General features: G+C 54.6%; 9 protein-coding genes, 1 long non-coding RNA gene and 1 pseudogene across 44 annotated transcripts; 4 read left to right on the top strand and 7 right to left on the bottom strand.

Moving 5' to 3' along the window:
- Positions 1–8,285: 8,285 nt before the first annotated feature.
- LOC123604551 (SAP30 binding protein) lies at positions 8,286–44,912 on the bottom strand. 3 transcript variants are annotated; one of them, XM_045490853.1, is made up of 12 exons: positions 44,756–44,912; positions 42,767–42,876; positions 40,480–40,527; positions 22,841–22,963; positions 22,192–22,234; positions 15,774–15,862; positions 13,437–13,528; positions 12,581–12,641; positions 12,055–12,106; positions 11,161–11,219; positions 10,202–10,286; positions 8,286–9,950 (listed from the first exon to the last, which is right to left on the bottom strand). In XM_045490853.1, the coding sequence occupies exons 1-12, from the start codon at positions 44,859–44,861 to the stop codon at positions 9,769–9,771; spliced, it is 1,050 nt and encodes a 349-aa protein (XP_045346809.1). In that variant the 5' UTR covers positions 44,862–44,912; the 3' UTR covers positions 8,286–9,768. The 3 variants fall into 3 exon arrangements, with proteins under 3 accessions (XP_045346809.1, XP_045346811.1, XP_045346812.1); XM_045490855.1 differs by lacking the exon at positions 22,841–22,963 and having other exon boundaries at positions 44,756–44,911; XM_045490856.1 differs by lacking the exons at positions 22,841–22,963; positions 40,480–40,527 and having other exon boundaries at positions 44,756–44,911.
- Positions 44,913–45,019: 107 nt separating this feature from the next.
- On the top strand, positions 45,020–80,641 carry RECQL5 (RecQ like helicase 5). Its single transcript, XM_045490786.1, has 20 exons — positions 45,020–45,203; positions 45,686–45,820; positions 46,866–46,987; positions 47,945–48,463; positions 49,167–49,272; positions 49,736–49,847; positions 51,044–51,206; positions 59,234–59,313; positions 76,032–76,250; positions 76,504–76,603; positions 76,740–76,776; positions 76,899–76,957; positions 77,038–77,111; positions 77,481–77,574; positions 77,860–77,994; positions 78,313–78,848; positions 79,000–79,090; positions 79,316–79,540; positions 79,764–79,833; positions 79,926–80,641. Exons 2-20 carry the CDS (start codon positions 45,700–45,702, stop codon positions 80,024–80,026), a joined length of 2,964 nt encoding a protein of 987 aa, XP_045346742.1. The 5' UTR covers positions 45,020–45,203; positions 45,686–45,699; the 3' UTR covers positions 80,027–80,641.
- On the top strand, positions 56,609–57,507 carry LOC123604574 (annotated as a pseudogene).
- Positions 61,327–67,634, bottom strand: SMIM6 (small integral membrane protein 6). 3 transcript variants are annotated; one of them, XM_045490919.1, is made up of 2 exons: positions 67,536–67,634; positions 61,327–61,822 (listed from the first exon to the last, which is right to left on the bottom strand). In XM_045490919.1, the coding sequence occupies exon 2, from the start codon at positions 61,814–61,816 to the stop codon at positions 61,634–61,636; it is 183 nt and encodes a 60-aa protein (XP_045346875.1). In that variant the 5' UTR covers positions 61,817–61,822; positions 67,536–67,634; the 3' UTR covers positions 61,327–61,633. The 3 variants fall into 3 exon arrangements, with proteins under 3 accessions (XP_045346875.1, XP_045346874.1, XP_045346873.1); XM_045490918.1 differs by lacking the exon at positions 67,536–67,634 and adding an exon at positions 62,419–64,629; XM_045490917.1 differs by lacking the exon at positions 67,536–67,634 and adding an exon at positions 62,184–62,375.
- On the bottom strand, positions 66,510–74,156 carry SMIM5 (small integral membrane protein 5). Its single transcript, XM_045490915.1, has 3 exons — positions 73,566–74,156; positions 67,536–67,729; positions 66,510–67,076 (listed from the first exon to the last, which is right to left on the bottom strand). Exons 2-3 carry the CDS (start codon positions 67,660–67,662, stop codon positions 66,967–66,969), a joined length of 237 nt encoding a protein of 78 aa, XP_045346871.1. The 5' UTR covers positions 67,663–67,729; positions 73,566–74,156; the 3' UTR covers positions 66,510–66,966.
- A 3-nt stretch (positions 80,642–80,644) lies between the features above and the next one.
- On the bottom strand, positions 80,645–112,868 carry MYO15B (myosin XVB). The gene is made up of 64 exons (XM_045487248.1): positions 110,812–112,868; positions 110,344–110,407; positions 109,994–110,103; positions 109,751–109,825; positions 109,317–109,413; positions 108,951–109,054; positions 108,716–108,779; positions 108,410–108,523; positions 108,116–108,277; positions 107,183–107,296; positions 107,002–107,060; positions 106,794–106,926; positions 105,728–105,823; positions 105,344–105,475; positions 104,798–104,923; positions 101,290–101,367; positions 100,877–100,992; positions 100,742–100,787; positions 100,501–100,625; positions 99,992–100,109; positions 99,616–99,785; positions 95,653–95,746; positions 95,042–95,098; positions 94,678–94,735; positions 94,331–94,461; positions 93,509–93,604; positions 93,160–93,395; positions 92,898–93,076; positions 92,673–92,745; positions 92,160–92,321; positions 91,811–91,911; positions 91,633–91,709; positions 91,431–91,515; positions 91,168–91,266; positions 90,934–91,043; positions 90,655–90,834; positions 90,350–90,428; positions 90,084–90,188; positions 89,743–90,001; positions 89,574–89,664; positions 89,256–89,457; positions 88,691–88,803; positions 88,424–88,483; positions 87,774–87,849; positions 87,537–87,655; positions 87,236–87,354; positions 87,014–87,155; positions 86,701–86,812; positions 86,422–86,588; positions 85,872–86,023; positions 85,643–85,703; positions 85,484–85,556; positions 84,995–85,071; positions 83,697–83,770; positions 83,489–83,604; positions 83,302–83,396; positions 83,110–83,187; positions 82,899–82,995; positions 82,576–82,718; positions 82,263–82,378; positions 81,796–81,929; positions 81,486–81,619; positions 81,231–81,371; positions 80,645–81,111 (listed from the first exon to the last, which is right to left on the bottom strand). The coding sequence occupies exons 1-64, from the start codon at positions 112,866–112,868 to the stop codon at positions 81,052–81,054; spliced, it is 9,093 nt and encodes a 3,030-aa protein (XP_045343204.1). The 3' UTR covers positions 80,645–81,051.
- A 3,373-nt stretch (positions 112,869–116,241) lies between these two features.
- Positions 116,242–150,731, bottom strand: LLGL2 (LLGL scribble cell polarity complex component 2). 9 transcript variants are annotated; one of them, XM_045490777.1, is made up of 26 exons: positions 150,528–150,717; positions 139,239–139,333; positions 129,854–129,951; positions 128,538–128,619; positions 128,144–128,259; positions 127,547–127,705; positions 125,644–125,806; positions 125,369–125,501; positions 125,001–125,055; positions 124,249–124,403; positions 121,945–122,162; positions 121,805–121,872; positions 121,499–121,652; positions 121,305–121,409; positions 120,593–120,885; positions 120,341–120,491; positions 119,876–120,026; positions 119,129–119,245; positions 118,839–119,005; positions 118,178–118,442; positions 117,761–117,914; positions 117,476–117,504; positions 117,183–117,230; positions 116,947–116,989; positions 116,759–116,820; positions 116,242–116,586 (listed from the first exon to the last, which is right to left on the bottom strand). In XM_045490777.1, the coding sequence occupies exons 2-26, from the start codon at positions 139,311–139,313 to the stop codon at positions 116,582–116,584; spliced, it is 3,066 nt and encodes a 1,021-aa protein (XP_045346733.1). In that variant the 5' UTR covers positions 139,314–139,333; positions 150,528–150,717; the 3' UTR covers positions 116,242–116,581. The 9 variants fall into 9 exon arrangements, with proteins under 9 accessions (XP_045346733.1, XP_045346729.1, XP_045346730.1 ...); XM_045490773.1 differs by having other exon boundaries at positions 116,242–116,589; positions 150,528–150,715; XM_045490774.1 differs by lacking the exon at positions 150,528–150,717 and adding an exon at positions 139,536–139,639 and having other exon boundaries at positions 116,242–116,589.
- A 1,054-nt stretch (positions 150,732–151,785) lies between these two features.
- Positions 151,786–159,071, bottom strand: TSEN54 (tRNA splicing endonuclease subunit 54). Its single transcript, XM_045490843.1, has 11 exons — positions 158,941–159,071; positions 158,651–158,815; positions 158,486–158,549; positions 158,319–158,402; positions 157,898–157,996; positions 156,834–156,886; positions 155,248–155,349; positions 154,387–155,030; positions 153,267–153,327; positions 152,798–152,914; positions 151,786–152,282 (listed from the first exon to the last, which is right to left on the bottom strand). The coding sequence occupies exons 1-11, from the start codon at positions 158,988–158,990 to the stop codon at positions 152,132–152,134; spliced, it is 1,590 nt and encodes a 529-aa protein (XP_045346799.1). The 5' UTR covers positions 158,991–159,071; the 3' UTR covers positions 151,786–152,131.
- A 968-nt stretch (positions 159,072–160,039) lies between these two features.
- Positions 160,040–173,696, top strand: CASKIN2 (CASK interacting protein 2). 5 transcript variants are annotated; one of them, XM_045490767.1, is made up of 20 exons: positions 160,040–160,228; positions 161,377–161,919; positions 166,053–166,104; positions 166,636–166,733; positions 167,136–167,281; positions 167,381–167,476; positions 167,563–167,693; positions 167,881–167,989; positions 168,283–168,391; positions 168,635–168,729; positions 168,917–169,178; positions 169,298–169,419; positions 169,511–169,571; positions 169,649–169,740; positions 169,942–170,052; positions 170,131–170,232; positions 170,345–170,483; positions 170,648–172,123; positions 172,213–172,435; positions 172,861–173,696. In XM_045490767.1, the coding sequence occupies exons 2-20, from the start codon at positions 161,826–161,828 to the stop codon at positions 172,949–172,951; spliced, it is 3,609 nt and encodes a 1,202-aa protein (XP_045346723.1). In that variant the 5' UTR covers positions 160,040–160,228; positions 161,377–161,825; the 3' UTR covers positions 172,952–173,696. The 5 variants fall into 5 exon arrangements, with proteins under 5 accessions (XP_045346723.1, XP_045346724.1, XP_045346727.1 ...); XM_045490768.1 differs by having other exon boundaries at positions 160,094–160,228; positions 161,806–161,919; XM_045490769.1 differs by lacking the exons at positions 160,040–160,228; positions 161,377–161,919 and adding an exon at positions 165,822–165,948.
- Positions 173,506–207,041, bottom strand: TMEM94 (transmembrane protein 94). Of its 19 annotated transcripts, none has more exons than XM_045490749.1 (33): positions 206,901–207,041; positions 196,977–197,106; positions 196,533–196,642; positions 187,590–187,709; positions 187,131–187,258; positions 186,795–186,931; positions 184,916–185,118; positions 184,391–184,542; positions 183,911–184,013; positions 183,602–183,688; positions 183,211–183,327; positions 182,866–182,922; positions 182,506–182,610; positions 182,199–182,363; positions 181,768–181,911; positions 180,999–181,314; positions 180,334–180,507; positions 179,837–179,939; positions 179,495–179,712; positions 178,612–178,793; positions 178,384–178,522; positions 178,009–178,124; positions 177,781–177,880; positions 177,420–177,528; positions 177,035–177,224; positions 176,732–176,809; positions 176,359–176,444; positions 176,016–176,097; positions 175,624–175,772; positions 175,440–175,534; positions 175,237–175,330; positions 174,884–175,054; positions 173,506–174,716 (listed from the first exon to the last, which is right to left on the bottom strand). In XM_045490749.1, the coding sequence occupies exons 2-33, from the start codon at positions 197,068–197,070 to the stop codon at positions 174,644–174,646; spliced, it is 4,197 nt and encodes a 1,398-aa protein (XP_045346705.1). In that variant the 5' UTR covers positions 197,071–197,106; positions 206,901–207,041; the 3' UTR covers positions 173,506–174,643. The 19 variants fall into 19 exon arrangements, with proteins under 19 accessions (XP_045346705.1, XP_045346706.1, XP_045346702.1 ...); XM_045490750.1 differs by having other exon boundaries at positions 182,211–182,363; XM_045490746.1 differs by having other exon boundaries at positions 180,999–181,308; positions 181,768–181,977; positions 206,901–207,040.
- Positions 190,550–192,592, top strand: LOC123604593. Its single transcript, XR_006715377.1, has 2 exons — positions 190,550–191,257; positions 191,519–192,592. It is a non-coding gene; the product is annotated as an uncharacterized LOC123604593 (long non-coding RNA).
- Positions 207,042–214,074: the final 7,033 nt, after the last annotated feature.

The following is a 214,074-nucleotide window of genomic DNA, read 5'->3' as shown; positions in this document are numbered from 1 at the left end:
CAGTGCCTGGCACGGAGCAGGTGCTCAGCGAAAGTGTGGCTGAAGCTGATGGGACTGCCACAAAGCCTCCCAACCGTCGGTGCTCTCGTGTGTAAACAGGCTTGCGCACTGGCAACTCAGAGTGATCGTGGGAGTAGCTGGCACTGGATACGGAGGTGCCATGGACACACGAGTGCTCACTGCAACTGTGTGAGCCACACTCACTGCCGCCAGCTTGCCCAGTCGTCTTTGAGAGCTGCTCTGGACCTGCCAGGAACTCAGAGAGGCTGGCTCCTGGATTTGGGAGCACTGTGGCAGGAGCCCCGGTTTGGTTGAGGCACTCAGGTCTGGGTGTTCCAGGCCAGCCCAAGCACCCTGAGGACCTGAGCTACTCCAGCATGTTTTTTTAGTTTTAAGTAAGTTCCCTGAGATCAAGACCTGAGCTGAGATCAAGAGTCGGACGCTTAACTAACTGAGCCACCCAGGCGCCCCCACCCCCAACTTTTTATGTTGAATATTTGCAAACATACAAAAAAAGTTAAAAAAAAAAAAAGAGTATAAAGATCACCTAGACCCAAGAGTTAACGTTTGCCATATTTGCTTTATTTATGTATTTATATATCTTTTTATCTGAATTTTTTTTTTTACATTTATTTATTTTTGAGAGACAGAGAGAGACAGAGCATGAGCAGGGGAGGGGCAGAGAGAGAGGGAGACACAGAATCCGAAACAGGCTCCAGGCCCTGAGCTGTCAGCACAGAGCCCGACGCAGGGCTCGAACCCATGAACCACGAGATCATGACCTGAGCCGAAGGTGGACGCTCAACCGACTGAGCCGCTCGGGAACACCTATATATCTTTTTATTTGAATTTAAGTTGAAGAGACCATGACATTTCATCTAGGCAGGCATCTCCCAAGATCAGTCCCCCACATAACCACAATAGCTTTTTCACACCAGAGAAAATGAACAGGGATGTCCTATTATCTATGATTCAGTCCATATTAAAATTTCTTCGTTGTGCCAAAGATGTCTGTTATAACTGTTTCCTTTTTTTTTTTTAACTTTTAAAAAATTGTTTCCTTTTGAATTTGAGTCCAATCCACGTCACCCATTACATTTGACTGTTTTATCTCTTTCCTGCTTTAAAACAGTTTCACCCCCACCCACCACACCACTGACCTTTCAAAGAAACAGGCCAATTGGGGCACCCGGGTGGCTGAGTCGATTAAGCGTCCGACTTCAGCTCAGGTCATGATCTCACGGTTCTGGGGTTTGAGCCCTGTGTCAGGCTCTGTGCTGACAGCTCGGAGCCTGGAGCCTGCTTCGGACTCTGTGTGTGTGTCTCTCTCTGCCCCTCCCCTGCTTGTGCTCTCTTTCTCTCAGAAATAAATAAACATTAAAAAAAAAAAAAACAAACAAACCCACAAAGAGGTCAATAGATCTGTAGAATGTCCTACTGTACAGATTTGTCTGATTGCTTCCTCATGGTGTCATTGGACTTTTTTTTTTTTTTTTTTTTTTTTAGTCTACTGTAAACTGGAAGTTATGTATAAAGGCCTGATTAGATTTATGGGAAACATTTTTGGCAAGGCTGATCATAGATGGTGCTGGGTGTGTTTTATTGGGTGGCACATGATGTCAGCTGTCTCGCTGTTAGTAATTATTAAGGAAACGACTGCCATCTTTCCCCATTGTAAAAATACGTTATTTACTTTGTGATTAAGAAGTAATCTAGACGGGGTGATGATGTTTTGTCACCCTGCCCACTTCCCTGCAAACTTTCACTGAAGGGTTTTAGTGAAGATGATTGTGGATCCATTTTTGGATCAAAGATCCATTGTTGATCTTTGCCTGAATTTTGGGATTGAAGAATGGTGATTTCCTGTTTCTACATTAATAGAATGTATCCTCTGATTAAAAAAAAAAAATCAGTTCTGTTCATCAACAGGGAATGAACTATGTGCCTCCAAAAATATAGGATATGGCTGACTCCGTTGGTAGAGCATGTGACTCTTGATCTCAGGGTTATGAGTTCAAGCCCCACATTGGGTGTGGAGCCTACTTAAAAAAAATTAATTAAAAAAAACCCCTGAGGGGCGCCTGGGTGGTTCAGTCCGTTGAGCGTCCGACTTCGGCTCAGGTCATGATCTCACAGTCCGTGAGTTCGAGCCCCGCGTCGGGCTCTGTGCTGACAGCTGAGAGCCTGGAGCCTGCTTCGGGTTCCGTGTCTCCCTCTCTCTCTTCCCCTACCCAGCTTGTGCTCTGTCTCTTTCTCTCTCTCAAAAATAAACAAACATTAAAAAAACAAAATCTTGGGGCGCCTGGGTGGCGCAGTCGGTTAAGCGTCCGACTTCAGTCAGGTCACGATCTCGCAGTCCGTGAGTTTGAGCCCCGCGTCAGGCTCTGGACTGATGGCTCAGAGCCTGGAGCCTGTTTCAGATTCTGTGTCTCCCTCTCTCTCTGCCCCTCCCCCGTTCGTGCTCTGTCTCTCTCTGTCCCCAAAATAAATAAACGTTGAAAAAAAAAAATTAAAAAAAAAAAAACAAAATCTTTAGGGGCGCCTGGGTGGCGCAGTCGGTTAAGCGTCCAACTTCAGCCAGGTCACGATCTCGCGGTCCGTGAGTTCGAGCCCCGCATCGGGCTCTGGGCTGAAGGCTCAGAGCCTGGAGCCTGTTTCCGATTCTGTGTCTCCCTCTCTCTCTGCCCCTCCCCCGTTCATGCTCTGTCTCTCTCTGTCCCAAAAATAAATAAACGTTGAAAAAAAAAAATGAAAAAAAAAATCTTTAAAAACATAAATAAGACCTTAGGGGCGTCTGGGTGGCTCAGCCGGTCACGATCTCACTCATACTTTGTGAGTTAGTGCCCTACATCAGCCTCTCTGCTTTCAGCAAGGAGCTCGCTTCAGATCCTCTGTCCTCCTCCTGCCCCCCTTTGCCCCTCCCCTGCTTCCTCCTCATTCTCTCTCTGTCTTTCAAAATAAATAAATAAGCTTAAAAAAAAAAAGACTTCAAGAATTTCGCATAGTAAAAGGGGGTAAAGTCCTATTCACCCATGTAGTGAGTAGTAAACTAGGAAAATTCGTAAAACTTTGGGAATTAGGGGTAAAAACCTGTTCAGGACTTAAGGGAGGTCCTTGGTTTCTTATTACAAAAATCTGTTGACTAAAGTCTATCCGAGTAAGACTGTCAGTTTATGAAAAACTCCAAATTGCACAAAACCCCACTGGGCAGGAGAAACAGCCAGGATAGAAGGACGTGGGGAAAGCCAGTCTGCGGCAGCGCTGGAGGGTGGGAACCCCGTGGGAGGCTGCAGCTCACGTCCACAACCAGTGGGTTAGAGTAGGCTAAGAAGTCTAGAGGCAGAGGTTAGTGCATTCACCAAAAGCTTTTGCTTTCCAGCCAAAGTTTCTAGGATGCTGATGTTTTCCTCAAACAAGTCAGAATTGGGGCGACTGGGTGGCTCAGTCGGTTAAGCATCTGACTTCAGCTGAGGTCATGATCTCACGGTTTGTGAGTTCGAGCCCTGCATTGGGCTCTGTGCTGACAGCTTGGAACCTGGAGCCTGCTTCAGATTCTGTCTCTGTTTCTTTGCCCCTCTCCTACTTGCTCTCTCTCTAATATTAAAAAAAAATCAAACAAGACAGAGCCTTTTAAATATCCCTATATATATATCCCTATATATATATCCTTATGTGTATATATATATATATATATATATATATATATCCCTCTCTCTATATATATCCCTATATGTATATCCATATATATATATATACATCCATATATAGCATATATTTAATTTTTAGCATTTATTTATTTTTGAGAGACAGGGAGAGAGCATGAGCAGGGGAAAAGCAGAGAGAGAGGGAGACATAGAATCCCACAGACTCCGACGCAGGGCTTGAACCCACGCACTGTGAGATCATGACCTGAGCCGAAGTGGGATGCTTAAGCGACTGAGCCACCCAGGCGCCCCCAAATCACTATTAAGATTACCAAACAACCCGACAGATTTCACTTGGGGTAAAAACATGGCATAAAAATAGTGTCAAGTATATTCACACTGTTGGGCAAGAAGTCTCCAGAACTTTTCATGTTGCCAATTGAAACTCTGTACCCCTTAAACAGCTCCCCATTTCCTCCTCCTCTAGTCCCTGGTTAACTACCATTCTATTTTTGTCTCAATGAATCTGACTAGTTTAGATACCTTATATAAGTGGAATCATACAGCATTTATCTTTTGTGATTGACTTGTTTCACTTGTCATCATATCCATCTGGGTTGCATGAGGCAAGGTTTTCTGCCTTTTTAAGATTGAATAATATTCCTTAGTATCTAAATACCACATTTTGTTTATCCATTCCTCCGTCAACGGGCATTGGGTTGTTTCCACTTCTTGGAGATTGTGAATAATGCTGCTGTATGAACAGGGGTGTGCAAATAAATCTTCTCCACCCTATTTTCAATTCTTTTGGATATATCCCCAAAAGTGGGATTGATGGATCATGTGGTAATCAATCCCATGTTTACTTTTTTGAGGACCGCCATACTATTTTCCAGAATGATTGCCCCGTTTTAGAATTCCATCAGGAATGCCCAAAGGGTGAATTCTTTTAACTATCAATTTCAGAGTAAAGAGTTAAGGTATTCAATTCCAGTGGTCCACGACTACATTTTTTTTTTCAAATACTATGCATGAATAATTTTTTTGCATGAATAATTTTGTATTTACTCAATAGTGTACAATGGTGATATTGTGATATAGTAAGACATCTATAAATGGTCATTGTCCATGGTTCCCAGAGCAGCTCTGGAGCCATAGAGGTGAAAGGAGTGTCTTTTGTTATTCATGACAAGTCCCTTTCAATCACACCAGTTTATGTTAATGAGGTGACTTTTGGAAAGCCACTAAGGATGGGGGTGCTGGTTGTCAGGGGAACCAACCGCATGATTAGAGTTGGAACTTTCAGCCTCAACCCTTCCCCACCCCCACCCCACCCCCACCGACCTCTGGGGGAGTGGGGCGAATGGACTGGAGATTGAGTTCCATCCCCAATGGCCAGTGATTTAATCCACCATGCCTAGTACTGAAGCTGCCATCAAAATCCTAACCAAAGGGGGTTCAGAGAGTTTCCAGCTTGTTGAACACCTGGTGTGCTGGGAGGGTGGTGTGCCCAAAGAAGGCGTGGGAGCTCCACACTCCTTAATCCCTACTGAGCCCCCTATGTATCTCTTTTATCTGGCTGTTTCTGAGTTGTATCCCTTTTATAAGCTAGTCTAGTAAGTCGACTGTTATTCCTGAGTTCCTTGAGCCATTCTAGCCAATTATTGAGTCTGAAGAGGGGGTCATGGGAACTCCCAATTTATAACCAGTTGGTCAGAAGTGCCAGGGGCCTGGCCCTACAATCGGCATTTGAGCAGGGGGCAGTCTTGTGGTACTGAGCTCTTAACCTGGGGTCTGCGCAAACTACAAGCAGTTGGGTGTCAGACTTACACGATGTGGGGGCTGCTTGGATGGCTCAATCAGTTAAGTGCCCGACTCTTGATTTCAGCTGAGGTCATGGTCTCACCCACCATTCATGAGTTGAAGCCCCACATCGGACTCTGTGCTGACAACCCAGAGCCTGCTTGGGATTCTCTCTCCCTTCTCTCTCTGCCTCTACCCTGCTCACATGCTCGCTCTCTCCACTAAATAAACTTAAGAAATTACAGGATGTGAAAAGCCTACACATGGGGTGTCAGAAGTGTTCTGGGGGTGTTGTGAGTGGTAGTGTACAGGGAACAAGAGAGTTTTTCCTTTTTGACAATAATTGCATTCTGTTTATTTATTTATTTATTTATTTATTTTTTAAATGTTTATTTATTTTTGAGACAGAGCATGAACGGGGGTCAGACCGTTGGGCTGACAGCCCAGAGCCCGACGCGGGGCTCGAACCCACAGACCGCGAGATCATGACCTGAGCCGAAGTCGGACGCTTAACCGACCGAGCCACCCAGGCGCCCCAATAATTGCATTCTTTCTGAAGGTTCAAATTCAATCCCATTTGGCCAGTGGGAGATCCCTTCAAAACCGGTTCAATTGACCTTTGGAACACTCCTGTCAGTCTTCCTGGCTTTCTGTAATAAACTGCCCCAGTCCCACTTAGATTTGGGGATCAGCCCTTTCTCTAAGGAGCCCTGTTCCTTTCTGTGGGGAGTCGCATCATGAGGTCAAGATCTGGGTGCTGCTTGTAGTGACTGCTCCTACGGGCCACTGCTTCCGGGTCCTTCCAGTGGACATAGCTGGGAAATTTTTTGTTTTTGGAATCATGAATTCATATTGATGTTTCCCAAACATTAGAGAATTTGCTTAATTTCTTGGGAGTTTATTCTTTTCTCTCTTTGCTCTCATTTTTGTTTTGTATTTCCTCTTTTCTTCACAACAGGCAGTGTATGACACGCGGTGTTCTCCACCCTGCCCCTGTCATTTTCTCCTTCCTTGAGATCACTCCAGATCTGACCATGGAGATCTTCCTCATTCTTTTTATTTATTTATTTATTTTTAATTTTTTTTTTTTAACGTTTTATTTATTTTTGAGACAGAGAGAGAGAGCATGAATGGGGGAGGGGCAGAGAGAGAGCGAGACACAGAATCGGAAGCAGGCTCCAGGCTCTGAACCATCAGCCCAGAGCCCGACACGGGGCTCGAACTCACGGACCGCGAGATCATGACCTGAGCTGAAGTCAGACGCTTAACCCACTGAGCCACCCAGGCGCCCCTTCCTCATTCTTTTTTTCTGGCTCAACGCCCTTTCAGTTTTGTTTTTTTTTTTTTTCTTTAACAGATTTTAAACATACACAGAATTCGGAGGGGATAGTGAATGAACCTTTCTGTGCCTATCACTGGGCCTCAACAATTGCCAATGTGCCGGTAATCCAGAACAGAAGGCCGTGCGGGTGGGACGAGGGTTGGGAGCTCTCAGACCAGTGACCGAGCGGGCAGGAACCACCTCTCCTTCCATCCCTGTCCCTCCAGTCACCTGGGCACTTGGGGCACAAGGTGGCTGACCACTCTGTCTCCACTCACAAGGAGAACAGGGAGACACGAGTGGTCTTGGCCCCCAACGTGTGCTCAGCTGTTACAAGGCACGGAGAAAGGAGCGATGAACGCCCAGGGGAGACCGGGAAGGAAGGCCTGAGCTGCATCTGTTAGTACCTCATGTGCAGAGGTGGGGATGGTCAAAGGGCAGTGGAGAAAAGGAGCTGGAGGCCTCGGGAGGCTGGGAGTGGTGACGAGGCCACTGGTGTCCTTCCCTTGCCACACTGAAGGGGGACTCTCAGGGGGAAAGCAGGGGCCACGCGACCTGGCGAGAGTCCTGTGATGAGGGGGTGTAGGAGGAGGTGGCCAGGTGGAACCTGGATGGGAGCGGGAGAGACCGAGAAAACATACAGACGAGGTCAGAGCAATCTGCCACAAGAGGGACGAGGGCCGGAACTAAGCGGGAGTGATGGCGACAGAGAAGGGGTTTCCAAAGTGGCCCACCACATGTGGGGACAGCACAGGATCTCAGGTGTGGAGCTCTTGGCCCAGGACGGATCATAAGGTCGTGCTCCTAGAAGCACAGGAAGAAGTCAGGGATGCCTGGGTGGGTGGGAGAGCTTGGTTGACCAGGCTGAGTTCTCTGCGAGCAAACCAGGCAGAAACGACTTGGTGCCTAGTGCCTGTGACACCGTTTCCACAGAAAGAAACTGGTCATTTGACCCCGTGCCACCCTCAGTGGGACTAAGGTGGGCAGGCACTAATCTTGTTTTACAAAAAGAGTAAAGTTCAGAGGGATTAGAGACCTTGGCCCAACTCACAAGGCTTCCGGGGGGCTACCCTGGGGCTGCCCAACTCATTGGGTGAGTGGTCATTACTGCTCAATGGGAGGGCAGAGGGTGCCCAGAGGACAGCAAAGGGCCATGACCTTAGAGTTTTTTTTTTTATCAGCTGTGGAGTTTCTGTCCTTGGTCTAAAGCAAGAAGGCGCAGGGGCGCCTGGGTGGCGCAGTCGGTTAAGTGTCCGACTTCAGCCAGGTCACGATCTCGCGGTCCGTGAGTTCGAGTCCCGCGTCGGGCTCTGGGCTGATGGCTCAGAGCCTGGAGCCTGTTTCCGATTCTGTGTCTCCCTCTCTCTCTCTGCCCCTCCCCCGTTCATGCTCTGTCTCTCTCTGTCCCAAAAATAAATAAACGTTGAGAAGGCGCTGGATAGGCCAGCAACACGCACTTGCAGGGTCCCTTACAGTTTATAAAGCTCTTGCGCGAATCAGCTCACGGACTCCTCACAACCACCTTACAAAGCTTTATTACGGTGATTTGACAGAGGGGACTCACAGAGACAATGGCCCAAGACACACCAACCAACACACAACTTCAAGTTTAACCCAGGATCCAGGGCAGAGGGGCCGAGTCTGCGTCCAGTGCCACTCCCATTGTGCCACACAGCCTCCCGCGCGAGCCCCAGAGCCCCCGCACTACGGAGGTGCCCCTGCTGGAGGCTGCAGGGCAGCCAGCCTTCAGAGACCCTCTTGGGACTCAGGGCACAGCAGCCCCTCTCCGGGGCCGTGAAGTCCCAGCAAAGGAGGGGAGGGGGACAACGGACCTCCCTTGGTGCCCAAGTGTGTGTGGCTGGGGGGACGGGGGAAGGGACCAATGTGAGTCCACTTTTCTTTCGGGGACGGCAGGGCAGGATCACCACACTCCTTTGGTCATGCAACAGTTACCAGGTGCACTTTGAGGACCATCGTTCTAAAGCTCTGCCCGTGCCACAGAAGCAACCCGGCTCTTCACGGCCCGGCTTCCCTCTCTGACACGTAGCCCTTCCGCTGGACCGGAGAGCTGCCAAACAGCAAGAAAGGCAAGCGAAATTTCCTCCAGGCTTTCGGGCCGACGGCGGCTGGGAAATCTGTTTTGGCCCCAAGAGGAGCCCGGCAGCCGCTGGCGCTGCCCAGATGCTGCTGTGGGGCAGAGATAACAGGCACAGGAAAGGTGGGGTGGCAGGGTCCTCCCAGGAGCCTGGCTCGCACGTAAACAATGAGCTGCCGCCGGCCAGCGCAGGAGGTGAGTCATGTCCCGCGCCGCGAGGAGCCTGCTGGCCGCGCTCGGCGGGCACTGAAGGACCGGGGCAACCTTGGCCAGGCGCTGAGGCCCCTCCGGCTGTGTGGGCTGGGGATCAAACCCAGGCCTTCTGGTAACCGGCTGACTTGACTTCAAAAGCCTGGGTGTGTCCAAAAAGTGGTCCGAGAGGGCTCAGTTGCCCCCAAGGGAGCAGAGGCCTCGGCTCTCGTCTGATAACCGGCCGGGTTTCAGGATCAGGGCAGCAGACAGCCGGGACACGGGGCCTCCCCTAGCGCCACAGGCTTCGGCCACTCCGTTACCTACCCTGAGGTAATAACCCCAACAGGGAAGAGGAGAGGACACTTGGAACTTCCACATGTGCCTGAAAACGGACCACCGCAGAGGCCACTGCATCCAAGATGCTGAGATGTAAGAACACAGCACTTTTAATAGGGCACCAGACCCCAAGCGGTGTGTGGACGCTCTCCGGAGCACCCGACTCCTCTGCGGCAATGTCCTTTTCCTGGCCGGAGTGACACACGGAGGCTCCTCTTGGGGTGGCGTCGCGGGAGCAGATCCCAGTCCTGAAACATACAAAGCGGCACCTCTGTGCCGCGTCGGTCCCCGGGTTGCGCACTCTCATCAAGTCCTGGGGCGGCCCCTCCCCTCGATGGAAGGGAGAGTGTCCGAGCCACCCGGGCTGCTCCCTCGGGTCACTGCTTGGCCTTTTTCACGATGGTGCCCACGGCAGAGATCACCGTGGTCTTGGAGCCGCTGGCACTGGTGGTCACCGTGACGACAGCTGGCAGGGTGGCCGTGGTGGTGAGGATGGTTGGCTGGGCTATCGTTGTCACCGGAATGGCCGAATCCCACTTGCTCTTTCTCTTCTGGGCATCTGGAGGAAGGCAAGGGATGAGTCAGGATCAAGACAGACCAAAGAGCGACGCTGCCTTCTCTAGCAGGCAGCGGTCAGAGCTTCGGGGCCGCCTGCCACAGAAGTGCGAGGGGCAGCCGGTGAACCGGGGACCCCACCCCAGGCTCCCAAGGTGCCTCACAAACTCTGGGGTCAGGAAAGCAGCACAGCAAGGAGGAACCTGGGCCCGGATCCCCATGGCCTCTGCTCCCCGAAACGAGGCAGCCTGCTACCTGCAACCGCTGTGCTGGCCGTGGTGGTGGTGGTGGCCGTGGCGTTGGTCGTGGTACCTTTCTTGGTGCCTGTCACAAACTCGATCTGGAGGGGGAGGAGGAAAGAGAGAAAACCTGTGCCAAGCTGTTTACCCGCATCCTCTGCCAGCATCTGCTCCTGGGCGGCAGAGTCTGGCACCATACACGGGAGGCACTGGGAGGCAGCCCTGTCGTGCTGTCTGAGGGAGGCAGAGGCGTTGGAGGGACTTCTACCATTTTGAGGAGAGCCCTCCAAACTGACACGGAATGCTCCCGGTGTCTCCGAGTTTCTGCACGTGCAGGGCACCCCGGCCCGCCACTGCGCCCGGCACCCGGGACGGAGGCGCACCCACCCGCACAGGAGAAGCGCAGCTTTGGTCCCCAGGCGCCGCAGACACGTCCCGCACTAAGCCTGGGGTTTGGAACGGGGAGGGAAAGAGAGAGAGGGGCAGTTCACCAAGCGCTAAGAACGACAAGACCCGATCGCCCCTGCACCGGCTCCCAGAGGGCTGGCAGCCTTTCTGCTCAGGGGTCAGGGGCACATCCTGGAGGCCACAGCCGCTGCAGAAGGTCAGACCAAACCAAGGGTGGGCAGAGCTGGTGCCCCGAGGCCCAGTGTTCTGTCTCGGAGACTGCTCACAAAGGGCACAAGTCTCATTTAGTCTCAGAGCCAAATTTCCGTTCCCCAAAGGATCCAGAAGTGGTGCTTCTCGGAAGGAATACACCTCTCAGGGAGGACACCGGTGACACTAAAGAGAAAGCCACCGGGGCTCTGCAGCTGGAAGGGGGAGGCCAAGGAGGACATCGCGCAGCAAACCACAAGACCCCAAGAAACCAAATGGAAGTAACCGAGAGGCACCTTCAAGCTGAAGGTGGGGGGTGGTGGGAAATGACACCCTAGACACCTGCCTTTTCCTTCAGGACCCTTGTCCACCACTTACTTTGGTTCGCTCCTTTTTGGCCTTTTCCAGTTTGTCCATCTCGATCTTCTGGGCTTTAGCTACAGAGACCAGAGAAGTTGTAACAAAAGCAGCCCTGGGACAGCTCCCACGTGAAGAGACACTCTAGGCGGAGGGACCCCACAACAGCCCTTGTCACGCCCCCACCACAGTCTCACCATCCTTTTGTGACCAGCAAAGGGAAGCGGCCTTAGATCTACGGAGCAGAGGCCTCAGATGTAAAGGACCTTGTCTGGGGGTGAGCTGCCCCTGAGCCCTAGCTGACTGTCACTGTGTGGGGACGGGGACGCAGGCCCAGGGCGGAATACCTTCCCACTGACCAAGAGCAGCTGCGTTACGGATTTTAGGTAAAACGTTGGCAACTGATCCAAGTTAAAACAAGATAAGACGTGTGGGCCAAACACAACACATTTTCAGGCCAGACCTGGCCCATGGGCTGCCGATTCAGATCTGCCATCTGAGGGCCTGGACTCTGTAATTCCTCCCAGTTCTCCCTACTGGGACCCTTGAGAAAATGCTTTCTCACCGGCCTCAGAAGACTCCGTCCCCCTGCCTGGGACACTGTCTGCATCTGCCAGACTGGCCTCTGTACGTCTTCAAACCTTGTCTTGAACACGGCCCCCACAGCAAGGCCGTCCCACCCCTTCGGCTGGCTAGATGGCCCTGCCTGGGCGCTCTCCCCCAACACGGCTCACTGCTAGGACCGCTCTGCCTTCTGTGCTGCATCATAAGCCTCCTGAGTCAGAGCGGGTCTGTCTTGTTCAACACTGTGTACCTACCTCCTCCGACACGGCCTGACACAGTGGGGACCCTGAAATACATGTTGGCGGACTGACTGGATGAACAGACAGGATAGATGGATGGACGGCCACCTACCTAATGCCTCGTAGTAGGAGTCCTCGGACCAGCCATGGGGGTCAAACATATCCTGAAAAAGAAAGAGTTAATGCTGCAGCCAGCAAGGGTCACTGGATGACCAATGGTTTAGAAACCCAAGCCCCTTCTCCCCGAATCTTTCCATGGATTTTCCTGGCCTGGATTCCCCCTGCTCTAAGGGCATAGGGACTCAGATGTTATCCTGGGTTTCTAGCCAAAGGGGTGGCCGATTTGCTCTTGGGAATATGAAGCAGGGACGAGCCTGTTGATGGGCTGTGCCATCAGAGCACAGCCAAGTCCACCCTCACTGACCGGTTGGGGCTTGGGGCCGGGTCTGTCACCGCAATCTCTCCCCGGACTATTCCAGAGCAGCGGGGACTCCCAACAAGGGAGCAGGGAACTGTGCTCTTCAGCCAGCACTGCCGCTACACGGGCCTTTCAGCAGCTCCAGGCTGAATCCAGCGAGGTGAGCACAGGGCCCTGGGTATCCTCCCCTCAACCCTCAGCCTCTGCACACGGGACGTACCTTTGGGTAGTTGGTGCCGAGCTCGTCAATTGCACAGAACTGGATCAGCTTCTCGTAGATGCTGAAAGAAAAATGCCAGAAGGCACTGAGCAGGCCCTAGTCCCGCGGCCCTGTGTGGCACCTGATTTTGAGAGGCCAGAACGGTCTAGTTCCTGGGCTCAGACGAACCCTTTAAACCCAGCTGAATTGTTGTAAACAGGCTTCCCGACAGAACGGGAAACGTCCACTGGCCTGACACGAAGTCACTCGTCGTCCTCCCCACTCCCAGAGAGATGGACCGTTAGCCAGGACGGGTATGGTGTCCAGGTAAGGGTCGTGGGCTTTTTTTTGTTTTTGTTTTTGGTCTTATCTAGACATCTGACCCTCAGTTTGTGTGGCCGGGTTGGGCCCACATAAGGGCCGGGGCACGTCCTTGAGGTCACCACCATACCAGACTTTCCCAGGTGCGCCACCTGCTCAGACCCTGGACAGAGTAAGACCCAGACACAGCTCTGTTCGCAAAACCTGTCACCTGTACGCAGAATCAGTGACATTCTGGAAGTGAAAGAGGAACCCACGGGAATTGCCTAGTCCAATTCCCTCATTACAGAGATTGGGAAACGGAGACGTTGTGAGGCTGTGTGCCTTAGGAGTAGGGCGAGCAAGAGAACCCGGCCAGGCCTCCTCCAGCCCAGCTCAGGTCTCTCAGCATCCACTCCACACCCTGGCTTCCGTGTTACTGCAGTCTGGGCGATGGCCCCCTTGGACAGAGGGGGCATCTTAGCCGAGCCTCACCCCGCCACCTCCATGGGGGCATCCCAGTCCCCAGTCCAACATCAGCGACTCAACTGACCCTGCAGGCCCACGGGAAACTCACCTGGGGTTCCGAAATTCTTTCTTCCTTTGGATAATGTAATTCATATCCATTCCCTCCTTTATCTTCCGCTCATAAAGCTTCTGGATCTTGTCCTAGGTGGAGAAACAGAAGGGCACTTATGACGCCACCCCACCACTGACAATCCCAGTCTGTGGTCACACGTGCTGTGTGGGGACACTTGGTCACAGGAGACCCCCAGAGCCATGCGCAGCCCTACTCCAGCCACACTGTCTTTCTCCACCCAGCCTGTGACCGGCGCGGAGCACAAATAAGACAGACTGAGATCAGTCTGTTTTTGTTTTGCTTTCTCCCTCTGGATGGCTGGCAGAGGGGGTGGTAAAAGGTCGAGGAAGAGAAACCGTGGACAAGACAACGAACGTATCCCCACCTGTGAATCAGCTCCTGAATCATCCAAAGAGGATTCAGGCAAAGAGTGGATGGGCAGGGGCTCCATGCTGGTTTTGAATTTAAACACCGGGTCAAGTCCTCAGTGGGAGACCTGGGAAGGCTAAGTTCTTGCGGAGGAAGGCAGGAGTAGAGTTTTTTGGATTTGGTCTCATAAGCTTCCTACGGTGTCCCTTGTAGGGAGGCTCACAGATGGCCAGTCCCCACCACTTATGAAGAGGCACTGTCAGGGGTCAAGAGCTCATCTCATTAGAACTCCCCCGCCCCCAAAACCCCTGCTCTCTGGCTTTCAACCGGCAATAGGAGGGTCATCTGGCAGGAATGCAGACCAGTCCCACAGGTATCTCAAGACCCACAGATGATCCCTGCAGCAGATGGCCTCCACACTTTCCAGCGCGTGAAGAGGCCCCAGACACCCGAGTCTCAGGACAGAGCCACCTGTGAGGTGGACCAGTCTTACCCAGCAAGGCTGGTGCTGGCCCAGGGCAAGGTCTCTCTGCAGCCTCCCCCACTAGTGGCGGCTAAAGGCACAGACTCTCCAGAAGGAAAACATTTGGGGCACTCTTCACCTGCGACAGGAGGTGGGCAGGGCCGGAGGTCCTGTGTGACGCCCTTTGGGAACATCAGGAGAGGTGATCCACTCCCTTTGTCAGGAGGCTGAATCTTTCTGCCGAGACTGGCCAGAGGAAGCACTGAAGTGCAGAGAGAGGTTTGTAATACATTTACCACGGAAGAGACAACCAAGAGCCACAAACTTCAACGTTATCTCTTCGAGGGCAAAGGGAGGCTTTCCGCAGAAGACCTGGCAAATGGAGGGTGACCTGTATCTTACAGATTACTTTTCTGGGTTTTCTGGGCCATCAGATGGGTTCTCCCATTTCAAGTCAACTAAAGCGTTCACTTGATGTCGTGGTTTCCACGATTAGGAGAATCTAAAAGTGAGAAATACACTGAACTTGAAGGCTGAGCCAGCCGGTTGTCTCTGTCTGGCAGATGGCCAGACTGTCCTTACAGGCTGCAGCTTGTTGCCTGGCAGGGAGGGGAGATGCTATCCGGGGGGGGGGGGGGGGGACAACTCAGCAAAGGGAGGAGACTTCTGGGAAAGGAAGAGAATCTGTACTGTGCCCCCAACCCCGACTCTGGCCCTGCCCAGCCAGCTGCATTCCAGAGCCCCGGGTCCCCTTAGTCATCTATCCGTCAGGATGGTGCCATGGGCCTGTGGTGTGGCCAGAGGCACCAGCAGGATCTGTGGGATGAGAGGTAGAGCAGGTGGGCCCGATGCCACTAGTGGGCAGCCCTGGGTGTCTGCCCCATGGTCTGTCGCAAGGTTCCACACACAGGGGAACCCCCAGAGGACAAGGGGAAACAATCATAGGGGCTGAAAAGGAGGTGCAAACCCCAGGGCCCGCCCCCCGCCCCGAGGTCCTGCTCTCAACGGAGTAACTGCACGAAATAGTCTACCTCCTTGGGATTTCAGAACTTCAGGCCACGTCTGTCTGCGATTCTGTCAGACAAGCTAGTGAACTGCCACGTCAGGAATAGGAGCACAGGAATCTCAGGCACAGAAATGCTTGTGTTTTGGTGTTTCTACATTGTTTATTTTACATTTTAATGGTCCCTCAGTTTCTTGGCAAAGGTCCCCACTGGCTCAGCTGGGTTGCGTGGAAGGTACCTTATTTTCTCTGCCTCGGCTTCAGACCTGAGGGCGAGCTAGGGGGTCCCAGCTAGAACAGCATCAGGTCATGAGGCAGAGGGTGGCGGTGGGGACAGAGCAAACTCCTGATGGCAGGCTAAGAGAGGTAACCAGGACTGCACGCTCCTGCCCACCTGGCTGTTTCTTTTACGGAAGGGCTCTTAAAGTCGGACCAAACGAGACACTTGACCCAGGCTTTCTCATCTACACAGGCCTCGTCAGCCGAGCTCTGTACTTACTTGTAAGTGATTTGAACATCGGCCAGGGGGTTCAGGTGGGATCTTGATTTCATCAGGCGACATGTTCCGGACTCTTTCAGAAAAGGAGGCTGTGGGAGGACAGAGAGAGAAAAGTTCTGTGAGTGTGGATGTCAGGGGATGGCTGCGGGCGGGGGAAGGATCAGGGCCAGACATGAAGTTTAAAAAAAAAAAAAAAAAAAAAAAAGGGCACATACGTTTTCCAGGAGAGATAAAGGCTATGAAACGGTACAATGGTGTTCCCAGTGGCCTCTCTGCGGGTGTCATCTGAGTTGAGATCAAATGACCAGAAGGAACCAGCATGTGCCAACCCGGGGGAAGAGGGGACAAGTGTCAAGAATGCATGCTACTACGTCCAGCAGTTAACTTTGAAGGAAAGGGTACGTGCAGGGTGTGCTGGTAAATGTTCAACAGCCAGCTGGGGGGTGGGAGGTGAGGAGGGGAAGAGCTGTGATCTACAGCGTCTGCCAGATTCCGGGGTATTCGTTCTCTCGTCGCTGGACCGAGGCCCAGGTGGGGGGAGCATCACTGGCTCACGGAGTGAGCCAGCTCCAGCCCGCCCGGTTGTGTTCCTACAACACCATCCCAGGATTCTGGAAACTCACAGAGTTGCTTGGTATGTCATCCTTCTCACCTTAGGCCACCCGACCCAAGATACAGGAGAAACAGAGTTCGGGGTTCCCTAGGCTGTGGGATTCAAAGCATTCAAAACCGCCCTGTGCATAAATATTTCAAACATTACCTGCTGCTTATTAGCTTAGTCTTTTAAAAACAAACCAATCAACTCTCTTTTGGTCCGCCTAGTTCTTGGGAACAAAGGGCCTGATTCTGATGTGAAGAACCACAACTCCCGAGGGCTAGTTCCCTCAGCAATTGGCCACTGCCCACCCAAGTTTCCCACCCTCCGCTCCCTTCCCTGTAGCCTCTGGCCACCCTGGGCCCGCAGAGTGTGCTCTGGGTCACTCAGACAATGCACTGTTTGTTGTAAGATTCTGTCTGTGCTCTTGAAAACATTCTCTCATGAAAAGGAGCATACAATGAGAGAACAGCAGGCGGAGTGGGGTGGGGCAGGATGAAGGGAAAGAATGAACAAACCAGCACCAAGAACACCCAGCAAGTACTTACTGGGTACCCACTGTGTGCCAGGCCCGGGGCCATACTATCTCTTAGCCCCGAGTGGCTGCCGGGACAGCGTGATGAGAGCCTAGCACAGCCTTCGCCTTCTTTTCTACCGGGGCTGGGTTAATGTTTTCTTAGCAGATAAGGTGCTCTGATCTCCACTGAGTTGTGCTGTTACTACGAAGAACTCAGTGCCGAGAAGGGCTGAGGGTATGGCTCCACGGGCTTTGCCAGTCTCAACTGCTACGAAACACCCTGCACTGAGGCTGGGGCGGAGTCTCATAACGCGCTACGCGTGCAGACTCCCACGGCCGGCAGTGGGTTCTCACTGGATGTGCCCTGAGAACAGAGCGCTAGGCGTGCCATTTTGGGTGAAGGCCCGAGGACCGACACGGGGTGACACGTCCTGCTGTGGACCCGGGACACCAGTGCGGCCTAGGAGCGGTTTCCGCCAGGGGACTACGTGCTCCTCTTTGCCCAGCACCTTCTGTCTCCTGACGCCTGCAGCGATGGTGGCACCCATTATCTGGCTAGAGTTCAAGTCTCGTCCTGGCTTCTCCCTCCGTCTCAGCCTGAGGCTCATGCAGGCTGCAGAGGCCAGCTGAGAGTGGAATGAGCTGGGGTGAGCTGGCCCTCGTTATTTCCGGACGGCAAAAGCAAGGAGGGTCTGGGCAGGCTTTGGGCACAAGAAGGGGTGGAGAATGTATGTGTGCATGTGATGGAGAGACAAAGAATGCCCTTTGGCATTTGCCAGGAAAGCCTTTTGGAAAAACAGGGTGTGACACTGTTGCCACAGCAACCCAACCACACTAGGACTCAAACAGTATATAGTGTGACAGGGCCCCTCCTGAGCTCCCCGGTTAGAACAAAAGAACTCCTCCACAGTAACTGGCAAGTGAAGGGATATAGTCAGAAAATTAGATAAAAGTTTTCCCACAGCTTCCTTCAGTGATTTCAGGAGCCATCCTTCAGCGATTCTTTCCTAAGTCCCAGGATGATCTAAAGTAGACGACATCAACCCCACATACATATGGTGATGTGGGCGGCCACAAGGCCTCAAACCATCCTCCCAGGAAATCCATGGAGAAAGGTGCCCAGGCCCTTGGGGGCAGCTCCCAGTACTGTGGCTGCCCTTGGGGTCTACTGGGGGCATTCTAGAAGGGCAGCCGTACTCAGGATCTGAGAAGTCTACCTCGGTGACTCACCCCGTGCACATCCAAGCCAAAAACGGTCATGGTATCCGTGACGGCCAGGTACGAATCTGAGCAGGACCAGCTAGTCGGCTGGGCTTACGTAACGGTGGGGAGAGAAGTGCCTGGGGGGTACTGTGGGGAGGGGAGGAGGCAGTGGAGTGCGCTCTAGTTCACCAGAGACACGGAGAAGCCGACTGGATTACCGCCTCAGGCCACAGTTCCAGGCATGACGAGGGGGCATCCGTTGGCTGCCTGGAGGGGACAGACTGGCCACGCGCGCTCAGTGCTGTCAAGCGGCCACAGTGTCGGAGGAACCCGAGTCAGCTGCTCTGCTTTCATTTGCTCCATTAAACGGGGGCCACCTAGGGGCCCCTTGGTGGTTCAGTCAGTTAAGTGTCCGACTCTTGGTTTCGGCTCAGGTCATGATCTCACGGTTCGTGAGTTTGAGCCCTGCATCGGGCTCTGGGCTGATGGCACACAGCTTGCTTGGGATTCTCTCTCCCTCTCTCTGTCCCTCCCCTGCTCACTCTCTCTCTCAAAATAGATAAATACACTTAAAAAATAATAATAATAAAAAAAAATAAAGGGGTGCCTGGGTGCCTCAGTCAGTTAAGCGTCTGACTTCGGCTCAGGTCATGATCTCACTGCTCTGGAGTTCGAGCCCTGCGTCGAACTCTGTGCTCACCAGCTTGGAGCCTGGAGCCTGGAGCCTGCTTCGGATTCTGTCTCTGTCTCTCTGCCCCTTCCCTGCTCGTGCTCTGTCTCTCTCAAATAGAAAATAAAACACATAAAAACTTGTTTTTAATTGCAAAAAAGAAAACAAAACCTGGAGCCACCTACATATAGGAAAATGCTTCCCATACCAGGGGAGCAACCCGAGAGTCCTATCTCCAGAGGTATTAACAAAATACAAATAAAATAACAAAAGGAGCTGAGTTCAGGCAGACCTCAACTACCTCCTGAGTGAGAAACAGTAGGCGCAAACAAGACTACGAGGCTCCAATACCTACTGTGGTGCACAGATTAAATTGTGGCGGTAATCCTACAATAAAATAATGTATTTAGCAATAAAACGAAATTACGGATACGCTCAATCACACGGAAGGATCTCAAAACCATATGGGAAGCGAAGGAAGCCAGACAAAAAATAAGATGGCACTTTCATTTCTGTCACTGGTTCTCAACTGGGGGCAATTACGTTCCCCCCAATCCCCAAGGGGACATTAGGCAATGTCTAGAAACGTTTTTCCTTGTCACATGTGGCAGAGGGAGGGGAGTGCCACTGGCATCCAGAAGGCCGAGGATGCTAAAACACCGTGTAAAACACAGGCCAGGCCCCCACAACAAGGAATTATCCGGTCCAAAAGGTCAATAGTGCTAAGGCTGAGAAATCCTGATCTTTATGAAATTCTAAAAAAGGCAAAACTGTAGGGAAGAAGGTACAACACTGCTTGCCAGAGGCCCAGGGAGGAAATCGTCTGTGAGGAGAGGTATAAGGAACATTTTGGAGCGAAGGAAATTAATTGTTTTAAACAGTAATTAATCAATGAATTTTTAAGTAAGCTCTAGGCCCAGTGTGGGACTTGAAGTCACGACTCGGAGATCAAGGGTCATACGCTCCACTGACCTATCCAGCCAGGCGTCCCTGGAGCGACAGAAGTATTTCATGGGGCTTCTGGGTGGCTCAGTCGGTTAAGAGTCCGACTTCAGTTTAGGTCATGATCTTATAGTTCATGGGTTCGAGCCCCACATTGGGCTCTCTGCTATCAGTGCAGAGCTGCTTCAGATCCTCTGTCCTTCTCTCTCTCTGCCCCTCCCTTGCTCTCATGCACTCTTCTCTCTCAAAAACAAATATTAAAAAAAAAATTTTACAAAGAGGTGGATCTTAAAAAATTCTTTTAATGTTTATTTATTTATTAAAAAAAATTTTTTTTTTAATGTTTATTTATTTTTGAGACAGAGAGAGACAGAGCATGAGCAGGGGAGGGGCAGAGAGAGAGGGAGGCACAGAAGCTGAAGGAGGCTTCAGGCTCTGAGCTGTCAGCACAGAGCCCGACACGGGGCTCGAACTCACGAGCTGTGAGATCATGACCTGAGCTGAAGTCGGACGCTTAACCGACTGAGCCACCCAGGCGCCCCTTAATGTTTATTTATTTTTTTTTTTTTATTTATTTTTTTTTTTTTTTTAATTTTTTTTTTCAACGTTTATTTTTATTTTTGGGACAGAGAGAGACAGAGTATGAACGGGGGAGGGGCAGAGAGAGAGGGAGACACAGAATCGGAAATAGGCTCCAGGCTCTGAGCCATCAGCCCAGAGCCTGACACGGGGCTCGAACTCACGGACCGCGAGATCGTGACCTGGCTGAAGTCGGACGCTTAACCGACTGCGCCACCCAGGCGCCCCATTAATGTTTATTTTTGAGAGAGAGAGAGAGCGCGTGAGCGAGCACACACACGGGGGAGGGGCAGAGAAGAGAGGGAGACACAGAATCTGAAGCAGGCTCCAGGCTTTGAGCTGTCAGCACAGAGCCCAATGTGGGGCTTGAACTCACAAACAGCAAGATCATGGCCTGAGTCAAAGTTGGATGCTCAACAGACTGAGCTGCCCAGGCACCCCTGTGCAGAAGTGTTTTGCAGTTTATAGGTGTTAGAGTTGATAGTTTATAGGTGACTACACGCATCTGTCAAAGTTGACCAAACCTCACCCTATGTAAGCTACACCTCAACGAAACTATTTTCACAAAACGGCAAGGAGAGAAAAGGTGGAAGTTGGGGTGGAGGTGGCTGATGTGCCCCCCAGTTCCACTGATTGCCGAGCACTGTGGGCAGAGCTCACTGCTGCATCGGGCTCCCGGCTGCTCTGACCCCACAGACCCCTAGCCCCCATTTCTTGGTAGTTTACAGCAGGGACTGGTAAGGCCAGGAAGGAACAGGAGACTGAGGCTCCGACCCATACGTGCCCCTGTGCATTACCCACTGGGAGGACACTGTGCTCTGCTTCCTCTGTTTGCAAAGCCAGCTGGCACGTCCCCTACACGGCCACTTTCTAAGCAGTGAGCTCTGAGGTCCAGGAAAATTCTGGGTTTTATAGGATTTGAAAGACTCCTACTGTGTTCATCACACACAACACTCAGCGCTAAAGGCAGAATCCTGCTGAGGGTCGAGGCTGCTTATTGAGGGTTCCTTCCTACCCAATCCTTGCTCAGAGAACAAATGTAATGGGGTCATTTTCATCCTTTTAGTTAGGAACACAGGACAGGTTTCCACCTCCCATATCCCGTGAGAGGATCCTGTCCAAAAAAAGGATGGGCTCGAGGGCCTGCAGGCCACAAAGCCTCCATCTGGAAGCACAGGGGAAGGTTCCGTAGGCTGCCTTTGAAGCAGAACCCCTGCTTTGTGAAGATTAACAGAGCAGGCAGGGAGAGATGGTCACAGTTAACCACACGGAGGGAGGGTCGCCCTCTCCATGACGTTTGCACAGGCTTTGGCGGAGCTGTTACAAAGTCCATGACCAAACTGACAGAGTCGAGGTACTTTCTAAAAAAGGATTAAGAGACCAGAGTTAGCATAGGGACTGGGATGCCACTTTTCGGAAACAGAACTGCCCTGCCCCACAAGCCAAAAGGGTCTTGGACTCTGGGGCTACGAGGCATGTTCCCTCCTGGGGACAGAGCAAAGTGCCAGCAGAGGCCACATATTTGCTTCTTGAGTACATGAATATGCCAGCAAAGCGGGAGGGGGCGTACAAGGACAGAGGACAAGCCTAGGGCACAACTGGAACGAGCTCCCAGCTGAAAGGGGCCCTAAATCCATCTTGAAAACATTGGCAACTGACCACAGCCCAGTGAAATGCACCATGAATATGCTTTTCAAAGAATAATTGTTCCCTGGGCGTCTTACTCAGACATCTTAGGAAATGTCAAAGGCCCTGAGAGAGCACAAGAAGAGACCAGGCTCTCGGCAGAACGGCTGCCTTGGCTGAAGCAGAGAGAAACCCCATGCAGGGGTAGGCCCTGCATGGCTGGAAGCCAGTTTGCTCCGGGCAAGGCTCAGAAATCCGCCTCCGAGGCTCCCCCTGGGGTACTCACCAACTAATTCCTGAGGATCTCGCTTTTCTACTTCTGGGTTATCCTGCAGAAGAGAAATAAATACAAGGAGGTAAGCCCGGGGCTCCTGACCCACACAGTTACTTTCTTCACTGAAACCACTCAGGATTTTAAGGGAGGAGAAAAGGTAAAAGCAACACAAAGAACCTAAGAGTGAGCCGATGCTTTGGCGGCCTTCTGGGACCCCTGAACCTCCTAATCCCCCTTTATCAGAGCAGCCAAGATGCTCTGGATGCCTGCTTCAGGCTCTCCTCCGCGGCCCCCAGTGGGGACCAATATCCCCCAATGCCAAGCAGAGCCAATGCCAGCCTTCGTCACCTGTACACCTGGACCCTGCCCGCTGTCTCCCCTGGGGCCTGGTCAGCCATCCCAGAACACAGCCACCCCTACCCAGTACTGAGGAAGCAAGAGGTGGCAACTTTGTAACATGAGAACCGCAAGACTAAAGCACAAACGACTACCTGCTCCCAAGAGATTTTTCTTACTTTCAGTCTAAGGCAAAAAGAGAGACTTTATCATAACGGGCTAGCTCGTGGAACCCTGGAGCAGGCATGTACTGTGCCTTTAACAAGCGACTGAACCAGGCCCCCAGAAAGGCCCTAGCACGGAGGCAGCTTCTCTCTTGGCTCACCTCTTGGCTCTTTACAATGGCTTTGTATCTCTCCAAAGAAAAGCATTCCCTGATCCTTAGTGCAAACTTCCGCCCTGCAACGCCCACTTCTACAGGTCCTTCAGTGCTGGCCGAGTGCAGAAACTTAAGAGCAAAGGTTTCTTATCAGACGTTTTGCTGGACTTGCTCTGTATTTCACTGCTCAGAGTAAGTGCTTCATTTAAACCTGATCAACCTGGAGAAGGCGAAGGTCCCAGCCTCTGAAACAAGCCTGGGCAGGGTGGGGAGGAAGGCCGACCCTTGATTCCACTGCCCCAAATGTCCAACGGCAACAACATACCTGTCTTCCCCGTCTCTGGGGAAACCTGGCCCCTCACACACGCTCAGATCAGGGGCCTCAAGTGCACGATATGCTAATGATCACAGTGGCAGAAACTGCGCTCGGGGGAAGCTATTGGACCTCATTTCTTTTCTCTTTGGTTGGTGGGGGAGGAGGTGTCTAAGACAGTAACGACTCTGGAACAAAATGGGCACGTGGAGTCAGCAGCAGGGCTCTGGGTACTTTACTTCCGGGAAGAAATGTTACAGCAAGTTAACATTTCAGAAAGGAAGATGCCAGAAGCCCTCCCATGCAATGGATCTGTGCTAAGAATGGTAGTTCTTAGCCCCCTTCCCCAAAAAGTCTCTCCTGATTCTGGGAAAGGCCCAAACCCCCTCGCTCTTCTGAACACTGCAGCTATTCATTCGACCGAAACAGGCATAGCGTCCAGGCCAGGCTGCTTAGCAACCTGTCTCCTCCAGCTACTCGCCCCCTGCCAGTCAGGTGGGCAAAGAGGAGGCAGGCCTGAGCTAGGGAACAGAAGGGTTGGGAGGCCGCCTGGAAGACTGCCATGCCGAATTCAGGTTGGTCATCAATCAGCTGCTCTACAGAGAGTGCCCGTCTCCAGGGGCCCCACAACAATCCCTTTGTAGCAGTGACTCGGGAGGAACCAATGTTAAAAGAGTGTGGCAGCAACAAAACGTGGGGCTGTAAAAGGTCCTTAAATTTTCCCTCTAGGGGACAGCTTTCTGGGTACTAATTGTGGGAAAACATCAATTGGGTACATCCTACCTCCCCTCCGTGGCCAGTTGGCTGGTCATCCAAGGACTGACCGTTAACTATTCAAAGGCTCCCTGGGGGCTCCTTCCCAAAGCACCGCAGGGCGCCAGCCCCTCAGCCAGCCCGGCCCGAGGAAGGAGGCACGATATCCACGTGGGAATGCTACCGGGGCTACTCCAGAGGCACAGGAAGTTAGTCACCAAACATGAAGTGTCTCTTGTAAGAGGAAAATGCTTGTTTACCCGAAGGCTCCTTGGGCAGGGTGAAAGGCTGTCAGCCGCTGCGGCCTCCTAAAGCTTGTGCCCCCAGCAATGGGAGGGACGGGGATTCCCACGTTTCCCAAGGTTCTTGCCTGGCTGAGCTGAGGCTGCTGAGTCAGGTCTCAGGGAGAAAACCAAAGATAGAGCAAAGTCACCAGCGGGGAGGTATCCCTTCATCTCTCAGACTTTCCTTTTTTGGCTTAGTTCCTCATTCCTCAAATCGATCGTTTTACACAAATACAAGAAGGATGAAGTTGATAGTGGGTTTCCACTTGCTAACTAGTCTGGTCTTTTGCTTTTTTAATGTTACAACACGCATGTGCGCATGCACACACATACACGGATGGGGTGTGTCCAGAGTGTACCTGGAGCCCCATGGAGCTATGGGCTCTTACTCAATCCCAAACTCAACATCCCCAGGGACAACCCCCTCCCCGCAGTGGAATTCAGCCCTATGATCCCTCCAAACAAAGTGCCAACCTATGAACCATCGATCTAACTCAAGTGCAAGATTCTCTGGCCTTAAGAGAATCAAGTTTATAAAGTGACAACATGAATGAGCCACCATAGACTGGAAGCCATGTAGTTCTGCACAAAGTTCTCCTGGAAAGACTTTGGAAACTGTGGTTGTTCAGATCCCTCCTCCATGTCACAGACACTGGTGGGACTCCTGAGGCCCCGGACGATGAGACCACGGGAATCTGTGCCTCCTGGTGGCCACATCTTGTTAGGCTTTAGAATATAATTCTTCTTTCCTCAGACACAAATAAGCTGGGTTGTGAGCCTGCTGAGCTCCCGGACACGTGTCACTGTGCAAAGGTGCCCCCAAAGAAGAAAGCCAACAAACTAGGTTCTTCTGGATCCTAAAGCAGTTTAACCCCACATCCTGCCCTGAGTATAAGGAGGCTTGATTAAGTTCCACAATAAAGGGCCTGGAGCCACAGTCTCACGGGTTCTTCAAAGGGGGATGATTCCAGGACTTCAAACAATGCTGAAGGAAGGTCAGCAAGGAAGGAGAGTTGGGGTGTCTGGTGAGACCACGGAGGATGGCTGTCAAATACCCCAAAGACGCATAAATTTCAGGACCATTTATGCTCAACTGTCCATTGAGGCAAGTTTCATCCAATCAAAGCAGCCTCAGGGGAAGACAGGACTGAGGGCAGAGGGTGGTCCACACTTCAGATGAAGACCCAGAGAGGCACCCTCCTACCAGACATGCCTCAGATACCAGGAATTCAGTACAAAACGAACCAAACATCCATGCTAGTTACCCTGGCAGCCAGCCAAGAAAACCATTTGATGAAGCATTTAAGACAGAGCTAAGGAGAGAGATGGAAGGTCCACATTATTAAACTGCCAGCCGTTCAAGACAGCAGTTTTAAAAAATTGGCTATAGGTTCTCACTACGCCCTTAAGGAGGCAGGAAGGGAACAGTTAGGATATAAGTAAAAAGCAACAAGAAACCACTGTTCCTTTTCTTGCCCCAAAGCGGTGTTTTGGAACGCACAGGGGGTGCCTGTCTTGACTTGTATGAATCCAACCCTCTGGCCTCCAGGTGGATATTCCCAGTTGGTTTAAGTCATGAACTCAGCCAGATCTATGCACCAGACTGTAGTATGAGTCAGCTGGGAGGCATGGAACCCACAGCCCAGAGACCTGGACAGGCCTGTATACAGGAGAGCTTGGCCCCCAGGCTCAGCAGGCCGAGAGGTTTCCCCCCAGTTCACTAGGCAGGCAAAAACAAAGCATCTCACCTAGCAGCTCCTGGGAAAAAAGGCCAGGTAAACACTTCAGCGCTCCAGTTCAAGTCCAATTAAGACAAAAAGAAAAATGAAACAAAACGCACAGCTTCTGAAGAAGCCAAGTGAGACCACGGGAAAGGCACGAAAGGAGGGCTGAGCTGGTCAAAGAAACAAATGCTGAGGCAAGGCCTCACTTCCCGACTGTCCACACCCATCCAGCCTCCCCAGGCTTCACCTGAGCCTAAAGCCTCACTAGGGCGCAGGACATGAAGTGGCCTTGACCGGCCAGGGATGGCCCCGAAGAACAATGATCTGAACCTGCCAATTTTGGTTCCTTAATCAATTATGTCTGAGACCTGTAAGAACGCAGCAGCCACAACAGGGGCCTCGTTCTCAGGGACTGTAGAGTCTGGAATGTGGTTCCCCTGCAGAGAATACAAAAAAGTCCAGCCATCCAGAAACTATGACTGGAGCAGAGGAAGGAAGTAGAAACAATATGGCTCCATGACACGGGATAAGCTGCCATTTGAGCTGGGAGGATTTGCTCAGCAGAGAAGTACCAGATCCTGGTAGAGAGAATGGAGGTTTATTTACAGCCAACAACACTTCGTCAATCCTTCCCGAGCCAGCCCCACAAAGCACGCTCAAAGGTCCAGCGTCCAACTGGAGACAAAGCAATGCGGCCTCCAGCAGCTGGATTCTGCCAAATCTAAATGTTGCTTTTTTTGCCCCAGCTTTGGAAGCATCAGGCACAGAGGAAGTACTCTGAACAGAGGGCAGAGGGCAGTCTCTCCGTGCTGCTGGGGGAAGAATGCTACGGACTACATTTTCTGATAGATGATGTAATCCTACATCTTAAAAGCAGGTGGCAGCTGGGGAGACAGATTAATAAAACAACGCCTTCTAAATCTTCTCTTCTCTCAGACCTGGCACTTCCCAAGTAGTTATTAAGTCTTAGTGAGATCTCACTTAAAAATGACTCCTCACTGGGGTGCCTGGGTGGTTCAGTCAGTTAAGTCTGACTCTTGATTTCGGGTTAGGTCATGATCTCATGGTTCACGAGTTCGAGCCCCGTGTCAGGCTCTGCACTGAGAGTGCAGAGCCTGCTTGGGAACCTCTCTCCCTCCTTCTCTTTCTCTGCCGCTCTCTGTCTCAGAATAAATAAAACTTAAAAAAAAAAAAAGTTTCCTTACTGTGGCCTGAGGCTCTGGGAGACTCCCAACAGGCCCTTTCAGCCTCCTTCTCCTCCTAGCACAGAGCCGGAGCAGGGCCCAGGTAAAGGCCCTCCCTGGAACACCTCCTCCCCACTGTTGCTGAAAGTAAGCCCTATTCAGACCTCAGTCCTCGGCTCAAGGAAGCCTTTATCTGCCCCACCCGCACCGGGCCAATGAGGACCTTGCTCTATTCTGGGCTCTTACTCACTGTCTTAGTTATCACTGTGTCCCTAGCACCTGCAGGTTAGTGCCCTGCCTACAACAGGTGCTCAAACACTGATGAAACGTGCGTGTGCGCGCGTGCGCGCGCACACACACACACACACACACACACACACACACGTACAAAGACATACTCTCCTTTCTAAGTGGCCAGTGGTCCATTTTTCAGCCCAGGTTAGGTGTTTCACAGTCACCTTCAGCTGCAGTGCTGTCCCCCTAGACTCCAGTTAGGCCCCAGTCAGCTCCAACGTGCAACTCAATGTCGGAAAGGGAGGCAGCAGGACAGGAACTAAGAAGGGGCCAGACGTGTGATACAAGGCTGATGACAGGCAGAAGGAAGAAGGTGGTGGGGGCATCAATACTGAATTAAAAAACCCTTAAATCTAGCTTGTCGCTCCCAATCCTGAAACAAAAGACAGAATTACTGTAGAGTTAGTCCGTTTATTTGTTCCACAAATAATCGATTGAGCCTTTATTATGTACCAGGCAACGGGCCAAACACTGGGGATATCATGTGAACACAACTCGATCTTGGGGAGAAATCCTGGGTGTTCCGCTAAGTACCTCAACGAAACATCACTTCACTGTCACCACAGCCCCATGAAGTGTGAGCGGACAACGCCGTGGCTTCAGATATGACTAGCGGGCCCAGGAAGCCCCCCTGACGGCATCAAACCGACACACGCGTGGGAGTCAGCTCAGGTGCCGAGAAAGCAGCAACGCTGGAACTTTTGTCAAAACACCTCCAAGCTGCAGGAAAAAAGTTACTGTGGTTTGACAGACAAGGGTGGGGCATGCTGAGGGCTGTCAGTAATCCCCAGGCTCAGCAGAAGTCACCGAGCCCCATGCTGCAAGGAGATAGCCCTCCATGGCACGGATGCCCAGCGTCCGTGCCCTGTTTTACCCCCCACCCCACACAGGGGAGCCTTCGAGAAAGAAGGTCGCCAGCACGTTTCCTTTAGGTGTATCCTGTTGGCCAGGACTGGGTCACTGCCACGGCACACTGCCTACCTGGGGATGGAGACACTCAATTTATCAGAAAAATGGGCGCAAGTTGGTGGGGTCACTTTGGGTCCAACAGACTCACCTTCACCCCCAGCTCACCGATGGGAAAGACTCAGTTCCCCAAGCAGAGGTTTCTACAGGAAAGGGTGAAAGAGGCACCCGCTCAGACAAACGAAGCCAGCCCTAGAACTGGCCTCGTAGACTGAAGAAAAGAGGGAACGGTTTCTTCTGAAACATCGAGCTCAACAAAGCCGACACTGCTGTGTGGTGCGATGCTCTGCCACGTGGAACCAACCAGACTTCGATGTCAACGCAAGGCTCTGGCCAGCAGCCATCTCCAAAGGGGAGCCTTTGTTATCTGACTATCCCAAGTGTAATCTCACATTTGAGTCAAGACGTGAAGATTCTGGGTTTGTTGAAAGTTGCAGAAGATGTTCAGAGAGGGCCATTCCATTCCTCTCTTAACACCTAGGGTGTCTGGGTAGGCTTGCGCTTAGGTACAGAGGTCACCTCACATCAAGACTTTGAATTAAGCCTTCAGTGGTGGGCCAGGGTGCACTTTTTTCTGAAAGGTTTTCCACAAAAACAGTGTCTCTGTGCTTCAGGTTGTTATCTGGGGGCAGGGGTGGGAGGACTTGGAGCCAGCCAAGACAAAGGGAAACAGCTTTGTGAGGCTGGGGACAGAAAAGTGAAGTCCTTGTGACACATAACACGGCCACCAAATCACAACGGCACTATCCTGCTTGAGAGGTCAGCCACCAAACTGAGGTGTGAGATTAAGATATAAGGCAAAAGTTACTGAGATAACAGAAAGCCAGGAGATTAGAAATGCAAACTGGTCTCCATCCACACACTGGCAGGAACAGGAATGAGCCATCTACGGGGCTAAAAGGAAAGCCAGTATCTTTCAGGCACTGCTTAGAAAAAATGTACCTAACTCCAAAGCTAGGAATGCAAATGAGCACAATTCTACTGAACACTGAACCCAGAAATTGCACAGCAGTATTTCAGGAGACAAGGATCAGAACACAGAAGGAAGGTGGGAAGTGCTGGATCCCGAAGGGCGGGCAGCTTGCTTTCTGCATCAGAGAATTTTTCAAAAAGATAAATCTTGACTAGGGAAGGAGGCACCCAGCCACACCTTGGTTAGTAATCCATGGCATGTGGGCCCGAAGGGGAGAACGATGTTGGGGCTTGCATGGCCGAAGGCGGGCCGACCGGGCACGCGCAGGCCCCGGCTGCAGAACCACAAGGAGCGGGGTGAGGCTGCTGGGAGTCTGATCCTCAGGTGACTAGGAGCGAGTGCAGTCAAGAGGGCCCTGCTGGCAGTTCGGTGGAGCCGAGAGGGGAGGGCAGAGGGAGACTAATGGCCGTTCCCCTCTGCCGGAGATCACTTGCAGCGATTCCCTTTCTACCAGCAGTGTTCAGCTTAAGATGCAGCCAGGCCTTCTTTGGAAGGCAGCTCGACACAGGACCTAGCCTGGAATTCTTTCAGTCTGGACAACAAAAGAGCTACTTCCATAGGTGTGCACCCTCCTCCTCTCCCAACCTCAGTCGTGTCTGCTTCTTCTTTCAGGTCACCACTTAGAACCACAGACCCCGGCTGGGAGCGTGTCCTGGGGGGTGTTCTCCTCAGCATGGAAATTCTGTTGTCTCCCACCTGTGCAAGGGCGACCCTAGCCTGATTAAAGAAGGCTTGAGCATTCTCAGCAGTTCAAAGGTCACATTACAACTTCCAGCAAGAAGAATGGATGGCTCCCAATCCAGCAATGGTCAAGGGCCATTTCCTTCTCTGGTCCTGGGTGAGTCATGCTGTAACTTTTTTTTCTAATCAGCACTCAAAAGCATTATGGGGTACATATGGGAGGCAGAACACGGGAGAAGGTAGGATAACAAAACCAAGATGGAGGGACCAAGTACACGTTCTCGCTCACACACCTTAAACAACAGAACTCACTAAAAACTAACATACGTTATCCAAATCTCTCAGTAACCTCACGAGGCAGATGTTATTATTCCCATCTTACAGATGACTAAACGGAGGCAAAGCACAACAAAGCAGCTTCTTGCCCAGGAAGTGGCAATGCTGGGACCCAAACCCAAGTCTGTCTGACCCTAAAGCCTAGTCATAACTGCTTCCCAACTTCTGATCTCCTTCTCGACTAAGAGGCGGCAGATAATGACAGTTTCTAGGAAGCCTCTGGTTCAACCACCGGGGAAGCCAACATCAAAGACCAAGAAGGAAAAATACCTCTTCAGGGATGACTCTGTAGCAGGTCACAGGGCAAACGAAGTGTTAAGCTCTCAACTTAAGGGGAAGACAGCCAGAAGTTATTACCTTTTAACTATAACGATCAGGGCCGACAGCTCCAGAGGCCCTACTGCTCCAGTGAGTAATGTCTGAGTTGATCTGAATGGAACAACTGGTCCTGAAAACTTAATCATACAACCAAGTGGGTGCCACCACCCTTGTCCTTAGCCTAGGGACTTCCTGGGTGCTGACAAAAGGAATGTTACCAAATCCTGACTACCACTAAGCCCTCATCCCGTACTGGGTGAACAATCGTGATGACTGTAATGGGAACTCATTATTCCTTCTGACCCACGTAAAGAGCACGGCATGTATTCCGTCCACCAGAGTCTAACTGGAAAGAAACCACTTTACGTGGTATTTTATTCGATAGTAGCTACAAATACTTTTATTGCTACTATAATGTACTAACTCTGGTTTTATTCTATCTAGCTCCACGGGAATTGATGTGAAAAAAGTGTGCTGATGGGGTGCCTGGGTGGCTCAGTCAGTTGAATGTCCAACTTTTGATATTGGATCAGGTTGTGATCTCAGTCGTGAAATCAAGCCCTACGTCAGGCTCCGCGTGGGGCCTGCTTGGGATCCTCTCTGCTCCTCCCCTGCTCGTGCTCTCTCAAAATAAATAAGTAAACATAAAAAAAAAAAAAAAAGTGTAGGGGTGCCTGGGTGGCTCAGTCGGTTGAGCTACCGACTTTGGCTCAGATCATGATCTCGTGGTTCTTGAGTTCGAGCCCTGCGTCGGGCTCTGTGCTAACAGCTCAGAGAATGGAGCCTGCTTCGGATTCTCTCTCTGCCCCTCACCCACTCACACTCTCTCTCTTGCTCTCTCTCTCAGAAGTAAATAAGCTTAAAAAAAAAAAAAAAGAGTGTTTTAATGACTGGTCTCACTTCTAGAAAAAGAGTTGGTGGATCGCAACCTTTCCTTACTATTCCAGTTTAAAGGTATTTAGAAAATCACAAAAAAACAAAAACCTTTTTCTTGCAGCAGTTTCACTGAGATATAACTCACATCCCACACAATTTTTAAGTGGTTAGCTTTTTTATAAAAGGTTTTTTAAAAAATATTTATTTTTGAGAGAGAAAGCATGCGCACATGAGCAGGGGAGGGGCAGAGAGAGGGAGGACAGAAGATCTGAAGCTAGCTCCACGCTGTGAGCGCCTAGCCCCATGGGGGCTCAAACTTACAAACTGACTGTGAGATCACGACCTGAGCTAAAATCAAGAGTCGGCAGCTTAACTGACTGAGCCATCTAGGTGACCCTTTAAGTGTTTAGTTTTTTGTTTTTTTTTGATTTTCAAAGTATTTATGTATGTACGTATGTATTTATTTGGGAGAGACAGAGACAGCACAAGTAGGGGAGAGGCAGAGACAGAGAGGAAGAAAGAGAGAATCTCAAGCAAGCTCCAAGCTGTCAGCACAGAGCCTGACATAGGGCTCGAACCCACGGAACCATGAGATCATGACCTGAGCCGAACTGTGAGTTGGACGCTCAACCACCTGAGCCACGCAGGCACCCCTAAGTGTTTAGCTTTTAATTTTTCAGTTATGTCCTGCTATTATAATTGCTCAGACTGTAACAACACAGAAAACATTTAATATTCAGATAGAAACATATGTACGCTATCATACGGACAAACAAAAAGATGGAAGAAGGAAAATGGGACACCTGTTAGAGGACTGTGGAATTAGATGATTTTTTTTTCAAAATATTCAATTCTTGCTATTATACAAATTTGACAATAAAATAAAAACAAACCCCTGAGAAGGTAACCACCAGAAAAACAGTACCATGCAATTCTTCAAAGAACTCTAAGAAAAAGCCCAAGTTTATGCTCTTACAGATAACCTTCGGTGTACCATCCTGAAAACTAATTCTCAGTAGGCCATTCCCCAAGTGTGGGTTCTCCCAGAGCTCACCCAGCAAAGGCACACGATGACCCAGGCGTGAAGGCTACAAAGGGACTCGTGGATCCTTTACCACACCATACAACCCGCCCCTCTGGGTGTCCTTCATGATGAACAGAACCCTATGTTGCTTGCTTATGAAAAGCCTGAGCATCTCCCTCTCTGATTTCAAAGTCCCGGAGGTAGAGTGAACACGCTCAAAGCCCAAATGGGAAAACGTGTGCTGCGGCAGTCCTGAAGAAGCTGGCACATGTTCCAGAGCCTCTTTCCTTACATGGTTGATACAGAGAATCGAGGGTTTCGACGGGAAGCGCTGCCCACGTGCAACTGCCGGCAGGCTCCTGAAAGTTCTCCGAAAAAAATCAGTGGTCTGTAACGAATTCGTCGGAAACAAGCTCCCTGGGCAGTTTTCAGTCGGCAGGTGTAGCATTCTGAAACTTGCAAAGATCAGTAACAATGTTGGGTAGGGGGAGAGGCTGGAGAAGAGAAGCAGCGGGAGATTACGGAGTCAGTTCTACCCCAAAGCAGATCCTTCCTCTAGACTGCAAGCCAATTAATAACACTTGGTGACTGAGACACTTGACCTTCTTAAAGGAATTCAAGTGTGTCATGTACAGTCACCAAAGGTGAGACCCACTTACTTGGCCGAGCCAAGGTCTCTGGGGAGGGTAAGTGAGGACTCATCAAGTCCCTCTGCTCTGGAACTCAGAGAAGATCTACCAACACAGTCCCTAAACTGCCATCAAGGCACCCCCAGGGAGCTACAGCAAATTCACAAGGGTGCACACAACATGAAATTTCAAGGAAAACACAGCATTACTCAACATCTATCAGATACCACACAAATGCATGTGTATTTTTTCAAGTGGCTATCAAATTCTGAGGATTGTCGTGTTGATTCTTTAGAGCTAATTGTTAGGTATTTCTTTTGGCCTATGAGTTCGCTCGTTCTTTTTTTTTTTTTTAAAGATTTATTTATAAGTAATCTCTACACCCAACATGGGGCTTGAACTCATAAACCGGAGATCAAGAATCACACGCTCCACTGATTGAGCCAGCGGGGCACCCCTGGCCTAGGAGTTCTGTGAAAAATTCCTGAGACGCCAAGGGTGCTACGAACTGAGAAAATGTGGCAACTTCTGACATACAGGATGAGGACATCTGACCCGACTCAGTTTTGCCAAAAGGGCCAAGGAGTGCCAACAACTGCATTTTAGATTGTGAAAAACACGGCCTTATGCATCCTTTCTTGTAGCTATCACATCACCTGGTAAAGCGGGCATCAGAGATGAGCCGAGGGCAGCCGAAGCTATGTGCCTGTGGTCTCACAGCTGGAGGGAAGCCAAGCCTGTGCTCGACCCAGGTCTTCTGGGTCCAAGTCCACTAGCCTGGCTCGAAGGTGTGAACTCACATTTCTGCACTAATTTCGGGGTCCAAGAATCTTAAAAATGTTTTGTCTTAACTAGGATTATGCATGCACATCTTTTAAAAAATGCCGGAACCATTTCTCCCCCACCCGATGCCACCTTCTTGACCCAGAGAGGCTATTTTGTTTTGACAGATGTTTGCTCTTTAGGCCAAGAGGATTCCTTCCCTGGGTCAAAGCTGGGACTGCAACACCTCAGGGAGGCCGGCATTCCCACCCCACATAGCAAAGCCAGCCCTCCCAGTTAGCTGGCAACGGGCCTCTCCAGCTTTCCCGTGCCAGGTCATCAATGCCCGTGTTTGTTTTCAAAGGAAGGGTGTGTCAGAGACAGTAAGCCAGTGGAAATACCTTCATCCACAGGAACTGTGGGAGTGGGGAAAAAAATAAACAAGGGAAAACGTTCCAGGGCAACCGAGGTAGAACACAGACAAAGGAGAGTGGGAAAAGGAAGCCCATATGCCAAGGGCAAACAGATGGAGGAAACACTTAAGCCATCTGGCACCCCTGTCCCTGCATTAAAGAGCTGAACAGAGGTCTGCCACTTCCGCTCTGACTTTTTCTAGGACAGCAGTGCCACCTTCTGTTGAGTAGTCAGATCTGAGTCGGGCTGAGTCGGGTTGCTTACTGAGGAGGTAAGACCAGAAAATTGAAGTTAGAGGAAAAGACATGACGGAACAGAAGTGTCGAAGCATTCTGCCTCCCGTGGAATGCTCAGCCACCTTCTTTTCTCTAGTTAAGGGCAAACTCAGCCACCGAGAGCTCAATCCCTCCTCCTCAGGTGGATGGATCAGGACCAAAGGCTCTCTCTAGAGGTGGGTCTGGAGTTATCATTTCTTTTCTTCTTTAAGTAGGCTTTACACCCAGCACAGAGCCCAACACGGGGCTTGAACTCATGATCCTGAGATCAAGACCTGAGCTGAGATCAAGAGCTGGATGCTTACCTGAGACTGAGCCACCCAGGCACCCCGGGAGTTATCACTTCTTACTCAACCCCCCAAAAATTTGTCTTGAAAAAGGTCCAGAAACAGGGAGCTCACTACCTTAAAAAGCAGCTCAGCCCACGTTTGGTCAGAGATGACAAAAAGTTCTTTGTTATGTGAAGACAAACGCGGTCCCTGTAATTCTTCTGTATGTTGCTTCAAGTTCAGCACGTGGCTTCCACCTCCCCTCCCCCTCTAGCAGACCTCCAAACAACAGATGCACTGCAGGCTCCTCCCTGGTTGCCTCTCCCAGCTCCTAAACCTTTCATGTGATGTGGTTTCCAGTCCCCTCACCTTCATGATTGCTCTCCTCTGAGTGCATTCCAGTTTCCAAATGTGGAATTCGATATTCCCACACAAGCCCAATGACAGGGTGACCAGCCTGGGAAGCATAGGTCACTGCAACGAATGCTCCTGAACGTGGACATGCCGACACTATTAAGCTAATTACCAACTCAGGTTTACTCAGTTAACTCACGTAAAATGAATGAGGCAGATTTTCTTAAGATGCCTGTTTTTGGGGCGCCTGCGTGGCTCAGTTGGTTAAGCGACTGACTCTCGATTTCGGCTCAGGCCACGCTCTCACAGTTTGTGAGTTCAAGCCCCGTGTTGGGCTCTGCGCAGACAGTGCAGAGCCTGCTTCGGATTCTCTGTCTCCTCTCTCTGCCCCTCCCTCACACTCTCTCTCAAAAATAAATGTTTAAAAAAAAAAAAAAAAAAAAAAAAGCCCATTTCCCAGCTGGCAAACTCTGAGGTTAGCTGGAATTCAGATTCAGGTCTATGACTCCAGAACCTTAACTTCCACCCCACAGGGGCTGTCTTGTCTTACTCTGGATATGCTACCCCCCTCACGGCAGCTCAAGGTCCCGCAGGGCTGACAGCTCACTGGACACTTACAGAGCAGTGGAAATAGTCACCAAACAACTACTTAGTATGACTGACCCAAGATTCTGGCTTCTGAAGAAGAGTGGTTCTCAAAGTTGATCTGTGGACTCCTGGAGGTCTGTAAGGTCAAAACTACTTTCCTAGTACTAAGACATCACTTGCCTTTTTCACTGTTCTACACTGGCAGGAGCAATGGGGGGCAATTGCTGGCCTTTTAGAACAAATCAAGGCAGCTGCACTGAGTTTTGGCTGTAGGGACACTCTCAGTTACCAAAAAAGCCAATTTCACTTAAAAATATTGTTGGTGCTGGGGTGCCTGGGTGGCTTAGTCGGTTAAGCCTCTGACTTCGGCTCAGGTCATGACCTCACGGTTCCTGAGTTCAAGCCCCACATCGGGCTCCGTGCTGTCAGGGCAGAGCCCGCCTCGGATTCTCTGTCCCCTCTCTCTCTGCCCCTTCCCTGCTGGTTCTCTCCCTCTCTCTCAAAATAAATACAGTTTAAAAAAATGTATATACATATAGCCTTGGGGAAGCAGTAAAAATGATTCACCTTATTAAGTCTTGACCTTTGAGTACAAATTTAATTATTATTATTTTTTTGCATTTTGTGTGATGACATGAGAGGTCACATAAACACCTCTGCTGCTCGCTGAGGTCCAATGGTTACCTCAAGGAAAAGCACTTAAGTGAGGGAGTTACAAGCTGATCTAGTTGCTTTCTTCACGGAATGCCATTTTTACTTGAAAGAATGACGGTGCTTAGTCAGATTTGAGTAACTGGCAGACGGTTCCTAAAAAATGAAGCAATTCAAGATCTAAAGTAAAAACTAGCATCTTAGAAAATGTATACATCCCCACTGGGAGCAGACAGCTTTCCAATACTTAATGGCTTGTCTGATGAGATAGGTAATGTCATCAACAAATATAATTTTTTGGATATGATAAGACAAAATGCATCACTGGAGATCTCAGTGAACCAACATTTTCCATGTCACCAGTGCCGGAGGATGCAATACCAGTGTGGCTAAAAGAGCCACTGAGAGTGCCAGGCAGACCCGTGGTTAATGAAGCAGACTACAGAAAGTTCACTGAGAAGGGTTCACATCCTACAGTGCAGCTAATTTTTAGGAAACCACTGCCTGTTGAGTTCTGATCTAGTATCAAAGAAAAAGATTCACAATCACCTAAAGGGCTATTAAGATACTTGTCCTCTTTCTAATGCCCTGTGTGTGAAGCCAGATTTTCTTCAACTACTTCAACCAAAACAACGCACTGCAATAGACTGAATGCAGAAGCACTTAAGAGAACCTAGCTGGCTGTCCGTTAAACTGGATGTTAGACCTTTAGGAGACCCAATGCCTGTCTTTGTGTTTTCAGTTTCAGTTTCTTTGGTTTCAGCAGTATTTTTTGTTAAAATGTGACTTATATTAACATATAATGGATTTAATTATTTTAAAATAATAAATATCTGGGGCACGTGGGTGGCTCAGTTAAGTGTCCGACTTGGTTTTGGCTCAAGTCATGATCTCACAATTTGTGAGTTCGAGCCCCACATCCAGCTCTGTGCTGACAGTGTGGAACCTGCTTGGGATTCTCTCTCTTCCTCTCTGTCCCTTCCCTGCTCACTCTATGTCTCTCAAAATAAATAAATAAACCTTAAAAAAATATTTAAGGGGTGCCTGGATGGCTCAGTCGGTTAAGTGTCCCACTTCGGCTCAGGTCATGATCTCGCGGTCTGTGAGTTCGAGCCCCACATCGGGCTCTGTGCTGACAGCTCAGAGCCTGGATACTGCTTTGGATTCTGTGTCTGCCTTTCTCTCTGCCCCTGCCTCACTCACGCTCTGTCTCTGTCTCTCTCAAAAATAAACATTAAAAAAAATTTAAAAATTTTCTCAATTAAAAAAAATTTAATGTTATTTAATCTCTCAAAAATAAACATTAAAAATACTTAAAAATTTTCTCAAGTTAAAAAAAAAATGTTATTTTTGAGAGAGAGAGAGAGACAGAGCACGAGTGAGGCAGGGGCAGACACAGAATCCAAAGCACCATCCAGGCTCCAAGCTGTTGTCACAGAGCCTGATGTGGGGCTTGAACCCATGGACCGGGAGATCATGACCTGAGCCGAAGTTGGACGCTTAACCGAATGAGCCACCCAGGCATCCCAAATGTTTCTCAATTTTAAATGAAGTGATACTCTTTGGGATCCTCAGCTTTTAATTGTGTAAAGGCACCAAAATGTTTTGAGAACTGCTGTAGTAAAAAATCAAAAGCAGATTTTAAAAAGCCAAGGCAGTTGGGGTGCCTGGTGGCTCAGTCGGTTAAGCGTCTGAATCTTGATTTCAGCTCAGGTTATGACCTCACAGTTCATAGTTAAGGCCTTGTTGGGCTCCGCACTGAGAGTGCAGAATCTGCTTGGGATTCTCTCTCCCCTTCTCCCTTTGCCCCCGCCCCCCTCGCTTGCACCCTCTCTCTCAAAATAAAGAAAAAAGAAAAAAGAAAAAAGAAAAAAGAAAAAAAAAAAAGCCAAGGCAGGAAGGAGTGCCATCTGGTGGAAAAGACAGTTATGACATCAATCCCATTCACAACCAAAATAAATGACACCCCTAATCCATCCTGGTGACATATTCTTATTGTTAGAAATTTCACATACCGAAGGCAGAAATATTCAAAATTCAAGATGTGGAAGATAAAAATATTGTTAAAAGCCAATTAAATGCGCCAGAAAAGATCCGGAGTAGAGGGAGGGTTGGGAGGCATTTGAGGTCTAGGCCACTACCTCAAGATAGTCTGATGCCAGTTCAGGGCAAGAGAGGAAGCCAACGCCAGGACTAAGGCATGGGAGCTGAAGATTCATGCTTGGAGACGCCACTAACACTCATGATTTTTGGACTTGAGGATCTCTGAGCAGGAGAGCTCTGTCTGACCCCTTCCACACTCAGCTTCCAAAAGAACTATGTCAAGTTACTGTGAGAGTAGGTTCTGTCCTGTTCTCCGAGGGCTCCCTAAGAACAAAAACTGTCTCAGAAAGCTTTTCATTCTACAACCAGACTAATAGTTCAAATGACTGAATGAAATACAGTAAAGCACATCAGTCAAGGGGTTAAGTATAAACGTGTCTTTCCAACCTTCATGTGGTTCCAAGAAAGACTGAGCAGAAGACACATCAACAAACTTCCCAATTCTGTCCCCCTCACCCCCAGCCCTGGCTGTTCTTCCTCATTCCCAGGGGATTTGCTGTTTTTTCCAGAAGGGCTGACAGTAAAGTACCTGCACCTTTCTCTCCAGCCAACTTCCCCAGGAGGCCTTTGAGCCTTTTGCCTCCGTTCCCTCCACACTGAAGCCCCAGCACTTGGCAGCTCCTTGGGTTCACTTCGCGCGTCGGCTCTAAGGCCCACACACTCCCGACTACTAAGACAGAAGATTCCTGCTACTACTGGCCATTTTCCTTCTGCGAGCCCAAGCAGAGGTATGGCCACCTGTGATCCAGGCCACACGTCCACCCTCCTGCTCGTAGTGTTTGCGTGAGTTAAGCCTGGGTTCCTTACTTGGCACAGAAAGGAGTGACATTTGCTGTGCCTAGGGCTCAATATTCTCTTCTTTCTGCATGCTGATGCCCAAACTTCCTTTCCTGGTGAAATGTGTTATCTGCATCATCCACAACTTTTCACGGGTTTTATTCCAATGGTCGCCACAGTTCTATCCAAACAAAGAACCAGTTCACATTTGAACTGTATTTTTGGACATACTACCATTTTGATTACAATTTGGGACCATTTTCTAGAGTTTCATTACGTTGCCTTGAAGGCTTCAGTTGGTTTCAAAGCAGTTTTTAATCACAAAAGTCGGCCCATATTTCCCAGGCCTAGAGTGATAGAATTAAGACTTCCTCTTTGAAAGAGAAATGTTTCCTAAAGACCGCGTTCTTAACAAGCACAGTTATACTGATGCCCAGTGCATAGCACAGTAAGCCTACTTGCAGGGGATGGGGCGGGGGGGGGGGGGGGGGGGGGGGGGCGGGAATCAGATCTTAACCATTATCACAATAGGTCAGGGAGCATGACAGGGAAATGTCTTTAATTACTCTCAGCTGCTACTGGGAAGGAACTATCAGAAGGATACACCTGAAAGACCATTCTGTTTACCCAAGAGTGGATGGGTACCAGCCGGAGGAAGTAAGAGTTAGGTGCAGCTTCTCCAACAGCTGGGGAGACCTCACTTTGACCTAGATGACTAAAGAGTACAAATGGCAGCCCTTAGGGCTTCCTGATTCTAGAAACATTCCCACGTCTAACCCACCTGCAGGGACAGTGACCCCACCAAGCTCACCTGGCTGTAGAGCACAGGCAGGTGGCTACACTCAGCCAGGCCTCTCCCCATTCTAGTCTGGAGATAAGGCACTATCTGTGCTTCTGGAAATCCAAACTGCCTCAGGACTTCCTCATTCCATGGTGACCTCCAGGCTTCTTTAGAAAGCTAGTTTCATCCCAGAAAATTTACACGTGGTTGCAGGGTGTGTTAGTGGGACCAATCTTGACCAGACACAGGAACTGAGACATAATGTTACAATGCCTTGTTCGCATCCAGCCACCCCACCACAGCCAACACCAAATACCTTTGGGTCATCAGCCTCAGGTTTTTCAGTCTCTGAATCGTCATCTTCCTACAAGACAAAGAATTTAGAGGATTAAGCTTAAAGGAGTGGGCCTGAGGGTTCTCACATGCATAACTAGGGGCTGGAGTAACTTACCCAGCCTGGGCCATCCCACCAAGAACCCCTCCCCTGCCCTATGACCCAGAACTAGAGAAAGAGAAGGGGCGAAGGAGATGTTCCGGGGGTGGGGAGGGAGGACATTAGCAGCTCAAAGTTGTTACTCCAGCAGTGTCACAGTCTACAGCGATGAAAATGCCCGAGATTAAAAATCACATATATAAAAATGGAAAAAGGCGGTCATGTTTCAGAAAAGAAGACCAGGCCCCACAGGATAAAAAGGGCATAGTGTTTTCAATGAAGTATCAATTATTTAAAACCAGGAACGTGAACCTTTCTTCCTTCTTTGACTTTCACGCACACAAATACATTGGACTCAGATCTACCGTGACATTGTTCACGGTCGGAGTGCCATGACCCACGTATAACTACACCCCGGCACTCCAGCCCAGGAACATTCACAGCTACATGAACAGCAGGAAGACAGGCATCAAATGACCAGGGCAAGTGACCCAGGGAAGGACTAAAGAGCAACAGCCAGCCTTTCCCGGGTCTCAGCTGAGCAGACCCTGCCTCCATCCAGGCTCTCACAGAACTGCCACTGACCCGTTCTCCCCAGTCTTGTTCCTGATCCAAACAGCTTGCCTGACACAAAGCACCATGTGAACAAGGCATTCTCCAAAGCGTGCACTGGCCTCACACAAGCTAGCCCACCATTCCACTGAATGCCAGTGAAGGTCAACGATCAGCTACCCTATTAGGTAGCTATATCCACATCTGCTCCCAGAACACCCCAATGCACAAAAGCCTTTTAAGTTAACACCCAGGAAAAAAAACTAAGTTTCATTTGAAATTGCTTTTTTCAATCGAGCTACACCTTAACCCAAGCATAAATAGCGCCCCAGATGTTAACATAAACATCACCCGCGAGACTCGAACAGATTATACTGATGAGTTTGAGACTGAATTGTCCTGTCAGGTGCCAGTGAGTCCAAGGGTTTAAATGCAATCTCCATGATTTCCTTAAAATGAAATCAGTCACACCAAATAATCAGAGAAGTAGCTCAGCCAAAGACAATCACATTTTAGAACGTCTATATTGGAATTTGATGAGAGGACTTTACTAGGATATGAAATAAAGTGTAAATATGATGAAAATTCTAAGCAAAGCCAATGTGGAACAACACTTCAGAAACACATCATGCAAAATTATTGAAGAAAACAGTTATGGTGTTAAGCCAGTATGTGTGCATGTAAGAAAGTCAGGAAAACAATTTGCAAAGCTTTTCTAAACAATTTTAGTCAATTCTGAATTATCAGCATTAATGGTGGGGCTAAGGGCACGAAAATATCTTCCAAAAGAGCATCAAATATAAATCGCATTTTTGTTTCATTAGAAAGCATTTTAACGCTAACAATTACATATCAATACATAAGAAAGCTTTCAAACAAATAATAAAGTACACTGTTTCAATTAACGGTGTTGCTAAAGAGCCAGACTCTATATCCAGATTTCACTTAGTATATCTTTGTGCTAAGCCCCCGCTTGAATCTTGTTTTCTCTCTACTTTTAAATTCTGGCTCATGAGGTTCAGGTGATAGTATATCAACAGGCTTTCCGGTTAATTAAGCCAGCTTTCTTTGTTGCCAGCACATATTAAATGTCAGGCAAGATTTGTGCTCAAGAACCAAAGGCACTCTGATAAAAAGTGCCAAGGAAGATGTCAAGAAAGAAGTTCAGAAGGATCAAACCAAAAATAAAAAGCTAAACAGTTTTCCTTCCTAATCTTTTTAATAAGCTGAAAGATTTAAACCAAGATTAAAAGTAACACAGAGGTTTTTGCAGATATAAATAATAAACCAGTTAGGAGGAATGTGTGTCACAAATGGAATAAATTATCTTAGCAAAGAAAATGAACATGAAACATTCTTTGATATCTGGGTTAAACAGAATAGTCCACTGTCTTTTCCCCCCAATTTCAATTCAAAAGTTAATACAAAATGGTCCAGATGAAAACAAATTTCGTTTTCCATTTTCAACTGATACCAAACAAAAAAAGGGGGGGGAGGAGGGGAAGAGGGGGAAATGACGTTGGCCATGGAATGGAACACTGTCGGTACAGTTCAGAAAGTTTCTGACAAATGAAATGGTGCTTTGAACAACTCTGGATTTGGGAAGAGACTGACTTACCGACTGTTTGCTATTCTCATCCTCCTCTTCTTCATAACCATCTTCATCACCTCCAAGGCGAGAAAAGTCATCCTCTCCATAGGCCTCAGATACTAATCCACCTTTTTCCTCTGAAAGAGGGAAAAAGAAAAATGAATAAATGCATACAAAAATGAAAGACAACCTTTCAGTGGTTTGAATGGCCAGAACTATCTCTGAAGATCAAAGGGGAGCCTAAATCTCCCGCGAATAGGCCCAGAAACTGCCTTCGGAAAGAGCACAATAGATAAAGTCATTAAAAGAACATGAAAGAAAACCAACTACTAAATCCTTTCTCTCATGCTTTTCTTTTTTTAAGTTTATTTATTTTGAGAGTCAGGGTGGAGGAGGGGCAGAGGGAGAGAACCCCAGGCAGGCTTTGTGCTGTCAGCGGCAGAGCCTGATGCAGGGCTCAAGCTCATGAACCGTGAGATCGTGACCTGAGCTGAAACCAAGAGTTGGATCCTTAACCGACTGAGCCACCCAGGCACCCCCTTTCTCTCATGCTTCTAATCCACCTCGTATGCCAACTGAAGGCTTCTCTTCTCTGAACTAATACTGCACATTGTTTAAAAACCTCTTTATCTTAATTTTTTTAAATTTATTTTTTCTTTAGGGTGAGAGACAGCAAGGGAGGGGCAGAAGGAGAGAGAATCTTAAGCTTACACAGGGCTCGAGCTTATGACCCTGATATCATGACCTGAGCTGAAATCAAGAGTAGATGCTTAACCGACTGAGCCACTCAGGGGCCTGGAAAACCTTTTTTTTTTTTTTTTAATTAAAAAAAAATTTTTTTAATGTTTTTATTTATTTTTGAGACAGAGCATGAGCAGGGGAGGGGCAGAGAGAGGGAGACACAGAATCCGAAGCAGGCTCCAGGCTCTGAGCTGTCAGCACAGAGCCCAACGCGGGGCTCGAACCCATGTACCATGAGATCATGACCTGAGTCGAAGTCGGGCGCTTAACCGACTGAGCCACCCAGGCGCCCCTGGAAAACCTCTTTTGATATGTGTATCTCTACCTTGTATCCGAGGCACCAGAACTTGTCTTCTTATACAAGATAAAGACTCTGTTGCCGTCATTTTTGTGTTCTCCTTTAGGAACAGGAATTTTAACTGGGGGCACTGAGAGGAGTTCCCAATCATACCTACTTGAGAAGCAAAGTCTCCTATGTTTAAACCAAAACAAACAACAACAAGAAAAATACAAAATGCTACAATTACTGGGAAACCACCAGAGAACCTCTGGACTGGAAGAGGGCATGCAAAACTGAGAGTAGCTAACCTCCAGATGAGGAAAGGAAGTCCCAGATATGTTAGGTAGCTTGCTGCCCTTTCTATGATGCCAAAGAAATCTGTTCCCATTTCCTAACATTGTGATTCTCAACCTGAGTAGGGCAACAAAATCACTGATGGGCTTCAACAGCCTACAAAGTACTGGAATCACTGAAGAGTATTAAAAAGCTACAAAATGCCCAGATTCTACCCCAAATCTACAAATTACTCTCGCCAGCGAGACCAGATTTTTAAAAGCTCCAATATGAGTCTAGGGCACATTCCTAATGCAAAGTTATAAACTTAACAAGACACAACCTTTACCACCCTCCACGTACGTTCTACGCATCGCTCCCCCCATTACACAACGAGTCCAGAAGGAACAGGTGGTGGATCCGTAGCTTTGGATCCTCTCCATCTTTCGCCCATCCCTATGCCCAACACGATGCCCGGCATGGAGAAGACTTTCATTAAGTTACGGCAGAATAACCGAATCAACGGATGGAGATTGTCCATTCTTACTCCAGGGCGTCCACTCTGTCCCAACCAGGGTCTCGATCGCGCTTCGGGGCTCCGGGGCTCCGGGGCCCGATACCTGGGGCACAATGACCATCTCTTCCCCTCCCGCCCTGCTAGGTGAGCAGCTTTCCGAGCAGACACCTGATTCTCCCCTTCCAGCTCCCTACTCAGGCCTCACCAGCCGCGCTGCCCGCTGTTTCGACGCCAGCCTCGCCGTCGGACTCGGGCTCTGAATCTTCCGCGTAAACTGCCAGAGACGACAGAACATTCTTCTTCCCCGCCATCTTACTCCCGGCGCGCCTCAGTCTTATGACTCAAAGAAGCCGACTTCCGTGCGGAAAGGCGACTTTTTCCTATCCCAGGAGAACCCGCGCCGGTTCCTGACCAGAAACCAATCAAAACGGCCGTTTCTGGGCCTGGCCCCGCCCCTCCCGCCAGGCTGCCGTGACATCATCACTGCGCGACGGATGTAAGGTTGTGTGGGTTTTAGCTGACACTGAATCCCCAGCCTTTTGGCTTCTCAGAGTTTGGGGTGGTATATGGGGGTCTTCGAGTAGTTCCCGACCAGCGGGCAGCAGCGGCCCGGCAAGAGTCCTTCGCTCCGGGGTGGCCCACCGCCAGCTCTGATATCTTGGGGTGAAGAGAGGGAGGGTTCGGCTGGGGAAGGGAGAAAAGAGCTAACGGGGGTTTAACAGAGGAAGAAAAGCGATGAGCTCTCCTCCAGGAAGTGGGAAGAAGGGGTCGGGGTAGAATGGCTGTGATAGCAGCACTTATAAAAGGAGCAGAAGGTGGATCTTAGAAAAACAATTCCATCTTCTCCGAAGGATTCCAAAGACATTTGTGTTTCTTCTCGTGATCTGATTTCTAGCTCCGTGCCATACCGCGGCATAGCATAGTTCAATGTTTTTTATTTTCCTCAGCATAGAAGTGGACATGTAAATTGCCCAGGAATATGTTGCTTGAGGGTGTTCACCTGGAGCTATGTTACTTGGAAATAATATACTGCTTGGGAGTAATAAAGCAAATTTTACTTAGAGAAAAATAAGCAGTATTTTAAAAGCAGAACAGGGGGTTTTCATCGCAACCATATGCCTTAACTTTTGGCCACTGTCTGTCGCTAAGATGAGCACCCACCCTTCTTTTGACCCTGAACGTCGAGTCCGGAGCACGTTGAAGAAGGTCTTTGGGTTTGACTCTTTTAAGACACCATTACAGGAGAGTGCGACCATGGCTGTAGTGAAAGGTAACATTGCTAAAACTACCTGTGTTTACATTTGTGCTGGCTATACTGTAGCATTGCCATGGAGGGTGCCAACACTCTTTCTGACCCTTCCTACCTCCCCACTCTTGGTCCATAATTATTGCTGGAAATCTTGTAGATTTGTCACATAAAACTTGCGGTTTTATTGAAAGAATCACCCAGCTGTTCTGGTTCTTACATTTCATAGCTAGAGCTGCAGATTGTCTTTGAAAGCAGTTCATAGATTTCAGTTCATGTTCGTTTGTGTGTAGGCAGTAGTGGGAGTGGCAGGAATGGCCTAATCCAGTCTTTGACCTTCTAAACCCTTTGTTGAAGATTGAGTGGTCTCCCTCCCAAATAGGGAAGGAAGGAAGGAGTAATAATATTATAAATCTGATACATATTGACAATGGAGGTTATCAAAAGGGTAGTAACAATGTAACATTAATTACATTGTAACGTTTATAAGCAAGTCTTTTTTTATTTTTAAAAACGTTTTATTTATTTTTGAGAGAGAGAGAGAGAGAGAGCAAGTGGGGGAGGGGCAGAGAAAGAGGGAGACACAGCATCTGAGGGAGGTTCCAGGCTCTGAGCTGTCAGTACAGAGCCTGATGCGGGGCTCGAACCCACAAACTGTGACCTGAGCCAAAGTTGGACGCTTAACTGACTGAGCCACCCAGAAGTCCCTATGCAAAAGTCTTCTAAGTGATGTGGCTTCCATGTCTCCACAGGTATACCCACTCCATCTAGAAGTATTCAACTTTCATGGCTGTTTAATTCAATCATCCATATCCCAACAGACTCAGACTTTTCACCCTTATGGTTGTCATTGCCGTTACTAGAAATGGTTTGTGCCCATTTCCAAATCTCTCTGGATCTCTGCCCTTAGCATAAGAAGGATGGGAAGGAAATTAGCATTATTACCTTTACATGTGCCACTCTGCTAGGCGCTTTCCCTACAGTCTCATTTAGTTTTCAGCAGCCTTTTGACAAGGAAAAAGATAAAAGGCAGGAAGCATTTAGATATCATTATCTTGCATTTTTTCAGGTGACAAGGATGTGTTTGTGTGCATGCCCACAGGGGCAGGAAAATCCCTCTGCTATCAGCTTCCTGCTGTGTTGGCCAAAGGCATCACCATTGTAATCTCTCCACTCATTGCTTTGATTCAGGTGAGCCTTAGGGGGATGAAGATAGTAACCCAAAAAGTTTAGGGGAAGGTGGGCCTTTTTGTTTGTTTGGTTTTGGTTTTTGTTTTGTTTTGTTTTGTTTTCCAGCTGGGAATGTCATGTCTCATTTGTTTGGTCTTTTGCCTTTTATTTCCTTTGATTTGCCTATTTCCCTTTCTATATCGGGTTTCTGAATTGTCCAAATGTGTCATCATCGCCACTAGTGCGTATCACTCTGGCAGGTTATGAATGAGTTTTCTGTATTTTGATGGCCCAGAGTCTCTCCTTTGTTACCTTTCACCCAGAGGAGTGTGGAAATGTATCTGTATACACATAGACACTGTGTCATGTACACACATGGGCACTCTTGACAGGAGAGAAGATGCAGCCGGGTAGAGAGCTAAAATGATATAAACTGATTGGGATGTTGTCAGCATCCGCTCTGCCCCTCTGGCTATATTTAAGGCTTGCAGATGGGCTGATAGAATCAGAAATGAGGAAGTGTGGCTATGTGGTTAAGAGTCATCCACCATGAAGAGAAACGGAATAACAGTGCTTCGTGAGTTTCACGAGGTCTCAGGCTTTGTGCTAAGTGCCTTAGGTGCATTCACTTCACCTTTGCAGTGTAAAATTTCACTTAATGCTAACAACTATCCTATTAGATAGTTACCAGTTTGACAAGAGGGAGGGATGGGGAGAGAGAGAGAGAGAGAACTGAGTCTCAGAGGCTAAGAGCCAGTCAAAGAGCATGTGGCGATTAAGTGAGCCAGGAATGAGCCAGGTCTGTCTGTCTCCAGAGCCTGTGCTGTCACCCACTTCACCCTCTGAACTTTTTGTATGCAGAGAGAAGACCTTGGAGGTTGGGGGGAGGGCATTTATGGCTGGGAAATGCCCAGTGAGTCAAGATGACATTTACCACTGTGTCCTCCGCTCTGTGGCCTGTTTCCCTTCTACCCTCAGGACCAGGTGGACCACTTGCTGGCCCTGAAGGTACGAGTGAGTTCTCTGAACTCAAAGCTCTCAGCACAGGAAAAGAAGGAGCTGCTCTCGGACCTGGAGCAAGAAAAGCCACAGACCAAACTTCTGTACATCACACCGGAGATGGCGGCTTCAGCCTCCTTCCAGCCTACCCTGAACTCACTGCTGTCCCGCCACCTGCTCTCCTACCTGGTGGTGGATGAAGCTCATTGCGTTTCCCAGTGGGGGCATGACTTCCGTCCTGACTACTTGCGTCTGGGTACCCTCCGTTCCCGCCTGGCACATGCCCCGTGTGTGGCTCTGACTGCCACAGCCACCCCGCAGGTCCAAGAGGATGTGTTTGCTGCCCTGCACCTGAAGCAACCAGTTGCCACTTTCAAGACTCCCTGCTTTCGGGCCAACCTCTTCTATGATGTGCAGTTCAAAGAACTGCTTTCTGATCCCTATGGAAACCTGAAGGACTTCTGTCTTAAGGCTCTTGGACAGAAGACTGCTAAAGGGGTGAGGGCCCTGAGGGCGGGGGGTGGGGGGAGGGGGGGCCAAGATGCCTCGAGAGCAGCGAGCTGGTATCTTGCAGTGTAGAGGTGGATGTTGGTTTTCTAGGACCTTTGCTTTTTCTCGCTGCTTTAGCCAGAACTAGCTGCCGCCTCTTAAAACTTGCACTCTGAGAGTTGTTCCTTTGGTTTCCTGGCATTATTCCTCTTAATGGAGTCCCCTCGTCCTGACATTCTCCTGTGGGAGGTGAGCAGCCAACCCTGAGTGAGGCCTTTGCAGACCTATCCAAGGCTTCAGGACAAGAAGCAGAGGAGTTAGATGGGTTATGGTTTTGAGCTGCTTGATTACAAAGTGGCAGAGCCCTGCTGGTGGCCTGCCTCAGAGGAGCCTGTGAGACTGACATGAGAAAGAGGGAAACCTTCTTCTTCTTTTTTTAAAGTTTATTTACTTTTGAGAGAGAGAGAGAAGGGGAAGGACAGAGAGAGAGGGGGAGAAAGAGAATCCCAAGCAGTCTCTGTGAAGCAGGCTCTGAGGGGCTCGAACTCACGAACTGTGAGATCATGACCTGAGCTGAAATCGAGAGTCAGATGCTTAACCAACTGAGTCACCCAGGCACTCCAGAGCAAAAGCTTCTTTTAAAGCAGTCCACAATATAATGGGCAGATTGTTCTTTCTTCTCAATGCCGTCTTCCCATGTCTCCTCATTCAGTCACTCTCTGGCTGCGGCATTGTCTACTGCAGGACCAGAGAGGCTTGCGAGCAGCTGGCAACAGAGCTCAGTTACAGGGGTGTGAATGCCAAGGCATACCATGCAGGTAAGGGGCGCCTGGGCCATGTGCTCCTCTTCCCTCTCAGAGGCCTCTCACTGGGTCTCTCGTTCTTTGAAGATCCTGGATAATCAGATGGTCCGTCATCTTTTTCCAGATACCCAGACAGAGCTAAAGCAATTCACTTACGTCCACAAAAAGGAGTCTAGACACAAATAAGATCTAAAATGAGGACTGTGACTCCTGAAGTCCTTTTCTCACCCTGAGCCCTCCCAGCAGCAAGTGATGAGTTTTTCTAAGTCTAGGTATTGGTGTCGTAGAGAGAGCACAGGTTTTAAAGGCCAGTGGACTGAGGTTTGAATCTTGGCTTAACACTTACTGAGCGCTGTGTGCCACACAGCTGGTAAGTGATTGACTGAAGGTGTGTGTGCAGCACCCAGGGCAGGGTCAAGCCCAAGGTAGATCCCAAGGAAGATGTGGGTTCCCTCTGACACCTTGCCCTCATTTACAGGGCTGAAGCCTTCTGAGAGAACATTGGTGCAGAACGACTGGATGGAGGAGAAGGTTCCTGTCATTGTTGCAACCATTAGTTTTGGAATGGGAGTGGATAAAGCCAATGTCAGGTGAGTGATGCTTCTTGCCTTTCTTTCCCAGTCAAGGCCCTGGCTCAGGTGGGTTGCCTGGTGCTGTGCCTCAAGGAGCAAGTCCATGGGCTCCTTCTAGGGCCCCAGGAGAGAGTCCCTGGTGCACAGCCCACATGGTGACAGGTGCTGTGCAGCCTACTCCCAGGTGACTGCATTGCAGGGTCTGTCATCCCCCAGGAGAGGGCAGCACACAGGCCATCAGGCCCATCCGTAACACAGCATGTGCATCTAGCACATGGTCCCTGTGAGGGGGTGGAATGAACTGTCTTAAGCTGCTCCCTGTGGAATATCAAAGTCAGTGTCTTATTCCCAGCCTTCCTTGTTACTGCTTTTGGACAGTCTAGAAGAGATGGGTGGGGCTCACCCCACCCAGCCTTCTAGTACCACCCTGGCAACTCTTGGGGAGTCTTTATCTCTAGCCCCCCCAACCTTCCAGAGACATTTTGCGCTATAGCCTAAAGCCGTCTGCTCTCATTAACACCAACAATAATGCTTTGTGTGATGTACAGAGCACTTGGGCATACATGATCTCATTAAGACTCACAGGGACTCTGAGTTGGTCAGTGGAGGAATGAGTCTGTGCGCTTACATTTGAGAGAACACAGGCTTTGGAATCTGAGTTTGAACCTTGGGGCTGCGGTGGCTTTTTGGGGGCCAACTTTGAAGTCAGACACCCCTAGGCCCAAATCTTAACACCTGCTGTCCCCTTGCTATTTCACCTTGTATACATTTTCCTGAATCTCAAGTTCATTGTCTATAAAACAGGGTAACCTCACCTTATATTAACTGTAAAATTAAATGAGACAAATAGATAAAGTGGCTCATAGTAGGTGTTTAATAATGTCATCCCTTTCTCTCTTCAAAGAGGTTAAAGGATTACTCGAGGTTGGGCAGCTCATTAGTGGCCTACTCTTGTTGCTTTAAGCCCAGTGCTTTTGCCTCTGGGCCTCTGTGAGTGTTTTTGGTTTCTCATGTGCTGGAATTGCCCCCCTTAACTCTGCTGTGGCCTCTAACCTGAGCCGTTCCACGGCCAGGAGGCCTGCTGATGGGGTGCAGGGGTCTTGGCCACATTTACTTGGAAGCTGCTAGCCTCCCTGCTCCTGGTCACTGTGGAGACCTCTTCCCCTCGTCTCTTCTGCCACAGCTCATGCTGCTCATCCTTTTGGATCCTACAGGTTTGTTGCCCACTGGAATATTGCCAAGTCTATGGCTGGGTACTACCAAGAGTCCGGCCGGGCTGGCAGGGACGGGAAGCCTTCCTGGTGCCGTCTCTATTACTCCAGGAATGACAGGGACCAAGTCAGTTTTCTGATCAGAAAGGAAGTCGCAAAACTCCAGGTAGGTCCTGGGCAGCCTGGACCCTTTTCATCCAAACCCCCCACTCTCCAGTTTCATGTAGCTTATTTTTGAACCCAGGTAGAGCTTGTGTAAGCTACAGGGGTGCTCCTGGGGTTAGAAGGTATAGCGGGGGGGGGGGGGGGGGTTGGGGGGGGTGGGGGCGGGGAATGGTATACTGGTGAATAGACAGCTTGCAACAGCTAGGTTAGACCTTTCCATTTATATGCGCAGTCTTTTGTGTGCCTGTTATTTTACATAGTCAAGATCAATCCTGCTTTAATTAGCATTGTTACACAAGCATTTTCCCATATTGTTGAAAGTTCTTTGTTTTTGTTCTCAGTTGTTTTGTTTTGCTTTACGGGTTGTACATGTTTTGCCCAGAGCCTAGAAATAGATCCAAGTACATAAGTGAGCTTAATGTATGAGTGGTGGCATTATAAATCAACAGGAGAAGGATGAACTGTTGAATGATTGGTGCTGGAAAAAGATAAGATGAGATACTTATTTCCTCTACCATACACATATAAGTTATGGGTGGATTAAAGAATTCAGAAAAAAGCTGTAAAATTGGGGGAAAATATCTTTGTTTCTTTGACAAAGGGAAGAGCATGTCAAGATTTTAAAAGTGGAGACTATGAAGGAAGATGTGATCTGTTTGACTCAATTCAAACTAAAAATTTCCATATAACGAGAGATACCACTAACAAAGTGAAAAAAAATGATCCATTGTCGGGGAAGAGATTTGCAATATACATGATTGACTGAATACACAGAGAAGTCCTACAGGTAAATCTGTAAAAGGCAGACAACTGCAGAGCAAAAAGTGTGAATTTCACAAAAAGAGGAAACCAGGGTATCTAACAAAGGTATAAAGACTCGCTCAACCTCCCTTAGGAATCAGAGAAATGCAAAGGAGATGAGCTGTCGCTTTACGCCTGTCACACTGGCAAAAACGTACAACATCTGTAGAATCACTGCCGGCGAGGATGTGGGGAAAGGGGAACGCATGATGTCAGGAAGATGAACTGGTATGGCTGCTTTGAAGAGAGACGAGGTGATACATATAGCGAGAGGGTACTGGTGCTCTGTGAGTCAGTAATTCCACTTCTAGGTAGACAAGTTGTCATGTGTACAAGGATGTACGTGTACAAGGCCATACAGGGATGTTTGCTGCAACTCCCGCATAATGAACTCTTTCTTCCTCCTTAGGGTATGGGATAAATAGGCTTAGTCACACAGTGGAATAGCCTAGAGCAGTTGAAAATGACACAGTAAATCTGCATTAATCAACATGGATAAAGTCACCCAAAGCATAATTTGTGAGGCTACAAATGGCTACATGTAGACTTTCCTCATAAGAACTGTGGGACCCAAGTACTTCTGTCTGATGTCTACCAAATGACAGTAAGAGGACAAAAATATATATAAACCACAGGGACAAGGGGAACAAAAGACAAGATACCAGCAGGTAGAAATATCAACAGATGTCTGTCTAGAAAACCCCAGACTCTACTGGAAATCTATTAGAATTCATAAGGAAACCTGGCAAAGTGGCTGAATGAAAGGGAAATACTTTAAAAAGCCTAGCTTTTCTCCACATTACCATGAATATCTAGGAGTGGAAATGAAAAAATATTTAGTTTGCAAAAATGAAACTTATAAAATACCTAGAAGTAAATGTTACAGGCCGTTAACAAGAGACATTTTTTTTTAAAGCTTCTCATGTGCTTTTGATGTATAGCCAGGGAGGAGGACTACTGATTTGAAGAAAACTGGTATCTCATTGAAAGAAAACAAGCTCTGAGCAGGTACCAAAAGTGAGTGAGAAGTATAAAACTGTCAGTTCTCCTCACAGTTAATATAAATGAAGTTCCAATTGAAATCCCAAAAGACTTCTGTTGGGAAGTAGAATCTTAGAATTTGTATGAAAGAATAAGAGCCCAAGAACAGCCAGGAAAAGTCTTAAGAGCAAGAATGGTGAAGGCAACGAGGTTAACCCAGTGTCAGAACATGCTGGGATGCGGCTGTAACCAAATCCATGTAGTAGACTAAAGTGGTAGCACAGACAAGAGAATTAGACACAAGTTCCAGAATGGGGCTCCTGGGTGGCTCAGTCGGTTAAGCGTCTGAGTCTTGATTGCAGCTCAGGTCGTGATCTCACAGTTTGTGGGTTTGAACCCCATGTGCTGACAGTTCAGAGCTTGCTTGGGATTCTCTCTCCCTCTCTCTTTACCCCTCCCCCACTCACATGCTCTGTCTCTCAAATAAAGAAACTTAAAAAAAAATTACTTTTATGTTTGATACAGTTTTCCTTCCTTCCTTCCTTCCTTTCTGTAGAGAGAGCAAGCCAGCAGGGGAACGGAGCAGAGGGAGAGATAGTCTTAAGCAAGCTCCATGCTCAGCGCGGAGCCTGATGCAGGGCTCAGTCCCACGATCATACCTGAGCTGAAATCAGCCGCCACATGCTCAGCCAACTAAGCCACCCAGGTACCCTGCATCCGACTCGACTTCAGTTCAGGTCATGATCTAAGGGTTGTGGGATCAAGCCCTGCATCAGGCTCCGTGCTGAATGCGAAGCCTGCTTAAGATTCTCTCTCTCACTCCCTCTGCCCCTCTTCCCCACTTGTGCACGCTCTCTCTCTCAAAAAAAAAAAAAAAAAAAAAAATTAATGTTAAAGATGAAAGAAATGAGTCCCAAAACATGTGAGAGTTTAATATTTGATGAAGCCGATAGTTCAGTTTAATGGAAAACAAAGGGATTGTCTAGTGGGTGGTGCTGACATCCCTCTGGAGTAAAATAAAAGTGCTCCATTTGGCGCCTTATATAGAAGGCAGATTAAGGACCTACATGTAAAAAATAAACAATATTTTACAAGAGACTTTATTCCAGTGTGTAACCTTAGGCTTGAAATAGTTTTGTACTGAAAATTAGAAACTCAGAAATCTATCTTAAAAAAAAAGTATTTTAATTGAAGTTCTTGAACTTCTGTAAATCCTCAACCCATGAAAAAGAATGTATGTGGCAAAAGATACCATAAACAAAGCCCCTAGATAAACAGATCTGGAAAACTAGTTACTGTAAAACCCATACCAGAGGTTGAAGTTGAGGATAAATGGAGAGCTTTCACCAACTAACAGGAAGAAGCAAAGTGTATGAAAGCAAGTTCCCAGAAAAGCTCAGCCAAACGGCACATCCAGAGATGTTCAAATTCAATAATAATCAGGTAAATGCAAATTAAAGTGACACACTTGTGAAAGGGCTCTAACACTTGTTGCTTGGGGCATGTGCAGGAGAGGGCTTGCACTTTGCCAGGAGAAAAAGGAAGTGTTTGCAGTCTTGGGGGAAGCACTCTAGGAGTATTATTACTCTTTAACATACAGGTACCCTTGACCCCAGATACCCTGTTTCTGGGATCAGATCACCTGAAATAAAAGTGGCAATGCACAGGCTCATGGGCTCAAGGGCCTGTGTGGTAGCATTGGTCATGAGGACTGCAGCTGGGGAACAAATTAAATACCCAGCCACAAGCAGTGATGAAATTATAGTACATGCTCACTATGGGGCCATAGACATAGCTGAGGGCCCAGGAGAGCTCGTATCTTGCTTTAAAAAAAACAACAACGTTTCCCATGCACCCCAGTGTTTACAGCAGCAATGTTTACAGTCAACAATAGCCAAAGTGTGGCCCAAATGTCCACTGACTGATGAATGGATAAAGAAGATGTATTTTTTATTTTTTATTAAAAAAAATATTTTTTTAACGTTTATTCATTTTTTGATAGAGAAAGACACAGAGCTTGAGTGGGGGAGGGACAGAGAGAGAGATGGAGACACAGAATCCGAAGCAAGCCTCAGGCTCTGAACTGACAGGACAGAGCCCGACGCAGGGCTCGAACTCATGGACCGTGAGATCATGACCTGAGCTGAAGTCGGACGCTTAACCGACTGAGCCACCCAGGCGCCCCAGAAGATGTGGTATTTATATACAGTGGAATATTACTCGGAAATCAAAAATAATAAATCTTGCCATTTACAACAACGTGGATGGAACTAGAGTGTATTATGCTAAGCAAAATAAGTCAGAGAAAGATAAATGCCATATGATTTCAGTCACATGTGGAATTTAAGAAATACAACAGATGAACATAGGGGAAGGGAAGGAAAAATAAGATAAAAAGAGAGAGGGAGGCCATGAGAATCTTTTTTTTTTTTTTTTAATTTTTTTTTTTCAACGTTTATTTATTTTTGGGACAGAGAGAGACAGAGCATGAACGGGGGAGGGGCAGAGAGAGAGGGAGACACAGAATCGGAAACAGGCTCCAGGCTCTGAGCCATCAGCCCAGAGCCCGACGCGGGGCTCGAACTCACGGACCGCGAGATCGTGACCCGGCTGAAGTCGGACGCTTAACCGACTGCGCCACCCAGGCGCCCCAAGGCCATGAGAATCTTAAATACGGAAAACAAACAGGGTTGCTGGAGAGGTGCTGGGTGGGGGGATGGGCTAAATAGAAGATGGGCATTAAGGAGGGCACTTGGGATGAGCGCTGGGTGTTACATGTTAGTGATGAATCACTAAATTCTACTCCTGAAACCATTATTACACTCTGTGTCAAGTAAGTTAGATTTAAATAAATTTTTTTTAAAATTTGTGAAAACAAACCCCATTATAAATAATAGTAAAATGTTGAAACTATTAAAAAGCAAAAAAAAAAAAAAAAAAAGTCACTTAAGGTAAATCATGTTTATGATTTGGCATTGTAGATTTGCTTATTCTGTATCTGCTCTGTTGAAATGTAAATTCCGTGAGCGCAGGGACCTTTAGTTTCCTGTGTATCTGTAATGCCCAGGTCAGTGCTGGGAACATGGTAAATGCATGATAAATGTTTTTTGAATAGATAAATAAATGAATAAATGGGGAGGGAAGGTGAATGCAAGTAGGGATTGGGAAGGAAGGGGCTTTGCAAGGACCAAGAATGATACTTTGCCATGAACAAAGGGGGTGTGATTAACTTGTCCCTTTTATCTGAAATTCAAATTAGACAAGGAAAAGATTTAGTAAGGTGATTAGGTATAAGGTATTTATTTAAAACTTATACAGTGAGTTATAAGAACTCACACTAGACTCATTATTAAGACATTTGAGTCAAAGAGAAGATCAGAAAGCTCCCAGAGAGGTGATATGTGGAGGACTGGGGGCCAGAACAGCACCAGTTTTCTCCATCATAATACCAGAAATGAGAAACTATGAGGCAGTGTCTTCCAACCTAGAAAATAAGCTGTTTCCAATCTAGAATTTCCTACTCAGCCAGACAGTTTAGTGTGAAGGCAGGTTAAAGACATTTTCAACTTCCGGTTTGCTAAGCAGAGGCTGGAAGTGTTTGTTTTTAGAAGCTCTGGGAATAGAAGGGTGTTGATAATGGTGGGGGGGGGGGGTGTTACGGAAGTGCTCAGATTCTCAAGGCTGTGCAGGGATTTAACTGCCACCATATCAAGCAGAAAGGCAAACACCAAGACCACCAAGAAGCATCCGTAGTGTGCAAAATCCAACATATTCGCCATGTCTGATCAGTCACAGACTCAGAAATTCAAAGAGGCCTTCAACGTGATTGATCAGAACGGAGATGGTTTCATTGTCAAGGAAGATTTGCATGATATGCTTGCCTCCCTGGGGAAGAATCCAACTGATGAGTATCTGGATGCCATGATGAATGAGGTTCCAGGGCCCATAAATTTCACCACGTTCCTCACTCTATTCAGTGGAAAGTTAAATGGCACAGATCCAGAAGAAATGCTCTTGATGAAGAAGTGACTGGCACCTGCTGGAATTACCTGAGGGCTGCAGACAATGCTGGGAGGCTGGGTTATAGGTGTGGAAGTGGAGTAGCTACACGGAGGAGCAGCTGTGGACAAGAAGGGACATCCCAATTCCACTGAGTTCATGCCCATCGTTAAACACGGAGCCAAAGACAAGGATGACTGAAAAGAACTTCAGGTTCCAGCCAAACGTTCCTTGTTGCCACTTTGGGTATTTCTGAGACTTTCTCTTGGAGCCCGTTACATGCTCTTAGCTTTGCAGCTTTTATCTTTCTTGTTGTATTTATTCTCAGCCATTTTGGACACATGTATCTCTATAATCAGATGGGAATTGGGACTTTATATGGTTTTCAGAATAGAAAATAGGGTGGTTTAACTTACCAGCTCCCTTCTCCCAAATAACTGCAGTCTACACACAGTCAGTATATGTTTTCAGAAAAAGTTATTTGCTCAATTTTTTTCTGAACCATAATTAGACTTTATGATTAAGGGGAAAAAAAAAAAACATTTTCCAACACAAGATTTCAAGAAGCTCCCTCCTGTGGAGAAGCTACTGAAGGGTGTCCCCCACCACAGAGGCAGTAATTGGAGAGGGAAAGATAGAGATCTGACCCCCAGCAAGTCAAGAGGAATGTCCTGGAACGACACTGAAGGGCAGTCTCCGTTGTGCTCCAGACCTAGAGGACAGCAGTTCGGGTTGAATCAGGGGGGACAAAAGGGCTCCAGGGGAGGAGTTTCTAAAAGTAAAAGTGGAACCTACCATCTTTGACCCTGTCGACATGCAGTTTTCATTATAGCACAACATTTGGGGGTGAAGTAGTAATATACTAAAATCTAAGTAAAAAATGAAACAGCTATTAATTTTAGGGAACAAAGTTGTACAAGAAAGGATATGTGATCATGGAAAATGTAAAAATGTAAATGGTTTAGCTGTGATCAAAGTTGCCATAGTTTCCTCACTGTAGGGAAACTTAAGAAGAAATTGTGATATAAACATATTGGCAGAATGAAAGAAGTACACGTATTCGTGTGCATTTGGGAGGTGGGGATGATCCACCTTCCAGAAGCAGAGAGTCAATAGATCTCAGATATCAGTGTCTGTTTTATTTTCTTTACTTTTTGGGGTTTTTTTTTTCTTTAGTTCAAAAAATTTCACATTTTTTTTGAAAGGAATCTTTGACAAATAGACATGTACAAAAAAGCAAATGATGCACAATCCCAACACAAGAGATCACTTCTTTTTAATTTTTTTAATGTTTATTTTTGAGAGACAGAAGAGTGCATGCGCACGCACATGAATGGGGGAGGGGCAGAGAGAGTGGGAGACACAGAATCCGAAGCCGTCTCCAGGCTCTGTGCTGTCAGCATGGAGCCCGACGTGGGGCTTGAACTCGCGAACCGTGAGATCATGACCGGAGCCGAAGTCGGATGTTTAACATACTGAGCCACCAGGTGCCCAGAGATCACTTCTAACACTGTAGTATTCATCCTTCCATACACACATAAATGTGTGTTCCTTCAAATCTACGCACACTTGTATGTGTATTTACTACTAAATTTACTATTATATTTGATTGTATTGGGGCGCCTGGCTGACTTAGGTCCGTAGAGCATGTGACTGTTGATCTTGGGGATGTGAGTTTGAGCCCCTGTGGGTGTAGAGATTACTTAAAAATAAAATGTTTAAAAAAATTCAGATCATGTTACACAGTGGTTTCCAAATGCCAGTCTCTGGGCCCTTTGCATGAGAACCACCTGAGCGGTTTTTGAAAATAAACTCCCAAAAGCTCCAGTTTCAGAAAGTTCAATTTAGGTCTGGGTGTGGGCCCTACATGAGGGGCACCTGGGTGGCTCAGTCGGTTAAGCATCCAGCTTCGCTCGGCTCAGGTCATGATCTAACGGTTCATGGGTTTGAGCCCCACGTCAGGCTCTGTGCCGACAGCTCAGAGCCTGGAGCCTGCTTTGGATTCTATGTCTCCCTCTCTCTCTGCCCCTCCCCCATTCATGCTCTGTCTTTGTCTCTCTCAAAAATAAATAAACGTTTAAAAAAAAAATTACCTGGGTGATTCTGATGCATGGTCAGGTTTGGGGACACCATGTTATAAGTGACCTTTTTACTGTCATTTGATATTTTTCTCCCTCATCATCTTTTAGGCTGCAAGGTACGTCAATTATGTAAGACTTTTGCTAAGTGGTCGTTTCTTGTCTCCAGGAAAAGAGAGGGAGCAAAGCATCTGATAAAGCTGCTGTCTTGGCCTTTGATGCCCTGGTGGCCTTCTGTGAAGAATTGGGGTGAGTGACTTATTTCATATATGGAGCCATGTGTTAGTGAGCTCATTCCTCCCCCAGCACCTACTAGTTAACCAGCTAATGTAGGGCAGCTCTTGGGCGACTAAGGCACCTCTACCTGCTGAAGGCGACTGTGTGGGGTGTTGCCCATCAGGCAGCCTGGAAGTCAGTACCCTTCCCAGGAAGGCCCCAGAAACTGGCAGTGTGACGACATTATGTTCCACTTCTGGAGTGGCTGGTCCCGTGGGTGGCTCAGTCATGAATCATGTGACTGGTCCTGTGCCATTAGCATGTGATCACCATTTGCCACTGGACCACTGAGTAGGGGTCACTCTTATCCTGGACCCAAACAGAGCCGCATGGCCCAGCTTCTGTCTTGGGGGTGGATAATAAGCTTGAATAGAAGTCAGCTTTTCTGTCGTAATGCCAGCCCACCCACTTGGAATCCACTTCTGTATCTTATCTGTTTGTGCTGGTGGTGGAGGAATGAAAGAGCCTGATGGCTGCTCAGTGACAGGCAGGTTGTGGCAGGACAGGTTTTGGACACAAGGGCCACCTAGGAAGATTCTGGACAAGCTGGGAGCACTTTGCATGTGTGCAGCCCTTTGGTCAGACCTTGTTGGAAAATCCTGTGAGGTAGATGAGGCAGAAGGGACTGCTTCAGACTTTGAAATGAACAGACCGATACCCAGTGAGGTCACAGTCATAGAGCTCACAGTAGACAGATACCACTAATCCTGGTATTTGATTTTTAGTGACATGCACATTTCATATACAAATCCCAGCTTGGTTTCTGCAAGACTAGATTCTTGAAGCATGGAGCTGATTACGTACGTAGAACTGGTATCTAACAGATGTTTGGGGCTCTCCTCTGGAAATCAGAGAGGCACTTGGCTGGGCCACATGTTTTGATTCCCGTCCCCTCCGACTCACCGAAGAGTTGGTAGCTCCCGGACTGAGTCTCTCGTTGGGCCTCTGTGGCACAGCTGTGCCCAGCAGAGGTGGTTGGCCCCTTTGCCCACAGCGATTACTACCAGAGTCCTTCTCAGGCACTAGTACAGGGAGTTGTTAAACTAGGCTCTCTCGGGCTCCTTGAAGAAAGCACTCGTAATGAAAGGGCCGAGTATCCTTGCTAATTGTCAGAGTCCCTTCTGCTGGAAATAACCCTGCTGGGTTCTTTTCGGGGATGAGTTGGAGGCTCTGTAGGGCTGCCTGGAGGGTCAGCTCTGCCGTATCCCTCTGGGCTGCAGCAGCCCACCAGACAGCAGGACAGGTCCTCCTGGGGGCTCTGCCTTTATATCTCCTCCTGTGTCACACTCGCGAGTTGGGGCCCCTTAGTGCCTCAGCGGGTCTGGGCATCAGTGCGCCTCCTGCTGCGTCACGTGCGGCCTCATCTCTCCTACCTTGTTTGCTATGTGCGAGGGTTCCGGATTCCAGGACTTCCCAGGATGGCATAAACAATGCTGGTGTAGCTGAATGTGGAATTGCTCTTTGAGTAAAAAGGAACGTTTCATTACTACATAAATGGTGTATCGCCCCTTCTCCACCACATATTCGCTCCTTTTCTAAGAATAGTCCTGGTGTGTGGTTAAAGTTGAAGCAGCTGTTTGCTAAGGGAGGGCACCTGGCAGCAAGGGGCAGGCCACTATGGTGGCTCTGGCGGAGGCAGGTACATTTCTACAAAAGTGCCGTTGTAGGGTGTGGGGTGCACGGGCAGCTCTGGGACCAACAGAAAAGACCCTCATCATGAATGGGGTCAAGGTGGGGCATCCAGCGGTTTTCCTCTCTTTGCGTGCAGCTAGTTTGTCTGCACTGTGGTCGTGAAGTATATCTGTTCCTTCGTGACCGCGCCCTGTACCTTTTAGTATTGAAATGAACAGTAATTAGGTTTGAAGCAACTTCCAGCTAAGAGGCCTTTCTGTACCTTGTCTGAGACAGAATAGCTTTGTGTTTAGGCCTCAGTTGAATTGGGCTCTGTCCATCTGGGGGCTGTGGGGCCCAGCACCCTTCTGTTCATCCATTTGTTTGCTCATTTATTCATTCATTCATTTATTCAACCAGCAAATATTGTTTGAAATGGACTGTATGTGAGGCACATCGGATATGGGCATACAATGGTGAGCAGAAACCCATCACCTGCTTTTGTGGTGTTCGGTCCAGTGGGGAAGGCAGGCACTTATCAGATAATATTAGTTAACAAATTAATTAATTACATTAATAAAAGTGTATAATTGCAGACTCTGAAAAGGCTTTGAAGAAAACGTACATGGTGTTTCGAAAGTATCTAACAGGTGGTCCCCTTCTTGGTCTCCAGAAAGTCAGGTCACAACTCTTCACACTGGTTGATGTTCTCAAGCGGAGGGAGAAAACCAAATATAATGGCAAACACAATGAGAAACAGGATCGTGGTGATGAATAAAATGATCACTACCAGGCCTCCCTGGTCCCAGGGGTTCTGCCAGAACTCATCATTCCAGATGTCCTGCTTTGCCATCAGTTTGTCCATGTGAACCTGGAAAAGAGGGGACAGAGTCCTTGAGTGCAGGGGCTTCTCCCAGAGACTGCCTCTGTATTTTGAACAGCCCTGGTGTGAGCCAGAACTTGACCATCCCTGAGATCTACTCAGCTAGGATCTAAAATGCACCGCTGCAGATCCTTGCTGTTTTCCCTGCCTCAGTTGCCAAACATTTGGGGAGAATTTTGAGAGATCGGCATAGGAGTTGAGGGGTGGACTGACTCCAGCTGAGGCCTCGGTAAACTCCCTTGGAGTCAGGTGGAAACAGAACCAGCTAATCTTGAAACAGCTAAAGTCGGCAGGCTGCAGGCCTATAGCCAGTTGGAGGGAGTAATGGCGAGAAGGCAGGCGTCACTACCTGATTCTGCTGTTAACACTCCTGTGTCCTAAGAGTGGGCCGATCAGGGTAATCCTTCAGGCCCTGCACTTTGGGGGCCGAGCCACACCCTGACTCAAAGAAGCAACTCTTGGGAGGAAAAGGTGTTGGCATTGTCGAGTGTCCCTGATCAGACCTCATCGCAGTCACCAGAGCGAACAAAGGTGGGCCAGGGCCTGTTGCCTAGCAACTGTGTTCCTCTGCCTTCCATACTTACCTCTTCAGCTGCGTTCTGTTCTTTTGTGATGTCGGTTTGGGGGTTGCTCAGGGTACCTATGTTCTGGCGTCCTCAGAGAAGTCAGGCTTGGGGTAGGGTGGGGAAGGACACTGGATCCAGGACCTTTGCCTCAAGCCACCGTCCGCCTCACCCGTGGCTGGGTCCTGCCTCTCTCTCCTCTGTCCAGCTGCTGACCTGTAGACCGGGAGGCCCCCACCAGAGCGCAGGAAGCCCAGGACTCTGGGAAGCCCTGGGCTGGAGCCGCACACAGGCTTTTCCCTGCGGTGCTAGGGTGCTGGTGAATGATTAACAAGCCTCCGGCTGGTGCCTCCTGGAGCGAGTTTTTTTGTGGAGGTGTTTACCACCTTTAAGGCCCCAGGGTCCTGGAGGCTTAATTTCTCCCTAGTGCCTTTGCTGGCCTCCCAGGCATGACCTCAGCTGCTGCATGGGCAGCTAGAAGGTGGGAATGGGAACCTGGTAGCCACCATTTATTCCATAAAAGATAGACTTGAAGTGCCTGGTGTGGCCAGGAACTGCGGCAGGTACCGCGTGTCAGTTGTGAACCAAGGGAGGCAGGTCCTGCCTGCCCAGATTTCCGTTCTAGCACACTGGTCCTCAGCCTTGCTCATTAGAATCATCTGGGAGCTTTTCTAAATACCTGTGCCCAGGCCCTCCCTGGTACCACTTCTTTCCGTCTGGGCACGTCAGAGCCCCGGTCTCTGTAAAGCTTGCCAGGCGATTCTAACGTACATCCAGGGTTGGAGGAGACAGATGACAAGGAAGTTCAGTAAAGTCCTTTTTACCTATCATGGTCCTACCTGATGCTTCGAGTTTCCCTCCTTAAAACTTACTGACTCATGCCTTTGACTGCTGAGTGCTCCCAGCCAGCAGGCTGGTCGCTAGCACACCCACGTACTTCCTCCTTCAGTTAAGTTGGATGTTTGTCAGGAGTCAGTAGTTTGTTCCCAAACCTGTTTGTGGCATTTGTACTTGTTATTGATATTACATAATTGCATTTAACATTACATAAAACAAGAAAATGGAGCAACAGTAATAGTTGAAACCCCAGTTTTACAGCTGGGGAACAGGCACAGAGATTAAGCAACATGCCCAAGGTCATACGGCTAAGAAGTAACTGTGTTGGGATTTAAACCCAGCTGTTCAGCTCCGCTGCAGTCTGTACTCTGAAGCTCTGTGCTGCACCTCAAAGGGAGTGGAGGGAGAGCGTTATTTCTAGAAGCACCTATTTGACCACTTGGAATGACTTTGGAATCACTCAGTATTTCTGTCAAAACAGATGTGGCAAGACAAATGGAAACGTTTTGTAAAAATCCAGGATTTCACACTCCGATTTCTTTGTGGATGTCTTTAAGTTCTTGTTCTGCTTTACAGTAACCACAGTTAGCAAATAGACAATTTAGGAACTCTGGCCGGCAAACCCACACTCAGAGAAAAGACCTTGGCCCTACATCAAAAAGATTGGCCAAGGAATGTGCATGTATATGTTTCTATTTAAAACGAGATGTGTGGGGAATGTATGTGTCACGTACACAGAAGTTGCTTTAGCCAACTCAGTCGATTGCTGGCCCTGATCGGAAGATTCTACGGAAATGAGTATCACAAAGGGAACGATATGGAAAGAGGTGGAGGGCGCTGGAGTATATGTGGCATAGCCTGACCTGGGGGCTGAAGGAAACCCTATAGGAGTGAGGTTTAGATCAAGATGTGAAGACTACGTGAGAGGTAGGATTAGGACGCAGTGTTTCATGGCAGGCAGCGGGTCCCGAGGAGGGTGAGGAACCTTTAAGAACAAAATTAATTTGTCTTCCGTTTTGTGTGGTCTGGATTTGTGTTACCGGCATGCAAATATGTCCTGAAGACTTTTTATTGTAGGTTGCTCTCAAATGTTAATGCTTGAGAAAACAGATTTAGGGGAAGAGTGTTTCATGTGCTCTCTGCCAGTTTTTGCTAATGAGATTCTTGCCCTGGCGGTTCTGTGGTTTCTGATAAGGCAGAATATACAGACGGTAAAATGCACAGATCTCCAGTGCAGACCTTTGGAGGAACTGAGAGACTACTGTGGAGGGGAGGCCTGAAGAGGCTGGGAAACCAGTGTGGCAGTGAGCGCAGGCAGACGTCGAGCGGAGATCGTTGCAGGGCGGCTGGTGGCAGGAATGGAGACCTGTGATAGCCAGATGCTCTCTGAGGCTCAGACAGCCTACTGGCCTCCCGTTCCGTGGCCACCATGGCTATACCTCTCTGTCCTTTCCCACAATGGGAAGATTGCTGCTTCCTCTCCATGCCTCTCTTTCCGAGAAGACCTCTGCTGGGAGGGTGCCAGGCTGCTGTCACTCTGGAACAGATGTGGTTTGTTGAGCCGAATGGGATGGAAACCTGCCCAGGACTGCTGTGGGGAGCCATTAGTGGCAGGGCTCAGCGTGAACCACAGTTTGATGCCTACTGGGATCCATCATATTTGGACTCAGCTGTTAAGCTATTGGTGCCTGGACTGAAAAGGGCAGTGGTTTCCCATCTAGTCCCTCCTGCCTTCCCTGTTTTTCTTCTGGGAGGGAGACCTAGTTGGGCCCCACCCTAGCTCTTACCTCTTGGGCTCCACCCACTCACCGGGAGATGATTTTAGCACACTTTAGGGTGTGGGATCTAGGATTGGTTGATGGAGGATAATGGGATCAGCGCCTTATCTGCACTGTAGCCGGCCCTCGGTGTGGTGAGCAGGGGCTCTGCAGCTGGATGGGCTGTGCTGGGCTGGGCCCAGAGGCTGGCTCTGCCATATTTAGCTGGTTGAACTTAGGCAAGTTGCATATTGTTGCTAGGGCTCAATTTCCTCATCTCCAAAATGGGGATAATGATGGTATCTATGGCATTGAGGCTGTGGTGATTATACGGAATCACCTGCATGAAAACACTTTAGGTGGTGGCCCTCAGTAAATTTCCACTCACTTGATCCTCACCACCACCTTCATCATCATCATTATCAACGGTATCATTGTAATTCTGAATCCCCTTCTTGTAGGGTGGTGTGGGGTGGAGGGTACAGCCGGTTCTTGAATTTCTTTTCTTTTGTATGGAAGAACTTCCTCTCTGCTTCTTCAACCTAAACCAAACCCGTCAGACAAGTCAGTGGACACCAGGAAGTGAAACCAGCCAGCCAGTTTCTCTCACCTGCCTGCCAGCTGGAGATAGGGGGAGGGGCAGGGGCAGGGGTAGAGCCTGGCATCCCCCTCTCCGCTCCCTGGTTTTTGGGTAGACGGGGCCGTGCCCCTAGGCAGCCAGAGCACGGGCTGGCAGGGCAAGATGACCGAGGCATGTAAAAACTGCAGACCTCTCTGCGGAAGGAGGGGGAGGTACTACGGGAGCTTTCTGCCTCCCCTACCCTAATTCCTGGGGTCCATGCCCCTCTTGTTTAGAGGAGCAGATAAGGACTAGGATATGCTCCGTGCCTGCCAAGCACTCCCTATAGGTCACTTTAGTTTATCCTCATGAGCTCACCCGAGGAGGCAGCTACCGGGATTGGCTGTGACCCACAGGGGAGGAAACGTGGCTCTGGGAGGTCGAGTCACTAACCTATGTTCATGCAGCTGGTGAATGGCAGGGTGAGGATTTGGGGCCAGACAGCCTGGGACACAATGGGGGAAAGGACAGAGGGGTTGGGATGCAGGTTATATATATATGCAGGCAATATATATATATGCAGGCAATAGTAGGGGCCTGACTTCTCTTACTCTAGAAGTTTGGAAAGACCCAGGGGCCTGAGCCTGTGGGTGTGGGGTGTTCAGGCTAAAGTAAATGGCAGCCGAAGCTGTTGAGTGGCGTTTCTGAGCCTAGCACCTGGGCAAACGCTGCCCCATCACTGTAGAGGGGGCACCTGTAGCCAGAGTTTGGTAGCAGCCAGTGCTGATGGATTTTCACCCTCTCCTTCCCCTGGTTCCCTCTTGCGTGGCATTCCTGCCTATGTTTTTCCAGCGTTCGTGGGCACAGGGAGAACAGAGGCCTGGCAAGGACAGTCACTGGCCACACCCCTGGAATTCTGGCACCTTGCCCTTCAGAAGCACAGAGCCCAGGCCAGGGAGTCTGGCGCCGCAGAAACACAACCAGAAAGCTTTTACTGAGATAGAAACGGGCAAATACCGGAATAGAATACTGACGTGCTCCCCTCCGGTGGGAAGCTTGGGGTCCAGCAGCTGTTGCACAGAGCCCCTCTGATTGGCCTGCTCCTCTGGGCTGGCTCCCCACCGCTGCAGGCTGTTCTCCTTCCAGGTATGGGGCCCCCACTTCTGTGTTTTGTTAGAAAGTGCAAGTTGGGAAAGAATCCCCAGTTTTTGTTTCCTCAGGTTTTAAACAGGTGACTCCTCCTTGGCACCCAGTATTCACTGGCAGGTGAGAGTTTGGTGGCCGTACCAGCCCTTGTTTCCTTGATAAGGCTGCAGGTGTCGGGTTCCCGGGCAGGGCCAGGGCTGGGGCCAGGCTGGCACGTGGGATCATGGCTCGGCAGCCTCCTCTCCAGCTTCTCCTCCTCGTCTCTGTCCCTCACGGTGGGCTCATGGGCCGCACTTGGACCTTCCTTCCTCTGCGCTCAGGGCAGCAGCAATCCCTGCAGCAGCAGCAGCAGGCGATCAGCAGCAGCACCAGCACGGTGGCTGGGGGGTTAGGAGAGAGAAGCAGAGAGCACGGGAAACTCAGGCAGGGAAGAGAAAGAACATACGCCTTGCTTCTAAATAAAGCCCTCCAGAGGTGTGTGGGAAGGGCCTTTAGCCAGAGATCTGGCTTCGTCAGAAATACTTGAGAGTCTGGCAAGAGGTGTCGACTGTCCCTGTGCCAGCCACTAGGCACTGACCTCCCTGTCATGCCGCCTCTGCTGCCCTGAGCTTCTCTCCCTTCACCCCTGGTTGGGATTTGGGGTTGCCTCTGCACCCCATCGGCAAATTGTCAAGGATTCGGGAAATCCTCTGGCTCCCCCCCAGGGACATCTGCCTCTCCTCTGTCTGGGGGACACCCAGCCACCTCGGCCAGTGCTCTGGCCAGCACTGTGGTCTCACCTTTCCCGGATGCCAGGAAGAACCAGGGGCGCTGGGGAGAACGTGAGGGCCTCAGCTTACCTGTGAAAAGGAGGAGGACCGAGAAGGCCGCGATCTCCACAGGCTCGGCCTGGGGCAGCTTCTGCAGCTTGAGCAGCAGCTTCTCGCCCATGGAGCGCATCTCCTGCACAAAGTTGGCGGCTGCCATGGTGCATCGGGCTCCTGCCGGGCTCCTGCCAGGCCTCACCGGGACGGGGCTGGGAGTCCCCACCCACCTGCAGCCAGTGGAACGAGTTAGTCGGGTCTCACCCCTGTACCCCTGGTGGCTCATGACTGGGGAGGGAGCCATCAGGGCCCTCCACCCAGTGGTGGCCCTCAGCCCCCACCCACCTGGCACCACCCGGACTGAGGGAGGCTGGTGATGGCAGGGAGCCTGAGGCCCTGCCGCCGGAGGCTGCGTGGCACTGCCAGACACAGGAGAGGTCTGCCAGCTGGCCACGGTTGGCCAAGGTTTCCGACCTTGAGGTGGGGTGGCTTCACTGTCCTACTCCTGGGTTTGCTGAGCGCCTTGGGCTGGCCCGCCCCCCCTGGTGACTCCTGGGTCCTTCAGGACTTTGGCGCCTCCCCTGGGTTCCCAGTGGGGAGACCGGGCTTTAGGATTCCAGCCTGGTGCTCTTGCCTTTCATCATATGTGGGGCAGAAGGAGTCAGGCTTTTCCTCGAGTGGGCACATGGGGCTCCTGGCAGGGGTCAGCTGGGTGAGAACTAACTGGGGGAGGTGGTCTGAGCCCCTCCAGGGCCCTCCACTTCTCCCACCAGCTCAGTTTCTTTACTCATATGGTATTCTTTGAAGAGGCAGAGATGATGCTGTGTACCCTGCAGTTTTTCCCCAAGGAGGCCTCTCGGGACAGGATCACACATCCCATGGCTGGTTTACCAGGCCCTCCTCTGCTGGCTCAGACCTGCTCCTCTGGCCTGACCAGGAGAGTCCCTTGTGTCCCCACCCTCGCCCCAGGTATGTAGCAACTCAGCCTTCCAGGTGATGACTGAGAGCCTCTTCCTGTCTAAGGGTGCCCAATAGGCTGACGGTGAAGGTCCAGGCTGAGTCTGTGAGTTGGGCCAGCTGTACATCAGGAGTTTCTTTCCCCTTCTGCCTCCCCTGTGGGCATGAGGGAGCCAGTGCCTCTTCAGGGATGGACCAGGGACAGCCTGGTGCCAACCCAGCCTGAACTTGTTCACCAAGGCAGCTCTAATCCAAGGGAGCGTAACAGGTGGCCAAGGTCTTGTGCCAGACCTGAGGATCTAATTACTGCCGCCTTGTCCTGGGTCTCAGCCAGGCAGGTTCTTCCGAGATGACTGCAGTTTTGGAAGCTGGTCACTCCTGGTACTATTGCCACAGTATAGCTGTCTTAGAACTGCTTTGAAGGTCATCTGCTTGAACCCCCTACCCTGTACCTGGCTCTCTGCACTCCCTGTGGTGTGCAGCCTTTGCTTGAGCCCCCTCTGGGTGAGATGGGGAGTCCCATCTGCTACGGCAGCTTGCCCTGTTCCTCCTTGGAGCAGCGCTGATCGTTGGAAGGTGGAACCCCCTCCTGACCTCGTTGGTCCTGCCTGTGGTCACACAGGATGCTTCTACCCCACCTTCTGCCTCAGAGTCCTTCTGGACCTGGATGGCAGCTGGCATGTGCCTCCTATGTCTCCTCTTCCACAAGGTCACCTGCACCCCGTGGAGCATTGGATCATCCTGGATTTGAATGCCTGCCCCTTTCTGCTTTCATGACATGGACGCGTCACTTTGTCTCTTTGAGTCTGTTTCTTTTCCTCATCTTACATAAGATGAGATAGCCATCCTTCAAGGCTGTTGGGAGGATTGACACCCGGAAGCACAGCGGCAGGAAGCACAGATCCTGGCACACGTTTGTGCCCAGCAGGTGGGCTTCCCCTCTTGCGGTGTGTGTCTGTGGAGACGGGGGATCTGGCCGCCACAGGGAGCCTTTGGGGACAGTCACACCCCCACCCTGTACTCTGTCAAAGACCCTCCCCAGACACCTTGGGGAGTTTCGTCTGTGTCTTTCATTCCCAGGATATTTGTGGTGTGTAAGGTAAAGGAAGGTGGGGGGGCGGGAGGGGGCAAGCTGGAGATGGGAGCTGTATTTTAAGCAATGTTGGGGGTAGCCGGCAGATGATGGGTCCAGGGAAGATTAGAGGGCTTCCTGTCAGAAGTGGGAGTCTCCTGTTAGAGCCTTCTATCTTCTCTTATGCCCCATCCCGGGGTTAGCACATTTCTGTAAAGGCGATCAAGATCCCAGTTTTCAAGTATACAAAGAGGCAAGAGATCCTAGAATCCCATGCGTCATTCATTCCTGCCTCCCTTTACATACGGGAAACAGTGATTCCTCTGAGGTTGCACAGCAGGATGGGGGCCTAGCCAGGCTCCCCCTACTTCCCATGCTGTCTCTTGATGGAGACCTGTCTCAGGCAGCCTGCTCTGTGGCTCGCAACGTTAAGTCAGCCCACGGAGCAGCTTTCTGAGGACACTGCCTTCGCGGTGGGCCCGGTGCAGGGACGAGGGCCCCGGAACTCTTTGAGCGCAGGTGTGCTCTGCACGATCAGCCCCATTCCACGCTCAGGAGTCTGGGGCACTGTCTTTATTCAGGCACATCACTCACGAGGCCAGGGCCACACCTGTTCTTTGGGAACCACATGTGACTTGTTGCCAAAGGGACAGATGGCACGTGTCTGTCTCAGGTTCACCAAACTCCTTCCCGAGCATGGTGCCCCTCTTCTCTGGTCACACTGAACAGCGCCCCCCTTCTTTGACCGACGAAGCTGGCTTGCACAAGGAGGGCAGTCCCCTCTCGTTCTGGAGCCTCTCTGCTCATCCACTTCCCGTTTCCAGGAGAATATTCCTCCGCATTCCTGGAGGAGGGAAGAGAAGTGCCAGCCAAGGCCCTGGGGGAGAGTCTGCACAGGGCTCAGGAGTTGGGCTCCTCTTCTCCTCCCCGTCTACACTTGGTCTGGCTTTTTCAGCCTGTTTGGCCCTGTGCCTGCATTGCCTAATGTAGCAGCAGAGACTCCTTGAAAGAGGAAGCAGGCGGAGGCCAGCCAGGCAGCGGGAGCTTTGTCACTTGTGCTTCCACATCCAAGGCCCCGGGGAGGGGTTATAGAGGGGAGGCCTCCACTTGTGAGCGAGAAGTGGTGTGGGGACCCTGTCGGTCTGAGGGGTGTGATCTCCAGAGCAGGGAGGAGGCAGGTGGAGCCGAGGTTGCTCTGCTGTACGGGAAAGGTGGACTTTGTCGATCAGAAGCTTCGGCTCTGAAGTCGGCCATCCTCCGGGTGTTGTGTAGTGGGGATGCTGCAGTCATACCCAGGGGCCCAGGCCCCGCTCCGGGAGGAGTGCCCGTCCACACAGAGGCAGGCCGTATGGCTGCGGACAGATGGCATCATGCTTCTGTGCCCAGGGTGCCTCTGGTGAGCTGAATTGGCAAGCTGTACCAGCCCTGGGGTCTCACCCAGGGCTGCCCACTGCTTCCGTCCGTCTGTGAACTGGAATGGAGCCACTGGGCACTGATGTTCTGCCCCAAAGGCTGAAGGGGAACGCCCTTTGTTTTCCAGTTGATGTTTTGCCATTTCCAGCTTGGGCTTGAGCAGAAGAAGCCTTAGTGGGGACCGTGGGAGCTGGAGGGGCCTTGTGCTCCTAAGAGGGAGGAGGCACATTCCAGCAGGTCCCAGGCGCTCTCCCCAGTGGGCTATTTAAAGCGAGGCCCAGGGGGTGCCTGACGCCTGGTGCCCAATATAACCAGCAGTCGTCAGGTGACCCTGCGGCATGTTCCTTGGCCATTGCCCTGTAGGGAGTAAGTGTTCCCAGCTGTGGTCTGGGGAAAGCGGGTGCTCTGAGGCTGGCTGCCTCTTATCTCTTTTACTTTCCCAGGTTTGGAGGGAGGAAGGCAGGGAAGCCCAGAGGGGTACTGATAATTGTACGTATCAGTACGTATATACTGATATTGTATATATCTTTCTGGTCTATCTCGCTCGGCCAGACTCCTTCCAAAACTGTACTTCCTGCCTGTGAATCAGGGAAATCCTAGTCCCTGACGGCCCTGTGCTCTGGGAGTACTTTGGTCAGAGGCAGCCAAGCAAGTGACTTCCCACGGCCCCAGGAAGAGAGAGCAACCTTGGCTGCCTGAATGGCCCTTGCTGGAGCCTGTGAAGGGTGCTCTGTGGCTGGAATGGCAGCCAGTGGAGGAGGGAAAGTGAGCCAGGCAGAGATGAAGGCTGGAGGGGCTGGAGGGACCAGAAAACATTCCTTTGTGTGGCATCTCCTGCCACAGGGAGCCTTGTGACAGGGCACGCGGGTGACCTGCAGGCCAGACAACTGCCATTTGGTACTGAAGCTTCCCTGTTTCCTCCTTGCAAAACTGATACTTCAACTCCAGAGGCCCCTTGTGGAAGAGAACAGGCGGCAGGCGGGTGTGTTTGTGACTGATAAGTGGTGTATCGGTGGCTCAGGGCCCCAAGGGTTTCTTGCTCTGCCCCTGTCATTTTGTCATGGAAAGTTGTAGCCACCCTTGCTCCACAGGGCATTGTCTTGTTTGAGAAACAGCTGTCATGAGGCAAACTGACGGTTGTGGCAGATTTTCGGCGTCTGGGGGCCTGACCAGCAAGGCAGAGATGTCCACTGTGCACTGACCGCATCAGGCCTTCAGACGATGCCCTTTTCTGCCTTGGCTCCAAGTTGCTGTGGGAAGTAGCTGCTTGAACCCAGAGCAGTCCTGCTTTCCAGGACCGGAGGGGGCACCTCCGGTTGCTAGCGATGGTTCCCGTAGCCCCAGAAGCTAGGTATCACCCTCCTGTTCCAGCTCAGGGCCTGGGTTCAGGGGACCCCATCCACGTATGTCCTGTGGCTGCAGGGACTCTGATCCCCGCCCGCACGCCTGCCTGGGCCGTCTTACAGATCAGAGCCAGCAGGGGTAGCCCTGGGCTCACCACTGTGCCCGTCCCTTACCCAGTCCTGTCTGCTGCCTCCAACACAGGCCAGCGCCTGTCCCCTCTCTGCCTTGCATGGCCGTCTTTGCAGGGCATTAGCCTCTCCAGCCACCGACTCAGGCCAAATCTCACAGACTCTGCTGAGCCAAGAACACTTGGACTGATTCTTGGTTTCCACTTTTCCCTGGATTGTTGTTTTTCTTTCCTAGTAGATACTAGTTTGTTTGCTTTGGGGGAAACATCTGGGGGGCAGGGAAGGGAGACTTTAGCCCTAGTGTGAGGACAAGAAGGCAGGAGGAGCAGGCAGCCTCCGTTCATGGGGCCCTGCCCAAGGGGGCTGCTGGAGAGCCATGCTGGGGTCAGCATTCCAATGGCGTGTCACAGGGCTACATACTGGGTGGGTCCTTCACCGGCCTCCGTTTCACCATCGCCTCCTCCCCCACCCCACCTTGGGTTCAGGGTCAGGCCCTCATGCTTCTGGCACAGCATTTGGAGAGACCTGGGGGGTCGTGGGATTCTAAATGGACCCAGGGAGGAGCACCCAGGCTTGGCTCTGAGCTAGGAACACCTGGCAATGAGCGGGCCAAGCCCCTCTCAAGGGGTGGCAGCTGCCACTCTGATGCAGGACACAGATGGGCAGAGCTGCTGTGGGTCCTGCCACATCCTGAGGGGCACGAAGTGGCGGGGCAGACCCTGCCCTGAGCCTCCTCCACTGGGAGAAAGCAGGAACAGAGGGCTCTGCCTTGATCCTGGGAAAAAGGGAGGCCCAGAGAGCAGACAGCCCTTCTCTCCCAGGCCAGGACAGCCAAATCCCTTGTTTAAGCCCCCTGAATAGAAAAAGCTTAAACTAACTTGCAGAGTAAGCAGGCACTCGGGGCCCCTCTGCCTGCTCAGCAAGCAGGGAGGAAAGCACTCTGAGCAGAGAGCTGCAGCCTCAGCCTGTGTCCCTCCAGTGCTGGGTCCCCACAAAAGAAGGGAGAGCCCAGATTGAAATGGGGCTGTCTGGAGACTGACTGAGTGCACCCCCACGAGCCCCTGTGATCGTGCTAGATTGTGGCTCTCCACCCTTGGGGCAGGGGGCCCTGGCTGGCCCCCTCACCCAAAATCTGTGGCCGGCACCACTCACCTGGGAGCTCAGGTGTTGGGTTGAGGGGCAACCGCAGATGCTGGGGAGCCCGGCAGCCTCCCTTGCCTGGCTTCGCCCGGCCACCACCTCTTCCTTCCTTCTCGGATGCCTCTTTCCTGACCCGCTGCTGGGCGCCTTCCTCAGAGGAGTGGAGCTCCTGGCTGCTGACAGCCAGCTGCTGTCTCGGCCTCAGCTTTTTTGTTGTTGGTCGTCCTGGAGATCCAAGTGTCAAATTACAAGGGGCGGCCACTGAAGCAGGGGAGCCAGTGCCACCGCTGCCCCTGCCCAGCCGAGTGAATCCCTGCTGGGACCTCCGAGGGTGGCTTCAGACTCCTCTGTGGCTGCCCTGCCCCTGGGAGGTCTGCAAGGGCGAACCCGTCTCTTCTGTGCCTCCTCTTCCTCTCCTCTCCCTCCTGACGGGTGTGTGCTAAGCCGTCGTGGGCTGGGCCTGGGCGGAGAGCTGATAAAAGAGGTCGGCTCTCTTTTTCCCTGGCAAAGATGCCCTCTGGGAGGCTCCACCTGAGCCGTGGAGTGAGGAGGGTGGGACGCCCCACAGCGCTCAAGTTCTTTGGCTCCCTCCCTACCCTCAGGAGGGGTTTGAGCCCATCCGCCTGACCAGCCAACCTGTCTCTCTCGAGACTCCCTGGCTGGTCCCGCCCTCTGGCCCCTCCTAGGAAGTAAATAGTTGGGGGAGCTGCCTGCCGGACCACCCACGAGGCCAGGCCCTTGGGGAGGAACTTAGGGGTGACTTGAGAATGGCCTGCTTGCCGGGGGAAGTGTCTGGTGCTCCACCACCCCAGGAGGGAGGACGCTGCCGATGTCCTTCTTTCCAAAGAGTGCTGGGGCTGTCTCTTCATTCCTGGCCCTGGCCGTCAGGGACCGGCTCCAGAGCTCAGTGGCTGGCAGGGCCCTTTGACATTTGGTTGGTTGTGCCACCCCAGCAGACCAGGCTGTGCCCGGAGCAGGACAGGAGCAGGACAGGAGCTGACCCCAGCCCGCATCTGTGAGCTCTCAATGGAGCCCTTTGAGTGTGAGCACAAAACCCCAGTGAGTCTGGGCTTGAGGGAGGGTGGGGTGGGGGGGGGGGGAAGGAAGCCAACCGTGTAGCCACACCACTTGGGTGCCGGAGCCTCCCAGAGGCTGGACAGGCGGCCACTGTGCAGATGCACAGACTAGCAGTGGAAGGAGTCGCATGTTGGTTTTAGGAGTGGCAGGAACAGTGCCCCCTGGTGGCTGCCTGGGCCTCCTTGCCATCTGCTGCCTTCAAAGCTGCCTTCTCTACACAAGGCAGCCAGACCCCACTTCCTAGGATCTGTGTAACATCAGCTCTCATTCCTGGTGCCTGTCCCTTAGGGTCTCAGCTCCTCAAAGTGTTTCTTGCGGTGCTCACATCGAGAGGCATTCTGGCTGGAGGGTGACACCACCTATTCTTGTCCTCGGGACATGGCGCCTGGACAGCCCTGCCTCTGCTGCCCAGTCTCGTGTTCTCCCACCTCATGCTACATTCCTGTGGCAAGACTGGCCCTTTGCAAGGGACATGATTAGATCTGCACCCTACCCCCCACCCTGGGGGCCTCTGCACTTGTCTCAAGGACCAACTGTGCCCCCCTCCTGGGAGTCAGAGACAGCTGGAGTCTGGTACCCCAGCAGCGGGGCCGTGGCAGTGGAGTTGAGGCGCCGGGCGATGTGACGAGACTCCTGCCAAGGCTGGTCTCCCATTGCCCTCAGCAGCGACCAGCATACGCTGGTTCCAGTGCTCTCAGTGCTGCTGGTTCCAGCTCTTGGGCGGTCCCCCAGCCCAAGACTGCGTACGCCGGCACAGTCTTCTTGGGGACAAGGAAGAGGCCGTCAAGAGATGGCAGAGCCGAGTGCTGAGGCCGGGGTAGGGCTACCTCGTGCTGGTCCCTCCCTCCCCCACCTCTGGGCAAGGGTGAAGGTGCTAAAAAGAACCCTTGTTGTGTGTGCCAGGCCCCACGCCCCACGCCCCACGCCCCGGCCATGGAGCCGGCACTCTTGCCGCGTCTCACAGCCAAGGACGTGTAGGCTTTGGGAAGTCAAATGCTTTCCCTAAGGAGGCAGCCTCAGCAGCAGAGTCAGCATCTGTACCCAGAGCTGGAGCTATTCCCGGGGCACCCCAATGCCAGAGGACAGAGCACAGAGCGGGAGGCCGGGACCGAGGGGAGGAAGCCATAGAGAAGCAGGACGGGGTGGGGGTCCCACCCTGTCTTCTCCGGATTCCCCCATATGTTACACGACCTTGGGAACACTTCACCTCATTGTCCTCATCCGTAAAATGGGCAACTAAATGGTGCCTTGCTTGTCAGGCTCGCACAAGAGGAGGCATACGAGATGCTGAGTGTGGTGCCAGCACGTAGCGCTCCTCAGACAGAGTTTAGGGAGCGGGCGAGTGAACACTGGCCTGTCTGGGTCCCTCACCCCTTGCCTCTGTTGTGCTGCCTCTGCCAGGTGCCGCCATGCTGCCATCGCCAAGTACTTTGGGGATGCGCCTCCTGCCTGCACCAAGGGCTGTGACCACTGCCGGAACCCTGTGGCCCTGCGGAAGCAGCTGGAAGCCTTGGAGCACAGAAGCAGCTGGAGCAAGACTTGCATCGGGCCTTCCCAGGGGAATGGCTTTGACCCTGAGCTGTATGAGGGAGGCCGCCGGGGCTTTGGGGGCTTCAGCAGGTGAGGGGCCGTGGAGTCAGGGGCCCCCAACCCACTGCAGATAGGCTGGCATTGTCCTCCTCGTGCCAAGGCCAGACCAGAGGCGCCCCAATGCCGTAGTTCACCCCTTGCCCCTGGGGGCCGTGGTGGAGCCAGGAGCTTGATGCTGCTGCTGGAGGCCAGGCTCTCGGAGACAACCAGTGCCCTGCCAGAGAGGCATGACAGGAGGGCAGAGCCCAGGCCCAGGGCTGCTCACGCCTAGCCTGTCCCCTAGGTATGACGAAGGGTCTGGAGGCAGTGGGGACGAGGGCAGAGACGAGGCCCACAAGCGGGAATGGAATCTTTTCTACCAAAGACAGATGAGCCTACGCAAGGTGAAGGGGATGGGGGCCTGATGGGGTCTCCAGTGGCCCCCCGTTCGCACTCTTTCGGCCCCTACCCTGGTGCTGGATGGGGGGCCATCCTGCAGCCAAGCAAGATGCCTCATAGGCCCTTCATGTCACCTTCCAGGGCAAAGACCCCAAGATAGAAGACTTCGTACCTCCAGGTCAGTACCGAAGTGTCCTCAGGGACTTTGGGGCTGTTCCCAGGGTGTAGATGCCTCATGGTGGGCTGGGGACTCCACAAAGCAGAAAGTAGAGGGCAGTGACCCACCCCTCTTCCCCACAGATGAGGACTGTCCCCTGAAAGAGGCTTCCAGCAAGAAGATCCCCAGGCTCACTGTGAAGGTAAGAGGTGGGCAACTCTGTCCCCCAGACTCCTCCCCCAATCTTAAGGCTTGAGTGGTAAAATTCCTTCCCCTGTGTAGGCCCGTGAGCACTGTCTGGGGCTTCTAGAAGAGGCTCTGAGCAGTAATCGCCAGGTCACCGGGACTGCCGATGGGTGAGTGTCTCAGGTCACGGGGGCCTAGGAGGCTTCTCCGAGCCCTTGTTCCTTGGCAGACCACAAGAGCCCCCATCCCTCCTGGCTTACTTACCCCCTCCCCGGATCGTGACGCATCCTGCTCCCAGTGGCAGCAGGTCTCACTGCCCCACCAGGGGGCAGGCTTAGCTAGGACTAAGGGGCTGCTAGCGCCTGCTGCAGGGCAGTAAGCCACAGGGTGCCCAGAGTCCGGGTTGGAATCCCTGTGCCCAAGGCCAGTCCCACCAGGCCGTGAAGCCATCTCCAGGGTCCCCAGATGGAATCCAGCAGGAGCTCAACAGAGAGAGGGCTCAGGCCCCCCTGACGCCTTATGCTTATTCTTACCCTCAGACCCGATCTCCAGCCCAGGGCTGTGGAGCTGGAATATGAGATGTTCCGGAATGCCAAGGTGGCCAACCTGTACAAGGCCAGCGTGCTAAAGAAGGTGGGCCCAGGCAGGGTATGCTTATGGGCTAGGGTGGGAGAGACGGCCCCTCTACCTTCCCAGGCTGTCTGCCTGCCCCCTGCAAGGCAGCCGCATACACAGGGGAGCCTGACCTCCCGTCTTTGCCAGCTGAAGATGTTTCTAGCCAACCCCTTGAGGACTAGAACTTGTCCAGTGTCCAGTGACCTTCAGCCACAGGCCCCAGAATCCCACCTGTGGAAAGCCTGGGTTGGGGCTTTCAGGAGCTAGTGGGTGCCACGGCATCCCTACCTGTCCATGACTCAGGTGGCCGAGATCCACAGAGCCTCCAAGGAGGGGCAGCTCTATGACGTGGGAGGCGACACCAGAAGTCACAATGCCCAGGCCCAGCCCCCAGAGCCCACCGAGTATGACATCCGGCCGGCCTCCCAAGTGTACTCGGTGAGTGGTGTCCTGGCATCCACCCCAAACCTGGGTCTGGGAAAGGCATCACTTCCCCTTGTCCTCAGCCACAGTATGGCCACTGGCCCTCTCTGGGCGCCGTAGCCCCGGCCCTAGGCACCCTGGGGCAGGCCCTCCAGCCTCCCTGCCCTCCCAGCTGTACCTCTGCAGCCCCCACAGATCTTCTCTCATCAGCCTGACCCCCTAGCAGTGTCCTGCCTGGTTTCTCCCTCCTCCGCTCCCAAGAGCCATTCCAGACCAGCCCGTGAGTGTCCTCGAGGACCTGGTGGTCAGAACCCTCTCTCCTCTTCTTCACAGCTGAAGCCCAAGCGGGTGGGAGCTGGTTTTCCCAAAGGCTCCTGCCCATTCCAGACGGCCACTGAGCTGATGGAGAAGACGCGGGCCGAGAAGCAAGCCCCCCAGCCTGTGCTGGGAGGTGAGCGGGAGCTCCCCAGCCAGCCCCGCAGCCTCCAGAGTGAGGACTGCAGTGAGTGCCTCCCGAGGCCCAGAGGAGAGGCCCCTGGAAGCAGTGCTCATTGTGGGGGGTCCTCCCCTGAGAGGAAGGCGACAAGTCCCTCTAAGGGCGGTCCCCTTGCCAAGGCCCGGGCCAGCAAGAAGCAGCAGCTCCTAGCCGCAGCAGCCCTCAAAGATTCTCAGAACATCGCCCGCTTCTGCCAAAGGGCCAAGAGCCCGTCTCCCCTCACCTCAGCACCAGGGACAGGAGGTGCCAGCCTTTCCTGTGAGGGAATGTGGGGACCCCCAGCAGTCCCAGAGAAGTGTGCAGGGGAGGATGGAGCCCTGGGGTGTTTGGCTGCATCCCCCCAGACCAAGGAGTGCACCAGTGAGAGGTCAAGGTAAGGGCTCTGATAGTTCTGAAATTCTTTGGAATCTCTTTTGCTAACTGGATCTCTGAAGCCCTGGCCAGGGTGTGCTCTGCTGGGCCAGCTGAGCTGAGGGTGCAGCTGGTGCCCGGAGCCCTTGACGCCTGCTCTCCTCCCTGGCCAGGTCCTGCCCACCCAGAAACCAGGGGTCCCCTGAAGGCCAGCCCACCCCCACAAAGGAGACACACACGGGCAAGCGGCCCAGAACCCAGCAGGTACTGACAGGGATGAGGCCACAGGGGAGGAGGCCTGTAGACCAGGCTGGTGTCTGCTCTGTCCTCCCGATTAGGGATTTGGGGAAAATTCCCTCTTTTTACATCCCAGAGTTAGATGGGCTGGGCTGGAGGGAGCCAGCGGATGCTGAGGCCCAGTCTTCCAGAAGGAGGGGAGGGGCCGTGACAGGGAGCCCGAGAGTGATGCTCCATTTGGGTCCTGCACAGGAGAGCCCAGAGAACCAGGCTCAGAAGAGGCCTTGCCTCTCAGCCAACGCCTCCATCTTAGCTGAAGCTGAGGACAGCATCTCGGCCAGCGATCAGAACACCTTGAACCCTACAGCCCAAGGCTCCTGTCCTCTCCCAGTCCCTGGCATCTCCCTCAAAGAGGCTGCAAATGTTGTGGTCAAATGCTTGACCCCTTTCTACAAGGAGGGCAAGTTTGCATCCAAGGTAGGGTAGGTGGGTGGATTCTGCCTTCTCCTGGGCCTGGGATACCTGGGCGCAGGACAGGTCCTACCTGTAGCCAGGACAAAGCGGGGCGGAAGCAGGCTAGGTCCTAAGGCCGGCTGCCTGCTTCCCTGGGTCCGCCTTGCCCTTGGGTCATGGCTATGGGCCACTGGTGGGGGCAGGGCAGGGGTCTGCACCCTTTGCTCCTGTCACCCTCCGCCTCCAGGAATTGTTTAAAGCCTTCGCCCGCCACCTCTCACACTCGCTGACTCAGAAGACTCCTCCCGGAAAGAGCGGTGAGTGCCTGCATCACCAGGCCAGGGAGCATTTGTGGGGCTCGGTGGTGGGGAGGGGACTGGCCCTAATGTTCCCCTTCTCAAATCTGTAGTAAAGGAAGAGGCCCAGCATTTCATCAAGCAGTTTTTCCATGGCCGGGCCCGGTGCGAGAGTGAAGCTGATTGGCACGGCCTGTGTGACCCACAGAGATGACCGGCTGCTGCCCACTAGGGCCAGAGTGCTCCTCCGGCCTCAACCGGGGGCCAACCTGGGCCTCGCTCAGGAATGGGAAGGTGGAAAGCCCGCAGCCATCAGGAGCATCCTCTTTGCTCAGGGTCCCTCCCCCCTCCAACCATGCTTGCTTTGGAGATGGTCCCAGATGCCTCCTAAATCAAGGTCGGAGGCCAGAGGCCAGCCACCTTTCTGCTTGCAAAATCTGAGGTCTTCTTCCTCCTAGCCTCCCTTCCTCTCTTGGCTGGGTTTTCTGAGCCAGATCCCCAGGTTAGGAGGTAGTGGGGCGGTGTCGCTGCTGCCAGGGGAACAGGAGGAAGGCATGGTCCCTCCACCTCTTATTCTTAACAAGTTGTAAGCTAGGGTGAAGCCCACCCGTCCGAGGCGTTGGCCCCTTCAGGTCCTGGGCCACTCCCCCCTTCCCTTTCGAGGCCAGCTTCCAGGCTGGCCCTGGGTGCAGAGCTCAGGAGAAGGGCAGCCTCCGCGCCCTGCGCTCTGCTCAGTTCCTGGTCAGGAAGGCCAGGCCGGACTGAGACGTACCTGAGAAATAAAAGTCCTGTTGGTTTTGACACCCCTCCCCCGCCAAACACAAACACAGCCTTTTTCTCTTGGGAGTTTTATTTCCTCAGCATTTGCTTCTCCCAGGCCTGGGATCGTTCTGGTGTTGAGCCAGGGCCTGGCGCCATACGGGCATCTCCCCCAGGGTAGGCAGCATCAGCTGCCCAAGCGAGTTCCTGCAGCCCCTACTCCGGGAACCCCCAGGGGGGAGTCTTGCTACTCTCTTTCCCAGTTGATGTCACCGTAGTAGCTCCTGCCTCATGGCCTCCACGTGGGCCAGGAGCTCCGTGCTGTGGGAGGTTCCAGAACAGCCGGGGGTGGGGGGGTGGAGTCCAAACCAAAATGGCCTGATGGCACCCAAGGGAGACCCTCCCAGTCAGACTCGGATGTGGGAGGGGCCCCTTCCTCGTCTCCTCCCCTCTCCCCCTCTTCTTGGGTGAGGCCAGCCGTTAGTTGGAAGCAGTGCCGCTGTCCTTCAGGAAGGCGATGGTGTGCTTCAGCTCCTGGGCCTGCCGGGGCACAGGCACATGAGGACAGGGCTCCCCGCTCTGCACCCCCACCCCATGCCAGGCCTGGGTCACGCGTGCGCTGCCTTCCCAGGATGTCATCGGAGGCCCTGGCCGTTCACCTTCACCAGCTCAAACCAGATGGTCCGGGGGTTGTCGGCAGAGCCGTAGTTGAGTTCCAGGCCAGGGGGCCCATCGCTCTCCAGGGGGCTCAGCAGGTGGAGTCTCTGCAGGTCCTTCAGGGCGACGGAGCAGTACAGTTTCTGGGGGCAGTAGGGACAGCAGAGCTTGGACCCTCTCAGGGGAGGGGTCACCGTGGATGGTGGGAGAGTGGCGCAAGGTGCTCAGGCCAGCACCGGGGCGGGAGCTTGGCCCACCTGGGAGCTGGGGTCCATGAGGACGAGGTGCTGGCGGTTGAGTCCCAGGAGGCTGGGTCCGGGCAGGGCCAGCTGACTGACCCGCAACACCACATAGACGGTGTAGCCAAAGAGGGGCAGCTGGCTCACAGCCTCTGGGAAGGGAGGGGCCGGGATAGGAGTTTTGGTCACTGTGGCCCCGGGACCTGCCCGACAGCCTCCAGGTTGGATGAGCGGGGCAGGGCAGGTAGAGAAGCTGCCCTGCACCTTCACCCCTTCCCTTCACGGTCTCCTGCTCCGGCCCTCGCAACCCCCAGGGCCCCAGACCCACCAATGAAGCTGATCTGTGCTTCTTGGGAGCTGCATGCTTGCATCTGCCTCAGCTCCTGTTCCATCAGGTTCTTTATGGTTGACGTGCTCACTTGCCGTTGCAGCGGCTTTGGCAAGTAAGCCAACAGGTCTTGCCTACGACACAGACTGGTCAGTCGAGGCTGGGTATACAGCAGGTGCTAAATAAACGAGCAAGGCTACTACAGGCAGGTGAGGCTGGGAATCCGGTCTTACGAATGACGACTGGGCCCTGCCCTTGAGGAGCTTGGGATGGGGAAGTCAGGTGTACACAGCCTCCACTACTCCAGGCCCATCACATTGAGGCCAGGAAGGTGCAAGTTGAGCGGCCTTGACCTTGGAGGACTGGGTGGGGGGCCGAAGGAGAGGCCCTTGGGTGCATGCTGAGGTGGGCCTCAGCACCGGCAGGGACGAGGGGTGACAGAGGTGTGGGGCCACCCTCACACTCACTCTGACAGCCGGTCCCCTTGGGTCTGGCTGCGGTGCTGCAGGGCGGCCAGCCTGGCCAGTTGGGTGTTTGCCTGGGGACTGACCAACAGCTTCCCCTGGAGATAGTCCCGCAGGACCTGAGGAGGGACAGCAGTGAGGGGAGGGGACAGCTGTGCCTCAAAGCCCCCACTTGGTGGTGGCTCCTGGGGCTCAAGCTCGGTCCTGTCACCATCCCTTCTTCGGGGGAGGGAGGCTTGGAGGTCCCTCACCCCGGCGGGGGCTCGCTTGCAAGTTGCTGCCCGGGGCTGGGTGGGGGCCAGGGGTGGCAGCTGACCTGCTTGTAGTGGGTGGTGATGTAGGTGGGGTGCTCGAAGTGCAGCTGGGTCTCCCAGCTGAGCCGCCGGCTGTGTAGGCTCACGTCCTGATCCAACACGCTGTTGAGGTACTCGTGGGGCCACAGGGGCCGCACCAGCTCGCCTGAGTGGGGAACCCAGGGCCACAGCTCGCCCTGCCGTCCAGGGTCAACCCTGCCCGCAGGCCTGCCAGCCCCAGCGTGGGAACCTGCCTCACTCACGGGCACACAGCTGGCAGGTAAGCCACCTCCTGGAATCCAGCCTGCCCCCCCCCCCCCGATTTCTCCCCAGGCAAGGGGCTCACCTTCCTTTTTGATGAGGAAGAGGGCAAATTCCTGCATTTCCTGGGGGTCAGTGATGCCCATCTGCCGGCACAGCTCCTCCAGCACTTCTGCTGCCACCTGGGCACAGAGACAGGGCCATGGGGGGGCAGAGGACTTGGGGGGGGGGGCGGTCCCGATGCCACAGCTTTCCCATCTCCTCCAGCCCTTCTTCCTCAGCAGCCCCATGCTCACCGTGAAAGTCTGGATACTGGTTTTGTAATCCAGACCCCCTGGCAAGTGAATGAGAAGCGGGCGGACTGCTTGCCCTTTCTGCCAAGACAGATTGCAGGGTCAGTCTTCCAGTGGCCAGAGGCCCCAACTTCCTATCCCCCACCAGGGAGTCCCAAAATGCCCAGCCACCTGTACCCCCCTCCCCCCCAGTACCAGGAAAGCCTGAATTTCACCCGGAGAGGGCAGCCGCCGGCGCCCCCCATATTTGACTGTGTGCTGGAGGTGCTCCTGGCTTTTCTGGGCCAGCTCTGCAGAGGGGAAGCAGGCTGGGGTCACAGGCATCTCCAAACCCCTCACCAAGCTGTTGAGACCCCAGGCTGGAAGTCCCTCCCATAGGCACCTTGGCTTGGGCCTGAGTCCTGCAGAAACTTGGTCACATAGGGCATCAGCGTGGTTGACGGGGGGAAGAAGCCTGCGAGGAGGCTGAGGAAGCTCCAGCCACGAGCACCGTGTTCCCTGCAGGGCAGAGAGCCTGGGCTTCAGGCTGGCCAGATCCCGGCCTCAGCACCGGGCTGTCCTCCCTGCTCCCCCCGGCTCAGCGTACTCACTGCTGAGGGTGTCCTGTGACCTGTTTGATGACTTGGCAGTAAATCTCATCCCTGAGGTTCTCCTCCCGACACAGCTGTGGGGGCAGGGTGGCATGGGGTCTAAAGTCAGGGAGAAATCCTGCTAACGGCCACGGGCAGGCAGCCAGCTCTTGGTCTTTGTCACAGCTTGTGCCCGAGTGGTCACTTTCTAAATCACTGTTTTCATCTGCTTATGGGCTATGCTCGGCCCTGTCTTCTCTGCTGGCTCCCCTTCTCCTTGACCTCTAGGGAACACCGTGCCCTCGGGCCTCTGTCTACGTGCCCTGATGATCTCAGCTGCTCCCACCTGCTGTCTGCCAGTGCCTGCCTCCAGCCTAGACTTCTCCCTTGAACCCAGGCCCCCTGCTTGGAAGAGTGGACCCCAGATTTCACATGCCCAAAACATTCCTGCACCAGCCCAGATCTGCTCCTCCCTCGGGCCTTCGTATTGAAGATGGTCACTGCTCTGCCCAGGGCCTCGGTGACACCCTTGGCCCCTCTCTGTCACACCCCACATATAATTCATAGCAAACCCTGTTGGTCTGAGCATTTTCCCCTCTGCTGCTACCTGTGGGCTCAGCCAGCAGCACCGCCCTCACCTGGTGATCGTGGCCATAACCTCCTCCGGCCCTTACACCCCCCTGGGAGGGGTGGCAAACAAAGTGTAAGCCAGTCCCTCTGCAACCTCCTCGAGTGCCCCTCCTCTTGAGAAATCAGAGTGCCAGTAATAGCCTACGATGGCCTGCCATGACCTGGACCTGCCACCCCTCCCAGGCCTTATCCTCCACCCTGACCTGGCTCGCTAGGCTCCAGCCATGCTGGCCTTGCTGGTGCTAGAGACTCGCCCTGATCAGGACCGTCACCCCTGCCCCTCTCTCCGCCTGCATGTGTTGCCCAGATGCACACGTGCCTCTCTCCCCGGCTTCCCTCAGATCGCTGCTCCGGTGTCACCTTGTCACCAAGCCTCTGCATTGTAGCAGCCCCTTCCCTGCTGTGTCATTCCCCACAGCACTTTGAACTCTTGGATACACTGTGTCATGGTTTTGCGACTGTCCTCTCTCACCAGATTGTAAGCTCTGCGAGGACCTGGCCTGCTTGGTTCACGGCCGTGCCCCCAGCATGTAATGGGGACTCAGTAAATTTTGGATCATTTGAAAGACTAGTGGCTAAGGGAAAGGGGAACTCACTCAGGCCCGGGCATGAAGACCGGAACAGACCCTTGGGCACATGGTACCGCCCCCCACCCCCAACCAGCTTTCAGCACACAAGCTTTTGCTTACCCTCAGCAGCTCGTAAAGGAGCTCCGACTCATTCTTGCCCCGGGGCTTGGGCTGGTCCTGCATGAACTGCATCAGAACTGCAGGCAGGGGGAGAAGCTGGTGAGCTGGGTGGGGGGCCTGGCCCTGGCTCCTGTCACCAGACGGCTTTCCCCATCATCTCCTGCCTTGCTCTCGAAAATGCACGGGAGCCAGGCAGAGCAGAGCAATCTCCACATCAGCGATGAGGAGACAGGGCTCTGAGAGAGAGGGGTGCCGTGGGCACCTGTGGCTGCATACGGCCCAGAGCCAGCTGGACGTACTGCGGCCTGTCTATCCAGACCATACACGACCCACCACTCCTTGGGTGTGTGTAGAAGGAGGTGAGGGCTCTGAGGTACAGTAACCACCAGTGAGCTTCCCTGAGTTGACAAACTCGAGGAGGGAAGGAGACCTGGCACCTAGGTCCAAGGCACCACGGATGTGGGGACACAGGATGCTGTGGCCACTCACCCTGGAAGCTTTCCACAGCCTGCCTGTTGGCATCCTCATCACTGAGGCTGATGAGCGATTCTTGTATGGGAGCCTGCGGCCAAAGAGACTGGGTTGGGGGTCTGTGGGGGCCAGAGGGCAGATCCGCTGGCCCGACTCCTTCCCACCTGTCACCCTCACCTTGGTGTATTGCACCAGGCTGGCCATGGCCTTCTTAGCATCTCCATGTGTCTGGTCCAGCCTGAGGGGGCAGAGGGTAAGACAGCCCTGCTTGCTTGCCCCCCCTCCCCCCCATCGCAGGCTGTGTAGGGAGAGTGCTAAAAGCACGGGCCTGGTGGCTCTGAGCAGGAAGGCCTACTTCAGGGAGACTGAGGATGGGCAAGCAGAAGGGTGGGCCCGGGGCACTCACAAGGTCTGAGGCTTCCGGAAGTGGTTCAGGGCAAATTCCTGCATGGTGTAGTTGTGGGATTCCGTGGACAGAGAGAGGTAGGCCGCAGAGTGGGTTGAGCTGGTGGCCTCGGAGTTGTCACTGTGTGTCCGGCTCCGGGGGTGGGCATGGCGCTGGGAACACAGGGCGTCTCATGCCACCCGAGTGCCCACGGGCCTGTCCAGAGGCCATGCCCAGCCCCCACCCAGCCCAACCCAGGGAGAGCAGCTGGAGGGAGCACACCACCAGGAGGGTCAAGAGGTGTTTACTGAGCATCTTCTAGGGGACCACTCCAACGCTGCGAGGGAGCACAAAGGCCATACGGCCCAGGCCCTGCCCGCAAGGAGCTCACAGCCTTGCTGAGGAGACCAGGCAAGAAATTGGGAGAGGGCAGAGGGGCAGCATCAGACCAAGCACCACCTGCCAGGCGGCAGGTGGACCTGGCCACTCAGGAGCAATCAAGCCCTTTGCTTCCTCAACTCCTAGTTAGGCCTCGCCTTCCCCCCCGCCCCCTCCCCCCAATCTTCCTCACCTCCGTGGCCCTCTCCCACCGAGCCAGCCCCGGCTCTCCGTGCTGCAGCTGACTCATGTGCCGGCCACTCCTCTCTGGCGAAAAGGAAAAGTCTGGAGCAGCAGCTGGCTGAACCATGTTGGCGGGAAAGAGTCCAGAACGGCCCCCGGTGGAGCCGAACTGCCAGCCTGGAAGGCACCCAAGGATGGTGGCTCACCCGCCTGGCCCCTCTGCCCCTCAGAGGCTCTGCCAGGGGCTGCCCTCCCTGAGCCAGCCACCCTGCTTGCCCCCCAAGGATACCGGGCTCCAGAGCGGCCACTGGCAGCAGCTTGATGAGGTCCCCACGGTGGAAGCTGAGGAGGCTGTGGTCATCGGTGATGTAGCTTCGCAGGGCGATGACATAGCCAGAGTCCTGCAGGCAAGAGGGCGGGCAGGTAAGGGAGCCAGGCTGCCTGTAGCCCCGGTCCTGCCCACCTCACCTGCTTCCCCCCCGTTGGCCTCGCCCGCCACCCGCCACCCGGCACTCCAGAGTTCCGAGGACCCCTGGTGGCTTGAGGGAGCTCGGCTGACCAGCCCCTGCCCCCACCCAGCCCCCTGCCCAGCTTGCGCTTGCCTTCTTGAGCTCACTCAGGAACAGCTCAATCGTGGCCTTGATGGCACCTGCCCGGGCCGTGTGCAACACCAGCTGCTCAGCCTTTAGTGACAGCTCCAGAGTGGAGCTGCCCAGGCACTCCACGCCCAGCACCTCAGCAAAGCTGTGCACAGGTGGAGGCATGAGCTGGGAGCCCTCTCACCCCGGGGGCCAGCCACAGCCCCGCCCCCAGCCCAGGTTCACCTGTATGAGCAGAGAGTCTTCAGCTGGTTGAGGTGGACGCTGGGGCCTTGGGTCACCTTGAGCAGCCTCAGCCCCCGGTGGGACACGCCCAGCAGCTGCACGTCATTGCTACTTTCACCCTGCCCGGAAGGAAGGTGACAGGCTCCCGGTTCCCCACCGCCATCCAAGATGCCCCGGGGGGTCCTTCCATTGTGCCCACCCCACCCCCAGCTCTCATCCCTGCCACAAAGGCCCACGCAGGCCACGCTAGGAGCCAGATTGTGGTACTGCCATCCCCAGCCCTACGTTCAGCCTCACTGACCGAGACAGGGAAGATTCGGGAGAAATAATTGGCCCAGTTGTCCCGAGCGGCCACCACGATGCGCTTCTTGACGTTGTCCTCGGTGATACTGAGCGAATCTAGGCCCACCTCCAGGTCTCCTGTGGGCAGGAACGGCCCCAGACTGTCCTCAGGCTCCTTCACAGGGGGACCCCAGAGTTTGCTCCCCCCCCGACTCCAGCTCTTCAGCTCCCCAACTCCAGGGTCCCTGGACCCTACCCAGTAGCTCTCTCATTTTGTGCCGCTCATCCTGGGAGATCCGGATGCAGGACTCGGCAAAGGTGTCCCTCAGGATCTGGGGGGCAGAGCCAAGTGGTCACCACCAGATCCCAAAGCCAGAGCTCACCACGGAAGCAGCCACATGCGGAGGAAAAGCTAAAGAGCCCCGTGGGCATGGGTGGAGCAGGGAGGGACGTGGGGCTTCTGAGCCCAGGGCCGCCTCCGCCTGGAGCTCCCACTCGCCTCCCCACGGCCACCTGCATGAGCCACCTGCATGAGCGGGCTGCTGTTCCTCAGTCACCGAGATAAATTCCCCCTGAAGGAACAGAACCTGGGGGAGGCGGGGAGGCTGCTCTGGAATCTGGGGGAAGAGCTAGGGTCCTGGGAGCACTCAGCGGTGGCAAAGAAGCATCGGGGAGCGTCTGCCGGGTGCCGGAGCCCATGTTGGGGACTATATACGCTTGATTTTGCATCCTCCTTACAGGCCAGTAGTGGTCCTTACTCTTAGGGATGTTAAATAAAGGCAGGGCTCGAAACACAGCACCTGCCCCATTAGTACTGCTGCTCTCCTGCCTCTTGCACTGACGGTAACCTGGCCCAGACGCAGGAGCAGTCTGTCTGTCCATGTTGCAGGTGGCCCGGGCCCTCACCTGCTCACAGAGGAGCCGGAGGCAGTAGGGATGGCTGAAGTTTTCCCGGGGGTAGAACACCTGTCAGAGAGCACGGGGATGGAAAAGAGTTGGCAACGGCGCCCCTCTTTGGCCCCCCACTTCCTCTCAGACCCAGAAGGAAAACCAGGCCTGAGGAGGTGGGTTGTGGGGAGGCAGCCCCAGTGTTCGTGTGTGGGGAGACGCTGGGCCCCCGCCCACCACCTGCCACCCCTCCGCAGCGGCCAACCCCCCACCCCCCGCGCCCACCTCCTTGCGTAGGAACAGCCTCCAGGGCGCACCGACGTAGGAGAAACACACGCTGCCAGAGGGCACGAGCAGCTGGGTGGAGACCCCCTGGTCCCCCATGGGCTCCATCAAGCCTGGCAGAGGGAAGGGCCAGAGAGCTTCAGGCGAGGAGCTGCCAGAGCCCGAATGGCAGGGATGTGGGGACAGAAGACCCTCACCTCCCTGGGGCCCTGCGAGGGCTCTGCCCACTCGACCTCTGCTGCCTCCGTCCTGCCCATGTCCCATTTCCTGCCTCCGTCCCCCCTCATCTTCCCTGCTGTCCTTCACCAGGTCAGCAGGGCCACTAAATTGCTGATGGAGCTGCCAGCTTTGTACTGAGGACACCACCCTGTGACAGTCCCTCAGGGCCACATGGGCCCCAGGAGTGCCCGGGCCCCGCCCCTGGACGGGAATGAGGAAGCTGGGGCTCCAAAGTCCCGAAGACTGAGCACCCCGGGCGGCCGACCTCAGCCGTGAGTGCTGACAGGCCGCTGGGAACCCAGCCGTCTCAACGAAGCCCACCACCGAGGGACAAGAGGTTCCTCACCACGGGGCTCCGCTGAAAGGGTCCCCGGTTCCCCAGGCAGTGGGGGCGCTGGAGGAGGTGGGGGTGCATGGGCAGTGGGCGGAGTCTGGCCAAACAGACCCTGGTCCTCCTTGATGGAGTTGGAGGGCCCAAGCTGTGTTGGGACCTTGGGTCGAGGGGCCACAGGTGGCGGGGGGCCCTTCTTTGGGCTGGGGGACAGCACCTGGAGAAGGCACAGAGAATTTGCACAGCTGGCTCTAGGGGTGAGGCTAAATTTACCCCAGAGAGCCTTGGACTCCCAAGGTGAGAAGCCATGCCCTGGACAGGATAGGGCCTCACCGATGTGGATGTGTGGGCACCACTGATCCCCAACTTAGCCAGAGCCTCATCCTTGGGGTTATTTTTCTTCATGAAAGACGTTGGGGGCTTCCTGAGAGAAGGAAGAGATCACGAGTCCACGGGGTGACTCCCTGGGGAGTGGGCAGCCCTGGTCACCCCCGGGACCCACCTGGATGGCTGCACTGGCACAGGAACAGGGCCCGGGCGGCTCTGGTACATGCGGATGATGTTGCGGATCTCCCTGCTGGGCTCTGCCCGCCGTCGGGGCGCGGGGTCCGAGCTGCGGACCAGGTCTCTGTCCTGCGTGGGCTCCGGATCACCACCAGGCCCCGCCTCCTGGGCCGGCTCAGCCTCAGCCTCTCGTGCGGCTTTGGCCCCCCCTCGTGCCAGTGGCTTCTTCACTATGGGGGGAGGAGGAGGGGATGGCACTGGCCAGGAGGAGAAGGAACAGGTGAAACCCTGTGCACACCCGCAGGGCGGGCCCTGCCCACCCCCCGTGTTCCCCACCACCTGCTCTGGGCTCCTCCTCGTCCGGCTCCTCGTCCTGCTCCTCCTCCTGGGGGATCTGTATCTTGGCCGGCGGCTTCACTGTCTTCACCTTGATCTGCTGCTGCCCTGAAAGTGCCCCAGATGGCCCTATTACTCTCCACCTGGCCTGCCCATCGGCCTCCTGGACAGGCTACATTGACGCAGGGGAGGAGAGTGTGCCCCACACGCCCTGGACAGGCTGGGGCGGACGGGTCTCTGCACAGGCCTGCCACCTCGAGCGCCCTCACCCAGTTTCTGGAAAAAGTCCTGTTTCTGCTGGAAGCTCTTGGGCCTCCGGGGCTTGTCTCGGGGCTCCTGGGAGATCTCCTGTGGGTGGGAAGGGGGAGTGAAGGAGCAGCCTGGCCAGCCAAGGCGCCACTCTCCCAGCACCCGCACCCCCACCCCATCTCTGGGGCCAGGGCCCCGGGCATCTTCTCCTCATCTTCCTGCTCCCGTGGGGTCTCCCGGCCACTCAGTCCTGGAGCCCGCTGTCTCCACCCCAGGCCGTGCCACCTGCCTGGCCTCAGCTCTTCACCCTCAGACGAGCACCCACCGATTCCAGCTCCTGCTCCGGCTCCTCCCGTGGAACCAGGGGCTTCTTGGGCTTGGGGGTGACGGCTGGGGGTGAGGTCGGGGCAGCAGCTCCACGGGTCTGGGCCTCTGCCTGGCGCTGACGCTGATGCGTCTGCTGCTCCAGCGACAGGGTCATGGCCTGGGTGGTCATCTGCTGGGCCTGAAGAGGGAGGGGGCAGTGGGCCCGGTGAGAGCCGGTCTGGCTCTGCCCCGCGGACCTGTCCTCACGAGGCAATCTGCGGGCCCTGCCCACCCTCACCAGGATCAGCGCCTGCTGGTTGATGAAGTTCTGCTGCTGGGCCGCCAGCTGCCTCGGGTCCACACTGGGAAGCAGGGGCTGCGGCTGCGGCTGCTGCGGCACCACCATGGCTGCAAGGGGCATACAAGTGCCAAGCTTGCTCACGGCCCTCCGCCCACCGTCCCCTCCGGGACCCTGGTCGGACCTCCCTTCCTCCGGCTCCTACCCGAGAAGGGACCCGGGATTCCACCTCACCTGGCATGGCAGGGACTGCGCCCACCGCCGGCATCATGGGCATGGCTGCAGGCATCATGGCCGGCTGGTATCCGGGCATCTGCATCATCCCTGGGTAAACTGAGGGCACAGGGCCTTCTCAGGTCGATTCCTATCTAGGCCCAACGACCACCTCCCTCCAGCCCCAGACAACAAGAAGAGCAGGGGCCACGGGTGCTTCCTGCGGGGTCCCAGGCCATGCTTGCCTGGGGAGACCCCGGATAGGTGCTCAGCCCTGCACTCACCCATGGGGTAGCTGCCTTGTTGCATGGGCCCAATGGCGCCCCCTCCCTTCATGCGGCTGCTCAGAGCCCAGCCTTGCTCCAGATCCTGAAGGGACAAAGGCCATAGGCCGAGGGGTCAGAACCGGAGCCCTGGGAGAGATGGGAGAGGCATCGGAGTGGGGCAGGGGCGGGTGGGGGTCGGGTGTGTGTGCAGAACACTCACGCTGCGGCCTGGGGAGAGGACCGGCTCGAAGAGGTGGTCCAGGAAGCCGTCCAGACTCCCTGAGACCTGAGACTCGGCTGTGGGGTCAGAGGCGGGTTAGTGTCACTCTAGGGTATGGGGCTTTCTGCACCCCCATTCCCATCACGTGCCAACCTTACTGTGTCCATTCTTGCCTTACCTGTGTGGCTCCTGCTGGACAGTGTTGGGGGCGGACCCGGAGGTGGATCTGGGGGCAGTGAGGGGGCCTGGATGCCAGGGGCGGGGGGGATGTCCTCAGGTCTGCGGGAGACAGAGGGCCCAGCTAAGGGGGTGCCTCGGATGGGGGGGGGGTGCCCCGGCTGAGGCAAGGGATAGAAGCCGCTGTGGGGGGTCATCCCCGTGTGGTGGGAGAAGGTTAGGTTGGAGGGGGGCTGGCCCTGTAGCAGGTCCTATGAACCCCAGGGTGTGATGGGGTAGCTACGGGGGGTCACCTATGACAGATCTGAGACAGGAACAGGCTGGGGACAGGGGCGCTGGGCGGCACCTACAAGCCACAGGGGGCAATGGGGTAGCTGCGAGGACTGACGGGGTCCCCCAGGTCCTCAGTCTGGCCGATGAGGTCCAGCACGAAGTCACAGCCAGCCAAATCCTGCCAGGAATCCCTGGAGTACAGTGACACGGACCAGCCACGGGGGGGCACCTCCAGGCCTCTGGGAAGGACAGAGGCAGCGGTCAGCCAGGAAGACGACCCCCCGGGGAAGGGGCAAGGACCTGAGTGCGGGCCAAGCGGAGGTGGCTGGCGGAACCTGGGTTAGGAACTGGTTTCCTCCGACGGCTCTCCTTCACTTCCACCTCACAGCCTCCTACCTCTGTCAGGCACGGCTCTGACGTGCTCATTTATTTATGGAGCCCACTTACCCCTCCGTGTCCCCACCCCCACCCAGCCTCCCTCCTCGGGGGAGCAGGCTCTGGCCCTGGGTTTGCAGGAGGCACCTGGCGGGACACAGGAGGATGGGACAGTGGTCAGCGTTGGCCACACTCCCCACCCCGGGCCCCAGTACCTGCTCTGCAGAATAGACCCAGCGAACTGCTCCCCCGTGGTCCAGGACTCCACCTCGGCTGAGTAGCACTCCTCTGCAGGGACAAGGGGTGGGGGGCCCGCGTGAGCGGCAGCAGGTCCTCCCTGACAGGAAGGGGCTGCTGTCCCCACGGGGCTTCCAGGAGCAGGACAGAAGGGAGATCAGGGTCACAGGAGGTGCCGCTGGAGAGCGGAAGGTGAGCATCACCATTGAACGTAAAGACGTCCAGTGCCATGCGGCCCCGCCGCCGTCCGGCTGTCCACTCGAGCTGGGTGGGCGGGTGGGCGCGTGCCATCCCGGGTGCCAGCCGCGTCTGCTCCAGGGCCCCCAGGAGCTTGTGCTGGCACAGTGCTGCCATGCCTGTGGGGGCCTGGTCGGACACAAACCTGTGGGGACAGCACGTGGCTGCTGTGGGGGTGGGCAGCCCACCGACCCCGGTCACTGGGCCCCCGCGTGGCAGGCCCCTTACTTGAGCAGCGGCTTCTGCAGGGTGGGCATTGGGGGAAAGGCGCTGAGCAGCATGGCCATGAGGGCCCAGCTGCGCTGGCTCTGCTGCTCGTCCGGGTTGTGCCAGATCTGGGCCACGAGCTGGCTGAAGATCTCGTCCCGCAGCCCTGGTCGGCGCTGCCCCTGTCGCACCAGGTATTCGCCCATGGTCTGCTCCTGCCAGGAGGGCAGGGACCCATCCCCCAGGAGCCGCAGCAGCTGTAGACACAGAGCGGGGACGAGTGCAGGATGGGCAGACCTCCCTTGTGCTCAGCCAGCACCTAGGAGCCAGGGCCCGGCTCACCCCGTCCCCTCCCCGATGTGCCACTCACCACCTTGTTGATATCCAGGGCATGCTGAGGGTTCTCCCCGACCAGCCTGGTCAGGGGCTTGGTCAGTGGCTGCCCAGGGTGGGGCAGGGATGGCTCCTGCAAGCAAGGAGGGTGACAGTGCCTGAGCAGGTGCTGGTCTGGGCTGACCTGCTGGAGACAGCCCCCCCCCCGCCCCCCCCGCAGAGCCTGCAGGAGCGAGTGCCCTCAGGGCAGAGGGGGCCCGGCAGGAAAACCACCTGCAACGTGCATCTTAATTGTTCTTTCTGGTTAGAAAATTGACACCCGTGCATGCAGGAAACTCAGAAAACATGGAAAAGGATAAAGAATAAAAAAACACCATTAATATTTCACTGCCGTTGTGACCACAGCTGACATTTTAGTCTCTCTAGTCTTACTTTCTATGCATAGATAACACACATCACCCTCCCACACCTGTTATCACTGTCAACAAGATTGGGATCATACTCTATGTGCAGTTTCGAATCCTGTTTCGTATCCAACACTGCAGCCCAGACGTTTGCCTCGTCATTACACACGCTTTAACCAGAGGACCTCAACGGGAGCGGCTGGCGGGGGTGGGGGGGGGATGCCACAGGGGTAACAAAGGTGAGGCATCATGGATCTAAGTGACACTAGAGGGCTAGGCATTTAGGTTCAACGGATAGTCTCCTAGAAGTGCAGCCACACCCATCACTCCCATGACAGGAGAGGTTGGGTGTGTTGCAGGGGAGAAGGAAGAAGAGACACAGCCCCTGCCTGGCAGGGCTAACATCTGGGGAGCCGTGGGGGTCAGCCGGGAAGAGCCGAGGGCTGGGGACCCACCTGAAAGCTAATGGATATGAAGCTGGAGAACGGAAACTGGTCAATGTCGGGGGGGAGGGTCAGCTTGGGCCGGACAGGCACTTCCGGGGGCATCGACTCTGTGATGCTATCAGCCAAAACATGTTGACGGCCTGGGGACAGCACAGGGAGGCGCCGAAATACCAGGTCAGGCACCGGCTGTGACACCGCCTCCCCCACTCACCATCAGCCCCCAGCCCCCGGGGCAGAGGGAGCTTGGGGGAGCCAAACGCATCACAGGGAGGGACCGTGGGGTCAGAGCCACCACACTGCAGACAGACCGGGTGGGGAGAGGGGTCACGGCAAGAGTGACACTAATCAAAACTCACCTTCTGCCGCCTTCAGCATGACAGCCAGCTCAGCCGGGATCTCCAAGCGTCCCAGCTCCTGGCACAGAGGAGCAATTGACAAGGTGCTAAGGGAGGGGCTACGGGGACCCAGCGTCCCTCCTCACCCCCAGGACTATAAACATCTCCAAAGACCGAGGGTTCTGATCCTGGACACAAATAAGACCCCAGGAGCCCACGGAGGGAAAATAGGGCAGCCCAGGGCTCTTCTTAGGGGGTGCGTAGGATGCCCCTGAGAGCTAGGAGCCATGGTGGCTCAGCTGGGACCCCACACTCTCCCTTGAGCCACGCCAGGTTCAGTGGGTTCATAACCCAGCGGACACCCTCAAGCTTCCAGTCCACCTACCATGCTTGGCGCTTTCTCGGAGGTCCTCCTGCTCTGCCAACCACGCCAACGCCCAAGCTGCTCGGGGAGATGCAGGAGATGCTGGGGTCCCAGGGAGGAGTCTCCTCAAACCTCCCAGCAGCTCCTCCCCACCTCGGCAGTTCAGCTGCCCCCGCCAGCCCCCAGCAGAGAAACAAGCACAGACCCCAAGGGGCCGGCCACCTGCCACCAGCCCTCCAGGGCCCTCACCAGCCTTAGTGCTGTGGGCGTCGCTGCCCGTCTGCCAGGGCACTGAGGAGAGGGCAGGAAGAAATGATCCCAGGGGACAAAGTCCACCCAGGGAGGGGCCCCAGGGGAGCAGTATATGGACACTGACCTTTGAGCTTTTTTATGGCCCTCACATTGGAATCATCAGGCAAAAGAGGGGAGCTGGCAGGCCCTAAGGAAGGCCTGGAGGGGATAGGAAGGCACCCCAGACGGACAGGGGAGAGTCAGACTCTGGAGGACGGGCAGGGAAAAAGGAAGCGACCTCCAGGAGGCACCGGCCTACAGCAGGCAGCGGGAAATGGGAAGAGCCGGACCAGCAAGGCGGCCTAACTTCTACCCGGAGCTGCCCCACCCAGAAGCTGCACCTGCTGTCTCTGCCACCTCCAGAGCAGGGGACGGGCCACCAGCAGGATGGTGTTCAGCTGTCCCAGAGCCGCCCGCCGCCGGAGGTACCGCTTCCTAGAGGCCGGTGGGGGTGGGGGAGGAGGGCGTGGTGAGAAGTCCAAACTTAGTCCAGTACCTGAATCCCCCAGCCAAGACATGAACGTAAACACTGACCCCGGGCCAGCGGCCCCCCACCCCAGGCGCTTAACAGAAGCAGCAGGGAAGGGACAGGACACCTTGAAAGGACACGTGCATTGAGCAGGTGTTCAGCGAAGGAGATTAAGGTCTTAGCAGAGCCGACCACTGGGCTCACTTCCCTCCTGTTTAGTCCTCGAGGTCATGAGGAAGTTACTTTCCCTCTCTGTTTTATCCCTACCATCTGCAAAATGAGGATTCGTGTAATACCTGCCCCACCACAAGATTAACTGAATCAACCAACATGTTGAGAAGAGTCTGACATATTTTTATTTAAAAAAAAATTTTTTTTTTGGGGCGCCTGGGTGGCGCAGTCGGTTAAGCGTCCGACTTCAGCCAGGTCACGATCTCGCGGTCCGTGAGTTCGAGCCCCGCGTCGGGCTCTGGGCTGATGGCTCAGAGCCTGGAGCCTGTTTCCGATTCTGTGTCTCCCTCTCTCTCTGCCCCTCCCCCGTTCATGCTCTGTCTCTCTCTGTCCCAAAAATAAATAAACGTTGAAAAAAAAAAAAATTAAAAAAAAAAAATTTTTTTTTAAGTTTATTTATTTTTGAGACAGAGAGAGACAGAGCATGAACGGGGGAGGGTCAGAGAGAGAGGGAGACACAGAATCGGAAGCAGGCTCCAGGCTCCCAGCCATCAGCCCAGAGCCCGACGCGGGGCTCGAACCCACGGACCGCGAGATTGTGACCTAAGCTGAAGTCGGACGCTTAACCGACTGAGCCACCCAGGCGCCCCGGACATATTTTTATTTAAGAACTTCTAAAAAAAAAAAAAAAAAAATACCATCACTGGAAATCCAATAAGACATCGCAGAAGAGATTGTGTCTTTGAGAATTTTCCAGATATAAGACCAGACTCCTCAGTAAAGGAGTCACAAGCAGGATTAACATTAAAAAGTAAAAAAATGTGGGGCGCCTGGGTGGCTCGATCGGTTAAGCGTCTGACATCGGCTCAGGTTACGATCTCGCGGTTTGTTGAGTTCGAGCCCTGCATCGGGCTCTGTGCCGACAGCTCAGAGCCTGGAGCCTGCTTCGGATTCTGTGCCTCTCTCTCTCTCTGCCCCTCCCCTGCTTATGCTCTGTCTTTCTCGGTCTCAAGAATAAATAAAACATTTAAAAAAATCTTTGTAAATAAAAAAATGTACAGTTTTGAGGTGCCCAGCTGGTTCAGTCTGGTAGAGCATCTTGGGGTCATGAGTTTAAGCCCCATGTTGGGGGTAGAGTTTACTTAAAAAAAAAAAAAAAAATAGGAGGCACCTGGCTGGCTCAGTCGGTGGAGGGTGTGACTCTTGATCTCAGAGTTGTGAGTTCGAGCCCCATGTTGGGTGTGGAGATTACTTAAAAATAAAATCTTAAGAAATAAATAAATGTATAGTTTTGGGGCCTCAAAGAACACTATCAAGAAAGTGAAAAGGCAACCCACAGACCAGGCAGGGGAACGTTTGCAAATCACAGATTTGATAAGGGTTTAATATCCAGGATTTATAAAGAACTCCTACAACTCAGCAAGACAAACTGTACAATCAAAAGGCAGACAGAAGACTTGACTAGACATCTCTCCAAGAAGATACACAACTGGCCGAAAAGTGAGATGTTCAACCTCGTTCGTCATTAGGGAAATGCAAATCAAAACCACAATGAGGTACTGTTTCACGCCCAGTAGGATGGCTCTAATTTAAAAAGTGGAAAATAGGGACGCGTGGGTGGCTCAGTCAGCTAAGTGTCCGACTTCGGCTCAGGTCATGATCTCGTGGTTCATGGGTTTGAACCCCGCACTGGGCTCTGTGCTGACAGCTCAGAGCCTGGAGCCTGCTTCGGATTCTGTCTCCCTCTCCTCTGCCCCTCCCCTGCTCGTGCTCTCTTTTTCTCTCAAAAATAAATAAACTTTATAAATAAATAGTGTGAAATAAACATCAGCAAAGCTGTAGAGAAACCGTAACCCTGGCTCATGCTGGTGGAACAGGAAACGGGGCAGCTGCCGTGGAAAACAGCTCCTCAAAACACGAAATATAGAATTACCACGTGATCCGGCAATTCCACTCCTTTCAATTCCCAAAGAATTGAAAGCAGAGACCTGAACAGATACTCGCACGCTCACGTTCCGAGCAGCCTTCCTCACAGTCGCCAAAAAGTGGAAACAGTCCAAATGACCACTGACGGATGCACGGATACACAAGGTGTGGTCTGTGCACACGACAGAACATTATTCGTCCATAAAAAAGGAAGTTTTGTGGCTCAGTCGGTTAAGCAGCTCTTGATTTCAGCTCAGGTCGTGATCTCACTGTTGGTGGGTTCAAGGTCCACACTGGGCTCCACACTGACAAGCAGGCAGCATGCTTGGGATTCTCTCTCTCTCCCTCCCTCTCTGCCCCTCCCCTGCTCACACACTCTCTCTCTCAAAATAAACAAATTAATTTAAAAGAAAAAAAAAAAAAACGAAATGAGGGGTGCCTGGGTGGCTCAGGTCATGGTCTCATAGTCTGTGAGTTCAAGCCCCTCATCAGGCTCTGTGCTGACAGCTCAGAGCCTGGAGCCTGCTTCAGATTCTGCGTCTCCCTCTCTCTCTGCCCCTTTCCTGCTCATGCTCTCTCTCTCAAAAATAAAAATTTCTTTAAAGATTTAAAAAACATGAAGTTCTGATACCGGCTATGACATGGATGAACCTTGCACATTATAGTTAGAGCAGTGAGCCAGGTGTAAAAGGAAATACTGTATGAGTCAATTTCCATGTAATATCTAGAACAGGCAAGTTGGTAGAGACAGAAAGCAGACTGGAGGTTACTAGGGACTGGGGGAAAGGCAAGTGGGGAATAATTGCGTAAGAGATGCAAAGTTTCTGTCGGTGATGAAAACATTTTTGGAAATGGATAGTGCTGATGGGTGCCCTGCCTCGGAAGGCTTCCCTGGTGTCCACGGCACTGCCCTTTCACACCACCTTTGGGGTGCCTGGTGGCTGGTTTACCCTCTGCACCTGATTCCCCAGTGAGCCTGGTAGGCACTATCTCTGCCTTGATCCCTGTGTCCCCGTGCCTGGCTGGGGGTGGCGGGGGAGGGCGGGTGGTGATGGAGGAGGTCAACCAACAGCTGTTGGGTGAAGGAGCAAAGACAGGCTGTGAAAGTGAATGGGAGTTAATTATGTGAGAAGGGGGAGGGAGTGTTATAGGATCAAGAAACCCAAAGAGCCTGGAGTATAAAACTCTGACCTAGAGGCTGGAGAGGCAGGCAGGGCCTCACACAGCCTGATTCGTGCTTTTATTTTATTTAAAAAATTTTTAATATTTATTTATTTTTGAGAGAGAGGCAGAGACAGAGACAGAGTGTGAGCAGGGGAGGGGCAGAGAGAGACAGAGGAAGACACAGAATCTGAAGCAGTCTCCAGGCTCCGAGCCAGCAGCACAGAGCCCGACGTGGGGCTCGAACCCATGAACAGTGAGATCATGACCTGAGCTGAAGTCGGACGCTTAACCGACTGAGCCACCCAGGCGCCCCCCGATTCATGCTTTTAAAAGAGCATTTTTGCAGCGGAGTGAAGAACAGACTAAAAAACACTCAGAGTCAAGACTGCAGTTTTGGGTGGCCTTATCAGGTAGTGGGCTTCTTGTGAGTAGGGGCGTTCAAGCAGAGGTTGCAGGGGTATGGGCGGGGACTGCACTGGGGCAGATAGACTTGCCGTGAGGCCCTACCCCTCCCACACCCTGCCCCACCAACTGAGAAGCCCCCCTGCCCCCTGCTCATCCCACCCCTGCAGACCTGGCCTGGAGCCCTCGCACGCGCGCCTGCATCCGCGGCAGGAGGAGGAGGCGGAGGCGCTGGCGAGAGATGCAGGCGCGCAGGCTGCGGTGCAGGGCGAGCAGGGCCTGGGAGCGTCGCCGGGCCCAGTGCCACTCCAGCTGCCGCCAGCCGGACTCCCGCAGCAGGACCTGGGGGCAAAGGGGAGGGCTCGGGCAGCCAGGGCCCACCCTGCTCTTCTCCTGAGGCCTCAGCCTCCTCCCTTCCAGCAGGACAACCCATTCTTGTGGGGAGCCCAGGACACCTGCCACCCAGGCCCACTCCAAATCCCGAGTTTGTCCCCGAACACTCCTCTCCCTTTCCAGCCACGCCTGCCTCTCTGCACACGTGCACCCACCTGGGTGGCTCCCAGGTGACAGAGGGGCGACTCAGCCCCCAGCACCTGGCTCAGGATGGCGCCACACCTCTCCCGGTCTGAGGACTCTCCCTGCCCCTCTGTCCCCAGGGCCCGGAACCTGCCCCTCAGATGGAGAGCTGAGGTCAGAACAAGCCCAGCGAGGACCTCCCTCCACCCTTGTTCGACCATCCCCCCGCCCCTCAGAGTCTACTTAGTCCCTAAGGCATTCAACGGCGATTTGGAAACAACCTACTCTGTGCCAGGCACCCAGCAGGGTTTTGCTGTATGGAGGAGGGACAGATGGAGGCTTGGTGGTGGTGGTGGTGGGGGGGTAATGAACAGGGAAGGAGAGAGGGATGGAGGGAGAGAAGGAGAAAGAGCAGCTCGAGGAAGAGGACAGAAGCCAGGCCTCAGGCCCCTAAGAAAGTGGGTCCATCTCCGCCCCAAAGGAACCCCGGGGTCTGCCAGCCGTCCCCGGGCCCTTGGCCGCCCCCATCCTGGGGCCCTACCTGGCCAAGAAAGCCTGGAAGGGCACACGCACAGGAAAGTTGGCACTGCGGGTACACACTGCCTCCAGGATGCCTGCCTGGAGCAGCTGCTCTGCCACGTGTTCCACATCAAAGAGACCCGGAAGCTGTGGCCGTGGGAAAGAGCCAATGAAAGCTGGGGCTTAAAGCTGCAGGGGCCACTGAGAAAGGCAGGGCAGGTGGATGGGAAAGCTCCAGGGCCATGGGGTGGAGGGGAGCTCACCTTTCCCGGGTTGGGGTTGAGGCACTGGATGAAATAGACATGGCTCCTGATGGGAGGAAAGGGGGTCATTTGGGCATAGACCAGCCGCCCTCCATTCAACTCCCTGGGGTCTCCTATGGGGGGCACTGTTCTCACCTGCCCAACTGGGCTAGGAGGTCCTCCAGAGAATGCTGGAAGCGAGACGCCAGTGTGGGTTTGCCTCGCCCATCCCCGGACCGGGACTCTGCTTCCTGGAACAGGCTGCCCACCAGCTGCAGGGCAAGAGGAGGCTGAGCTGGCTTGCCCCCCAGGCCTCTCCATAGCCCTGCCCGTGCCCCGTCCCCGCGGAGCTGGGGTGGGCCCGCGCCCCTGTCCCTGAGGAGCTGGAGTGGGCCTGCGCCCTGTCTTTGCAGAACTGGGGGCAGGGAGCAGTCCGTAGCATCCAGACCCCGGAGAGCTCAGCCCATGGTCCAGAGTGCCAGGGGCTGCCCCTTGGGCAAGAGTGTCCGGGGCAGAGTGGGGGCCACAGTGTGGAGGGGTGGGGGCCCAGAGAAGGCTGGCAGGGACACCTGGAGCTGGCTCTGAGCAAGCATTTCCACCACGGCAGGGTCCAGATGATCCCGGTTTCTGTCCACAAACTTGTGAACCTGCGAGAGACAATGTGGGGAGCGGAGGGGAAGCCGAGGAAAGAGGCCGCGGCGGAGGCTGGGGTCTTGGTGATGTAACCCAGCCTCCCCCACTGAGCTAAAGGGCCTCCTTTGTCTCTTCAGCTAGAGCCTCTGGGAAAACTGGAAATCCCCAGGCAAATGAATGCACCTGGGCTCTTATCTCACACCAGATACAGGAATTAACCCAAAATGAATGGATGGATCAAAGACTTAAATTTAAGAGGAGCCTGGGTGGCTCAGTCGGTTAAGCGCCAGACTCTTGATTTCAGCTCAGGTCACGATCTCACGGTTTGTGAGTTCGAGCCCCACGTCTGGCTCTGTGCTGACAGCATGGATCGTGCTTGGGATTCTCTCTCTCCTTTTCTCTCTGCCCCTTCCCCCGCTTGCTCTCTCTCAAAATAAATAAGTAAAATTAAAAAAAAAAACAAAAACAAGATCTAAATGTAAGACCTAGAACTCCTAGAACTCCAAAACTCTTAGAAGAAAACACAGGGAGAAGCTTCCTGACATTGGACTTAGCAATGATTTGCTGAATAGGACACCAAAAGCACAGGCAAGGAAAAAAAAATAGATGCACTGGATTTCATCAAAATTAAAAACTTTCGTGGGGCACCTGGCTGGCTCAGTCGGTGGAGCATATGACTCTTAATCTCGGGGTTGTGAGTTCGAGCCCCATGTTGGGTTTAGAGATGACTAAATAAGTTAATTAATTAATTTAAAAACTAAAACTTTCGTGCATCAAAAGACATTTTTGCTTTATTTATTCTTATTTGAGAGACAGAGTGCATACATGCATGTGCAAGGCAGGGAGAAGGGGCAGAGGTGGAAAGAGAGACTCTTAAGCAGGCTCCACGATCAGTGCAGCTCCGATGCAGGCCTTGATCTCAAGACCCTGGGATCATGATCTGAGTGGAAATCAAGAGTCAGACGCTCAGTGGACTAAGCCAGCCAGATGCCCCTCAAAAGATAACAGAAAAGACAACCCACAGAGTAGGGGAAAATATCATGTGTCAGATAAGGAATTAATATGCGGATTATATAAAGAACTCCTACACCCAACAACAACAACAACGGCTCAATTCGAAAATGGGCAAAGGACTTGAATAGATACTTCTCCAGACGAGACACACAACTGGCCAAGAAGCACATGAAAAGATTCTCATCATGAGCCATTAGGGAAACATGAATCAAAACCACAGTGAGGCACCATTTCACACCCACTAGGAGGACTATCATTTTAAAAAATGGAAAATAAGGGGGCATCAGGTGACTCAGTTGGTTAAGCATCTGACTCTTGATTTCAGCTCAGGTCATGATCTCATAGTTTGTGAATTCGAGTCCTGCGTCCGGCTCTGTGATGACAGTGTGGAGCCTGCTTGGGATTCTCTCTCTCTCTCTCTCTCTCTCTCTGCCCCTCCCCAGCTCAAGCTCACGCTCTCTTTCAAAACAAATAAATAAACTTAAAAAAATAAAAAATTTAAAAATGGAAAATAACAAGTGCTGGCAAGGACACAAACTGAAGCTCTTACGCGCTGCTCATGGGAATATGAAATGGTGCAGCCATTGAGGAAGACAGTTTGGCGGCTCCTTGAAAAAAAGTAAACCTAGAACTACTTTTGACCCAGGTCTTCCACTCCTAGGTACATACTCCAAGAGAATTGGAAGCAGAGACTCGAATAGAGACTCGCACAGCCGTGCGTTATTCGCAGAAGCCAAAAAAGCCGAAACTCAAGTATCCATCAACTGATGAACAGATACATGAAATGTGGTCCATCCATACAACGGATTATCATTCAGCCATGGAAAGGAAGGAAATCAGACACGTGCTACAATACAGATGAACCTTGGGAAAATATCATACTTAGTGCAATAAGTCAGACACAAAAGCACTGTGTGTGTGTGTGTGTGTGTGCGTGCGTGCGCATGCACACACGCACTAGATCTCACTTATCTGGAACAATTCTGTTCCATTGATGGCTCTGTTCCTTATCAACACCATACTCTTTCAATGACTATGTTTTAATATCTGGTAGAGCAAATTCCTCCCTAACCTGCTTTTCATTATTTTATTGGCTATTCTCATGCAATGCTTTTCCAGGTAACACTTCAGAATAATTTTGTCAAAATTCGTTCCTCCTCCTCCCATAAGAACCCGACTGGGGTATCGTCTGGAATTGTATTGCTTTTCTAGATTAACTGAGAAAGGAGGAACGGTATTAGGGCTCCCCACCAGCAATGTGGTTTGACCCTCTTTTTTCGGATTTTCTTTTGTGAGTTTCAATACAGTTTGTGGTTTTTCTCTATTCAATCTCCCTGTGTTTCTTTTTTTTCCCCCAGACATGATTGGCTTTTTGGGGGGTGGCGGGGAGAGGTATAATTGACATAAGTCCCTTGGGTTTGTGTAACTCTTGGATAGTTTGTGTTTTCTTCTACAACCAAAGCATGTCACTTCCTCCAGGAAGCCTTCCCTGACTTGCCCTACTTCAAACAAGTCACATGGTCCTACCTTTTATATACCAGGCCCCTACCCAGCCTCTGTGAAACTCAGAAGGGGGAAAGGAGGGTGCCTTTTGTGGGCACCTAGCAGCTGCCTGACCATTTCCACATTATTGCATTCAATCCTCACAACAATGTTATAGGACAGATTCCCACTCCCATTTTACAGTTGAGAGAATGAAGGCTCAGAAGGAGAAGCAGAGGGACGCCTGGGCGGCTCAGTCTGTTAAGTGTCTCACTTCAGCTCAGGTCATGAAATCACGGTTCATGGGTTCGGGCCCTGCGTTGGACTTGGTGCTGACCGCTCAGAGCCTGGAGCCTCCTTCGGATTCTGTGTCTCCCTCCCTCTCTGCCCCTCCCCTGCTTGTGCTCTGTCTCTCAAAAATAAACAAACATTACAAAAAAAAAAAAGGAGGAGCAGACAGCCTGAGGTTATCAGAGCCAGGTCCCACACGCCTGCTCTGCCCTTCCTGGTCTTAAGGTTCCCAAGGCCTCCACTGCCTCTACCCCATCGTGCTCAGCCTGAGGTAAGTAAGGCACGCTCAGAACTGTGTAGCATTGGGGCGCCTGGGTGACTCAGTCAGTTGACTGTTGGACTTCTGGTTTGGGCTCAGGTAACTATCTCGCGGTTCCTGAGTTCCTTGAGTTCAAGCCCTGCATCGGGCTTGGGATTCTCTTTCCCTTTCTCTCTGCCCCTCCCTGTCTAAATAAATAAATGAATAAATAAACTTCAAAAAATATTTTTTTAAAAAAGAAAACATTGCGTAGCGCCAAGGGCACAGGTAGAAACCTAACAGTCAAGCCCTCGAAGGGGCCTCCCCTCACCTGCTCCTATTACCTGTCTGGTGACTCAGTTCTGGGGAGCAGACACCACTGATTCACACGGCAGTCTGTCTCTGATTTACCCTGATACCTGGTAGGTGACGGTCCCAGCGTAATGCCTCACGGTGAAGATAGGAAGGGGCAGCTGGGGCTTGGCATAGCAGGGGTGACTGCCATGGTGATAGTGGCACTTCTGGAGGAAGGTGTGGTCTGTGGCCTGATAAGAGGGATGAGCTTTCCTCAGGCCTTTGCACGTGACGTCGCCCTGCCTGGACTGTGCATCCCTTCCGGGTCCATCAGTATTTGTGGAATGGCTGTACCACAGCCCTGAGGCTTGCCCTCTACTAGCTGGAGGCCTGAGGGACCCCTACAGGCCCCACATAGGCACTGTGCAGTCGCCACCACCCTGCCCCTTCTGCAGCAAGGACTTGAAGAACCCCAGAGAGGTCAGGTATCTTGCTCAAGGTCACCCAGAGACAGGATTTGAACCTAGTTTGCCCACTGCCTTCCCAAGCTCTGCTGAGAGGCTATAGGCAGGGTTTCTGGACCCCATCACCTTTTTGCTCCTCTGGGAGACCCTGATGGCCTTGGCCTGGCCACTAGGGCCCCCACCTTGTCCTTACCACTGGGGACTCACCTGGGACAGCCATGTCTGGGCATCCAGGATACTCAGGAGGCTGTGGGGCTGGTCTACGAGGAGGTCCAGGCAGGTCTCCCTCACAGGCTGGGGAACGGGCACCCAGGGCAGCAACTCTCGCTGACAGGCCTCCTGGGAACAGCCAGCACTGGGCCAGTCACAGGGCACGCCCACATTCACGGGGGAGCTCATCGGAGCCAGAGCAGGGGTGGCTCTCCCATTGTACAGATGAGTAAAATGAGGCCCAGGCAGGCTGAGATGGCCCACGGCAGGGGGTGCTTTGGGGCAGGGCTCTCAGTTCAGCGCCCTCGGTTTTCCAAGGATGGCCTCTGCTCTGGGAATGCCTGGGTGCCCCCTCCCACCGCCCGGCCCAGCTCCTCTTACCTCCTCCTGGGCCAGCAGCGTCTGCCTGGTGAAGAGCTGCAGGCGCTCGCTGGCAAGGTTATTGCACAGCTGTTCCAGGCCATTCACCCGCAGGGCCTAGGGGCATGTGGGCAGTGAGGTGGGCACCCACACGAGGTGGGGGCATGGGGCAGGTGCCGTGAGGGGCGGTGCTGCACATGGGCCTGGTGTCCTTCATTCTCCTCCCAGAACTCAGGGAGGAGTGGGGCCCGGGGGCTGATGCTGCAGCCTCCAAGGTCAAGTCCAAAGGCCTAGGCATAGAGTGTGCCCACGCCTCAGTCCACACCCTTCCCTCTGCCTCAGCACAACTGTGAGCCTCCAGGCCTCTGGTCACAGCCATCCTGTGGCCTGGAAGGTGCCTTCTCCTATGGCCCAGTAGCTCGCTGGCTCTCAGAATCCCACATCCTCATAAGCAGGGCCCCAGGCTGCTGCCTCCAGGAAACCTTCCAGCATTCCTCCCATAAGGATTACAGGCTCCTTCCTCTGTGCCCCCCAGCACTTTACTCACAAGCCCGGAAGAGCCCCTGCTCCACGCAGCTTTGTACGGAGAGCCCTGCCACGCTCTAACACACACACAAGAACCCACACTTGCCACAAACATCCCCTGCTCAGAGAGGGCATGGTCCCCCAGGGCACGCTGGAGACGAGAGAGCAGGGAGCAGTGAACAGTGCCCGACCAGGGAAAGAGGCCACCTGCTCTTGCCCAAGCCCCCTCCTCCCTGCTTATGAAAACTCAGGGCCATTCAGGGCACTGTCCCTTTTCCTGCTCCTCTCGGTGCACAGGAGGTGAGACCCATCCTAGGGCCTGTGCCTTCCTGGCTGCCTTAGAGGCTCCTGTGAGACTCAGCAAGGCTGAGCAGGACAGAACTCTCCAGAAGCGGTATCAGGGCTGGACCGAGCAGGGCAGAAAGGCCACACCCATGGATTGTGTCCTGTCTCGTGGCTAGGCAGGCAAGAGCTCACGAGTGCCACCCTCAGGGAGAGCTGACCCCAGAAATGATCAGGATGAGGTGGGCACCCGGTCCTGGGCCCCACCCCAAGGGGTGACCTCAAAGCCATAGACGTCCACGACGGTGACGGTGTCCGTGCTCTCTCCCTCCCCGGGTGGTGCCAGCTGCGCGTTGGTCCTCCCCAGAAGCCAAGTGAAAAGCCGTGAATACAGGGCCTTGGCCAGGGCGTCCCTGTGGGCGTGGTGAGTGAGCCAGTGCAGTAGCGAGCTGGGCCCGGCTATGGCTCTCTCCCGCCCCTGGGGCCACCTGGCATCAATGGCGCTTTCCACCGGCAAAGATCTGCAGACCCAGCCATAGGCTGTCTCCTGGAGGGCAGGGGAGGTAGGTATATGCAGAACATCAGGTCTGACTGAGGCTGACACCAGCCCACGCCAAGCCTGTGGGTGGTGGGGGTTGGCCCTGCCTCCTGAGGAGCCCCGGGGCTCACCGTGACCTTCCTGGTGACAGCCCCCTCCAGGCGCTCTGGTGGCACCAGCAGCAGCCGGGCTGCCGTGTGGATCTCGGCCCAGCTGGACACAGCAGCCACCTCCTGGGACTCCCGCTGGACAGAGAAGGGAGGGAACAGCAACAGCTCTGCGGGGGAATGGCCACATCCCACAGGTAGCTCCGGGCAGGTAGGAGCCGACTCTGGAGCCTGGGGGCCCTGAGTGAGAGTCCCAATTTTACTTCCTCACTAGCTGGCTGGCTCTGGCAAGACTTTTCCTCTCTGAGCCTCCACTGTCTTACTGTTAAAGGGGAAACAACGACCCTAAGTTCCAGCGTTGTCGTGAGAACCGAATTAGAAAACAGATAGAGGGGCGCCTGGGTGGCTCAGTCAGTTAAGCGTCTGACTTCAGCTCAGGTCACGATCTCACGGTCCATGGGTTCGAGCCCCATGCAGGGCTCTGTGCTGACAGCTGGGAGCCTGGAGCCCGCTTTGGATTCTGTGTCTCCGTCGCTCTCTGCCCCTCCCCCGCCCATACTGTGTCTGTCCCTCTCTCTCTTTCTCTCTCTCAAAAATAAACATTCCCCTAAAACCAAGAGCGCGCTGTATATTAATCAATAAATTATACTAAAATAAATAAGCATTTAAAAACAATTAGAAAAAGAAAACAAATATATGAAGTGATTTAGACGGAGCCAGGTACATAGGAGCTACTCAGTTAGTGCAGGTCTCCCTTTCCAGGGTGGCAGCTTGGTGGCACTGGCACTGGCATAGACGACCCAGGTCTCTGTTCTCGCATCTACACAACGAACCCGCCTGCTTCCCAGGGCAGCCATGAGGCCTGGAGGGAGGCCCACAGGTATTCGGTATCATGGCTGCCCTGACCGTGCAAACAAGCCGCATCCAGACTGGCCTCTGGCCACAGCGGGAGCCCACCTCTGAAGAGGAGAAGCAGACGTTGCCCAGCTGCAGGATGGCGGCCAGCATGGCCCAGGCTGCGGTCAGCTCCTCAGGGCGCGTGCCCAGCACCTGCAGGGCCTTCAGAAGTCCTTCGAAGTCCTGGGCATCATCCTTGCCCTGGAGCCTGCAGGCCTGGCCCTGCAGAGCACAGCAGGGGTGAGGGAGCAGGGGTGAGGGGGCAGGGCCTGACAGCCCATAGCTTCCCTCCACTCCGGGCCACTCCTTAGACCCCTGCTCCCAGACCTTTCCCCAGGCAAGCCCCGCCCCCACCTGGTTCAGGTAGTAGTAGGTCTCCGGCCCCTGCAGGGAGAGCTGCTCCCGTGCCACAGGGTCCAGCCCCGCCAGCAACTCGTAGAAAACATGGAAGCTCCGCTCAGCCTGGGCCTTGGGGAGAAGGACTGGCTTAGGGGGAGCAGGGCTCTGGTCCCGTGCCCCAGGGGAGCAAGGACAAGTCCTGGGAAAGGCAGGGATGCAGGGTGGGGGGCAAGGGGGTTAGCAACCACACTCCCTGCATGGCCCCTCTCCCTCTCCCACTCTGGGAAGCTGGAGAGAGGCGAGCAGCAGCACGGGTCTTACCTGAAACACCACCCTCGAGGCCTCCAGCAGATAATGTGACACAGAAGCTCCCACGATGACCCCACTGTGGGCACGGGACAGTGGGCGGGGGGTGCCCAGGGTGCATGTGACCCAGGGGCCCTGCTCAGAATGGGACCCACTATGGGCTGGACCCAAGGGCAGCAGCCTCTGGTGCCCAGTAAAGGGAACTGATCGTGGGTGCCCCCCTGTGCCCACCAGGACCCCCTTAACTCACCGCTGCAGGCAGAGACGCAAGACCTGGCCGAAGCGACTGGCGTTTGCATTGAGGACTGTTTTGGCGTGGCCAAAGCTGCGAAGCATCAGCAGCACACCGTCCAGCTGCATGGGGGAGGGGCACTCAAGTATCCCCAGGAGTGGTAGCCGCGTCCATGATCAGGCATCCCAGCTGAGGATACTTTGTGCCTAGGGGCTGTGCTCGTCCTTGGAGAGGGTCAGTCCCACCCCACCTCACCCTGCCCTCCAGGAGGCAATGCTTGGGGCTGCCCCCAAGGAGAAGCCAGAGGCCTGAAGACCGCCCACCTGGCCCAAAGGAGAAGGATGGTTCCTCTTGGACCCTGGGAAATGCCCAGCTGCCTCTCACCTGACATCTTCTGTCCCTTGTTTGCTCCTGCTCCAGGCTGCTTAGGAATTGCACAATCTTTTTGGCAGCTTCTGTCTTCCCCGAGCCACTGTGCCCACTGTGGGAGGGAAGGGCTGACAGGGTTTTCTGGAAGGGGCACATAGGACACCCCATGGAGCCCAGGAATGGGGGCATGCCCACCTGAAAGTGATTCCCACCCCCGGAAATGTGGAAAGGTAGATAGACCCAGGGCATGGAGACCAAGTAGAAGGATGATGCCAAGAGGCCACAGTCAAGGGGCACGTGCGGTGACTTCAGCCAGGAGCACAGCCCTTACAAAGTCCAGCGGTGCCACCCAGCAGGGCACCAGGCCAGCAGCTTCAAATGCAGACCCCACGTCCCTGCCTCCCAGCCCTCAGAGTGGCCCGTAGGTTCAGCAGGGCCCCACCGCTCACCCGAGGAGAATGCATGTGCCCTGCCCAGTGCTCTGAGACAAGCGATAGGCTGACGCCACGATGGCAAAGATGTGTCTGAGGGAAGAGGGTGGGAGCAAATGAGGTTGCCAGAGATGGGCATTTGGGCCCTCCTACATGTAGGCAGGACATGCCCTCGGTCCCCAGGATCTCAATCAGTGGCACATGCTGGGGCTCAGCCGCCCAGGGGGTGAGCAGAGGGTTGATGGGGGCAAAGGCACGTACGGGGTGGTGTTAAGGGCCTTCTTGGGGTGGTAGCTGGCCAGGACCTCAGCTGAGAAGAGAGGCAGGGGCCGGCGGGGGTTCAGGGAGAGCAGAAAGGGTCCCCCAAAGGTCTGGGGAAAAAAACAGATGCTGTCGTCACAGCATGGAGGAAGCAGGGGCTACAAATGGAGTGGGGCTGCTGTGCTCCCCAGCCCAGCCCCCCAGCCCCCCACTCTGCAGGTCCCCAGAGAGGGTTCAGCACCCAGCCCAGGGAGGAGAAGGAAGGAGAAGTTCTAGAAGTGCCAGAGAGCCCTCTGATCCCAGGGGACAGGCAATCCCAGCCCACCCACCCTCCCCAGGTGCCCCCGTACGTAGATTCGGCCCAGGTGAAACCTCTTCTTGAGGCACAGCAGCACAGAGCTGTTACACACTGGTCTGTGGGGACAGCAGGAGGGAGAGGCAGGGAATGGGGGTGGGGTGGGCAGAAGGAGGTCTTAGGTTAGCGCTGTCACCGGATGGAGACATACTTTGGGCAAGTCGTGCATCCTCCCTGAGCCCCCGACCATAACACAGGGGTGTGGCTGCTCAGTGAGTTACCCGCTCCATGGGGGCTACAAGCAGGACCAGGCCGCTGACCCAGAGGGCAGCTTTGTGCCAGTTAGAGAAGAAAGTCCCAGGCGGGGGCACCTGATTTTCACCCCTCACCCGCCTCTTCCCGCGGGAAGACCTTTTGTAAGTTACAATACCGTCTAAGGATACAATTTATAAAAATGGAGGTAGGGGTGACATATGAGGAACTCTGACCCAGACAGGACAGGTTTGAAATTGCGCCTGCTCACCGCAGCCGAGCCAGGTCGTCCGTGTCTTCCAGGCCTTCCGCAAGGCTCCTGCCCTCCGCTCCCAGGGAGGGCGGTACCTCCAGGCCCGGCCCGAGGCTCAGCTCCAGGTCCCTCTCCAGCGCCTCCTCAGCCTCATCTTCTGGCACCCACCGCCCCCTCGGAGGCCCGCAGGGGCCCGGGCTTCTCTCCCACCGCAGGTGGGTCTCCAAGGTGAGTCGAGGCAGCAGCGCGTCGTCGGTGTCAAGTCCGGGGTCCTCGCGGGGTTCTGAGCTCTGAGTCCAGTGGACCGGAGCCTCAGCCTCCAAGGTTTCTGGCCCCGCTTCACTGCTGGAGCCGCTCTCGTCCAGTGGGGGCTCGTCGCGGGGAGCAGGGCCGAGGAGAGAGCCCCGGCGGGGCCGGGCCAAACTTTCTCCACTCGCCCTGCGCCCCTCCCTGTCCCCCGAAGCCCCTTCACAAGGCCAAACGCGTCCCCCCCGGGCTGGGGCGTCCGCGGACGCTTCCTCTGAGCTCCGACTGCTCGACTCCCTCCCGGTCCTGTGCCTCCTGGGGAACACGACCGCGAACTTGGGATCCGGAGACCGGTCCTCATCCTCAGAAGAGTCCTCGGGAGCTGGGCTCTTCGAAGGCTGTGGGGAACTCGAGCCGCCGCCAGGGGGAGCCCTGGGCCGCGCCCCCCCCAGTCTCGCTACGCCCGCCAGGCGCAGCGCGAGACGGCGCCTGGGTCCCGGCCTGCGGCCCCGCCCCCCGGCCGCCCGCGACCCCGCCCCCCGGCCCTCGCCCTCCGGCCGCCGCAGCCGCAGCCAAAGCCACCGCAGCAGACCCAGGGCGCGCGCCACGCGCCGCAGCCGCTCTTTAAGGCCGGCGCGGCGGGGAGCCGAAGCGGCGGCCTGCGGAGCGGGGCCTGCCGGGGATTTCGCGCGGAGTCTGCGGAGCGCCACGAGGGCGGCCAGCGGCGCTGGGTCCCGGGGCCCGTCTCCCCCTCCAGCCCCAGATTCGCTCTCACCTGCCGCCACTTGCACCTCCCCCACCGCCTTTCCGACCTGGAGGCGCCGAGTCCCGGAGGCCTCGGCTCTTTCCGGCTCGGCGCCCTGCGACTCAGCCTCCGGCCGCGCCTCGCTGTTTCTTGTGTCCCGGGCCAGCCTGGGGTCCCGAGAAGCCCTCGAGCTCCGGGGGACGCACTCTGGGCTGCCCTCGAGGGGGCTGGGGGCCTTGGGGTTTTTGCCCGGCCTAGTCTCTTCGGCTTCGGTGGCCTGGCTCGCCGTTCCTGGGGCTGTCCGTGGGCCCCCTCCAGGTCCGGCCCCCTCCAGACTCGATTCCGTGACTGTCCCGGAATCCTCCTTCTCTCCCTGGGGTCCCACCCCCGACGACCCTTCCCGGCTCCGGGGTTCAGCGCTGCCCCCGCCGTCGCTGCTGGGGCGTTCGCCGGGTTCCAGCTCTGGCTCCGACTCGGTTTGGGTGTCTCCCGGGACCGTGTCCTTTTGCTCCGGCTTGGGTCGCAGCTCTGGGGCCCCAGTGCTCTGGCTGTCGCTCTCCTGGGCCTCGCGGGCTTCGCTGTCCGGGCAAGAGCTGCCCCCGTCTCCACCCGACGTGTCCCCATGCAGGCTCCGAGTCTCCCGGCAGCCCTGCCGAGCCGAGGGTCCCCGCCCTTTTCCTCTCCTGCGGCGGCAGAGCTCGCTCGTTGTCCCTTCTCGGGAGAGACTCTCTTCCTCCAGGCGCCCGCCACGGTCCTCCCTGGGCTCGCGGCTCTCCTTAGATCCGCGTCCCCGACGCCGCGCACTGCCTAGTCTCCCCTGGGCCTCTGCTGGCGGCCCAGCCCCTGACCGTCTGCAGCCGCCCTTCTGCTCTGCGGTGGGCTTCCGGCGGCCAGCGCGGGTCCTGTGGCTTCCCGCAGTGACCGGTTCCAAGACCGGTCTGGTCCTTCGGGCCTTACCGCGACCCTGTCCTCCTTCCTGGCTGGGCGAGCAGTGGGCGCTGCCCGACCGGGACTCCTGCTCCCCTGAGACCGGCCTCCTGGGGCCCTCCTGGCGCTGGGACGCTTTGCCTTTGCTCCCACCCATGGCGGGCCCAGTGAAGAGGGGCTTCTCGGCGTCTCTGTCCTCGCCCTGAAGACCTTAGCCCGCAGTGCCCTCAGCTCTTGGCAGCGCCCACACCCGTTCTGCTCTGGCTGTACTGGCAGTCTACCCCCTGGGGGCTCCAGCCTTACTCAAGAGCATTAATTATGCAGTTGGCCGCGGGGTCCTGACCCCTTAGACCAACAAAGGAGTGGAGGCCGCCCAGGAAAGAGGAGACGCTTCAGCATCAAAGGCCGAGGACGGGGCAACTGTGCCACCTGGGAGGCACTGCCAGCCAGGCCAGCCTGGCACTGTGCCAAGCTGCAGGGACCCACGTGCTCTGCTCCCCTTTCACCGCTTGCCCCCCTTTCAATGAGCCTGTCTGGACCATCATCCTGGGGACTCTAAGGGATACCCACTCTCCTTCCTTCGTCCCCTTGGCCTCAATAGCATCAGCAAAGAGCTAACACTTCAGGGCTTATTATATGCCAGCCACTGTTTTAAACACTTTACTATGGAGTCATTTAATTCTTGGAAGCATGCTAAGAGGTGGGTGCCCTAAGGATTCCCGTTTTATGGCTGATGCGACTGAGGCACACAGCCAAGTGTCAGTGGTGGTCAGAGGTGGGATGCCAACCCGGGCAGTCTGGCTCCCAAGGCCCGCAGGAGAACAGGTGTGAGGGGCTACCATCAGCAGTAAACTTGACTTTCGTTGGCCCATTACAACGTATCTGATGTATCTCCAAGCTCTTGCCTTCCTGGTGCCCTCCTCTCTGCCCTATTGATCCAGGCCGGGGCCTGTAGCTCACTCAGTTGCGTGGGTGTGGCCAGCTGTCTTCCCAGAGCCTCCCAGGGAGAGGGGACTCTCCCTCCAAGCCCAGCTTTCACCTCTGGCTCCCACTGTCCCCATTCTTTCCTTCACCTGCTTTGCTCCTCCAGTCTGTGTGAGTCCTCCTCTGACCATGCTCCACTCTCCCTCCCTCCCTCGGGAACCGTCTCCTCCTCTCCTGGCCCCTACCACCAGCCACCTTAACTTGGTAACTTTCACCTCCTTTGGTTGGGTGTTAAGGTGCCGAGCGATTTTACACTCTCATTTAATCCTTACCACCCTCTGAGGCAGGCCCTATGATTATGCCCTGTTTTATAGGTAAGTAAACTAGAGCACAAGAGTGAGGTCATCTGCCCAAGGTCACACAGTCGGTCACAGGTGAAGCCAGTGTTTGAGGACTGGGTCTGCCTGACTTCCAAGTCTAAGTGAACACTTAAGTCTCCCACCTGTTGATGTTGAAGACCCTCAGATCCAAGTCTGCAGACCATGTGCCCAGCTGCCTGTGGTACATCGGCAGGGCCCTTGGTGTCAGCAGTGACCTCTGCCACTCACCTTCTCCATCTGGCAGTGGCCCTGGTCGACCCAACCCCTCAGTATCTCCATTTGGCCACTATGGCCACCTCCCCCTGGACAGAAGCTGCAGGGCCCTCCAACCTCCCTCCATGACGGCTGAGCTTCCATTAATCCACTTTCTAGACAGTGCCAAACTCCTCCACTTGTGCACACCTATCAATAAAAATTGTCGATCTCACACTCCCAATAGAATATTTTCCTAGAACCAAAACAGGCGAACCACCAACATGAGTTAATATTTTGTAGCCCAAAGTACTTAAGGCAATGCTCATCCTGAATGAGGGCAGAGGTAAATCCATTTTCAGAGTCTTGATACTTGTGTGTGTGTGTGTGTGTGTGTGTGTGTGTAGCTGTCCAGCTCTCCAGAAAGACTGAGGACCGAGTGCCAGTCCAGGATATACACAAGGCTTAATTTCTTTTATGATAAAAGTAAAGATCCTGTCCATTCTAACATGTTCTCCCTGACCCTGACAGAGGGTCACCCCCATCATGAAACCCTGAACCTCGTGGACTCCCATGAACCTCACAACAGATGGTGAGGGGATACTCTTATCATCCCGTTCCCCCAGAAAAAACTGGGATGCAGAACAGGAAGGCAATGTGCCTGTCACACGAGTGGAACTTGCTGGGATTTAAACTACAGTGGTCTTTGGAAGAATGAACTTCATAATGGAACTTCTGTGCTCAAAGCCCTTCAGATGCTTCCAGAGTCTCAGGATCAAGTCCAGACTGTCTTGCAGGGTACGCAGCACTCCCCACTGTCTGTAGCTTTGTCTTTTTATCTACCCAGCATCCCTTCTCCACTGCTTCTGCAACCATGGTCTGTGTTCCTCTTCCCTTTGGGGCAACTATTCCCCCTCTTCCTTGTGGCTTTTGGGACTTCTGTCTCAGTAAGTGCCACCCTCACCCCCACTTCTAAGGAGAACAGGAGAGCTGGAGTGGCCCAAGTTATACAACCCAGATTCTTGAGCTGCACATGCTTGGCGGGAGGGTGATGGGTAGGGTTCTCCCATGGCGTATCCATCCAGGGACCTGGGCCTGGACTCCTCCTCTGCCCTGTGCGCTAATCCACGTCCGTCCAACAGGCCATGTTGGGCTCCTGTGGCACATAGCAGTGCCCTTACCCTCGCCAGGCTCTAGGAGGTCCCAGTCTGGCCCCGGCCACTTGGTGGTCTCATTTTTGGCACACTTCCTGCCAGCTACCCTCAACTCTTAACACAATCCCACAGCAGGCCGACCAGTTCAAGTGCTGCCTGCCCCTCTATCCTCTGTGTAGAACAGAGCACCCAGCCCATTCCTGGTCACGTCTCTGCCCCAGCTTAACATCACCTTCCCAGGCGCATCTCTCACAGGCCCCCGGCTTGCCTGCATCCTAAGATTTCTTGCCCTTGTTAGTATTGTGAGCCTCAGAGGGCAGGGACCACATTATCTTGGCCACCTCTGACCCCAAGCGCCTGGCATATAATAGGTACTCAACAAAGACAGGTGAATGAAGTAGAATCAAGTAGCCTCAACCCCCGGGCTTATAAAGACCATAACAGCGGTCTGATCCAGCCCCTCATCTGGGGGTAAGAGCTTTCACTTCTGGGAACTGCCTCCGACCTCAGCAGCACCCCACAGTCCTTCCCTGAAGTCTGGAAGAAGCCACCAGGTCTGAGGTACTGTGAGCGTCTCCCCCTTCTGACAGCAAGCAAAAGCCGGTCAAAGGGGACTCCCTCTGCCCCCAACCCTGGGATGCAGCCATGCACCCTCAGGGTGGTTAACTCTGGCCGTTCGTTTCCAAAGACAGAAGACATAGTGTTCAGATACGAACAGACACAATTTGCTCTGACTCAACAGCTTAAAAAACTAACTCTCCGGAGTACCAGCCTGGTCCAGCAACTGGACCCCAGGGGCAAAGGCAAGGGACCGGCTACCAATCATTTCTGTCTACATAGAAAATTTCTGCTCAATTAAAAAAGTCAGTCATTGGACCAGTCCAGTGAAGAGGTAATAAGGTGTTTATTAAAAACTTTTTCACCCAGAGGCAGTTAAAATTTATAATTTAAAACCCAGCCCACTACAAAAAGGGGAGGGAGAAAAAACTGTGCAACATTGACAAAAGAACCAAGACAGACAAGGCCCAGGTGGGGCAGCCCCACGGCCCTGGGGTCCCTCCTCTCCGAGGCCAAGAGCAGCAGCAGGGTGCACACTGGGGTCAGCTCCAGTCCCTGGCACAGCCCAGTTCATGGGCCTCCCGGGGCCGGGGGGGGGGCAGCACCCCAGGAAGCGCCCTCAGTAGTGTGTGTTCATCGCGTAGCCTGGACCCGCGACCTGCTCACTCCGCTGTGGAAGGACACAGAGCAGTGGCAATTCGGGGGCCTCCTGGGCAGGCCGGGGGGCCTCAGTCCCCCACCCAGGGGCGTGTGTGGGCTCATTCTCCTATCCCTCCCCAACTAGGAGGCATACCCTCCCGGCCGCCCCCCAGCCCTGCAGTGGTGCCCAGAGCCCCTACCTCCCCCATTGCTGAGGCTGTAACCCGTGGCCACTCGCTGAGATCGCCAGTCGCCATAGCTCCTGCACGGGCAAAGACAGGGCAGTTACCATCCATGGGGACCTCTGGGAGACCAGACGAGGACTCTTATTCCCAGAGAACTCCTGGCACCTCAGGGCCCACCCCTGCAGGCCCGAGCAGGAACTCACCCTCGGTCTCCCTCCAGTGTGCTCTGAATCTCCTTCAGGACCCCTGCAGGGTTGGGGAAGAGGCCTGCTGAGGCCGGCAGAGGCCGGGCCAGACACAAATGTTTCTCCCCCTTTTACTGGTGGAGTGTCAGACAGGTCTGCCTCCCTCAGAGTAACGGCCCTCGGTTCCACCCTGGCTTTCCAAGCCTCCCTCGGGACATCCCTCATGACGGCCCACCGACTCCTGCCCAACTCACTCTCGTCATTGAGCAGAGCGTGCTCCATCACCGGGCCAGGCCTCCTCTCTGAAAGGCAGGGGCCAGGTCAGGCGAGCCCTGAGACCTCCTCTGCCCCAGGTCCCTCCTTACAAGCGCGGCAGTGCCGGAACCCAGAACCCAGGACTGGAAGCGATGCCGTCTCTACTCTTAGCCCCAATACCACCCGCTGGCCTGGGGTTCCCTTCCTTCCCCTTCGGTCTGGGTCTGGGCCTAAGTATCACAATGTCTCTGTCCCCCACCCCCACCCCTGGGCACAGGGAACCCTGTCTTACCCTCTCCATCACTCTGGCTCCCTGAGTTCCTGTGGGGAGAGAGATGGTAAGGACTGGGAGTCTCTGGGCTCCCCATTCTGGCTCAGAAAGCCCTGATCCCATGAAGAATGAGGTCAACTAACCTGGCCCACCTTGAGCCAGGGTGATAAACCAAGCTCTGCCCTGGATGGCAGCTTCCATGAGAGGGAGGGGCATATGAAGGGGGGGCAGCGAGCCAGAGCCAGGAGGGTGGGCTTAGCTCAGAGGAGAGGGGCCAGGGCAAAGGCCACCTGTCCTTTTACCGACCTGGCTTGGCCTGAGACCTTCTCTGGGCCTGATCCGTTGTGGGGGCAGCTGTGGCTCTTGGTTTCTGCTGAATCCACCAGACACCGGGGCTCAACCAGCCACTTGGTGGAGAGAGAGAAGCGCTCAAACTCTGAGGGTGAGATCAGGTAGAATCCTGGGGGGGAAGGAGAAGCCTGGAGGTGAGGCCAGCCCACGGCTCCCAGGCCCTGCAGCTGCTGACGGGACTTTCCTCCCAGGAGGAACGAGGGGCCGGGGGCCTCCCTCAAGGTTCTCTGAAGTCAGTCAGTCCAGCCTGGCCTCGGCCGCAACACCCCAAGCTGCCCTTCCCAGCAGCCCCTGGCAGCGCAGCGGGAGTCCCCACCCCGCCCCTGGGGGCCCGGCTGCTCGCGCCCGCCTGCCCACCCCCGCTGTGCCCACCTTGGCCGTATTTGGTGAAGACGCAAGAGGCAATGCCGCTGACGTCCTCCCGGCGGATGCAGCTGTACCGAACCTGGGGCTTGAGCAGGGGCAGCGAGACCACCTGGACGTCACCCAGGTTGGTGAGGACAGTCAGGTGGTGCTCCCCGTAGTCTTCGGCTCGACAGCTGCCGAAGTGGGCCACGCTGACCCGCCGCACCCGCGAGCCCTCCAGAGCCGTCAGCTTCAGCTTCAGCTTGGCGCTCACCTTGGGCAGCGTGAACACCTGGGGGCACAGGGCACGGCTCACACCCATGGCTTCCGTGCCTGGTGCCGTCACAGGGCCCTACTCCCCAGCAATGAATGCCCAGTCTCTGTGCCCGCTCGGTGCTCGGACATGCGGCCACTACGCTTTGACCGGGAAGGGACACCGGGGCTACTTATTTCCATGTCTGTGTTTTCCGTCCCCCCTATTGACACAGGTCCCGCTTCAGTGCCCCCGTGTTGACCCCGGGGCCCGGGATCTCTACCCCTCTCCTTTTCGGTGCCTCGGTAGTCTGTCACACACCAGCTGCAAATACAACTTTAAGTGAATCCTGGCCACTGTCATTTGTGCCCAGGATCTGTACTCCCCAGATGTCCCAGGGATCCCCAGGGAGCCCTGCCTCCATCCAAGCAACACCTTGAACTGTTCTTCTGACACCACAAGCAGCTGGTGGCTTCCCTGCATGTCTGGGCTCTTTGACAGGTCATGGGCCACCTCCAGGGGCTCAGGAAGGGGGACGCTATGTCCATCCAGCACCAGAATGCCCACCACAGGCGCTCGGTGCATCAGCTGGATCTCCTTGGCTGCAGGGAGAGAGGCAAGTGGTGGTTGATGGTCGGGGGGAGGGTGAGACTACAGACCCCACCCCACCCCACCCCATCCCAGGCAGATAAGGACCCTCTGCTCTCCCCCTGCCCAGCACTCACCCTGCTCGGCCCGCACGGGCTCATCCATTCTCCGCTCGGTGGGGGGCACACGAAGGGCAAAGGCATAGACTGTACCACCGTTGGTGCCAGCCCACAGCGAGGGGCAGTGGCGGGAGCCTGCCAGGAAGCAAAGGTTTATATCTAACCGACAGTTCCGGGGGTCAGGTGGAGCCAGGTGACGGGCTGATGTCCCGGCATTGCCACTCACAACCTCTGTGACCCCAAGGTCAAGTTAGCAAATCTTGTAAGCCTGTTTCCTCCTCTGTAAAACGGAATGGCTGTGGGCCCTGCCTATTTCCTGGGGGTATAGACGGGAAGAGCTGGGAAGGCTCTCTGACCACTAAGGGACCCAGGCACAGGTGGTCTTGAACCCGGGACAGCTCAGCCCTGAAGATACAGCAGCAGATACCCCCACCCCACTCTTGCCCCGGTGGGCGGGCGGCAGGGAGCTTCTGCAGGGCACACTGGGTACTAGCAGGCACTCTTGGAGGAAGATATTCCTCCACTTTACAGGAGAGAAGCTGACCCCAGGTTAAGTGACATGTCCAAGGTCACACTTCTAGAGTGGTGGAGCCTGAGTACGAAGCCAGGGCAACCTGCCTTGGAGACCCAGGCACGGGAGAGAAAGAGGCAGGCAGAGGATCGGGTCTCCCCATGCTCCCAGCCAGGCCGGGCAGCAGCCTCCAACACGCCCTCGGGCCGAAGGGTGCTCTCCTGGGCCCCCCACACCTCAGGCTGGCCACTCACTGTCCCTCAGATAGGTGTCAGCAAAGTAGAGGGTCCGGACGAATCCTGTGAAGGAGTCCTCTGCTGAGCGAGCCTCGATCTTACGCTGCACAGGGGCCAGCTCCATGTTCTGCGTACCCGTCCGCTCAGCCCTGGCGCCTCCCTCCGGCACCTGCCGTGGGTTTGGTCAGGCTGAGGGGGGCTCTGGCCTCCCCTTCCTGGGGGGATCCGCTTGCCCAGCACCAGTCCTTCCGGGGGAAGATGGCCACTGCCCACCTGGTGATACTAACTGAAGACTTAACCCTCTACACTTGGGGAAGCTGAGGCCCAGAGATACAACGTGTGTGTGTCCGAAGCCACAGAGCTAGTGGGCAGCGGGGCAGGACGTGAGCCTGCTCGGTGCTTGCGGCCAAAGCCACGGGGGAGGGAGGGCTAGTTTGGACCTGCTGCCAGCTGCCCCGGGCTCGTGGCCGGTCTCGGCCTCACCTCCCCAGGGGGACCAGCTGGCCGCCGCTTCCGGCTTGACACCCGGCTACGCCGTATCCGGCGGAAGGACTGGCGCAGGGACTTCTTTAGGGACTTCACACGGGACAGGGGGCCCTCCAAAGCCAGCTGGTCACTGGGGTGCAGCGTGCATCTGGGGGGAACATCAGGACATCAGTGCTGCCAGGGCCCCAGGGTGCTTGCCCAGCACCAGCCCTAGACTCAGGCCCTGGCCACCCCAGGAGGGCTGCTCACTTGACAAAGACCTGCCGTCGCTGCTGGTGGTCAAAGAGGCCAAAACCGTGGCTTGTGCCAAAGGCCACGAGCCGCCACTCAGAGTGCAAGGCCAAGGAGGTGACCACGGCCGGGGGCTGGCACTGCACCAACACGAAGGGCTGGAAGCCAGGCTCAAAACGCACGGGCCCCGGGCGGGCACACAGGCGCTCGTGGCCCTTCCAGCGGTAGCCCTCCTGGTCCTGAAGCAGGTCGGCCTCCACCTGCTCCACGGCATGCTCCGCCTCCTCGTCATTCAGCTCCAGCACCAGCACCTGGGGTGGGGGGGGTGGGGGGCAGGTGGGCTGAGCCACCCTCCCCACCCCCCCGCCCAGCACCAAGGAATAGCAGGACCACAGGGACCCTGAGAGTGGGAGAGTGAAGGACCTGGGACCCACACCAAAGCCTAGGGCCCAAGGAGAGCTGGAAGGCCCTTCCCAATCCCTGGCCCTTAATCCTGGTTTCTGGAGGAGAAACAATCATCCCAAAGGCCTGTCTCTAATGGGACCAGGCAACCTCTATCCACTGGGAAAAGCACAAGAGCCACAAGAGTCGGTGATGGTCCTGGCGACATCTTCAGTGGGTGCCCAGGAGGCTGGTGTCTGTCCTTGCTGCCCCCCAATCCTTGGACACCGCCCAAAGTCCCCTGATCACTCCTCCTAGCTGCACCCCCTGCCCCAGCCCAGCCTGCTACCTGCCCTGCCGTGCCCGCCACAGCCAGGTAGCCACTGTATTTGCAGAGGAAAATCTTCTGGATTCCCAGCCTCGGATCATCACTGTAGGGGTCGAAGGAGCCCACCTGACAAGGGAGAGGAGGTCCGCGAGTGGCCATAAGCACGAGACCCAGCCTGTCCTTGCCCTGTCTGGTTTCCAGGCTCCCGGCCTCACCTTGCGGAGTGGGGGCCACTCATCCTCGCCCTGGGCATTGAGGTTCTCGCTGGGCTCTGTGTCGGTGAGGAACACCCGTACCGTGCTGAGTTTGTAGAGTAGCCGTAAGCAGACACCGGAGGCATCCCAGAAGCGCACTGTGCCATCCTCGTGCCTGCGGGCAGAGCCACCTGCCGGTTGTGAGGGATGCCAGGCCAGGGGTGCCCGGGAGGCCCGGGACTGGCACGCACCCGCTCTGGGGTCTGTTCCCACCCCATCCCCATGTATTCTACTTGGCAGGAGGAGAGTGCCATGAAAGTCACCTACCCTGTGAGCAGCAGGTCCCTCTGGGGAGGGGCTGGGGCCAGACTGGTACCACCATCGATGGGCCACTCCTAAAGAATGAGACCAAGAAGTCCATGGGAGAGCTTGGCCCGAGGTGGGGCCAGGGCTGGTGCCAGACTTACCATGGTGGAGAAGTGTGTGTGCTGCTGTCTGCCAGCGGCGACGATCCGCTCCCACAGCTTCAGGGGGATGTTGGAGACGTGGTGGGAGCAGGTGATGGCAGAGCAGTGAAGGGAGGCCAGGTAGGGAGGCTGGACTGGTGGCCAACCAGCCGCCTTCAGGTCAATCACCACTAGCTCCTCCTCGGCCAGCACCACCAGGGCGTAGGGGTCATCAAAGGCTGGGGGACAGGCCAAGGGTCAGGGGCTGCAGGAACCGTAGGAAGCAGTTTGCCCCAGCCCAGCCCTGCAGGATCTTAAGCTCTAGGGCTGGAGTGAGAGGATCTGCATTTTTTTTTTTTTTTTTACATTTATTTATTTTTGAGGGACAGTAAGACGGAGTAAGAGCAGGGGAGGGGCAGAGACAGAAGGGGACACAGAATCCGAAGCAGGCTCCAGGTTCTGAGCTGTCAGCACAGAGCCTGACACGGGGCTTGAACCCACGAACCGTGGGATCATGACCTGAGCCGAAGTCGGACGCTTAACCGACTGAGCCACCCAAGCACCCCTGGAGAATCTGCATTTTATTTTATTAATTCATTTTTATTACAAAAAACATTTTTTTAAGTTTATTTATTTTGAGACAGACAGAGATAGTGCAAGTAGGGGAGGGGCAGAGACAGAATCCCAAGCAGGTTCCGCATTGTCAGCTTGGAGCCTGATGTGGGGCTCGAACTGATGAAATCGTGAGATCATGACCTGAGCCGAAACCAAGAGTCCAAGAGTCAGATGCTTAACTGACTGAGCCACCCAGGTGCCCCAGAATCGGCATTTTAAAAACAAGCTCCACTCGACCCTCACTTCGGGGTGAGCTCAAGGCCTGCTTCCAGTGAGCAGGAGCCCCACTTCAGGTGAGCCCCACTTCTCTCTCCTTCTGCCCCTCCTGGGATTCTCTTTCTCTGCCCCTTGCTCACCTGGGCCCCCTCTTTCTCTCCCTCTCCCTCTCTAAACAAACAAACAAACAAACAAATAAATAAAAATAAGCTCCAGTGGCAGCGGGTGGCTCAGTCGGTTGAGTGTCCAACTTTCGCTCAGGTCATGATCTCATGGTTCCTCTGCTGTCAGCACAGAGCCCTCTTTGGATCCTCTGTACCTTGCCCCCCACCCCTTTCCCACTCATGCTTTCTCTCCCCAAAATCAATAATAAATAAAAAAAAGCTCCAAATCCAGAAACATATAGAGAAAATCACACACCACAACCAAGTAGGATTTATCCCAGGTGTGCAAGATTGTGTCAACACATGAAAATGAGTTAACGGAACCCATCACATCAATAGGCTAAAGTAAAACACGTGATCATATTGATCCACACAGGAAAAATATCTGACAAATCTAACAGATTTTTTATCATAAATGGGTAAGTAGGAAGAGAAGGGAACTTCCTCAACTTGGTAAAGATCATCCACAAAAAAGCTACAGCTCATGTGACTATAATAGTGTGAAACATGAAGCTTTCCTGCTAAGATCAGGAATTTGGCAGATGCCCCCTCTCTCTGCTTGTTTACAAGTCCTAGCTACTGCAGGGAAACAAGAGAAGAAAAAAAAAGGGACACAGGTCAGAAAGGAAGAAGTAACGCTGTCTTTGTTCACAGAGAACGTGATCATCTCTGTAGAATATCCTAAAGAATCGACCCCCCCCCCCCCCACCGCCCCACGCCTGGCATCCTGCATCAGGCGTGAGGAGGGAAGAGGCTGAGAAAGGAGGGACAGCAAGTGGTCTTGTGGTGTTGAGGATGCACGGGAATACAGCCCAGGGTGTCCGGAGCAGGCCCGAGCCCCTCACCTGGAGGCCTTGGCCTCGTGAGGCTGGACCCACCTGGAGGAGAGGCCCGCCCTCCTGGGAATCTCCCGCCAGGCTCCGCTCCAGGTTTCGACATCGCCCTTTCTGGTCTTGCCTGTCACCAATTTACGAGGCTGACTCAGGGCTTTGCTGTCTTGGCCCAGCTCCAGGAGGCCCCACACGGCACCACTTGCCCCACCCCACAATGGGAGGGCTTCGCGTGTCTAAGCCAGGACCTCTTTGCCTCAGCTAGGTAGCTGTTAAGCCCCACAGCCTAGATCTGCCTGCCTTGGGCTCAGTCCCATCAGAGCCGAGCAAGGGTGAAGAGGGTTCAGAGCAGGTGGGAGGTGTGGCCAGCAAGGATGAAGCCACAAGCAGGGGAAGGGAAAGGCACTGAGAGGGGTGCAGGGGGGCTGAGGGGCTCAGGTAGTGGTGCGTTTGGAAATGGACAGGCCGCATCCCCTCACCCACTTCCCAAGCCCACCTACCTGAAGCAGGGTCTGCCTCAGCAAGGACAGTAAAGTCAATGACACGGGAGGTGAAGTCGAAGGCTGTCTGTTGGCCGTCATGGACCACCGAGATGCAGTGGCGGTCCCCATAGCTGGCCCGCGGCATGCCCCCCTGGAAGATGGTGAAAGGCAACCTGGCGGGCACAGAAGAGCCGTGGGGTGGGCTGGGGCTCCCAACAGTACCTCAGCCACAGGCTGAGCTGACAGCTTAGACTTTCCAGGGATCAGAGTGGCAGGACCAGGGAGGGAGCCCAGTCTCAAAGTAAGTGCTCATTCAAGGTCCCCAGAAGGGGTGGGGTGGACTGCCCTCTCTTCCTGACTGCAATAACCCAGGAGAACTTGGGGGTGAGGTGGGGGCACCCAGGCTGGGGTTCCTGAGTCTCTGTAGCCACTCCTGCTTTACCCCGGGTTCCACCCCCAGCCCACCCTACTCCTGTTTATGCGTCAGGTTTCCCTGTATGTCTCTGAAGAAACAGGTCTCCTGCTGAAACAGAGTCTGAAAACGGCTGATCTGAATCATCTTTCCGGGAGGGTGGAGGGAAAGGTCAGAAATGTTTGCTCAGGAATTAGCCACGAGAGGTATGAATGAATAGCCCTCTCTCCCTTTGCTGTCATCTGAGACACCGATGTGGGACCCCCAAGGCACTCCCTAGGCACCGCCTCCCACAAGCAGAGGCCAGAGTAGCCCCTAGGAAGGCTGCTGAAAGGGAGGACAGAGCACTGATACCTACCCCTGCTTGGTGATCAGCCAGAAGATTTTGGTAATAGCTTTGCAAGGAAAAGGACCTACAAGACAAGGAACCAGCTTGAATGGGCCCTCCACCCCTATGTCCATAGGGCCCAGACCCTTCATGCCCATACCCATGCAGCAGATTGCATAGGAGTCTTGCTCTGAGCAGTCCCTCGAGAAAGCCATGACGGGCATCTGAAAATCTGCTGCACAATTTTGGACAGAGCCTTCACTTCTCTGGGCCCCAGTTTTGCTTCTAGGAGTTGGGCACCTACACCCGAATGTGGGGAAGACAGACTGGGAACAGAGGACATTGCTTTGCAAGTGACAGGGCAGGGCCAGGCCCCATTAGGCGGACGGAGCACTGACCGTAAGGCACACAGTTGCGCAGGGGCTCCGAGTGCTGGGTGTCACTGGACACAGGCCACTGGCAATAGCTGCCGTCGGAATGGCAGCTGACAATCAGGTGGCCGTCCCGCTGCCAGCAGACGTTCTCCAGTTGCTTCAGAGGAAGACAGGGAAAGTGCGCAGGCTGGGGTCAGGGTGGTGGTCCTGTACCCGCAGGTCTCAGCACAAGGGCTTTAGGTGATTCGGGGGCCTGAGAGCGCCACGCGGCACCCGCCACCATCCCAGGCGCCGCCTACCTGGCTGCTGAGGAAATGGCCAAGCACGCAGCTGCCCCGCAGGTCCCAGACAACAATGAGGCCGCGGCTGTAGCCGATGAGGACCTGGTTGGGATCGCGGGGGTGCTCCTGCAGAGCTTCCACCATCTCAAACACCCGCCGGTGGCGGGCGTCCTCGGGCAACCTGGCCGAGGGAAGCACTGTGAGCCCACGCTGCTGCCACCAACAGGGCAGGACGGAGCATGTGGCACAGTTGCTCACGGCGTGCAAGTGCCAGCGTGGGAAGATCGCAGGGAGAGAGAAGCCATGCGCACAAGAGGACAAGGATATATAGAAACCTATATATCCTGTATATCCATCCACAAACGCAGGCGGTTACACTACTTTGAAGAAAGGCAAGGCAGTGGCTTCCAGAAGAGTTGATGCGGTGGCTACCTCGGGGGAAGGAGGGACTCGTGACTGGGAAGGACAGCGGGGGCTCCTGGGAGGCTGGCAAAGTTTTATTTCTTTGTCCAGGGGGTGGCTGCAGGGACGCTCACTTTACAAGAATCCATTAAACCGCACATTCATATTTAGTGCATTTCTGTAGAAGTGGTATTTCGTAAGGAAACAGTTTTTAAAACCCACAAAATAAAACTCCCTCCATTAGGTTGGTCTGGCCTTGAGCCCTGTCCCCCTCCTCCTTCTCTGGGCCTGGAATGCTGACGTGAAGTCTGGAGGTGCTGAAGCCAACAGAAGACCATGAGGTGGCAGGCAGCGGACCAAGAACCCACACCAAAGAGGGAGAGCAGGAAACACAGACACCTGGACCCCTCTCTGCCAACCCAAGCCAAACCTCTTTTCATTTAGAACAGGATTTACACTGGTAGAAGGGGCTTCCCGGGGCACTCAGGCTGGGGGAGGCCTCCCCGCAACTAGACTCCCACCAGCACAGAGTCAGGTGGGTGCCGGCAGGGCCACACGTGAGGAACAGGTCCTCCTGCTGTCCTGGCCACAGACAGGGCGCCCAGGCTGAGAAGCCTCCATGCCTGCTGACCCGCAAACAGTCCTGCTCTGACCGTGGTCGTGCTGCCCTGACGCTACCCTGCTGGGTAGGAAAGACAGACGTTTGGGCTCAGGCAGAGCCAGCCCCAAGTAGGAATCCTCCCAAACCCAGCGACACTCTTCCTTGAACAGTGGGCCCTGAGTGATGTGAGCACGTTGGAAGGCCAGTCCTTTTGGGACCAGGGTCCTGCTAGCTTGAGCCTGAAGCAGCCCCACATCCCAGGACCCCGGCTTCCTCTCTGTCCCATGAAATGGCAAAACATTCCACCACTGCCAGTGCTTCGTCTCCTCCTCCTTTGGACCCTGGCACTCTCTCTCCACACCCAGACCTGATCTGACTCCCTCTCTGTTGCCGACACTGTCATGGAGCAAAGCCTCCAGAGTGATCCGAAGAAACCTACAGGCTTATGGCTGTCCAAGAGCTTTGGCCATGGGGCCTGCACGCAAACGAAAACTTAGCACGGACGCCAAAACATAAATCTCACCAGGAGTTGCCCCACCTGACGTGGCAACACGAGGTTTGGGCCCCCCCTGCCCCCCTGCGGAGCCCCTGGGGTTTTGAAATTCACATGATCAGCGTGAAGACTGCCGGACTGAGACTTGGTGACATTACGAAATCATTTTGAGCATCATTTTCCTCACCTTTAAATGAAATGACAGGTTACCCCCAAGACTCCTCAGAGTGCTATGGTGCTAACACATTATGGGGCGAGAGTCTCAAGTTAAGGGACAGGTTGGGGGCTGAGAGTCTCTTCTCCCCTCCCCGTAGACTTCCCAGGAGAGAAATTATGAGCTCCCGAGACACTACTGGGACTCAAGGGAGAAGGCCACGCTCAGTTGGAGGGAACAGCTTCCTAATGGCACAAGGTGTCCAGCTCACCCCTGCAGCACAGCGTCCGAGCCGATGGTCCGGTCCCCCAGCGTGCGGAAGGCCGGCAGCTGCACCGCAAACACAGTGCCACTCTCGGTGCCCAGGTAGAGGAGCTCGCGGGAGGAATGAGGCAGGACCACAGTGATCTGTGTGGCACTGGGGGCGGCCCTGAGGACGAGAATGGCTGCCTGTGAGCTGGCTGCCACTCAGGCAGGGGAGACCCCAGGGGTAGGATCCCTGACTCCCGGCTGCCCTCAGCAGTCCTGGGAAAGGCCGTGGCTGGGGAAAGCGGGCCCGTGAGGTCCTTTAACGGGGTCTGATGGTGTCTTGGGCCAGGACAAACATTTTGAGTGTCTCCTGCCAAGACAGAAGACAGATGGTAGAGAGCTTGGGCTAGGAGGCAGAAAAACCCCCCAGAGCCTCCTGTGCAGACGGCGTAGGCGTGGAGGCCCCTGCTCCTCCAGAGCACCCGCATGTGGGGATGTGTTGGCTCAAACAACTGCCAGGACCACCAAGGGCCCCACAGGACCTTCACAGGGTGATTCCACCCAGGAGGTGGGTGCGCCGGTCAGGCTGGCCGGGAGAAGACGGGTACCAGGTCCTTACCCTGGGGGGCCACGCAGCGTGAAACTCTCATCTTCCTGTAGCTCTGACACCCCGCCTCTGACCTTCAGGCTCCACAGGTGGAGGCTGTTGTCGTCCAGCAGGGTGACCAGCTGGCACTAGGGAGGGAAGGGGACAGGAACCAGGAGTGTGTGGTGTCGCTAACCAGGGAGGGCCAGCATTCACTGGGGCGGCCCACCCCGCGCCGGTTGATTCAGGGAGCCCCAGAACCAAAAGACCCCTGGCTGCTCTTAGGGTGGTCTGTGAACCGCAGCTGGGGGAAGGGAGGTGGTCCCAGGCCCTCCTATCAGAACCAAACCCAGGACTACTAAACGCCTGCCTCTCCCCACCCCTTCCAGGTGATGTGAGAGTAGGAGGATGCGGAGGGCCCCCTCACCTGGCCAGGTAGGAAGTAGATCTGCACCACAGCGTTGTTCTCCCGGTGCAAACCCATGAACTCCACCCCTGGGGCACCATAGCTACAAGTGGCAGGCTTAGGAAAAGCTCCAGAAGGCAGGACACCACCCCTTCCCGCCCAAGGGCCAGGACCTCTGGGTCCACGTGGCAAGGAGTGTAAATACCTCAGCATCACAGAAGGGCTTGCCCTCCTCCCAGACGGCAGTGACCGGGGCCTTGGGTTGGGAGGAGACGGCAGTGGCCCTGGCCCAAGGGCCCTTGGCCAGCGGTGATGTCACCCCGAGGTGGAGCCAGCTCCAACCAGGGAGAACTTTTCCAGCCAGGCAGGTGTGTGTGTGTGTGGGGGGGGGGGGGGCGGGCAGACACCCTAGGATAGTGAAGATTAATCCCGGTAACTGTTGGGCTGCTTCCTACAGTGCCCCCCCCACCCCCACCCCCACCTGAGCTGCAACAAACCCATCAGCTACCACAAGGTGGCACCTGAGAAAAAGACAGGGCACCCCCATGGGTCCACCCCAGCAGCTGTGGCACCGGGGATTGGTAACCAGGATGTGGCTGTAGCCTGGCAATGATTAACCAGCTGAGGGAGTGCTATCCGCCACCTCCAGCCTAGGCCAGCCCGCTAGAGGTGTCCCCGCCTCCCCCACCCCTGCTGCATAAGAGGAACAGGAGGGAGCCGCAGCCTCACTGGAGGCTCCAGCCAGGCTCCCCATGGGTGGTTCCCCATCTCCCAGTACTCCCATGTCCCAACTGGCTCAACTCTAGGGACTCAGGGGGGATTTGGGGCTGGGGAAGTTCCCAGACTTGTAGTCCAGGCCAGAGGACCCAAGCGGTGATCCTTCATCATCCTGGAACCCTCGGGCTTGCCTCTGAAACGCAGAGGCCCCCGCAGCCCAGAACCAATGCTTTGGATAAAATGTGGCCCTTTCAGACCAATGTTCTGCCAACCAGGAGTCAGTTCTACTCTCTGATGTGCCTGTGTGTACATGGCAGGTATGCACGGTTGGGGAGAATCTGGAAGGCTTAGCACTGTTCTTCAAACCCAAGGACACCCTGGTTTGGACAGCACCCTGGGCCTGCTACCCCAGGTCTACTAAGTAGGAGAAAGGAAAACAAAACAAAAAACTTGAATCCACCTCCGGCATTTGGGGCTGACTCCCAAGAGGCTACGTAAGAGGGTTCCCCAAGAGGGAACATCCCAGTACCAGGAGGGGTCATCTACAACTGACTTTTGTTTGAATCCCACCAACGCCAGGGCCCCTCCCCCGGTGGGAGCTGGGAGGACAGAAAGGATACAGCTTGACGGCTCCGGAGCGGGTGCCAATGGCCAGGATGCGCAGAGATGGGCTGTAGCCAAGGGCGCTGGGCTGGTGTGGGAAGCCATGCTCCACTGTCTGCAACGAGAACCATGTGGGCATGGAACCTGCAGACATGTCCCCTCTGCCCCGCCACGGCTGGGGCACCAGGGCCGGACAGAGGAGCTGCAGCACAGAGCCACCTCCAGCAGGAAGGAGAAATCCAGTCACGTTCAGGTTCCTACCCAGATACCTGAGTGCTGAGTCAATCCCAGACCCGTTTGTGACCCAGTCTTAGGCCCTGGGGCCAGCCCTGGGAGCGCATTCTCCCCCGACACCACACTGGCCACTCAATGCTTTCCAGGAACTCTGACTTGGTTCCTCCACCACCCATACTGTGGGTGACTGACCCAGTCCTCCTGTGGGGGGTAAGGGAAGCTTTGGGGGAGGCTGCCACAATGGACCAGATGGCTTGGGAAGCCTGGTTGTACCACAGTCTGGGGCAGTCCCAGGGGCTAGACAGAATCCCCCAGTAGCCTGTCCCAGCTCTGGGCCATCCGAGGCTCCTCCGGGGCCAAACACCTGCTCTCTCGCAAGTCTTTCTGTCGTGAGGTCTCTCCACTATCTTTCCAGAAGAGAAGCTTCTAGAGTTTTGTTGCAGACACATGCTTTTGCTCATTTCTTCTTATAGAAATACACATTACAGAAAACTTGGGACATATGAAGGAGTTTGAAAAGGAACACAAAAATCACCCATGCTCCCGCAACCAGAAGTGACCCTTGCTAACATCTGTGAGTCTTTCTTGTGTTGCGACTGTACACGTGTGTGTCTCTACTTAATACAAAGACCTGACTGGGGTTGTGCCACACGGATATATACAGACATGCATAGCTTTGTCGCCCATTTGTCCACCTGTATGTAGCGGGCCCAAACCGTCAAAGGCACTAAAGTGACTTTTAAACGGCTAAGGACTATTCCCTACATAAAGGTGCCCTAACTCACAAGGCTTTAGTTGTTGAACACCTTTGTTTCTGCGGGTTTTACAGTTGCCAATCAGTTGCATTGACGACCTTTCTTGGACTCCTACCTTTGCTTACAACTTGGAGTATTTCTTTAGGCAGAGGTTCCAGTTCTGGAACTCCAGGTTTAAAAGGCATGGGTGTATACACTACAGATCTGGGTTGATAAACCATCTTCAGGAAGGTTTTTGGTTGTTTTTCTCCACCAGCCCTCCCCACCCCCCACCTCCCACCCCAGGGGAGGCCGAACCTGTAGAGCTAGATCAGAGCAGGGCAAAGGATGCCAGCCAGCTGCTTTACTTTTTGTTTTTTAAAGCAATGGAGACTCTGCCCTGCAGAGAAAGGTTGTACCAGTCAGGCAGCTCTCCTTAGGCCCAGGGTCCTCCTCTAGGCTTCCCTCAGCTATCCCATCAGGCCTCAAAGGAGCAGAAAAGGAGAAGTCCTGACGACGGTGGGCATGATAGTTTAGTAAACTCAATGCTGCCTGTTGGCTCATCCAGTCCAGGACGGTGGTTCACAGAAGGAGGCCCTGAGCTGGGGCAGGCCAGGAACAAGAGCTCCACGGAGTCTCTATTCTGGGGACACATAAGTGGAAGGGCCCCCCAGGTCTGGCTCTTTGCCAGGAACTAGTCTGCCCTACAAATGGCTATACCTGGAAGGAATGGCCTGGAGAGCAGAAGTGACCCAGCTGGAGCCCCCCTAGCCAGCCCAGGTCCCAATTCAGCTATGTGAAAAATGCAGCGCCTGGAAAAGCCTTGGGGAGATAGCAGAGTGTCTGGAATGTAAACATTTCCCAGGAAAAGGGGGGGGGGGGGTGGCGCAGGGCATGTGATGGTGTTTGCAGGGACAAGCTCCCCCAGAGCCCCCTTCCGGCCTCAGCCAGTCTCAGATTGCTGGGCCCTCAGGAAATCAGCAGCCAGGGCTTGAGAAAAGTTTCCTGGGACGGTAGCATTTTTCGATCATCCCAATCAGCAGGAACACAAGGCCAAAGCCTCTGGAATTTGGAGGAGTCTGGGGAAAAAGTCCTGCAGGAAGGAGCCCTGTGCCCAGGAGGAGACCCGTGTTGCCAAGTAGGACAGCTGTGAGCTGCACGGAGATACAGAGCATTTGTAATGTGGCCAGTGCCACCAAGGAACAGAAGTTTTCATTTTAATTAAAAAAAAATTTTTTTTAACGTTTATTTATTTTTGAGAGAGAGAGACAGAGATGGAGTGCGAGCGGGGGAAGGGCAAAGAGGAGACACAGAACCTGAAACAGGCTCCAGGCTCTGAGCTGTCAGCACAGAGCCCAAAACGGGGATTTGAACCCACAGACCACAAGATCATGACCTGAGCCAAAGTCAGACACTTAACTGACTGAGCCACCCAGGCACCCTTTAATTAATTTAAATTTAAGAATGGGCATACAGTTCAGTCACTAAAAAACTTTCCAGGTGAGTTCTTGGGTTCTAAAGGAACAGGGGCTGGCGTCAGGCAGACCAAGCTGCAAATCTCCCAAACTCTAAGTACAGAGCACACAGTTCCAAAGAAAATTTTGTGTCTGAATTGAAGTATGCTGTAAGTGTAAAATACACTTAGCGTTTCAAAGATTTTGTGTTAACAAAAAACCTAGAAAAACCCTCATTAATTTCTATCGACTACATGTTGAAACAATATTTTGGATGTTTTGAGTTAATAAACAAAATGTATCATCAGGGGCGCCTGAGTGGCTCAGTTGGTTAAGCATCCGACTTCAGCTCAGGTCATAATCTCATGGTTCGTGAGTTCAAGCCCCACATCAGGTTCTGTGCTGACAGCTCAGAGCCTAGAGCCTGCTTTGGATTCTGTGTCTCCCTCTCTCTCAGCCCCTCCTCTATTCACACTCTGTCATGTGCGTGCACGCACTCTCTCTCAAAAATAAATAAACGTTTTTAAAAAATTAAAAACAAAATATATTATCAAAGTTAATCTCACTTGTCTAAAAAATGTTGTAATGCAGCTGCTAGGACATTTTAAGTTACACATGTGGCTCATGTTATATTCCTGTTGGGCCAAGGTGCTGCCCTAGACAATTCTGCCTCAGGATATGGGCAAGAAAGTCAAGCCAAAGAGAAAACAGCGTGCAGCTTTCTTTTTCTGTTAGCCTCTCCAGCCACACGGTATCCTACCAACCCACCGGCAGGAAGTTCTCCTACATCCCACCTGACTTATTCCTGCTGGTGGGCCTCTTTTCCTTAATGTGGAGGGAGACAAAGGTTGGACCCAACCTTCAGTCTCTTGTACTTCTCATTTCCCACCGCCTCTCTCTACTGCCTCTGGTCTCCACCTTCTTTTCCATAAGCTGGTTTAGAAAGAATGGGGACTGGGGCGCCTGGGTGGCTCAGTTGGTTAAGCATCCGACCTTTTTTTTTTTTTAGGCTTATTTATTTTGGAGACAGAGAGGGAGAAAGAGAACATGCGTGTGCATGAGCACAGGCAGGAGAGGGGCAGAGGGAGAGAGAATCCCAAGCAGGCTCCACACGGTCAGCGTAGAGCCCAATGCGGGGCTTGAACCAACAAATTGTGAGATCATGACCTGAGCCAAAATCAAGTGTCGGGCGTTCAACTGACTGAGCCACCCAGGCACCCCAGCATCCAGCTCTTGATTTCAGCTCAGGTTCATGATCTCATGTGGGATCGTGCCCCGTGTCGGGACGGGGATTCTCTTGGGATTCTCTCTCCCTCTCTCTCTGCCCCTGCTCTTTCTCTCTTCTCTTTCAAAAAAGATAAACTTAAAAAAAAAAAAAAAAAAGAAAGGCAACATCATGGATGGAACTAGAGTGCATTATGCTAAGCGAAATAAGTCAGAGGAAGACAAATATCCTAGGACTTCACTCATATGTGGAATTTAAGATACAAAACAGATGAACATAAAGGAAGCAAAAATAATATAAAAACAGGGAGGGGGACAAACCAGAAGAGACTCTTAAATACAGAGAAAAGACTGAGGGTTGCTGGAGGTGGGGTGTTGGGTAGGGGGATGGGCTAAATGGGCGAGGGGCATTAAGGAAGACACTTGTTGGGGTGGGCACTGGGTGTTATATGTAAGTGATGAATCACTAAACTCTACTCCTGAAATCACTGTTACACTGTATGTTAACTAGCTTGGATGTAAGTTAAAATAGTAATAAAAATAAAAATAAATACATACATACGTATCAAAAAAAGAAAAAACGAACAAATGGGGACTGAGTCAGGCCCACCAGGCTTTGAATCCCCTTCTGCCACTTAAAATGCCTTGGGACTTGGGTGAGCTCTTTGCCTCTCTGAGCCTCATTTTACGTCTGATAAACGGGAGGATACCTACGACTGCATCGAGCAGGACCACCCGCAGCTTCAACAAAACCCTCAAGAAGACAGTGGCTGGAAGGTTCAGCCCACCCCCCAGAGCACAAAGGCCTTGCCCCCTAGAGCCTGCCTTCCTCCTGAGGCATCAGTCCCTGGAATTCCTCAGGATACCTTCCTCAAGGGATCATGGCTCCCCCAAGAACAAAATGAGGGGAGGAAGCATCATGGTGCCCGTACCTGGGCAGGGACCAAGAGAGTAGGTTCAAATGTAATTAGTGTGGGGACAGGGGATTCCCCGGGTCTGTGAAGGGGTGGGGAAGAGAGGCAAACATGCAAATAAAGCCCACAAATCCCCAAAGGAGGCTGCAAACCTGAGTGCCGGCAGGGGGAGGAGGTGTGGCCCCAGACCCGTTCCAAGAGGCCTGGGGGTCTTGTTGGGAATGGGGAAAGAGGGGGTTTGGATTTGGGGAGAGGACAGAGGTCAGTTAGGGAGGAGCTAGAAACCCAGAGCAGCCTGGCCTCCCCTTTCCTTGGCTGTCCCATCCCCCAACTTCTGACAGCTTTTAAAGACGCAGCCCCCCAGCAGAGTACAAGGTCGATGCGGGGCACAGGAAGTGGACTCAGCCCCAGGGGTGCCCTGCTGTGGGACTGCCAAGGCACACAGCAGCCCTGAATCATCCCTCCACCCAGGACAAGGGGTGGGAAGGGGCCTCAGCCTAGGACAGCAGAGGCCTCCAGCTCAAATTCAAGCTGGGAGGTTGCCCCAAAGCCTGACAGCCACTGATGCCAGCCTCCCCTACCTCCTGAGCTCAGCATCCAGCCTACCTGGCCCTGCCCCTATCCTGCTACCTGGCTCAGGTGACCTCTGCCAAGGGAGGAGAGAACAATGAACTCTTTTGACAGCAGTTGGGAAAGGAGAGATTTGTAGGAGCCGCCAAACTGCAACATTAGCCTAGTGCGGGGAAGAAAGCCCCGTCTGTCTCTTGCTGGCTCCAGGACCCCATTTCAAGTTCTCGGAAGGGAGAGAGCAAAGGCTGTTGGTCAGAGACAGTGGGGGCCCTTCATCTTGTCCTCAGTGAGGGAGGATGCCGGCCAAGATCCAGGGCCTAGGATCTTGCTGGGGGGCTGGAAGGAGGGCTGTCTAGGGCCAGAGGGGTCACGCCCAGCCGCTGGGCTGGGTGGCACTGCCCTGTACTGGGTGTGGTCAGCTCAGATTCCTGGCGGTGGCAGCAACCTGGCCCTCCCTGTGTGGCTGTCACCTGACACCAGGGGCCCAGCCACAAAAAAGCCAAGACAAAACAACCTGGTCCTGGACAGGGGCAGCCGGTCAGGAACACACTGTTTGTTCAGGGCCTGGGGGTGGGGGGAGTGTGGGCAGGCTGGGCAGGAAGGGCGCAGAGCCGTTATCAACGGCTGGTTTCACCAGGGGAGGGAGGGGCCTCAAGTGACTTCCAAGGAAGGAGTTTCACTATGGCATGAAGTTTCTGTCCCCTTGGCATCACTTCCTCCCCACTGACATGTCCAGCAGGCTCCACAGTCCCCTCATCTTGTCCTTGATGGCTCAGAAGACTAGGTCAAGGGGAAAGAAACTGAGGCTTGGGAGGTGAGGCCGCCACCCTCAGGGGCCAGCTGGTAGGTAGATGGAACCGGGGGGACCTTGTTCCCAGCCGGCGCTACCACCTGCCATATACTCAGGCTGTGCAAACCCTAGAGGCCTCAGTTTTCTCACCTGCAGAATGGGAACGCCACCAGCTGTGAGGCACCGGTCATGAGGATGGGGTGAGGCACCAACTGTGTACCAGACACCATTCAAAGCCATTTAACTTGCTTAGCGTGCCAACCTGGATGTAGAGACTATTACGATGCCTGCTTTATAGACGAGGAAATTGAGGAGCCGAGAGGGTAAGTAACGTACGTGTCTGCAGTGACTTAGTGAGAAAGCGGCACAGCTGGCATCTAGACTCGGGCCATCTGGCTCCAGCCTCCCTGCCCCTAACCACGGAACCACCCAGCCCCTCAGCTGGTTGGCTGAGGGTTCAGAGAATCCGTCTACAGGCACAGCTCCTTCCCAGGGACCACCAGTCTGGTCTGCACACTGTTTGCTGCACCAGCCGTAGGCACTCTTCAGAGGGCCCCTCACCTCCGTGTTAATAACACCTGCACTGATGGGCCACCCAAGGCTCAGAACTCCAGCTCTGTGTATCCATCCCCCTGTGTGCAGACACCCAAGGCTTCCAAGGTTCCCCAAACTCAGTCTCGGGCCAGACAAGACCCACAGGGCTGTGCTCCGAATCCCTAGCCACCAGCCACGCACAGCCTTGCAACTTAGACCTTAACTCATTTAACCTTCCCACCAACTCTCCGGGGTAGCTCCTGTCGTCTCCCCTGGACAGATGAGTGAGTTGCCCAAGGTCACCCACCTGGTGAAACTTGACACTCAATTCTGGGGCTGGCACCACTAACCCCTGGACCAAACTGCCTCTTAATAAATGGATAACCGTTGTCATTCTGTCCAAATTAAACGTATCACTTTCCCTTAACCTGCTCCTCACCTCTCCTGGGCTCCCCACCCCAGTGCCTGGCACCATTAACCGCCCGGGATGGCACCCCCACAGTCACGCTGGGCACCCACCGCCCTTCCCTGCCCCCCTAACTCCTACACCCCCATTGAGCACCAGGCCTCATGCCCTAAATAGTTCTCTAATCCAGCAGTCCTCAGCTAGGGGCCACTGGGCAGTGTCTGGAGACATTTCTGGCTGTACATGTTGGGAGAGCAGAGCCAGGCATGCTGCTAAACTGTTCTCACCACATAGCCAGCCCCAAATGTCAAGAGGGAGGAGGTTGAAAAGCCCTGTTCTATTCACACCTGCGCCCCCTCCCTCCTCCAACGGCCCAGGCCTCATCCAATCACTGCAATGCTCTTCTGAGAAAAAAAAAAAAAAAAAAAAAAAAAAAAGTTCTTTTCTAAACTGTAAATGGGATCGCTCACTGTCCTGCTAAAAACCCACCACAGCTATGGTGTGTTGGGCCCTAGATTCCCAGGTTCCAGGCTCCCTCAAGCTGACTCCAGGGAAGCCTGGGGCCGAGGAGGGGCTGGCATGGGTGGGACCACCCAGGCTTCCAAATATTCCAGGATCTGGCCTCATCCCCCATTCCCAACCCTTCAGGGTCCACCACTCACTCAGTGTCTAGATGAGACTAAATCAGCCCACATCCCCCCCCCCCCCACCCCACTTCCTCTTCTAGTCCCAGGAAGTGGAATTGCTTTCAGACCATCAGCTCCTTCCCTCTTTCCAAACTATAAAAGTCCTGGAGGGCAAAGATGTTATCTGAGATCCCCACAGCCCCAGCCCTGGGCAGTAGTGCTCAGTACAGGTTTCTAGCAAGTGAATGGAAGGAGGAAGGGATTCAAGGAGCCTCCTCTCTCCCTCTCCCCAGCCAGGCCTAGGGGATGGGGCAGCCAAGTTTGAAGGCCACCAGTTGTGGGGCACTGGTTGGGGGGGGGGGGGGGGAGATGATTTCTCTGCCCCAGCCCCACCCCAGCCCCACCCCAACACACAGTTGGAACTTGGGGCAGGGGTTCCTCCCTCTGCTGAGCCTGTCTGTCCGGTTTCTACTAGAACTGGCCACCTTTTTGGGGTGTGAGATCTCTCAGTGTCATCAGGGGCAATGGAGGCATACATAGGTCACCCAAGCCCCGAGGTGGGTGCTGATGTTCTGAGACCCCCCCCCCCCAACTCACGGGTTACTTCCTTCGAACCAAGGGTGGCAGGCCCCTAGGGCCCCGAGATCCCACATTCCCAACACCTGTACCCCGTTTCCCACGGCCCAAAAATCCTGCCCACAGCTTCCTTCTGACAGTGGGAGGAGGTGCTCGTTTAGGGAAGCCCTCATCCCACAGGGGGGTGGCCTCACAGCAAAGCTCCATCATGACACCTGCCACAGGTCAAGAAAATCAGAGGAAAATGGCAGGACACGTGGGGACTGCCACCAGCCTCAAACAAGCCCCTGGGAACTCTCTCTCCCTGGGAGGCAGCCTCTGAAGACAGACAGCAGCTAGTGTTCCTGGACCACAAACTATTTAACTCCATATAATCCTTGTAACATGTCTACGACGTGGGTGACAGGCACAGGGTCACCCAAGTGCTAAGTGGCCAAGTGAGATTTGAAGCCCCGTCCATCAACACGTCCCAGAGGGGTCCCGGCGCCCCTGAGGAGCAGAGCACCATGGTCCTCCGCTTCCTGCGGTCCACCTGGTGGGGCAGAGGGAAGCTCAGGCACGCAGGCCACGGGCCCAGATCAAAGCAGACATAAGAGAGGCTAATTACCCCGAAACAGGAGCAGATTGCTAGGTGGCTGCAGAGCTAATAAACCACGTTGTGCTCCTCCTGTTTACAGGGCAGCTCTGGCCTTCTCAGGCACCAGCCACCCTGGGGAGGCCCTGGGGAGCTTCTGGGACCTCAGAAGCAGCAGGTTTGGGGTTGGGGCAGCCAAATGCCAGCTGTGGCACATTGTCCCAGGCGCCTCTCCCCCCTCACCCAGGCCTAGAGCTGCCACAAGGAGCTGTTGTGTTGGGCCTATAGGGACAGCTGCATTTTCCTCTGAGGGCAACGTGAGGAGAAAGGGGACAGCCACAGCCTGTGGTCAGTGCCCAAGGACCTGGCATCACGGGAACATAGTTACACCTTGCAGGGTTCAGCCTCCTTTCACCTTTCTTGTCCCTAAGCATCCTCAACAGCACCGTGAGGAGAGAGGTTGTTTTATCCTTATTTTACAGGTGGGGAAACTAAGGCTAGACGAAGCAGGGTGATTTGCAGAGGTCACACAGCCAAGGGCACTCGGGACAGGGAGTCCTGATGCCTGGGCATCCCACTGCCCTTTCCCAGGAAAGCCTGCCAACTAGACCCCACTTCCAGAGTCAGATTCCCAAGGGGGACTGCAGGCAGCACCAACTGAAGTACCTTAATCCAGGTAAAGGCAAGCTGAGTGCCCCAGCCCGTGGAGGGTGGACAATATGGTGCCTGCCGTAAACACCTGGCCGCCTCTCCCACTTCCCCTTACCTTGTTAAACTGGAAAAGGTCCCGCTTGAGCCTCTCCCTCGCAGGGTCATGTCCTGGCCTCAGGAACCGTCTCATCGTGCCTGGTGTGCAGCCTCCTAGCGAAAGAGGAGGAGCCGCTGATCACCAGGGTGAGGCAGACGCACAGCCCCGGCCCCAGCGCCCATCCTGGCTCCCAGGCCCCAGCTTGGCCGGGCCCAGCCCCTCTCCCCGGGCCCACAGCGGCTTCACCGTCGACCCTCCTGCGCACCCTCGCTCCATCTGCAAAGTACAGTCGAGGGACCTCAGGGACTTCTATACCTGGAGGTCCGGGGCTGGTTGAAGCTCTAACGCTTGCTCCTGGCCACCTGTGGCCTTATAAAGCCAGCGGGAGAAGCTGGGGGAGGAAGCCATTTCACCTGGCTTTATAGGAGTGGAGGCCCTGAGGTTAATTAGCTTAATTGTTAACCTGTTTTCTGAAAAACCATAAAAGCCCAGCTAAACAGAAAGGGAAACTTCCCAAGCCTCTCTCACGAGAGCCAGTTGGGAGGCAGAAATACAAAGGCTGTCCACCAGGGCTCCCAGACCAGAACCCAAACAGGGGCAGGAGAGAGGCCCGGCAGCTATCTCTGGGGGCCAGCACCCCCCGGGCAGACCCTTCCTGCTGACCGCAGGGAAGCCTCTCCCACCACAACTGGCAGGAGCCTGAGTGGGTGACGTGCAGGGCACACAGAGGCCACTGGGGTTTCGGAAGCCGCAGCCCTCGCCCTGGGCTTCCTGGCTGCATGCCTCCCGCCCCCCATCTCTGGCCATCCTGGTCCCAGCTCCCCTGGGCTCTGATGGGGTACACCGTGACTCCCTTTCCCATGGGCCTAAGTGGAGCCTTATCAGAAGAAATCTGTTCCCAATGAAGAAACCAGCTCAAGGCCCCAAACCCATCGGCCCAAGCCATCCAAATGTAGAATGCATTCCCAATCCGAGGGCAACTATTTCTGGATCATCCTTGGGGGAAGGGAGAAGGATCATCTTTTCAGTTTCCGGCTTCCAGTAGCACGGCCTCCCAACGACCACAGGACACCAAGGCCCGTCCTCAGGAACACAGGGGCTCAGGCCTACTCGGACACTATAAAGAGACTAAGCAGACCCGGCCCCCGCACCGGAGGAGGTGCAGATAAAGACAGGCCAGTGTAGCATGTGGAGTGAGTGCCCTGCCAGGGGGCACCAGGCCAGGGTGCGGGTTGAGGGCAGCCCCTGGCCCAGACTGGGGGATCTGACTGGGAAAAGCCCCCGGCCCAGACTGGGAAAAGAAGGATCTGAGACCTGAAGGATGCCCTTTAGTTTCTGGCTTCTCAGGAGGTGACAAAAATTAACCATCAGGCCAGGGCTTTGCATATGAAAGGACCCTGTGTGGTCCAAGACTGGGGGCTCCCTCCAAGGCAAGTGCTTGGCCGAGAGGGGCGGCGGTGGTGGTCTTTTGGCAGAGCAACCAAGAGCTGGCTATGCTGGGAGGGGTCACCCCACTTGGCATAGACACACATCCTGGGGCAATCCAAACACCACCCTGGCTGGGAACAGGTAAAGACCAGCCCCCGAGGGCCATCACCTTCTGGGGGCACCACAAAGACCGCCACTTGCAGGAGGGGGTGGGGTGGATGTGAGAGGTTTGGGCCTTTTCACATTTTGGGGAAGCCAGGGCAGAATGGGGTGCCCCCCTTCCCTACGGCACCGCAGGTAGCCAGGAAACTGCCAGGTGCCCACGGGACCCGAGGCCCAGAGCAGGTCAGGGAAGAAACACAGGTAAGTCCTGGAGGCTCTAGGGACCAAGCGTGAAAACACTGCTGGGCCTCCCGGACAAACAGCTGAGCCTCGGCCCCGCATTCCAGCTGTGGGGGAGGGCGGCACAAGCTCATAAATCAGCAGCAGCTCCGCTCCGGGCTCCTGGGGGCGTCCGCTCTCCCCGCCTGGGCCTAGGTCACTGGGTCAAAAGCCAGAGGAAGCTGGGAGCGGTGCCCTGGAGGAGGAGAGGGGCCTGCAGACTCCAGGGAGAGGCTGCTCTGGGCTCTGCCCTGAAGGATCCATGCCGGCTGTGGGGTCAGGACCAGAGGGCACAGGGCCATCTGTGCCAAGGACCCACACAGGCTCGAGGGTGACACGGCACAGACCCAGGGGGACAAGGTGCGGGGAGGAGGGAGGCAGACAGGATGTGGAGACTGGTGGGAGATGGTTGCCATGCCATCCACCCAAATGCCCCTCAGAACATCTGCTGCATACCAGGCGCTATACCAGACTCCTACGTGTTATTTTTATTACTTTTTAAACAGTTCGCTCAAGTAATCCCTGCTCACTGTAAAACAAAACAACAACAACAACAAAAAACAACCCAGAGGAGAAAATCCTCCCGAAATCCCACTACTCGTAGGCACAGTGGCATGTCGGGACATGTCCTGACCCTTCCTTTCCTTTGCACTTCTGTACAAGGTACACCTAAACCTCATTCCGGATGTTTGTTCACCCTCCACGAGCCCCCCTGAAGTTGAGTGGAATATCTCCACTTGGCAGACAAGGGAATGAAGACCACAGAGGGTGGGGAGCTTCAAGGGCGCTGAGGAGAAACCAGCAAAACTTGGATTTGCCCCCAGGTCTGGCGCGCTCCAAATCTAAGGACTCTGGGAGGCAGGGAAGGATGGATGCGACAGGACACAGGGTGCCTAATTACATCCCTGCAATTAAAAGGCACGGCCACATGCAGACACACACACTCCCACGTGCCTTCAGCTCAGAGCCAACCATGCAGGCGGGGGCTTGGGGCCTGGTCGCTGCTTGTGAGGTGCTGGCGAGGTGCCACCTGCTCCACAGTGGGCTGGGACCTCAAGGAAGGGGGTAGGTGAGGCGGGGGGAGCCAGGACCAAGACCAACAGCCACGTCTGTTCCTCACTCCAGCCAACCCCTCAATGTTGCTCCCAACACAGAAATAACTGCCCAGGTCAAGGCATAAAAAGCGCACCCCTTCTTGAAAGGGAACAGGTCTGGGACTGGCTGGATTTACACCTCCAGGCAAACCCTCAGCTCCCCTCACCCCCGATTAGCGGGTTCTCCAGAGAGAAGCTTCAGGAACCCAGACCTGGAGCTTCATGGTATGGGAACAGACCCTACCTACTCAGCCCACTCCTGGGTGGCGGGAAACGGGGGGTGGGGGCGTGCGTAAGGGAAAGAGCCAGGGCTTGGTACCAACAGCCAGGGCTCAACCACCATAGCTTAGCCCCTCCAAGCTGGGTGGCCTCCCAAGGTAGCTTCTCCAGGCCCAGCGAGCTCATCTGCAAAGGGGGATGCACCGGTCTGCTGGCAGGGAGCAGGCATTGTCCTAGGGCTGGGGACACAACAGTGACAGAGACAGACATGATCCTTTATGTCACCAAGTTGATATCTTTGCAGGGGAGACCGTGATGACTCACAAGTTCACAAATCAGTCAGCGGGACAGTTTCAGATAGAGAGCAGGGCCAACAAGGAAACGAAGGAAGGGGACAAGACAGAGTGACCAGGGTGTGGTGGTTGGAAGGACTCAGTGAATGTTCCCACATCTAGGTCCGTGGGTTTGCTGTTCCTTCTGCCATGGGATGCTTTTCCTCCAGATAGCCCATAGCCCACCCGCTCCCTCCCCTCTACTTAAATGTCCCTTTTTGGACATTCTCTTCCCAGCTTTGCTTTGCTCCTTAGCACTGGTCACAGTAAAACAGTGTCCCTACTAATCTTGTTTGTTATCCGGGCAGCCCTCCACAAAGATGAGCCTTCTCATTCTCACTCAGGACTTCTGCCCTCTTTTTCACTACAGCGCCCCTGCTAAACTGAACGAGCAGAGGTGGAAACGTCTCCACCCAGACCTGAATGATAGGAAGTGGTCAGCCGTGGTAAGGTGCAGGGCGTGTCAGGGGAACGGAACAAGCTTGCATCTTCCAGGAGGATGAAGACAAGCACAGGGGCTGAGTACCGGCAACAGGAGAGATGAAGTGGGTCAGAAAGGGGGGCCTGGCAGGCCCCCGAGGAGAGTCTCAGTCCTAGTTCACTGGGAGCCGGCTGACAGTCCTGGGCAGGGTCTGCCTTGGTCTGCCCTCCCCCACCCCACGTGGCCCTGTGTTGGCCAACCCATCTGCTCAGCCCCCCACCCCAAGCTCCATCCACTATGGTCTCCATGTGTGCTTTCATCTGAAATAACCTTCGTGTCCCTCATGCAACACATCAAAAATCATCTAAAAAGCGTTTTCTGAACCCATCTTGACCATTCTCCCCCTCCGCCCTGAAGGCTTGACCACACGTTATGCTAAAACGATCCCTAAAACCACCATGGACAAGGGCACCCATTTAGCTCCTTGAATGTTCTCCCCAGCCTTGTGCTGGTCATTAAGCTATCAGGGAAAATCAGGAGCCACCTAAGGGGCTGACAACGGGGAGCGGGTGAAGTGTGCTCAGCACCACGATGGAAGGCGTATAGTCAGTAAGGGGCAGAAGACAGTGGACATGGAAACATGCACACAATGTACCCGAGAGCCAGGTAGACTCTTAAAAATATTTACGTAAGTAGACAACACACTGGCAGGGTTATGGGATTAGTGGAGATTTTTTTTCTTCTTTTGGTTTATCTGCCTCCCAGGCAGGGCAGTTAAGAGGATCACATGTGAGAAGGGGCGAAGGCCCAGAGAGTGGTCAGGTATGAGGGGGCCCCTAAGCTCACAGGAGGCACTCAGTGCCATTGGTGGGATCACTCCTGCTCTCTTGGGGGCTGGGCTCCTCTCCAGCCATGTTAACCTGAACAGGGGAGAAGAGAGAGGCGGGTGGGACCAGCTGGATGACCTTGGGCTTCTGGGTCCTGGGACCTGGGGGTGAAGGACGTTACTACTTTACAGGCCACGCCCAATGGGGAGGCCAAGAAGAGACGGAGGCAGTCACTGGAGACGTGTAAGAAGCTCTGAGTGTCCTCCTGGCTCCCTGCACCAGGGCCGCCACATGGCCAGAGCATAACCCCGGAGAGGGGGCCTTGTAAGGAGAAACACCTCCATCCCCTGAACTCCTAAAGACTGCCCAGCCTCAGTGTCAGTTCCTGCCTGTTGCCCTCTCTGCCCTTGATGGCGCTAAACTCCAAGCATCCCTCCTGGTTCTGCCCCCTGTTCCATTGGGTGCGGGCACTCAGGCTTTGGGGCTGGGCCATGTGAAGCTTGCTGACTGATGGCTGAGCTGTGTGGGTTGGGGGGCGGGGGCTGATTCTTACCCATTTTCCACACAGGTCTCTGCCTCATGTGTGGAACCAGCCTGTGAGTTCCCTGTGGGCAGCTGACCTGGTGATTCCCTTCCTTCCCTTCCTGCTGCTCAAATCACCCAACACTGCCACCGGCCATGAAACATGCCAGAGGCCAGGACTGGTCTCCCCACACCTGATGCACACCCTAGAAAAGACAGGAGAGTGGTCTCTTTGGCAAATTCACACCCCGGCTTCCCTTTCCATCCTTGGGGGAGATGCCACTGTTGAGATGCATATGAACCCTGCATCTCAGGACCTCAGTAAAGAGACCAGGAGAGGCAGAGACAAAATAACCGAATGGGGCAGGCTTGTCTTGGCCCCTATCTCTAAGCAGATCTGATTGTGCTTGCAGGGAGGAAAAAGGGGGTCCCAGCCCAGACTGCTCACCCCACACAGGTGCCATTTGCCCAGAGGCAGAGGCTTGGCCAAGCTAAGCCCGTCTGTCACGAACGTGTGAGATGGGACCTGAGAAGGTCCCTCAACAGCCTGGTCAGCTCCAGTGATCTGCCAGGAGAGGCTATGCCCAGGGTCAGGGCTCTGGACACCTAGGCCCGAGGGAAAGAAGGCCCCGGTAGCCACACTCAGCACCTGGCTGAGTTCCCCATCTCCAGGAGCACAAACGGCATGAGCTGGAGTCCCAAGCTCTCCTCTCCTTTCCCCTTTGTCTGCACTCCCCAGAGGCTACCCTTCCTTCCCCACGAGGGCGACAACGACATCCTGTGTGAGGCCCGTGTGTGGCTGTGTCCTTCCGTCTGCCGGGTGTGAGTAAACCTCCTACCAAGGGGAGCGGTGGGGCAGGGCTCTCACCGACTGGGGCAGTTGTCTGTGCCAACTGAGATACCCAAGGCTGCTTTGCCGCGTCCGTGTTGCCCAGGGAAACCCAATCTCCCAGAGGCACCAGACAGTGCCCTGGCCAGCAGCTTAGCAACCACACCTTGGCTGAAAGGGCGCGGGGCTAGGTGGGAGGTGGGAATAAGGAGAACACCCAGAGAGGGGACAGAAACCAGAGGGTTGTCACTGCTGGTGTTAGGTAATAACAAGGATCGAGACCCAGACCGTGGCCAGATACCATCGGAAGCATTCCACCTGCATCATCGCATGTAACTCTATCACTTATGGAATAACCCATTCGGAGAGATATCAAACCCAAGCAGTTAGTGAGAGTACCAGCCCCAATCTGAGCTCCAACCTGACTGCACCACCCTCTGTCTGCCAAGTTCAGGCCCCTCGAGCAGGGCAAAGCCTGGATGGGACAACCTGGGTCAGTGGCCAGAGCCTCCCCGGCTGGGTCCAGAGCAGTTGCAACCCCCAACCCCATCCTAAGGAGCCACAGGCCAATCCCACAATCCTGGGAGGGCCTTCCTGCCGCACCCAGGGCTCCTCCTAGAGGGTTTCCCTCCTGGAGGATGGGGTGGGAAGTCGAAATGCATGCATTCCCTGAACACATCCCCATTCTGGAGGCCTCAGTCCCTTTCTGCAACCCAACATCAGACTTTCTCCAAGGAAGTGACAGACTGGAGTTGGCCAAGCCTGAGGAGGAAAGCCATTCTGGGAGGAGGTGGACAGCCATTCTGGGGTGGGAGGTGGCCTGCCTCATCCTCTCAGGCCCCATTCCACAGCCTCCTGCTTGCCTCAAACTTTGAACAGCTGACCCAAGGAGGTTCCAAGAGAGGTCGGCTCCAGGAGAAAGGGACAACGCCTGTCCTGTCCATGGCTGGATCCCCAGTGCTCAGTGCCCACCGTGGAAGACGCTCCGGTGTTATTTGAAGAACTCCCTCACCTCCTGCAAGTCTGTGCTCAAACGGGCGCCCTCGCCACCTCTCCAAGTTGCAACCCACCCCCCACCCCAGTGGTCCCAATCCCCTACTTTTGTTCTTATTCTAAATAATTCGAATCAACTTTTAACCCTTACTTTATTACTTATGCTCGTTTTCTGTCACTCACGCTCCCCACCCTTTACAACGTGAGTCCTGGGATGGCAGAGATCTCCGTTTTGTGTAAGGTTAATGGCTGGTGTCTAAACCACTCTGGGCACGTAGAGGCACCAGTAGATACTTATTACCTGAATGAGTAAACAGCTAGGACTGAATAGAGATCAACAAGGCAAAGGTCTTCTCTAGTTGGGAACCACTGACCCCAAGGAGTACTGGGTCCCACAGGGTCCCTCAGGGAACTTCCCCACCCTGTTCTCAAGTCTCTGGGCCAAGGCCAGGGTCATGTAGACATCATGCTTGGCACCCTGCTGGAGATACCTTTGTGGGCCCTGCCTCAGACCAAGGCTCCAAGACACCCCGCAAGGAGGCTCCAAGAATAATATTATTTGCTAGAATCAAGTAGTCCTGTGCCCAGATGTCCCTCTCATCAAACCCTGGGAACACTGAGTCAGGTGTCTTGAGAGAAGGCTCTAGTCTCTGCTGAATTCCTTAAGGGTAGAGTCAGGTACCTAGCAGCTTCCCTGTCCCCACGCCCAGAGGAGCCTCTCCTAGCTCAAGAATTCACTGTGGTTCCTGGGAAGGGGAAGGAGTAGGGTGACTCTTCAAAGTACCAGTTTCCTCTGAGAGGCAGGGCGGGGAAGGAAGGTCACCTCAAAGGGAGCCGAGCAGAGCCCCATGGTGCCAGGGCACAGGGAAGGGAGGGTGTCCCGGGGAACCCTGGGAGCCAAAGCTGGAGAAGTGCAAGAGAGCAAGCAGTACCGATGGCCCCCCGGGGACACCCCTCTCCCGCCCCATACCCTCCTTCTCCCTGAAGACTGCTCCTGGGAAGGGGAAAACAAAGTTGCCAAACAGACCTGGCACGCCTCGACCCAGGAGGAGCCCTGATTGTGATATCGCCTGGGTGAGATAAGAAGGCTTCTCGGTGCTGAGTACTCAGAAGGAAGTCCAGGCGGCCAGTGCTGCTCACGGCAACCAACCCAGGAGCAGGGACCATGGGCCTCCTGGGCCTCCACTCAGGTGTCTCAACAGCTGCCCCTCACACTTCTGGAAGGACCAGGAAGGCTGGGGAACCCCACAGGTTTCCAGAGACTTGCCCTGTATGCTTGATGCAGACGGGATAGGAGGGTGGGGGCGTGTTACAGACTGTTTGTAGAAGCTCCACACTTTCTAGCTCCAGGTACCACTTCCTCTATGGGGGGAGGGGGGAGGGAACTGGGGGGGGGTTGGGAGTGGGGGGACAGACACAGAGACTTGGGGCCAGGAGCCAGAAGGACACCCCTTTCCTAAACGAAGTTGAAAGAAAGCACCATGGAGTTAAAGCTCCTTAAGGACAACAGAGCAACACAAGAATGTGATTGACCCCCCTCCACCTCCAACGGGGTATAAAACGCATACAGCCAAGCCCTCTGCTGAGCAAAAAGATTAGATTGTATACCCTCTTCCTCCCAGGAAAGGCCCCCAGCTGGGGTCTGGCTACCATGCCTCACTTCTGGCTTTTCCAGGGAGCAGGGGGAAGTACCAAGGGCCACAGATACGCAAGGTGAAAAGTTAGAAGAGGCCACTGTCCTCTCCCTCTGCCTCCCTAGTTTCAAGGAACAATATTTGCTTTTTAAAAGTTCTGACTTCCAGAGGCTTTCAAAAATCAGGACCTCTTGGGGCGCCTGGGTGGCTAAGCGTCTGACTTTGGCTCACATCATGATCTCATGGTTCATGGGTTCGGGCCCTGTGTTGGGGTCTGTGCTGACAGCTCAGAGCCTGGAGCCTGCTCCGGATTCTGTGTCTTCCTCTCTCTCTGCCCCTCCCTGTCTCTCAAAAATGAATAAATGTTAAAAGAAAATTTAAAGAAATAAAATAAAATATTAAAAAAAAAAATCAGGACTTCTCAGCTGACGCCTGGACAAAGAAGCCGAATTCCCTCACAACTCATCAAGCATGTCCAAAAGGCTCAGGAGTCTGCCCGGAGGCCCACAGGTGACGCTTTTTATGCTTTATGGGGGAATTTAAGCAGCTCACACACACCCCCATGCCTGCTATAAACCAGGCCACTCGTGTTCGTGACATTTGTTTCATTCTCCTGTCAACAAGGCTCGCTGGGGCTTGGCATGGTTAAGTGACTGAGCCAAGATTATGTATATGTAGCAAGAAATCAGCAAGGCGTGATCCAAAACTACACCTGCTGTCCAGAAAGACACTACAACTTAACACCATGTTTAAGGAAAAAGACTGTGAGGCAAGAGGGAGTTATGCCTCTTATTTTACACTTTCTGAAATAAGACGAGATCGGGCGCGTTCAGGGTGGTATGTCCTAGACTATTTTACACTTTCTAAAACGTTTTACTTTCCCCACAATGGGCTCCTACTGCCTTTTGGTTTTTAAATTTTTTGTTTAGCGTTTATTCATTTTTGAGAGACAGAGCACAAGAGGGGGAGGAGCAGAGAGAGAGGGAGACACAGAATCTGAAGCAGGCTCCAGGCTCTGAGCTGTCAGTACAGATTCCAATGTGGGGCTCGAACCCACTGACCGCGAGATCATGACCTGAACTGAAGTCGGACGCTTAACCGACTCAGCCACCCAGGTGTCCCAGGCTCCTACCGCCTTTTTAATTTTTTAAACTAACCGTTCATCTGGGATTACAGGCCTTTTTATTCTTTTAATGCCATTGTACTCAAAAGTTCCTAAGTGCTAAATTATGAAGTTATTGAAATTATATTATTTTGCCACCAAAGGGGACACTCCATTGACTCAAGGAACAGTAGGGAAGCAGGCTGACCTCAGACACTGGAAACACTGTCCATCGGCCCCCACAGAGATTGGCCCAGCCTAACTTTGGAGAAGAGGAGTGAGCAGCGGTCAGAGCCCCCAGAGCTGGGTTAGAGTCTTGACTGCCATCGGTAAGCACTGTGGGCAGATCACTTAAGAAAACCAGATAAGATAAAGAAGTGGGACCATGTGTCCGAGGACCCTTCCCAATGCCTCAGCTCACACAGACAACAGACTGTCTTCCTGGAAAGCCCTTGTGACCCCGGGTTGGGCCACAGCTATTCTAGACCACCTCTTCATTCTTCCCACCTGGGGGTTCCCGTACCCCTGACATTCATTCCCTCCCAGCTCCCCTCCCTGTTCACAATCCCCTCTGCGGCCTGACAGGACTTTGAGTTGTAAACTCTGCGTAGGATCCCAAGAGCCCCGGTTCAGACGCCCTGCATCTGGCACATGATCCCCACGGGAAGGGGCCCGGAGCCCAAGGCCCTCCGCCTCACCCAAAGCTCCTCGTATCTCAGGTGAGAGCCTGAGGGGGCCACGCCACGGTTCTCCTGGTTAGTCAGTTCTCACTGCCAAAGCTGCGCGTGTGTACAAAGTGTCCAGCGGGGGCAAACCGAGAGCACACTTTGCACGCTTTGGCAAGACCACATTTTTCACTCCTCACCAAGTCCCGACGTATCGCAACGCAACCCCACCCGCGTCGTTGTGGAAAACCTACTGGATCTCCAAACGTTCCCTTAAAGGTGTCCAAAGCCGCCAGACGCGGAGAAAGGCCCAGAGACCGAAGTCCCTCCCGCGGGCTTCCTGCGTCCGGGGATTAGGAGGCACAAAGGGCCGGCCGGGAGTGGGCCCAGATGGCAGGGGCAGGGACTAAGCTGCCGAGGTAACGTGCTCCGGCCGCTGCTCGAAGACAGCGGGCTACCTGAGACGCGCGTCGCCGGCCTCCTGGGCCAGGCGCCTTGCACGTGGGGCCCAAGGCCCGGGGATCCCACCCCCGCCGGCGGTGACCTCCTGCACTCACAGCCCGGCCGGGCACTTGTTTCCCCGTTTCCCCAAGCCAACGCTACTGGGCAATTCCGAAGCTCAAATCGTGGAAACGCACGCGGATCAGGGAGAAAAAAGTTCCCAGCCGCAATTCCTACAGGTGTCTTTCTCCCAGACGAACGGAGCCACGGGATCCAGGGCTAGGCGAGCGGACCTGTACAGCTCTCCCCGCCCCGCTCCGTGAGACCAGGGGTCCCGGCCCTCCCCAACCTTCCCGCCCCGAGTGGAGGGCGCCCCGAGGGGGCGGGCCCGGCTAGGTGCTTCCGGGCCCGCGCCTCACCTGGAGCCCCAGGCCGGCCCCCGCCCGAGGCCTCGGCGTCCCACGGCTCCCGCCGCCGGCTCCGCACACTCCGCCGCCGGCCCACGGGCTGCTGGGCGGCCGTCTCCTTCCTGCTCACCTCCGGCGCGGCGAGCAGGGGGCGGAGCCGCTACTATTTACATAAAGGGCGAGCCGGGAGGGCTTGCGGAGCCGCGAGCGCCGGGCCCCAGCGGCCCGCCCCCGGGACTGGCCCCGCCCCCTGCATTTCTGCGCCGACGGGGCGGGAGTGCAGCGAGGGCGCCCTCGGGAGGCGGGCGGTGGCCGCTCTCTGGCCAATCCACGTCCCGGGGGAAGGCGGGGGGCGGGACCGCGGCCCGCGTGAATATGCACGAGGCGTTGCCGGCCCGCCCCCCGGCCTCACCTGCGTTCACCTGGACTCACGACGCACGCCGCGCCCAGTGTCCTGCCGCGTCCGGGAGGAGGAAATAGTCCCTGGGACGCGCCGCTGTCCTAGCCACCTCCCAGGCGGGACCGCAGAAGGGAACCGTCCCTCCCCCACGCCGGCCCTAAGCGGTTGTGGGAGGGGCGTAGCCAGGCCGGCTCTTCCCGAGAACACCCAGCCCACTCAGAGCCGGTGACCCGCGGACAGGAGGCCAGCTTTCGGGGCCCTAGAGCGTGGTGGCCCCGGGGACTGGGGTGTCGCCGCGAGGCGCCTCCTCTCGGAGAGGGCCCCAAGCCTGGACCCCCGTCTTCTGAGTCGCTGCTGAGGCAGGAAGGTGTCCGATGCCCCAAGGGACAGACAGCAACATTGACCAGAGTTTTTAGCACAAAGGGCGAACGGAAGGGGCGCGGAGGCCGGGGACACGAATAGCACGCTCCACACACAGCACGACTCGAAGCCGCCAGGGTTCAAGCCACACGGACATGGTGCCTCTCCGCCACCCTTCTGCCCAGATTCTGCTGCATTCAGGGAAGGCCCCATCGAGGCCAGCCTCCCTCTACGGACTGCCATGCAGTAAGCCAAAAAGACTAGGTCTGTGACTTCCCGTCCCCTGGTTGTAGGCCCTGACAAAGGTGCGGGGTCGCGTTCTTGCCCTCCCGAGTATTTCTCTTTGCTTCTGCACCAGAGAAGGCCTCGCTGTCTGTGGGTCTGCAAAGCAGAGGTGAGAGCCTTGGGGGATAGCTCCCACGGACCACAGGATGGAGGGAGAGGGGGTGTTGTTCTGCACTCCCAGGATCGGGCTGGGGACTTGTTCACTATCTCCAGTCACAGCAGAAAATGGATCTATTTTTTAATGGCTTTGGCTTTATCGCACGAGGCAGGCACCCTCTCATTTAAAGGCACAGAGTCCTCTCTTCTGCCCCACCCCGCTGGGTCTCTGAAATCTAGTCCTGAGTTCCAAGGGGATCACTGCAAGGCAGCAATCTCAGGCATGGGGCTATGGAAGCCAGGTAGGGGCATGGCATCTTTCTCCTGCAAGCATCAGACACCCAGGGCCAAGGCCCAGACTAGCTCCTGAAGCTACAGGTCAGAGTCTGGGTATAGGAGGCAGCTGAGATGGTCCCTGAGAGTAGACAGTCCAGGTTCCCCAGGGCAGGTCCCAAGCCCTGCCAGAGCGGTGTGATCAGTGTTCCAGATCCCTGGGCAGCGTGAAGTCCCTGAAGCTGTAGAAGGAGATGTCTCCATGATCCACCAGGGCAAAGATCAGAGGAACGTCCCCACTCTGGTAGGACAACCGCTTGAGGGTACAGAGATCTGGAACTGGCTCATCAAATCTGTAGGGATAAAGTTAGACTGAGACAGAGACATAGGCAACCATAAGCTTTGAGACCCAGCCCTCTGAGGCTGCCAGGGAAGGGAGATGGTAAGACAGGAGTTGGGGGTACAAGAAGTCTGGCGCTGGAGTCTCCCGTCTGCAAACTGCATAGCTCTGGTAAGTTCTCCAAGAGCAACCCAGGGCCTTGGGTGGATGAGGGGGCTAGGAAAAGTAAGGTTCTCACCACTCTTAGCCTGTGAATCCCTCTGATTCATATCCCTCCTACTGGGTGAGCCCTGCACTAAATTGGCACAGGAGAGAGACTACCAAAAACGCCAGGAATAAGGGCTGAGGATTTGGGAAAGCTCCAGTTCCTGTAGTACTAACTGGCTGTGTGGCCCTGGGTCAGTCACAGCTCTCTGGACCTCTGGTTTCTTTCAGATTGCCAGACTGCCCAGGGACACGGAGAGGATGTCCACTTGGTTTACAAGAGAACTGGCAATAACCTGAGGGTAGGGCTCAATGGTCTCATACCCACTAATGCACATCCGGGCGTAGGGCTTGCCAGGGTTATTCTTTCGGAATGTGGCCACAGCATCAGCCTGGTAAATGTCAAAGCTGATCTCCAAGCCTCCAGACTTCTCTAGCAACCTGAAGACAGAGTGAGAAACCTTAAGAAACAGGGAATCTCCTACTCCTCCCCCTTTCCTTTCCATGCCATGCTTTTCCTCCTCCAGTTCCAGGAAGAGGCCTCCTCCAGGGGGAACTGAGGTCCTGCTGTGAGGTGCCACTTAGGCAGAGGGAGGCTCAGCTGCCTATCTCAACCCTCGGGCTAAATCTACCTCTTGCCACTCATCCCTCCCTCTCCCCTAGAATATCAGCCAGGCCAAGGGTCCCTGGAATGATCCCCCAGCTCAAGCCCAGCTTTAGGAGTCAAATCCCAGCTGCCAACTCCTGCTGGCAGCCAAGGTGCTATGGAGACAGGCACTACCTGGAAACTCACCATGTACCTCCATCGACGAGGTGTGTGGTCTGCAGCACAGAGATATGTTGAAGCACTGTGGCTGTAAGGACATAAGGTCAAAATAAGATGTTGGAGGGGCGCCTGGGTGGCTCAGTTGGTTAAACGTCTGACTTCAGCTCAGGTCATGATATCGCGGTTCAGGATCTTGAGCCCCACATTGGGCTCTGTGCTGACAGCTCAGAGCCCGGAGCCTGCTTCAGATTCTGTATCTCCCTCTCTCTCTGCCCCTCCCCTGCTTGCACACATTTTCTCTCTCTCTCTTTCTAAATAAATAAATAACCGTTAAAAAAAAAAAGAAAACAACGTGTTGGGGAGAGAAGTCCACCATCTACAGACTCCTCTGACATTTCTGAATCTGCCATCTAGTTTACGATTGCCAGACTTAGATTTTTTTTTTAAATTATAAGTATGTCTCATGCAATATCTGCAATATACTTATACTAAAAAAAGTTAGCTGTTTATCTGAAAGTCAAATTGAACTCATCTGGCAAACCTAGTCTAGTTACTTGGAATCTCCCATGTTCTTATAAAAGATCACAGTCTCCTGAATCTGTTAATATAGTTGTTGCCCTGTCAGTTCCCTATTTTTTTCCTTCAAATTTTTATTTAAATTCTAGTTCATTAACATATAGTGTAATATTGGCTTCAGGAGTAGAATTTAGTCATTCATCACTTACATACAACACCCAGTGCTTAGTTCCCTGTCCTTAAACATGCAGGGTATACACAGTAAGCCTTCCTTTTATTTGGCCAAGATGGCACCTCCTTGTTCTCCTCTAACAGAGCTGGGAGAACAGGGGACCACAGCTAGCTGGTGGCAGAGCCATCCACGTGCATCTTATTATTTTTAAGGCTCTAGTTGTAGTTTTCATTCCTCCTGGCCTCTCCCCGGACACAGACTTGCCATTTCCAAACCTTCCCATGTGGGTCCTTTTGCTGCTTTCCAGAACAGACTTGTGGGTTCCACTCCACTGACAGCTCTCTCGGTCCCATCTTTCTTAAGCCTCAATTAGTCGTGGTCAACTCATACCCCCTTTCAAAGCGTTAGGATGCCTCAGCTGCCAGGGGTCTGTGGGGCTATGGCAGGGTGAGGGGGTACCTGGGGAGTCTGCCTGGCCAGGACTCAGCAAGGGGTGGACCGGCTGGTCCCACAGGTGTGCGGGGCGGCTCTGGCTCTTCTGCAGGTGCCTCCGCTGCAGCAGCTGCTTGTACTCCTGCCAGCTGGAGCAGCACTGCACCTCGGGATCTGCGTTTACATCTTCCCGGAAGCGTTGGGCCTCTGCTTGTTGCTCCCGTTCTCGCCTGGAGAGCTTCTCCTTCCTTTGGTTCAGCTTCTGGCACCAGGATTCAGCATCTGTCTCCCGCCCAGCGACGTTCGCTGGGAGCAGCTCTGGGGCTGGGGCCAGCAGGAGGGTGTGGCGGCTGTCTGAAGCCATGTTGGGGAAGGAAATCTGCTCAAAGTTCCAGCGTGGCTTACGAACCCCCTTGACCCCATTCTCTACTTTGCCACTCTGCTGGCTGCACCCACCCCCCTTGTTGGCCAGGCCAGGCCAGGGCTCCAGGGCTCCCAAAGGCAGAGAGGGACCCGTTGGACCCTTTACAGGGCTTGACTCTTGAGGTTTCTCCTCTGGGCATCGGCTGTTCTGGTTGCAGGGAGGTGGGCTGGAGGTTGTCAGGCTCTCAGTTGTCTCATCCACCCCCTGTAGGGGATTCTCCAGGGCCTTGGCCTTCTTATTAATGGACCTGAGGGACGTGGGGAGGAAATCCAGCACATCTGCTCCTGATTGCTGAAGTGCACACGTCCCACGCATGCCTACTGCCTCCAGGGTCCTACAAGGGAGCCGCCCAAACCCGCTCTTAAGACAATGCATTCTCCAGGGTTCCTAAAATGAGCATTCCCTCAACAGCTCCGCTCCCCAGAACTCCCTGAGGGTGTGTGTGGCCACATGGGGAGCATTACCGAGAGCTGGAGCTCCTCCTCTTCCTCTTGCCATTCCGATCCTCCAAGCACAGGGCACTGCCATCCAAGTTCAGCTGTCTCTCATAAGGGGACAGGATGGAGCTGTGGGGTTGAGAATTGGGTAGGCAACAGATCGACTTCCTCACTTTGGAGTTCCCAGTGGAATCTGTGAGGGACTGGCCCAGAGGAACAAGTCGGTGGGCCAGGGTCAAAGCCACACGCCAGGGCAAAGGCCCTGAATGGGGGCAATCACAGGGGCCTGCCCGTGCATCTTTGCCCAGGCCTCTGGGTCTCACCAATGGCACCTCTGAACAGAGACTTACTGGAACCCGGGCTCCTGCAGAGCCAGCAATAAATGATTAATCACTGGTGAGAAAAATCAAGAGAACTAGAAAACTTGGAAAATACAGGAAAATAAAAATGAACAAAACCACAGATACCCCTGTAACACGCATACTGTCTCCATATGTTTTTTTCCACAAAAAATGACATTGTACTAACATACTGCTATTTAGTCTTTTTTATACTTAAGAATATATATTACAGACACGGCCCCTTACCACTATAGCATTCTTCCCTGCCATGATTTTTTATGGCACTAAGACTCCACTGTCCAAATGGTACCCACCACTAGGCACAAGGAGCCATTAAGGTTAAATTTAAATCCATGAAAATTAGACAAAAATTCAGTCCCACAGTTGCAAAGCCACATATATTGGATGGCATAGACATAGACTGTTTTTATCACCGTAGAAAGTTCTACCAGACAGTGCCGCTCTAAAGGATACACTATAATTTGTGTGGCCATACCTTCCCAGTGGAACTCACAGGATGTTTCCAAGTTCACCATTTTGCAAAGTGATGATGTTTCATGTAAGGTCCCCGCTAAATGCAAATTCTGTGGGGGCAGTGATTTTGCTTTTCTTCAGCAATGAGCCGGGGCCTGGCACCCAGCAAGCGATCAACAAGTATTGTCAAATGACTGAACATTCTCACAGATGAATTTATGCACACATCTGTGACTATTTGCTTAGGATATATCCCACTTTCAGGAACGAAAGGACATGGCTGTCCCAGAGCTTTCGCGACGTACTGTGAACCAGTGAAGGCTGTACCAGTTTCCACTCTAAGGCTGATCATCTCTATGACTCTTAGCAATGCTGGGCTACTAAGGTGATGATCTTTAGAGGCCCCAGAAAGAAAGAACATCTAACTTGGCAAAAGGTATGTGAGACCCAACTCAACTGTTAATTCCTCACTTGGTCCTTCATTCAGGCATGCCCTCATCAAGTCTGCTCGCACCCCGATTAAGGCACTGCTCTGGTGCTACAGCTACATGCCAGGGACCTGTCGTGAGCTGCAAGTGTTCACTTGTTACCTGTGGAGCGAACAGGCTGAAGATGGGGCTCAATGTGATAGCCCGGGATAAGCTGAAATGACCCAGATTTGTCCCAACGCGCCTCTCAATAGCGCGTTTCCAACAGAGCCCATGTCTCCAGCCAAGGAGAGGCCATTTTCCACTTTGGGGCTTGTCTACCAGGTCCCAGGATTAGAACAAATGGGAGGGAGATGGGATCGGGATTTACCTTGGTTGGAATCGTCGAACCACATAGCCCAGTCTCTTCAGGTGGCTGAAGACCTCAAAGAGAAAAAGTAAAGATCAGATGTCCACTTTTGAAAACACCAAATGGTTCCTCCAATCGGGAGCCATTCCCCACCCCCCTCCCCTGCCCCTCCTGCACACCCCGATTCCAAACCCTGGCATGGGTTGGACCATACTCCATTATACACACCCTCCCCAAACGAAGGTCTCAGTCTCTGAATTCCTGTGTCTTGCTTACCTTACTCTGGGCACAAATAACATTTAGCACTTTCGTGATTTAAGTGTGGAATCCCCAAAAAAACAATAGCTGATAAAGCAGAAAAAGAACCACACCCTAGAACGTTATGATACCAAAGCTGTCCAGAGTGAAGCTCCTGACTACAACGGGAACAAGAAGGTGGCAAAGGTGGTAGACAGCCCACCCCCCACCCCTGCCACTCAGCCCTACACCTCCACAGACAGGGGTACAGTAGGAGTGGTTTTGGTAAAGAACCCCATGTCCATCCTTGTGTTCTAATGCCCGCATCAGAGAGATGTATACAGGAGTGCCCCCATCCTGCTTGATCTCTCAGCAGCCTTCAACACAGCCACCCACTTTGTCCTTCTCTCGGCCTCTATGATACCACCCCTCCTGGTTTTTCTCCTGGGTTGTCAGACACTCCTCAGTCCCTGTTTCTGGTTCTCTATCTCCCCCCCCGCCCCCACACCCCAACTCCTCACACGGGAGCGCTCCAGATCTCAGACAGCTCTCTACTCTGGCTACACTCCCATACAGCCCTGTGGTTTTAAACACCATCCATGTGCTCGTGATGTCCACATTTGTCTCTAGCCTTGGGTTGTTACCCTGCTCTGTCTTCTTCCTAGCCTTTGGTTCTGTGAAGTCAAATCGTTCAGTTGATTTGCTCACTTGTTACCCATTGCCACTAGGATGCAGGCATCATGAGAGCAGAGCCCTCACCTGTCCTGTCTAGAACCTCGTGGGTACTTACAAATCCTCACTGACTCGGTGGATGGGTGACTCCTCTCCTGGGAGAGGGTGGCAGATACCTGGTATTGCAGGAAAGTCATGGTGTCCTCAGTCAGCAGTAGCTGGTAGGCCTCCTGAATAGACAGTGGCAGGTCTTGGTGGAAAAGCTGGATGGAGCCCTGGAAGCGGGGTCAACAGCTCACCTTGTGGCTGTGGTGGCACACCCAGTGGGGCAACTTCCAGGCTGGGATATATGGGCGCCCTCTCCCCTCCCCGCCCCCAGCATCACACAGCAAGAATATGGCCAACTGGGAAAGGAGGGCAGCACCACTGCTTTGGACTGGAATCCCTGCTCTCTACACGGTATTCTTGTCTCCGGTTCTGGAATTCAGGTTACAAGCTTCTTGAATACTCCGCTGCATCTACACTTTTTCTCCAATAAAAACGTCCTTTCGGTTCCTTGGTCCCAACCCTCCCTCACCCCCCAGGGGCCCCACTCACACACTCCAGCAGATATAAGGCCTCTTCGGGGTGAAGCCGCTGCCGGCCCTGCTCTGAGAAGCCCATGGTCTGCCAGAATTTACCCTGTGTAGGACCCAGAGCAAATGTCACAAAGGAGCCAGAAAGGCAGAGAAGGCAGGTCTCTCTCCCTGAGCCCGGCAGCTCACCGCTGGAGACTTCAATTCCACGAAGCCCTCTTCCGGTCTCCACTCGGCAGCCACCAAACTGCCCCTAGCGAAGAGTAGGGAGGAGTCGGTCTCAGTCCACCCGCGAAGTCTACGCGGTCCGGCCGCCCCGCCTGCCCCGGCCCCGCCCCGGCCCGTCCCCCTTACAGGCGCTCCACGCGCTCCTCCGCCAGCAGCTGCCACAGCTCCTCGCGGCACTGGCGCAGCCTCTCGGCCTGGGCCACCGAGCCGTCGGGGAGGAAGTCCTTGGGCCCATGCGAGCGCGGAGGCAGCTTCTGGGACCGCGAGCGGGCGGCGAGGAGCTCCCGGGCACTGGGGAAGGAAGGGACGTGGGGTCAGCGGCGCACAGTCGGGGCCGCCCGGTCCCGTCCCGGATTCCCGTCCCCCTTCCCCACGCCCTCTCCGCGTGACCCGCGCCTCCCTGAGCCAGAACGCACCTGAGCACGCGCCCGGCGGGAACCTCCACCTCGGCGGGGTCGGGCTCCATCGGGCCGAGGTCTGCGGCTGCGCGCGCGCCGCCCTCGGCCCGCCCACCGCCTGATCTCCGCGGGGCCCTAGCGCCCGCGGATCCTGCCTCCGCTGCGGGCTCAACCAACCGGCTTCCCACCTTCCTGACTGTCTTACCGCTGCCAATAAACTTGTGCCTCGATTCCGGGGACAGAGAGATTGCAGGTTTCTGGATTTGTAGGAGCTCCTCTCCTCCCCAGCCCTGCCCTGGGCTCCTCTCTAGTAAAAATTGAGGAACCCGGCGTCAGAGAGTGTAGTATGGATAAATGAGTGATCTTCCCCCTCCTTGGCCCTGGGACGCTTAGTCTCCACCACTCAGGCTGGACAAGGAGGGAAGAAAGGAGGATTTAGAGAAGGGAGAGTTGTGGGTTCTCGCATTCCAGCCTCGTAGACTGGCCATCGTGGGCTGTCAGATGCGGTCTGGGTAGGTTCGGAGTTCCTTCTCGGTCTACCATTGGGTCCCTTCCGAGGGGCTCAGAAGCCGGGTTTCCAGGGCCGGGGGCGGGAGGAGCTGTCCGGCCCACGATGGTGCTGAAGCGCCACTCGGGCCCGTCATTAGCACCTCCTGGAGGCTGGGGTCCCTGCAACAGCCACCGCGGGCCTCTCCGACATGGTCCGCTAGGTGGCACCATTGCTCTAACCAGCGACTTTGAGTCGGCGACTCTGGTCGTGGGCGGAGGTCACCGTGGGAGTCCCAGTAGGGGCGAAGGGCGAAAAGGAAGGGGGCTTCCCAAGTGGGGTCCCCACATCTCGGTTTCTAGACCCCTTCACATAACGTCTTCTCTGCCACCCAGTCATAAACAGGGCATCTCGCCCTTAGGTCTGAACTCTAGGGCCCCAGGTGGCAGCGGCTCCGCAACAGGGACACCGCGGCGCGCATTCTCACCCCTCCCCGGCCCGTTCACCTGGGCGCATGCGCTGACCGGGCCAGCGTGCCCAGGGCGGACGAAAGCTATTGGGGGCGGGGCGTGGCACGGATGGGGGCGGGGCCGCAGGCTCTGACTGACAGTCCGACTGCGCGGCCGGGACGGTCCCTCTGCTCCCGATCCGGCGGGAGGGAGGGGGGAGGGGCGGGATTTCCTGCGGGAGGCGCCGAGCCGGCCTTGGAAAAGGAGGAGAAGGAGGAGAAAGGGGCTAAGGGGGGCAGTGGGAGCCACGGTCCAGAGTGCCAGGGACTGAGCCAGGCCAGCCGGACCCCCGGCGGGGCAGCTGGGAGAGGTGAGACTGCGGGGCCTGCGCTGGTGGTCAGCACCTTTGAGGGCGGGCACAAACTAACTTTTCTTTCGCGATCGGCGGGCGCCTTCGTCTCTCTGCTCCTTCCGTTCTCCTCGCGCCCGTGTTCCGTCCTCATGCATCAATCCCTTCGGCGCTTGGCTCTCCCGGTCGCTCCCGCCGCTTTGTTCCCCGGGTCGGCCTGGCTTGGGCTGGGTTGGGGGGTTGCGCGGCGCTGAACTGGCATTCCGGGGGGCGGGGGAGCCAGCCCGACCCCAAGCTCTACCAGGGGCGCCCTCCTCCCATGTCGTCTGCGGGCAAGAGCAGGAGTGCCATCTGGGTTGGGCTTGGGACGTTCTGGGAGTAAGAAGACCCCAGCTAGGGCCCCAGGCCTGCGCGGGTCTCATGCCACAGGACTTGGGCAACAAATTCCTGGCCACCGAAAACTGACGTAAGCTTTTCTACAGCGAATTCGGAGCTCCGGGCCTCAGGTTCAGGCTTGGGGGGCCAGGCAGCCCCATTTGCAAACAGTACCCCAGCTCTTGTCTCTGTTCTCTGCCCAGCTGCTTCCTCATCCCGTGCGAGGGTTGAGGATGGGTCAGCAACAGGTGCTGTAAAGCCTCCCTGTCCAGCAGGCCGACCCCGGCCAGAAATGGGGAGCTATAAGCTCTCCACCCCACCCTTTGAATTCATAAAGAGCCTGGGGCTAGGGCATCCAGCTATTATTGTAAAGCTTTGGTTGGGAGGAGTCTGGGGGCAGGCACCTTCCACAGGGAGTGACCCCTGCACGCCTGCCTGTGCCTGACCCTTCCAGGCTCCACCTCCTGGCCCACCAGTTGTCTGTGGGTGTCAGAGCCCCAGGCTGTGGAGAACAGGCTGCTGGCCCAGCCTGCCCGAGTGTGTCGTGCTGCCAGGGCCCCTCCTGCCCCCAGGTTGAGGTGCTGCCAGGTGCCCTGGGGCCTCAGTGACTCAGCCTCCCCCTCCCAGAAAGTCACCTCCTTCCCCCAAATACTGCTCTCATGCCTGGCAGCTGTCTCCCCGCTTTGAGTGGCTTGGCCCTTCCTTGACTCAAAAGGGCAGCTAGGGGGGCTTGGGGGCTCCCTGGAAGCCCTGTCTTCCTCTTCTTCTGAGCCCCACTTCTGGGACCGTTGCAGGCCTGGCCCGCCTTCAGCAGAGGCACTGCACCTTTTCCAGACCCTTGAGATTTGTCCACTGCTGCTGCCCGAGGCCCGAGGGAATGCTGGCTGCTCTCTGGGTGGGCGCCGGTGCTCCTGAGCCACACTGGGAAGATCGGCGTGCCCAGCCCCAGCCCATCCCTGGGCCGTCAGACGCTGCAAGCAGATATCTGTCCAGATTTCCACGCAGCCTCCACCCCCTCAGAGATCGGTTTTCCTGCTTGTGGTGGCAGCTCACGAAACACCTTGAGGGAGTACCCATCAGTGCCTAACAAGAAGCCCACTGCCTGGGACACCAGACACACTCCCCCAGGACACCTGGCCCTCCAAAGGGCCAAAGCATGGTACCCTGAGACCTTGGCTTAGACCTAAAGTTTTCCTGCCTCTGCCCCGGACTCCTGATCCCAGATCCCAGCCCAGGGACCAGAATGGGTCGTGAACAGGACCTGATCCTCGCTGTCAAGAATGGAGATGTGACTGGTGTGCAGAAACTGGTGGCTAAAGTCAAGGCTGCAAAAACAAGTGAGTGCTTGGTTGGGGGGGTGGGGGGTGACTGTCTAGCTGAGACCCTCCCCTGTGTGCTCAGGCCACAGAGAGAGGCTTGGGGATCACTGTGATCTGGGGACTTGAGTAGGAGGACTGTCTTATTCTGTATAAGGAATGCCTCTGTGAGAGAGCCAGAGAGGAAGTTGAGTCACCCCTTGCTGTGTAACCTTAGGCAAATCACTTAACTTTTCTGGGCCTCAGTTTTCTCACCTGTAAAGTAAAAGGGTTGAAATACATTCATTCAAGGGTTTTTTGAGTGCCTACAGTGTGCCAGGCTCTGTTCTAGGCACACTGGGCCGCAGCAGTGTATGAAACAGACCAAAATTCCTGCCCTCATGGAGTTGCCTTTAGCAGGTGGTTTTTCTGAAGATGAGCCACGAGATTTCTGGCAGTGGGTTGGGAAAGACTGAATAGCTAGAGCTTCAGCCCCATCCCCCAATTGAGCAACAGCATCTCTGCATTTATGTCAGCGTAGTGGGGATGCCTGTAAGATAGCTTTTAAAAAGAGATCTCTACTGCTTTAAAACAAAGTTCACCACTATCTCAGCTCTTGCTAAAGCCCCTTTCCCCTGGACTTATCTGTCTGTATCCCCTGGGGTGTGTGTGTGGCCAAAGCTAACTTTCTAGAGGTTTCTCCAAAGCCTGGGTCTCTAGTCTTGACGGGGTTACAGGGGCTCTATGCATGGGTGGCCACACCTGAGCCCCATCTCTTGGGTACCTCTGTGGTGAGACCCCTCCCCACCCCACTCCTCCAAGGAGAGTGGACCTCTGGACTTCAGGGCAAGCTCTCTGGGCTGTCCCAGGAGGACACTGGACTCGTTCTGAGTTCCTAGACCAGCAGGGGCAGGAGGTAGCCCCTGCCACCAGACTGGGGCTGGGTGTGGGAAGCTTCCTTCAGAGTGCTGGGGCTATAGCCCCAAGCACAGGAAGGGGCCCCCCAGACTATGTGAAGACATATAATTATCCTCACCCACACCTGGGAGTTTGGGGTGCCAGAAGGATGGATTTGAAGGGCCTGGGAGTTGTACACGTGTATGTGCACCCACTTGCACACTAGGGCAGGAGACCCGAGGTATGGGGAGATGGGAATAGTGGCTGGGGTGGGGGGCCCTGGCAGCGAGTGGTCTCTGTGCCCTGGGGAAGTAGATGCAGGTTGAGCAGATGGAAGGAAGGTGCTAAGGAGGTCCTGGGAGGGCCCTGGAGGCCCAAGAGTGGGAACCACTCCCCCTCCTCCCCTCACCTCTGTGTTGTTTTTGGCGACCTGCCCAGTAGGGCCTTGGTTGAGCTGCTGCTGGCCTCACAGCTCTGGGGCCTCAAAGTGAGGCCCTCGGGAGGGCAAGTGGGTGGGGTCTGGAGGCTGGTGGCGGGAACCTCACAGCCAGACTCCTAGGCCCTGGGAAGGTGCCCCACCCCAGGGAAAATGCCAATGGGGGAAGCGATCTCTTCTCTCAGCCCCCAAGGAGACTTGTACAGAATGTAGGCATGGGCACAGAGTGACAGAGTCCTGGGCCTCCTTGTGAGGCCCTGGCACTGAGCCTCCCCTCCCAGTCCTCTGAGAAGCTAGGAAATCTGGTGCAAAAAGGAGATCACAAGGTGATGTTTGCAGACCCCACAGTTTATGAGATGTTATAATCCCTCAATTCCCTGTGAGATGGGTATTTCTACATCTACCTTACAGATAAGGAAACTGACACTCAGAGAGGTTCAGTGATTTGCCCAAGGTCACACAGACATTATGTGGCAGATCAGGGTCCCTGTCCTCCCTCCTCGCTCCTGCACTCAGCTGCCCGTCAGAATTACCTAGTGATTTTTCTGAAAGTGCCAACTCCCTGTTCTTCCTCAGAGTTAGAATCATCCTAGAGGTCTTGTGACTCTGCAAATCAAAACGGTCTCCAGGTGACTCTAAAACAGTTCTCAGAAGGGAGGCTGGGAACTCCTACTCCATATCACAGTGAGGCAGAGGAAGCTGATGGAAAGGGAGGTGCCAGGGTTCCCCTTTATCCTTCTGGTGGATGGCTAGAACCTTTTGGCTGGCCAAAGAGAGGTGCTCCCTCAGCCTCCTCCATTTGATATCTGGTCACTGGTGGTTTGGCATTCCCTGCCCTCCCAGGTCCTCTTAAAGGAGCAGGTGGCTGGGAGGAGAGAGGAGCAGCTGCCCTGGCCTCACCCCTGCCCTCTCTCCCTCCCCTGCTCCCTTTTCTGAGCTGTCTCCTTCTCTGGCCAGAGGAAATGGGGTGGGCTGAGGGTGGCCCAGTGAGCTCACATCCTCTGGCTGAGCCTAAATCAGGAGTGACCCTTCTACCCCCAGAGCCAGGCCGGGGAAGAAGATTGTGATGCAGGGGAAGTGCCTGGAGCCACTGCCAGGAACCAGGACCCTCCGCCCTCCAGCCAAGGTCCCAAGCCCAGTCACTCTGAGCCTCTCCCCCACCGCCTTTCCGGCCATTGTTCTGGAAAGAACAGAGCCACCCAGCCTGCCCCTGCCCCTGTTCCTGTCCCTCCTGTCACATTGTCCTGCCACTCCCCGGAGGGGCTGTATCCCACCACTGAGCTGCCCCATTCCGGACTGTCCAGGCTGGCAGCAGGTGGAGGGACTTTTTGTGTGTCCTCCCCGCTGACCTCGTTGTCTTCACCAAAGCTCGGAGAGGTGCCCTGGGTGGCCAAGGTCGTGCAGCCAGTAAGGGGGAGACTTTGGACCACACACTTCCTGCTTCTAAAGCCCCCTTCCTTTCCATTGCCCTGAATGGTTCTGTGTGACAAGGGCTTTCCTAGGGGCCTCAAGGAAGGCTGGGAGGCCTATGTTTCTTTCCAGCAGCCCCACCCCTTCTCCCCTTCTGTCACTGCCCAGCTCTGTATTTACCTTTTCTGCGTAGTACATAGCTTAATTCGGCTCAGCCCTAAACGTAGCTGGTCCCCTCTCTCCCCATCCCATGCTCCTCACTATCGCGTCGATCCCTCCCTGTTGGAATGAAGCCCTGTCTTGCTGGGGTATTCGGGGGCCCACCAGGGCCTGGAGGGCAGGCCTGGACCAGCATGCTTGGCACCCTGCCCAGCCTGGGTTGAGCCAGGCCTCCTCCTTCCCAGCAAGGGTGGGTTCCAGCAGGAGGCAGGGGCCCGCCTGTGACAGACATTCCCCTTCCCCCTCAAGGACCGCCCCCTCCTGTGTCCTGGCCCCTGCCTGGAGCACACCTGCCTGAATCCTGTCACCATTCCTGACAGGAATGAACCAGCGGCCTGCCCGTGCCCCTGGCTCCTCTGGCCACCACCCCGTAGAGAGCCCTGTGCCCGGGGCGTGGACATCTCTGCTGGGGAGCCTGTGGGTGCAGAATCAGCAGTTATCTCCCTGACAGGAGCCAGTGGGGGGACTGTACCAGAGGACGGCATGTGGGCCCTGATGGCTAACGTGTAAGGAGTCCTAAAGGGCAGCGGCTCCCATCTTTGGCGTGCTGACGAGGGTCAGGCATTATCCTCACAACCCTGGTGAGCCGGTTCTGTGATTGGCCCATTTTACAGATGAGGACACTAAGCCCGACAGGTTAAGTGACTTGCTCAGGATCTCACAGCCGGCACATGGCAGAGCTGGGCACAGCGCAGGTTCTGTCTGATGCCACCTTCTTCACCACGTTCCACTCAGGGATGTCCCCGGGCTTGGGCCCAGTCCTGGCATCTGCCCTGCAACCCTCCAGCATCTAGTGCCCCTCTCCTTTCTCTCGCAGCCCCCTCGGCCCAGTGGGACAATGAGACACTCCTTGGCCCTTTCAGGCAGGAATGCTAACCATGCATTCGTGGGCCTGTCCATTGAGGGCACGGCATGCCAGTCCCCCCCTTTCCCGCCCCCTTTGGCTCTATAAACAAGCTGGGCTGGGGGCCCAGGGAAGCCAGGCCACTGCTGCAGCAGCTCCCTGCACCGGGTGCCCTCAAGCTGATGGGCTGGCCGGCCGGGTGGGGAACCACAGGGACAGGATTACAGAAGGGCCATGGGGCAGGTGCTTTCTTGCACACCAAGAGGTCAGCTGGATTAGGGAGCAGGGTGGGGTGGGAGCGCTGGTTAGGATGCAGGTAAGGGCAGATCATTCTAACGTGTCCTGATGCCTTCTGCTCTGATCCCCCAGAGCTCCTCGGCTCCACGAAGAGACTCAACGTCAACTACCAGGATGCTGATGGGTGAGTGTGAGCCCCTGTCCCCCTCGAGAGCTGTGGGGGTGGGGGAGGGGTAAAGGGAAAGCCCTGGGCCCTAGAATCCCTTCCCCTCTCAAACTTGGCCCTTGAATGGTGTTTGCTGGGAGCTTTGGTTCCTGCCCACCCTCCTGCCTGTGGAGCTATCCTTGAGTGAGGGGAGGGAGCCCTGGTGCCTCTCTGAGGGGCCTCCTGGGTCAGATTCCTGCTAGGCCCCCTTTTTCTCCCCAGAGGGTAGGAGCCCTCGGGCTCCTGCTCCCACGGCCCCCTCCCCTGGGCTGGCTGGGGGGGGAGGCCAGACAAACAGGCCTCTCAGCCCAGACACTGAGCCCTTTCATGCTGTAGCCCGCTGCTCTGCGCTCCCACGGCAGGGCTGGCAGGGTGGGGGAGCGGGGGCACAGTGGGCAAGTAACTCATCCCTGCCAGCCTCCAGGATGAGTCTGGTGTGGAAGACCAGGATTTGGGGGGTGGGGCACCGCTCGCTAACACCCCTGCCCTGTGTCCCCTCCACCACACCAGATTCTCTGCCCTCCATCATGCCGCCTTGGGGGGCAGCCTGGAGCTCATAGCCTTGCTACTGGAGGCTCAGGCCACCGTTGACATCAAAGACAGCAATGGTGAGACCCCGGTGTGTCCCCTAGCCAGACCCTGTGCTCAGAGTTTGCTCCTGCTACACTCTAGCAATGCTAATACGTGTTGGCACAGCTTCTCTGGCCTGCAGATGCTTTACCTCTTTAATCTTCACAGCCTTCTGGGGTAGTGGGGTGGTACTAACACCCCATTCTCCAGATGAGGAGGCTGAGGTTACCTTCCTGTCGTGAGGAATCACCCATGGTGGGCAAGGTGGGATTCTGACTTCAGCCCCATGCAACCAGACGTTTCCCTGACCAGACCAGCATCCCCGCCCTTGGGTCCGTCTCCCCCTGCAGCTAGGGTGGCTCTACCACAGTCTGCTCAGTTCCCTCCCCTGACCCCACCACATCCCAGGACCTCCTCCGATCCGCCTTCCCTCCTTGCAGGCATGCGCCCACTGCACTACGCAGCCTGGCAAGGCCGGCTGGAGCCCGTGAGGCTGCTGCTGCGGGCCTCCGCAGCCGTGAACGCCGCCTCGCTGGATGGGCAGATCCCGCTGCATCTGGCTGCCCAGTACGGACACTATGAAGTGGTATGAGAGCCTGTTTGCCTGCAGGGGCGCTGGGGCCGGGGCGTGGGGGTAGGGGGCGCTGGCCAGGCCAGACGCCTCACTCCGCTCCCTACACCCCAGTCAGAAATGCTCCTCCAGCACCAGTCCAACCCTTGCCTGGTCAACAAGGCAAAGAAGACGCCCCTGGATCTGGCTTGCGAGTTTGGGCGACTTAAGGTGAGGCCTGTAGCCCTTAGGGTGCCAGGGCGTGGGCATCTGTGGGGTCTCAGGAGGAAGCCCAACCTGGGTGCTGGTTGCTGCAGGTGGCCCAGCTACTACTGAACAGTCACTTGTGTGTGGCGCTGCTGGAGGGTGAGGCCAAGGACCCGTGTGACCCCAACTACACCACGCCCCTGCACTTGGCTGCCAAGAACGGCCACAGAGAGGTCATCAGGTACCCACCGCCCCCCACCCCCACTTCCTCATCCCTTTCCTGTGGAATGGGTGATGTCCCCTCGGTACCCTGCCGCCCTCTTCACTCTCGCTCTGGATCACTCTCCCAGCCGGGGGCAGTCTGCTTCCTCCCCTGCCCCCACCACCCCCGTGACTCACCCCCCCCCCCCCCCCCCCCCACGCCACAGGCAGCTCCTGAGAGCTGGGATCGAGATCAACCGCCAGACCAAGACAGGCACCGCACTCCACGAGGCTGCGCTGTATGGCAAGACCGAGGTGGTCCGGCTGCTCCTGGAGGTAAGTGTGGGCACCCAGGCAGCCCGCACGCGGGAGGGGGTCTCCACCCACAAGGTGGTGTTTGGGTAAGCAGTGGCCTCGTGACTGGAAAGCAGACAGACCTGGTTCAAGCCCCACTTCTGCCTGTCACTAGCTGAATGACCTTGAGTTCGTCCTTGATCCTATCTCTGAGCTTCCATTTCTTCGTCTGTAAAATTCGAAAGTAGTGGGTACCGTTCGCCTCCTGGGTAGTCACGAGGACTGGGGGAAGTGGTAAGTGAAGCTCTTAGTGTGTGCTCACACTGTGCACCCAGGGCGGGGTGGATGTGAACATTCGGAACACGTATAACCAGACGGCACTGGACATTGTGAATCAGTTCACCACCTCCCAGGCCAGCCGAGAAATCAAGCAGCTGCTGCGTGGTGAGTGTGTGTGAGGGGAGACCCAGCCCAGGGTTGGGGGAGGGGGTGGCCAGAGCCACTCCAGTGGGTACGAGGAAGTGGAGCAGGAGCAATGTCCCAGGAGCAAGATGCCACACCCCCAAACCTAGGGCTGGTCGGGGGACTGCTGTAACGGGAACCTGGGGGAGGGTCGTGAAAGGGACAGGAGGGGTGGGAAGACACCTAAGGACCCTCAGATGATGCCAGCCCTGTATCTTCTCTCAGAGGCCTCGGGGATCCTGAAGGTCCGAGCACTCAAGGACTTCTGGAACCTCCACGATCCCACTGCTCTCAATGTCCGGGCAGGGGATGTCATCACGGTGAGGCCCCGGTACAGGTGGATTGGGCCGGATGCTGGCAGGAAGGGCAGAACTGTGGGTGCACTTGGGCATCAGCTCCTTGCGGGGAAAGGAAAAGCTGGACCATGGCTATAGGGCTGGCTGCCTGCCTTTGCTTGGTGCAGGAAGTGATCGATGCCATCACCCCCCCATGCCCCATCTGCCTCAGGTGCTTGAGCAACATCCCGACGGCCGCTGGAAGGGCCACATCCATGAGAGCCAGAGGGGCACGGACCGTGTGGGCTACTTCCCCCCAGGCATCGTGGAGGTGGTCAGCAAGCGAGTGGGCATCCTCGCGCCCCGCCTCCCATCGGTGCCCACCCCCCTCCGCCCAGGCTTCTCTCGGACACAGCAGCCCCCTGCCGATGACCCCCTGAACTCTCTGACCTATGGCCAGCTCCCTCGGGTGGGCCTCAGCCCAGATAGCCCAGGTACATCCTCCCAGAGGGCAATGCTGGGCACTGGGGTGGGTGTCTGGTCTTGGCAAGCTGCCAGTCAGCTGTTGGTGAGGCCAACTGGGGCTCTAACCCCTTTGCCTGTGCCCCTGCAGCAGGTGACAGGAATAGCGTGGGCAGCGAGGGCAGCGTGGGCAGCATCCGCAGTGCCGGCAGCGGGCAGAGTTCCGAGGGCACCAACGGCCATGGCACCGGCCTTCTTATTGAGAATGCTCAGGTAGGAGGGAGGGGGCATTGGGGCTAGGACAGAGCCCTCCGCCCTGCTGTCAGCTCCCCGACGTGCTGAGTAGCTCCTGTCCTGTCTCTAGCCACTGCCTTCCCCCGGAGAGGACCAGGTGTTGCCAGGACTGCACCCCCCGTCCCTGGCAGGTAGGAAGGGTAAATGGTACCCGGACGGGCACGCCTCCATCCTGCCACCCCTGATTCCATTTCTTTCCCTCTTGAAGACAACCTGAGCCACCGCCCTCTGGTCAACTACCACTCTGGGGAACAGCTTTTCACCCAGGACGTGAGGCCGGAGCAGCTGCTGGAGGGGAAGGTGTGACACCCCCCCCCCCACCACCCCCCCACACTGAGAAGTGGGCTGTGGGCCCGGCGTGGGATGAGCCTCAGTATGGACTCAAGCCCCTGCTCTGGCCGGGCCCCGAGGGGAGGCTGGGGTTGATGGCTGGGCCCCAGCCTCGGCTCTTCCTCCATAGACCCCGCTCTGTTAACTTCACTCTCTGCCCGCACGCCACAGGATGCGCAGGCCATTCATAACTGGCTGAGTGAGTTCCAGCTGGAAGGCTACACCGCCCACTTCCTGCAGGCTGGCTACGACGTGCCAACCATCAGCCGTATGACGCCTGAGGTAGGTGCCACAGCAGGAAGGCAGCAGAGGGCCCAGTGGGTACCGGAGGGGGCCTAACGGCACGAGTCTGTGTGGCAGGACCTGACAGCCATCGGGGTCACCAAGCCTGGGCACAGGAAGAAGATCGCCTCGGAGATTGCTCAGCTCAGCATCGCCGAGTGGCTGCCCAACTACATCCCGGTAAGCAGGTGGCTGGTGCCAGCACCCACCTTCAGCCATGGCTGTGTGGGCCCTTCCTGGCTTGGGGGCTGAGGCTGGCTGGGGACCCGGCTCCACTGGGGTCCTTTTCCAGGCGGACCTGCTGGAGTGGCTGTGCGCGCTGGGGCTGCCGCAGTACCACAAGCAGCTGGTGAGCAGTGGCTACGACTCCATGGGGCTGGTCGCCGACCTCACCTGGGAGGAGCTGCAAGAGATCGGGGTCAACAAGCTCGGTGAGGACTGCCCTGGGGCCTTGTGGCCGGGCCCCCACGTGCCTCCCAGGGTGTCTCAAACATTTCAGGGGTCAGGCCCAGAAGGGAGAATGGGATCCCAGGGGGACCAAGGTGACCCTTTGTAGCCCCCACTAACCCTGTTGCCTCTACCCGTCCCCTCTCAGGTCATCAGAAGAAGCTTATGCTGGGAGTGAAACGGCTGGCCGAGCTTCGGCGGGGCCTACTGCAGGGGGAGGCCCCAGCTGAAGGTGGCCGCCGTCTAGCCAGAGGCCCAGAGCTGATGGCCATTGAGGGGCTGGAGAATGGGGACGGTCCGGCTGCAGCTGGCCCACGCCTCCTCACCTTTCAGGGCAGTGAGCTGAGCCCAGAGCTACAGGCAGCCATGGCTGGGGGTGGCCCCGAGCCCCTCCCCCTGCCCCCTGCCCGCTCTCCCAGCCAGGAGAGCATTGGAGCACGCTCACGAGGGTCCGGTCACTCCCAGGAACAGCCGGCCCCCCAGCCCAGTGGTGGAGACCCGAGCACCCCACAGGAGAGGAACCTTCCAGAGGGCACAGAGCGGCCCCCTAAGCTTTGTTCCCCGCTTCCTGGTCAAGGCCCCCCGCCTTATGTTTTTATGTATCCCCAGGGCTCACCCTCCAGCCCAGCCCCGGGGCCACCTCCTGGTGCCCCTCGTGCCTTCTCCTACTTGGCTGGTCCCCCCGCCACCCCTCCAGACCCACCTCGGCCCAAGCGCCGGTCCCATAGCCTAAGCCGCCCCGGTCCCACCGAGGGGGAAGCAGAGGGAGAGGCTGAAGGGCCAGTGGGCAGTGCCTTGGGGAGCTACGCCACCCTCACTCGGCGACCGGGACGCAGTGCCCTAGCTCGGACCAGCCCTAGCCCGACTCCAGCTCGAGGGGCCCCCCGCAGCCAGTCCTTTGCCCTTCGTGCCCGACGCAAAGGCCCCCCACCCCCACCCCCTAAACGCCTCAGCTCTGTCTCTGGCCCTACCACGGAGCCGCCTCCACTAGACGGAAGCCCGGGGCCCAAGGAGGGGGCCTCTGTGCCCCGAAGGCGAACACTAAGTGAACCAACTGGCCCATCAGAGCCCCCCGGCCCACTTGCCCCAGCTGGCCCAGTGTCGGACACAGAGGAGGAGGAGCCAGGACCTGAGGGGACGCCCCCATCTCGGGGCAGCTCAGGAGAAGGGCTCCCGTTTGCCGAGGAGGGGAACCTGACTATCAAACAGCGGCCGAAGCCAGTTGGCCCCCCACCCCGGGAGACGCCTGTGCCCGCTGGCCTCGATTTCAACCTCACAGAATCAGACACTGTTAAGCGGAGGCCCAAATGCCGGGAGAGAGAGCCGCTGCAGACGGCGCTTCTGGCCTTCGGAGTGGCCAGTGCCACGCCCAGCCCCGCTGCCCCCCTGCCCTCCCAGACCCCCGGCGAGGCCCCCTCCTCAGCTTCTCCCAGCCCTCCCCGGCCTGACCCTAGCAGCCTTCCAACTCAGGGAGCTCCAGCCCCTCTTTCTTCCGGCTCCCCAGCCCCGCCCCCTGCTCCCCCCTGCTCTGGGCCTGCTCTGGAGAACTCGGCGGGCAGTTGGCGGCATGGGGAGACCGAGCCCCCAGCCTCCCCCGCTGCCCTCATCAAGGTGCCAGGTGCAGGTACGAGGCAGGGTCTGCGGGAGGGGGCAGTGTTTGCAAGGGTTGTGTCAAGCCCAGCCAAGTCACGGCCAACCTTTTTGTCTCTGCAGGAACAGCCCCCAAGCCTGTGTCTGTGGCCTGCACCCAGCTGGCATTTTCTGGTCCTAAGCTGGCTCCTCGGCTCGGCCCCCGCCCCGTGCCCCCTCCGAGGCCAGAGAGCACTGGAGCCGTGGGCTCTGGCCGGGCCCAGCAGAGACTGGAACAGACCAGCTCATCCCTGGCAGCTGCATTAAGGGCCGCAGAGAAGAGCATTGGCACAGAGGAACGAGAAGGGTGAGGGGTGCTGGGTGCCCGGTGGGCAGGGAGGGAGAGAAGGCTGCAGGGAAGGAACAGCTCCCCCTGAATCCTCTTCCCCGGGGTCCTGGGAATGTGGGAGGGGGGGTGGTCCCAGACAGATCCTTAGGCCCGGGCGACCCCTATTAAAACAGGAGGAGCCCTGGTTCTTAAGTTCCCCAGATGTGACCTGGGGGGAATCCTGGGGGCCATCGCTTAGAGGCACGTGAGCTTGAGCACAGCATTTCCTCCCGGGCCCCAGAGCTCTCACTAAATGGACACTAGCGCCTGCTGCCTCGGCAGGCTGGGAGAAGCAAGGGGCACACAAAGTGCTTGGCACCAGCCAGGTGTTCAGGAACAGCCCCTTGCCCGCCCAGGGCCAGCAGGGTGCGTTCTGATCTGACCCAGTCCTTCCCCCGCTGCAGCCCTCCCGGCACCTCCACCAAGCACATTCTGGATGACATCAGCACCATGTTTGATGCCCTGGCTGACCAGCTGGATGCCATGCTTGATTGAGACTTTCTGGCAGCCGTCAGCGGTGCAGCGTCTGTTGCCTTTGCCCCCAGCAGGGTCCCCCCTGCTGCTCCAAGCCAGCGACCTTCAGCACTGCAGCTCTAGGGGGCGGTCTTCATGGCAGGCTGAGGGGACCTGTCAGAACCTCACATGTCAGCAGGGCTCCCTCCCGCTGTGTAATCTGACCAGACAGCCCTGCCCCCGTGGACAGGGACCCTGGTAAGAGCTTCCTCCGCCCTCCTACCACCTCCAATGTCTCAAGTGTCTGTGCCGAGGACCTACTGACGCCTGCTGTGCCGTGCTGTCCTGGCACTCTAAAAGGCTGGAGAAAGCTGTGTGTCTGACCCAGTTCCCACAGGTATACACAGGACGTGGAAATAGGCAGCCAGGGGCTTGCTGTCAGCGGCGGTGGCGGTGCCCAGGCCAGCCCCTGCTCCCGCTGCTGCCTGCCCTCAGTGAGGCAAAGCTGGCGGGCATGGAGGCAGTGGGATTAACAGATGCCCAAAGTCCAAACTTTTTCAACTGTAAATGTTATTTTTTAAGCAGAGAGAAATGCATATATTTTAAATGGAATTTATTCTATCTATAACCACCTGAGAGGATACAAGGGAAGGGGCTTCGAACCACAGCAAGAGTGCCCACTGCCCACCTCGGGGCCGGAAGCCTGATCTGGTTGGCCCAGGCCCCGGCTCTGTAACCATTAACCTCTTCTCCCAACTAACACCAATGAAAGTGTCATTCCACGTGATCGAGCTGTCTGTTTGGATCTGTGCCGTGGACCTCCGAGCCCAGGGTTCTCACCTGAGCCAGACCTGAGGACTCTTGCCAGTGTGGAATGAGGAAGGCTCGGGCCCTCCCCTCGCTTTCAGGGCTCCCTCACCAGCCAAAGTCTTGGGTGGGCCCCTTAGTGGCTGCCTCATGGACCAGCCACAGATTTTTCTTAGGCAATTTACAAGTTTTAATACAAACCAGTCTACATTCATTCCTAAAAGGCTCATTTCCAGTAAAAAATATACACCAGTAAAAACATTCTCACACGAGAACTACGGCAGGGGACTAAAAGGAGCCCTGGGCCACATCCCCAAGACTGACGCTCGAGGCCAGCTTGAAGGCAGCACAGGAAGAGGGGCCAGGGCCAGGTGGGGGCGGGGGCGGGCTCTTCATCTTCAGGTCTGAGCGTGAGGCTCCCCCGTAGAAGGAGGGAGGGGAAACACTCAACCACATCCAGGCTCCTGCCCCAGGAAGACAGGCTGGGGTCAGGGAGGATACACCACCACCGCTGCCTTCGACAGTGGCCTGTCTGGACCTCCCACGGCTGCTACCACTGAGGTCCTGGCCCCACAGTTCACGGCTCTGCCCGGAGACCCCAGAGCAGAGGGCCCTGTGTTAAGAGCCCCTAAAGAGGGGGGCAGCCCACAGGTGGAGGGGGCTAAGGGCCCCTCTACTAAGTGCACTAGGTCATACATTCAAGACCAGACTGGCCTGATGCCGAGGCCATGGCTCACCAGCTCCTCCACGGTTAAGCCCCGGGGAGGGGGCAGGATGACAGCTGGGTCTGACACAGAGCTGGGCCTCCAGTGCCATGGGGCGCAAGAGGAAACCCTGAAACCTTCGCGATACCAACTCCCCAGACTCAGAAACTGGTCTGGCTTTAGCCCCAGGACCAGGGCAACTATGGGCACTGTGGCCAATGGCTCAGAAGGGGGAGTTCATGCCCAGCTTCGTTTCAAACTGCAGTTTCTGCCGCTTCTGGTAGCGAACCCGGACCCTGGTGGGGCAGGAGATTAAAGCACAGGTTAGAGCAGAACCCCAGACCGGGAACAGGGTAGGACCCCAGAGAAGAATGGAAAGTCCAGGCAGCGGGCAAGTGCCCAGGAGGTGACAGGCTTGGGGAACGCGCCTGACCCTGGAGGGAGTGCCCAGTTGGCAGCTCACCGAATCTCATGCAGCTTCACGATCTCGTTGGTGACCACCACAAGGACCAGGGAGAGGCAGCCCAGGAGCCATGTCAGCAGAGGCACGTCCTCCAGGCCAAAGTGGACACGGCTGTCCCTGTGCGTCCACAGCTGTAGGTCCACTGCCGTCTGGCCCACCTGCCCCAGCAGGCTGCAGGGAGGAAGTGACAGCCCTGCGTGAACCTGCCTCTTCTTGCCTCCTGCCCTGCTTTTCCCAGTACGAGTAGCTCAAGGGGGACAGCACCTAACCTCCGGCTCAACTCCTGCCTTCGAGCCCCCTAGTCTCTGCCAAAGTCCCCTGCCCCTCCCCCACCTCCGCCCGGAGATACTCACACCACGGGCACCGTCACGGCCCACCAGAGGTTTGTCAAGGGGCTCTTTCTCCACAGAGGCTTGGTGCGATGCACGTGGGTGATAGAAATGAAGACTGGAGAAAACAGGGCCAGTGGGCGGTGTTAGACTTCCCACCGGCCGAGGCCTTGCCCCCCGGGGCGCCCCACCGGCCGCCACCGGCCCCCTCCCTGGGAGCCTCTCACCCGTGTGCAGGACGGTCAGGGCCGCCGTGAGCTTCTGGGCCGTCAGCAGCCCGTTGGCAAAGTCGTCAAACCAGGCTGCAGCTGTGTCGGCGTGACTGCCAAAGCAAGGGGTGGACTCAGCCCCCTCTGGGCCCCGGGAGAGTGGGCCGGGGGCGGGCGAGGGGGGGGCGGGATCAGGACCCACCTGCTCAGCATGATGGAGGAGCAGTTGGTGAGGTTGCGGGCCCGGGAGCTGTCACAGAAGCTCTGCAGCGTGAAGCCGAAGCAGAGGAGGCACGAGCTGACGGTGAGGCTGAATTTGAGCGAGAAGCAGAGCAGGAAGTAGTGCTGGGTCTGCAGAGAAGAGGGAGGCCCGTCACTCCCACGGCAGCGGCCCCTCCGGCGCCAGGCGCGGCGGGCTCTCCAGGACACGGGCAGGCCCAGGGGCGGAGGACGCTTCCCGGCCCCACGCCACCACCTCCCCTGCGGTTGGCGGAAGTCCTGACGGAGGCCCCTACCTCCCCCCCGAGGCTCCGTCCCCTCCGCGCACCCGTCCCTCAGGAAAGGCCCAGGCTCACAGGGCTCCACGTTGCTTACCTTCTTAGGAATGGACCGAAGGTTCTTCCCCGTGGCCATAGACATGATGGAGCTATGCGGGGGCTTTCCCAGCAGAGAGATGCTGAAAAGCAGGGACTTGGTGAAGCGTGGTGACTGTGGCCTTCTGTCCCCCAATTCCCACATGGGTAGCCTTTCGGGAGTTTTGGGACGCGAGGGGAGGTCTGAGGAGACGGGATAAGACGAAGGAGAGAGAGCCCCCCAGTCCCCTCTGCACCAGGAGACATGAGCACTAAGCGGGTCTCACAGAACCTGGGCTCCGGGGGCTGCTCGGTGACATCCCAACCCTGCCTGCCTGGGCACGGAGGGGCAGAATGACTCTCACCTGAGCAGAGGGTAGCAAAAGCAGGACAGCCACAGGATGTCAGTGGTACTCAGCAGCGGTGGCAGCTGAACCAGACAAGACAGGAACTGGACCGGGAGAGCCCAGGAAACATGATTAGATTCCAGCGAACAGTGGGATGCCTGCAGCCCCAGGACCGCCTGGCCCTGTGCCCAGAGAGGTGCCCAGAGGAGCTGGGGCCACAGGGGCCACTATTCTGCTGATGGGATCATTACCGAAAGCCCAGGGGTTTCACAGAGGCTAGGGGGCCCCTAGGCTGTGCCGCATCCCCCGGAACTACCACCTCAGACTCAACTGGCCCTGGGCGGGGGAAGCGGGCGGGGGAGGGGCAATGCCTGTGCCGGCCCCACCTCACCTGGATGACCACAAGAGTCAACTGGCATTGCAGCAGGAAGAGGAAGCACTTGCGAATGCCATAGGTGGCGTGCCGAGCCTAGGGACCGGGAGGGACAGATTGTGGCCAGACCTACAGCTGACAGATCTCAGCCAAGAGCCAGATGCCCCAGATGCTCCTGCTAGGAAAGGGTGGAGGCAAATAACAGTGCCCGGGAAAGGCTCTCTTGCAGGTACATCCGCCCCAGGGAGCCCAGGCGGAGCCTGTGTCACTATACCCCACCCCATGCAGGCCCCACGTCCCACCGCCTTCCCAAGCCCCCACCTGCTCAATGAGCCGGATGATGCTGATGGTCTCTTCCTGGCGAAATGTCAGGGAGCAGGGCAGGCTGTTGAGCTGCCCCGAGAGCTGCAGGGGAGAAAGGCCATCCGAGGCCTGGGCCATGCTGGTGCTGGTGGCGTAGCCAAAGGTCTCCCAGGAGCAGCGGGATGGGTACAGGGGATCCAGGGCGATGCTGCTCGGTGCAGGGGGAAAGCATACCCCTCAGCGACACTCCACAAAGACCCCATCCCATCGCCCATAGGACTAGGCAAGCACCTGCTCCCTCTCTTTCCACCATGTCCAGGTCCCTCGGTCCCAATTAGGGCAAGATCAGCCGTGGAACATGCCCCAGCCCGTGTAAGCCCCCGCTCTAGGATGTCATCCTGACCTGATGTCGCTCTGGAGGAAAAGGCAACTGTTCCTGAGGTTGGCAGAGCTGCCCAGGCAGCAGGTCACCTCCCCATATTCCTGCATGATCTTGATCATCTCACACATGGCTGGGGTGGGGTGCAGTCGGGGGGCACAAGAGTCAGGTAGGCGGAGCCCCGTGTGAGGCTCTGGGAAGAGACCCACGGGGCAGGAGAGCAGGAGACAGGGGAAGCGGGCCCCTCTTGGGGACAATCCTGCCCCCAGGAGCCTGAATATCATGGAACGATGGTCACTTCTGACTCCCTAGAAAGGGCACACCCACAGCTCCAGCCCCCTGGGTTCCCCAGCTCGTCCAGCCCAGGTTCCTCTACGGTACTCACTCTCGGGGGTACAGTCGGTGAACAGGGGCACTAGCAGGGGCACGTTGTCAATGTTCTGCAGGTGGGGACGCACCTGGTGGATGCCTCGGGGCAGCTTGGCCTGGAGAGAGCAGAGATGCCAGGAGCCTCAGGACTGGGGAGACGGGTCCGTCCCTCCCTGCCCCCCTTCTCGGGGCCAGCGATTCAGCTACCTCTGGGGGTGAAGGGGCACAGACCCTGCCGTCATACCCGGTTGCAGTCCTCCAGGAAGCTGGGGAGGTCACTGTCTGTCGGCTGGAAGCTAATGAGGTCAGAGTGACCCTCCTCCTCCATCAGAAGGAGCCCTTCTGCATCGTCTCGGGACACTGTGGAGATGAAAGCCTGTCCTTCACCTTGGAGTCAGCCTTTCTGGGGGCCTTTCCTTGCCCTGAAGATGGCAGAGAACTTTCTGCATCTGGGTCTCCTCTACTTCGCTGTCAACTGTTGTTACCGCGGGGAGACGAGAGCCATTTTCCAAGGGAATGTACTCATCAGGAAGGATCTACGGAGGCTCTTTCTAGCTGTAGCTCCCAGGAGAGAAGTGCCCACACCCACCTCGTCCCCACCACAAAACTTCGCCCTTACCCTGATTCAGGTCATCATGCAGGGAGCCAGCATGGCTAGGGCTGGAGGGGGGGATCTCAGAGCCAGGCATGTCCCCATTGGGCGTGAGAGAGATGTGGCAGTTCCAACCTGTCTCCAGGCCCATCTTTTCTGCAAACACCTGCAAAAGGCAGATGGCCATGAACAGATGGGCCCACAAGCCCATGGGAGAAAGGATCAGGGGCAGCAGAGAGGGGTGGCTCTCCCCACCTTGCTTTTGAGCTCATCCTCCAAAGAGAAGTAGACGAAGCGGATGCAGGCATTGACCAGCCCGTCGATGAGGCGCACGATGTCCAGCCGGGCCTGGTACTGGGAGGACACCATGCCCATGAAGATCTGGCCGCTCAGGGCCTGCATGCAGTCTTCCTTCTCCAGCACCTCCCCGATCCCTTCTTCAGGTAGGCACAAGGCACAGAGCCCGGCCAGGAACACCCAGGAACCAGCAGATTCCAGGAGGCGGCCCAGGCCACACACACAGATGCCACACCCAAATCAATGAGCACGTGGGCCCCGGGGGACCACACACAGCCACGCACACACACAGCCAAGACATACAAAGGAGCCAACGGACACAGGAGAAAAGACAACGAGAGGTACTCATCAGTCAGGTGACAATCCTCAGGAGTAACGATAGAGCCCAGCCCTGGCCCAAGGCTAAGGGGCTGCCCTCACTCTCAGCAATGGCCTCAACTCATGGTCTTTTGGGTCATAAGACCCCTGTGAATCTGTCTGTTTGGTGGAGTGGGGAGGGGCAGGGTGGCTCTGAGTCCCTCTGTTTCAGCAGGGTTGTGACCTGGCCTTTTGTCTGATTCAAGTAAGGCCAATGTTCTATAAATACTGCTATTTTATAACTTTCAAAGAAAGCCCTTTGCTATCCAGTATCCCACCGGAGTGTCACAAGAAACCTGTGAGGAGAGGAGAACAGAGCAAGCACCTACCTATCCACGAGAAGGCTAAGGGACTGGCCCACATCACCAGGCGGTGAGTGCCACCTTGATGCTGCGCCCACTGTCCCCTCTGCTATGATGGACTCCACGGCCCTCCGGAAGCCCTCCCCACTCGGGGCCCCCACAGGGACGGACGTGCACGGTACCGTCAGAGCTCCAGCTGTTGCGGCGGGTGCTGAGCTTGATGGGGACAGTGCCGGGCAGCTCGCACATGGTGAAGATGCTGCTTTGGCCAGGCGCCTGCACCAGCTCAATGCACTTGCCGTTGAGTTGAGAGGACAGGGCGCAGCTCATGGGCTTGTAGGCAAAGGCAGAGCAGTAGCCAGACAAGCAGGCTCGCTGGTAGAAATCCAGCACTTTCTTTCTGCCAGGGAAGCAGGGCAGGAGTGAGGCGAGCAGTCCTGAGATGCCCCCCTGCCCGTGGGCCGGCGGGAAGGCAGATGGCAGGGCGGTCTGCGACCAGCACTGGCGTGTGCCTCCTCACCCACCTGTCAGAACCCGAAAGAGGGTAGATGTCGGCCCCGTCCCAGAAGTCTGTGCAGGCCTCTAAGACCACGTCCGCCGTGCCATGGGACAGCATCTGTTCTGTACCTGAGGCAGGGAGGAAGAGGCCGAGCCGTGAGTGCCCCAAGCCACCGCTGCCCTCCTCCCGGCTCACTCACTCAGGGAACACCCTGCCATCCTCGAGAAGGGTGCTAAGGGGACCTTGGGGGTCTCCACACAATGCCCCAGGCTTGTGTGGGAGGTGCTCGGCTTGTGATGCAGACACTAGGCCACCCGTCCTTCAACAGTCCCGGCCCCTGTGGCCACGCCATCCCAGCTCCAGTCCCCAAATCCAATCCCTGCCACGTGCAAAGAAGACTCGGGACGTTATCTAGAGCTCATCTGCCCGGGCTGCCCCTAAAGAGGGATGCCTAAAAGAAGCTCCGCCCTGCCAAGCTCCAGGAAGGTCTAGCCTGATGCTGGCCAAGCCTGGAAGGCTCACTGGTGGTGGTGTCCTTGATGAAGAGGCTGATCATGTGGCTGAGGGGGGGGCGCCGCTTGGTGACACAGGAGAGCCTTCCCAGCGAGGTTTCCTTCACCATCTCGGCACTGGGGAGGCGGTAGAGTGCAAGGTGGTTTTCCTGTTTGAAGAGCTCCTTGGCCCCAGGAGTGAAGCCTGCAGGGGGAGGGATAGCAACTCAGAGTGTCCGGGAGGAAGCACCTGCACCGCCCTCCCTGGCACGGAGACAAGCCCAGTCAGGCTGGGCTGCCTCCTGTCCCCTGCTCATCCCTCTGTTGGTTATTTTCCCAGACGAGATGAGGAAGCACTGCCGAACGGTGCCTGGTCACAGGGGGCGGTCAGAGCCTAAGAGGGCTGGGGCGCTGGCTGGCTCAGTTGGTTGAGCGTCCGACTCGATTTTGGCTCAGGTCATGATTTCACAGTTCATGAGTTCGAGCCCCACATCAGGCTCTGTGCTGACAGCACGGAGCCTGCTTGGGATTCTCTCTCCCTCTCTCTGCTCCTCCCCTGCTTGCATTCTCTCTCTCAAAATAAATAAATAAACAGTAAAAAAAAAAAAAAAAAAAAAAAAAGAAGCTAAGAGGGCTGACGGTGCTCTCCATGCGGCCACAGTGCACCAGTAGGTTCGGAAGCGGCGGCCAGCGTACCTATGAGGCGGGCCAGCTCGCAGAGGCCCCAGGGTACGTGCACGGGCAGGACGGCGCTGTGGCTCTCCTGCAGGGCGATGTTGCACAGGTGGTCTGAGAACCGGCACAGCCGCTCCGTGACGCTGGCGTTACACAAGTTCAGCAGCACGTTGAGACCCAGGGGCTTCAGGGAGGTAAGGTGCAGCTGCCAGTTGGAGTCATCGAACTGGATGCAGGAGGGATTCTGCTGGTCCTGTGACAGGCTCAGCATCTCCAGGTGGTAGTCACACACAAAGTCCTCCGCTTCGTATGGCTCGCCCTCCAGCCCGGGCTGGGCCTCAAGGAAAACGTGGAGGGGAGAGGACGGCGTCGGACTGGAGGGTTCGTGCTCACACTCTGTGCATCCCTCCCCGACACCCTCTCCCTGCCCTTGCTGGCCTTCAGCTGCTTCTAGTAGCTATCCCCAACGATGGCAGTACCCAAGCCAGGGAGGGAACAATGAAGGATCTCTTTCAGGCGGGTGGAAATATTTTAGAGGAAGCCGCCAGCTTTCTGTCTTTAGAAGGTGGTAACTAGGAGAAAGGGCCTCGCCCCGACCAATTACCATCTGCGAAATCCAGAAAGGGAGAAAGGGCCTACTTCCCGGAAGGGTCCCAGATGAGGCCTTGGGAGATGGCCCTGCCTGGCCAAGCCTGGTGGCCTGGGAATGGAGGCCGTGACATCTGCACCCCATAGCCTCTTCGGCAGGGAGGCCGGGACACCCCACGGCTGCTCGCCACCTTCCTCTCACCTTGCCAGGCTCTTCTTCACCACCCTCTGTGTCCCTGCTGAAGCTCACATTGGAGCCGGATGGGTGTTTGCTGCGGCCGTGTGCTTTGTGGTGAGAGTAGAATTCAGGGGGCTTGGGACCGTCACCGGGCCAGTCACCGCGTTCCTGCTCATTGGAAAGGTGCAGGGAAGTGTTCAGGGAGCCAGCCAGGAGGGCATCTCGTTCGTGGGGCTGAAGAGAACAAGGAGCACAGGCCTCGGACTGGGGTCCCAACAGCTGCCACGGACCAAGGAGGCAGGGCAGTTATGTCCCTTCACTGCTGGCTGTGGGGGCTCCGCCTCAACTGCCCAGCAGATCCTAATGGTGCTCGAGCCGTCCTTCTCCCTCTTAGCCTCACCCTCCCCGAGGCCACCGGCCGGGCCCAGAGCTGGGTCCCCGGGAGCCGGCCATACCTCCTCCTCTACCTCGGGGTGGCAGAAGGAGCGGGTGGACAGGTCATCTGTTAGGTCCTCGTGGCTGCTGTGTGGGGGCTCCACCTTCCCACTGAAGAACAACACGGTCTCCGGGCTGGGGTTTGGCCACGACAGGATCCCCTGTTTGTCCACACAGCATAGGACCTGCAGGGAGAGACAGGAATTGGGAAGGGGGCTTGGCATTCCCCAACTTGCCAGGGTCCACGTAAGTGGCAGAAAGGCACCCCACACATAGCCAGGCGGCAGGCCAGCTGAGGCGGGGTCCTCCCACGGGGCCCAGCCTCACCGTGACAGAGCCCAAGCTGTGCAACAGGCTGGAACTATGGCTCAGCGTCGGCGACGTCCCCTGGATCACCCTCAGGAAGTGACCCCAAATGCAGCGTAGCATTTCCTGGCGGAAGAGGCAAAGTCCAGCATTATTTCCCTAGAGATAGCCTCTGGGGCCAACAGAGGAAACAGTGCAGGGATGCCAGGAAGTTGGGGTTGGAGAGGCATTTGTCTGGGCAAAGTGCGCTGCCCTCATGAGACAGGAGACTCAATGGCCACAAGGCAGGGGAGCCCCAGGGTTCCACAAGGGGCCAGCTTGAGGGAGCTCAGGTCGGTGCCTACGGGGGCCTGGGGCCAAAGGTGTCCCAGGTGAGCATACCTGAGAGGAGACGGCTTCTGTATAGCTGCTGAGAGTGTCCTCCGAGAACTTGGCCAGCTGCACAGAGAAGAGGGAGCCGGCTCAGGGGGCCACCCTCACACAGGCCTCCGAGCTGGAACGTGGGGGGCCCCACGCCAGCAAGGCTCCGAACGCCGTTGGTAAAGGACACCTGGGCAGTCCCCGAATCCCCTGTCTGCTGAGCGCCAGGACAGACGCTCACCGGCCTCTCCCAGGTCCTGCCCACATGCCGGGCCCACAGTCTGCACCCATTCGCTGGGCACCCTCTTTTTGCTCCTGGTTTGTATTCTTTTCGCACTGTCCCCCAGATGCCTTGGAACAACCTACCAAGGAGCTGGGAGAGGCCTTGCTCATCTGAGCCAGGACGCGGGCTTCTCCACAGGCGGTCGCCAGAACCCAGAGGGCTGGAAAGAGCAGGGGGAGGACGGGCAGGACGCCGTTCACCTGGGAAAGCGCGAACCACACTGAAGGCTCCCAAGGAGCTGCTGGCCTGGAAGGAGGGAGGGAGGGAAGGGCTTCCCCGGCCCTGAAGCCATTCCCTGAGTAGAAAGGGACAGCTGTCCAGGGCAAGAAGAGAAGAAGGAAAGCAGGCATTCTTAAGCTTGAAGCCTGAGGGACCCTGGGGCTACAGAGAGGAAGGAACAGTCAGGGCGCCGTGAGGGGACCCAGGCTCCACAGAAAGTGCAAAGCACGACAGTTGGGATAGGGTGGGGGTTACCTGTAGCTGGAGGAGGGTGTACTGCCAGGACGTGACCCCAGGGGCATTCAGCATAAAGCGCAGGGCATTGGTGATGAGGAAGCCGGCCTTTGGGGCACAAGAGAGGTGCAGCCTTAGCCCCCGCCACCCAGAGAGACACTCGGGCTCTAAGGTTCCCTTTCCTCTGACCACTTACACGCCCCCAACCCCAGCACTGGCCAGCTCACTCTGGGATCCCTGTCTTCACTCACACGCTCACCTGAATCTGGCCCTGAGGCTCCCCCTTTTTCTTGGCCCTCTCCCCTGCCCTGCGCGGCCCGCCTCACGCACCAGGACCACAGGCACGGCGTAGTGCAACATCACCGACTGCACCGTGAACCGCTCGTTGTCCAGAGCGGTGACTGGGCGGGACAGGGCCATGTCCAGGCACCACCTGCAGAAAGGGGTGACCCTACAGTTGTGCAAACTCTCAGGAAGAGGCCAGAAACATGCACCTTTACGGGGCATCACTGAGTCAGGCAATCTCTCCTATTCCCTGGCCCCCACCAAGTCCCCCGCCCCCCAAGAGAGGGGTCTGGGGGCAGCCTCCAGAGCTGTCCCCTCAGAGTTCCAACAGGGGGGAGAGGAACAATCACCCAGTCTAGGAATGCTCATGAGACACTAAAGAAAAGACCCCATAGAGGTGCCTGCCCTAAGGGAACCTCAGCGTAAACAAGGCTCCTCGTCACCCACCCCCTGCCCCCAGCTCACAGAGCCACTAGGGACGAGGATAAGTCAGGGGACAGAAGGAAGGCAGGGTAGCAACCCTACCTGATGTTGTCAATCACAGGGGTCTCAAGGACACGGAAGAGTCTGTGCTGCTGGGGGTTCTGTGGCCCTTTCTTCACTTCTCCCCTGGGGGAAGGGGGTGGAGAGAAAGGGGGAAACAGGTCTCCCGGCTCTAAGACAATGTGTTCATCATCCTGCCAGGGAGGAAGGGGGAGGAGGTTGAGGGCAATTAACAGGTTCATTCGGAAGCCACCCTTCCTTGACAATTCCAGCTAAATGGAAGCAGTTCATTGGGTTAGGGACCATCAGTTAGCAAAGAGTCAGCTGTGGGGCGGAGGGTTGGGGCAGCTGTGGAACTGGATTCCCACAAGCTTAAGGGGCAGAGAAAAGAAAGAACAGGCCAAGAAGGAGAAAAATATTCTAGCCCTTCTCTGTTCTCCTAAGAGCCCTTGCCAAGAAGCCTGTGAGCTGGCCAGGAAGCTTCAGGATTAAGCCCTGGGGCCCTCCCACCATTGCCTGTGGATGCTCCCACGGCATTTCCAGGGGAGGAGAAAAGTCCTGAGCTACCTTGATCCCCCTCAGAGAGGCGAACGATTCCTGGCCGGGCCTCAGAGCTATGATGTCTCCTTCCACCAACAGGCTAACTGGCAGGTTGACCAGATGTCCATCTCTGTACGCCCAGTGCAGGGACCAGGATGGTGCAAAGGGCATGTGGAGGTCTGGGTACATGGCATCCGGCCACTTGATCTCCTTGCCATCCCTGAGCGCATCTGACGAGAATGGAAAGAGGAAAAGCACCTCACCCACAGCCCCACACCCCAGCCACCCAGCAGCACACACCACGGAGCGCGGCCTTCTTTCTCCTTCCTTTCCCAGAAGGTTTGCCGCAACCCACACCATTCACTCCAACTCGCCCAAGGTCACCTCCCCTGTGAAGCCTTTCCCACTGCTCCAGCCCAGGCACCGCCAAGGCCTCTGAACACCTGAAACTCTTCTTCTTTGTAGCCCCGTTCCATTCAAAGACATTTCATAACCATGGCCGAGGGCTTTGAGGGGTGCAAAGATCAAAGAAGACACAGTCCCTGCCCTGGAGGAGCCATAACCGAAAAGAGAGATGCATGTGGGCCGATAACACCAAAGCAAGGCAAGCATGTGCTCGGAGTATTAGGAAAGATCCCAGTACTGCAGGGAGCACAGAGGAGCTGATGTGATCAGAGGTGGCTTCAGGGCAAAAGGGTGGGTCCTGAAGGAGGGGCAAGTTCTTCAATTAGAGCCGAGTGAGGGAGGAGCAGGGCAGGCAGGACAGCAGGACGGAGGCACAGAAGCAGGGAAGTCCACAGTGGTTTTAGGACTGGGGAGTAGTTTTCACGTGAGGGTGAGTAGCAGGAGAAGAGGCTGGAGAGGAAGGTTGGAGCCTGGGCCAGAGTTTCTGGGATGCTTTGATGAGCAACAGGGAGCCATGGAGGCTTCCTGAGCAAGAGACTAAGCTCTCGGAGGGCAGGGCCCATCTTTCTCAGTCACTTCCTGTGCCTGGCACATGGCTGCAACTCATTGGTCATTTCAGAATGAAGCAATGTCTTCTCACTTAGCATGCATTTATTTATTTATTTATTTATTTATTTATAATAATTAAAAAAATTTTTTTTATTTTAGATAGAGAATGCAAGTGGGGGAGAGGGGCAGAGGGAGACAGGAAGAGAATCTTAACCAGTCTCCATGCTCAGCACAGAGCCCGACATGGGACTCGATCCCATGACCCTGGGATCATGACCTCAGCCAAAATCAAGAGTCAGACACTCAACCAACTGAGCCACCCAGGCATCCCCTCATTTAGCATTCAAATGTCTGCTGCCCAGTACAGTTAGAGAAAGGTCTCAGACAACAGGTGTTTCTCTTACAAGACCACATGCCCTTGGGAAGTGGGAACCACCGTCTCTCAGAAGAACCTAACACCCCCGATCCATAGCTGGGGCGTAACCACTACCTGAATGAAAGGACAAGCAGAAATCTGACTGAGCAACTCCCTTCTTTAGGATCAGGGCTGCTCCATTTGGGGCTCCCGGCTCCGGGCCCCCACCCCCGATTCTTGCAGGTCTTAGACTTCTCTGGTCCATCTTCCCACCTGCCCTGGCCCAGTACCACTGGACAAGACAGACATGGAAGGGAAAAATCTCACTGTTCTCCTGCCAAGAGAGGGTCTTCTCTGTTAGTCTCCCACCGTTAGCAAGTCTGCGTGCCGTGCCCAGGCCACCACCTGCATGCGCCTAGCTGTCCCTGGCTATCACTGTCCTGCTCAAAAGAGGGCAGGTGAACCTTCTCACTCTCTTGACGCCAACAGCCGCCAGAATGCTGGCCACCCATGTGCCAGGCTCCTGGCTGGGACTCGGGAGAAGAGCTCATGGGGCTCTGACGCATCACGCCTGGCACGCCTGACCCTGGGCCTCACCTTGGATTTGGTCAATGATCCCTCGGAGCCTCCGCTCTACCTCCCTGCGCTTCAGCCGATCTTGCCGCCCGATGAGGATGAGGTTGAGAAGGAGCAGGAGGCACAGAGCCGAGGCGCTCACCAGCTCGGCCCCATGGCTGGCAGGAAGGAGTGAAGGGGGTTCTAGCAGGGAGAGGGGCGCCCCGCCCCGGCCCCTTCTGGAAAGCGTGTCTGGTTCTGGTGCTGACAGCAGCCAGCCAAGGGACTGAGGATTCCTAACAACCCGGGTGGGGGGCGGTGCAGACATGCTAGACCTGAGGCAGGGGTGGGGCGGCTCGGAGGAGGGAGGGAGCTCACCTGCCCGCCGGCTGGCCCCCGTGGCAGCCCAGCAGCAGCAGCACCGCCAGCAGCATGAGCGAGGCGCCCGGCCAGTGGAAGCAGGAGCAGCGGTTACTGTGGTGCAGGAAGCTGCTTCTCCACATCTCCTGAGGAGGTGAGGAGGTGAGGAGGTGAGGAAGGGCGGCGGGGAGCGAGGGCCCGGGGAAGGAGCCGGGATGCAGCAACCTGCTGGAATCTGGCCGCCTTCCTCCCACAGCTGCTTGACCCTGCCCCAGCCCTCCGACCGATTGGCTGTCCCCCCCCCGCCCCCCCCTCCCCCCCAGGGCTGCCTCGGTCTCCTCCCGGGCTCCTGCGCCAAGTGCACCCAGGACATGAGTCTGCGAGGCAGCCCAGGGTCACGGGGAGAGTCACGGGCCTCCCACGCCTCTCCGCCATCCCACTCAGGCTCTGGGCTCCCTGTGAAGAAGCTTCCTTCACCTTCCACGTGAGACATTTCTTCCGTTCCTTCAGGTGTCCTTCCAGCACCGCCTCGAGCTGCTCCTTCAGGATGCTGAGGGCCTTCCGGGTGGACAGGCCCAGGGCCAAGGGTGGCTCGCCCTGGGAGGGAAGCAGAAGGCCCTCAGCATCTCTCTGGGCACCACCCCCCCAGTCACTGCCTGGAGTGGCCTTCCCTCATCCCTCCCCCCTGAGTCCTCCCTCCTCTTCCTCCACTAGTCCCAGCCCTCAGAGTGTTGGCTCAAATCTCCACCACTTTAAAAATCCCCTACTCCTCAAGGCCAAGTTTAAAACAGAAACAGACCCGCAACTCTCTCTACTCAGGGTTTCCTAACCCACCTTCCAAGGCCATCAGCATCTCCCCACCCCTCGCACCGATCTGGCCCCTCACCTCCCCTCTACCTCTGCTGCCGTCTTTATATTTCACAGGCCGAAACATAGTGTGTTTTTAAGCAGGGAGAGGATAACTAACAAAGAGACGCTGTCTCTTCATTGTTCCTAGTAAAAGCATTAAGAAAAAAACCCACGATCTTCTGTTTCCACCATTTCACAGAAGGGAGGATGCTCCAGCATCGGGAAGGACACAATCTCAGACAAAAGACAGCTGCTCCCAGGAAAGGGACGACTGTCACGTCACCGAGGGTGGTGGAACGGGGCACGGATGGGGGTGGTCCTGGGCAACACTGGGGACCACCCACGTTGTCCTGTGTGACCCCAGCCTGGCCTCTTCTTATTGACAGCCCCATTCCTGGGTTTCGCTCCTGTTTTCTCCTTCTCTGACGGGCTTTTCTTTCCTGTCCATCTAACCCCACAGCCCACCCTAAGACATCTCAACAAATTCATATAAGTTTCCAGGGCAACCTCAGCCACCATCATGGAGTAGTTGCTCATCACCACCAAGCTTACAATTCCTGAAGTTTACCTCTAGCCTGACCACTGCCCTGAATTCTGGCCTGTTTACTCAACTGCTGTACTGCTGTTTCACAGGGCCCAGGAGTAGTTTCATCCAAAACCCTGGAATGTGGCCCTTCCGGGCCCAGACAGCACAGCTCCTGCAGTGACCCCCCTCCCCCCAACCTTACCTCCCCTTCCCCCTCTCCAGTCTCTACCTTTTCCAAGCCAACTGTGACATCCAGCCACAGTAGCAGACATCAGATCAACTGACCGCGTTTATCTTGCCAATCAAGCCCAGACTCCAAAGCATGATCTGTGATCTGCGAGTTTCTCCAGTCCCCTTTCCGGCATTTCTTCCACTCCTGATGCAAGCCATGCTCTCCTAGCTGATGGGCGAGTACCTTTCTGCATTTTCCTACCGACAACACCCTGCCTGCCCCAGACAACTCTTACTCCCCCTTCAAGACTCAGCTCAAAGATCACCTGCTCTGGGAACTTTTCCCAAAACCAAGGGCTGCACTTACAGGAGAGGTTTGTATTCCAATAGCACACTGGACAACCTGGCTCACAGTCTGCATCATGGAGAACTGTCATTATAGATGTACTTGTCTGGCTCTCCCACCTGGCTGTCAGTTCCCTGAAAACAGGTCTGAATTCTTCCATCTCCACGCACCCCTGCAGACAACTGCTAAGACAGGGCCTGGCACACGGCAGCAGCTCAGTGAACGCTTGCTGAGTGAATGCACGCACGGATTCTGGGATCCCAGTGACATCTCCATCAGGGGTTGTCAGCCCGGGATCTCTAGCAGAAACACCTGCAGCTTCTAAAAAGGTGGATGCCCAGGTCCCACCCAAATCCACTGAATCAAAACTTCAGAAGTTGGGATTGATGCACACATTGAATCTGATGCACAGATCCCCAGGTCGGGGTCCTGGGAAAAAGAACACCCCCGGGGAAAGGAGGGCTGGGGGAGAACTGGGTCTTTCCCAGGGCCATCCCAAGAGCACCAGTGTGAGCTCCCACCAGGAAAGGTTCTTGAGTAAAAGGAGCAAAGCCCTAGACTTGGGGCGTCAAGAAAGGGACTAAGGTCATCTACCGAGTCTTGATCAAGGGTGGCTGAGCTGGTGACGCCCTGGCTGCCTCGGCCCATTGCCCTCCCCTACTCCACACCTGCCTTCCCTGGGGTCTGCCCTGGCTTTGCCCACTAATGTTCCAGACTTCCTCCTCTGTGCCTCTCTCCATATCCAGCCCTCTCCTTGGCAGCCTCGTCTTTCACAGGACACACGTCTCCATTACTAGAATGGGATGCTGCACGGGGGCAGTGTCCCCCGGCTGCAGACCCGCCCTGGTAGGACCCACCTGAGTGGAGCCCCCACACTGGCCCATTGCCAGCTTTCTCAGTCCGAGAAATTAGGACGGGCTCGAGAGCAAACCTGGCCCCAAGACTTCCCAGATCCCTTGCCTAAATCTCCCCTAATCCCCACTCTCCATGCTGGCTTTGGGGGATTATGAAGATAAGAGCTGCTTCTTCCCAGAGGGGATAACTGGGTATTTCAGCTCAGGAAGAAATGGCCCTCTGGGCAGAGGGCCCGTACCCGAGCATGGGTAAATACTATACTCCAGAGAATCCACCTCCCTCTGGCAGAGATCCTGGGGCCTTCCTGAAAAGCCGTGGTCCAGGACAAATGAGTGTCAGGTAAGGCTGAGGTCTGTACGTCTGCTTCCCTGACTCCTGCATGGGAGTGGGGGAGGGGAGGAAGAAAGGAAAAGGGGAACCGAGGCCTTCTCATGTCTAAGGGACTGGCCCAGGGGGTGACGCCTGGGCCAGGGAAGAAGACTTGGGCCAAGGAAGAAGAAGTTGGGTACACAGGGCCTCCCACACCACCCCTCCACCCCTGCCCACTTCTCCCCCAGGAGCTTTATGAGCTCCCTCTCCGCAGGGGGAGACGTGAAGCTTCCCAAGACGGACTTGCCAGGGCCTCCAGGAACGCTGCAGTGAGAAAACCTCCCGGAGGCAGGGAAGGGCTGGCCTGCAGAGGTAGAAAGGCTGCCCGCCAAAGAGATGGGGATTGGGCAGGACAGAGGGAGGGCTGGATAAATCCCAGGGGGCTGCAGGTCACGTGGGAAGCTGCTGGGTCTGGGATGCGGACCATGCTCAGGAAGGCAGGCAAGGGCTAAGAGGAGCAACCAGGGAACCAGGGTGGCGCCCCTCCTCCAGCCAGGCTTTTAGACTTTGGACAGCCGCAGTTCCCCTCTGCTTGCCCTGTGGCTGTCCTGACATCCGCTGCCTCATGCCAGGTGCCCCCAGACCCAGGGCCTCCCCTTCCACAACCCAGAAACCGATTCCCTTTCTCTCTGCACCCGGCTTCCTGGGACCCGCACACTGCTGTTCTCCAGGCGTCTCCAGGTGTGGGAGGTATGGGCCAGAGGGCAAAGTGCTCCTGGGTCAGGGCCAGCAGAGGCCTGCGGAACGGACTGTGTGTGTCTGCCCACGCATGTTGTGTCTGGCCAGGAACACCAGCTCCAGACTGGCGATTAAAGACAGCACAGCAGAGGAAAAGTAGCCATTCTGTAATTACATGCTTCCCGAAGAAAGTGCCTGCCCGTACAGGTAGGCCCTGGGGCGAGGACACAGCCTTCTGGGCCAGCCTCCTCTGCCTGGCCCCAGCCACGCTCATCTAAATGCCACGGCCCCCTCGCTGACACGGAACAGCAACACCTCACCCTGTCTCCAGCGGGAGAGGCCCGGTTGCAGGTAAAATCACTGTTTTCTCTCACGGCACCTTCCCTGCTGCAACGTGAGAGCCAAAGCCGAGGAACTTGGCGGAACTTGGGCATCTTCAAGGGAAATTAAGAAAGGGCCATGCGCGAGCTGGCCCTGCCGGCCTTTCTCAATACACGAGTGAGGCTGGGCGCCAGGGGGGGGACCCTGTACACGGATGCGTATGGTTGGTTTGAGAAAGAAGGACCTGACTCGTACACACGCCACCCGAAGGTCTGCTTTTCTTGTCCACAGGGCCAAGAAAGCTGCCCCAGCCTTAAGTGCCCACAGGGAGTAAGAGATTCTTCCTGCTTCCAGATGCTCAAAATCTGCCACTCCGCCCCACCGCCAGACACCTCCCGAGACGTTCCCAGGGTGAGGCAGGATGGCTGGTCGAGATCTCTACACCAGAGGCAGGCTCCTGCCTCCCCACTCACACCGATGCTTTACAGGTAGAAGCAACCCCATCCCGCCATTTTAAACGTCAGACTCAAGTGGACCCAACAGAGTAGCTTGAGCCCCTACGAAACCCAGGCTCAGGGGATGCTGGCCACAAATGCCCCTCATGAGCTGGACTTCTCCTGCCTGCTCCGTCACCAAAGGGGGGACACGGGGAGGGCATGGGGCTTTAAAGGAGCGGAAGGGGGGGGGGGAAGGACTCTATCCATCAAATCAGAACTGTAAAAAACCCGCTACTGAATAGGACCAGATCTGCAGGGCCTGACGCAGAGCATCTGGGTCAGCCTAACAAGCCTTTCCAGAACTAACACTCCTGAGCTCTCCCGCACCACCGCGGTCAGGTTTCCCAGGTGGCCCGGAGCCACAAGTCCCTGGCCCCCAGCCCTTGTCCTTTCAGGACTCCTCATAGGTCCACACAGCTGCTCTTTTCCTTCCCACTCCACCTATTTGGGGAGCAGAAACCAGGTCCCAGAGGCTCAGGTAGATAGGTTACAAACATAGACGGGGACCCTTAGCCTTGACAACAGCAGATAGCCACTAATTAGAACTGGCTGGCCCTTGAACCAAGTCGCCAGGTCACAGCTTTCTTAGCCAGTGCAGGTGGGGAGGGGACCCACATAGTGCCTAAATCACTGAAGCTGGTCCTTTTTAGTAGCCACGATAAATCTCTTCTGAGCATGGCCAGACACAAATCAGCCTTGTCTTCAGCCAGGCAAAGCAAAGCCTCAAGCTTCTTCCTCTTCCGGGCGCATGCTGACCTTGGCACTTCGACCCATCGACCCATCTTCTTCCTCCTGCGACCACCCAGACTGAGGAAGAAATCAGCCTGGCCCTGGTTGCTCCTACCTCAATGACCCATGTGATCCGGGGGGGGAAAAAAAAAAAAAAAAAAAGCCCCCTTGCTGGCCCCAAGGAGGGGTGGCTTCCAGGCCCAGGGCTTCCCGTCACCTGTGCATGGAGACCCAGGTCCCAGCATAACTCGATAGGATGCCCCACTGGGACACTCAGCTCCAGTCCTACCCTGGGTGCCTCGGAAGCCTGGCTGGCAGCTCCCTGGACACACGGGCATTGTGGTTCCCATTCTCAGCCTCCTTCCTCAGTCCCAGCTACCTCATAATCTGAGCTGCCTGCGGTTCGGCACCCATCTTCAAGACTGGCGCAAATTGCTAAGTCAAAGCCGTGCACCCAAAGCAGAGAACAAGGCGTTTGTCACAGAAATGTAAAACCAAGTTGGCATATACTCACTTTGGTGCATTTGCCCCGATGGGGCATCCATAGCTCTGTCTGCTTAAAGAGCATGGGGGTAGAGCCTGAGCCACAGAAGTCAACTACAGAACTTCCACCGCCACCCTCAAGCAGCGAGGAGAAGAGACAGGAAGGGGGAGAGGGAGAGGGGGAGAGGAGAGAGAAAGAGAGGCGAGGGCTGGGGAGCTAGGAGCCGGAGCCGCAGCGGATCCGGATCCGTGCAGAGTGGAGCTTCAGCCTGCTGATTAATTCAGCCTATTTCCAGTCACGCTGCAGATTTAGGGAGGGAGGAGGAGGCAGTGCTGCAACAGCGGGCCGTGGGAGGGAGGGAGAGGCGAGCAGGGGGGAGGGAGGAGCCGGGCTGAGAGGAGAAAGTTTGTAGATGCTCTGCCAGATGCCCAGGAGCTCGGTCCATTCATCAGAGGCCACCGAGGGGTGAGTGGAGGGGCACCCGCGGCCAAGGGGCTGTGCATGCATGGGGAGGAGAGGTCGTGCAGGAGGTGGCTGCTGGAACCTGGGGGCAACCGTGGCACCCAGGGGTACCTGGACTCTCTCCCCACACCACCTCTCCTTGGCCCCCAACTCACTGGGCAAGGTGGGCGCCCGCCATCCATGAGAGCTCCCCCAAATCACTCAGAGACTCCCCGAACGGAGCCACGCCAGCAACAGCTCTTCCCACAGTTCTAGCTGCAGGAAGGAGGGGAGGGGGGACTTGCCAGTTATTAATAGCAGCACATCCGTGTGGAGGGGAAGGACAGGCCATTGAGAAGCCTGGAGCAGTGGCTTCTAAGAGGCAGAGCAGGGGGCCTGGAATCAGGCGGAAGAATCCAGTGGAAGAATCCAGCTGAAGGGGGAGGAGCCAGCAGACAGGAAGGGCTTCTGAGGATTCCAATACCTAAGACCTAACAGCTTCCCACCAGGTTGGGGCGAGGAACCCCAACAGCAGAGATGGGCCAGCAGCTGATAATCACGCAGTCACATTTAGACATACCTGCCAAAGAGCTTCTGGGACAGGAGACCCCTGCGGACATGGGCCCTCATCTCCCAGCCAGTGACCTGGGGCTCCACGAGCACTGGGACCCCGAATTTGACACACGGGCAGCTCTCAGCGCAGACCCTCAAAAGGCCTTGGGAGTGGACCGCAAATTTCTCAGCCTGCGTCCAGGCCACCTTTAGGAAGGGGCTGTAAAACCCCAAGGGAGAGGAAGCAGCCCAACAGGTCCAATAACTAGAGAGCCTGAACACTTTTCTCCAGGGCCCTGTTTCCTAGACAACACCAACAACATCTCCACCATCTCCAGCCGCAGGGAGGGGAAGAGAGAGCCTCGGCTGAGTTCAAGTCCGCCTCTCTCCTCCCCCCACCCAGCGCAGCCCCCTCCCCGCCCCCCTCCTCTGCCAAATCCAGATCTGAACAGGAGCAGGAAAGGAGGGGCCAGGCAGTCCAGAGGTTAAGGGCGGGAAGTCCCCGCGAGGTGCAGGCCAGGGGGTGGAGGAGGCAGCAGTGCAGTGGGCTGTAGCCTTAGCAAACCGCCAGGAAGAGACTGGCATCCCCCTGTCCCCTGCTCCCAGGAGACACTTTCCCTTAGCTTTCTGCCAGGGCCCTGCTCTGTGGGCACCACAACTAAGCAAGCACTCTCCCTGCTGTGCGATGGGCCCTGGAAAGAACAGCTCATGGGGTCTAAGCGGGCGGCTCAGCGGGACCCCAATGAGGCCCTCTCCCACCCCGCCCCCTGCCGCACTGCCAGCCTCAGCAAGTGAAAAGGGATCCCTGCACCCAAGAAACAGAAGCCCAGGCGCTCACTGCCACAGCACCTCCTCCACAGCGGACCCGGAACCGAGGAGATAAGGTTCTGACGGGGACAATGAGGACCAGTAGGTCATGAAGGGGAGCGGGGGGGGGGGGGGGGAATCAACCGGCAACAGCCAAGCTGATCCTGGGCTACAGCCAGGGGACAACGGGCCCTTTCCATCAACCTCTGCCATCCAGCTCTCTTTGTTCCCATGCCTCCGAGAAGCGCTGACTCTTGGAGGCCACCCGGGGTGAACTTTACAAGCCCATGCATACAACTCACGAGGAGGCGCCTCCGGTAGAAACCGCGTCCAGTTCTATTTCTTAACTGCTTGTACTGTCAGTTCCTCAGCTGGACTGTAAGTGTCTCCAAGCCAGGGGCTACCTCCCCACGGCCTAGAGCTCCACCAACCCAAAGGAAGGGTTCCATGAATGCAGCTGATGATGTTTCTAGGACAGGACTCATCTCTCCAGAAGGACAAAGACGAGAATAAAGAAAAATTCTCTAGGAAAAATGACCCCTGAGACCTAACCACCTTGGGCTCTCAAGTGTTCTTACTCAGGCTCGAGAGAGAAGCCAGCCCTCTGGCTGGATCACAGAACTCTGTTTCCCCAACTCACTAGAAACCTGGTGTTTCAGCAACACGCTGGAACCAGAGGACAACACCGTCCTCTGTTTTGAGACACTCAGCCTCACCCAGGCAGGCCACCATATCACACAATATCAAAGCTTCAAGGGGGTGCTCCCTGGAATTGAACAGTGCACAGCTCTTACAGCTGTATACAGCAGCCTTGCAGCCAGGCTAGTAGCTTTCCCTCTGTGCCAGTCCTACTAGGATGGACCCCTGGAGAGCAGCCAGAGGCATCTGTGAACAGGACGCTGAACATACCTGCTTCAAGTTCAGGTCTACAAGCTTTCCACAGCTGGCCCAGAGGCATGTGAAGCCTGGAGCTGAACGAGCCAGCAGTCAGCCAGGCTCCACCAGGGACCCAGCGTGCAGACCCACAGCTCCCTCTCCAGACCTTCCAAGATCTCTTTGGCAGGAAGATCACTATCCATAAGTTCAAGCTGATAAATACTTCCTAAGCCTTTGCTGCATGCCAGGCTCTATGCTAGGAGCCAGGGACACTGGGATCAAGTGGGACAGACAGGTTGTTTCAATACCGTGTGGTGGGCACAGTGGCGGAGGGACTATGACTGCTGGAAAGAGGGTCCTCTGGAGGGGAGGGAGGACTTATCAGGAGAAGGTGATGGCTCTTGAAGAAAGAATAGCAGGAGTTTGTCAGGAAAAAAAAAAAAAAAAATAGGAGCCTAAACGTGGACGGTGTGCCCAAACTCTGAAGCATTCAGAATTACTAGTGCTAAAGACCATGGCGGGGGAGGCTAGGGACACTGGGCCAACAGGCAGCAGTGGATTACGGAGGGCTCTGCCCACCATACCCAAGGTTTCAGCAGGTGGTGTGGACCCACTGGTGACTTTTAAGCAGAGGGGACAAAAGGCCATCTCTGCATTCTGGATACCTTCGTCTGACAGCAAGTGGAGGAAGGAGATCAGAGACAGAGGGACCCGTGGGAAGCTGTGGCAGAAGTCCAGGCAAGAGACGGAAGGACCTCTGCCGGGGTGGTCTCCGTCACGGGAGAGGGATACTCTGATTGACGGCAGACCGATGCCAGGAGAAGGCAGTGTACCTGGAGGCTGGGAGGTGTACCTGCGTCAGGCAATGAGGAGGAAGGGGGGGCCGACCTCGCAGATGCCTGGGCCTCCTGGCTCTCACCTCCAGCTGGTTACGCAGCTGTGTTTGGAGTCTGACTGGGGAGCTCTTCTCTAACCACAGAGAGGGTGCCCAACAGTACTCAACATGGCTCAGCAGGTTGGGGCAGAGCCCTACAAAGAGCAAACCAACGAAATTACACACCCCTGGGCAAGAAGTGGAAGACTGGCTTGGCGCCAACCCAAATCAGAAACCTGCTCCCAGGCCGCTGCGCTAACTGGTCGACCCCTTGTCCTGTGCTCCCGGCTCCCGGAGCGCTTCCCAGCCCAGCGACAGCACCCTCTCAGGTGGGGTCACCATCCCGTACCCCAATCCTCAGAGCCACACACCCCCTGTCACTTTTGGCTTAAAGCCTCCCCCAGTGAGGACCCCCCAGGCAAACACAAGTAGGGAGAGTCCAACAGAGGCACACAGACAATACCCATAAGGGAACCGAGCATGGCCTACCACGTGCTTCTCCTTCAGATCCATGGGCCCAGAGTACTGCAGGCATGCCCAGATGAATGTGATCACCCCCAAAAGGAAGGCTCCTCCCCAGCATGTACGAGGCCCAGTGACTCTGTCACAGTCACGGCATCTGGGGAGAAAGACGGAAGAGATCCCGTGAGTCCAGGTTGTTGAACAAGCAGCTACTGAGAAACACGATGGTGTCGTCTATACAACAGAGCACTACATGGGAAAGACCTGACCCCTGGGCACCAGAGCCCGGCCGGTCCTGCCCAGGCCACGCCGGAGGGGTGAAGTTTCCCCTCTGTGAGCCCTCATTTTCGGAGGCACACTATGTTTTGCTCTGCATGTACTCTAACTCACAGACTTCCGGCAAGCAGGAAAAACGTTGATTTCTCAGCTTTTGAGAAAGTAAAGATTAGGGATACCCGGCTGGCTCAGTTTTGAATTCGAGCCGCGCGTTGGGTGTAGAGATTACTTAAATAAATAAACACTTAAAAAAAAAAAAAGATCAGGGAAAGTCATTCATTCATTCATTTTAAGAATAAATAAAAGTTAGGGGGCGCCTGGCTGGCTCAGTCAGTAGAGCATGCAACTGCTGATATCAGGGTCGTGAGTTCAAGCCCCACATTGGGCATGGAACCTACTTAAGATTTAAAATTAAAAAATTTTTTTTAACAAATAAATAAATAAAAGTGAGCATTAAGGTAACTGGAACCCTCCCACATGCCCACAAACACGCCCCCCCGCCCACGTACACGTATGCCCGCACATACATGCCCACACACGTGTCCACACACACGTGCCCACATGTCACGTAGCCGAACCTCTCGTGTGCTTTGCTGATAGGGCAGCGCTCAATGGGCACCCGGGCACACACCTACCAGGACGGGTGATCCGATCTCGACGACAATCTGGAAAATGAAGACTAGCCCTACCTCCCCACACAACCCCTGACTGTCACCCATCCATCCTGGCAGCCGGCACACTGTAAAGGTTTCAGACCAGGGAGTGTTTGGGTAGGGTGCCACTGAGTAATCTGGTTTGGTGCCCAGTGACTCCTTGTGGAGTAAGCACCAACCTGCTGACTAGGGCAGTTCTTTCTGGGGCCTGTAGCAAAGCCTTGTTAAGAGGAGCTGGTCAGAAGCCCGGGAGAAATGATCCACAAAAGAGCTGTCTAGAAACAACAACAAAAAAAAAGCTGTGTCCAGGGGACCCCAGCCAGGAGGCCTAGGCTCTGCAGTCACCCACTCCACTCTAGGACCCCGTGTGATTCCTCTCATGGCAGCACCAGGGCTGACCTCACGCGTCTCTGCTTCCACGCCTCTCCCTACGCCTGCCTTTGCATCCGAGGCTTTCAGAGCGGAGTGAGCCAGCCCCCGAGGGTCAGAGACAGACAGTGACACTGGAAGTGGCCTCGCAGTGCAGTGACATCTGGTCCTTGGCAGCCAACTGAAATGGGATCCTGAGCGGCTGAATCCACGTCTCCCCAAGGCCGCTCTGACTCACGCAGCCCAGGCCATGTTTACAAGTACAGCGTACAGAGCAAGCTCCCCATACGCCGCATCCCAGCAGGGGCTGAATGAGGTAGTTGCCACACAGAACAAGGCACCAGAAGCCAGATGGGGATTGTGCTTAACTCCTTCTGCCAACACGACGAGAGCGAAATAACTTTGCGGCCAGCTGGAACCACAGTGTTCAGAGAGGGCAGCCAGGAGCAGGACATTTTTCTAAGAGTCTCTGTTTTCCCGTCATTCCATACATGGGATTCTGGGAAAGAATGGTCCTCAACTGCCTGATCTGAAACCAGCAGCTAGATCCTTAAAGGGCCAGTTCTACCCCTCGCCCAACGTGAAAGAAAGCACAGGCTTCAAAGCCAAATACCCCTGGTTCAAATTCTGGCTCCAACATGTATCAACTGCCAAATCACCTTGGCAAATTACTTGTCTCTCTGAGCCTCAGGGTCCTTGTTCATAGAATGATGCCTATTTCACAAAGAAGGAACAAGAATTACATAAAATATTATATGCAAAGGGTCTAGTACAGTATTTAGCACATGGTAGGTGTTAATAAATACTTGCCATTACTATCACCAAGAAACAAGAAATATGAACAAAGTGCCACCTAGATGAAGAATAAAGACTCAGAAGTAAGGAGAACAGGGGTGCCTGGCTGGCTCAGTCAGTAGAGCGTACAACTCTTGATCTCGGAGTCATGAGTTCAAGCCCCACACTGAGCCTAGAGCTCACTTAAAAAAAAAAAAAAAGGAAAAGAAATGAAAGGCATAAAGATTGTAAAGAAATATGTGAAACTGTCTTTATTTGCAGAAGGCTAGACAATATATGAAAAAATTCTAAGGAATAGAACATATAAGTGTGCAAGTTTACAAGATACAGGTCAAAATACGAAATACAAATATAAATTAAATTTGTATGTGCTATAATGAAATATAGAAAAATAGGACACTTTCAATATCACTTACAATAGCACCAAAAAAAAAAAAAAAAAACCCCACAAAATACTTAGGGATGACTTTTTAAAATATATATGTAAGGGGCCCCTGGTTGGCTCAGTCAATTAAGCATCCGACTTCAGCTCAGGTCATGATCTCACAGTTTGTGGATTTGAGCCCCACATCGGACTCTGTGTTGACAGCTTGGAGCCTGAAGCCTCCTTCAGATTCTGTCTCCCTCTCTCTCTGCCCCTCCCCTGCTTGTTCTCTCTCTCTCTCTCTCTCTCTCAAAAATAAATAAATAAACATTAAAAATTATTATATATGGCCTACACACTATTAAGAGAAATTCAAGACCTAAATAAATGGAGAGATATACCATGTTCATAGATTGGAAGACTCAATATTAACATTTAATGTTTAAATAATTAAATGCTAAAATTTATATTAATATATTCATGTTTATCAATATTAATACCCATACATACCCTATTGGAATGCCTAAAACGAAAAAGACTGACCATATTTAGTGTTGGTGAGGATATGAACCCATAAATTGGTGATGGGAATGTAACATGGTACAATCACTCTGGAAAACATTTTGGCAGTTTCTAAGAAAGTTAAGTATACATTCACTATATATCCTAGTAATGAAAACATACTTCTTCAAAAAGAACTGTATACAAATGTTCATAGCATCTTTATTCAAAATAGCCAAAGACTGAAACAACCCAAATGTCTGTTCACATGTGAATGAACTGTGGTATATCCATACAATGGAATTCTGCCCAGAAGGAGTGACCAAACAGAGGAGTGACTGATACATACAACAATGTGGCTGAATCTCAAAAACATTTGCTGAGTAAAAGAAGCACAAAAGAGCACATAGCATACCATCCCATTATATAAAATTGAGAACAGGTGAAATTAATCTATGGTGACAATAAGCAGGGAAGGGGTTGCCTAGGGTCATGGGGAGGGAAAGACTGCAAAGGGCACAGGGGTCTTTTGTTCAATATCTTGACTGTGGGTGGCAGTTACGAGGGTGTATAGTTTTGTCAAAACTCTTTGAACTACATACTTAAATAGGTGCATCCTATCTTGTGGAAATATTGCGTCAGTAGAGTTCATTTCTAAAAAGTAAGGTGGGATCTGAGATCCAACTAATCAGCTCTACCAAGCTCTAAAATGCCTAGCACACGCAAGATATGGTGGATATAAAAGAGAAGGGTTGATGAGGGAAGTGAACATTTATCAAGTGCCTACTGCACATAATAACTGTATATATTTACTAAGCGTACGGAATGGTCCTGCTTTGACAAAAGTATAAGATATGGTCCCTTCCATAGAGGGATTTATACTATAGCCAGGTTTTGAATATTATGAGAAAACATAACTAAATATTCACACTGGCATTGAAGTACCAAATGAGAATTGCAAATGGGGGCTGGCAGGGCCAGGGATCCCTTCCTGGAAGAAGCCAAGACCCAAGTGGTGCACTCAGGAAAGCTTAAGGGTGAGAAGAGGGAGAACAAGGAGTCTCAACAAAGGCACCAAGGAAGAAATGGACAGAGCCTTTTTGAAAGATGGTGATCTGATCTGTTCGATTAGAGCAGAAGACCTAAGTAAGAGAGAAGAAATGAAAGGCCACATAGAGAGGGGAATCAGGAGCTGAAATGCATAGGTGCTTGAAGGCCAAAACAAAGTGACCCTGGGGAGTCGCTGAAGGTTTCTGAGCAGGTCCCAGTATTTTAAGAGGGTAGAGAACGGATCAGAGGGGGAAGGGAAAGAAATTACAGGCAGAAGAGGTAGACGAAAATTACAGTAATTTTGGTTTGCCATGACGAGTATCTAGACAAAGGCAGCATAGTAGCCATGGAAACAAAGGGACGGATGCTTCCCGGTGCCAAGTTCAGATCCAGCATCAAAAAGAGCTAAGTGGATGCCCAAGGTTCAGGCGGAGGGCGAGCTGAGAAGTTGGCTGTCCTTCTAATCCCTTCCAATACAATCTTCATTAGCTCTGCTTATACTCTAGCCATACCCAACACCCAGAAAACACAATGCGGGGGACCTGTATTCAGCTGAATAGCTGTGCCCACAGGGTACTAACTGATGGATTGATGTTCAGCTGGAAGGAGGTTTTTAATAACAAGCCTCAGGGTTCTCTCCTTGGTGGCATCCTAATCAATATTTTTATCAATGACTTGGGTGAGAAAACAGATGGTGTGCTAGTCTCAGATAGCATAAATCTGGAAACAAGATAAAAGTCAAGATCCAAGAAGATGTCAACAGGCTGCACCTAACAGATTCAATTTAACTGTAATAGATTCGATATTATGTCCTACGCTTAGGTTCAAAAACTATTGTATAGGGGCGCGTGGGTGGCTCAGTCGATTAAGCGGCCAGCTACTGATTTCAGCTCAGGTCATGATCTCACAGTTCATGAGTTCGAGCCCTGCATCAGGCTCTGTGCTCATAGCTTGGAGCCTGATTTGGATCCTCTGTCCTCCCTCCCCCACCCCCGCCCCCTCTCTCTCTCAAAAATAACTCAACATCAAAAACTATTGTGTAAAACTACTCTAAGTGGCTTAATTAAGTGCAATTTCAATACAGGTGACATGGCCACCCCAAGCTCATTCACAGTTAGGCTGCATTAGCAGACATGTTAATTAATTAACATGCCACATCCCCCAAAAACAGAGAGGTAAGTCTGATTTTTGTACCTATCGGAGCACACCTGGAATATTTTGTTCATTTGTCCATCACACACACTGACAAAAGTGGGGAGCTTTCTGACAGCAGCAGAAAGGTTGAGGAAATTCCGATATGAGAAATGCTGGAAAGGATTAGCCACTTGGCCAAAGCACACTTGGTAAGAGCCGTCTAGAAGGGCACGATGGCTGCCACGTGAATGGAGGGCCAGACTTACTCCAGGGGGGACAGACTGGGACTCAACATGAGTGATATCTTTTACATAATTAGAACTGTATAAAAAAATGGAACAGGCTGCCCTGAAAGGCAACGAGCTCCCCAGCACCGGAAGGATCCAAGCAGAGGCTGGGAAATTATGGAGATAATAAATACATCAGGGAGCAAATAAGAAAGGAATAACCTTTTATAATGTCTTCTAACCCTGAGAGATCAAGAAATCCAGCAGCTTCTACATATGAAAAGATGCTCAGTTCCACTTGTAATAAGAGACATTCACATTAGACTACCGCAAAAGAACAAAGTTTAGAAGGCTTTCACCATCCAACTTCAAGGTTTGTAAAGCCACAGCAATCAAGGCAGTGTGGTATTGGCCTGGTAATAGAGAATCCAGAAATAGATCCAGATATATTTGGTCAATTGATTTTTGAGAAGGCTGCAAAGGCAATTCAGTGGAGAAAAGTCTTTTCAACAGACTATACTGGAAAAATTGAACACTGAGATTAAAAAAAGGACTTGGAAATACAGCTTGCGCTATATACAAAAATTAACTAAAAATGGATCGTACACCTAAATGTAAAAATATAAAATTTCTAAAAGTACATAAAAGAAAATCTTTGTGACTTTGGTTTAGATTTCTTTCCTCTTTTTTAAAAAAAACTTTTTTAATGTTTATTTATTTTTGAGAGACAGAGACAGAGATAGAGCACAAGCAGGGGAGGGGCAGAGAGAGAGGGAGACGCAGAATCTGAGGCAGGATCCAGGGTCCAAGCTGTCAGCACAGAGCCCGATGTGGGGCTCAAACTCATGGACCACGAGATCATAACCTGAGCTGAAGTCAGACGCCTGAGTGAGCCACCCAGGCGCCCCAAGCATCCAACTCTTGATTTTGCCTCACGTTCAAGTCCCATATCAGGTTCAAGTCCCCTCGCAGAGCCTGCTTGGGATTCTCTCTCTCCCTGTCTGCCTCTCCCCCAATCATGCATGTGTGTGCACGTGTGCACGTGCATTGTCTCTCAAAAATAAACATTAAAAAAAAATAAAAAATAAAATGATCAATTTTATCACAATAAAATAAAAAACCCCACCAACTTCTGATTCTGATTTTGCAATTAGATCTGGCTTATGTTACTAAGCAATACTCCCCCTTTTGAGTTCCACGTCAACTTCAGGGATATTTATGCTCTTTTAAACACATCTTTGATTTTCTCTCCAGTATATATCTTTTCCAAGTACTTCCCAATATTTTTCTGTTCACCTCCCTACTAAGGAATATTGCTATCATGAATTTCTTTTTCAAAAGGATCCTGAAATTAATAAAACTGGGTTCAGGGGCACCTGGGTGGCTCAGTCAGTTAAGTGTCGGCCTTCGGCTCAAGTCATGATCTCAAGATTCACGAGTTCAAGCCCTGCATCAGGCTCTCTAGCTCTCTACTGTCAGCACACAGCCCACTTTGGATCCTCCTTCTCCCTCCATCTCTGCCCCTCCCCCACTCTCTTGCTCACTCTCTCAAAAATAAACATTTAAAAAGAAAAAACAACTGGGTTCATATAATTACACTGAGATTTCTGGTTTCCCAAAGGCTGCTGTAAGCCCTGGAAGGGTCTCCTTCCCTTGGGCACCCCTGACTCCCCCACCACTTTGGTCTTTGGAGCTAGGGAAACCCAAAGCAATCAGCGTGAGATGTGCCGAGCTTGAGGCAGGCATCAGGCCGGGTTTAAATCTGGCCCTTACCCTACTTGTCACACCATGTGACCAATACTGTTTACTACTGTCTCAGCAGCCACAGGCGAAGCTTATTATTACACAAACCCCTGATCACCAAACCACACATTCTGGCTGGCTCGTCAGTTCCGGAAGAAAAACATTCCCGTTACAGCTTTGACCTACCCTTTAGCTCACCTGTGCTACTAGAAACAAATCCAGGCTTGGAAACCAGGGTTCAAACAATATTTTTAAAGGAACCTAGCTTTTAGGTAAAGAAAGACACTCTCAAGGAAACAACACTGACATGATAACAAGGTAAAAAATATTGACACACATTTACCAGTGGAGAAGTGCCAACCGTGACCTGGGACTTTCTCACTTGGAACACCAGGAATGGGTTTAGAGGTTTTGTGTCTTTCCAACTCACTATTGTAAGAGCTCAGACTCAACTCACCAGGTAAGGTTCAGTAAAGCCTTGGGTTTAGGTAGTATTTATATTAGCGCCCTTCCCCCTCCTCATAGACACTGTTTCCCAAGCCCAACATTAGGGAAAGGGCAGTGGGACAGAACCAAAGTACTGTGACCTTCACTTCTCATTAGTTCAGCAGGAGTTAAGCTTTCCAAAAGGCTGATTCTCAACACTTGGAGCTGGCACTCCCTAGCAACTTCTCAAAATAGAATTGTGAAGGGCTTTCTGTTTTCTTCCATCTCACCGCCCAGCCCTGGCTCTCCCGGTCTAATCTTCTGATGTCGGGTCACCACCAACAAGGGGCAGGGTAGGGGTGGGGGTGGGGGGGAGTTCAAGGGCAGTTAACTCTCAATTGTTTGGAGGCTGATTATCAAGGGGATGGTTTGTACTTCACCTCCCCGGTCAAGGAAGCGGCTCCGTGGTATCCACCATTTCTCTATTTGAAGTTCTAACAAAAAGAACCAGTGAGCAAGGATGTTAAAGCTAACAGGGCAGCCAATATAAGACTTGCAGATAATTTGTGGATTTTATTTGAACACGCTGCCCCTGTTCCAGGGTTCATAATGGGCTACATTCTGATGTGTTCTGATCTTTAGAGTGATTTTCAAACTTTTTTATCCCATGGACCATTTTTATTTGACTCTTCAGATGATGTGCCTTATCTGTGCCATTGCTTAAAAAAAAAAAAAAAAAATTAAAACCACCTGTTGGAATACGAAGATCAGCCCTTCTTTTGCCAAGATTACCACAGAGACATACCACAGTAGTATTCCTTCTGCAGTGGTTCCCAACGTCTTTCTGCCTCTACACTGTTCTTATAGGAGACATATCCCTGTCAGTAACACTACAATAACACAACAGTTCCGCCAAAATGGAGGAAGAGGTTAGGATGCTTTGCCTCCATCTCTTCCTGCTGTCTCAACTGAGAATCACTGAAATCATTTGGCCCCATATAGAAAGACCACAATAAATATTAATGCAAGAAATCCGCCAGTGAACTACCTGTTGGTTACTTACAAATAACAAATGCAAACATGTATTAACAACCTAGTAAGCGCTGGTACCTATATATACACCTATCGATAGAGATCCTCCGTATACTTTCTCGTTTAAGGCCCTCAATCACCCTGCAAGAAGCTCAGAGAAGTTAAGGAACTTGATTTCTCAATCTCACCTAGGAAACGACTGGTGTAGTGGATAAAGACCTAAAGCATCTGGACCTCAGAGTTCCAGTCCTGGCTCCAGGTGACCCCGGCCCCGCCCCTTTGCCCCTCCCAAAAGTTACTCTCCACATTTGTAAAATAAAAACATTACAGTTCCTCCTTCCTCACTTCCGTCGTCGAAGGGTGCCCGGGGAATAACTGAAGGATGTCACTGAAGCTGAGTGTGTGAACAAAGCATGAGAAAACTAACATCTCCAAAGCTAAAATTACATGCCTGAAGGGAAACAGATTTCAGTGCAAGGCTTCCTCCTTTTTTTTTTTTTTTTTTTTTTTTCCCTAGAGCCACACAAAAACTCGGAAGAGAGGGTGGGATGTAGCAGCACGTGACCAAAATCAACGAACACGCCAAAGTGCAGCCTGTGGTTCCACACCAATGAAAGGGCAAGGTTTGCCTGGCATCTGGCACCGGGCACCCGGCAGGGGCTCACGCCGTGGCACGCGAGGGACTGCGAGACTGGACTTCTGGGGTGTGCGGCAGGGGAAGGAGGGCACAGCACAGCAGTCGGTTTGCAGGATGGCAAGTACTGTGTTCCTATAGTTGCTTCTAAGGAGTCTTTAAACGTTTCTGGAAAGACGGAAAGAAAAGAAAAGAAAAGAAAAAAAAAAAAAAAAAAAAAGGCAGGGCATGCTCAAACTGCACCGTCGCCGCTCAGGGTTTAGCCCCATCCGGTTCCATCCACCTGGACACGGGACGCGGTCAGCACGAGGCCCCGGGCAGCAGCAGAGAGCGCGCGCAGCGGGACAACGGTCTGAACTGGGGCTGGGGGTGTGGGCCCCCAGAGGCCTGTAAATACACTGGGCTTCGGCGCTGGAAGCCCCCCTGCGCCAGGGCCCAGCCACCACAAACCTGGGGCAGGGTTCTTTGTTGGCAGGAGGCTTCGATCTGACGCGGGACCCCCAAGGGGCCAAGCCAGGACCAAGGACAAGTGTGAGCAACCTGGGGAAAGGAAATGGCCAGGAGCTGGAGGCAAGAGCCCGTCCCTTGACTCCCCCTTCGAAGAGATCCCCCGAGGCCATTTCCTGGGTGCAGACCCCAGACTCCTCTCTCCTTGGCCAAGAATCCAGAGGACGTCGAAGGCCGAGCCCCACGCCCCCTTGCTTCCCTGCTCCCCTTGCTTCGGGCCACTGGCCTTCTCGTACTTACCGGGGCCCAGGGGGCTGTCTTCCTTGCTCGCGTCCTCTTCCCTCCCAGCCCCCTCCTCACTTCACGTCCCCTCCTCCAGGGGCCGCGGCCATGTCCGTTGCTGGCAACTCTAAGGGGGCTTGCCTCCTTTCTCGGACAACAGGGACGCCGCTAGCAAGCTAAAGTTCTGGGCGCCGATTGGTTGAAATCCGAGACGGGTGGAGATTCCTGGCTTCTTATTGGCTGCACTGCGCGCTAGACTGTAGCTAAAATCGTCCCTCTGGGAGCCTGGCGGAATTAAACGCCGAGTGATGCAGGCGGGAGAGTAGGAAACCCCTGTCCATCCTTGGGCATGTTGCTCTGGCGCTTTCAGGTTCAGAGGTCCTGACTAGAGGCGAGGGCACGGCTTCCACCTCAATTACTTTTCCTACGTAATTATCCAAAAAAGATGGACAGAGCCCCGCCCCAGCCGCCTTCTTTCTTTCTTTTTAAAATCAGCCCTTTTGCAGAGCACCCGCGTCTCCTACTTCTTCTAAGTAAGCTCCCTTCTTGTTGCTGTGAACACCTGGCTCAGAGACTAATACTGCAACCAAACCAAAGCTGGAGAATCTAAGGCGATACTTCAGTTTTCCCTTCAGCTCAGCTGTACTCTAAAGGGAAAAACAAGTTAATTTTTTTCCCCTAGATAATGAGAGAAATCGTCTAGGAGAGCTCTCTTGGGAAAACAAAGCAAGCCTGTGTCAGTATTTACTTCTGTTTTCCCAGAGATGGAAGTCTGGAGACTTAAGTTTTTTGTGTTTTGTTTTTCAATCTGTTTATAAAATCGGAAGAGGGTCATGACTGGCCCTGGGAAGTAAGAGCCCCTTTCCCCTGTTAATGAATTATGTAACTAAAATCTCCCTTCTCAAGAAGGTATCCTTTTGGTACCTAATCATGTGTGTTTCAACTGTTTTAGCCCTGCTTAAGACAGTGATTGAATCATGTTACCGTTCTGCACACAAAAATCTTCTGCAGTTTATCCTTGCCTATAGACAAAGTCTGTATCTCTCTGCTTCACATTCAAAGCCCCTCATAAATCAACTCAGATATAGGTTTCCAGGCTAATTCCCCACAGGCCAATCTAATCCTGCAGCCGCATAGATTCACCATCCATTTTTAGGCTCCCAACGTGGGGCTTGAACGCATAACTCTGAGATGAAGACCTGAGCTGATATCAAGAGTTGGAGGCTTGGGACGCCTGGGTGGCTCAGTCAGTAGAGTGTCCGACTCTCGATTTCCACTCAGGTCATGATCCCAGGGTCATGGGATCAAGCCCCAAGTTGGGCTCCATGCTGAGCTTGGAGACTGCTTGAGGTTCTCTCTCTCTCCCTCTGCCCCTCTCCCCCACACCCTCTCTAAAGTTAAAAAATAATAATAGTTGGATACTTAACCAACTGAGCCACTCAGGCACCCCAGATTCTCCATCCTTAAAATGCGTCTGAGACCATCCCACCTCTCTGCTCTTTAACCCAAGAGCTTCCCTACCCTTTAAAGATTCCCTTCTACCAATAAAGCCAACCTTCAAATATACACACATCCTGAAAGTTCACCTCCAATGCTCCCTGCCTCAAAGCCTTCCCTGACTTTTGGTCATTGAAATTCTGTGTAGTGCTATGCCTCTTTGTGTCTCCATTGACGCCTTTACAAAAATAATGCTTTGTACAGCATTATTTTTGTAAGATCTGAAGCTCCCTGAAGGCAGCCGGCTTACCCTGGAAGTCCCCACAGCACCTTACTCAGAGCCTTGTACCCAGTAAATGTTTGCTGAATTGAACTAGCCAATTGCCTATACCTTATGTCTTTCCACCTCATCCCAGAAGGTTTACGTGGCTACATTTGGAAAGTTAACAAATGTGACACAGTCATCCTGCCTTGCTCTACTTTGCACCCCTGTCTCCTCTAGCCATACTTGTTTCTCTGCTCCACTGTGTTTTATGAATATCACCCAACAAACTTGAACTGTGCACCTACCAGTTTCAGGGTCTGTGCTAAACTCCTTTTACCCCCTGACCATTCCCTCTGCCAGTACCCCCAGCCGTAAAACTTTGCTGAGGAAGTAAATCACATCACTCAAGCCAAAGCATACCAGTGGACCCAATCTAAGTTCACCCTGGCAAGACTTTTGGCAGCTCTGAGGTCAAAGTGGTCATGTCTTGATGGCTGTCTGGCGATATCAGGCAGCTGTACCAACCCTTCATTGTTCTGGAGCCTCCTCTGTCTCCCTTCCAAAATAACCTAGATGAAGAAACCAAGGCCTTCCAGTTGGACATTTCTCATCTACTCCAGCTACTTCTATTTCCTTCTCAACGTGCCTCCAAAAAAGAGAGACCCCTCTTCCTTTCCCCATCTGTATCCTCAGTCCCTCCCCCTACCCCAGTCTCACATGCTATTTGCCATCCCTAGCCCTTAGCTTATCCTGTTCACTGTCCCTGAAATGCCTCTTACCGCCTTTCTTCCTGGCTAACTCCCTATCGTCCTTTGTGATGATGGTCCTGCTCTGTTTGTTCCGAATGCCCCTAGATAACCGTATCACTTCACTTACCACAGGAAAATAATATTAATAATGCACTAGTGTTCAGCTATATTTCAACTAAGAAATTACAATTCACAAGAACAGTAACAGTAATAATAATGCGTATTTCCAGTCTCTTTTCTCTCCTCTTGCTTGCTAAGGAGGATTCTGTCTGTGCTTGTTAGGTTCCCAGATCATTGCCCAGCAGTAGATTAATAGGGGAAGGGTAGGACTGAGAAGGGCCAAGTCTTGAATGACTTGGTTTAGTTTGGATAGGAAGAGGAGTTACCAGCTGATGAGAGCAGACGGTTTTAAAAGAGGGGAGGAGCAAGCAAAGAGAAGAGCCAAGGTGGTGTGGATTCTAGAAGAGGTGGAACAAGTTTGGAGCGATGGAAGAGAGAAGCTTTAGGGCAGAGTGAGAAATACCTTAGATGGGGTGCCTGGGTGCTCAGTCGGTTAAGCATCCGACTTTGGCCTAGGTCATGATTTCATGGTTCTCTCAAGTTCAAGCCCTACATTGGGCTCTGGGCCTACAGCTCAGAGCCTGGAGCCTGCTTCGGATTCTGTGTCTGCCCCTCCTCTGCTCATGCTCTGCTTCTCTGTCTCTCTCTCTCTCTCTCTCTCTGTCTCTCTCAAAAATAAACACTAAAAAGAAAAAAAAAATTTTTTTAAAGAAATTCCTTAGGTGAATAGGTAAAATGCCTTCCCCTATTATTCAATACTGTGCAATGATCTGGGAACCTAATAGGTAAAGACAGAGTCCACCTTAACAGACAGGAGGAGGGAAAGAGAAATGAACAATAGGAGTTTAAGAAGGTTTCTTATGAACCATGTATGGAATTCCCCCTTGGGCATTTTTCTCAAGAGAATACAATAATATTTGAAGTTGCTTTGTGATTACTTCTGGGTGCCAGCTAACGTTTCTTTGTATACAATTCTGTGTAAAGAATGGATATGCCCATTGCTAGGTTTCGTATAGTTAATAGCATTATCTATGTGACATTTCTCTTCCTATGATCCCTTCGATTCCAAGCACTGTGTCTTACTCATCTGTGTGTCAGTATTGATTAACAAAGTGCCTGGCTTTGTTTAACCATAGACATCTGATGCTTGTGGAATAAATGAACTGGTGCGTTTTTAGTTGCTTCCTTTCTATCAGTTCTTTCCCCCCAGCTGTATAAACACTCATAGTTCTCTCCTTAAAACAAAAGGGGAGAGGCGGTAGAGGGAAAAGAGAAGGAGAAAGGATGAAGGCCTTCCATACTCCATGGTCTGTCCTATGTGACACTCTGCCATATAGCTAATGGATCTGCCAGCAGGAAATTCCCTCTCCTTTATTTATTTATTTATTTATTTATTTTTTAAATGTTTTATTTTATTTTTGAGAGACACAGCACAAGTGGGGAAGGGGCAGAGAAAGAGGGAGATACAGAGTCTGAGGCAGGCTCCAGGCTCCGAGCTGTCAGCACAGAGCCCAACGTGGGGCTCAAATCCACAAACCGTGAGATCATGACCTGAGCTGAAGTCGGATGCTTAACCATGGAGCCACCCAGGCTCCCCCCTCCTTTTCTTTTTAATGTTTATTTATTTATTTTGAGAAGGTGGGGGGTAGAAAGAGAGAGGGAGAGAAAGAATCCCAAGCAGGCTCCTCAGCGTCAGCACAGAGCCTGACATAGAGCTCAGTCTCCCCAATCGGGAGATCATGACCTGAGCCGAAATCAAGAGTTGGTCGCTCAACTGACTGAGCCACCCAGGCGCCCCAGCTCCTTCTCCTTCTGCGATGCAATGTCTCTGTTATACTAGCCAGTAGTAACACCTAGTGACTTCACCTTAGGTAGTATAGCCAACAGAAAATCACTGCTTCATTCATTTTGCGACCCTGTGGAATATTTCAGAGATCGAGCTGAACATTTCAGTGTAATTTGAATTTAAGAAACATGTTTCAAACGTTATTAAATCAGCCCGAAATAAACCTCGGTTTGAAACTGACCAACGACATCATACTATGTTGACCTACCTGCCAATTGGTCAGCACATGTTTGCTGAGTTCCTTGTATGGGCCAGGACTGGAACTGGACGCTGGGCATACGGTGGTGAAGAAAACTGACAGGATCCCACCCTCAAGTCGCTAATATTCTAGTGGAGGAGACAAGGTGTTAAAGAAATAATTACTTCATCACAAGTGTGCAAAGTGCTGCAAACAAGCATCTCTAATGGCATCTTAATACCTCGGTTGGCTGGGGCAGGCTTTCCTGAAGAAGTAACGTTGAAGCTGAAATCTGAAGGATGACAAGTTAGCCACACAAAGGGAATGAAAACAAGCATCTCAGAGGGAGAGGTGGAAGGAAGGCGTAAAGGCCCTGAGGAAGGAAGAGATGAGACCAAGGAACTGAAGGGGATTCCTGCATGACTGGATCAGGGAAGGGGGAGAGTGGAATGGTGGAGACAAAGCCAGAGGTGTCGGGGGGCAGCTCATCCGGGGTCTTCTGCAACACGCTGCAGGTTTTGAACTTTATTCTTTTTTTTTTTTTTTAATGTTTATTTATTTTTGAGACAGAGAGAGACAGAGCATGAATGGGGGAGGGTCAGAGAGAGGGAGACACAGAATCTGAAACGGGCTCCAGGCTCTGAGCTGTCAGCACAGAGCCTGACGCGGGGCTCGAACTCACGGACCGCGAGATCATGACCTGAACCGAAGTCGGCCGCTCAACCGACTGAGCCACCCAGGCGCCCCTTTGAACTTTATTCTAAGGGCTCTGGAAAACTCATGGATGGTTTCTTGGTAGGGGGGTTGGTAAGTAATCTCCACAGTCAGTGTGGGACTCGAACTCACGAGCCCGGGATCAAGAATTCCCTCTTCTACTGACTGAGCCAAGCAGGCACCCCTCTCGGAGGGTTTTCAACAAGAGAGTTGAACAACAAGAGAGTACCACGGTCCAATTGGCATTTACAAAAATACTCACTTTGGGGGCGCCTGGGTGGCTCAGTCGGTTAAGCGTCTGACTTCAGCTCACGTCACCATCTCACGGTTCACAAATTCGAGCCCTGCGTCAGGCTCTGCGCTGACAGCTCAGAGCCTGGAACCTGCTTCTGATTCTGTGTCTCCCTCTGTGTCTCTCTCTGCCCCTCCCCCGCTTGTGCTCTCTCTACCTCTCAAAACTAAATAAACAAACATATTTTTAAAAATTAAAAAAATAAAAATACTCATTTCGGCTGCTGAGTGGGGAACGGATTGCAGAGAAGCAACAGCAGCTTGGAGAAACCTAGAGAGAAGGCTTGGCAGTAATCTGTTCAACGTAGCCCCTGTGCTAAGGGGGTAGCAGCCGGCGTGGCAAGAGGTAGATGTGTTCAAGAGATATTTAGCAGGTAGCCTAGGCAAAAGGTAGTGATTGATGGGACGTAAGGTCCGGGGAGAAAAAGGGACGAATGATACCTAGGTTTCTACATGCTGGACCTCACATGGCATCAGTTCTAATGGCAAGGTACTTCTGCTCAGCCCCAGATGCCTCGAAACAGCCAGTTGAGAGCAAAGCACAGAACAAAGAAGCACCATCCAGGAAACAATTCTGACTGTTTATGAGACTTCACTTCACCTAGATGCAGATCTGAGGGGCGCCTGGGTGGCTCAGTCGGTTGGGCGTCCGACTTCAGCTCAGGTCATGATCTCATGGTCCGTGAGTTTGAGCCCCACGTCGGGCTCTGTGCTGACAGCTCAGAGCCTGGAGCCTGTTTCGGATTCTGTGTCTCCCTCTCTCTGACCCTACCCCGTTCATGCTCTGTCTCTCTCTGTCTCAAGAATAAATAAACGTTAAAAAAAAAATTTAGATGCAGATCTGAGACCTGGGTCAGAGAACGTGGGTGACTCCGCAGGACTTGATGCAGGTTTTGAACAAGCCCCTCCCCCTGTGCTAGAACATCCTTCCTCCTGGCCTTTCCACCTAATCATTTGTTTAAAGGTGGCAGCATGAGATGGTGATGGTCGAAGATCTCTGGGCTGAAATTCTTTTAACTCCACTGAGCTAAACACCGCAATCAGAATCAAGAGTCCTTTGTCAGAAATCAATGGCGGGATTCACATCCTGCCAATCGCTAAGTACCTCTATTGCTCTGAAGTTCCAGACAGACCTCCAGGCACTTCCAGGCTCTTTGGAAGGGTGGACCAAAGGATCAAAGGACGTGAGCAGACAGTTTACACAAGAAGAAACTGAATATTAGGAATTAGTTTTGGGGGGAAAGAGTTCGATCTCACTAATAAGCAAAGAACATTACCTTAAAACAAACACAGGGCCGCCTGGGGGGCTCTGTTGGTTGAGCATCTGACTCTTGATTTCAGTTCAGGTCATGATCTCACGGTTCATGAGTTCGAGCCTCCACCTCGGGCTCCATCCTGACAGTTTGGAGCCTGCTTGGGATTCTCTGTCTCCCTCTTTCTCTGTCCCATTCCCCTGCCCCCGCTCCTGTCTCTCTCTCTCTCAAAATAATAAACATTAAAATAATAAATAAATAAAAGTAACACACAGGTGCCATTTCTCACCTATTAGATATAATAATAAAATTTAATAACGCTGAGTCTATGGTGAAATTTGTATGTTTATATATATATATATATATATATATATATATATATATATATATTTTTTTTTT

Source organism: Leopardus geoffroyi, chromosome E1, assembly GCF_018350155.1.
Source record: "Leopardus geoffroyi isolate Oge1 chromosome E1, O.geoffroyi_Oge1_pat1.0, whole genome shotgun sequence".
Classification (NCBI taxonomy): Eukaryota; Metazoa; Chordata; class Mammalia; order Carnivora; family Felidae; genus Leopardus; species Leopardus geoffroyi.
This window is presented reverse-complemented; position numbering and strand designations above follow the sequence as displayed.

What these genes read in the sequence shown, in the direction of transcription:
- SMIM6 (XM_045490919.1), bottom strand. Translation starts at nt 61,816, where the DNA reads ATGGACAAACTGATGGCAAAGCAGGACATCTGGAATGATGAGTTCTGG.
- MYO15B (XM_045487248.1), bottom strand. Translation starts at nt 112,868, where the DNA reads ATGGGTGGGAGCAAAGGCAAAGCGTCCCAGCGCCAGGAGGGCCCCAGG. An exon ending in GAAAGCGCCATTGATGCCAG is followed by an intron (nt 106,927 to 107,001) that starts GTGGCCCCAGGG and finishes CCACGCCCACAG; the next exon opens with GGACGCCCTGGCCAAGGCCC. An exon ending in TCACCACCCACTACAAGCAG is followed by an intron (nt 82,379 to 82,575) that starts GTCAGCTGCCAC and finishes GTCCCTCCTCAG; the next exon opens with GTCCTGCGGGACTATCTCCA.
- TSEN54 (XM_045490843.1), bottom strand. Translation starts at nt 158,990, where the DNA reads ATGGAGCCCGACCCCGCCGAGGTGGAGGTTCCCGCCGGGCGCGTGCTC. An exon ending in GAGGAGCGCGTGGAGCGCCT is followed by an intron (nt 158,550 to 158,650) that starts GTAAGGGGGACG and finishes ACTCTTCGCTAG; the next exon opens with GGGCAGTTTGGTGGCTGCCG. An exon ending in CCTTATATCTGCTGGAGTGT is followed by an intron (nt 157,997 to 158,318) that starts GTGAGTGGGGCC and finishes CCCCGCTTCCAG; the next exon opens with GGCTCCATCCAGCTTTTCCA.
- LLGL2 (XM_045490776.1), bottom strand. Translation starts at nt 139,313, where the DNA reads ATGAGACGGTTCCTGAGGCCAGGACATGACCCTGCGAGGGAGAGGCTC. An exon ending in AAGGTCTCAGGCCAAGCCAG is followed by an intron (nt 117,505 to 117,760) that starts GTCGGTAAAAGG and finishes CTCTCCCCACAG; the next exon opens with GAACTCAGGGAGCCAGAGTG. An exon ending in CAGCCTCAGCAATGGGGGAG is followed by an intron (nt 116,590 to 116,758) that starts GTAGGGGCTCTG and finishes GTCCTTCCACAG; the next exon opens with CGGAGTGAGCAGGTCGCGGG.
- RECQL5 (XM_045490786.1), top strand. Translation starts at nt 45,700, where the DNA reads ATGAGCACCCACCCTTCTTTTGACCCTGAACGTCGAGTCCGGAGCACG. An exon ending in TGCCAAGGCATACCATGCAG is followed by an intron (nt 49,273 to 49,735) that starts GTAAGGGGCGCC and finishes CCTCATTTACAG; the next exon opens with GGCTGAAGCCTTCTGAGAGA. An exon ending in AGAAGACTTCGTACCTCCAG is followed by an intron (nt 76,777 to 76,898) that starts GTCAGTACCGAA and finishes TCTTCCCCACAG; the next exon opens with ATGAGGACTGTCCCCTGAAA.
- SMIM5 (XM_045490915.1), bottom strand. Translation starts at nt 67,662, where the DNA reads ATGGCAGCCGCCAACTTTGTGCAGGAGATGCGCTCCATGGGCGAGAAG. An exon ending in GGTCCTCCTCCTTTTCACAG is followed by an intron (nt 67,077 to 67,535) that starts GTAAGCTGAGGC and finishes CTAACCCCCCAG; the next exon opens with CCACCGTGCTGGTGCTGCTG.
- CASKIN2 (XM_045490767.1), top strand. Translation starts at nt 161,826, where the DNA reads ATGGGTCGTGAACAGGACCTGATCCTCGCTGTCAAGAATGGAGATGTG. An exon ending in AGTCAAGGCTGCAAAAACAA is followed by an intron (nt 161,920 to 166,052) that starts GTGAGTGCTTGG and finishes CTGATCCCCCAG; the next exon opens with AGCTCCTCGGCTCCACGAAG. An exon ending in GGCCACAGAGAGGTCATCAG is followed by an intron (nt 167,694 to 167,880) that starts GTACCCACCGCC and finishes CCCACGCCACAG; the next exon opens with GCAGCTCCTGAGAGCTGGGA.
- TMEM94 (XM_045490742.1), bottom strand. Translation starts at nt 197,070, where the DNA reads ATGCTGGGGAGGAGCCTTCCTTTTGGGGGTGATCACATTCATCTGGGC. An exon ending in CCTGTGATTGACAACATCAG is followed by an intron (nt 184,014 to 184,390) that starts GTAGGGTTGCTA and finishes CCCTTTCTGCAG; the next exon opens with GTGGTGCCTGGACATGGCCC. An exon ending in TCCTCCATCATGCTGAGCAG is followed by an intron (nt 175,535 to 175,623) that starts GTGGGTCCTGAT and finishes TTGCTTTGGCAG; the next exon opens with TCACGCCGACACAGCTGCAG.
- LOC123604551 (XM_045490853.1), bottom strand. Translation starts at nt 44,861, where the DNA reads ATGGCGGGGAAGAAGAATGTTCTGTCGTCTCTGGCAGTTTACGCGGAA. An exon ending in AAAGAATTTCGGAACCCCAG is followed by an intron (nt 12,642 to 13,436) that starts GTGAGTTTCCCG and finishes TTTTTCTTTCAG; the next exon opens with CATCTACGAGAAGCTGATCC. An exon ending in GGCCAGCACAGCGGTTGCAG is followed by an intron (nt 9,951 to 10,201) that starts GTAGCAGGCTGC and finishes GCCTTCCTCCAG; the next exon opens with ATGCCCAGAAGAGAAAGAGC.